This window comes from Mustela putorius, unplaced genomic scaffold (genome assembly GCF_011764305.1).
Source record: "Mustela putorius furo isolate JIRA1106 unplaced genomic scaffold, ASM1176430v1.1 tig00000107_pilon_pilon_pilon, whole genome shotgun sequence".
NCBI lineage: Eukaryota > Metazoa > Chordata > Mammalia > Carnivora > Mustelidae > Mustela > Mustela putorius.
Window position 1 is genome coordinate 1,855,660 of NW_025421284.1, and position 288,358 is coordinate 2,144,017.

The following is a 288,358-nucleotide window of genomic DNA, read 5'->3' on the forward strand; positions in this document are numbered from 1 at the left end:
CACAGGTCATGATCTCACAGTCGTGAGGTTGAACCCTGCTCTGCACTCAGCATAGAGTCTGAGTGAGTTTCTTTCTTCCTCCCCATCTTGAAATCGAAAAATTAAAAAAAAAAATAGATCAACGCCACAGTGCAGACAGGAGAATGTAACATAAGGAGGTGATGTGGGCTTCTACTCTGATGCCATCACTGCTACTACATGGGAACGGTCAGGGTAGGTATATGGTTTTGGAGTTGCTGGACACTTTACATTCCAACATCACTTAGAAGAAAGGAAAGAATTCATCTGCATCACTGGAGAATAGTGAGCCGAAATTCAACCAGCCATTCTCCTGTCTGCCCAATGCTCCCTGGCCGCCTTGTCTGCCGCCTTCACTCAAAAGTTGTCCCGTTCTTTTATGAGCTCATCGCCAGGTCCCCTTGATTTATCCTGGTCCTGCTGTTTAGAGGAAGGGGTCTGGGCTCACGCTTCCCATGGAGGGACGGCTGACAGCACCTATGTCCAGGGGTGAGCACCCCGTGGGTTGAGAAGCGCTGCCCAATTCTGGGGGCTGGATGCTCACCCTTTCCTTGGATTCTGCCAGCCAATTAATCCATTTTTTCCTAGTGCTCATTCACATCAGGTTTCCTATTTCCTTTTTTCTTTTTTCCACCAAAGGGGTCCTTTTGGACTAGTAGCATTGCACTCTACAGTCTAATTGCTTTTTAAAGAAAACTCTTGTAGCACTGAGGTAAACCCGGTAGATATATCAAACGCCTTATTTGAGTCATAAAATTGGCAGATGCTTAATAGGGGCAGAGAGAGCAGAAGACGAACATGGAACCTCTCATTGTGTCAGAAAGTAAGACACACTAGAAAGGGGGAGGGGGTCTTGTGACAAGGACAGAGGAGCTGCTTAAAGGAGCCCCGGGTCGCCAACCTGGGACTATTTGCATTTCAGTGTATTTAAGGATGTCATTGATTTTCAGCAAGGTATCCCTGAGTCCATGTCCGTAATAAGGAGATGGCCTCCGGCTTGCAGCAGAATGCCGGGTCAGGCTGGTAGCTGTGCCGGGTGTGCTGGGTAGGAAACTCCCCCGGGCAACCATCGTGGTACAGAGAGCCTCAGCCAAGAACCCTCAGGCAACCCCCAGTCTACTTGGGAGCGGGGCTGGGCTTCTGTGCGGAGCAGGATGTGGCCGTATCTTAGGGCGCCTCTGCCCAGATTCCTTACTAGATGCAAGGGAAAAAGTAGTCCGTGCAGAGCGGAGAAATGGGACCACAGCCTGTGCTCCGGCCACAACCAGACACCAGTCCTACGTGAGCAACACCTCTGAGAACACATTCTGTGAGAACAAGTTGGGCCAGATTCCTAAATTTTGTCTCCAGTTTTGTGGTTATTTCAAAACAAACTGCTAAAGACAACAGCAGAAGCAGAGCGATCTATTCCCCGAGAAGGGTCCCCAGCCCTGCCTGGGGGTCACACCCACACTGGGACTTTTGGGACACACCCGCGTTTGGGACTTTTGCTGTTCAAACTTAGTAACGGTGCAGCAGTCCCCTCGCTTTTCTGCCACGTGTCTGGGGACTTTCTCCTTTCTAGGATGTTTGCTTCGGGTACCCTGCAGGTAGCAGAGGGTAGAAAACACCCAGCTGTGCGCCAACAGGAAGGCCTGGCTTTCCTGCAGCCCCAGAAACCCTGTAACGAAACCAGAATGCAGGGGGTGTCATCTGATCTGGAAAAGGGTAGTTAACTGCTCCGGGATGTTGGAAACAAAAAGTAGTTTAAATACCACAGGGCGTTCAGGAGTTATTTAAAGGATGTAATTCTGCCTGATATTAGCTGACATTAATTGGGAGTAGACCGTACCTAAACACTAAAATCCCAGATGTCAGAGGAAGAATTAAAGAAGCCAGCATCTTTAGCCCCAAAGCTTCAGGGATCCTTGGGTTTAGGAACATTCTTAGGATCAGCCTCTGTGCAAACACCGTTGAGCCCCGTGTGACTCATCAGCCTCTCCTGCACGCATTACTTCCCTCGGCACCAGGACATCTGGAGTCGCGAGGGCTGTGGAATCGGGTGGTCGGGCTGAGGGGATGACCTTGGGGGTTCGCAGGGAGGGGTTCGCTGGACTATGTCATCGGCACCAGTGGGGGAATTGGAGAAAAGTGTATGATGGGCCCCACCCAGACCTGCCCGATCTGAGCTGTGAGTAGATTTTAAGAAGCCCTTGGGGCCCTTCTGAGGCCACTAGGGTTGGTAATCACTGGGCTACTTTCCCCCGTGTTTACTTGTGTGGGAATGTCACCTGCTCGAGGAGATAGGCTTTCATCTGCTGCCTGGAGCCCTGGGCCCATCCAGTTAAATCTCTGGGCTTCTGGGAACTCAGGGAGTTTGTTCAGATGGCTTCTGTTTTCCTCTTTGTTCTTCCTTTGTTGATTCACAATCATAGCACACTGGACTTCAACTAATGCAGAGGCATTTTCAACCTTCCTGCGACATGACAGGAGAAAAACTTGTTCTTCTATTGACCTCTCAACAGACCCGTGGTCATGGGGCATGTTGGATTTCTCTTTGACCGACACATGCCGTTGTGTCTGGGGGCTGCTAGTTGGGACATTTCTGACTATGGCAGGAAGGACTCAGCTGAGTGGAGCTGGGACTTGGGACACAAACGTGCCCTGTGCTTCTCGGTTTCTCTGTTTATGGCCTTGTGAATGAGGTTTCCTTCCACCCACTCTGGCTTGAGTTAATTGTATGTTTTGTTTCACTCGGGACAAGACGGCTTGTAGGATAAGCTGAGGGAAGTGATAGCCCCTGGTTTATACTTAACCGAACAGGAGATGTGTCTGGTTCTTCCTGGCAGCATGCCCTCCTGCCCACACGTCCCTCTCCCCGGGATGCTGGGCTCCCATGCACGCCAGCTCGCCACCTTGTTTCGTACCCCAGTGAGAAGGGCACACAGTAGGTGCCCAATAAATGCACGTGCATGAGTCCGTGCCCTAGAGATAAGGTGTCATTCTCCTGCTTCCATGGGGAAAGGAGCACATACGTGTGAAATGACGTAGAACTTAAGGTAGAGACATTTTCAGAGCCCTCGGCCTTCCTGGGATGCCGCACCCCGCCGCAGAGTCACAGCCAACAGGGAAGGAGGAGGACACGGTAGAGCGGTGGCAGAGGCAGGTACACGCCCGCATGGTGTCCCCGGACGGGCCACACCTGCCATGAGACACACACCCCTACAGAGCCTGGTGACAGACGTCAGCAGGGGGCTTCGCACGGCCTCAGGAGCCAGGGCCAGAATCAAGGTCAGAAATTAGTGTGTGGAGGTAACACCGGTGTCACATACTCCTTATAAAACACGTGTTTCTTCACCCCTCAGTTGTCACCTTTGATTTTCTTCCACCCTAAATCTATGTGGTTCCTCTCTCCATGGTGCCAGAGCAGGGGTGACGCAAGAACAGGTCAGCAGCGGGAGAGCGGGGAAACGCCCACCCACGGCGGCGCCGGGGGGCACAGCAGGCCGACGCGCTCAGGAAGCGGCCTCCGTGGGAGGGGATGGCACGTCGTCGGCTGACCCACGGGGGCAGCCCCGGAGCCGCACAGCAGAACACGAGAGCTTTCTGTACCTAGAGTTAACCTCAGGCTGTTCTCCGGCCCTCAAAACGGACAAGTTTACTGATGGAAAAATACATATTCACAAAAAAAGAAACAGGGGGGAAATGGATCATGGGCTTAGAGAAAAAGATTCGTGGACGTATCCCGGCTCTGAAAAAGGTGGGAGTGAAAGCCAGTTGTGCATAGAAGAGATTGTGTGTGTGTATACATGTGTGTGGATGTGTATGTGTGCGGATGTATATGTGTGTGCATGGGTGAGAGTGTGCACATGTGTACACATGTATGCTCATGATGTGTCCCTGTGTGTGTGCATGGGTGAGAGTGTGCATGTGTGGATGTGCATGTGCACGTGCGCATATGTGTGCATGTGCATGGTTAAGAGCGTGTACTTGTGTGTGCTAATGATGTATATACATGTTTGAGAGTGTGTACGTGTGTGTGGGTACACACGTGTGCCTGTGACATGGGGAATGCATATGTGGCATGTGCAAGCATGCAACATAGAACATGTATGGTGTGTGAGTGCACACGCGTGTTCATGTACATGTGTGAATGTGTGTGCACTCTCCTTGCAACTGTCAAACACACACACAGTCTTTTTTTTTTCTTCACACACACAGTCTTAGTGGTTACTTTCAAATAGGAAGCAAGAGCGCAGCGAGGTGGGCAAGAGGAGGGGGCACGGCAGGACAGCCCCCAGGCACCGGCCTGCTGTGATGACTGATCAGGCTGCCCAGGTGGGAACACTGTCCGGGGTCAACGGCCGGGATACAATGTTTGCCTATCTCTTCTGACTTTGTTCTGCTCTATTTTTGTAGAGGATGGACACCGTGATTGGACAGATGTTGTCAGGGAAGAAAGAAAACACTTATTTATGCTTGCAGGGAGGGACAGTAGGAGCAACTGGGACCCAGAATTCTGAAGCCACTCTTTCTGGAAGCCAGCAGGGCACCTCACTCCCCCTTTCTGGGTCAGTTCTTCATCAGGCCGTGTGGCTATTAATAAGATGTTATTGGTACTATTATATGTCATAAACTCACATAGATGATGTGGGAATATTTTTCCTCAGTCAAACCATCCCTCCCCATACAGAAAGTTTGAGGCACACATCCCTGGGATTAGCTACTGCTTTTTTTTTTTTAATTTAATTTTATGTTTTCAGTGATCCAAGATTCATTGTTTATGCACCACACCCAGTGCTCCATGCAATACATGCCCTCCATAATACCCACCACCAGGCTCACCGACCCCCACCACCACCCCTCCATAACCCTCAGTTTGTTTCTCAGAGTCCATAGTCTCTCATGATTTGTTTCCCTCCGATTTCCCCCAACTCACTTATCCTCTCCATCCACCCATGTCCTCTGTGTTATTTCTTATGCCCCACAAGTAAGTGGAACCATATGATAATTGACTCTCTCTGCTGGACTTATTTCACTCAGCATCATCTCTTCCAGTCCCGTCCATGTTGCTACAAAAGTTGGGTATTCGTCCTTTCTGATGGAGGCATCATACTCCATAGTGTATATGGACCACATCTTCCTTATCCATTCTTCCGTTAAAGGGCACCTTTGTTCTTTCCAGAGTTTGGTCACCGTGGCCATTGCTGCTATAAACATTGGGGTACAGATGGCCCTTCTTTTCACTACATCCATATCTTTGAGTTAAATACCCAGTAGTGCAATTGCAGGATCACAGGGAAGATCTATTTTTAATTTCTTAAGGAATCTCCACACTGTTTTCCAAGTGGCTGCACCAACTTGCATTCCCACCAACAGTGTAAGAGGGTTCCCCTTTCTCCACATCCTCTCCAAAACAGTGTCTTATTGATTTTGGCGTTCTAACTGGTGTAAGGTGGTATCTCAATGTGGTTTTGATTTCAATCTCTCTAATGGCTAATGCTGATTAACATTTTTTCATGTGTCTGATAGCCATTTGTATGTCTTCTTTGCAGAAGTGTCTGTTCATGTCTTCTGCCCATTTTTGACTTTCACATCCTTTCTGATTGGAACATGAGGTCAAACCTTGTGCTCACATTCAGATTTAAGAGTTGAATTAAAAATAGAACATCAAATTATTACATAGGAACAGGCTCATACATTAAAATAAAAGGCGAATTAACTGGATGCCACTGATTTGCATATTTGACACAGTAAAATGGTGACTGTTTGGCTATATGAACTTTATCAGAAATTAACACACCAGTATTTACCAGAAAATAACACACAGTACACTATACCACCAGAGCAGTAGCTCTAGGGGTCTCCTGCAGGCTAGGTCGTGGCTGGAAGAAGCAGCTCCTCACTCTGTGGACAGCGTTGGAAGTTTCTGGCAGCCCCTAACCTTCTCCCAGGCAGCCTCCACCCCTGCTCTCCAAACCGACGCTAGCCCCAGGGTATTCTCTCTCGTTTCCATCCTGGAGCCTCAATTCCACCTCTATCTTTTCTTCAGATCCTTTCTTCTGTGGGGAACTTTCTCCCATTTACCACCGCCCCTTGGACTCACCGGCCCCAGGATCTCTGCCAACACTTCTTTAACACTGGTGTTTCGAGAAAGAACACCGATGCCAGGTCTGTCCCCCAGAAACCCTGATCCAGTGGTCTTTGGGGGACCCTGATCTAAGTCTTGTCACCAGCCTTTCCCCACAGACCTTGTGCAGCTGCCTGGGCTCAGCTCAGGTACAGAAGCCTTAACCAAAGCTTCTTAAATATGTGCAACTTTGGCAGCAAGCAGTGTCTCATGTGATCAGGCCTGAATATGGCTGCTGGGTGCTCAAGGCGAAGGGGACGGGGCTGTGCCTCTGCCTGCAGCTCTCCACATGGCTGTGTCTGCAGCCGTTTCGGAGGGCCTTCTGCAGCTCCAAAAGGTCAAGTCGCTGCTGCCCACGAGGGGCCTTCGGGCCTGCCCTGGGGGCTGGGACATCCTCTGACCACTCAGCCCACCCTTTGCCCCCACACCCCCACACTGGGTTCTTCTGAGCCCCGGGACACCTCCTTACAAAACAAAACACTCTTCCCCTAACTCTCGAGAAGTGTGAAGACCCTACCATGCCAATGCTTCCCGCACCATTTTGATCCTTTTGAAGAAAGTCTCCTGTGCTGAGTCTGGGTTAGGTTTTATTTGATGTCATGCTGAAGCCTCCTCAGGGAAATGCCCATGTTAGGTTGCAGAAAGCCTGCCTCCTCCCTGTGGTCCACCCACTGAGAGGCCGAGGCGTGTCCTACAGGTGGGCCCCTCCGGCCTGGGGCTGGCCGACTCTGAGGATGCACGACAGCCTGGCCACTGGTGCGGGGAGGGGACCGGTGGGCCCAGCCCCAGGGGGACCGAGGCCCCAGTACCATGCTGGCTTCAAGGTGGAGGGACTTGGGACCCTAGATCCCCCAGCGGGGCTGGCAGAGCCTACATGGGAACCAAGGCAGCCTGAAACATGGATGTGTTGAGGGCTCTAACCAGTCAGCCCTCCTGGGAGTCATAGCCCCGTAGACTCACCTCCAACTTAGGATCCAAAAGCAGAGATTTTATGGGGACGCCTGGGTCGTTCATGTGCCTAAGCATCTTCTATTGACTTAGGTCATGATCTCAGGGTCCTGAGATGGAGCCCTGCATCGGGCTCCCTGCTCAGCAGGGGGCCTGCTTCTCCTTCTGTCCCCCCCCCCATGCATGCTCCTTCTCTCCCACTCACTTAAATAAAAAATAAATAAATAAATAAAAATCTTTTAAAAAACAAAACAAAAAACCCAGAGGCTTGTGGACACAGGAATGAAGAACTGACCATCTAGGTGGCCGTCTGGGGTGGCTTACAGCCTGCAGGTGTCCGTGGACAAGACACTGAAGAGGTTAGCATCATATATTTAGGTCACTTCAGGCTCAAAGTGACCCCAGGGAGCAGCAATCCCAAACCCCTTCTTTTTCCTCTGGAGAAAATGGAAGGCTTGTTCCTGAGGTCAGGTGGGAGTTACACAGACCGTGACTGACCTCCTGCAGTGGGCTCTGACATACAGGGCTCTCGACCCTCGGCCCTGTCACCATTGCCGTCAGGTCCTCTCGGGGCATGAAGTAATGAGAATACAGAAAAGATGGCACAGAAATGGGACTGTATTCAGTTGAGCGCTCCTCAAACATCATGTGTCACATAAAACAAATTAGTTTGCAATGGTCAAAAACCTAACTCAAGCTTCTGCTAGGAATGGGGAATATTTGCACGAGGCAGAAGAATTGCAGCGACTTAACTTTCTCCTAGTGCAAAGCACGTAATAAACCTGTGAACCCATTTTGCAAAGGAGGCTTTTTCATCATTCTGGGCACATTAATGAACGATAGTGTGGACACCTCGGAAGAAACTTACAGCAAGCCCAAGTCAGGCAGGACAGCAAGTCCTGAGTCTGTGCCCGGGTTCCTGTGGCTTGACTTCACTCCCTCTACTCTGCTCTGTCTGTGAGCTCCTTTAGATGAGTCACGTGGCTCGAGTGTCTACGTTGGTTGTAAACTATACACCTTCTAGGTAATACCGGACTAACCTGTGGAGATAAAGACAGGAGCTCTGATAGAGCGGCCGTTGCTATCTTTTTATTATTATTTATTATTATTATTATTATTATTTTTTTACTTGAAGGAAATCTTAAGATTTTTTTTCTTTTAACGCTGCAAATAACCACCATCTGAGATGGTCACAGGAGATCAATGGTTTTAGAGCAAAACCAACTCACAAGACGCTAAAAAGAAGCCAGTTCCCTATTCAGTTGGATGTGGTTATTTATCATTTTTTAAATGACGTTTTGGACATGGAATCTCCAGCCTCGGGGCTTCTTGTTGGCTGAGAGTGCCTCCGATGATTCTCACTCTCTGTTCAGTGTTCTCCACGGTATGTCAATCCCCCCTTGACAGAGGCCCTGGACTCGCCAGGAGTCGGGGATCCGAATGCGTGGTGAGCAGGGCGGGCCGGAGCAGAGGGACCGAAGGTGAACCCCACCCCTGCCTTAGCTGCGGACATCCCAAGCCGACCTGACGGCAAGTGTCAACTCTCGGACCTCCAACCCTGTCTCTGTCCCCGAGTTCCAGGTGACCGCCCCCGACAGAGACCTCCGCCTCTCTGGGCAGAGGAAGGAGATTAAGTTTTGTGGGACCGCACCTTCTGTGCATGGCCAGCTCCTCCTGCCAACCGCGCCTGGTCCCCCTGGTGAGGCTTTTGTCTCCTGCACACACACAATCACACAATGAGCTCTCTGAATGCTTTCACTTACCCCTTTACGTAGGCAAGACCCCAGCGAGCTCCCTAGCCCCCTCGGCCATGGAGTTAAGCGGTGTGCCAGAGTTTTCCCCCACCAGTTATCTTAATTCCCTCTTAAGTATGGCCGTGAACCTGCCAGTCGTTAGTAGAAAGGACAGCAGCCAGGCTGTCTAATCACACATGGTGATTCAGCTGCTCCAACTGACCTGACGAGGCAAATCAACGTTTTCTAAAAGGCAGCTGGAAACACTAAGAACCCAAAATAATCACAATCACAATACACGTCCTTTTAAAAAATCTCTCCTTGGAATGTCAGAGAATGTGGCCATTTCATCATGATGTGACTTGAAAGAAATCATGCGTTCGTCAGGGTCATCAAAACGTTTTGTGTTGATGGGGCAGCTCGACTCTGCGCCGTCTAGGTCTTTACACCCATGCGGTGTGGGACCAGATGCTTCAGTTACTCAGGCTGCGCGGGGCTGCGGGGTCTGCGCGGGGCTGCGGGGCTGCGGGGGGCTGCGGGGGGCTGCGGGGGCTGCGTGGGGCTGCGGGGCTGCGGGGGGCTGCGCGGGGCTGCGCGGGGCTGCCAAGGATGAACGAGCCTGCGGGGAGCTGCCCTAACTGTAGATAAGGTTCTGACCATATGTCCACGTCTTTCAGGACCCGCAGCAAGATGAGAATCTCTTAGTGCCTCCTTGGTGACATCGTGCTTTGTGTTTGTGTATCTGAGGCTGATCTATTTTGCTTTTGGATGTAGGAATAGTCCATGTCCAAAGTGAGTGTCTGTTTCGTGATCATAGACTATTTACATTTTAAACCATACCCCTGAGCTGCGTTCACTCCAGTTTCTCCAACATGCCATCCTCTTTGCCTAGAAAAGACCAAAGTGTTCCGTTGTGAGCATTCTCAAGAGGTGGCAAACGTAGAATAACAAAAATCACAAGTTCCTGAAGGTAAATGTTTCAAGTCTGTGGACTTGACCTGTAAGATGGCTGATTGGGTTTTGTATTTTGTAAAGAACTGAATATTAAATGTTATGACCAGAGTTTCTTTCTGAGACTATAGAAACACATACACACATTTACAAGTATATTCATAACTATGATTCTTACTTCATTGTTGAAAAATGGGTGTTCCTTTGTAAAAAAAAGCATTGGATTTAGGCACTTTATAGGTAGTTTACGATGCGTCCGTAGGAATAGCATGTTCTCCAGAATTTAGCAACATTGAACTTTAGGGGCATCTGGGTGGCTCAGTTGTTAAGCTCAGGTTGTGACCACAGGGTCCTGGGATCGAGCCCCGCATCGGGCTCCCTGCTCAGCGGGAAGCCTGCTTCTGCCTCTCCCACTCTCCCCGCTTGTGTTCCCTCTCTCGCCATCTCTCTCTCTCTCTGTCAAATGAAGAAATAAAATCTTCAAAAAAAAAATTGAATCTCAATTTATCCCTATAGGAATGAGTGTGAAATTTGGTGAAATGATTTTCACAGAAAAGTAAACTATAATTTTGTCCTCAAATTTCTGAATAATTGAGTGATTGAAACCTCTGTGACCTTAACTTCCAAATATTTTGGCCCTATTCAAGCAAATACAGTCGACTTGCCGGCGGTGTCAAGTTCTGTGGCTACAACCGCCACACACCCTGCGGTTCACCCGCCGTCCGATCCGTGATTCTGAAAATGTAGGAAGTTGGGTTTTCCTTCATTGTGGGAAACGCTGTGGGAACAATGGACCCCGAGACACAGCTCATTCCTTCCATTCCTTCTCTGGGGTCAAAGTTCCTTCAGTTTCAGGAGTTAGAGGAACATACAGAAATACAGCCTGGGGTGCTTGGAGATGATCTGAAGCTACCCGTGGGCTTAGGGGTGGGTGTTGAGGACTGACACGATGTGAGGGCACCCAGGACCGCCGTTTGTGCCCCTCTCAGTTTGTACGTTGAAGCCCTAGTCCCAGGGTGAGGGTATCTGAGGGGGGGGCTTTGAGAGGTGAGAAGAGTTAGTCGAGGTCATAAAGGTGGGGCTCCCATAGCAGGATTGGTGCCCTGATCAGGACAGGAAAGGGCTTCTGGCGCTCTCTGTGTCATTCGAGGACACAGCAGGAGGAGGGCCCTCTGTGAACCACGAAGCGAGCCCCTGCTGGCCTCTGCTCGCCCACGGCCAGCCTCCAGAGCTGTGGGGAGCTGCCTGTTGTGTGAGCCCCTGGCTGTAGTAATTTGTTTGAGCCGGCGGAGCGACTAAGGCCCAGGTATCCAAGTGGGGTGTCTTCCCAGAGCTTCCTCGTCTGACTGTTGGAGTCTCCCGAGCACGGTCTGGAGAGCAGGTGCATGTCTGCCTGGAAATAAAGGCTGTTTCTCACTGTGCCCGGGGCACCGAGGACCCCCTCCCTGGGGCCTGCGGCGGCTCAGGAGGAGTTGCTGGGGCAAGTGTTGAGGTTGGCTGTGAGGAACCAGTGCTTGTCCATGACCAGAGCCTCTGAGAAAGTCGTGCAGGACTGGACGCTGCTGATCGTGGCGGCAATCAGCATGGGTCCTGGTAGTGTAACAGATGACCGCAAAGTCTGCGCGGACATCACTATCGGACTCCCACAGTCAGATGAAGCCACGCATTTTCTCAAGAAGAATGGACAAAGCTGTCTATGGGCTAAGTCGAGTGTCAAACACACACTTCTGTCCTCCAGGGAGAAAGATCAGTGGTTCATGCTTGGCTAGAGCCCTTCTCACTGAATCAAAGATCCAAAATGAAAGGGATCACATATTTCTGGGCTTCACGGGCAAGTATTTCTCTTGAGTGATTTAAGATGAAAAGTCATTTTTTAATAGCTGAGCCCATGATTTTCTTAAATAAAGAAATATCACAAACATGTACAATTACGGGACTTATAAAAAAATCACTGGGGTTTCACCATCCTATGACTGATGAACTATGTTTGGGGCACGGACATGTCACTCCACCGGGGGGCAACAGTGCCAGACTGTGTTTATTTATGGAAAACTTAAAAGAAGGACAAGACCATCGGGATGCTCAGGGTTTTACAAAGCGTAAGATCAAATAGGAGTGGGGCTTGAGCACACGGTCCAAAACCAACGTTCAGAATAGGATGAAGGAAGCCCCCAAATGCAACAAAATACAAGTCCTGGGCTTTCTCGTTAAGATGTTTATCCTGGTGGGATCGCGTTTCCTTTCTTCTGGGAGTGAAGCCTTGGCCTCAGAGGAGGCCCTCTCTCTTTTGGTCGAAAGCAAAGCCTTTTCTTCATCTGAGGTGCTGGTTGGCCTCTAGGGGGGGCCCTGGCTCCTGCCCTGCCCTCCACGCCCGCCATCACCCCTGCCTCCCCCTGACCCCCCTCCCTTGCCTCCTCTGCTTCCCTCCTCCCTCCCTCCCCTGCGTCCCCTCACTCCCCTCCCCCCCCCCAGTCTCTCCTGCCTCTCCTTCCCCATCCCTGGGTGGAGGAAAAGGAGCCACGGCCAGGCCTGATGGCTGCAGGGTGACAGGTGAAGCAGAGGCTGAAACGTTGAGTCACGGTTAGCTCTACAGTGAGGCAGCGGGATGAGCCTCCGGGGCATTCCCCAGCACTGAAGCGTTGGGGCGTCCAGAACAATGTGCTGCCCAAGGCCAAAGAGAGTGCCTTAGCCTGACTACTTCCTCACTCCACCCAACGTGGAGCATGAGAGGATGGGGGGCCGGTGAGGGCTGCAGGGACCCCAGTGCTACCTCTCACGGCTGCGTGATCCCCAGTCGGCCTTGGTTTCCCTGTCCCGTCACAGACAGGGGCGACGGATAACCCCACCCCCGGCTCACTGGTTTGAAGACCAGGAGGCAGCTGGCGTGAACCTCCGTGCGCGCTGTGTAGCTGTAACAGGTGCTGCAGAAAACCAAAGCTATTCCAACAACCGGTGCTGCGGCCATCGACGTCCGTCCACTGAAAATGAGCCTCGCGTCTCACAGAAGGAGAATCGGAGTGGGCCAGGGACCTAAAGAGAAAACCTGGTTCTATAATGCTTCTGGAAGAAAGCGTAAGAAAGAATATCTGTTACCTTGGATTAGGCAAAGGCCTCTCACATACAACTCTGAAAGCATAATTCATAGAAAATGAAAAATGAATTAATTCATCAAATGGTAAGTTTCTGTTCTGTGGGAGACGCTGTTAAGGAAATGATGGGGGGAAGAAACACAGGCCACAGATAGAAGATACTTGCCAAACCCACGTCGGATAAAGGGCTTCTCTACAAAATAATCAAAACTCAAAAGAAGAAAACAGTCTGATAAAAGTGGGAGAAAGATTTGAGAAGATGTTTTGCCAGAAAGATGTGCAGATGGCGAGTAGGTACGTGGCTTACAGGGCTCCACACCCTCCGGTGCGGGGAAACACCAGCAGCCGGATGAGATGCCCTACGTCCCCGTTCGGCTGACTGGTGGAACATCCTCGGGCCCCGAGGCACCCAGCTTTGGGAACGGAGCAAGGCAGCGGGAAGCATGGGAGGGCTTGGGCGCCGCAGAGTCCCGGGCTTCCCGCGGCATCTCTGTAAGATGCGGACGTGGGGCGGTCTGGGCCCTGATCAGCTGAACGGACCTCTCGGAAAGAGGCAAGAGCAGTCTGAGTGAGGGTTTCTGCCATCGGCAGCGTGACGGACGTTTGGAGGAGTTTGGGTCGGCTACAAAGAAATATAGGGCCACCTCCACCGCACTGGGAGGTGATTCACATGTAAGGTTCTATTCCTTTCAGGCGAACAGCGTAGCGATCTGGTATCGGTGTGTATTGTGAACCGCTCCCCACAATGCATCTGGTTATTATCCGTCACCGCACATAATGGCAAGTTTTTTCTTGTGACGACAACCTTTAAGACGTACTCTTTTATGAAGCGCCTGGGTGGCCCAGTCGGTTAAGACTCAGACTCTTGATTTTAGATCTGGTCATGATTTCAGGGTCGTGACATGGAGCCCCAAGTCGGGCTCCACGTCAGACTCTGTGCTGAGGGTCACGTCTGCTTAGGATTCTCTCCCTGCCTCTCCAGCTGGTGCTCTGTGTCTGGGGCGGGGGGGGGGGGTGGTGGAATCTACTTTCTTAGCAAGAAGACCTGCGCTGTTTCTATATCTTGCCCCTGCATACTCATGCAAACGCTGATTTAGCACCTTTGAGTGCATCCAAAAAATTCAAAAGCAAATTCTCTCCATAAAACTAAATTTCCAGGAAGCTAAAATCTCTTTGTCTCCTGCTGTCAAATGTGTGACCTCAAGACCCGGCTCATAGGTGTGTGACAGGCTGGTCCTGCGGTGGTGGGCTGTGCTCTGTGACCCTGGGTCCACCATGGAGGTATCAGGACAAAGTGGGAGTCTTTGCCTCACTAAAGCAGAGCACATTTGAAATGATGCTATGTAACGGACTTTAGAAGAATTAGGCCTTGAAATCCTTGTTTTCCAGATATAAGCATGCACAGAACCCCAACAGACAGAGGAGACAGAGAGGGCATAATCACAATTCCCAAGCCCTCCTCCGACAACTTCGCGGCCAGGGGGCCTCTTCAGTCTCCCTCCCCAGGAAATTCTCTGCATCCAATACCAACCGGGGAGTTCACTTTTTGAATGGAGTAAGACTCTTAACATCCACAACTTTGTAATCACAAAATACTTTTCCAAAGGTTGGGAAGAAATATACAGAAAGTTTAGGAGTGATTATGTCCAGCTGATGGGTAGTGGGGATATTTCTTTCTTTTCTTTTCTTTTATCCCCAGCACTTTCCAAATTCACCTACAGTGAGTATGTGATAATTCCATAATGAGGGGAGAAGTGGCGTGGGCTGCATTATTTGGCTGGAGGTCCCGGGTGTAGGCCAGCTCCAGCGGGAGCCTCGGCCGCTGCGGACGGGCGCTGCCGGAGACAAGGGCTCCCCCAGGGTTTGCGGCTGGCGGTGATGGCTCAGCTTTGCTCCCAGCAAATGGGGATTTTACGTTAAAGATCCTCCGAGGGGCCATTTTCCTAATGGGTAACCAATGAAACTGTCTTCAGGAAAAGCAGTGTTTCTGTGGCCTTTTCTGTTGAGTGACGTGGGAGTTCTGCCTCCGTGCTCATTGCTGCTTGCATCTCCGGGACACAGTTCAGAGGTTTCGGTAACAGTCACTCCTTAGGGAGACTTTGTTTCTATTATGGTTATCGCTGCATGGTTGTGTGCACACGTGTCTGTGGGACTCTGTGTGAGCGTGTGATAGGAAGACGGGCCTAGAGGGAAGTACTTACGAAACCTGGTGCTTCCTCCAAGCTGAGAGTTCTTCCCGGGACAAGGCTTGCATGGGGCAGCCTTCCTCTGGAGTCAGGAGGCCACACTCAGCTCCCCGCCCCCCGCTGGCCCAGGCCCACCTGCTGGGCACCCCACCCCGAGCCTCTGTCCCCTCCTTTGTCCCAAGGGGCACCGCGTCCCGCCCATGTCACCTGCTTTCTCCGAGGGTCAGAGGAGCCCATGCGGGTAAAACCGCCTTGCTCTGTTGGAACACGGACGTGCCGGCAGTGGCCAACGTGTGGCTGAAAAGAGTTGCAACTCCTGAAATGCTGTGTCTTTCTGCCTGATTTCCCTAGGGGTTGATTTCTGATGCAACTTGGAGGGACCTCACGGTGCATCGGGGGTAATTCCAGCCCGTTTCCCAGAACCCGTCGTCGGATCTTGAGGACTCTGCTGTGTGTGCCTTCGCTATGAGTGCGGGCAGCTTGTCGACCCCCGCTCTCCCTCCAAGACACTGTCTTGATTTCCTCAGAATCCCAGCAGTGGGAGTTCCTCAAGTGCCAGCACGGCTAATGTTTCTGTGACTCTATCTCCCTAATGCCCAAACCACTAGATAGCAATAAAAAACTGATTTTCTTGGCATTTGAAGGACCGAAAGGATCCTGATTTAAACACAAGCGGTTTAGATGTGCTGATGCAGCCAGAGAGGAGGTTTTAGGTCAGAACAACAATGAACAAAAGTCTGAGTCAGCACAGAACGTCCTCCCCATCACCAGAGAATTTGAGCTGAAGACATTGGCCTTGTCCGTGTAAAGTGCCCTTAGGTGGCCCAGGTTCCTGCTGCTGACCTCTGGGTTGCCTTACTGATGTGGTTTGAAGGTTGGGGTTCAGAGCCGATGGCCAAGAAAGAATTCCTGAGATGTCTTTGGTGCAAAAAAGCGTTTTTTTTTTTTTTTTTTAAAGCAGGGGGACAGGACACGTGGCAGGATGGGCTGCCCTGTGGTCCTGAGGAGTGACCGATTAAATAAGGTCATCTCTCCCAGGGAGGGGAGAGTGATGTTAGGGATCCAGGAAATGGATAGGTTTCTGGACACGGCCTTTTTCTTGTAAATCATTAAGACAGTTGCAAACTGATGGAGACTCGGAGCTGTAGGTCGCTTGTTTCCCCCTTTCCTTTGGTCTGCAGCAGCCAGGAGGGCCTGAGGAATGTCACACGTGTCCCACCTGGGGGTTGTGGGGGGTCAGCTTCTGCTTCGCTTCAGCTGGCCTCATCCTAACCCGCCTCCTGATTCACCCAATCCTTGCCTCATGGCCCCTTTGTCTTTAAACACTCAGCATGGTTTCCTGGTAGGACCCCGTCTGAGTCACAAAAGCAGCCTAGGCCCAGAGAGATCAAGTGAGCTGCCCAAGGTCACAAAGCCGGGACGCAGCCGAGCCCTGTTCTACATCAGAGCGTGGGCTCAGGTCATATGCGGCGTGGGTCCTCTGTTGGCTCGTGTGCGGTTGTCGGAGGGGAACATGGGATGAACGAAGGAACGTGGATCCAGGTGAACCTTGCCGTGTTGGTGCCCACAGAACGCCTCCCCGGGGGGTGAGCACACACGCCCGTCACGTCTGCTGTTTCATTGTGTCTCTGTCAGATGACCCTGCTCCCGGTCCTCACTGTGGCTGAAAGCCGGTGCCCTTCGCATCCGAAGCCACATGACCCCGCAGCACAGGACCCCCCCTTCCCTTCCCTCCTCAGCCTGTGACGGTGGTTCCCGCTGGGTCCTCTGCTCCCACTCTCCGTTCTTCTGTCACTTAGGCTGCTGGCGTGGGGGTGGGAGGCTGGCGGGGTCCGCGGAGGCAGGGGGAGCTGGGGTACACTCCACATCAGACACGGTTCGAGTCTTGGCCGAGGTATTCTATAGTATTTACGCACTTCTTGGCCAGTTAACGTGTCTGAAACTGTACAGCTGGGTTTGGTACGTTTCTACCTTTCTTTTTAGTGTGTTCATGGTGAAGATGTTCGGGGTCTTATCGCCGCCCCACTGGCCTGTGAGCCATGTTGTCTTTACTACAGTTCTACATGGCTTGGTGACTTTTAGGAACACCCGTGTCGCATCATAACAGAACCCCCTGTCTGTACTTTCACACACACACACACACACAACCACTTTCGTACACACAAAACTGCACACAAAGCCCCACCCACAACAAGGCCTGTCCACTCTGCTTTTTCAGTTAGCGGAGTGGTCTTCGTTCCCCACCCGCTGCCTCCACATGGCCAGTGAGGGCCGCCGCCCCGGCTGGCCCGGGCTCCCGGGAGGACAGATCACATCTGATCTGCCTTCTGCAGCGTGATGTGACCACCACAGGACGACAGTAACTGACGCCAGCCTCTTTCCAGTCTGACCAGGGACCACGCCACGGTCTCCTCCTTTCGTACCAGAAACCGGAGGAGGCCTATGTCGTGTGCCTGGATGGACCGTTAAGTAGAAGCCAGGGCCACTTGAAAGAGCCAGTTCCAGTTCCGTTGAAACTGACCCAAACAAAGCAATTATTAGATTCTCTGTGATCACAGAATATTAGATTGAATGTTCCCTCACTACTGGGGCACAGGGCCCCTGGTTCTTTTTCTCAACTGTCCCCACATGGAACCGCTGGACCATGGGTAAGTAGGTAGCTGTGGTTGGAAGACCATCATGATGGCGGTGGCCACTGTGGTATCCTGGGAAATCAGGATCCTTTAATAATTAGGAATAGCTCAAAAGAGAGCATGAGAACCCACACGACTTGCAGCGAAAAGGTTAAATCCTATAGCCACATCTGCGTATTTCACCAGTTAGGCCACAATTATAGCCTAACACGCTGTTGTTGGTTTTGTGTTGAGTGTTATCATTCTGCTTCCAGTTCCAGTGGTGCTGGGGGTTGGGGAAATTTTCCCCACCGAGCAATTCTGCAACACCAGCTGGATGTCCTACAGTTCATCTCAATCCTGACACTACCTGGAGATAGTGCCAGAACCCACAGGTGAAGGACACAATCCTACAAGAATGCAACCCCCCCCCGCCACTTCAGACACCCATGCCAAGTACAGGTTGACCTGTGCTTCTGACCAACCGCTATAGATCAGAGATTTCGAGGCCCTCCACCTTGGGTTCAATTTATTTGCTAGAGCAACTCACAGAACTCAGAGAAACAGTTTACTTCTTAGTGATCCCCAATTATTATAAAAAGATACAGCTCAGGAAGAGCCAGAGGGAAGAGAGGCACAGAGTGAGGTTTGTGTGAGGGCCCTGAGCTTCCATGTCTTCTCCTAGTGGGCTACTTTCCAGAACCCCCACACGTTCCCCAAGCAGAAGCTCTCTGAATCTCAACCTTGGGGTTTTCATGGACATTGCATAACATAGTCATGACTGATGAAATCGCTGGCCGTTGGTGATCACACTCTATCTCCAGTCCCTCTCTACTCCTGGGAGGTCTGGGGATGGGGTTGAAAGTTCCAAATACTTAATCACACAGTTGGATCTCAAGCCCAATCCTTAGGTTACTAAGGCCTTTCCAAAAGTCATCTCACTGACATACAAAAGGCACCTTTATTGCTCACAACACCTAGGAAATTCCAAGGGTTTTAGGAGCTCTGAGCCAGGAACGCAATGAAGACCAGATATGCATTTCTCATTAAAATGGTACAAAACTCTACTTAAAAATTAGATTACCCAAGTATTTAAAATTTAGTCTCAGATAAAAGGAAAGAATGAATCAGAGGAAGTTTTGAAATGATGTCAATTTCCTAGACCCACCAAGGGCTGACATTAGTAGCCGTGATTAACAGTAACACGTTAGATTCCGACTGGGGCGCAGACTGAGGGGGAGTGGAGAGCGGAATCCCTTTCTGAGCTATAAGAAGTACAGGATAAAGTTAAATAAGCAGAGAAAGCGGAGAGTGTGAGTCACTAAGAGTTCTCAGTAAGACCTTGAGGGTAGGCGATCAAGGCTGACAGGGAGCTGATAAGGATCGACCAGCTTAGTGGGAGAAGATCCTACAGGGGCGAAGTTCACATCATCACTTTCCCAGAAGTACGGATTGGTGGGTTTGTGACGGTGGAAGTGTGAGCCCTTTGTTGGTGCCTCCTCTGCCTGCAGCATTTACTTTCTGCTTCTGCCACACAATGAACTGATTTTTGCTTGGAGAACTCCTTCCTTTCTCCTGGTGTGGCATCCAGGCTTGGGGGAGGTCTTCACAGACAAAGAGCATCCCCCCTGACCAGGTCACCAGGTTGTACAAGGGTGAGCCTGGCTCTTGAGTTAAAGTCCACACTTGGAAAGTGTCCCTGGAGGTCCCACCCTCTTTCCCTAGAATGGCAGAGATGGGGGACAAGGTTACAGGGCAGGGAGTGGCCCCAGGACCCCCTGGTGACCAGCAGGTAGCCTCTGTTCTGAGACAGGCGACCCTGCTGCATGGGTTGTGCTGATCCTAGGAAGGAAAGGAATCTGAATTGCTTTGGGGAGAAAAGCAGGTCAGTTCTATAGGAAAAGGTGATTGATTCCATTTGGAGACAAAGGAGAGAAACGGGCAGCACGAAAGGATGGCCTGCGAGTGTGCGGCCAAAGCATGGGGTCCGATTGCCCGCCCTCCGCGGGAGCTCCGCACTGTGCCCCCTCCTCCGTTGGTCTGCTGGAGTGGGAGGGGGCATAATCCCCAGGAGAATGGCAGCTCTCCATCCAGGGTGAAAGATCTCCCTGGGCTCCCCTGTGAGATGAGTCTGAATGTGCCTCATGGGTCACAGAGAAGAATGGCGGCCAAGGCATTCATGGCTCCATTGCCTGCCCCCGCCCTCCGCTCCCGCCGCCGGCAACCTGCAACCAGCGGAACAGAGGGGAGGTCAGACAAGCACACAGATCATATTTACATTACTCCTTGGCGGGATGAAAGAGACCTAAGACATTTATAGCCCAGACAGAGATATTTAGTGCTGATTTATAAATATCATGTCAGCCCGGGGAGTCCATTTATCAGTCATCTTGACAATTGCCATAGCTGGTCGCTAGGATCTCAGAACAAAGTGCCTGAGAAAGTTTACAAGATCAGGAACTGAATCATGGGCACAAATAGAAAAAAAAAGAAAACCAACAAACCCTTGAAGACAGCTGTGGCTGCTCTGGCACCGTGACTCGGGCAGTATTTCCCCTGGAAACGCAAAAGGCCACCATCAAGTAAAGCTTGGGAAAAACGGACTATTCCTTGGAGATGCCGGGAAACCTCAAAGACTCTTGATCTTGGATGCACGGGAGTCGGGTAGCATTTCCTTCTCATCATCCTGTTGTCCACTCATCTTTCGCTCCCCTCCCCCAAATGCTAGAGCTCACCCCACTCAAGACACCCAGTAGGTACAGGAGAGACTCCCCATTGAAACATGGTGTTCCTCGTTCCCCTGCTCTCTGATATTCTCCTCTTTGAAATTCCTACTGAGGCCAGACCTGTCCTGTACGATGCTTCCCTTCTAATTGTCTTATGTCTTATGGTCGGTTCTTTTCCAGCTGCCCTTTCAAAGGGCTGGGGCTGCAAGCGAGCCCACTAGGTTGGCCCCAGGGGGCATATGTGCAGATCTGTGAATAAGGGACCATCGACACAAGAGAGTCAGCTCTCAGGGGCAGCTGATGGGAAGGTTCCTTGATTCTGGAGCCTGTGCCCCAAATTGCCTCCAAATTATGAGCTCTTCTCCTCTAGGAGGTTCTTGGTAGATCTTTAGATTGCTTAGCTGTCCATAAACTTTAGACGAGAATTGGAGTCTGTAGAAATTTACAGGAGGGACAGACAAAGAGTCTGGCAAGGAAGACAGAGGTTGCTCTCTGGAACCATGGATGGAGACGCAGGACTGTAGGCGTCCAGTCTGCTTTGCCATTCCTCTTGCTGGAACCCTGAAGGAACCTCTTAGATTCCTTGGTTTTCAGTCACCTACAGATAGAGGAAGGAGGATCCCTTTTAAGATCCTGCCACAAAACCCAGGTTCTTCCCAAACACAATGGTCAATTATAACTTTAAATAAATTAAATTGCTCTTTACGAAGTCAAATAATTTATACTAAGGCAGTGATTCGCATTTTCTAAATGTACAACTTGTGTGAGTATGTGTATATGTATGTATGTGTCTGTGTATATATTTGTATACATGTGTGTTGCACGTGTGTCAGAGGCGCATGTGTGTGTGTATGTGTGCTGGGGAGACATTTAATTGTGTATATGTGTGTATTCTTGTGTGTGTTGGGAGTGCATCGGTTTGTGTATGTGTGTGTACATTTGTGTGTGTGTGTGTGCGCGCGCACGTAGGACGTGAGGAGATCCTAGGACGTGGACCAACCTCCAGGAGGAAATCTTCCCTAAATATGGCTTTTGTTGGTTGAGCTTCTGAGAAGTGCTTGAGCAGCAGAGAGCTCAAAGATGCCCTTAGATGCCTGGGGGTGGCCTCTCTAATTCACTAAGGTGAACTCCATCAGGCTGCCTCTGGGCAGGTGGGCAAGGACCCCTGAGGGCTGAGAAGCCCAGCAAGGTGGTGGTGGTAAGCAGCATGTTCCCTGGGGGAAGGCATGGAAGGTAGGGCCCATGAGGGGGTGAAGACCATGACACTGAGACCCCAACCTCCCTCCCCCACCCCCTGCTCCCCACACTGCACCTGGTTTCTCCTGCTCCTTCCCTCTGGGGTCAGCTCTCACAGACGCTGCCTACGGGGGCTGCCGGCCATTCATTCCGAGAGTCCTCTTTCTGAAAAGCTATACGTGTGATATGGGGATCAGTCTTTGCTGGGAAAGACGTAAGCTACACGGGAGTATCGGCCTAAACCATAGAGATTCCTGCTCACCATTACCATATGCCTCCAGACATAAGCCCTCAGAATCCTTCATTTCTTATGCGCTGCACAGTCGCACACACTACACACTACTTGCACGTGCGTACACGCACACATAAGCACAGTCATACACCATGCAAAATAGCCACAGACTCACACTGCCGTGCATAATACCCTTACACACGCACACACGCACCGCACCAAAGACATTCGCACAGGTACACACGTGCACACACACTCACATACACATAGGTGTATACACAGGAACACACACACACACACACACGTGCCCACACACTTTCTTTTACCTCTTCGAATATAAATTACATGTGTATATATTACTGTGTTACGAATTAAGACGCTAGTAGTATTTTACAGATTTTGGATCCCTGTTCATAAACACCTGGGATCTTGCCTGGTTCATAGTTAGAGTTCAGTTGTTAATACACATTATTAGTAATTTAATATTGCTCTGATAAGGTATGTGTCCTAAGTATCAACTCAAAATAAAGACTGTTTCCAAACCAGAGAAGAATATTTTCATGATAAGTTCTGTTAGTTCTTTTTTCCCCATAGGGACCAGAAACACTTTTTCTTCAGATGTTTAGAGATTTTTGCCATCGTATCCTCACATATTCTGAGCAGGCCTTGTGATTACTACCTATCTTAGCCAAAGCTCACTTAGTACATTTCACGTTTACATTATTTGATTGATTTTGGCCGAAATTCCAGCCCGAGTGTGGAGAATTTGGATAAACACGAGCATGCAGGGAGTGGCGGGTCCGTGGTGATCCAAGGCTCCAGAGCGAAGCCTGAGAACGCCAGCCAGAAGGAAGCACCCGGGTAGGGAAGGGCGTGTGGTAGGAGTGTCCTCTGACAGTAAATAACCAGGCCGAGAGGTGCAGTGATTGCAGACTAACAGGTGCCAGGGTTATGTGTCTGATCTGATGACAGAGTGTATTTGAGATGCTGTTACCACCGTGCGGGGGTGTGTCCTTGTTTAAAATTAGCTCCTTCTCTCTCCTCTCAAAAGTTAGTAGGCAAGTTGGGTAGGATGGATGGGGGAGAGGCAGAGTGTGAAGATGTCGGAGTTTGGCTTGAACTGTCCCCCTCCTCCCAGGACAGCAACAGAAAACCAACCCACACATACTCCAGGAATCATTCTGTATTCATGAAAGACTCCTGCCTCCAGGGGCACATGTGATAAAATCTGTGGAAATTTGGGGCATGAACAATATTGCCCTGGAAAGAACAATGCTTGGGTTTTTCCAGGACAGGATGTGTGGGTTGAATGGTCTTTTGTTCTATTTTTTCTTAATTTCCTGAATATGTAGGCCATCGTTGTGAGCCCCAAAGGCCTGGGGTGGGCGTTGAGTGGCAGCCTTTCCCCTTCCACAGATGGAGAAGAGGGAAGGGTTTGGGGAGGCCATTTTGTGGAACTCAGCTGGGCTCTGCATCAGGGAGAGAGAGGAGAGCAGGTCAAGACTATGCACTGCGGGCTGAAGGCCTAGGACATCCAACACGTGTTCAAGCAGCTGGAAAAGGCATGTAGCCTGCAGTGGGGCCTGGACCTTTTGTTCCACAAGATGATTTGTGCAGCTTCTATTTGGAAGAAGGGACCTTGAGAGGCCGAGGTGTGAATGGAGCGATTTCAGGAGGCCCTGAAAAAAGGTTGATTCATCCTCCTAAGAGGTTTCGAGTTCATAGTGTAACATGCAGCATAGAAACAATAGCTACATTTTGCTTTGACCCTGAGAAGCACACCCTGGATGTCCCGGTCCAGAGGCTGGACAGGGGCCAGTCACCAGGGCAATGTTGCAGGGGACTCAGCAGTAGCAGGTGATGCTGCTGGAAAGGGTGACAAGTAGGACGTTCATCTGCAGAATCTTGGCCAGAGAAAGACAGATGTCATCGATAAAAAAACTGAGGCCTCCACCTGCCTGGCCATGAACAGACTCAACCAAGTCACACAAGAAATGCAAACGGTGAGAACCTTCATGGTGTGTCAGGACCAGATACTGAAGGGGCAAGCAGGAGTCTCCCCAAAATACATGGTGAAACCATGGTCATGTTGTCTTAAGTACTGGTCTTCTCTATCGCACCAGGTGATAATCTCTTAGGGTTACTTAGAAAACAATAAAACGAATGGTGGTACTCCTTGAAAAGTGTACATCATCACTGGACTCATCAAAAACAGAAAAAGGATTAAACCCTTGGAAGAAAATATAGACTTAAATCTCTATGACCTTGGATGAGGCCTCCATTTTAGAGATACAATACCAAAAGCAAAAATAATAAAGTAAATAGATACATTGGACTTTATCAAAAGTAACTTGTTCTCAAGAAAAATACTTAAGAACGTGATAAGATAATCCACAGAGTAAAAGAACATGTTTGCAGATCACATACCTGATAAGAGATTTGTCCTTCCATCAACAATACATAAGGACACAGAAACACAATGATACAGAAGGCATGGAGGCAGTGGGCCCCTCCCACCTCGCTGCTGGACACACAAGATGGTGCAGCTTCTTTGAATCAGTGTGGCAGCTCCTCAAAATGTTAAACAGGGAATCACCATAGCAGCCTGCTAACTCTTGCCCTAGGTAAACACCCAAGAGAAAACAAAACATCAATCTATACAAAAACATGTGCACAATCGTTCAACAAATGAAAAGGCAGAAACCACCCTCATATCCACCTGCTCTAGAATGGATCCACAGAACGTGGAACTTCTGTTACCCACAGTAACAGGGACTGACACACTGACACAGGCCACAACATGGATGAAAGTGGAAAGCACGCTTGGCAAAGGAAGCCCGCCACAGGGCCATCCGCTGTGCCATTCCTTCAGAACGAGAAGTCCAGAGCAGCCACAGTCATAAAGACAGAAGGTAAACTGGGGTTGCCAGGGACTGAGCACCTGCAGACAGCACAGAGTTTCTTTCTGAGATGGTGGAAATGTTCTGGACGTAGGAGGTGGTACTGATTGCACGGGTTTGTGAGTAAACTAAAAGCTACCGAACAGTACTCTTTAAAGGCATGGATTTTATTGTATGTGATTTATGTTTTAATTTTTAAAAAATCAAAGAAGAAAAAGGCATAGTGCATGCATAAGTGATCTGTAAAAAAGACAGTGGGAGCTTTGTTTAAAAACCAGACCTTTGGATTACCAAACATTTTGGCCAAACAATATATGAATGTTTTGGGGCTATCACGGGAGACGGTGGAGGTATGTGACTGAACTGGATAATGAGTAATTCAGTGAGACAGGGCACAGAGGGGTGGCTTGAAGTCTGAGACATGGCTGTGAGCTCTGGATCCAGACCCAGGACAGGGTCCTGGACCCACTAATGCTCAGTCCCAGCCTCTGACCAATGGGGTAGCAAACAGGGGAGTTTCAATCAGGAAGGGAACCCTGTGCCCTTCCGTGTTACAGATCACTTCCATTAGTAGGTCGTGGTTGGCTCCTCTTGTGAAGCCAGGTACTGTGGGCAGGTGTCTGGGTGGCTGTGCCATTTCTTTCCCTAATGGGGTCCTTGGTCGCAGAGTGACTCAGTGGTCTCTTCATCCCTGGAGTTGCTCTGAGATGTCAAATTCAGGTTTCAGTTCTGCAGAATAGCTAGCTTTCCTCAAAATCAACTCCCTGGTCAGTTTGAAGGGCTCCGTATGCTGGTCCAGGACACAGATGTCCACGAACACTGTACTGGACCCCATTGGTGTCTGAGGAACCCCCACATAGGTCATAGGAAAGATCCCCGGGGAAGCAGCCTGGACTACACAGTTCCATCTGCAACCAATTCTTTAGGTACTTGAAGATAAATCTGTCAGAGGCATTACGAGAAAAAGAGAGGTGTGGGTGCTCTGTTAGCCATCTGGGGGCATGAGGAACAGTTGAGCTGAGCGATAGTAGAATGATGAGTAATGCAAAGAGGAAACAGGCTTCCATAAACAGGGAGGCCCATCAGATCCCAGTGGGGCAGGAATCAGTGGGGGGTCTGGGAAAGGGGCACTGGTGTTCAAGTTTAGCTTTCCTAGGATCCCCCATCACTAGTTAGAATCTCCTTGCAAAGCCACATCCAAATAAATTTTCCATAAAGGGATTGCTCAATGAATGGCTTTCCTCAGTTATTTGCTTTGAGACCCTCCCCTCCCTGGCCAAGGATCTGGGCTCTCTGGAGACCCACACATTTTTCTTCTGGCCTCCAATCTTTAGGAGAGAGGGAGGACCCACAGTGAAGCTGCCAAACTTCATCAACTCCATTGAAAATTGTATGAGTACAAATCAAAGAGACAGAATGAAATCTGTTTCATGAATTTGGGCATTAAGTCTTTAAATTTGGGATCGATCATAAAATACAGTCATTAAAACAAAAGGAGGCCTGGCCTAGATATGGCTTAATATCTTTGAGAAGAAAGGAAATCCACAAGTTAGTAGGTTTGCCTTTGAGTTCTAAACTCGACTCTGGGTAGTGACTGATGGAGGTGTCCCAGGGGAAGGGAAATCTGGACCAGTTTCCTCCAGGTCCTGGGTTTGCCAAATCAAAGAGGGGCTATGGGTGCACCATGCCACCCTGGGCTCTGTGAGATCCTATTCTGCTGCTGAGATCCATGCCAAGGGGGAATCACAACAACCAGAATCTCGGGGGGTAGGGGCAGAGGAGCAGAACCCCGCTTCCCAGGGCAGCCTCAAACATGGTGACCAGAGGCTAAGGCAGGTGGCGCTGGGTGGGCTCCTGACAAAACTGGGGCTTCCTTGATTTCTTCAAAGTGTGATGATTATTAGGCTCTTAATAGAAGCTTCCATGAGGAGAGAGAACGATCACTGATTCTCACAAATTCTGTTGTGTAGGTGACCCTCCAGGCTGGACTTAGCCACATGAACAATGCTGCCAGAATTGGTGTACATGTTTCTGTGTGACCAAGTTTTCAATTTTCTTGGGTATCTACCTAGAGGTGGAGTTCCTGGGTTCTATGATAATTCCATGTTTAATCTATTGAAGAACCTCCAAACTGTTTTCATACTCACTCCAACACTTGACATTCCCACCAGCAAGGGTGCTAATTTCTCCACACCCTCACCAACACGTGTGTGTGTGTGTGTGTGTGTGTGTGTGTGTGTATCAAAGCCAACCTAGAAACTGTGAAGTATTATCTCATTGCAGTGTTAATGTTCATTTCCCTAAAGACTACTGATGATTAATATTTTTTATGTGCTTATTGGCCATTTTTATACTTTCTTTGGGTTATATTCAAATGCTTTGCGAATTTTTAACTTGGTAATTTGTGTTTTTATTGTTAACTAGTTAAGAGTTCTTGACAGATTCTGAATATTAGGCCAGTATCAGTATATGGATTGACAATATTTTCTCCCATTTGTTGGCTTATCTTTTCACTTTGACAGTGCTCTTTGATATGAATGTTTATCCAATATATCTATTTTTTCCCTTGATTGCGTGTGCTTTTTGTGCCATATCCAAGAAACTAACCCCCAAACCAAGATCATGCAGATTAACATCTTCTAACAGTTTTATAGTTTTAGCTCCTTTCTTTAGGTGTTTTACCCACTTTGAGGCAGTTTTTTATGTATGGTGTGAGGTAGGGGTCCAGCTTCATTCTTTCATAGGTGGGTATCCACTTATCCCAGAACCGTTTGTTGAGAAGACTATCTTTTCCCTATTGAATTGTCTTGGTTGAAATTCAACTGTAAATAAAAATTGAAATCTATTATCTGACTTTTTTTTCTTTTTTTCTAATTTCAGAGTCCCATTGGAGTCATTTCTGGGTGGTTGTCACTGAACAGTATCTCTTAAAATTATCATTGATTTTAATTGTCATGTTCAAAATGATCTGAGAATGGGTATACCTGCTGAGTGTTTAAGCATTCTTGTGTGTCCGCAGTAAGTGAACACAAGTTCCACGACCCCATGTCTTCCTGCATGTTGCGCCACTCCCCGTGCTCTGGTCTCCTCTTTGGGACTCAATTCCCATCTCCCCTGTCAGGATGAAGCCCTCCCAGGCCTTCTCTGTACACCCAGCAGCTTCTAGATGCGATGTTTTATGTGCTTTCATTACTGACGGGTAATTACTTATTTATATTTGTGTTCTTCTCTCATGTTTGCCTCAGAAAAGACGCCAGCTTAGCCACTTGGGCTGGAAATGGGCACCCAAGCTTAGGCCAAACTTAAGTCAGAAAAGATCACTTAGCATGACCTGGTGGGGACTCTCCCTGGGGTAACATCCCCACCCTCTGAAGGCACTGGGAGTGCATGGTGTGTCCTTGTTTGTCACAGCTGATGGGTGGCAGCACCAGCATTCTGGGGGATAAGGGTGCTCACGCTTCCACAATGGGCAGAACTACCACTTATGGGCCAGAATTATCCTTCTAGAATGTAGGCGTGCCTACTTGGGGAAAACCCTCCTTCCTCAAGGATACCTCATCAGCAGTTTAGAAAACAAACAAACAAACAAAAAACAACCCTGGAAATTTCATTTAATGCTTGTTGAGAAACCATGTCATTTAGTGAACACAGGAGAATTAGGGTTCCCGGAGAAAAAAAGTCACACTTCCCCACGTCCAGCGAGGCCCTCAGTCCTCTGATGAGGGTCACTTCTTGGGCAGCATTTTCCCAGGTGCTCATTGAGTTCATCATGTCCCCAGTGGGTTCTCTACTTCCAGAAACTTACTCCTTTGCTCTCTTGCTGGTGATCATTCCTTCCTCAGTCCTTTGTCACGTCACGGAGGAGGGACCCCTGGATTTACTCTCCCTTCTGTCTCAAGTCACATGACTCAGCTTCCTGACCCACCAGCCTGGCTCAGTGACTGAAGGTGTCTCAGCTTCTCCTTGAGCTGCTCCCAGTCCTGCCTCCAGCCACACAGGACTGGCAAGAGAGGTGCCCTTCCCAACCGGCCTCTCCTCCTCAGTTCCAGCCGTGCACGAGCCCGACCTCGCGATTCACACAGTTCCACGCACTTCTGACATTGAGCTCCTTTTGCTTCTCTTGGGGCAGCAACCTGGAAAATCTTTATCCTTTGCCACCAGAACCTGGCATGTTCCACCCCATGTGCCAAGTGGCCCTCATCCTACTCTCCCCCAAACCCAAGCCCACATGACCGTTTTATTCATACATGCTCCCAGGTGAGATGCTCACTGCTTCACACCTGAGAGGGTGATTTCCACAATAACTGGAAAATAGCTCTGGACGGGGTAGTGGACCACACACTTCCACTAGTTCTTCACGCGATAGCCCACATGCTGCACACAGCGGGAGCCCAGACGGTTACTGATGAGCTGGGTTGAAGGAAAGCATCCACGGGCTTACTCTGTGTCTGATATTTTTAGCCTTTGTGTTTCTGGGGGCAACCTTGTCTCGCCTCATGGCACTCCTCGATATTTGATCATCTCAGTGTCTCAGGATGGGTAGAACCAGCTGAAAGAGGAAAGCAGAGAGAACCAGGAAAGAGGCCACCTTCCCTGGCCCCTGGACTCTGGGTTCCTGGCACACGGCAGCTAAGAGAAAATGGTAGGGAAGCAAGTTCTCTTTACTTAGAGTTGCATGGGAAGAAGGTGCTTACCCGGTGTCTCCTGGCCATGCCAGGTACTCGCTGAGCCTCGGTTGGTGACACATTAGAGCCGAGGAGGAGAAACAGAAGGTACCTTCAGAAGTTAGTTGTCAGGAGACAGCAACTGCGAGGTGACTTCAGGAGCTCTGAGACGTGTAGAAAAAAAATGAGTTTTCAGAGTGGTAAGTCATCACCGCTGAGCGGTGACCACTCTCAGAGCCGGGCCCCACACTCTCTAGGGCTTCCCAGCTACAAAGCATTTCAGGTTTGTCCTGTGTCTGCCTTACAGGAGGGAGTCAGATCCAGTGCCTGGCCTCCCGGGCCCACACCTTCCCTGCTCCCTTCTCCTTCCGTGGCTGCGTGTGCACACATCTGTAACTCGGGAAATTCCACTTATTTTCACGAAATCTTATAAAATACTCAGTATGTGTTAGCCACTTGTATATTTGCTATTTCACTGATAGAGAAATAGGATTCAGACAGACCCATTTCCTAGCTGCAGAATAACCCCCTCCTCCACCAAACCAGCTTGCCAGAAAGTCCGGATCTATTCGGAAAACAGCTTTGTTCTTCCATTCTGTACTTTTCGTGCCCATTCATAATGGTTGTGGAAGTCAGGAACACACTTTATGCCCTTTTGTTTTGGCCAAGAATGACTCTACTGACCCAGGGGGCTCAGTCTGCATTAAAACCACTTCCTCTGTTAAACAGGTGTGCTTCGGAGGTCAGCCTGAGCCCATCTCAGGAGGTTCTGGCTGAAGGCTAGAGTGTTCTAGTGAGAAGTGGAGAGAGGGAGTGTGTTGGGGGGGGGGGCTTGGATGCACCACAGAGTGTCTGGAGTGGAAGGGGTGGGGCCGGTGGGGAGCTGGGAGCGGCGGGGCAGAGGCCCTGCATTCACACCTGGGCTGGAGCCGTGGTTCTGCTGGGACACGCAGGGGAGATGGTCCTGGGGGTGCTGTGGACTGAATGCCGTGCCCCCAAACTTTCACGGTGAAGTTCTAATCCGTAATGAAATGGCACCGGGGGCAGGGCCTGTGGGAGGTGATCAGGGGAAAATGAGATCCTGAGGGTGGGCCCCCGAGGTGGGACTGATGCCCTAAATCCAGAGCCCTCTCTCCACCCTGGGGGGGCCCAGCCAGGAGGAGGCTGTCGGCAGGCCAGCAGAGAGCTCTCAGCAACATGGGTCATGGGCTCCGAGCTGTGGTGTTCTGGGGTGGCAGCCGGACAAGCTCGGGCAGGGTCGGCTGAGAAGAAGCTTCTGGAGGAAGCGTCCAAGGATGCGGACGTGTAGGGAGCCTGCCGATGGGGCCAGGCTATTCGCAGAAGGCAGGGCACGAGGACTTGGCTGAGCAAAGGAGGTGGCCTAGAATCTTCCAGAAGGAGCCCATCGAACCAGAATGGGGGTTGTGTTTGCTCTACACCTTTGACTCAGTTGGATTTGAAACAGGCAAACATTTTTAAGGTGAGTTCAAGTTCCAAAATCACCATGTTGAAAACTTGGACAACAGTTTAAAAATTATTTAGGGGACATTTTAGAGAGATCATCTGTCTAACTCAGAGCCTAAGAAGGATCTCATTCTCTTCAAAGACCTCAAACCCCACCAGGTCACTGATACCTGCATGTGGCAGCCCTAGGATGGGCTCATACACTGAGGCCCTTTCAACCCATGACCAACCAAACACAGATGGTGACATTTTCGTACACAGTCTTCTTACCCTCGTTCCCAATATCTGCATCTCAATCCTCTGGTTTTTGAAAAAAAATACTTCTTCCCTGAGCTGAGAGAGCTGGGACCATAGAAAAACCATGTCTGAGACTGGGACTCATCTGAAAGCCCAGGATGTAATGTCCCCACGCAGTGGGCCAGCGGGGCTGTTGACCTCCGTGTGCATTCGGAAGAGAGTGATGAATCTCAACAGTAAGGACAGCGCCTCGGGAACTGTCCTGCCGTGAGCAGCACGAGGGAAGCCCTGATGCCGACCTCATCCTCCCCGTTCCGTTACCATCTCCTTCTTGTTCACACTGAGCAAAGACGCTACCTGTCATAGACAATCGTGACGTGTGGCCCCCTGGGTTAAGATAATAGCAAAACCAAGGGGTCCCTGGGGGGCTCAGTCAGTTGAATGTCCGACTTGTGACTTCAGCTCAGGTCATGATTGCAGGGTCATGAGATCAAGCCCCGTGTCGGGCTCTGCGCTCAGCATGGAGTCTGCTTGTCCCTCTCTCTCTGCCTGTCCCCTTGCTTGCTAGTGCTCACTCTCTCTCTCTCTCTCTCTCGAAGGAAGGAAGGAATAATAATCAATCTCAAAAAAAAAAAAAAGTAGCAAAACTAAAATAACTGTGTGTCTGCTTTCAGATTGTCTGTGAATGATGATTTGTCTTGCCCAGAACCTCAACACCTATTTGTCAACAAACTTTCTTTAGAGAATGGGAGCATATAAGTTTTCTGTTATTTTTTTCATCATTCTTACTATCACTCCTTCCTTCATTTAAATTTGCCAGAAGCTGATTCAAGGCAGAGGTGACCATGTAGCACCCATTCTAAACAATGGAAGAAAGAACAAGACCATTCTCAGTATCAATTTTTGAGATTAGCAAAAGAGAATGGAAAAAAAAAAAAGTTGGCTGGTTCCTTGCAAATTTACAGTGTCCACTCTTCTCCTCACCTGGACGGGTACAAGTCATGTGTGTGTGTGTGTGTGTGTGAGAGAGAGAGAAAGAGGGAGAGAGAGAAATATCTGGTGTCTCTGTCTCCCCTCACTCTCTCCCTCCTTCCTAGTTCGGCAGGGAAAGCCTGGTTACGGCTGCTGACAGGACCCACCATTCTCTCAGTCCCTAGTAACCCAGCCCCAGTGCTCAGAAGTCACCCAGTGGCAGGAACCTCATGCCTGCCCCACTCTCTCCCAGCCACTGTGTCTGCGCTGCTCAAAGAGCCCAAGACAGAGGGGCAGGCGGTGAGGGCCATGGTGGTGAGGGGGACCCGGCCTCAGCTCCTGCCCGGGCATGGCTCAAGGTCCTGCCCCAAACGCCGGAGGAAGAATCCGCCGGGGTCCTGTGCTTCTCATCCTCTCCTGATGAGGACATCAAAGTCCTGTGGGATGAAGCTTTTGTCTACAACCTCATTTAACCTTAATTCCCTCCCCAGGGACCCCATCTCCACATGGGGGTTAGGGCTTTAGCCTACGAATCTGGAGGGGCACGATTCAGTCCCTAGTGTGCCGTGTGCAGGTGGAGAAGACTTCTGGGCGTCCCGGGTCCGGGAGCGGTCTTGAAGGGCACAGAGGAATGACGAAGTACGGCACTCTCCAGAGCTCCTGAGCTCACTCAGAAACGAGAGCGAGTCAAAGCTGAACAAATATTTGGTCCGTTGCCCCTTAGGCATGAGCCCCCGGGGGGTTCGCTGGGGCCTGAGCTCCTGCCAGGGCTCCGCACCCACTCACCTCTTAGCCACAGGACACCCAGGTGTTGTGGAGTCTCTGTCCAGACTTCAGATGAAAGTTCTCACAACTTACAAACTCACCAGAAACCCTCGGGGGTTTTCAGACCCCAGCTGGGGCGTCAGGTGCCTGAGCCAGACACCCAAACCCCAGAGCTCAGAAGAAGAAGTCTCCGTCACTGTGAGTCACGGGCGGGATGCTGACTGAGGCAGGAGCCCCGGGAGCCTCTGTCCAGGCCAGCGACCGTGGGAGGGAGCCCGGGGGCTGTAGGGTGAGTCTGCCAGGCACACGGGCCTGGGTACAGCTCCTGTCGGAGCTCCTGTCGGAGACCCCCGACGGGGCGTCTGCCTTGGGTCTCCACCTTGCAGGCGGGCTGGTGGCCCTGGCCACCTGGGTCTGGACTCACCGCCTGGCCTCTCAGAGAACTGCAGGGGAGTTCTGCTGTGCTCACTGCCTAGCCTGTGCGTGTCTGGGTGCAGAAGCAAGGCTTTCAATAGGCACAGCCGACATGACCCTATAAACTCTCCAGGGCCCTCTTTTCTGTCTTTTAACGCAGGGCAGGAGGACCCCTTCCCTTCCAGCCGGATGACATGGGCTAAGATCCTGTTCTTGGGGCTGATTCACAACCTCCAATAAAGTATTAGTTTAATCATAAGTGAAGGGGAAAGGCCAGTGTCTTAGAATTTCTGAGAAACCTGAAAAACCCAAGTACTTTTTTAATGGGTAATGAGGCCGACAGCAAGAGTGGGGAAGTGACTTGTCCCCGGCCACAAAGGGGGGCCTTGAGGGAAGGGGTCCTACGCTGCTCAGGATGCAGGAGCGAGCCCTAGTCCGAGCTCCGGGCAGGAGCAGCCCGAGTCCGGGCCTGGCACACAGCAGGTGTGAGGGGGTGTGGCTCTTCCGAATGACTCACTTCCTTCTCACTGAGCGCAGGGACCACCCCACAGCTGTCCTGGGCCACGTGAGGTGTCCCTGCCCAAGTCACAGGGACTTCCCATGAGGCTCGCGCCATGTGGACAGTGGGGCGTGAGCACAAGGGTGCCATGGCTGTCCTGGGAAGAAGCGGTCAGAGGCTGCTGTCACTTCTGGTGGATTTGATTGGTTTCCCTCTGCGCCAAGGACCGCATGCCGCACCAGGCGCCAGGCCGCCAAGCCCAGAGGAGCTGGTGTTCAAGCATCTGAACATCCGCCCGGCTGAAATGAGTTTCACTATCCAGCACATCAGGGCAGGACCCTCTGCGGGGGAAGGGGATGGTGAATTTGTGTGTGTCAGAGTCAGTTCTGGGATCCGGCAGAGGGAATGAGAGCTTGTCAGGATGCTCTTTAAAGTCTATGAATAAAAAATATATGTAGAAAACAGGGCTATTATTTTTCATGTTTCAACTGTAATTTTTATACTGAAATTAGCACTACTCTATGTCAGGCTGCTTTCTATGTGGCCACCCATCCCAGGCTCTCGCTACAACATTTCCTTGTAAAGGATTCTGCAAACATTGCAGAGTGGGTTGTTTTCTTTTCTGTCTATCTGATAGTCACTCTCCCTCCTGAGATGTAAAGTCGCCATCCGAAAAGCGAGGACAGAAGGACTGAGTCTGTCTGATAGCCCGGAGGGGCTCAGTGGCTGTAGGATGGCCCTCCCTCCCAGACTAAGGGTTGGAAACCATTCCTGGTTGCCACCAGCTTTAAAAAGGGAGCTACACTTTCTTAGATTCCAGGAATCAGTGAGGTCATACAGCATTTGTCTTTGACTCATCTTATGTAGCGTAATTCTCTTTGGGTCCACACACATTGTTGCAAATAGCAGGATTTCTTTCTTTCTTGTGACTGAATAGTGTTCCATTGTATAATGGAGTGTATAATTTCTCCATTCATCCATGCACGGGCATGCGGGTTGTTTGCATGTCCTGGCTATTGTGAATGATGCTGCAATGAACATGGTGTGTGGAAATCTTTTCGAGACCCTGCTTCGGTTTTCCTCTAGGTAAACACCCATTTGGGAATTGCTGGGTCATACAGTAGATCTATTCTTTTTGAGTAGACTAGTGGTTACCAGGGCCTGGGGGCTGGAGGCAAGAGGGAGTTGTTGTGTAAGGGTCCACACTTGCAACTAGTAGGTATGCAAATCCTGGCGAGCTAGCCCACAGCACAGCGGATCCAGGGAATAGGATACACCAGTCTTGCATGTGGGGGAAGGGGCAAAGAGCTCTGCCTTTGGAGGATCGAGCCCAATGTCTGGCATTTGTGACAGTTGTGGGTAGGAAGCCAGGGGGCAGCACAGAGCACCAGTGGGGTGGGGGACAGGTCTGGGGGCCCGGCGGGGGGCAGGCCAGCCTCCTTTGCAGGACAAGAGCAGACTGGAGGAAGCCTCCTGCTAGTCCCAGGAGGCACAGCCTCGTGACCACATGTTGGAGCTGCCACACTGCAGAGCTGAGTGAAATGCAGAATGTTTGGAGAGGGGGAAGGGAACGTCCCAGGAAGGTACAGACACAGCTCTCAGGTGCTGGGGAGGTGCCCTTTACTGCCTAGAGTCTCTCTGTAGAGCTTTGTTGCTGGGGCTGCCGAGCTGGGAGCTGGAGGGTCTTCCTCTCCAGGAGTGCGGGAGAGTCAGCCGACGCTGCATGGACGGTGGAGGAGACAGACTGCGTGACCTCTGTGCGCCTGGCTGATCTGGCGGGGGCTCCCCCTCCCCACGGCTGGGCTCAGCCTGGAATTCCTGGGGGCTGTTTCGGGTTCAAGTTGTGTGGCTCCCGGGGCACGGTGCCGTCACCCCTTGGTGTCATTCTGCATCTAGGGGTCTCCCGAGAAACAAGCCGGGGAAGGAAGATTGTGCCTCGGTCATGGCCTCTGCAGGGAGCTGGGAAACAAGCAAGGAGAAAGGCCACCACAGCCGCTGGGGCAGAAGAGGGCTAGTCTCCCCAGAGCAGACCGCACAGCATCAGGGGAACTGCGCAATCCATGTTTCCCAGATTGTCACCATGTACCCCGGGATTCCTGTCACCCCAATCCTTTCCCACGTCTGCTCTCACCCCTGCACCACAGCAGCGTGGATCACGCAGGGATTCCTCAGCAGTGGGGTCATCGAGACCCCCGGGGCCCAGAGCCCAGAGCGAGGCCCTGTGAGCTGTGGTTCCCAGGGTCGGCTCTTCCTTACTCTGTCCACAGTGCGGCCCCCAGAAAGGGAGACAGTGAGTTGGGGGGGGGCGGCTGAGGAGCCACTCATGCCTCGAATTCCTGCATTTTCTACGCAGGGTCGCAGGGGGCTCTGCCTCTGCAAGGATTCTGACTTCATCCCCGTGGGGCCTGGAAGCTTCATACCTAGAACATTCTTCCAGTTCCAAGTTCTGAGATTATATTAGGAACACCCATTTCAGGAGAAACCAAGTCAGGTTGTTGGGAAAAATCCCACCTTCCATCACCCCTAAGGACAGAGAGTCTCCATGGGCCAGATTTTCGCAGGGCACTGGGGTGTGGGCAGAGCAGGGCTCCAGACACAGGGTGAAGATGCCTGTCACTGCCCCTGTCTCCTGCCTCTGCCGAGTTCCCGGGACTCTGGGCCACCAGCAGCAGATGAAGGTGCGTTGACCCCGGCTGCAGGGGCTTGAGGACCGTGGTTTTGAAGAGAGGAGTCCCACGACTGGCATGGATGAAGGGGGGCTTCCAGGAGCCAGACTGCATGTGAGGGGGAAGCCAGCGCTTGTCCCCACGGTGGAGGGCCACGTGGGGTTTCACACACACACAGCACCCATCTCTGTGCTTGGCCTGCAGTGACGCTCAGTAATCATAGAGGAACACACAGCCTCTGCTATTTTGAGGCTCCCATATTGGCAACAGGGAGCGGAGGAAAGTTCTGGTCAGGGACAGACACGGGCGCAAGAGCGGGTGCACCCACCCTTACAGGGCTCATGTCAGCCCAGGCTGGGGGCGGACCCGGAGGCGGACACACCCAGGGCAAAAGGCTGGCCAAGTGCTGGGCGTAAGTGGCCAGATGGAAGGCTGCCTTGCTCCTGTCCTATCTCTCCCCTCGATTGACCCCTCCTCTGCCTGTCTCTGTCCCTGTGGTACATCGCTTCGCTGTCTTCCAATGGAACATGGAGTCCTCAAAGCAGAACCGTATCTACCCATTTTGCCCCCTTCCCACCGCTGGACAGCAGGCGTCCAGCGAAGGGTCACTGGAAACAGGAGTGAGGGGTTCCTGGCAATCTGTCAGAAGGACAGAGGTCTGGGGAGGGGCCGTGTTGGCTCAGTGGATCAACAAGACCCTCGTGTGTTAGAACCGCTGCCTGATTCCGACAGACCCCCAGCTCAGCCTCCTCTGGCTGTGACGACAGCAGGCACGGTGTCTCCACGTTCAGGCTCAGCTTCCCGTCTGTGAGTCGGGATGAGGATTCTGTCCCCCGAGGCCGGGGCCGTGTGCTCGCAGAGGCGGTGCAGGTTTGCTGAGTGGCATCAGCAGCTGGGCGTCTGCAGGCCTGGGGGGGTTCGGGTGAGTGGGACATTCCATGATGCCCTGTGAGGGCTGGTTTAATCCAGCCTGGTGTGATTTTTGATGACTCACAGTGATGTGCCTCAGCTATGGTGCCCACATGTTTGGCCAAACACTAGACTCGATGTTGCCATGAAGATGTGTACTGTATGTGATCAACACTTAAGGGCCAAATCAGTAGTCGTTGAGATGATCCTCCATAATGTGGGTGGGCCTCACCCTATCAGTTGAAGACCTTGAGCATGAAGACTGGGGTTTCCCTGAGAAGGAGGCATTTGGCCTCAAGACTGCAACACAGAAACCCTGCCTCTTTCCAGACTTCTGCCCTGCAGAATTTGGATTTTCCAGCCCCCCCAATCATGTGAGCCAAATCCCTAAAATAAAGCTCCCTTCTCTATGGAACGCTTGTTCCTTCTGTTTCTGTAGAGAACCCTGTCTATTAAAGCAAGAATCACAGGGTCAGGGGTCGCCCAAAATTAACTGTGGCCCTGCCCAGGGAGGCTGTCCCACTCAGGTTCCAGTGGAAGCTGCAAAACCCCAGGTCCCTGGGCTGGGTGGCCCCAGCGTCCTGCCCACCCCCACACTGGCCACCACCATCCCTGGTCACCAGTTGTCTTCTCTGTTGCCTCCTCATTTAGGGGCATTCGTCTGCAGACCACTTTCCGCACTTTCTCCTGGATTTCAGGGCCCCAGCTCTGTCCCCGGACCGGTCCCCAGCTCCATACCAGCCCCCGGATCTCAGGAGCAAAATTTGTGAGTCATCAGGGCAGGTCAGAAGCAAGTGGCACAATATAAAATTTATTATAAAACTTCAGCAAATATAAATATCCAGGTGCCCATGCGGAATGGAGCCACAGGGTAGGAAGGAGAACGCAGAGCAGCCCCAACACTGCGCAGGGGCGGGGGCCGGGGCCCGTGTGCGGCTTCGTCCGGAAATGCTGGCCTTCTTTCTGAAGGGCTCTTACAAAACAATCAAAATTCACAGAAAAAAAAAAAATTCAAAACAGCACAATGCACGGAAAGGAAACGTGGGGTTCTGAGGGTCCCCATGTCTGCGGACGTCCGCCCGGGCAGGACAGCCAGCCGCTCATCGAGGCAGCTGGGGTGCGGCGTAGCTGGTCGCTGTCTGCCTCTGGCATAACCTGTAATTCTGTCATTTCAGGGAAAAGCATAAGGAACGGGTTGGAATACAAAGGCTCGCTTGTCAATCACAGAGAAGGATAAGGCGTAGGATATAGAGTTCTCTCCTCCAGCGCATGAGTCTGAAAGGGAACCAAGCACCACAGCAGGATTTCGGGTTTCCTGTCTCCAGAGGCAAAGCCTCCAATTGGGACACGGAGTCCGGAGTACCGGCACCGCCCCCCCGCCCCCTGCCACAGGGCAGGCTCCCCTTCCAGGGGCCACCGGCTCTTGTCCCAGCAGAGAGAAGCTGGGCTGCTGGCGCAGGAAGGGGGCCCTGGGGAGGCTGGACTGGAGCTGTCCCAGCCCGCGGCTTCTCCAGAGGGAGGCTGGTTAGCTCAGAGCTGGGGCAGCGGCCTCGAGGTTGGGGGGAGGCCGGCGTACTGAGCGGCAGATCTCCTGGACGCATGCTGCCTTTCCTTCTTTCTCCAAAGCACCACAGTGTTTAGCGGTTAGCAAGCTTGGCTCCTTCTGTGCTTCTGACTTGATTCAGCTGAAGCACAGTGAGGAGACCCTGGGTCTGCGGCTGGGCCTCCTCCCCTCCTCCAGGCTTCCCCTGCACACGTGTGTGCGTGCGTGCCCAGGCGTGCCCTCAGACCCAGGATGTGCACACGTGCGCACGCACACACCCGCACACGCACGTGCACACCCCCACACACACTCTGTCCCATCCGAAGGCCAGATGCAGCCCTTCTTCCCCCGGCCTGCTTCCCCCCGGCCGCGCTCCGATGTCCAGCGCACGGCTGATGCAGGCTGAAGGTCCAGCACCCCCACCGAGGCCGGGCCTCACAGGTTGGAGCCGGAGCACGTCTTGCAGCAGTGCCCCCCATAAAACTGGTGGCTGCACATCCCGTGCCGGGGCACCAGCGAGCACCAGGGGAAGTGGTCTCTGCAGACGCCGTCTGAAAAGCAGCAAGTGCCGCGTTAGCCAGGGTCCTGGGGTGGGGGCCAACTTAGGGGCTGTGGAGAGCAGCCTGTCAGGGAAGGTGGGGCCCAGTGCAAGGGGCCGTTCCCACAAGTCCCTCCTTGGAAGGTCCCTCAGGACTGACATGGCCTCCCTGCTGTGTGGCACCTGCCCACTGAGCGACTCCGGGGACAACGGCCCGGCCGCCTGCTGCGGAACTTCAGTTCGTTCCCTGAAAGAGCAAGACCCCAGCGCCAGGGCTCTCTAACCCCGGGCACCCCACGTCCTCCAGCCCACTAAGGAACTCTCCGGGCATGTTACAGTCCCACCCCGAGATGCCAAGGCCAAGCCAAGGAGGTCCAGGCACTCACCTTTCTTCTCTGCAATGGGGCAGAAGTGGGTGTTACAGGCCATAGAGGCGGTGGGCTTCTGGTGCACGAAGCAGCCCAGGGCCGGCCGGCCCCCTGCCAGGCACTGCACGGCCCTGGTCTGCACGCCGCCCCCACAGCTGGCCGTGCACTGCGAGAAACAGAGGCACAGCGGTCATCCGAGGCTGCTGGGTCCAGGGCGCCCTCTCTTCCAAACCTGCCCTCCACCCAGACTCTACAGTGATTGTTGGGAAGGTGACCAGACTCTGATTCATCCCAGCTGTGGACAGAGGGGGCCAGTACTGGAGATGTAACATGCTCCTGCGTGGTCCTTGTCTGATGAACACAAGGGAACTAGAGCATGTCTGCAGGTAGCAGGATCATTCCCCGGACCTACCCAGGCTCTGGGTCTGGCACTAGAAACAATGCCCTTTGTGGAAGGCCGTCACCCAGGCACACTTTCTGGGGCTCTTGCCGGGGAAAGCCTCAACAAGCCAACTTCCACAGAGGCACGATAAAATGACGTTCCTTCTAGACCCCAAGTCCCCAGACTCCAGATGTTGCCTGGAAGTGATAACACCAGCAGTGTGGGCAGGCATCCTCCCGCGGCCACACTCAGAGCACCTGGACCCTGGCACTCGAAGACAACACGGCACAGAGGAGCCAGGGCATGGAGGAGCCACACGGCGAGGTTGTCATCCTCCAGCTGCTGGGCTCACAGCCTCCAGATTCTGTGCACGGGTCCATATGAGCTCGAAGGAGGGCAAGACACCGGGGGACGGGTGACCAGAGAGACAGACGGACCCAAACCAGCAAGCACTGAATCTGTCCAGAGAGCAACCTGACATCTAGACTGAACTATGGAAATTGTGCTCCAATAAGTCTCCTCATCCAAAAACGTCAACACTGTAGGTAACTAAGGAACACCTGCAAGAAGAGGGGGTCGGGGGGCGCCTGGGTGGCTCAGTGGGTTAAGCCGCTGCCTTGGGCTCAGGTCATGATCTCCGGGTCTTGGGATCGAGTCCCGCGTCGGGCTCTCTGCTCAGCAGGGAGCCTGCTTCCTTCTCTCTCTCTCTCTCTGCCTGCCTCTCTGCCTACTTGTGATCTCTCTCTGTCGAATAAATAAGTAAAATCTTTAAAAAATAATAATAATAAAAAAATAAAAAAAATAAAACTTTAAAAAAAAAAAAAAAAAAAGAAGAGGGGGTCGGATCCCATTGCGGACATCCGGGCCGTGGTGGGGGCGCTGAATCCAGTGAAACCAAGGGCAGATCTGTGCAGAACAGGCAGCTGCACGGCACAGGCTACTTGCCAAAATGTACGAGACAGCACGGCAGAGCCCCATTCAAATAAGGGCACTCAGCAAGCTCCGGGGCTGAAGTCCGCTACAAGCGGGCAGCCAGCTGCCCTCCTGCTTCTTCCCAGGACCCCCTGCGAGCAGAGCCTTGAGAAGCAGTTTTCCAAACCCCCCAGGGAAGGGGCTCTAGCAGAGCAGTTAAACATCTTTTGAGTCGGAGTCCAGGAAAGTCACAAGCTGAAGACATTGTTCTTTCTCCTCTCCTCTTTCGGTAGAGGATTGCTGGGCCCCCAGAGGTGAAGATGCAGGGCTCCAGCTCATGAGCTTGTGGGTCTGGAACATTTCCCCAGGAGGCTTACCCCTTTTTTTCAAAACCAACTTTAGTTGGAGTCATCAGTAACTCAGGTTCAATATATGACTGTAGCAATCAGAAAAATAAAAGGTGTGGGCAGATTTGTGTCTGGCTCTGGAATTAGGAGGCTCATCCACAATGGATCCAGACGTTCCCACTGCCTACTGCATCCGTCTGAACATTTGGCAGCAGCACAGTCTGGCTCTGCACTCTGCCCCCGAGCCCCTCCCAGCTGCAGCCCAACCGAGACCTTGAGGAATGCCGGTTGCAGTGGCCTAGGGCTCACGGCTTTGCATGGGTCACATGTGCATCTCTACGTGTCCACAACCTCTCTGCTGATGGTAGAGTTCCTGTAATCGGCAGCAGCGGGGGCAGAATTCCAGCCTTGCCGACGAGGTGTCTCAGTTGAAAAGCCAGAGATCTAGCCATCATTTTGCACCACTTAAAATCATGAGGAAGTGATTTGATTCTTTTTGTCACGGATTTATTTATTCAGAACAGGAATCACACACCTCCAACGCACCCGGCACCGATCCAGATGCTGGATACCGAGTGCTGGACACAAGAGAGTCGCCCATCCCTGGGATCTACCATCCTTCCTCAAACCGTGATCCTTCCCACTGTGTGCAGAGACTCCAGGACTTGGATCTGGAAGTCAAAGCTGATGGTGCCTTCCCTAACTCGATGGGGTTTAGCGTGAGCGTTTCAGGCTTCCTGCAGATGGCAGGATGCAGGCGGCCAATGAGCTGCCGAGACAGGGACCTGCCCTGGTCCACAGACCAACACTGTTGTGGTGACAACAGCCACGGCCGTCCGACCAGACCCCGCGGCTGCCGACGTGCAGGCTGGCCACCGGCTGGACCCGCCCCACAGCGGGAGCTTCGGCAGACTGGGCAGGACCTGAGAACCTGCATTTCTACACATGGTGCTTTAGCCACAGGCCGAGCCACACTCCCAGAACCGCGGCTCTGTATCAGCAAACACCCCTTCCTCTCCTCTTTTTGTTTTCAGAGCCAGCTCGGCCACATCTGAGTCTGACGAGAGTGTGCACGGAGCCAGTGTGCCATCAGGCGAGCTGGACGTCTCGTAAAGGGGCTGAGACCTCCTGTGTGTGGCCCGGGCGGTCACTGGCAGCTGGCAGCTGTGTGGACTGCTCCCGCCCCCCGAGCCCCAGCCCACCTGGCTTACTTCTGCCCGCCTCCCGGTGTCCCTGCTGCAGACGTGGGAGGACCTGCTACCCCGACTCTAGGGCGGCCTCTTCTTGCCTTCAGCCCTGGTAGGGCCATCACTGGAGTCCGCAGCACGCGTGCACGTGTTTCTTCAGGGTCTGTGTCTCCTGCTGATGCCAGACTCCCCAGGGGCAAGGACCTGGCCTGCGGGTGGGCAGTTCTGGGTCTGTCCACCGGTGGGGGGGGGTGCCGTGAGGCAGGCCCTGTGCAGGTGGGCACAGAACCTGAGACGGGAGCGTCCCCCCCTGGACTGTTCCCTCCCCGGCCACCATCCGCTTCCACGTCCTCGGGGCCTTCTTTTGCCTTCCTCCTTCAACTCCTCGTGCCGGCCTCCACCATCCAGGGCCTGCGGCCATGCAGAGCTGAACCAGGGCTCTTCGAGGGGCGTCAACTGTTGTCCAGGGGGAGGGCCACCCACCCCGAGGTCGGCAAATGGGGTCTTCTTGCCATTCCAGAGTTAAACGACCTTGTCGAATGTGACGGCACCTCCTGGGAGCCCTCCGTGCTGACGGCGCTCAGAGAGGGCCCCTGTGGGTATGTCAGCCTCAGACTTCCCAGGGCTGTGAACAGAGATCTGCTAAGCGCACATTTTTCAGAACACTGAAATCCTGAAAAACCTTCTCCCCTCTGGATTCCTTCTGTTTCAGGAATGGTCCTGTGTTCTCTGGGACATCCTACACCAGAGATGCTACATGCGGCCTGAAGAGACGAACTGGGACCTGGTTATCACTTAGTCGTTATCAGACACCCAAACAGGTGCATTTTTAAAGTAAGTCTGAGTCTGCCTCTGGGTTTGCTTGAAATCACAGGGATGCCTCTGTGTGTCACTGGCCCTGACAGCAAAAAGTAAGAAGCCCTGACATGCCTCGGCCCTGTAGCTCCTGGCTGACGCTCTGGTTGGCTTTATTCAAAGGGAAACTCCCCCACTCCACAGTCACAGGGCCCACGAGTACCAAGGGCTTCTTCTAGGGCGGGCTCAGTTCCCACACTCAGAAGCAGCTGGTAAGCACATCCACTCTCATTCCTGAGAGTCAGAGGTCTCACAGCTTCCTTCTCCACTGTGATGACCTCTGTCCCCTCCTGGGAGACCCACGAATGCTTCTCCCTTCATTTGTCTCCTTCTTGGGCCCTGGGAGGTGCTGTCTGTCGCTGCTGCCCACCAGAGCGCTCCCCACTGTCCTGGAGACCAAGGTCTCCTTAGGTCAGGGTGAGCGTGTACAGCCCTCGAGGCCTCATCATTACCACCCCTGCTCCAAATAAACATCAGCACTGCTGGGAGTTTAGTTTGGCTTCCTAACAAAAACTCCCTCCAACTCAGGTGGCAAGTGCTGTGACCTTATCCAGCAATGACAAGAGAGTATTCTTGTCTCCTTGAGTGCCACCCCTAACTGCAAGATGAGCACGGCACATCAGCAGCAAATTCGCAGAGGTGGACGGGCACCTGACGGAATGGTGCAGGGAGCCTGTGCACTCTGTGTCTGCTTGTGCGTCCATGTCCGTGTGTGTGTGTGCCTGTGTGGGCGCGTGCCCATGTGTGTGCTCACCTATTGTTTGTGTACATGTGTACGTCTGTGTACGTGAATGTTTGATACAAGCTCGGTACGACTGTGGGCATAGCTGCCGTATCGATCATCAGTGACACAGCAAATTGCCCCTCCGAGCCCCTGGATTTCCAGGTCAATGGAGCACGATCCTGGGGAAGAGCCCCCAGAACAAGCCAGGGCCCCCGCACTTCTGCAGTGAAGACACACTCCCATCTCCGTCATGTAGAATCAGACGGTCCAACAGGTGTTCTCACGTAAGCCATTCCCAGAACAAATTAGCATGTGAACCACCTAACGCGAAGCCCTGGAGACCGACATGATTTAAATCAGACCTACCCGGCAGCCCACAGGAAACGTGATGATAAGCACAGACGTCTAAATCATAGAAACCCTAAAGATCCCATGATGGGAGCCGCCATCTTCCGACTGTGACAGGAATAAACCTGTCTCAGGGCAGAGCTCAGCCGGTCACTGGCCATCCATCACGGCCTGACAATGTCCCGCAGCTCGGGCGCAGAGTCTCGGGTACCAGTGCTTAGAGTACCCATGAGCCCTTGAGTTATTACCCCCAAACCAATGAGTCACACTGGATGAAAACTTCAGGCGGCTTATGATAAAAATGATTTCTGAGAGAAACACACATTGAGTACTTCAGACCAGAGAAAACTACGCAGGATGTATTTTAGGTTTGGGGTTAAATGAAACGATGATAAATCTCCGTTTTTCTGAATTTCCCCAAGGTCTCAGATGAAGCCCAGCGGGCTGACCACCAGTCCAGCCGGGGGCCGGGAGGTGCCTCGGCCTCGGGAGTCCCCGTGTAACGGTCTCGGGAGACCCCTTATGCGCCTCCGACCGACGCTTCCCGAGCAGCAGGGAACGTGACGCGACCTCCTCACTCGTCTCTTGCTTCATCTCACAGCAAGGACTTGAGCGCACAAGAAAACTAAAGGGGTTTCCCACTTGGGAAAACGCAGTCATCGATACAATTTGCTTAAAATAGAAAATGCCTGAGAAGGCTACAGCTCATGCGCCCCCTGCTCCGATCATTAACGCGAACAATTTCTTTTTCTTCTTGTGTTATGTGAGCCACATGAGTACATCATTAGCTTTGAAGTCCTGTTCCATGAGTCATTGTCTGTGTGGAACACCCGGTGCTCACGACAACACACGACTTCCTTAATACCCGCTTCTCGTTTAAACGGTTTCGGGAGATGGGCTCCTGTGTTTCTAATGCGCGTGTTCCGTCAGGTTGGACGAGCCAGGCCCCAGGATGAGGACCGCCAGGAGCCCAAAGCAGGGATATGGGGCGAGGTGGGAAACGGTTAACCAAGCTAACGGAATTCTTCCTTCTAGCGGAAGGTGGTGTGGACAGAGCAGAGGCTGGGGAAGAGCGAGCCTGGGCAGGCCTGGGCAGTCTGGGATGCTCTAGCCGCTCCCCATGAGCACAGCCTCAGGGGTGCTGGGGCAGAACGCGGAGCCACCAGCTTGTTCCAGATCCTGTACTTCCTCCCTGTTCACACGCATCTCCGGGGATGTCTTCCCAACTTTTACAGAAAACAAGACACGTCTTCCCACACTTAACTGGGAACACGGCACACGGGCCCCGCACACCAGCCTTGGAGAGCTGTACCCACACCCAGGAACACGGGCCCTGCACCCACTCCGGAGAGAAGGGTTGGGACCTGGCTCGGTGGGTTTGGGGGTACACCCTTGCAGAAAGTTCCCCACCTAAACCAGCAACCAGCTCCCAGGGCAGGAGGTTTTGCCCACCACTGTGCGGGAACTGAGGGCCACCCTACCTGAGACCAGGGTGCGGCAAACCAGCTGGCTCGAGGGGGGCCGGCAGCGGCCTGCAGGGAGTGCCGGGGGCAGGGAAGCAGGGCGCAGGCCCGCTCCAGCTCCACGCCGGGCCGCGGCAGGTGCAGGCACTTCTTGGAGGCCAGTTCTCGGTATTTCCCAGAGACGTGCTTTTCAGCACACCTTAAGAATCTTTTCTGTGTTCCTCTTTCACACGTACCCGAGCACTACAAATGAAAACAAAAGATGTGAGTGAAAAATACGTCTTTGCTGGTGGCTGTGTCTTTTACATCACCCGCGAGTCAACGTCCGCTTGGATGCTAACGGAAGTGCAAAAATTCAATGAGACTTACTCGGCCTTTGCATTTTCAAAAGGCATTACATATCCATCTTTTAAAAAAGCAGTATCTTAAGGTGCAGCTTTGGGGGCCTTAGGAGGGCAGAGCAAGCAAAAAACCAGAAAAAGTGTAGTTCTGAAACGTGACGGAGAAGTTAAAATGCTGTGCTGCTGCTCCTGCTGGAAAGTGCAAAAATCTAATACACGAGCAGGAGACCAGACCCCGGGGCACCCCCGGAGCTGCGCCGCCCAGCTGTGGCAAGATGCTGATCCCCAGAGCCGGGGCAGGTGGAGGACACCCAGGGCTCCCGGTCCTTCCCCGGAGCACCGAGCCAAGGCGGCAGGCATGCTTGGGGCACAAATCCATTCCTTCCCCGCTGGGGAGAGCTCGGAGCTGGGGCTGTGGCTCACGTGGCCCCCGGGTAAACCACGGACAGTGAGCTGGGCCGTGGAGGCCCCCAGAGCACACAGGAGGGCAATGTGCCCTGCGGCACCGTGAGGCCGGGCCCCGAGGGTCTCGGGAGAGAGGTCCCGGCTTCAGGCACTGCTGCCTCGAGCTCATGACGTGGGCGACGCTGAGCCCCGTGTGTGAGTCCCTCTGGCTCAGTGTCTGCAGATTCCGCACACAGGGGACCCCAGGGCGACATCTGTCCAGGTTCCAGCCTCATGTCCTGGTGGACGGCTTCCAGGTGCTTGCAGCATCTCCGGCCCCATGGAGGAGAGGGCTGGGGAGGCTCCCCTCTGTGGGTGCCGGGAGGAGCTCTGGCCTGCGCTCGGGCGTGAGATACTCAGGGCGACCCCCTTCCACCGGGAGGCCACCCGGAGATGGCACAGCGTGGAGGCTTCCTCCCTAGGGGCTCGGACCCCTGTCAGCATGACGGCTGTCCCCCCCTCATCCTGGCCTCAGCACTGAGTGAGCACGGGCCTTGTGGATGCTGCTGGGTGATGTGCTTGAAGGATGTGGCTGGAAAGCCCCGAGCATGCCCAGCAGAGCGCCGTGAGGGGCCGAAGCCCAGAAGAGTGGCCTGAGCTCGGGAACCAGACTCAGAGGAAGAAGGCCTGGAGGGAGAGAGGGAAGCAGGGAGCCCCGGAGAGGGGAGGCGGCCCCCAGGCGAGAACTCAACAAGGTTCCCTCTGGATACGCGTACCCGGGACCTGGAGCACTAGGGGACTAGGACCGGGAGCGCCCGCCTGCGACCAGGCCCGGGGGCACGCACCTGCGACCAGGCAGACACAAGCCACTGCAGCTTCTTGTGCTTGTGGCAGCGCTTGAGCAGACAGTCCTCGTGAGTCCTGGGCTTGGGCTCCACGCCGCAGGCGGCGTCCGGCAGCAGCAGTGCCCTGGCGGAAGGGCTGGTGCTTTTACAGGCCACGGACCTCTTCCGCCACCCCTTCCCGCAGGTTCGAGAGCACTGCCCAGGAAGAAAGGGGCAGAACCCCGCAAGGAGTCCGTCAGACCTAACCAGGGGTGGGGGGATCCCCCCGCAGGCCCTGCAAGTGTCCGAGAACCCAGCTCTGCCACCCGCCCAAGGGGGCCCCGCGGTACCCCCATGCGACCCTGTCCCACTTACCTCTGCCCAGGGCCCGGTGCTCCAGGCGGGCGGGCAGCTCTGAGAGTGGCAGGTCTGTCGGCTGGAGGGCACGGGCTGCGGACACAGGCTGGCCGCCACCCGCTCCGACACGGAGTTGGCCCGTCGTGTGCACTGGACGGGCCGGCTCTGCGTGCCCCCACCGCATGTCCGGCTGCAGGAGCTCCAGTTCCCCACCGACCAACTGGGAGGAGACAAAGACAGCTCAGTGAGGGGCGCCACGTCTCCCGCAGACACAGCAGGCTCACCTCACCAACAGCCCCCGGCACGGGGCCATTTCCAGTCGCTCTCCAAGCCTGCCGGGTCCCGCAGCTCCTCACCTCCGTGATGAACAGCCCTGTGCTCCTTCCTCCCTCCCCGGCTCCGTCACCTGCACTTGGAAATGACTCCCCTCCACACAGTGACCTGTTCTGCCCTCTGGCTTGTTTCTAGGTGGGAACGTTTACACGTGTGCAAAAGGAAGGCCCCGTGTGTCCCCAACCCTGCAGCACGTGAAGCAAATTCCAGACATGGATGTGTTCCAGCGTACATCTCCGGAAGATGAGGCTTCTCTGGTTTTTAAAACAACCGTAATACCATCGTGATATCTAAGAAAATTAAACCTTAATGTCCTATTGCTTGTATTCTTATTGTTCTATTCATAGATTTCTTATTATATCACTTCCTACCATACTCTTCAGTATCGTATTGTTCACGACTACCACAATGTTCAGTGCTTCGTCCCCAGCTGGGTTGCGAACGTCCTGATTGGAGTTTGTCTGCTGGTTGGGAGCCCGGAATCCACAGAATCCGCTCTTCATGACCCTTAGCGGGTCTTTTTTCTCTTTGCTCTATAGGTTCTTTCTTTGTCTGTCTTTCTATTCCATTAATTGGTTCCAGAAATGACACGGCGCACCGTGCTGAGTCTCCACAGCCCTTTCTGATGGTCACAGGAGCTGCCCAGGTACATCTCTGTGGTTTTTGCTTCGCGTGTTCCTCTGTCCTCCGCATGTCCTATAACTTGGCAGCTGGCTCCAGGGGCTGGGTCACAGTTGGGTTCTATTATTTACATATATATTTCTTGTAGGATGACCTCGGCTGTGATAACTTCCAGCTGGAGGCCCATAACGTCTGATTGTCCGTCTTTGAATTTATTAGAAGCTATAGAGGATATTCTCTCTCAAAGCGACCTTTTCTTTTTTCTTTTCTGAGTGTGAGAGTATTTTTTGTTGACACGCATGTCAGCCTCTGATGGGGAGGGATGGACCCAGCTCAGCCAGAGGCACCACCGTTGGGTGTCAGACAAGCCTGAGATGGTCTACAAAGCACCCGCTGGATGTGTACAAACCCATCGCAGGAGGCCCTAAGGTGCACACTCTCGGGTGTGAGGTCCTGAGAGGCAGGAGGGGCAGAGTTGAAATGTGGCCCATGCACGGGGGGTCCTGTGGTGAGAAGACCTTGGGCTCCTCCTAGTCTCCAAGAGGATGTGACAATTCTCACTCTTACTTGTCTTCCCATTCAGACCGTTCAAGCAAAAACTGGAGATTCTGCAGGTAACGTTGGGCCCCGCGGGGCTCCACCGCGCTGGTTGTGGAAAATCTGCTGTGACCGCCAAGGAGCAGCACGGTCTTCATGTCGCAGGTGGCGCGACGAGCCCATCCTGCAGTGAGGGGCACGGAGGGCCTGCCGCGCTTCTCCGGTGCACATTCCCACCCCGTGCCATGGGTCGTGATGAGGGACATCCTGGGACAGCAGCGCCCGGGAAACACCTGTGGGCCTGTCCCGGCTGGACCCACAAGGGGCTTCTGTCTGCCTAGCAGCCATCCCTGAGTGTGAGTTAATCCAACAGTGATTTTCTCCCAAATCTTGGGGGTAAAACAGGGGGTCTGGGAAGGTGCGCCGCTTTGTCCTTTGGCTCTGTGACCCTCCCTCCCATGTGCCTGCTGCCCGTGAAAGTCACACTCTCGTCAAGGAGCAGCCAGGAAGGCCTGGTGGGGGTTTCACCCGACGCCGCTGAGAAGCAGCCCATGCGAATGAGAGGTCCATGAGGACCGAAGCAGGGGAGCCGACTTGTGCAGAGAGGGCCCCGAGCGGAAGGTGGAGAAGGCCCAGAGGACTGCTGGATCGCGCCTTTCCTCGCTTCTGCTGGGAGTCTCTCTCTGAGCACGTGTGTGCGCTGTTTTAAACAGAAGTGAGGACGGACAGTATATGCAACTCCTGAATTCGGGGTTTTACAATTTGGGTGTGGGGCCTGCTTAAAATAGAAAAACCCAACAAAACTAAATACATCTGAGAAACTATTAGAGCCAAGACGAGCCCAAGAAGACACAAGCAGGTGTGAGTGTCTTAGGTTCCTGAAACGGAGAAAGAACATTATGTAAAAACTAAGAAAACCAGAATAACCTGTGAACGTTAGTTCATAATGTATCAATGCTGGTTTATTAATTCTAACAAATTCCACCATGCTCATGTAAGATGCTAATAATGAGTCAGTTCAGTGTGTGCGGCGGGGAGGGCCTTGGGACTAGGTGACATGGGACTGTCTGCTCAGTTTTTCTAGAAACCAGAAACTCTTCTAAAAAATTAAGTCTATTAATTATTTTATGAGTTAATTGCATTTCCATATTCAAGTAATAAAGAGGAGGTTAAAAAAAATCAGTATCTAAAACACGCATTTTTCTTACACAGCGAAGCCTTCGTAAAGGTATTTCTGAGTTGGTGTGGACTGAGGTATGGGTCGGAGTCCCTGTGACTAAGGCAGAGCCGGGAGTGCCCGGGGACTGAGTTTTGGGAATGCAGACAGACGGGAAGGAGAGCTCCACGCCGCGGGAGGCCCCCGGGCATGAGGACGCTGCCCGAGTCTGGGTACGCCGTGCCTGCCACAGGTCTGAGCAGAGCACCCACACTTTCCCTCACGCTCTCAAAGGGGCCGGGACTCAAGCCGCTGCAGAGCCAATACCTGGCCTCTCGTGAAATCTGTGACCAGCACGGTCATGAGGGCAGGGCGGGGCTGGCGGCGACGGAGGGGCCGTCCCCGTGCTGTGTCCCCGTGCTATGTCCCCGCGTTGTGTCCCCGCCTGGCGCAGGGAGCTGGCTTAGGCTCCACATTTCTCCTGACGCTGGTCCGGGGAGCTCGGCCTGCTACACACCGATGTTCCTCCCAGACACAAATGACTGTGCCTCTAAGAAAACTGTAAAACGGTAACGCCACGTGTTAGCCATCTAAAAAGGAACTGCCGGCTCTGTAGGGACTGATCCAGATCAGCTGTGGAAACGGTCTCGCTCTTCAGAGTCGAGGGGGTCAGTGATCTCTCGTTCACCATCAGCCACGGGCGAGACGCACCCTCGTCGGCGCGGTCCGTCCCGGTCTCGTGGCCGCGATGGTTCCTCCTCGGAGGCCTCGGGCGGCTCTTCCACTGTCCCCCCGTTTCCCACGTTTGGTCTCCCAACCCCGCAGAATTATACATTCTAATTCGTGTGTCCACACTGGCGTTGCAAGACATCTTGGCTGCTCTCGGGCGTTTCACACGAGCTCGTGAGTCTTGTCTCCACCATCGTGAGCTGTTCCGACTGGGTCCATCCATTCTCTGCCTTTCTCTTAGCTGCGCGTCATTAGGAAATCCTCCCCAGCAAAGATCATCCACGCGGCGTCTGGAAGCGCCAACTCTGTTTCGTTTCACAGGCAGAACTCTGGGAAGCGTCTTGATTTCAGCTCAGGAAAGAGTCAAACTCCCGGCGGCCTTGGGCTGGTGTCTGGCGGTTCCCGGAGCAGAAGCCAGACGTGCCTGCTCATGTTCCGGCGGTGGCACTCGCCACGCTGGGCTCTGTGTCCCCGCAGTCCGCCAGCTCGAAGGAAGCAGGTGGCTGCTGTACCACCCGCGTCGGCCGGGCTTCCTGGGCAGGACCTGGAGGACTTGTACGTTCCCGTCGAGGGCTCCCTGTCCCGACACTCCCTGTCCCCATCTCCCAGCACTGCAGAAGGGAGTGGGGGTACTTAATGGCTGTATCTCGCAGCCCAGGCAGGGTTTCCTGCAAATCCCATGTTCAGCCGTCAGGGCCTCCTGTTGTCACCAGTCATCAGCTGTTGCTCAATGACATGACTTTCGCTTCTCCATTAGGAAAATAATTGTAACATTTTGGTTTTGATTATTGAAGGTTTCCTCTGAAAAGGCAAATCCCCAGCAAAGGTATTTGAAGCAGCACCCGGGCAGCCCTGGGTCACCACTGCCGCTCTGACGCCACGGCCACTGTGGCAGGGACCAGGGCTGCTGCTGAATTAAGGCTGAGTCCCAGCCAGGGCCGCCCAGGGGCTCTTGTGCGCTGGGAGACCAGAAGTCTCGCAGACAGCGTGTGACTGCTGGCTTCATTTTAGAACTTAGTTCTTGTTTCTTTTTTCTGTTTACTCTCTGATATTTCAAGACCCAGCACTCTGCCATTCCATTTTCAGGGAGAACTCTTGACCTTCTAGGTAGTAGTCTGTCAGAAAGGGGAACACGCGGAGCAGTGGCTGGCAGCACCTGCCGGACGGCCGAGGCAAATGTGAGGCGCCCACGGCTGGATTTAGCTGCAGGTAGATGGGCCGTGAGCACGGGACACAGTGAAGAGGAGCATAAGCAATTCAGCTGTGACCACGGGGCGGCCAACCTGCTCTGGCCGGCTCGGCTCCTGGCAGTGCACCTGCCATGTTCCAGCAGGCCACGCTGAGTCCAGCCAGCCACTCTGACCTTCCCACAGCTCCGCCATGACCTCTGCCACCATAAGCGTGTGCACCCCCAAGCTCAGGCTTCAGGGCTCAGCGGTGAGGTGGCTTCTGCTGTGGTCTGACAGGATGGGGACTGTGTGACTTGGGGGTAGAGATGGGCATGTCTTCATGTGCAGGGAGTTCAAGGCCCACCCCACTTTTCTCCTAAAATGACACGTTTCAAAGACAACAATGTGCATCTGACGATACACAGATGTTGGCTTGAAAAATCTGCCTTTTTTCATAGGAAAAACATCAGCCTCAAGTTAAAGAGCACAGGTAGGCTGGACGCCAAAGGCACAAAAGTGGAGATCAGGAAGAACTGCCATCCCGAGCCCAGCCTGCAGGACGCCATGGGCCCCGAGTGCACCTGCCCCGTCTGCTGCTCTGGGGATTTGTGACAGTCTGTGCCAAGGCATTTCAACAGAATGCAAAGGTGCCTGCTACTCTCTGACAGGATCAGAACCAGGCCTCCAGCTCTGCAGGATCTGATGATCCTGGTGTCGCTGTAGCCAGAGTCGCCACTTGTGTTCTGCTCACACTCCAGCGTCCAGAGCGATACGCTCGTCCCCACTACATCCAGGCTGGAGGACTGAGTCCATCAGAGATGACGGCAGCAGGCCCGACACGCGTCACTGCTCTGCTACCGTCACGGTCTCTGTGCAGCAGGTCCTGGACGCAGCCTTCCAGTGGCAGCGCTCACTGCCAATCCTCCTTCTGGTTTCCACGGCAGACGGGGAAGAAGAGGCTGAGCACTGGAGCTGGGGAGGACCCAGCAGCCACAGGTCTGGGGAACCTGAGCCCCAAGGAGCAAGGGCAGCCGCTGATGCATCTGCAAAGGCCACAGGGAGGCGTGGGGGCCCCTGGGATACTCTCTGCTCAGAGTAAGAGCATCTTTTCCATCTCAGATTTCTCCCTGGGGCGCCTCCCTCCTGCCCTCCTCCATGCCAGCTGCCTCGATGACAAGCACTTCGGCACGGAGAGGCGCGTTGGGGCGGCTGGTGACTATGGACAGAGGCGCGTTGGGGCGGCTGGTGACTACGGACAGAGGCGCGTTGGGGCGGCTGGTGACTACGGACAGAGGTGCGTTGGGGCGGCTGGTGACTACGGACAGAGGCGCGTTGGGGCGGCTGGTGACTACGGACAGAGGTGCGTTGGGGTGGCTGGTGACTCCGGACAGCAGACAAACCAGCAGTCTACAGCAGACTGCACACTCACAGAACAGGGGGTCCGCCCTCCACTTGACTGGGTCCAACATCCCGAATCCTCCTGCCTGGAGTGTGAGCGAAGGGGCTGACAGGACCTTGGACAGTGGCCCAGCCTGTGCTAAGACAGAGGGTCCCAAACCTCAGCCGGCTGGTGAGGTTCTCCAACACCTCTGTGTTCCCGGTCTCTCCTCTGTTCCACAGAAACCACAATTCAGGGGTGGGAGCCAGGAATGTGGATTTTTACCAAGCCCTTCCTTTCCTAACCTGGTGGCCTGGGTGACCAGCGGGGTGAGAAACACGACTCTAAGAAATGCAACCCCCGGCTCTTCTTCAGGACAGTTCAGGGCACTGGCTCCAGAGTTCAACACTGCCCCCGTCCCTGCATTCCTGGGGACTCATGTCGCTACTGCACTATGAAGAGATTTAGGATGCGCCCACAGAACCCGGGGCTGAAGAGCCTGGTGAATGGATTCTTTGCAGGTACTTTCATTCCCTAACACTGACGAGATAGAAGAGCTGCCCAGGTTCCCCTGGGGACCAGTGCCCTGGCTCAGTGGAGGGCTCCTGCTTTGTCAGATGGGCCCGTACAGCAGGCTCCAGCCCCAGACCCACGGCTGGGCTGCTGCGGGTACAGTGTCATGCCAGCTTAGGCTCCTTCCCCAAGGAAGACCATCCCAAAGCCAATATTTGAGGAGCTGGGATGAACGGCTTCCGACCTTGAGACGAAGAGCTCTGAGAAGTAAAGGAACAGAGCCCAGTCCCGCTCCCTGCCAGGCTCCCAGACACCCACCCGGAGGGGTGCGGACCCGTCCCTGTCCTAGCACACAGCTCCGTGAGGCACGGTCTTACAAACTCACATTTTGCTTGGACAAGGCAGGCTGTGATCATGGATCTATTCCTAACTGGGTACCCCAGCTGGTTCTCTGCTGGGCAGGGCCAATGTCACCTCCTACATCACATGCCTCGGATCTGCCGCCCGGAGGACAAAGCGGCTGGATACTCCAGGGTGAGTCTCTGTCCCGGAGGCTCTGTTTATCGGGTCTACTCCTCTCTGGACACCAGCCATGCTGTCTGCACAGGCTCCTCGCCGCCTCCCAGCCGCTGCCAACCTCAGGAAATTTCCCTCTTGTACCTGCTCTGAATGGACCCGTCAGACTCATCAGGCCTTTCCGTTCTCTTGGCAGAAGAACCCGGCCCCTGCCCACACCGTGTCGCATGCCAGCCGAGTGTCTGCCCTGAGTTGTCAGCGTCCTTCTGCTACCGTCCGGTGCCACAGGAGTGCATGTGGGACCAGCCGCGCCGGCACACGCAGTCTGCTGCTGTCAGAGGAACTTGTTATTGGAATTAAGAAATACCATTAAATTTGGTGTTGCTCGATGAAACGTGAATGCGGAAGCTGAGAAGCTTATTTCTAAGAAAACTGAGTAGAACGTCTGGAATGACTCAGTAGAGACCAGTCATTTAAACAGAGCTTAGCCGAGCCTGAGGACAAAGCGAAATATGGAGAGAATAAAAAAATATAAAATGATTCTGCACTCGGATGAGGGGGGCACGTTTCACTCTTCTCTTCAAAACAAACCCAAATTGGACAGTGTCAGTAACAGGCACGTGATTGCAAATAATCAACTTGGACCTTCCCTAGGCAGTCCTCCTCCTAGGGATCCTTTGGCCATAGCTAAAAGAATCTGAAGGTGGATGCATGTTTTCATAGCTTAAGTGCAAATAAAGGTTCAGTGTGTGTGTGTGTGTGTGTGTATTTTTAAGTGATTTTTCCCTGGCTCTACTCTTTTCAGCAGTGGGACAGATAAAAGCTCCTCTTCTGTCTGGTGAGAGCCCCTGAATCCTGCCTAGGGAGCCCCTCGCCCACACAAACCCCTGCTCACAGAGCATCTCCTGGTGACAAGAGATAGGAACCTAGAGCCAGCCGTGCTACCTCAGCCCCTGCTGTCCTGTGTGCCCGTTTCAGGCAGGGGAACCCTTCTGGCTTCCTCCCTCCAGCTCCTCCCCTGTCTCACCGGATCCGCTTCTGATTGCCCAGCAAAGCTGCTGCCTCTGGTCCATGTGGCTGAATCCGGGTTTGTGCTGGTTCATTTTATGTGCCACTAGGCTGGGCCATGCAGCCCAGATATTTGGTCACACGCTATTCTAGATGACTCTGTGAGGATCTGTTTTAGACGATGTTAACACTGAAGTCAGTAGACTTTTAATCAGCAGCAGATTGTCCTCCACGGTGTGGGTGGGCCTCGCCCGGTCAGTTAAAGACACGCACGTTTATCTCGTTATGTTACCTGTACGTGATTCTCGGACGTGAGTGGAAGTGGCGTGATAGAGGGATCGTGATACTGAAAGTTCGCCATTTTGGGATATTCACGATTATGAGAATTCTTGAGATAGTTCAGAATTACTTTCTAAAATCAGGGGTGGGTGAGGGATGAAGGAATATGGAAAAAATGTCCCCAAGGAGCGGTGACTGGGGACTGGATAATCTATTCACCATCTGAAGAAAGGCAAGTGGACGTGACCTCAGTTACATAAACTAAACTAGAGATGGCCCTGGACAGGTCCTCGTCTCAGCTGAGAACAGAACAGAAGTTAAGACCTCCGAGGGAAGAGTGTGGCCATCAGGAGCCACAGCGTGGAGGCTGATGAGGGGCGAGAAGCTATTGCGAGTCCCTTCCCCAAACCCTATCTTCCAGAAGGAGAGGGAGGTGGATCCCCGCAGAAGTCCCGAGAGTCACCACCAACACCCGCTGAGTCATGGGAGAAGGAGGACCGTGGGGCCCCACAAGCTGCTCTTGGAAAACCCCAAACGGGGGTGGTTTGTGTCCCACCTTTTTCAGAGAATGCGCGCGTGAGGCCACCCACCACGCTTAGACGTGTCGGCCGCTGGCGAGGACGTTATACAATTTAGGTAAAAGCCAGATGTATTGATATAAGCTTGCCTGTTTATTGACCTAAATCTCATTTACTTCTTTCTTTAGAGAAACTCTCTTATCCTGAAGGTGTGCCCCTTTCCTAATTGAGGGAGGAGAATAAAACATGTCATCCAGATTGCTGAGAAGACAGATGTACGAATACATCCGCCATCCAAATCCCCTTACGAGATGCCTGCATACCTACGGGAGGGGCTCTCTGGGCCGTGGCCAGGTTCGGGGCGGCATTGTCTATCAGGAAGCTGATTTGGCTAGGAAGACGTTATCTAGCCCCGCAGCTGGCCGACAACAGGCCAGAGGGCCAGATGGCGAATGTTCTCGGCTTGTGGGCCACAGGGTCTCCATTGTCACAATTCAAGCAAGCCACAGCAGGGATACAGCAGCTGGACAACTGGGAAGCACGTGGGTGTACCCGTGGCTCCCCCCCGACCTCACTGACGGTCATCAGACAGCCGGCGGCCCTGGGCCGGCGGGCCAGAGTTTGCAGAGCCCAGGCTTAAATTCAATTACAAATACCATGATTGAACCTGTGTGTAGACCCAGGAAGCAGCGGGCATTTTTATGGTAGCCAGGATGCTCTTAGAAGGCGGATGCCCTGAGTGTGGCCAGAGCAGATGACGGGCACACACGGCCCCCTTGTGGGAGACAGATGTTGGCCATAACACAGCACTTCCCAAAGCAACACACCCTGCACGTTCACTCTCGAAGCTCTAGCCAAATACTGGGGAATCTGTACGAGACCATGAGGCCTGCTCAGACCGAAGCGGGCGGCTGCACCCAGCAAACAGGAGGAACCTGCAAGCTGGGAGTCTGACGAGTCAAAGCCAGGCTGCAGCCCTGAGCTGCTGAGAGCTACGGATTCCTGTGGGCCAGGACCAGAAGCGGCGAGTCCAGCTCCCCTGCCCGGCTCTCACCGTCCTGCCAGCTCTGGGCCCCGCGCTATCCTCGGTGTTGACGCTGGTCCATCCATTCACACACACACTGGCATTAATGTTGCCGGCGAAATTCTCATCTTACAGATGAGGAAATCGAGGCCCAGGGACAGAGAGAGGCTTTGTGGCAGCCCCTACGGCTCTGGATGGTCAAGGTCATGCAGCTGGCGTGCAGCTGGCGTGCAGCAGGGCCAGGGGTAACAGCCTGTGAGCCTGCATTCTTACCCACGCTGCTGCGTGCTGCTCCCAGAACAGAACTGGAGATTCTGATGGGAGGCCATTCTCCAAAGTGACCCGGCCCTAAGAGGTCCCAGGAACCATGCAGGCAGTTACGCATTTGCTGGCCATGACCTATTTCAGTTGCAAATGGTGGGACATGTGTCTATTTCGTCATCACAGATGCGAGCTTGCTCCCCTAGCTTTGTCCCAAGCCCAAAAAACCTATAGTCAGACAATGAATCCAAAGAAAATTCCTATTCTTTCTTCTCATAGCTAAGTGTGCACACAGGGCAGTATTTGGAAAAGTCCTTAATGATTCGGTATTGAATCGGTGTCCACATACTTAAGGCTGAGCTCTTTCCCAACAGTTTTTCCTTCCGTGTCGCAATGTCAGGTTTCCTATAACACCTGAAAGATCTCTCCCTGCCTCTCAAGAGAACCTTTTCGGTAGTCTCTGGGAAACCTGTGTATCGCACATAAACTTAACTATTCATCAACTGGCCTGGGTTCCTTGTTCTTTCTTTTAAACATGAATGACCTTCCCAGAGGAGAAGGTTTAATTCATACGTTGAGGTGCAAAGTGGGACGTAAATCACGGAAGAGTCACCAGCTGCTGCATTCTGACTCCCTTTTTTTGGATTCCTGTTTCTGGGGAAGGGGCATTGGTTCTCCCTTCTGTTACAGAAGGTGAACTCTCTCCGCTGTGGCTTCTTCCTTTCCTGAGAAGGATTTAAACTGATGGCCTCATTCCTCCGACGGTTTCAGGGTTTTCAGGTATTTCTGCTTCAGGGTTTCTTAGATGCTGACTCCTAGATAAATACTCCGGAATGATCTTCTCCAGACGCATGAGTCAATTTTCTAAGAATGCTTTCCAGGTGGCCTCGTCCAGAGTCTGGGCCTGGACGGCAGCCACCCAGCCCACAAGGTCTGGGCTGGGGGCCTCGATCAGCGAGGGCTGGCGACAGAGGGTTTCTGTACGGAGTTGCCGGAGACCGTCACCCGGGGGCTTTAAGAGAGAAAGCGAAGACGCAGATGGAACCCATGTTTGACAGAGGTGGAGCCGGCGAGCAAACCAATGCCTGGGATGCGATCTGTATCCTGCACAGAGCCTCTGGCACAGTCTTTGCTGTCAGTTAGCGGAGATAATAAGAACACTGAGGTCACACGGCGACGTCAGGTCCATGAGCTGTCCTCATGGGTCTCTGAGGGCTTAGCCCATGAAATTGAAATAAAACCGGTCATCTCATTTCCTGGCTTCTTGTAGTTTAATTTATGAAAGCCGTGATGACAGCTGTATGGTGGGAAATAGGAGGTCTAAACCTGCAGAGAGGGGTCGAGGCAAGCGTTCAAGAGTGGAGAGAAATGATGGCCGACAAATTCTGCAGCTTCCACAAAATGACGGCAAGATGGGATTTTTGCGATGATTGCTAGGAGTCCCTACATTTTATCTGCTAAGTGTCAAACGGCTCCCACACGGAGGTCCGGGGCGAAAGCAACACAGGCTGTGGACGAGTTTCCTGGCCAGGAGATGCCGCAGGGTCAACACTGGATGGATGAACGAGGTCAGATCAATCTCATTTTCTGCAGGGAAGATTTCTCAATGTGGCACCTTAAGATTAATAGGATCCAGGAAATGAAAGCACAGAGTATGGAGAATAATACTCACGTAGACTCGTGTCTCCCACCCCTGGGAAGCCCCTTCTCCAGTTGCATTCACTCTTCCTCAAAACCCGTGCAGATCGGTCTCCTTTTCTTACCAAGTCTTAGGAACCCACTGATGGCGTTTTATCCCCATCAGGAAGGTCTTATATGTTAACAAATACTGCAAGCTTGTTACACATTAAAAAAATAATAATAATTAAATAATATCGGTACCTGTTAGGATAGTTAGTTAATTAAATAATTATTTGGTCAAATACCGTTATGTCTTTGGAGTCAACATCCTGGTGTAAAGCTGCAGATACTACTCACAAAGCTTATCAGATGATTCGTGTTGTAAATGTCATATTGATCTACTGCTCTTAGAAACACTGGAAGGTGAGCAGGGATGTGCACCCCGCAATCTCATTAATGACATTTACTGTATTATAATTGATATAACTTATTAGCCTTCATCACAGAAGATCCTAGCGATCTGACGGTACTTACATCATGTACAGGGACATGAGAAAATGCTGTACTGTGTGTCTGAATGCACTCACAAAAGTTCAGGACTTTTACAGTGAGTCAGGATAGAGGGAAGCCCCTATTTAAAGAGCACATTTTCTAGCTCGGCTGTTTTAGTTGACTCAGATTGGAACAGCGGCCAACCAGTATAGCATTTCTGATCATTCATCCTAAATACCATACGCGGAGCAGAGAAACGCTGTCTGGGTAGTTCGGACAGCCCTGTGATGTCTTTCCTTAACTGCCCATGTGATGTAAAGTCTATACACATACAAGCAGCTGTGAGAGAACTGCATTAGCATTCAGGCACACGGGAGAGAAATCTGTGGGAAATTCAACTCTGTGAACTAAATAAAAGGGTCTCCAATGGAAGAACCAGTGAAGGCGTCTGAAAATATGGAAAAAAGGCTTCATGTGTGGCTCCTCACATAGCATGAAATGACATTGGATGATCTTCAAAATCTTACTGTCCTAGAGAAACCATTATGTGTCCCAAGCCCAAAAAACCTATAGTCAGACAATGAATCTGATGCCCAAATCTCTCTAGTCTGTGTAGTTCCAGTGCTAAGGACAGCTAAGCGTCACTGAGATAGATGCGTCATCTGTATTACTGCATTAAATCTCACAGGAAATCTGCACGGGAGGTACAGTGATTATGCCCATTTCAGAGATGGGAAGCTGGAGGGCTGGACACTGAGGAACACACTCATGGATCTGCAGGAGCATGGGATACAGCCAGGATTTCAGGCAGGTAGCCTGGTCCTAGCATCTGTGCTCTGGCCCCGGTGAGGCCCACCACTCTGAGGCTACCTGGAGGCATGTCACAGATGTGGGTCACAATGGGTCACAGTGGCCCTAGGACTGTGTGGGGCATTGCCAACACTTTTTTTTTTTTTAAAGATTTGTTTATTTATTTATTTGACAGAGATCCCAAGTAGGCAGTGAGAGAGGGGGAATCAGACTCCCTGCCAAATAGAGAGCCCGATGTGGGGCTCCATCCCAGGACCCTGGGATCATGACCTGAGCTGAAGGCTGAGGCTTTAACCCAGTGAGCCACCCAGGCGCCCCAGGAATTGCCAGTTCTGGAGGAACACTCCACGGGCACCAGCCTCTGCAGTTGTCCCCACTGTCTGGGGGACAATTCATGCTGTGGTGGATCAACTGAGCAGATTCCGAGTGAATGTCTTTGGTCACCACAGATGGGCCACATAATTTTTTGATGGGCGTGGACTACTCTTCAGTAGCTTGATAAAGAAAGCACTTATTTCTGACACTCTTTTTTTTTTTTTTTTAATTTAAAAATCACGGCGGGCATTTTGGGAAAGGAGGTGCAAATGATGCTGCACGGAGACTCCTTTACCAAAACCAAATACATGGTTGAGAAGCTGTGACCTGTCAAAAGAACCCAAACAGAAAGACGAATCACGTCATAAGCTATCTACACTTGTTCCAGAAGGCACTTGGGGGGAAAATGGACTAGAGGAGCAAGGCCAGGACGATGGGGACCAGCTTCACTCTGGGTGATAAAAGACTCCTCTGGAAATGCCCTGCTTCCAGCGGAGCTGGGGAGAAGGGAATCTTAGTGGAGCCTAGTCGAGATCATAGAGGAACCCATCCGACAAGAGGTCCATGGGAAAGAGATAGCACTCAAAGAAAAGATTAAGAAGATAAAAATATTGTGAAAGAAGACTCACTGTATCGAAGAGAATTCTGCGAAATAGCCTAACTCTGTCAGGAACCCTAAGAGAGAAAGAATTGTATGAAGGAAGACCTCAAGGAAAAGCTGAGACGACAGGATGACATTACAGGGAGCAAGAGGAGAAGCACCAGGAAGATGTTCCAAGGTGAACAAGGGGTAAGGCGATCTGTGGTTTAAGGATCCTTCTTGAAAAGTCTCCTGGAGATACACTCCTGCTGGCCAGGGAAACATTTAAACTACTCACCTGAGGAATGAGAAAGTTAGGGGTGCAGGGACTGGCAAGGCCACTGTTCCCACTTAAGTAGACCAGTAAGACTGTAACACAGAATGAACACATCCTCTCTATTGAAGGAATAGACTCCATGGTATGAAAATCATAATAAAATTAAAACGAAGTCAAAGCTAGACAATTTAACAAAGATTGGGGCCTGAGCCAAAGTCTGATGAGTAGGAAACAAAAGAAGTAGAAATATACCAATGGCCTTACCTTGTCCAACAACAGTCTTACAGTTCTAGTTTGCTTTGGGACATTGATAAAAAAGGAGCAGGAGGAGGTGGAGGGGAGGGGGAGGGGCAGGGGGAGGAGGAGGAGGGAGTGGCTAAAGCAGATCATTTTAAGTCGCACGGGTAACTATACTGGGATTTGAAAAAGGTTGTGGGTTTCCTAAAAAACCGTAGAGGTGAACTAGGGAAGACCATTAATCCAAAGTCAGCAAACAGTAGGGAGCTATTTAAATACCACAAATAGGAAGCCACCACAGATGGAAGAACTGATAGAAGACATATGTACTGAGAGATCCCTCACCAACCCACAAACCACTCTCTGGAAATGTGCACGGATTATAAAAGCAAACTACCGAATTAAGGCAGTCGCACACTCCAACGCAGGGACTGACGGGGTCAGGGCAGGAACGCTGCCCGGAGCCATCAATCACTCATCGCAGGTGTCGAATGACAGGTGCTTTCCTTCTCTTCACCCTTTTAATGCCCCAAGAGCTCACTTGCCCGAATCATGGGCACATGTCCCAGTTCAATGTGTTCCAGTGACTTGGGGGCTGACACTAAGGCCGTTACACACACACTCAGAGCCTTCAGAGCACATTCAGTGGTGTCTGTGCTGCCTCTCGGCTCCCGAGAGTTTCCATCTTTGACCTGTAAAGCTCGTGGACCTGCGTGTGTAGAAAGGTCTGAGGTCCAGATCAACGGACTAGTCCCCGAGGACTCTGCAGCTCTGTATCCTGGGGTGCGTGGGGTGGGGATAGGGAACAGGACTCCACCTGTGCTCTGCTCAGAACCTCACACACTCTCAAAACCAGATTCATTAGTGTTGTTTCTTTTTTCTCCTTAAGATCTGTAATTTTAGAGAGACAGAGACAGAGACAGAGAGACAAAGGCACAGGGAGGAGGGGCAGAGAGAGAAGGAGAGACTCGAGCAGATCTCACGCTCCGTGCAGAGCCCGACTCCGGGTTCACTCTCACGACCCTCAGCCAAAATCAAGAGTTGGACCCTCACCCAGCTGAGCCACCCAGGTGCCCCCATTAATGCCTTTCCTTAAAACCTTTCCAAGTCTGTTGTAAAACTGTTATTTCAGGAAGAAAAGGGATTCACCAAAATTCAGTAACTGAGAAAATACAAACTTGAGAAATTTCGTAATCTGATGAATCCAAATGGAAGGGGCAACTTCTACCAGACGGAGAGCTGACAATGTGGACACCTTCCAATAAGATCGGGAAAAGGACTGATGCGTTTTACTTTTATTCTAGAAGCACATGCTTTTGCAGTTAAACTGGGGTAGGTAGACAAGAGGTATAGACATTAGAAAATGAAGCCAAAATTATCATTATTGGTTTATGATATTAAAAATATAAGATTACTGATTGAAAAAAATGGAAAATACAAAATTTAGTGTCTGGTGACAAAATTAGTGTGACTTTATAAAATCATAACTTAGGTATAATGGAATAAAGATTTTATTCATAGCAGTAATAAAAATATGGAATATTCAGGAAAATATAAATGTTCAGTCACTTAAGTAAATAAATCTATGACCTTTCCCCAAAGAACCTAATGACCAAAACTGAGTAACAAAGAAAAAAAAATTGGTTCTCAGTAGGTGACTTCCGTTATGTTAAAGATTTTAATTTTGTCTAAATTACTCTACGAACGCAATGGAACTCTAATCAAAATTTCAGAAGGATTCTTTTTTTTTTCCTTAAATTTTTAAACTTGGCAACCTAAATATAAAGCTCATATGGATCAAAATATATTCAAGAAGACCCAGAAAAATTCTAAAAAAAAAACAAAACAAAAAACAAACCCCACATGGTTCATTAAATGCTAGTCATCAAACAGTGAGATTCTGAAATAGAAAAGTAACCTGGAAAAGGAGGTTACGGCCGGGAGGCAACTCCGTCTATGGGCTAACTGGAAAGGAGCCGGCCTTCCAAATCAGTGCACAGGAGACGCGTTTTTCACTAAGTGGCGTTGGGGTCGATCGCTGGGCTGTGGAAGAAAAGCTGTGGGACGTGGACTTCGTTCTTTCTGCCAAAATACATCCCATTTTCATCAAGGTCAAATATTTGATGTAACCAAAATGTCTGAAGGGAATATGAGTAAATATTTTATAATACTAGTGTATAGAAAACCTTCAAGTTACATTATATCAACAAGAAGCTATGGAAAGTAAATAAATCTCCATTGCATAGTCATCTAAAAATTATGTAATAATAACAAAAATGTGCCTAAGAAGGCACTCAACAAATTTCCATAGGGTTATCCCGAGAGCCAGGATGATGTGTTGAGTGACCAGTGTTCCCCCCACATCCTCGGAGGGCAGGACACGGCTGCACAGAGGGACACAGGATCAGCTGGGATTGCCCTGAGCACACTGGGATGTCCCATGACCCTTCTTATGGGACTTTTGTTTTCTTTAGTCCATATACACAGGTGGACACACACACACACAGACGTGTGTATGAACACACATGAGTTAACATCTATTAACACGTTATTTGCTTTGATCACACGTAGTTTCCTAACAGGCACACATGTGTGCACACACAAGGAGAAGAACCAAGTACACGTAAGAGGTGTCAAATATACATTCATACTGATTCGTTTACATTCGAAACGTACACGACTCTGATGGGCGGCTACGGCGTGCCTGTGCTGGGCCCCTCCCCGCGCGACCTCCCGTGGCCGTCTGTCGGAGGGACCACGTCTCTCCTGTGGACACTGACAGTACTGACTGGAGTTCTGTGAGCGTCACGTGCATCGAGCCCTCATTTTAGCAGGGGTGAGTCCGTCAGTGTCACCACCACCACGGCTGGGGTGGACCCAGGTGTGTAGGGCCTGGAGCGTCCAGGATTTAGGCCACTCTCCGCTGAAAGCAGTGAAAACAAAGCTGGGAGCCTGAAGGAGAGGCGCCTGTGTGTGCTCTGGAGGCTCCGTGTCCCCCCCATCACCGACACCCCTGCACGGACACAGCCGTGTGCTCTGGAAGCTCGACTTCTCAGAGTCACTGCTGAGGGCCCGAGGGCGCCGATCACTGGCGATGAAAGAAACCGCTGTGTGAGCATTTTCTATCGTGATTCAGTTGATCTTCCTGTCGCACACGGAAAGCGAAGTCAGGATGACCCAGCCCTCCGGTGGCCTGGGCCTGAGGGAAAGCCCCAGAGATGGGCCAATCCTACATCATTCGAGGCACATTGCTCACCCTACGGGTAATTTGTTTTCCTCTCTGCTCAACACAAAACGGATTTAACCCTAGACTTGTGTAAAGATTTCCAATGAATTTCCTCTGTATTTCTACTGCCTTTATGTGGACTTGTTCCTTCTAGTTATTACAGTGAATGCACCAGTAGGGCACATGTTTTGGGGACCTTCGGACTACTGTGCTGTCACTTCAAGCATCAACAAGAGAGGTCTTTGGTAACACGCTGTGGACTGAGGACAGAGGACTGGCTGTGTTCCCCAGTTTTGAAGGAGGCCAAGGAGGAAGCTTCGGCTGGAGACGTGTCTCCAGAAGACCAGGAGAGCTGTGGGGGTGGAAGGCTGAGACCCCAGCCCATCCCCTTCCCCACGGTGCTGGAGGGCTGGACGCACCTGCCACCTCCCCCCACCCGCCAACATGCACAAGTCTGACGACAGGACCCTTTCCTGGAGAAACTGATGGTCCCAGCGCAAAGACACCGATGGTGACAGAGCAGCTGATGAACCTGTCTCAGCACTGGGAGTGTCTACTGCACGTCTCGGGGTCTCGGTCTCTACGTGCCTGGGAAATGAGGATTATGAGGAACCGGCGGAGGACAACAGCAGGACACAGGGAACCACCCCCTCGCTGCTGGAAGAAAGGGATACGGAGGGAATAATCTGTGCGGAGGGGCAGAGAGAGAAACAAAGGAAACATGAAAGAAACAAAGAGAAAGATAGTTCTGTCTTGCAGTGTGAGGTGCCCTGGACACCCTGCACCCCTGCTCACACCACTCCCCCTCTTCCTCCTTGTTCTTGGTTCTCATCACCTTCTAGAATGTTCCATCCTTTAAAACAATATATTTTGTTTATTGTTGACTGTGTCTCTACCCAGATGAGCTCCCCCAACAGGGACTCTTTCGACTCACGAACGAATCCCCAGTGTCTGGCACATAGCAGATGCTCCAATTAGTATATTGGTGAAAGGAACCGATGATTTTATATCCCTTGGGGTTTATGTAAAGAAATCTAATCGGGCAAACTTCAAGCCATTATTAACTCCTAGGAAATATAAAGTTCTCACATACGAAAGGACAGAGTATCAAGGTGACACCGAGTCGCTGGGCTTTGTTAAGCAGGACGCAATGACCGGCGGATGGGCCGGAGCTCGGGAGGCTCTCGCTGCGCCGTGGTCCGGGCGGAATCCCACTGGGAACGGAGGGACTGCCGACAGCGCGGGAGGCTTCCTTCTTTCTGGCTCGACTTTTGCTAAGCCTCGTGGTTTGTTTCTCAAGCTGCGTGTGGGGCAGACGTGGGGTCTGGTCAGGACTGAGGCTCAGGGCGTGTGACTCGCTGGGCCTGGCTCGGGCACCGGCTACTCTGAAAGCTCATGGGGCGGCGTGAGCCGTGCTGCCCTGTGTGTGTGGACACGGAAGACACCGCCGCAAACACGCGCCTCCGGGTGAGGCTGAAAGACGGGCTTGAATGACTGACTCTGAACCCAAACTGCTCCTCCCCTGGGCTCTCCCCCCACCCCCAAAAGTACAGCGGGGGACACAAGCCCAGCCTGAAATGACAAACTGTCCTCCATGTCTGTCCACCGAACAAAGCCCCGGTTCTTTGGTCATTAAAGCTGTGTCTCTCGAAACACAGAACTTAATGATGGTTTGGCTTGGAACACCAACCGAGGACACGCTCCTCCAACGGTCCGAGGAGTGCATGTGAATGGGACCGAGACACTCTGTGCAGGGCAGAGCCACCTGCCTCCAGGAGCCTCGAGAACACCACGGTGCTGGACACAAGGATCCCCCAGGACGCCATTGAGTGGCCTCCAGCAGCCGGCACTGCGGCCTCCCGGGCCGAGCTGCAAACCATCACTAGGTCACTCACACTAGGTATCCGGACTTGGAAAAGAAAGCACACCTTTCAACACTAGAGAACAACTAAGTCCTGTCACATGGGGACCAAGCCCAAAGTCACCCGAGAACACAGGCACAGGGTCGGCCCCTTTCTGAAACGGAGCTGGCCTTTCCCCGTTTCACGGATCAGCCGTCAGCTGCTGCCAAGCGCCGGCCTTGTGCTCTGCAGCCCCGGGCAACCGAACGCCGGACCTTCGGGGCTGGGCTGCGCTTGGATACATGTATTTTTCCTGGCGAATCACTGAATTGAGATGAATTATAACCTGTTTGGTTTCTTTACTTTTCATCCTAATCCTGGTTAAGCCAACTCTGCCCGCCGCGCCTGCATGCGTGCCCAGGCTGATGGCGCCGGCGTCGGGCCTGAGGCCGCTCGGGCCTCGTCCGGGGGTCGGGGACGCACATCCCTGGTGCGGTCACTGTCCCAGCGAGCGCTCTCCTTCCCCTGCCAGCACCTCCCCTCAGACTCCCAGGACCTGACCTCTTTCACAACCAAAACACAAATAATGAGTAAGGTCCCTGCAGGCCACCGCGTCGTAAGCCACGTCCCTCTGTGGGCCCAGGGTGACCCCCACAGGCGCCTGCCGTGGCCGCTCCCTCCAACCTCCCCGGCGGACAGTCTGCAAACATGCATACCACGCTGACCCAGCGCTGATGCGAACATGAGAGAAGTGGCGAGGAACCCTCCTTGGGCTTCACGGCCATTTGCCACCGCAGTCCTGTCCCTCTGCTGTTCTTGGTGGCAAGACTTCTGCAGAGAGGTGCTGGAGCCCGCCGCTCTGCTCTCACCCTTGTCCCTCTGCCTCCCATCTCTCTCACGCCTTTGTCCCCAGGTTCCCTAGAGGTGGGTCACATGGGACCAATGCTCAAACCTTCCCAAGTTTTAATAACCCCCGAGGCACAGACTACAAACTCCCCAGCCTGGCCTCCAAGGCTGTGCACATCTAGATCCCTGCCGGTCCCCTCCTGGTCACAGCCCCTGGCTCCCTTTGGCCAAGGCCAGCCAGTCTTCCCAGCCCTCTGCCGACAGCCAGTCTACCTCTGCCTCAAGGCCTTTGCCCTCGCCCTCGTCTTGGTCGGAGCATGCCTCCCTCCATGCCACAGGGTACCCAGTCTAAGAGCTCAGAGAAGTCTGCTGTCATCCTCTACGGGAAGTAATGCATACTTCGCAGACCTGCCATGCTCTGAGTCAGTGTGCACACATCCACATCAAAACGCGCTCATCCGTCCCCGGGTGTCCACTGATGGCCTGGCCCCGTGAGGCCCATGGATCAGGGCCCAGGCACAAGCCATCTAGAAGGGTGGCACGTACGAGGTCGTCATGCAAGGGATCTGACAGGTAACTGAATAGACATTCAGACGTATGTGACGTCTCTCAGACTGAACGTTGCTGTGAAGGGTGAAGGGGTGTGACTTCTTCCTGCGACAGTGGGCAGATGCTCACCGTCCCATGGCCACTGAGCTCACTAATGACATCTGGAGACAGTCTAAAGGTACATTTCAGCCCCACTCAGCTTTAGAAAGTCGCAAAGTCTAACTAAGTAACATATTAATGATTTCATGTCATCGTAGGTGAAAGCACGCTTGACTTGCTTGTCCAGGATCAGAACCAAAGCACTATCCACGGGATCCCCGAATTCAACAATGTTTTCTTCTAAGGTCAATGTTACTTAACATGAGGCCTCCGTACCTCGAAAGCACAAGTGGCACTAAAAGTTGTTCTTACTGAACCCAGGGTTCATGGAGTGGTTTTCTTCTCTTTTTTATATTACTACGGTTTATTGTGTTTTATTTTATTTCTGGCAAGGAAAAAAGCAAAATTGGGCTAGTGGCCTTTCTTGGGGGGGCAAAGGGGAGAGAGTGCTGTTTCTAGGTGCTGGTCCTGTCTCTGGGGCTCCACTCTGTTAGCTGACCTCACTCCAGGTGCAAATGGCCCACAGTGCTGTTGGGGAGTCCTTTCCTGAGCTGGGGGCCCACTTCCCCAGACCCCGTCCTGGGGTGCTTCCGCCCAGTCTGGCTCCTGACCCAGGGATTCCTAATACTCCCAAAAGATGCATCCAGAACATTCCAAGATAGGGCACCATCCATGCGTGGATGTACCCAAGTTTAGGCTCTGCCACCGTTCACTCAACTTTTTCCAGAAATCATCTATCTGTAAGGGTTTTATGAAAATTGTGTGTGAGTAATCCTGGGTGTTTTTTAAGTTAGACTCATTTATTCGGCTGTCTACTTGTTTTTATCAGAAGCACATAGTGTGAAGAAAAAGAAAACACAGACCTTTGGGCAAGAGTGCGGATAAAAGAGAATAAACAGGATCCTCCAAATTCACAAGGAATCAGCAGAAACATGAAACAACACGATGCAAAGAAAATGTACAGCAGACGGAAGACACTCAAGAAACTGGAGCCAAACTCCAAAAATGGGAGCCATTACAGCTCGTAAAAGCGACCAAGCATGTGTGTGAGAAGATATGTTTTTTGTTTGTTTGTTTGTTTGTTTGTTTTATTTGAGAGAGAGACAGAAAGAGAGAGAGCGAGTACACAAGAGAGTGTGCACAAGCGGGGGCAGAGGGAGAGGGAGAAGCAGGCTCCCCACTAAGCAGAGAGCCCGATGCAGGGCTCAATCCCAGGATCCTGGGATCATGACCTGAGTCGAAGGCAGAGGCTTAACCCTCTGAGCCACCCAGGCGCCCTGAGAATATATAGCATTGATTTGATAAAAATCAAATCCATCACAAAGGACGGTTTTTTTCAAGATCCTTAGAGACCTCATAATGCCAACAGTTAAAAACCCAGAGAATGAACAAATATCAGGCACAAGGTAACGGAAGTGAGGGTTATAGTGTTAAGTTCAGGGAAAAATGGCTAAAGTTGGAAAGCAATATCCGGGGTAGAGATGGTCCTCATTTCGCAGGACACCACGGGAGGAAGCGATAGCGTTACCCACACAATGCAGAACTTCAATGTTAATTACAGAAGTAACCGGAGAAATGGAAAAATACACAGTTATGAAATGAGATTTTAAAACATTTCTCTCAGAAACATATGCATGAAATAGACAAAAAGTCAGAATACATTTGAATAGATAAGTAAGGACCGTGATCTAATTGCCATATAAATAACTCGACTTCGACACAGAGCACACATTCCTTCGTTCCCACAGGAAACAGTTATAAACACTCCCATGCCCAAGCCATCAAGGGAGTCTCAAAATGAGAAAAATGATATAATTTTTAACTCTTTCTTTGGTCAGAATGTAATAACATCTGAAATAACAAATTACTGTGAAGCCTCCGTAGAGTTGGAAATACTAAACTGTAATAATTCTAAATAACTCACAGGTTTGAGAGTAAAAGCAATGTTACCTCTTAACTAAAAACAGTATCCTATATCCCCCCTCGCAAAGAAAGAAGAAGAAGAAGAAGAAGAAGAAGAAGAAGAAGAAGAAGAAGAAGAAGAAATCATGACGTGTGAAGATTCCAGTTTTCAACAAATACTTCCAGAAGCACGGATTAGTGTACACAGTGGATATGCGGTTGTAGGTGAGGACTTGTAGTCAGATCTGTTCTCTCCTATCATGGGTCTATCTGTCCTGGATCCATCACCCATCCAACAACCATCTATATCTGTCTATCTGTAAGTTAGCTTATAATTTTTATTCCAAAATATTTGATGGGTATGTCATACTGGTCATTCCTTAGAGGACACTGATGTTGAACATGGGCGGATTTGACGAAGTTTAGAGTGTATCATACCAAGGCCTGAAAACCAAATAATAAAAATATTAAGAAAAATGTAGATACTCTTTAATGTATAAAACCACTTAAGTTCCCTGAAAAATAGACGTATTCCCAAAGTGACTTTCTGCTTTAGTTCATGTGGATAAATAAAGCGATATGTATATAAATACAAAATAAGAGGAACTAAACTAAAACAGGCAAAACAAAAACAAGCAGACCAAAAAACCTGCAATACAAAAAATTTTACAGAACTACTTAAGGCAGATTTTTAAGTGTCAAATGACAAATTCAAATCTAGAAAGCTACTGGTTTTTTATATTTTTTTTGAAATGGTTTCTACGTTAATATCTAAGTGACAGAGGAGGTAAATTAAATCAGCCCAGCCGGGGCCCCTGGGTGGCTCAGTGGGTTAAGTCTCTGCCTTTGGCTCAGGTCCTGATCTCAGAGTCCTGGGATCGAGCCCCGTGTCGGGGTCCCTGCTCACTGGGGAGGCTGCTTCTCCCCGTCCCCCTCTGTTCCTTCTCCTGCTTGTGCTGTCTCTCTCGCTTACTCTCTCTCTCAAATGAATAAAATCTTTAAAAAAAAAAAATCAACCTCACCTGTGAGGAATTCTGTTTGTTCACATTGGCAACCTGACTTTCCTTGGCCATACCAGCTCAAACACATTTTAAAGACTTTATTCTTAAGTAATCTCTACACTCAACATGGGGTTCGAACCTACAACCCCGAGATCAAGACCCGCACGCTCTACCAACTGAGCCAGCCTGGGCCCCTTGGATGCATCTGAAATTCATTGTTTTGATGTCAAGCGACGTCCTTCCTGAGGAATGCGGCAGACATCATCTTCAATACTAAAGTCCAGTCACCCCTGGTGACTCTGTCCTGATGTTTGCCCCTGAACTAGCGATGTCATACTTTAGCCAAACATGCGCCCAAAGACAGTGTCAATTCCAGATACTTCTGATTTCCCCACCAAACCAAGAAGGTCAGGCGCCTTCTCACTATGGGCACATGGGGTGGGGCAAGGCACAGAAAGAAGAGCAGGGTCCGCCGCCCTCGGAGGGGGCGTCTCTGCGCATGAGCCACAGCGTGAGAATCCCTGGTGGAGCGGGGTCCATGGCCAGACGAAGAGGACGGGGGAGCATGGAGCCCAGAGGACGCAACTTCCCCTGTGACCCTGGAACGTCTTTCTGTCCGGCCACACTGGCGCACCTCGTAAGTGGAGTGGAGAATGACAGAAGAGAAATGCACCAAGGAACCTCCCTCCCTCCCATGTGCCGCTGTGGTGCCCAGGAGATCCACGGGGCGCACAGTCCCCAGGAAATCACATTCCTGGCTCTGTCCCAGGTAACATGGCTGAACGGAAGTGGCTGCTAGGCAGGGCTGGCTCTTTAATTTGTGGAAACCAGGGCAGCATGAGAGGTCAGTAAGAATTTCAAGTTGGAACGGCAGAGAATGAGAGAAGCAGGGACCCTTCTCCCCGCCGGGCCCTGGACGCAGGTCACAGGTCCTGATGCCAGTCCCTCTGCTAGTTCCTTCTCAGTCACTGGGATAGTCCAATCAGCTACCCCGCTCACTTCTTTGGGATTCCCATGAGTTAGACCCTTTCGAATGTGGGAACTGCCGAGGGAGGATTCTTCTCCTTCCCTTGGGAACCCACGCAGTTCATGCTCATGTGGCTTGTATCTGAAAGAGGTAAGAAACAAAAAAATCACAGCCCCTCTCCTGTCATTGAAAATGAGGTTGCAGGAGAGCTTCTCTAACAGAGTTACCTGCTAAACCTCATCTTGCATTTCTACAACGTACAGCCAAATGCTTCCTGTCACGACCCAGGCCCTTCAGCTGAAAGCAAATAATTCTGCTAATGGGTCGGGAAGGAGTCACCGAAGTATGGGCAGAAATAACCCACTCGGTGGAAAGGATTGCCTTGGTGTGATCTTCTGCAACAGGAAAACAGAGTCTAATCGATCACGATCTGTTTGACCTAAACTCTTCCTCTGCTTTCCGAGGAGAACTGTGAAGAGGAAGAAAAGGGCCCGTGTCCCATCTGGAAAGTGTTTCCTCTTGCATCTTTCCACTATCGTCCAGGAAGGCATGCTGTTAGTGTTCGTGCTTCCAAAACCAGAGACTAGTTAAGATAAATGACATGAAGAGCCACTCCATTTAGATAAACTCAGAAAAATAAAGGAAATAAGCATCTGTGTGATTTACGGTTCTTGTTTCAAAGGCAAGTGATAAAAGAGCCTGATTCATGCTCCAGTGAAGACAGAGGTGGTGGGGACCTGGGTGCGTGCACTGCCGTCTGTTCCAAGGCCAGCTCGGAGCCAGCCCTCCGTGTGCAGCACAAGCCACGAGAAGCTGCCGGCTGTCCCCTGGCTGCACTCCAGCCCCAAGGAGCCGCCAGGAACGGCTGATGCCTCGTTCTTTAGCCATGATGCTCCTGCCGGTCGCAGCCTCTTGGAAACTTTAAGATCCTCTTCCCCCAGTGAGGAGACCCCTGACTCCCAGTCCACGCCACTGCTGACGTTTCCCAGCTGGGGGAGCCCACGTGGCCCCCGAGGCTGGGGCCCCACAACTGCACCAGCTCAGCGCTCGGCTCAGGTGAGCATGCAGATGCTGATGGAGAGGCCGGGAGTTGCAATCAGTGCAGCAGGTTTCATTTTCATTTCAGTTAAAGACGAGAAGGCTAGGGATTAAGTTGTTTTAAAGTCTCCACTCCCGGATCCCAGTGAATCAGGAGCAGAAAATGGCCAGTTTTCACTGATGAAAACAAAACAACTTCTTAAATTAAGTTCTATTTTCCCAACTCAATTGTTTAAATAAAATAATAATGCCCAAGGATTAATATGTGTGATACAAGCTCATTCTTCTGTGTTTTGCTTCACAGTCGGATGTGAATTTGTTTCTCCTTTTACACCACAAATAAAAACAGCCAGGAGTTATCGACTACTTAGTCTGTGTGCTGCAGTTAGAGTCTGGGGATCTCACATGAATTCCTTTAACACACCCTCACTCTCTGTCACGCCGATTACGTACCAGCTGGACACACAAGGGGCATCTGAACCACACTTTAGACCAGCTGCCGAGCTCACACCATCCTTGCTTTCCACCATTTCAACAATTCTGGCCGACACGGTCCACTCTATCAAAAGGACTCTGACGTACACAGTTGGGGCCAGAGGCTGGGACATCCTGTCCCACCTGTTCGGTACAAACCCGGGGGTCCTGCTGGTCATCAGGCCTCTGCTGTTTACTGGGGATGCAGCGGGAACCTCGGTAGGGATCTCCCGGCAGGAAAGCATGGTAGTAGGTTACAGCCAAGCTTAGGAATACCTCCAAAAGCTTTCTTTTCAGTAAGAATACAAATATTCTTAGAGCAGATGGATGGGGCCTCTGGATGCTTCCTGGATGAACCTAGGGCGTCCTCGCTATGTTTCAACAATGCTGTTCCCAGGCTTCAGTGCAGTTTCCCCTGGACTAGTCCTTCGGCTCTGAACTGTGCCTTTTTTCTCAGCACACAAAGCTCTCGACAGAATTCACTTGTAAAATTTTACCCAAGTTTGGAATACATCAAAGAACACAGAGATGTTTTAAGTACAGATCCCTCAACACCGGACGGACAAACTTCAGGGAAGCAGAGGAGGCTTGGTAAGAAAAACAATGGGCCACACAGGTGACCTGCAGGAAAAATGAGTGACTTCCTAATATGCGTGTGTTGACAAGACAGCCTGTGGAAAACGCAACATCCACTTAATCTTTCTTGGAAGGAATTAATAAGCATGAAGGAACAGGCGAATCAACATAGCACATGAGGACTTTTCCAGAAGAAGTGAGACTGTTGGCTCCCTGGGAAGGAGGGCCAGAGTGAGTTGGGTAGTCACAGGTGTCTGTTAGCAGGAAGCAGAGATGGTCTTCACCTGATTCTTGTGTCTGAGGTCTGAGGTCCTGAGCTGAGTGTGGATGGGGAGGAGGAGGAATTCTCGAGGACACTGGAGGTGACACAGAATCCTAGTCCTGGGAGGGAGCCCATGACCACAGAGGGGTGGTGGGGTGGCCCACCATCCTGGGGGCCACCTAAGAGAGGGGCCGTACTTTTCCACTGAGAATATGGGCTTTGGATTTCCTGGCAGCCTGTAGCTCCTGAGTGCCATATTCAGCATGGGTGACATGTTGGGGGTAGCCAGTGTGGGTCTCGGGGGAGGAGAATGGAGGAGGAGCTGGGCAGGAGGGTTCCGGTGCGCCGGCGGGACAAGGGCTGCAGTGGCATCCCTGGTCTGTGGGCTGAGGATGGGCCAGGGCGGGTCTGGGCAACGAGGGGTAGAAAGGGAACTGGCCCAGCGAGAAAGGACAGCGGGAGTGTGGGTCCAGGACTGCGTGAGCTGCAGCGACATGAGGCAACCGTGGCCAGTGTGGGGTGGCTCAGGCCACGGTTTCATAGCCAAGGCAGGCCAAGGTTAGGATTCCGGCTTCCACCACCGACAGAGACGGCCAGGCCAGGGCTCCAACATGGGAGACCACTTCCTTTCCTGCCAGTCCGAGCTGGTCTCAGCCGGGGCCGGGGGAGGGCAACTCAGCAGGGAGTTGGACGCCCCTCCATCCTGCGCCTGAGGCTGGCCCTGCCCCCAGGGCCGGCCCCGGGGCGTCAAGGAAGGAGAGGCGGGGGTGGGAGAAGAGGAGGGGGAAGCAGCGCCCTCGCGGGGCACCCCCTGCAGGCCCCTGCTCCCTGCTGCTCGCTTCGCTCTGCCCCAGCGTGAGCAGGGAGGGGACAGGGACCACCTCGCGGGACCTCCGTGTGGGAGTGAAGGAATGCGTGTGTGTGAGTGTGCACTCACTTATGTGTCTGCGAGTGTGTGTGACTGCACGTGCGTCGGGCTTCCTACCGACAAAGACAAGAAGGAGCAAACGCATGTGGAGGGGCACCTCCTGGGAGGCGTATTGGGACACAGGGACAGCAGGACCCGACCACACAGCAGCAGCAGCCGTTGGGAGCGTCCTGAGCTGGCAGCAGCCGCGTGACCTCTCGAACACCCTAACTAAGGCTTCTTAGAAGGAGAAAGTCAGGCAGCCGACATGGAGGCAGCAGAGAGGGGGCAGCGGAGCCCCAGCTTTCTCCCACAAGGGGGGGCCCTGCAGCACCCCGCCCCCCCAGGAAAGCACCAGCTGCTCCTGCCTGTGGCTCTGGTCTCTCCTGCTTCCAGGTCTGAGCCTGCGTGGGTTACAGACACCAAGAGGCCTGTTCTGTGGCTCCCCTCTCAGGTCACAGCTGACTTTGGTGATGGTTAAAGTCCTAAAGCTGGCAGCTGGGAGCTGTGGGCTTAGTTCTGGCTGTTGCCTCGACCTCCCCTCTAGGGAAGCCTCACTGGGCAGGTGGACTGCGAGGGTGGGAGCCCCTCACAGGGTATGCGAGCTGATTTTGTGCAAACACCAACCGTGCCTAACTCTCTGGAGCTTAAGCAAATCTACCTGGTTCCTCCTACATAGGAAAGTGACCCGCACACACATCTCTTCGTCTTTGTGAGGAAGGTCTCTCTACGGCACAGCTAACTGGCTGTTTGGGAGTGCCCCAGGTTCGTAGACCCTCACGAGAACTCAGCATAGCGTCGGAAGAGAAGAGCAGCAAGCAGCACCCCTGGACAGCCACATTCCCGTGTCAGGAGGTTCCGTGGAAATGATGGAAGGAAAGATCCTGATCTCTGAGATAAGTGGCCTCTGTCTCTATCCTGAGCCAATGACCAGGTACCCAACAGCACAGAGAGAAAGCAAGAGGGTCACGCGCCCTCCTGTGTGTCACTGCCTCCTGGAAAAGCATCACACTGCTGAGGCCCATTTCTGCAAACCTAGAATCAGTTCACCAGCTCCTGGGGATTTTTAGGATCAAGAAATTTGAGATCATCTTGTACAGTTTTTAGTGTGTTTGCTACCTGACGACTCGGGAATCAGACTTTCATTCCACGTGGATGTTACTCACACGATTCTCCCAATCTCTCTGGGACATGTCCCTGTGAAGCTAAAGCCCGTGTACCCCAGGGAGGGGATGAGCGTGCCCGGGTCATCACAGCTGGGAGCAGGGCCAGCGTGGCTGCTCCTCGGGGCCCTGCCCAGCCTATCAACTTGGGGCACCGGCACCTTCCTGAGAACTCTCTGGGGACGGCAGTACCCCAGGCAGAACGGGATGCCAGAGCGCAGGCTTTCTCGGCTCGATCTCACACGTGAGTGTGCGGGAGTGTGCCTGTGCGTGTGGGTACACTGCAGCAATCCACACACCCCGCCCCACTGGTCCTGTCTGGAATGGATCCTTCTGGCATGTTTCATTCAGGAGGCAAACAAACCAGAGCGAAAGGAACTGGAGGGTGAGAAGGAAAACGCGAATGTCACCCCAGTATGTCATCACCCTGCCAGCCCACGGTGATCAAGTGAAAATACGGCAGAGAGGATGCTCTGAGGAGAGCTGGCACTTACAGTCCCAAGGTAGTTCAGACACACCTGTAGAGGCAGTTCTGGTTCTTCTTGCCTCTTCCCGTTTCCAGATGACACAAGAGCAATCAGCACCACCTTTCTCCAGATTCTGGAGCTCCCGAGACGCACCGGATGTATTTGCAAAACTCTGACACGTGTCTGAACGAACGTGACAGCTCTTACCTGGGAGGGCAGGCAGACACTTTGCAGGATACCACCCCGGTGACAGGTCGGGTGCGGGGACTGCAGAATGATGTGTTGACTTGAAACCTCAGGTCTCGGTAACAGCCCGCCCTTATGGTCATCTGCCCTGCAGGAAAGGGTGGAAAATATTATAAAAACCCAGAAATGTACTCTCTGGGGAAAGGCAGATGAAGAGCAAAAGAAATCCCTATTTAAAAAGGATTTAGCATATGGGTAGCATGTTTATGCTAATGACCAGCTGGACAGCTCTGGACGGACTAGTCCTTGTCTGACCTGTCTTCTGATTGCTTGTCAGAGCATGTCATCTGTTCTAAGACTCGCACACTTCCCTCCCAGATCTTGGCATCTCTAAAGTCGACGTGTGTGTTTGTCTTGGAATCGGTGCTGACATACATTTGATGACACACTGTTCTTTCCTATTGTTTCCAGAGTTGGGAACCGCAACCCACTTCTCAAAAGAGACACAATAACCTGATTTGTGTTTCCGCTGGAGAAGTAGCAATCGGAAGCAATCAATAATAAGCCAGAAAGAAATACAGACCAAAAACATAAAGCAGTTTGTCACCAGAGAGTTGAGAGTTAGATTTTGCCACGGTTTTAAGCTGAACGGAGGCCTTCTCCCAGTAAGGACGTAGGTGTCCTATGCAAGGAAATGCCTGGAACGAAAGCTGGTCCTATCCTCAGCCCCCATTCATGTCCCTAATGTTCACAGCTTTGCAAACATGCCCAAATTTGTGCAGCATCTTAATTCATTGTATTTCCCAAAAAGGGAAATCCACACATTATATATATAATTATAATCCACACATTATATATATAATCCACATTATATTTCCCAAAAAGGGCGTTATTCTTTACATGAGGTTCCTAGAACTGAGTCAAACAGGCAGGAAGTAGAATGTTGGTTTGCCAGGGGCTAGGAGGAGGGGGACAGGGAGTCACTCTTCTGTGGACCCAGGGCTTCAGTCTGGGAAGATGCACGAGATCTGGAGATGGACGATGGGTATGTTTGTGCAACAGTGTGAACGGACTTAACAACCCGAGTTGTTCAGAAACATTCTGCCCTGTATGCTTTACTAAGGGAGCTCTAACTAGATACATGTTTTGCAGGACAATATTCAAGAGTTCAACCAATTGAGAGAAAAATAAAGAAAAAGAACTCAACTGGTATTGATTTAAAATGAACACAAAATATACCAAGAGCTACAAATGATTTCATTGCTGCCCTTGGAAAGCCTGATGGAGTCCTGCTGCTTGTGTGGCCCCGCCACCCCCTCGTCTACAGCCCAAGCCAGGGCACAACCCAGCACAGCCTCCTGCACCCAACTGGATTCCAGCAGATGTCAGAGTAAGGGAAAAACCAAAGATACAGTTTCAGAGGAAAGAACAGCACGGTGTAGACCCCAGGCACGACCATCTCTAAGAGCAGGGTCCATGCAAAGACAAATCCTTCTTTACTCAAAGAAAACCAAGTCTCTAAAATATACACGGGACAGAGCGGCTAAGCTATGTCCGAACGAATAAGACAAGTCAATGCCTTAAGTGGGGAAAGTTACATTCTCTATGAAAATTTTTTTAAAAGATTTTATTTATTTGACAGAGATCATAAGTAGGTAGAGAGGCAGGCAGAGAGAGAGGAGGAAGCAGGCTCCACACTGAGCAGAGAGCCTGATGCTGAGCTCGATCCCAGGACCCTGAGATCATGACCTGAGCAGAAGGTAGAGGCTTTAACCCACTGAGCCACCCAGGCACCCTGGAAATTGGTTTTCTTAAGTAGTCAGAAGAGAGGAGTCCACCCTGGTCCCAAAAGGGGACCGGTGTGGTGGCTCACATGTCTGAGCCCCAAACTGCCCACTTGGAGGGATCAAGACCTGGGGGTGCTGATGAAGGACCAGGGAGTGGTGGTTAGGATTTCTGCAGTTTCACAAAATCTTTCAATTCTCTGCAGACTTGACATAATTATATTTTAACCAAGCTATGAAGTTTTTATTTTATGCTCCTTAATGTAAATTTTGCAATGATTTCTGCTCAATTTCTATGAGGTCTGATGAAAAACAAGTGACTAAAAATGACTGAGGGGCACCTGGGGGCTCAGTCAGTTAAGCATTCAGCTCTTCATTTCAGCTCAGGTCATGGTCTCTAGGTGGAGAGACAGAGCCCCGCGTCGGGCTCTGTACAACCCTCCAGGGATGGGAAAGGGATTGGAGATGGAGTTCACCTCCAAAGGCCAAGGATTTACTCAATCAGGACTAAGTTCCAAAATCTCCCTAAGAAAACCTAACCCACAGGGTTCAGAGAGCTTCTGGGTTAGGGGGTACATCGCTGTGCTGAGCAGACAGCACGCCCCAGCTCCACAGGGACAGAGCCTCCTGCAGTAGGGACCCTTGGGGAATCCTCCCCAGGCACTCCTTCCTCTGGCTCTTCATTCCTCTGACTTAGAATAAACTGGCATTTGCAAGAACTGAGCCTTCCTGGGTTCTGTGAGCTGATCTAACAGATCATCGAACCTGAAAGGGAGGGACGGTAAAAGCGCCCAACTTTGTACTTTGTAGCTACATCAGATCAAGGCTTCTGACTGGTGTTTTAATCAGGAACAGTCCACTGGGGTCAAGCCCTGAAACCTGGAGAGTCTGAAGAACTCCAGGCATTTCATGTCTGAATTGACCTCCAGACACCCCCTTGGCCACTGGACAGTCGGAGGCTGTGGGCGTTGCAAACACCCCACACTTGCAGTCAGAAGTGCTGTGAATAAAGGGTTTCAGACAAGGCTGGCTCGGGTTTGTCCTCACCTGTCCTGGCCACCGGCCCTGAGGCCTCTGCTTCTTCTCAAAGCATGTGGGCACTGCAAGACACAGGGTGAGTCTAAGGACAAGATTCTGTGAAGACCGACGCGTCATCCCTTGGAGCATATTTCTGGGCGGCAGAGAGCGTACACCGACTCTCTCCATAATCTCCCCAGTGTGCGTGGGTCACTTCGTCCCCTCACTTATTAAAGAGTGTTTAAGCCACTGGCCAATTTCATTATATTCAGGAACTTCTAAGTTCTAACAAGTTAATAGTGGAGGGAGCTGATGCCTGGCCCAAAAGTCATCGAAGTAGGTAGGGCTACGTTCCTTTGTTTGCACATGACCTCCGATGAGCCGGGCCCATGTCTCCATGTGGAGAGGAAATAGGCATCAGCGTTTTATGAACCCACTTTTCCACTTAACTAACAAGGAATGAGAGACTATAAAATTAAAAAGAAAAGCATGTCTGCTTAAGCTATTCTGCTCAGAATCATGGGGCCTCCCTAAATCAAGCTAGTTAACCACACTGATCTAATTTAGGTGAAGCTGATATCGAGCAGCGGCACAATTTCCTAAAACTGCTAAGAGTGTGTCCGTCCTAATGAGAAGAGAAGGAAAGGCGATCTTCCCTCTCCACTTACGTGTCAATTAAACAGTCCGTTCTTTTTATTCTGTAACCAAACTGGCTTGACTTTTTAGGATGTGTGACTTTATAAATACTGGTTTCAGCTTGGTTTCCTGTTTGGAAATTAAAGACGTGTGAAAGCCAACCCTTCAGCTCCAGTCCCAACAAACAACCCGGACTTAATGGCCGCTGGGGGTTCCGAGCAATTCGCAGGCTCTCCATTAAGTAAATATGAAATTTGGTTTTGCTTTGAAATGGCAAAAAGCGTTTACTTTATTAAAGTGCTTGTTTTTCTTCTCAATTGGAGACATTTGTTTGGCTCCCTTCCGGAGTGCCTCTGTGTCAGCCAAGTCCCAGAGCTCTTACCTTTAACTGGATAAGAGGGAAATCTGGAGCTAGTAATTCTTGAAATAATTTAGTAACAATTACGAAGTATACAGATATCTATAACCCAAAGGAAAACGGGGTTTGTCTGACACACGTGCACGTTCTGGCTCTGCCAGTGCTTTTCTCAGCCGGTGACTTGAGATCTTTCCTTTTTCTTAGCGGGACACCAGCGGCATGCGGGCAACAACGCTGCTTGCGGGGAAGCACAGCTGCACAAAGTGCAAGGCTCCTGGCAGGGTCCCTGGGTCCCGCCCACCCAACGCCAGCGGTGGTCGCCCCCACTCATCGTGGCGACTAAAATGTCTGCACACACGGGCAGTGCCCTCTTGGGTTGACAACCCTGTCGGACACCGGTGGATAAGGAAGAATATTTACGGGGAAGAGAAGATGGGGGAATGCAGTGTTGTCCCGAAATTTTTAGCAACAGAAGTAGGACAAAGCAGGAGGGTGATTCGTAGGTGCAAATAAGTGCATTTAAGAAAGTGACAGCGGTGAACAAGTAGAATTTGTGGCACGTGGCTAAAAGTAATACTCGGAGGACTGTTTGTGATCAGAAACACTTACACCGGTAAATGAGGATGGGCACCAATGAATGTAAGAGCAAACGGGCTCTGAGAAAAAAGAGCTCACCGAAGTAGAAAGAGCTGATCTAGATGGAAACAGAGATCCGTGTGTTGGAAAATGAACAGATGCCAGCGTATGCTTCCAGACAAAAACGTGAAGAAGCAAATGTTACAGAAGGGAAAGTAGAAAATCCAAGAGCTGACTTTGGGGAAGGGGTGGTGACCTCTTGTCCTTGAGATCTGGGCTCAGATCCCACCGAGGAGGGGCCACAGCCCAGGATGCGGGGGGCAGAAGAGGGTCAGGGCTGCACAGCCACCTCCGTGGACGCAGCGGGTCTGAGCGTGCACTGTGGCGAGCGTCACCTTTGTGGTAATGCAGCCGTTTTCCTGGGAACCATCTGTGCCAAGGCTGGCTTGGCTCTTCCCCTAACAGGTGATTTCTGGACTGTTCTACAGCCTCCTGGCTCTTAATAGCCAGAGTGACTCTGAGAGTGAATGGCGGCTCTCTGACCTTACTCCCCACCCTCCCAACTATTTTGCAAGCAAATGATCCTTTACATGGAGTTCTTCCTGACACACCTAGAGGGACCTGTGTTTTCCTGACTAACCTGCCGCTGACACACCCACTTAATGAAGAAAATAAGGAATGAGCACAAATATGCAAGATACAAAATGAGAACAAGAAAACATCCTACGCAGAAGAAATGAAGAGAATTTAATGAGGGAGCTTTGTTCAAATTTATAAGCATAATATTTAAAATCTTAACAAAAAGCTGGTTTTCTGAATCAGCAAAACTCCAGAAGAGAAACAAGCTATGCGGTTTCGTTACCAGACAGAATACAAAACCATCTCGAAGACCTAATTCCTGAAAATGCAAGAGTCAAACGATGCCAACAGATCCCACCACACGTACAAGAGGAAATAGTGCCAGTGCTAGTTAAATGACTCCAAAGCTCAACGTGAGAGCAAGGGGCAGGAGGGCAGGCGGTCGGATGCAGGAAAGGCGGGTCATCCTCAGGGACGAGAGAGGGCCGGCCGCAAAGGCGGGAGACAGAGGGCGGGCGGAGAAGGAAGGAGGTGCTGGTCCAAGGCTGAGGAGGACCGAGCACTTTAGGGAGCAGGAGAGGGAGAGCCAGTCTGGCGGTGAGGAACCTCAGGGACACGGCGCAGGGCGCCTGCAGAGCCTCAGCTTTGCAAAGGAGGAGAAGGTCCTCTGGAGCGAAGGCAGGGGTGAGGCACAGGGAGGTCTGGCTTGGGGGGCACGCGGGGCTGGCACTTGGCAGGATCGTCCCTGCAGAGGGGATGTGAGCTGCCCACAGGGACGTGCAGGACACCCATGGGGTGAGCGCGTCCCGCCCACCTCCACCTCCGGCCTGGCTTCCCAGCAGCTTCCGCGGCCAGTTAAAGAGCTGCCCTCAGTTCTCATCCAGCAGCATCAGCAAGTAGGTCTGGGATCCTGTGAGCGGGAACCGCTTCCTCCTTTTTCAAAATGACTGATGAAAGTCACATGGGGAGGAGATGCTAACGGCCTGACTCGGGTGCCGCGCGTTTCCCAGGGAAGTTCTCATCTGTAACTCCCTCCCCGCCTTAGCTCCCTCCCAGAGAGCACCGAGCTGCCCCTGGACCACCGCGGTCGCTGGGGGGCGATCTCAAGGCTGCTGCTCTCGAGCGAGTGGTGTTCGCTCAACTTCTGTTCGCGTCCAGCCAGCTCTTCCCGGGAATGGATCCCCCGGGCTCCTGAACACCAGGACCGCAGACGTGCCTGTGAGGGCTGCCTCGGGCTCTGGGCAGGGGCCTGCCAAGTGGGCTTTCCACACAGTGAGTTAGGAGGGAAGGGCCCTCACAGGAACCCAATCGCAGCCACTCCCTGGATGGGCTCTCAGACTGGGTTGGGAGGCCTTCGGATTCTCCAGGGCTGGAGTGAGCCCAGGAAACTGCATTTCCAACAGGCTCTTGCATGGGACACCTGTTGCTGGCGGGGGCCAGTCATCCCCCCCACCCCCAACGCGTCTCTGTTCCCCTCCACGAGATTCCCCACACCGTGATCTTACATGGGTGGCGGCCAGGCTCCAGGGGGTGAAATCGGATTCTTTACAACCCCGTACATCAGATCTCGTGCCACTGCTCCAGATCTGTGCCCACAAGCAAACAAGACTGTGTGTGTGTGTGTGTGTGTGTGTGTATGTGTGCGTGTGTGTGTGCACGCACACGGGCACACATGTTCTCTGCCCAAGACTTTTAGGAACGATGCCCTCAGAATTCCCACCTAAGTGTGGAGCCTAAACTTGTAATCACTAAGGAATTTGGGGGTTCTGGGGAGGGTCATCGTAACAGTTTGTTGAAATCACTGTGACGACCACGCTCAGTAACGCTTGTGCTCCCTCAGGAATCTGAACCATCACATTAAGAAGGGGCTGTTCCCTCCACACCTAAGAAGGGACTCTCCGCCAGCGGTGGGTACCCACAGCATGCTAGTGTGCGCGGGGGTCACCGTCCAGTCCAGAGGAGGGACGCCCCGGAAGGGCCGCACGTGGAGAGACATGGGGTGGAACGTGTGAAAACGCTCGCAGTGACCTTGGGTGGGAGAGCGGTTCGTCTTCTTTTCTTTCTGATAACGGCATTTTAACGAAAACTAATGACGACATCTGCAAACGTGTCCTCATGAAAATGCACATCTGTCTTCTGACATCGTAGACACTGGGCTGTGAGAGGTGGGGCAGGAGGGGCCGACCGCCCAGGCGACCGCCCACGGGGCCTTCTACCTGCCCGCAGCCTGTCCAGCCCCTGCCCTGACCGCCCCCTCCCTCCCGCCTCTTCTCGCTGGAAGGCTCAGCACCGAGAGCCTCAAGGGCTGCCCAAGGAGCTGATGTTCCGGTTTCTCTCTGACCCAGCCGGCCACCGCTGTGACACAGAGAGCCCAACCAGAGAGCACGGCAGAGGCCCCATAAAACACACGCCTGTGTACCGGTGCACATGCACACACACACGCACACTGAACTGCCCTCCTCGGCAGAGGGCAGCTGGGGAGGCTGAGTCCCGTCTGTTTCCCTCCGCATCACAGCTCTGTGGGCGGAGCCCAGACGGCGCACCTGAGGCCCAGGGGGAGGGTCGTGTCATGGGGCCCGGCTACTTGGGAACAGGTTTGGGTGATGCTGTAAGAAACAATTCTTCAGGGTCCTTGGGTGGCCCAGTCATTAAGCGTCTGCCTTCGGCTCAGGTCATGATCTCGGGGTCCTGGGATTGAGCCCCGCATCGGGCTCCCTGCTCAGCGGGAAGCCTGCTTCTGCCTCTCCCACTCCCTCTGCTGCGTTCCCTCTTTCGTTGTGTCACTCTGTCAAATAAATAAAACCTTGAAAAAAAAATTTTTCACCACTAAGCCAGAGCTACAGAGAATCATGTGAGATCAGGTCTTTGCTTTGATCGAGGACCAGAAAATCCGTGCCCACGGGCTTGGCTAAGAACAGTCATGGTGCTTCTCTCAGCCTTGACTGTGAGCCTCGATTTCTGTGTGGTGCCTCTCAGATCTTCGAATGTTTCCCTCCCGCATGCTCTCCCAGACCTGCGCTCCTGGGGGCCCCACATTTGGCTCATCCGTCTGTCCACCATCTACACGTAATACGGCAGGTGTTAAGTATTAAACAACATAAACAACCCTCATGTCTATGTGCAGTGCTATGTTTTTTTTTTTTTAAGGTTTTACTTATTTATTTGAGGGATAGTGAAAGTCCTAGTGAGGGGAGGGGCAGAGAGAGAGGAGACGCGGGCTCGCCGCTGAGCAGGGAGCCCCACGCTGGGCTCAATCCCAGGACCCCGGGATCACAACCTGAGCAGAAGGTAGAGGCTTCACCAGCTGAGCCCCCCCAGGTGCCCCCGTCTATGGTCCCCGTTCAAAGGGCTCCCTTGGGTCCTTCATCAGAGACTTCTGCTCACCACAAGTGTAAGGATTTCATACTCAGCATCTTGGGGCGTCTGCTCTTCGGGTAAGGAAGGGCAGACGGGCTGTTAGGATGGACGCCGAGACAGCAGCCCGGGGGGACAAGGGAAGACAGAGCTCTACAGAAGAGGTTTCCGAGTACCAAACAGAGAGACAGCTGGGGCCCCCAGTGTGGGGCAAGTGCGTCCAGCACGTCAGGAGGCTTGTCTGGCAACAGCCACGGGAAGACGAGGCGCCACGTCATCCCGGTGTCGGGACAGAGCGGGGACGGATGGCCTGAGTCACCAGAGGGGAGGCAGGCTCCCTCCAAGGAAGTGGAGAAGTCAGGACGCGGGTCACCGGAACGCCTCTCTGCAGCAGAGACCCCCAGTCATCTGTCCCCCAGACTGAAGCCTCCACGCCCTCCATCCTGCCCTCCGTTCACACCAGTGCCCTCAGCTGCCTCCACGTCCTGCTCGCTGGCCTCTGTCACAGTGTGGCGGGAAGATGGGGGCCACGCTTTGACGCCCCCAGCCACAGCAGCTACAAACCTGCACACCCGTGCATGCATTTCTCCAGGGGTGCGCGTGTGCACGCACACAGGTCGACACACACGTGTGTGCACAAGAGCACACTCCTTTGAAGGCGACGACATAATCCCAGATAACGAGGAATGTGCTCCTCGTCCCTGCCGGGGGGCCTCGTGGAGAATAAGATCATGACAGGATCCCTCCTGCTTCAAGAGTTTCGGAGCCTAAACTGTCTGGTTTCTGAGGCAAAGCTGTAGCGTTAACAGAAGGGAATTGGGGCTGACATTTATTTGGCTGGACAGAGTGTTAGGAGCTTTACAGGTAGTCTGTCATTTCATCCTTAAAGGAACCCTATAGGGCAGCTTATATTATTATCCTCATTTTATAGATGGACTCACCAAGGCATAAAAGGCTTAAGTAGCTCCTAAGGTCATGAGATTTTAAGAGGCAGGGCCTTGCCGCGATGCCTGGCGGGCCGGGCACAAACGTCACGCGGTCTCCTCAAGCTCCTCGAGGCCCAGCCCGTCACTTCCCGGCACAGTCTTTCCATCCATCCAACATGACATATGCAGGGAGAAACTGTAACCTCTTGTTTGATTTGTGTTTGAGACAGAAAGAGATGCGCACCGCTTTCTATTTCAGAAGTTCCTACACTGGCAGGCAATGTTTTAAACTCTATTCCCCGTGAGCTGAAGCAAGGGAACTCGAGTTCTGAATGATGGACATGACCTCCAGGCCCTGCTCCCTGCTTCGTGTCTGGGGGCAGGAGTGAGGGGGGGGGCACGGGAGCCCTGCCGAAGCCGCCCCCATGGAAGGGCACGTGTTTGTGGGTAACAGAGGGATGAGCCCATATCACCCTTTCCAAACACGGCCTTCGGGTATTTTTGAATCAAAAAGTCATTGGGAGAGGCACTTGGGTGGATCAGTGGGTTGGGCCGCTGCCTTCAGCTCAGGTCATGATCTCAGGGTCCTGGGATCAAGTCCCGCATCCGGCTCTCTGCTCAGCAGGGAGCCTGCTTCCCTCTCTCTCTCTCTCTCTCTCTGTCTCTCTGCTTCTCTGCCTACTTGTGATCTCTCTCTGTCAAATAAATAAATAAAAATCTTAAAAAAAAAAAAAAAGTTATCGGGATCCTGCATTTGCCCTGGGACAAATAGATCGTTGGTGGCTGGTGAGGGCCAGGCCCGATGCTAGACTCTGAGGGCTCAGCAGCTAATGAAAAGTAGCCAAGGCCATGACCGGCCATGATCCAATCCTGTTCCAGGCTGTCGTAGAAGGTAAACACAGAGAGAGCGCAGCAGATAGCAAAGACAGACGTATACCCAGGTCGAGTGTAAAAGGGACCACAGACATCCAGGCCAGGAAACAGAGCGCTGCTGATCTGGGGTCGGGGGAGCATGGCCTGTGGCCCAGGGGCATTCTGGAGCTCAGCACCAGTGAGCAGGGTGGAGACACACTCAGAGCCCGGGCAGCACCAAACCCGGGGCCCCAGGTCCTTGTCTCAGACCCAGGGAAACGCTCTGGACAATAAGAAGATTTGCAGGTAGGAACCTGGTATGGAAGAGACTCAAAACCAAACCGACCCGAGTGACGCTCGATCCCACAGTGTTGGATCGAGTGTTGGAATGATTGATTGCCGCGTAGCTGACGGGCCCAGACCCTGGGCCTTCTGCCGAGATAGGCTTGAGAGTGTACATAACATCACCTTTTCAAGTCCTACCATGGCGTTTACCTCCAGTGTTGCACTTTCAGAAGGAGAACTTCACCTGCTATCTCCGGGCTTTTTCACCAGGATGAAATCAGATCACACGCACGGAGCAAGGCACAGGCAGGCTGGGGGGTGCTGGCTAAGCACGGTGGTAGTCACACGCCACAGCCCGCAGGCCGCAGGGCCTCGCCATCCACATGGGCAGCAGACAGACTTACGGCCCGGGCACCCACGGCGGGGCCCAGGGATACGGATCTCCCAGGTAACGAAGCCTGGGGTGGCGAGGCCCACCGCCCGTCACGTCCGTTTGTAGGTGGCGGGATGCTTGAGCTCTTCGTTTGAAATTGATTTCCCCAGCCCATTTCAACAAGGAGAGATAGAAAAGTGAATTGAAATATTTCTGGCTCTGAGTGCTTTCGAATTGCTGAATATCCTGAGAAAATAAAAACCAGGGACAGCCACATGCCCCACAGCATGGAGGGTCCCAGGGCTCCGTCTTCACAGGAGGGTATGGATAATGGTGCATCAGATGAGTTTCCCGTGAAACGGGGTCTCCTCCACCACCTAGCTGGAGGGTTACTGAGACTCAGGTCTCGTTTCTCAGACTGCGCACACATCTGGGAAGCAAGATCTCAGCAGGGCTTGCAATCGCTCCACGACTTGTCAGAAGCAGAAGTCACCGAGCGCGCGGGAGTGCCAGAATCAGACAGGCCGGAGTCTAAGGTGGCCTGTGGTAACGGAGCAGAGAGGAGCAGCACGCGTCTGAGGGCTGACGTCTGGAAGCTGCAGAGGGCGATCCCCTAACTGGGGACAACCCAGAGCGGAGCCTGCCTGCGGAAGACGGGGCTTCGTGAGCCCAGTGCTCAGAAAACTGTTACCGTCTTGTGGGAACCAGCCCTGGCCTGTTCTTCAGAAATCACTTTTAAATCTTCATATTTTGCTGAAGTACTGGAAGGGGACTGTTTTGTCTTGAAGACGACGGTTTTACTTGTCTCCAAGTTCTCACTGATTCTAACTGTAGAATGAAAACCAACCTTATCCTTCTTTTATAAAGAGAAAGAAACCAATCATGGAAGCAAAACTACACGGAGCACTAGAAAATATTCCACAAATGAATGCACGCCGTCTTTTGAGAAGCATCATTTCTATCGCCGGGGCTAAGTATTCACGGGTGCGTCATGACCCAGCACTGAGGACCCCCGGAATCGGAGGGGGAGGAGAAGGCCAGGAAACCAGAGTGGCTAGTGTCCCGGGAGCTTCTCCAAGTCTCAGGGACTCCCCGCGGCATGCAGGGGACAGCTCTGCCTGGCACGGTCACACTGAGCCTCTGCTGTCCTGACGTGTCCCAGAGCCTGGAGGGTAGGGACAACAGTCATCTATGGATGTCCCGTGATGTCCTCCTGCAACAAGGAACTGGCCCGAATCTGATTCCCTGGATACGGCGACCTGTCCAAAACGGCGGACCGTGGAGCCACTAGTCTCGCTGTGGGTCCCCAGCACCCGTCCTTCCGGCGCCAAGTGTGGGTACCAGAGACCGGGAACCCAGGCACATGTGCACTCTCCCCACAGCGGGAGCATGGTGAGAGGGGCCTGGTGTGACTCGGCGATGGGGCTGACCTCCGACGGACACTCGAACCGACTGCCCCTGGTCGGGGAGATATGTCCCAGCTCAGGAGGCTCTGGGCAAGCTGAAGGATCCCTGATCCCTGGGAAGAGTCGGGCTTCCCCGTTTCACCCTGGTCCTCTGAGCATGTCTGTGGAGATGGGCAGGGGTGGACATCGCAGCCCAGGCCCCGAGACAGGTGCTCCCTCTCCAGAAGATGAGCCTTTCCTCCATGTCTCCTCTGATTTTTGGGAACAAAGAGGTCAGGGTAACTTAGCAGGGCCTTGGATAAAGACACGGTCGGCATTTTCATGAACTTGGCTCAAAGGTAACCCAATGCAGGGACGAGACAGCAAGACCTATTTTAATTTGGTCTCAGGGACCAAAGAGGACAAGTTCAGCCCTTTTGTTACAGTGTAAAAAAAGAAGGGACACTTTCTGCAGGATTCGGAGCCTTCTAGCAAGCAAAGGTGGGAAAGATCTACGCGGGCAGTGGCTGTGAGGAGAGAGGGTGACGTTGGCCGATGAGGAGAGTAGCTGTGCTGCGGCAGACAATGCAAGGTCTGCCGGACCCCGTCCCCTGCGCCACGCTCCCGGGTCCCCTGCGCGTTCTCAGCCCCGGGCACCCATCTGCTTCCTCTCTGGAGAGCGCTCATGTTTCTGAGGACAGAGCCAGGGGACATCATTTCCCTCTCGGTCTCACCACCGTGCCTCGGGCCTGTAAGGCAGGACTGCAGGACTGAAGTCTTCCCTCCCGAGGCTGAGATGGGCTGTTGTGCCTTGTTCACCGGCTGTAACACTGGAGAGGCACGAGACACTCCCCGCGGGAGGGAGCAGGTTACTATTTCACTGCTCAGTCCACAGACCGGAAGTGAAGCACGGGTCTCTGCGTGTCCTCCCGACTTTGAGAGTCTGAGGGTCAGACGCGCCTGCAACGGCCGGTGGACGGAGCAAGTGAGGGACGAAGCAGTGTCAGCTGCTCGCGGTCCCCTTCCCTTCTCGGAACCTGATCGATGAACGAACAAAGTTCATGCCTTAGACTATCGGTGATGGCGGAGACAATGGTACTGGAAAAGTATAACAGGCTGGTTCACAGCCAATTTTAAGATTTGTCTGAGAAATTTTTAAAGATTTTGTTTAATTGAGAGAGAGAGAGAGAACACGTACATGAGCTGGGGGAGGACCGGAGGGGACGGATGGAATCTCAAGCAGCCCCTGGCCGAGCGTGCAGCCCAGTGCGGGGCTCAACCTCCCACCCCTGAGACTGTGACCTGAGCTGAACCCAAGAGGTGGACCCTTAACCAACTGAGCCACCCCGGCACCCCTAAGATTTGTCTGAGAAATGCTAATTGTGAATCACATCAATGTTTTCACTTGAGCAAAAAGCATTATCCCCAGACATTGCCTGGTGCATAGTGGAGAGTTTAGAACATAGCTCTAAGCCAGATTTTTTTTTTTTTAATTATTTATTTGACAGGCAGAGATCACAAGGAGGCAGAGAGGCAAGCAGAGGGAGAGGAGGAACCAGGCTCCCTGCTGAAGCAGAGATGCGGGGCTCGATCCCAGGATCCCGGGATCACGACCTGAGCCGAAGGCAGAGGCCTTAACCCACTGAGCCACCCAGGCGCCAAATTTTTTTTTTTTAAGATTTTATTTATTTATTTGACAGACAGAGATCACAAGGAGGCAGAGAGGCAGGCGGAGAGAGTTGACCAGAATTCACTGCCTACTGGTCAATTGTTTCCTCAACACAGCCACTGGTAAGCTGGGGAACTAATCGTCCCCAGCTGAAGACGACGCTCTACGGTTAATCCTTGACCATTGACCGTGTGCTCTCAGACTACTGGGGAGGGCTGGAAGTCCATCACACGTGGATCAAAAAAAAGCACATGTGAGGACGAAGCAGGACAAAGCCTCGACCTTCAAGTGGTCACGACATGAAGCGCTGCTTTGTCCATGAGGGGCCCCTTACTAGCCGCCCTTCAGGCTACTGTTCAGGGATGGCTATGAACATAATTTTGTTCCTCCGTGTCCTGAGTGGGGACCATGGCAGCTTGTCTGGCCCCATCCCCAGCGAGGAGCCTGTATCCTTCCCTCTAGTTTCGTAATTAGAGCCATTTGTCTGCTCTCTGTGTGCACAGAAGAGAATCCTATGTTTTCCTCAGAAAGCTCTTAATGTCAGAATTTAAATATGATTTCATTATTTTATTCTTAGTTAATGATGGGAAGTGTTCGTGTGGGTCAAGCACATTAGTATTAATTGTCCAGACTTACTTTTTTTGTCAATATTTGTTTTTCTCTATTTCTTTCATGTCTTTTATTAGAGCAACTATTAAGAATATTTGAGGGGTTTGAAGCGGCCGGGGATGGGAGGTTGGGGGAACCAGGTGGTGGGTATTAGAGAGGGCTCGGATTGCACGGAGCACTGGGTGTGGTACAAAAACAAGGAATACTGTTATGCTGAAAATTAAAAAAAAGTTGAATTCATTTTTACTTTAAAAAAAAATCTTACTTGTATTCTTTTCTTTCTTTCTTTTTCTTTTTTTTCCAGTGCTCAAAATACATTCCTGGAAACCTATAAACTTCCAAGACTGAATCAGGAAGAAATGGACAACCTGAACGGACCAATATCTAGTAATGATATTGAAGCCGTGATCCAAAACCTCCCAAAAAACAAGAGTCCAGGATCTGACGGATTCCCTGGGGAATTCTACCAAACATTGAAAGAAGAAATAATACCTATTCCCCCGAAGCTGTTTCAAAAATAGAAACAGAAGGAAAACTTCCAGACATCTTCTATGAAGCCTGCATTACCCTGATCCCCACACCAGGCAAAGACCCCACCAAAAAGGAGAATTTCAGGCCTATATCCCTGATGATTATGGATGCTAAGATTCTCCACAAGATCCTAGCTAATAGGATCCAACATTGCATTAAAAAGATTATCCACCATGACCAGATAGGATTTATCCATGGGATGCAAGGGTGGTTCAACATTCACAAATCAACCAGTGTGATAGAACAAATCAATAAGAGAAGAGAGAAGAACCACATGGTCCTCTCCATTGATGCAGATAAAGCATTTGACAAGATACAGCATCCGTTCCTGATTAAAATGCTTCAAAGTATAGGGATAGAGGGAACATTCCTCAACTTCATAAAATCTATCTATGAAAAACCCACAGCAAATATCATCCTCAATGGGAAAAAGCTTGCAGCCTTCCCGTTGAGATCAGGAACACGACAAGGATGTCCACTCTCACCACTCTTGTTCAACATAGTATTAGAAGTCAGAGCAACAGCAATCAGACAACAAAGAGAAATAAAAGGTATCCAAATTGGCAAAGAAGAAGTCAGACTCTCTTCGCAGATGACGTGATCCTTCATGTGAAAAACCCAAAAGACTCCACCCCCAAACTACTAGAACTCATACAGCAATTCAGCAACGTGGCAGGATACAAAGTCAATGTACAGAAATCAGTGGCTTTCTTATATACTAACAATGAAAATACAGAAAGAGAAATTAGAGAATTGATTCCATTTACTATAGCACCAAGAACCATAAGATACCTGGGAATAAACCTAACCAAAGAGGTAAAGGATCTGTACTCGAGGAACTACAGAACACTCATGAAAGAGATTGAGGAAGACACAAAAAGATGGAAGACCATTCCATGCTCTTGGATCGGAAGAATAAGCATTGTTAACATGTCTATACTGCCCAGAGCAATCTATACTTTCAATGCCATCCCATTTTTACTTTTTCTTTATTCATTAGATTCTTACTTTATGCAAGTGCCCATTTTGTTTACTTTTTTTTACTTAAATATATAACTGTCTATATTATGCTTAATTATTAAACCAGGAATTCACAAAGTTGAAATCTTATATCTTTTTGAAAATTTGTTTGTTTTCTAAATATCAGATAAAATTGAATATTGTGTTTCTACATTTGAAAAATTTACCTGTCACTCTTTATCAGACTATAGTATGTCTGGCTCTAGCTGAGAATGTTCTTGCAGTGAACTAACTTTATCGATTCAGTCATGCCTATGGTCTAGTTCTTATGGCATTAAAATGACAAAGCTATTGACTGTCATGTGAAATTCTCCTTTTGACGTGCCTTTTCTAGTCATTTCCAGTGCAACTTGCATAAAATTCTTGTGCTTTCTGGGTGAATTTCAGTATATGACCTCATAACAAATTTTTTGAGTGAGACCATTTGACCAAACCTCCAACTGTATCACGGTGTTTTCACGTAAGCTTCTATTTCTCGTCCCCAGCACAATCCACAATACTTTGAGTGACTTTCATTTCAATAATCTCAAACAACAAAACTAGACTTTATCACATCTTCACTTGGAGGGAAAGGAGAAACCAGTTCAGTGCACGAGCTCCTCAGAGCCCCTCGCTGAGGTAGATGGATGGGAGAAGGCAGGCCAGGCCTTTCAGGGACATCCAGAGCCCCTGTTCTCTGCTCTCCCTCGGGGACAGGTGGCCCACCTCGGGCAGAAGCTCCGAGCTACCTGCCGGGACACGGGGTGGACCCATGAGTCCGGCATGCCCATGGCCCGGATGCACCAGGGCCCCGCAGTGCCCACCACCAGGGGAGGTGTGAGAAGTGACCTACCCCCACCGCAGGACACGGAGCACTCGGACCGAATGACGGCCCACAGGTAGCGAGGCTGGCCGCCCGGCTGCTTCTCCCCCCGCAGCCGAGGCACAGAGTACTCCCAGGCAATGCCCGGGTTCCTTCCCTGGAACAGGAGCTGGAAAACAAAGACAAAAACAAAAAAGGAAAGAAAAAGGGGGGTAGAGCAGTTAAAGTGGAACTGACAAATCAAAGCTAATCTGTAAATAATACATAAACACCAACATCAACCGTAAGCACGTTACAATAAGAAACCCTGCCCATCCTCCAAAATCCGTAGGAACTTTCTAAACGGAAGTGAACTGTCAGCAGGAACCAAGCACATTAGGAAAAACGTGGACATTTGACTCCTGGACTTCACATGTAGTACCGGCCTCCACGCGCGCCTTCGGACGCCTCCGCAGCCCAGCTCAAGTATTTGGTTACTCCCCCGCTGTTTCCTGGAACCCCCCACAAGTCCCGTCCTTCTGACCGAATCAGAAAGCGCTGCCTATAGATCACTGTCCCACTTCCTAGTGAGTCCAAGCAACCCAGGCCTCCTGAGTGGGTATCAGTGAGACCGGCTGCTAAGTTCCTTTGCCGACTGGCATGTACCGTGCCGTTCCAGGAGAACATGACTCATCAGTAAAGATCTCTCAGGTTGCGCCTGTCCGTGACCGATAGTTTAGCATCTCCCATTTGAACGCTTCCCTTCTTAGCTTGAAACCCAGTCGTATGGACCCTCCAATTCTCACTCACGAATGCCTCAGATCCACTGATCTCAGTGAGAAGCCTTCTTATTTTGGAGCCTCACCATTAATCCGTTGATAGAAATCCCATCTCTGAGTCTTAGAGCCTTTAGCGGTCCTCACGTGATGTGCCCACGGGCAAAGACACTGGCCCCTCCCTGACAACACAGCTCAAGTCCTAGTCGCTGAAGGTGTTGGAGGACAGGGGCGAGCCCTGGCGAGGGGCCACGCGGCCGGGTACTGCGCTGCTCTCCTGCTGGATATCCTGAGCCTCTGCCACCCTTCTCCCATCCCGAGACGCTCCCAACAAGCCATGTTCCTCTTCACATTTGCCTTATCTCTCCTGTGTGGTTATTCCAGCTGACGTCCGAGATGGCGGGAGAAATAACCAGAGCAGGGATTCAGGATGAAGAGCAGAGGTGAGGGTCTGAAGGGACAGGACCCGGGCAGATGGGGCGGCCGCCCCCAGACGGTCCCGGGGAGCATCTCCCAGGAAGATATGAGAGGGCAGGAGGGGCTGCCTGGCCCCCAGAGCAGGTGGGGGGCATCTGGTTGGCTCATGTCTGCGTACCCAGTTGTGGGCTGAGGGGGCTGCTTTTGAGCCAAGTGCTTTCATCTTGCATAGAAATACAAAAATGTAAGGGGTTCTGCAGTACTGACCCCCGACCACCTCCACCTGCTCAGTCCCATGGGGCAGGTCATGGTGCAGGGAGAGCCGATCTGCAGTTTGGGAGCCTCTGTGGCCGTGGGTGGGGAGCAGGAGGGCGGTGGGTCGGAGGCTCCTGCGAGACCCCTCCCTGCCCACGTGAGGGCACAGCGGGGGCCCTGCTCATCTTGCTCCCACTTCACAGGATTTGGTGCAATGCTGATCCCACCCCAAAGAGAGGTGCAGGCAGAGTCCCCTGAGTGTGCCAGCTTCTCACAGCCAGAGAGCTTGCAGGACCAGGGCAGACTTTTGTAAAAATCCACTAATAAGGAACCCTGAGCAGGAGCTGCGTGATGGACATAAGTACAAATGTGAGGAGGCCCCAGAAAGAGAACGAGTCCACGGCCCCAGGGCATCCATCAGTGCTGTTTCTGAGACGCCCTCAAATTATAAAACTCTTTCTGTGCATTTAAAACTATACCAGTGGCCCTCAGTCCCCACCAACGCCAGAAGGACCCCCACACCCCAGCCCGAAGGTGAGAGGCTGGAGTCTACCTCCACAACCAGGGTTTCGTTGGTTGGCCCAGACGAGGTCAAGCTCTCCGGTTCATGGGAGGACCGTCTGTAGTCGAACGTGGTGCCTGAAAACTTGTATCGGCCGGGCCAGTCGACCGTCCAGTGTCCGTTCAGGTAGTATTTTCGGAGGGTGTTGCGCACAGAGATGTAGGAGGTAGACACGTTCACTTCGCGGATGCGGATACTCCGGGCTCCGGGAGGAATGGTGACCATCTGATAATATTCTACAGGGAAGGGAACAGGAGAGAGAGAATGTGCTGTCTCTCTCAACACACCGAGCCGAAATCCCTACGCACCTGGGGTTCCCCACCACGAAAACCTGAGGATCCACATTGGGAACCAGGAGGAACTCTGGTGTGGCAGTCAGTTCCATTAGTTCTTTAAGTGACTTCTTCCCTTTCCTTTTTTTTTTTTTTAACTGGAGCAGAACTATTATTATTTTCACTAGTAGTAACCTAACAACTACTTCCCATCCAAAGGAAAGGCTTGACAAGCAGAGCAGGGATGGAGAGTGTGTAGGTCTTTGCAGGACCCTTTGCTGCTGTTTCCACTGCACCTCAAGGGTTTCCCACCAGGAAGTTCCACTCGTATCTTCTCTGCTCAACACCGGCCCGCAGCTCCGCGTACTCACGGTTGGCGCCATGGGGGTTGGCGTAGAGCCCCTTGTGCGTCGTGCAGTCTGAATTATTGCCCCTGCACACACCGCAGGAGTCTTCCACAGCATCGGACCCAAGGACGTTGTCACATCCGACTCTCTGGGGGACCGAGGTCACACGTCATCCATGCAAGAGAAGACAAGAGCGAAGTCACCAACCTCCAGTGAGAAACCTCCCCATAAGAGCAGAACATTTCACTCACACAGGGTAGTTAACAAATACTTATTGGATACCAAATATGTGCACAGCAAGACTGTAACTCGACTCTTGGGTCCAAAGGAAGAGACACTGACATCTGTTCTCTTCAGTACTGCTACATGACCTCAGTATCTGGAGCCCTCAGCGAAATCTCTCCGATTGTCATGTGGAGAGAACAGTGCGTTTCAGACTGACACAAAGCTCTTAGTAAATGACAAGCAGTGTGTCCACAGGAGGGTCCACTGGACCCTGCCACTATGCCTCTATAGTGCCGTGTGTAATGCAGAGAAGTAACACATGCCACGTGGGATTATTCCCAGCAGTAAATTATGTAATTATGTAATTACTATCTTAGAACTTAAGGGGCTCTTTATAATGTCTATGGTACCTGCCAATGTTACACTTCCCAACAAAGAGTTTAGTATATACAAGTAAAAAATTCAGAGATGAAGTAACTATAGCCAGCAATTCTTTGTTTGAAATCCTTGGGCCAGATGCATTTCAGAACTCAGTGTTTTTGGATTTTAGGAAGGTAATTTACATATTATGCACATAACATGCAAGTCCCAGCAGGACCCAGGGCAGTGCCCATAATAAAACACATAAATGATGTTCCTATAGCAAAATGCGAACATGGTCACTCTAAGCGAACTAAATAAAACTGACAAATATTCTCACATCAGTTAAGGGCAGGTTTTGGCCAGCAAACAAATTCAGGGACGCTTACATTGTGCAGCCCAATACACTTTCTGTTTCATAGCTTTCGGGGTTTCAGAATTACACGTAAGGGATTGTGACACTGTATCGTTAAGAATACCTGAAAATAATGAAATATTTAACAAGTCAACTAGTAATGGGACCAAATGGACAGAGATCTGAACATGAACGCTGAAAGAGATCTGGATAGAATGGAGTCGATCTTCACCCAGTAAAACGGATGACAACGTGTGTCTCAGTGGCGGACCCAGCTTTACCGGGTCTTCCAACTTAGAGAAATCTGAAATGAAGACCACGGTCTCGGACTGGTGGGTGCGCATACTGAATCAGTTCAAGGAAGAACCCATCCTTCACATGCAGTGTATTTGGTCGGGTAAGGCTTTAAATTTCTGCATATAATAAAATTCCTTCCCCGTCTCAACTCGGCATGGGGTGGTGAGCTCAGGGCTCTATGGTCACTTTGCCACCAAATCTTTCACAACTTCTCTTCCAAGTCCCTCCACAAAAGAGACCCCTACAGGATGCAAAGTGGCCTCGGGGCTCAACGCTGCCCCGGTCTGCGTTGCTGCCCGTGCTGCTGCAGGCTGACCCCACTCTGCTCTTCCTCATTCCCGGGGCCTGTTCCTTCTTGATACAAGGATACAAACCCTCTGAGCACTCCTTCCTGTTTGTCACCTCCCTCGGCCCCCCGGCCCTGCCTGCCCTCGGGTACTCTGACACCTGAGTTGGGTCTTACAAACCCACTCCTTCTCGCAGGACCCTGTTCCCAGACTGCTCCCCCAGACTCCTCCAACTCACCCTTCCAGACTGAGCTCAGAAGCTCCCTTCTCCAAGGAGCCCCACAGATTCTCCGGATCTGTATCTAGGAAGGAATCCGCTCTCCCCCATTCCCCGTCCTCTGCATGCACTTTGACTGCAACCAACCCCATGTGTCTCAGTGTGTCTTCCTATGGCATCCCCCTCCCCCTCCCAGGCTGTGGGTCGGAGAGAAAGGGCGGGGTTCAGATGCTGGTGACTTTAGCCCCTCAGAGGATGCCCGGCACAGAGCAGACTGTCTGGACACGTGTGTTGAATGAATGAACGATCATTATTACCTCACATATCCCATCTATACAAACATTACGGCTATCCTCCGAGCATGGAGTCCCATCTTTGACTTTATTTGACAAAGAAAAGAAGAAATCAAATCCTTCTGCGATACAGTAGAGTTTGCATAAGTGCTGATCTTAAAAAGAAATACACACACAAACACAAATAAGAAAGAGACTTAAGCTCTGATCATTTTCGCTCTAAATTTTAGATAGACTTTTTCGTTTTCTCTTATCCCCCATAAAATAACTCCCACACAACATTCATCGCAAATACTTTTTTTTTTTTTGTGGTGGTCTCATGAGGCTTGGGTTTTTTTCCTTTAATTTTTAATTTGTATAAGGCTTCACTATTAATTTTTTATTCTGTTTGTCCTTTCCTATCCTTGTGCGTTACCCAGTTGTTGGCACATAGTAGGCATTCAATAAATATTTGTTGACTTGAATACAACATAACTGTTCACTATTTTACTAGTATAATTAACTACTCTCTTGTAGAAATGCAAAAAGGTCATTACAATTTAGTAGCAATATATAAAATTCTCAAAAGCGTAATAAAAGAATCAAGTGATCACCAAATTTCTTAATAGCACATTTGATGAAATACATATTTTTGAACCGATAAAAGGGATAACTTTTAGATGAAATCTCCAGAAGATAACCAGAGGCTAATGTTTCCTATAAATACAATGATTGTCAAAACACATGGATACATGGAAAATGTAGGTATCATTGTACACTTAAGCATGGTGGATCAGGTTTACTTTCTCTCTTGATAATCTGTTTCATAGATTTTATGGTTTACATAATTAATATGAACTTTCATAGAAACTTTTCCCCTTCTTTCTTCTTGGTAAAGAACGGAAGAGTTGATGATGAAAATATAGTCTTGCCTTAGGAGTTTTCATGGGCTCAGACTCATCTACAAATATTTTCTTCACTATATAAGATGAAACCCATTGAATAACCCTAGGAATGGAGTTGAGTATGTGCCTCCACGATTAATGTGTTTGTTTCCTGAGACCTGGAGTCAGGAATAATACACGTATGTTGACCTCAATTTCAAAGTTCTTTCTCTTTTTTTCTCCTGCCTACTTATTTCTCACTGGATCGAATTTTACTGAGTTTAAGAGTTCAAAACACAACCAAAAATGCTTTGTGTGAAACGGCTTTAAAGCTTTCCTTTGAGGCTGCACTGCCTTCGTAAAGCTCTCACCATGAAAACACTATGTCACGTATTTCTTAAGTGTTGCTTGGACAGTATTCCCAGTTTCAAAGAGCAAGATGACTAACTATTCTTTGAATTTCTCCTTAAATTATGCCAATTCAGCTACCAGGTTCAAGTTACTGTAATCTTAAGAATAATACATCTTTCTCTCAACCTGGAGAGTAAAATCAGACATAGGGTGCAAATAACCTTCTTGGTTTAAATCAAGACTTTTGAAAATAGTAGGCTTTAAAACTACCTAATTTTCCAAAAGATGTTAGACTTGCTCTGATTCTTTGGCCATGATAACTGCTCAGTGGGTGAGATGCTGAGAGAAATATCACCATCATCTGCTGGGATGTGTAATGAGAAAACACTGATCCATGATCACTACACCATCTATTTTGAACGCTTCGTCACTTCTTTGAAGATCTCACTGTAGGGTGCACACCCTGGGGTGTCTTGTTAATTTCTAACCACACAGCTGGTCTAGTTTAGACCAGAAGCTGGTGGCCGTGGGGCAGGCGAAAAGCCTGGGTTAGTGACCTCACACAGCGGTACGGTCTATCCAAACAGCGCACTTAAGATCACACCCGTCTAAACAGTACAGGTAACAAAGCATGGGGTCGTTAGTAGAGGAGGGGTTTAGGATTCACCTTCCACTTGGGTGTATGGCTTCCACGTGTAGCGCCATCCTCGAAAGCGCTTGTCATTGTACTCTGCACACTGCAGCGCACGGAAGTCAACGCTGTTGTGCGGACATTGCTGACTGTTGCAAAGCCTCAGCGTACGAGTGGATCCCTCACAAAACTTGCCTCCGTGCGATGGTCTGCAACAGGAAGAAACCCTGCGTTTAATAGCCACTCTCCCCTCGCTGGAAACTAGGCTTACTGGAGAGATGAGCAGATCCAGTTAAATGGCTCACAGTGATGAAGGAAGAAGTCTGCACCCCAATGGGACCATGACTTTTTTTTTTACCATCAACAGCATGATCCCTGTTCCTGACGTCACTAGGGCAAGTTACAATGTGGAAGTGGGTCTGCTTGCCACCTGTTCACTGCTGGTGCCCAGCAGCCCGGCACACCAGACAGAGGGCAGGGCTGAGACGGACATCCAAATCCATCGCTTTGGCTGCTGTCTGCTTCCCTGCAGCCAGGCCAGGGCAGCAGATCAGCTCAGGAACAGTCACCTCCCACTGGCTGGTGCTAACAGCAAAGAGGCTCTGCTCACTCCTAGAATCCATGTGGACCCAGCACAGAGACGGCCTCCTCTCGATGCAAGGGATGCACTAGGCGTCACACATGAGGGACACCACCACGAGGCTGCAACAGGACTCGTGTTTTAAACCAACTGAGGTGCGAAAGGAGGCCTGGGACAGTCCCCCACGCCCTGCTCTGGGGACCGCCTCTGATGGTTGCCAAAGTAAATATATTGGAGGAAAAACCAAACAAACATTTGGCTTTTTTTCACATAAAAAATTGTTCTTACCAGTTTCTTATTCATTTGTTTTCTCTATGCTTTCATGATTGATTTGCTTATTTAAGGGAGACTCTTGGAATTGCACATAAATGTGGTAAAAATCCATTTCCTGAGTATCACTGCAAGGTCTGTTTCCCTGTGCTGTGGTCAAATACTTCTTAGCATCTTAAGTTATACCAAAGAGACACCCTTGTTTGAGAAATACTTGACTAAAATGACTTCCTTATTTAGCTATTCTTTTTTTAAAAATAATTCTAATACAGTTGACATACAGAGTAATATTCAGATGTGCAATAGAGGGGTTCAACACTTCTACACATCACCTGGGGCTCGTCATGACGGAGCACGCTTTCTCCCCACCACCTGTTTCGCTTGTCCGCCATACACCTCCCCTCTGGTGACCGTTGGCGTGTTAAGAGTCTGTTTCTTGCTTTGTCTCCTTACTTCTTTTATTTTTTTCCCCTTTGTTGTTTGTTTCTTAAGTTCCAATAAGAGTGAAATCATATGATATGACTTCCACTTAGCATAATGCCCTCCAGCTCCATCCAGGGGGTCATACCTTCTCACTGATTCCTACAATACTATGTGACGTACAGATCAGTATTACCATACGGTTGCTGTTGGGAAGGTTCACAGCTTAGAAAGTGCTCGTGAGAAGGAAGTGCAGATGTGCTCACTTCGGATTTGTGCACAGGCGGTCTCTGTGAGACACCCCTCCTCCGCAGGTCCTGGAGCAAGGGGACCAGGAAGACCAGTCCGACCAGTGGCCATGGGTGGGCTTGGGGCCTTCATCACCATATTTGACACACTGTCCTCCACGGCACCACTAGAAGTCAAAAAAAGAAAAAAAAAGAAAGAAAGAAAAAAGAAAGGTTGACATTACTCACAGACTGAGTCCAGGGCTTCCGTGACACTCAGCCCTGGGGAGTTCTGTAGGACATGAGGACACCAACATCCCACCTTCAGGCAGCACATCTTTTTCATTAACAAAAAGAAGTTAATGTAACTTCTTTTTTCTTTCCAAACCTAACGTGGTTTTATAAATCCCCACAGAGGGAAGATCTAGAGAAGAATCCTTTTCTAACATCTGAGCTGCTGGAATTCAACACATTTAATTAAGGGGTGTTGCACAGACGTTCAGCCCCATGGTTGAGCTCTCCAGTGAGTGAACTCCAACCTTTCCTGGAACAACGTGCTTTTCATAGTTCTTTGAGAACAGACGGAGTCTCAGGCAGAAAAGTCCAGCTGGAGGTTCCATGTGACTCAACACCTGGTCATTTCTGGCCAGTACTCTGTGCCTTCACTCCCCAGCACCTGGGCTCAGAGACTGGAAGCCTGGAGGTTGTTAGCGGATGCGTGTCAGAGGTCAGACGGCTTCCCATGGAGATAAAACAACTCGCACAGGAGCTCCATCTGTCCCTACGAAGCTGGAGATGCTATCAGCTCTCCTTTCTCAAGAGGAGTGCCCATCAATGTTAGTTCATGCTAAAAAACATGGGTTTTCTTCATTGCCATCACACATAAAGGACACACAACATCTAATATTGTTCAGCCGTGCTGGTTTTCTACCCATGGCTTGGTGTAGATTTCAAGGATCTTCAGGCCGTCTGTTGAGAGGAGAAAACAAACTTGCTTGTCCCTTGAGGCTGGCCTGCGTGGGGCAGCAGAACCAGCCTTAGCACTGGGCTGGAGGATGGGGTGAGGCCTCCTCTTGTCTGTCTCCAAGATTAGGGCCACCAGATTTGTTCTGGGTGAAAAAAATGGGGCTTTACAAAAGGAAAATAATAACACTTCCATTATTGATTTTGTTCAGTGAAAACACACCAAGTTGCTGGCGTCTGACCATTGGTGCTACACAGAAATGGCAGTTACAAATAGTTTGATTAAACATCATTTAAGGAAGAAAAACTAAACGTAAGTAGTGAGGACTAAAACCTTGTCCATTCAATTTTTTGATTCTTTCTGAAAAGCAAATAAATAAATATGTCTCTCTTTTGTTACCTCCTGGCTACACCCCAGGTGATCAAACAAAGTCCTGGAGTCCCCCTGACACCCTCAACTCAATGGGGGGGAATGCAGCTGTCAGCAAGGCATCTGCTCCCTGATGGCTTCATGAGTCCAGAGAGAGAGCTGGATCTGGAAAAAGCAGGGCCGGCTCCTGTGGACTTCATGCAGGGAGGGACAGAGAGGGACAAGGACGGTGTCTGTTCTGATTGTTTTGTCCCATTTTACAAGAATCAACTGGTAAATAAGACAGTCAGAGCTTTCTGATACAAAGACAGAAAAGGGGAACACAGGAACCCACAAGATGAAAACTCAGAAAATGTTTTCAGGTTTTAAAGTCACTTGACATAATTATTCCTCTCTGGTTATGATTACGCCAACAGGCTTGTTAAGTGGATTTTGCTTTTGGTATTTAAGGATTACTTTAAGGTAATTTGGTTTAATTTTGTTTTAAAGTGACATGAAATATTTACTTCTTAAAAATTTACAGTTTATTCTTTTTATTTTTAATGTAGAAAAATAATTATACAGATGAGTATACTCTTAACTTTGTAAGTGATAGCACACGACACATTCTTCCATTCTGTGTCTCCACCTCACAGTGTGTCTGGAGCTCACCCCTTGGAAGTGTGTAGACAGGTCTCTTATTCTGTATTTGGGGTTCTGCTCTCTTCATGGACATCTGCACGATTCCCTGTCTCCAACTGTCACAATTATTTCTGCCGTGAGCAGACTTGCCAAGGCAATTTCTGCTCTTTGTACTACAGTATCCTCAAATGACTATTCTTTTAAATATTATTAAAAAAAAAACTTTCTGAAAATCTGAGGAGAAAGCACTGTCCCTTCTCCCTTGGAGGTTGGGGGAATGCATGGGTTTGGGCAGGCACAGACACACAAACATGTGAACTCACACACACAAATGACCTGGAATAGAATTCCACACAGGTCACAGACCCATGAAGCCCATCGTGAGCAGGTCAGGGGAAGAGCCTGTGTTCCACCGAAACACCGGTTAAGTTTTTGAGGACCATCCCATGTTTCTCACCCTTTTATATGTTATTGAGGGACACTGGCTTTTGAGAGAAGGTTGTATTTTAGGACGCAAGATGGTGTGATGAATGCGTGTTTCTGCTATGATGCTATCCCCACAGTCTGCATGTCACACCTAAACCCAGCACACACAGGGAGCACCTTGATAAAATACAACAGTGGACTTGGGGATATGGGGAGAAAGGAGCCTCTGTATTAGTTCTGAGGCTGTGTGGCCTCAGGCAAGTTACTCGGAGGCTCTGAGTCTGCATGTTCCCCTGAGAACCTTAGGGATGGTCCAAACTACCAGAATAAATTGTTCCAAAAATGCAGTTCAATAAGACAGACCAAGTACCTAGCACCAAGTATAAGCATAATGTGGAATGGTTTAATACAACGTGGGACCCACAATTGTTAGAGAGCTCGAATCAGCTTTCATATATATTAGGCTGTAGTCTGAACCCCTTGTCCTGGATTCCCCATGGTGTGCTCACAAAGGACCTAAGTATCCTTTCCCTGGAAGGTTCCTGAGTGCACTAGGGGGTGCTGCAAGGGACTCACCCTCACAGGGAGATTGTGAGGATTGAAAGTATGTCATGTACTAAGGATGGAATCTGATACCACAAGATGCAATGTAGTCCCATTTATCACCATGCACAAGCCTCAAAGGAAACACAGTGTAGAGAGAAATAGGCTCCCACACAGGAGAAAGGTACACAGAAACAGTATGGTTACTCCCAGTACACACCAACTGCTCTGGGATATCCAAAGTACTGAGATACTGACTGCTGGTAATATGCATGTCTAAATCAAAGAGCCAAAGAGACACACAAGAACCCATAATACAGGAAAATGCACAACTAATAGCAAAGGGACCTTTCACAGGAGCCTCCAATGCTGTCCCACCATGGCCACCATGCAGCCTCAAGGCAGAACACATCATTCCTGGGTAATTTTAGGCATATATTCTGGCTTAAGATGCACTAATTCTTTTTTATAATAAGGAAAGACCCATCTTTGGAAATACAAGGGAAAATGGTTTAACAATACCAAGGACCATCAATGTAACTGTGCTTTCAGGGTAAATAAAATTTAATCAGAATATGTAGGTTATTCTGAGGAAGGCCCACAGCTCTGAAATCAGTCCTACAGGAAGCAGGTGATCAGAGAAGCACCCTGTGCCCTGCCTTGTGACCTGGAACTCAGGGGCAAGAGTGGGATGGTGGCCGATCTCTTGGAAAATGAGGATAATTTTGCAAATTATCAACTGAAGAGTAAATTTTAGATAATTATGTGCAGAAAGTGATCACGGGCAACTTAATACTGAGGTACATTCCCTGGCATCCTGCGACAATGGGCATTTCCACACCATGGTGCATCCCCATGTCCCTTTCTTCTTCTGAGAGTCTAAAAGCATTTTTATTCAATTTTGGGAGGTTATGAGTTATGTAAGTACTGCTGCTATATATGTGGAAGGATTTAATAACCCACTCCCACCCTCTCTGGGGGATTTCAAATAAAGCTCGAGAGGTGTGCAGGAGAAACAGTCTCTGGGCGTTCTTTTCACATAAGCATGAGCAGCTCTCTTCACATCCTCAGTCAGTGTTGCAATAATTTAACCTGAAAGCATGAGATAGTACTGTTTGCTAGCATTTTAACCCTTGCTGCCCATGCTCACATTTAAATAGACTGAGGCTGTTATAAATTTGATTTGGAATCTAAGCTATTTAGAATCAAAGATATTCAGACATTTATCTCTTTCATATGCATTAGTGTCACTAAAAAGGTCACACACTAGGACGCCTCGGTAGCTCAGTCGCTTAAGCGTCTGCCTTTGGCTTAGGCCATGATCCCAGAGTCCTGGGATCGAGTCCCACATCGGGCTCCTTGCTTGGTAGGGAGCCTGCTTCTCTCTCTTCCTCTGCCTGCATATGTGTGTTCTCTCTCTCTCTCTGACAAATAGACAAACAAATAAAAATCTTAAATAAAAAGGTCACACACTGGGCGCCTGGCTGGCTCAGTGGGTTAAGTCGCTGCCTTCAGCTCAGGTCATGATCTCAGGGTCCTGGGATCGAGTCCTGCATCGGGCTCTCTGCTCAGCAGGGAGCCTGCTTCCTCCTCTCTCTCTGCCTTCCTCTCTGCCTACTTGTGATCTCTCTCTGTCGAATAAATAAATAAAATCTTAAAAAAAAAAAAAGTCACACACTAAGTGGCACAGAAATGGGTTCAGGGATCATTTGGGTCCAATATATCTCTATCTTTATCAATGGTCTTGTATTTTAAAAAGTAATGCAAAAGGAATCAGAATACTACTCTTGGAGGTTAAGGTAATTTATTTTTTAATTTCAACAATAAAATTATTCTCTTCCAGTGAGTAATAAATGCTCTTAATGTATTTCTTCTTAATATATTTCTTTCCCCCACCAAAGCCTCTGTGTCTTTAACAATACTATCTAACTCGGATTCTGTACATGGTTGAAATATGGGCAAGAGTTGAATGTTCCCCTTATTAAACAAAGGCAGTCGCACCTGCTGCCTGGCATATACATTTACTGATTGCAGATAGCCCATCAGTTACACCATCAGGAAAAGGGCAAAAGGAAGAAGGAGCTGCCTTCACAGTATCAATATAAATTAAACACCATCTTCTGTCCTGGGGGTAGATTTGCACATGGAAACGAGGAACATGGGCTGACAAAATACCAATGCAGGAGGAGGGGAGATGCAAGGGTGGAATAGCTCTGACATCTGAACATGACTCTTGACCTAAGATTGGCTCCTTACCATGTCATGTCCACAAATAGTGCCTTCTGCTGCGGGCATAAACTTAGTCTCACATTTCCTTCCAATCCGGTGGCACCACAGGGCTTTACAAATATCCTACCAGAGAGAAAAGGTCATCACTATTACAGATGGTTCACAAATCTATAATAAAATATCACTGAAAAATTTAAGGGGAAAACAGCTGATATAAATTTAAAGCTGATAATAACTTAGCAGTATATAGAAAGAAGACCCAGAGACTCACGTTCTAGACGTGGTCCAACTTAATTCCACCCCCTGCAACTTTATTTATTCATATGTATTTTATCATAAATTTAACAAACTTATACTTTCTAAATTAAGAAGTAAAATATGCTTAATCCAGAGGTTGCAGAAAACAAAAATTAAAATTAAAAAAACTGATAAAACCCAACATTTTATAATTCGTTCTTGACCCACCATTCACTAAGCTCTCCAAGTCTGAATGCTCATTTTCAGATTAAAGAGGATTATGTCTGGGGCACCTGGGTGGCTCAGTGGGTTAAAACCTCTGCCTTTGGCTCAGGTCATGATCCCAGGGTCCTGGGATCGAGCCCCGCATTGGGCTCTCTGCTCAGCAGGGAGCCTGCTTTCCCCTCTCTCTCTCTGACTGCCTCTCTGCCTACTTGTGATCTCTGTCTGTCAAATAAATAAATAAAATATTTTTTAAAAAAAAGAGGATTGTCTGATAGCCATTTGCATATCTTGATTTGAGAAGTATCTGTTCATATCTTCTGCCCATTTTTTGATATGTTTGCCTGTTTTGTGTGTGTTGAGTTTGAGGAGTTCATTATAGATCCTGGATATCAACTTTTTGTCTGTACTGTCATTTGCAAATATCTTCTCCCATTCCGTGGGTTGCCTCTTTGTTTTTTTGACTGTTTCCTTTGCTGTGCAGAAGCTTTTGATTTTGATGAAGTCCCAAAAGTTTATTTTTGCTTTTGTTTCCTTTGCCTTTGGAGACATATCTTGAAAGAAGTTGCTGTGGCTGATATCGAAGAGATTACTGCCTATGTTCTCCTCTAGGATTCTGATGGATTCCTGTCTCACGTTGAGGTCTTTTATCCATTTTGAGTTTATCTTTGTGTATGGTGTAAGAGAATGGTCGAGTTTCATTCTTCTACATATAGCTGTCCAGTTTTCCCAGCACCATTTATTGAAGAGACTGTCTTTTTTTCACTGTATATTTTTTCCTGTTTTGTCATAGATTAATTGACCATAGATTTGAGGGTCCATATCTGGGCTCTCTACTCTGTTCCACTGGTCTATATGTCTGTTTTTATGCCAGTACAATGCTGTCTTGGTGATCACAGCTTTTGTACTAAAGAGGATTATGAAAGTTTCTGGTTTGTCCATTCATCCATTCATCCATTCATCCGTCTGTCTGTCCATCCATCTGTCTACCCACCCACTCACCCACCATCTGCAACTTTTGATGAAGACCTAGAATATGCCAGTTGCCTTGCTAGGAGGATGGTTCCCTAAGGAATACGACCCAGATCTACCCTCTGGGGCGTGGTCTAAGGGAGAGGCAAAGTTGCTGTAAGTCACCATATGTTGCCTGTGGGAAGAGATGCTCCTATAGGAGGAAAGCACAAGGCTGGGTGAGCTTGTCAGAAGGCAAGGCAGGGACACCTAGGGAAGGGCTCATGGGAAAATTAGATCTCTGAGCCAACCCTGAGCTTGAGGGGTTTACTGGGGGAGACGAGATGGCATTCCAGGGAGAGGGAGCAAAGGATTTGTGCAAAGGAAAGAATATGTGAAGGAAGAAAGCTGTGTGCAGAGTAAGGAAGACCCACACCGTTGGCAGGGCAGTAAAATGAAACATGATCTGAGGGTTATACACCATGAAAGTCTCTCCAAGTGCAAAGAATGAACTTCCCTTTCCTTTCCTTCTGAGCCCAAAGGAACGTCTTACTGAATGGCAAGCAGCAGCACTCAGAACAGGATAGAAACTTCAAGAATGCTGGTGGCAGCTTGACTGCACGGGAGGAAAACATTTTGTAAATTATCTGCACAACTGTTCTGAATATTTGAACAAGCACTACATTATTTCCCAAGACATTTACTGGCTGTATCTCCTGGGTGATCTGTCTCGTAAAGAAAACCAACACAGCCACACGTCAACATCATTTTGCTTCAAAGATGGCTTTCCACTGCCTTTATGCTTCCACTCCCTGTTTCATGGTGCTGAAAGATGTGCTCACACAGAGCTGCTCTACATCGTTGTGAGTGATCAATATTCATTTTATTGTCTTCGAACTATTCTCGAATCTCTCCCTATGCTTCCTAATTACATGTTTAGAAACTGAGGCCATACATGCATTTTCAGTCTGTATCTTTCTCATTCACAAATCAGCTTTGGGGAACTTGGTGGCAAGAAGGAAGCTTTTGATGTTTTACTTTGTGTATCGACTGTGTTTATTTTGAAGACGCAGGAGAACGGCCTATGGTTACGACTGCTGTAATGCTCTGTCTCATTTCCCTGTGAGTCCTCGAAGATCACTGGGCGTGACTGGGGCAAACGTGTCACGCCTCTCGTCGTGTTAATTGGCATGCTGACTTGGGGCCTCCGCTCCCCCAGAACCACGTTTAGGGATCAGAGCCATAAGAAGACCTCAAGGAATCTGTAAAAGCAGGGGCCTGAGTGTCTGTAACTCTCCTAAGAGACAACTGGAAAGCCCTGTTGGCTTGCAGGGCCACAACTTGATAGATCACCAGGATATAAATAAAGCTTCCTTGAAACTGGAGCTCATAGACCCAGGCTCAGTGTCTGGGTGGAAGCATGGCAGGAAGCATGGCAGATCAGAACCAGAGTCTGTACAGCACTGCAGGGTAGGCCTGCCTGCCCTTGGGTGGTGGCCCACAGACAGCAGCTGGCCAGAGGACCTGCACCCCTTCAGGAGGCTGGGTGTGCACACAGAACAAGGATAGGCACGAATGGATGAATGGGTGAGAATGAAAGACGGGCCCCTTCCTGCGGTCAGGCCAGCTGGGAGAGGGACACAGTGGTCCAGTAGAGGGACTGAGCTTCTGAGCAGATAGGCATATCGGTGTGGACTGGAAGGGAAGATCTGGGGGAAGAGTCCCTTGTCCTCCTTGTGTGTTTGAGGATGGCAACTCCTGCTCATGGACTTGTCCTGGGAGCTAAATGAAGTGGTTGTAGGTAACATGTCCAGCTCAGGCCTGGTACCTGGGAGGCACTGAGCCAGCTCCAAGGGGTAAGGTGACTCCAGCCCACAGGCCGCTCTCCACTGGGCTTTATGGCTATGCCCTTAAGGAGCCCGTGGTACGGATTCATGGGACAGTTTCAAAGATCAGCTGAGAGGATACAAAACAAATGATGTTTCAAAAAGTGAAATTATTTTTATGTATTTGTCACAGAGAGCTGGCTCAGTGTTGGTACCTAGCTGGCGTTCAACACGTGTTCTGAGTCAGCTGAACATCTGTTCATTCGTTCCCAAGGAAACCCTGAACAGGATGAGTGGGGACATTTTTCATGTAAAAGGAAGTTAGTAATGGTAAGTGCAATGTTATCGTAAGAATATCAAAGATGAGGGCACCTGGGTGGCTCAGTGGGTTAAAGCCTCTGCCTTCGGCTCAGGTCATGATCTCAGGGTCCTCGGATCGAGCCCCGCATCGGGCCCTCTGCTCAACAGGGAGCCTGCTTCCTCCTCTCTCTCTGCCTGCATCTCTGCCTACTTGTGATCTCTGTCAAATACATAAATAAAATCTTAAAAAAAAAAAGAACATCTAAGACGATACAGGTGGCCACCTTATGTTTGAAAATATATATCTAGATCCTACTATTTAAAGTATTTCTTTTCATCTTTGAAGATTTATTTATTTATTTCAGAGAGAGAGAAAGAGAGAGAGAGAGAGAATGTGGACAAGCAGGAAGAAAGGAGGGAAGGGGGAGAGGGAGAGAGAAACCCAAGCAGACCCCCCACAGAGCTCAGAGCCCATGTGGCCCTTAAGTATTTTCATAATATTCTTACATTGTAGTTTTCTGGAACATTCTGCAGAATGTAGATGAATGGGAGATACTATTAAAAGTGGCTTTTTTACTATTATGTGACGGGGTGTGGGCCTATTCTTATTGATTTTGAGGGGCATTCTCTGAACCTCCTGAATTTTGATGCTCGTTCCCTTTGCCATATTGGGGAAATTCTCTCCAATAATTCTCTCTAGTATACCTTCTGCTCCCCTGTCTCTTTCTTCTTCTTCTGGAATCCCAATTATTCTAATGTTGTTTCGTCTTATGCTCTCACTTATCTCTCGAATTCTCCCCTCGTGGTCCAGTAGCTGTTTGTCCCTCTTTTGCTCAGCTTCTTTATTCTCTGTCATTTGGTCTTCTATATCACTAATTCTTTCTTCTGCCTCATTTATCCTAGCAGTGAGAGCCTCCATTTTTGATTGCACCTCATTAATAGCTTTTTTGATTTCAACTTGGTTAGATTTTAGTTCTTTTATTTCTCCAGAAAGGGCTTTTATATCTCTCGAGAGGGTTTCTCTAATATCTTCCATGCCTTTTTCGAGCCTGGCTAGAACCTTGAGAATTGTCATTCTGAACTCTAGATCTGACATATTACCAATGTCTGTATTGATTAGGTCCCTAGCCTTCGGTAAAATATTAGATTGGCAGCTGACTTATCCACAGAGACCTGGCAGGCCAGAAAGAGCTGGCATGATATTTTCAGAGCACTAAATGAGAAAAACATGCAGCCCAGAATACTATATCCAGCTAGGCTATCATTGAAAATAGAAGGAGAGATTAAAAGCTTTCAGGACAAACAACAACTGAAAGAATTTGCAAACACCAAACCAGCTCTACAGGAAATCTTGAAAGGGGTCCTCTAAGCAAAGAGAGAGCCTACAAGTGGTAGATCAGAAAGGAACAGAGACCATATACAGCAACAGTCACCATACAGGCAAAACAATGGCACTAAACTCATATCTCTCAATAGTTACCCTGAATGTTAATGGGCTAAATGCCCCTGTCAAAAGACACAGGGTATCAGAATGGATAAAAAAACAAAACCCATCTATATGTTGCCTCCAAGAAACTCATTTTAAGCCTGAAGACACCTCCAGATTTAAAGTGAGGGGGTGGAAAAGAATTTACCATGCTAATGGACATCAGAAGAAAGCAGGAGTGGCAATCCTTATATCAGATCAATTAGATTTTAAGCCAAAGACTATAATAAGAGATGAGGAAGGACACTATATCATACTCAAAGGGTCTGTCCAACAAGAAGATTTAACAATTTTAAATATCTATGCCCCCAACATGGGAGCAGCCAACTATATAAACCAATTAATTACAAAATCAAAGAAACACATCAACAATAATACAATAATAGTAGGGGACTTTAACACTCCCCTCACTGAAATGGACAGATCATCCAAGCAAAAGATCAGCAAGGAAATAAAGGCCTTAAACGACACACTGGACCAGATGGACATCACAGATATATTCAGAACATTTCATCCCAAAGCAACAGAATACACATTCTTCTCTAGTGCACATGGAACATTCTCCAGAATAGATCACATCCTCAGTCCTAAATCAGGACTCAACCGGTATCAAAAGATTGGGATCATTCCCTGCATATTTTCAGACCACAATGCTCTAAAGCTAGAACTCAATCACAAAAGGAAGTTTGAAAAGAACCAAAACACATGGAGACTAAACAGCATCCTTCTAAAGAATGAATGGGTCAACCGGGAAATTAAAGAAGAATTGAAAAAAATCATGGAAACAAATGATAATGAAAATACAATGGTTCAAAATCTGTGGGACACAACAAAGGCAGTCCTGAGAGGAAAATATATAGCGGTACAAGCCTTTCTCAAGAAACAAGAAAGGTCTCAGGTACACAACCTAACCTTACACCTAAAGGAGCTGGAGAAAGAACAAGAAAGAAACCCTAAGCCTAGCAGGAGAAGAGAAATCATAAAGATCAGAGCAGAAATCAATGAAATAGAAACCAAAAAAACAATAGAACAAATCAACGAAAGTAGGAGCTGGTTCTTTGAAAGAATTAATAAAATTGATAAACCCCTGGCTCGACTTATCAAAAAGAAAAGAGAAAGGACCCAAATAAATAAAATCATGAATGAAAGAGGAGAGATCACAACTAACACCAAAGAAATACAAACTATTATAAGAACATACTATGAGCAACTCTATGGCAATAAATTTGACAATCTGGAAGAAATGGATGCATTCCTAGAAACATATAAACTACCACAACTGAACCAGGAAGAAATAGAAAGCCTGAACAGACCCATAACCAGTAAGGAGATTGAAACAGTCATTAAAAATCTCCAAACAAACAAAAGCCCAGGGCCAGACGGCTTCCCGGGGGAATTCTACCAAACATTTAAAGAAGAACTAATTCCTATTCTCCTGAAACTGTTCCAAAAAATAGAAATGGAAGGAAAACTTCCAAACTCATTTTATGAGGCCAGCATCACCTTGATCCCAAAACCAGACAAGGATCCCACCAAAAAAGAGAGCTATAGACCGATATCCTTGATGAACACAGATGCCAAAATACTAGCCAATAGGATTCAACAGTACATTAAAAAGATTATTCACCACGACCAAGTGGGATTTATTCCAGGGCTGCAAGGTTGGTTCAACATCCACAAATCAGTCAATGTGATACAACACATCAATAAAAGAAAGAACAAGAACCATATGATACTCTCAATAGATGCTGAAAAAGCATTTGACAAAGTACAGCATCCCTTCCTGATCAAAACTCTTCAAAGTGTAGGGATAGAGGGCACATACCTCAATATCATCAAAGCCATCTATGAAAAACTCACCGCAAATATCATTCTCAATGGAGAAAAACTGAAAGCTTTTCCGCTAAGGTCAGGAACACGGCAGGGATGTCCATTATCACCACTGCTATTCAACATAGTACTAGAGGTCCTAGCCTCAGCAATCAGACAACAAAAGGAAATTAAAGGCATCCAAATCGGCAAAGAAGAAGTCAAATTATCACTCTTTGCAGATGATATGATACTATATGTGGAAAGACCAAAAGACTCCACTCCAAAACTGCTAGAACTTATACAGGAATTCAGTAAAGTGTCAGGATATAAAATCAATGCACAGAAATCAGTTGCATTTCTCTACACCAACAGCAAGACAGAAGAAGGGGAAATTAAGGAGTCAATCCCATTTACAATTGCACCCAAAACCATAAGATACCTAGGAATAAACCTAACCAAAGAGACACAGAATCTATACTCAGAAAACTATAAAGTACTCATGAAAGAAATTGAGGAAGACACAAAGAAATGGAAAAATGTTCCATGCTCCTGGATTGGAAGAATAAACATTGTGAAAATGTCTATGCTACCTAAAGCCATCTACACATTTAATGCAATTCCTATCAAAGTACCATCCATCTTTTTCAAAGAAATGGAACAAATAATGCTAAAATTTATATGGAACCAGAAAAGACCTCGAATAGCTAAAGGGATATTGAAAAAGAAAGCCAACGTTGGTGGTATCACAATCCCGGACTTCAAGCTCTATTACAAAGCTGTCATTATCAAGACAGCATGGTACTGGCACAAAAACAGACCCATAGATCAATGGAACAGAATAGAGAGCCCAGAAATAGACCCTCAACTCTATGGTCAACTAATCTTCGACAAAGCAGGAAAGAATGTCCAATGGAAAAAAGACAGCCTCTTCAATAAATAGTGCTGGGAAAATTGGACAGCCACATGCAGAAAAATGAAATTGGACCATTTCCTTACACCACACACGAAAATAGACTCAAAATGGATGAAGGATCTCAATGTGTGAAAGGAATGCATCAAAATCCTTGAGGAGAACACAGGCAGCAACCTCTTCGACCTCAGCCGCAGCAACATCTTCCTAGGAACAACGCAAAAGGCAAGGGAAGCAAGGGCAAAAATGAACTATTGGGATCTCATCAAGATCAAAAGCTTTTGCACAGCAAAGGAAACAGTTAACAAAATCAAAAGACAACTGACAGAATGGGAGAAGATATTTGCAAACGACATATCAGATAAAGGACTAGTGTCCAGAATCTATAAAGAACTTAGCAAACTCAACACCCAAAGAACAAATAACCCAATCAAGAAATGGGCAGAGGACATGAACTGACATTTCTGCAAAGAAGACATCCAGATGGCCAACAGACACATGAAAAAGTGCTCCATATCACTCGGCATCAGGGAAATACAAATCAAAACCACAATGACATATCACCTCACACCAGTCAGAATGGCTAAAATCAACAAGTCAGGAAATGACAGATGCTGGCGAGGATGCGGAGAAAGGGGAACCCTCCTACACTGTTGGTGGGAATGCAAGCTGGTGCAACCTCTCTGGAAAACAGCATGGAGGTTCCTCAAAATGTTGAAAATAGAACTGCCCTATGACCCAGCAATTGCACTATTGGGTATTTAACCTAAAGATACAAACGTAGTGATCCAAAGGGGCACGTGTACTCGAATGTTTATAGCAGCAATGTCCACAATAGCCAAACTATGGAAAGAACCTAGATGTCCATCAACAGATGAATGGATCAAGAAGATGTGGTATATATACACAATGGAATACTATGCAGCCATCAAAAGAAATGAAATCTTGCCATTTGCGACCATATGGATGAAACTAGAGCGTATCATCCTTAGCGAAATAAGTCAAGTGGAGAAAGACAACTATCATATGATCTCCCTGATATGAGGAAGTGGTGATGCAACATGGGGGCTTAAGTGGGTACGAGAAGAATAAATAAAAGAAGATGGGATTGGGAGGGAGACAAACCATAAGTGACTCTTAATCTCACAAAACAAACTGAGGGTTGCTGGGGGGAGGGGGTTTGGGAAAAGGGGGTGGTATTATGGACATTGGGGAGGGTATGTGTTTTGGTGAGTGCTGTGAAGTGTGTAAACCTGGTGATTCAGAGACCTGTACCCCTGGGGATAAAAATATATGTTTATAAAAAATAAAAAAAATTATATTAAAAAAAAAAGTGGCTTTTTTTTTTTTAAGATTTTACTTATTTATTTGACAGAGAGAGACAGAGAGAGAGAGAGAGAGGGAACACAAGCAGGGAGAGTGAGAGAGGGGGAAGCAGGCTCCCTGCTGAGAAAAGAGCCCGTTGTGGGGCTTGATCCCAGGACCCTGAGCCGAAGACAGGCGCTTAGCGACTGAGCCACCCATGTGCCCCATAGGTGAGGGTTTTTAACTTTACTAAGGACAAAGCTCTCGAGCACAGGATGCAGGTGATAGCGTGCCCTGACAACTCGTGACCTGCGCAGTCTCCGCCTGCCGCACGCCCCCCTGCACACTTCAGCCCATGCTGGAACCTGTTCAATCCCCAGTTCAGTTCTTCAGGCAGAAACAAATAACAGGAGTTAGAAGAGCCTTGAAATGTCATATAATCCATGTTACTGTTATTCAACATATCGAAAAGTATTTGAGACATTGGTATCCTAAAGATAAAACTGACATTTCATAAAAATGTGACACTCTACTCCAGAAAATAAATAGAAAATCCAGTTCCTCAAAAAATCAGATAATAAAATGACCATGAAATGACCAAACAACCAAAATTCAGTTTTACCCTCTTTTATCATACTTCAATTGAACTGCTAACTTCTAGACAATAATGTGCAATGATTGTATTAAATTAAACATTATTGTTGTATGTCATTACATTCTTAATTAAATTTCAGGGTCCTCTTGGAACAAAGACCCTATTAAATCATACGTCTAGGGCCAAGGAGCTGGAATGTAAGACATGCTGGGCGTGGGGGGAAGCTCCCAATCTCACAACAGTGCCCAGGACACTAAGGTGATCAAATTTCAAAGCAATTCTAGCAGTCTGCATTACAGACTGTGGGGTCAGACCGCCAAGCACAGATGATGCTGGCAAACAGAGCAGGCACCAGACGAAGACGCCGTGTTTGTAATAACTAATACTTCGGGAGAAAATTGCTGAAGTCCACACGGACAGCCCATGCTTGCTTTCATCCCTGCAGAGACGGAATCCAATCCTTAACGAAGGCGCTCGCTTTCCAGTCTGTCCTGTAATTTAAGAGCTGTGCTCATGAAGACCGATGTCAGGCATAGTGACTTGGTTGAGTTAGGTGTTCCCACCGAACACCCCAAATGAAACCATTTCCCCATGATTCTGCTGGAAATTTATTGGGAGATTTCCCGACAGTGAGTGCACTAACCCCAGAGCCGTATTCTCAATCTGTCGCTCCTAGACTCTCCGAAATACCAACCAAAAATGCCATCAGAAGGGATGTTATAATGGGATCTATAATTTATCACAATTATTAGTTTTTCAAGAAGTAGGGTGCTTTATCACTAGTTCCAATGATCACCCTAAAGGCATCAGTGGACAGAAAAAGCCGTGGCCATATGGGTGGGTGAATTTACACACAAGTATGTAAACACACATATACCAAACACACACCTGTCTGTCCAAGAGACAGATGCACATGAACTTGCATTATCTATTAACTTTTCCAGCTAAACAGCACATGGACTTGCAAGAGTCCAGGCACCTATCACGTGCTCAGCACATGTTCCCTGAGGAGCCCTTAGGGTTAGTCATCAGGTAATTTCCTGTTATTTATTTATTCATTTTTCAAAGAACTTTGTTTATTTATTTGGGAGAGAGAGAGACAGAGAGAGACCATGAGCTTGGGGGAGCAACAGAGGGAGAAGCAGACTCCCCACTGAGCAGGGACCCCCAATGTGGGACTCAATCCCAAGACGCTGAGATCATGACCTGAGTCGAAGGCAGACACTTAACCGACCGAGCCACCCAGACATCCTGCTTGTTATTTATTAATTTAATGTCTCCCATCAGTAAGTTTCTGGATCTTTATACTTCAACCAGCAAAACAGACCCATTTTCATAAAACTTCAGAAGGAGTTCATTGAAAAAAATTCAATTTTATAACTGAAAATGTTCTGAGATGCTTAATTCACAAGGAAAATAATCTAAGTGCCCCAAATTTGAGATTCAGGGCCCTAGAGATTCTGGCCACATAAGTCATATTTAACTTAGAAAATCCATCAAGTTTATTCAAGTTGAAGAATGATTTTATATCATCGGGAATGAGCTGACACGACTGATTTTAAAGGATGCAATTTTTTTTTTTAACTGAAAAGGTATTTTCTCTCCTGTCCATGATGAACTGGTACCAGGCTTACTTTTCCGCACACAAAAACTGCATGAAACTTGACAAAATATATGGGCCAGCTCTTTTAGGCTTTGGACCAGGCAACACAGTCCTTGTCCCTGGAGACAGGGAAGTTTGCCAAGTGAGCGCCAACTTCGCTCCAACCATCTGGTTGGGAAGAATTTCCTGACATGGTGCAGCGAGGTGGACCCCAGCGCACACTGACAGTCTCCCCGTGTGGAGGACACCGAGAACAGAGCTGGAGCTTGCAGAAGGAGCTAGAACCTGCGGGATTCTGTGGAGCCGGGAAGGAAAAAGCCATGTTAAGTAGGAAGCCCCGGATGCCTGCCTAAGGATTTCCCGTAGGTTCTTCCTCATCTGTGGGGTGAACGGGTGATACACGGACACGCCAGTGGCCTAGAGCAGGGCAGAAGCTCTGGGCTGAGCGCTGACTGGCTGGATGACAGAGGTCATGCCGTGTTGGGAGACACTGGAGTTCTGGGCACATGTGACAGAGAAACCTCAGTGAAGAGCCCGAAGTCCACGCCCCCAGCCCAGAGCACAGGCTTCGCCCTCCAGCGAAGGAAAAGTTGAATGAGAGGAGCCCTAAGGAAGAGCCAAACCAAGCCTCAAAGGATGAAGGGGTCACCTATTATAATAATACTCGACAAAATTTATATAACATGAAGTGATACTGCATTACAATACGCTACAAATAGACTCAAGGCTATGAAGGAAAAAGCTGACAGAATTAGTGGTAAAGAACAGGAAATTTCAGTGGAGATTAGAGAATATAACAAATCAGATCGTGTTTTTGGAACCAAACCTTAAAATAACCTAAATGTGGAGTTTGCTGAATTGTCTGAACAAATGGTAAGGAATGCCAGCAGACACAGATGATGATCGGCTTTTTAATCAGAAACAACAGAGAGCAGGTGAACATGGAAATGTCGCCTGAGAATGTGTATAGGAAAAGAAAGAGGCGCCTATATTCTCCGGAGCAACCACTAGAAATCAAGAGGAGGAAGTATAGCTAAGATGCAAATTGAGGCAAAAAACCAGAGTTGTTAGAAGTTTAATGCAAAAGGAAATAGAGGAATAAAAAAGAAGTGTGACCAATGGGAGACTGAAGATAAAACCTATTGACACAATTCCCCATGTTAATACCATAAAAAAAATAAATAACTACATCCCTAGAAGTAGAAAATGCATTTCACAAAAGTCAACCCACTTTCGTGATAAAATTGCTCTGTGATCTAGGACCAGAAAGCAACTTTTTCATTTTGATAAAGGGTGACTGTAAAAACCAACAGCTAACATCATATTTTTGTTTGTTTTTAAAGATTTTATTTATCTATTTGACAAACAGAGATCACAGGTAGGCAGAGAGGCAGGCAGGGAGAGAGGAGGAAGCAGGCTCCCCACTGAGCAGAGAGCCCGATGCGGGACTCGATCCGAGGACCCTGAGATCATGACCTGAGCCGAAGGCAGAGGCTTAACCCACTGAGCCACCCAGGTGCCCCCCTATTTGTTTTTTTAAGTTAAGTTTTAGTTAACATACAGCGTTCTGTAAGTTTCAGATGTATGATATAGTGCTCAGCAAGTCCGCATGTGACTCTGTGTTCGTCACGGTAAGTGCGCCCTTAATCGCCATCCTGTCCCCACAATTCCCCCACCCTCGTCCCCTCCAGTAACCTTGGTTGTTCTCTATAGTGAAAAGTCTGTTTCTTGCTTTGTTTCTTTTTCCTTTACTTGCTTTTTTCCCTCAAATTTCACATATGAACAAAATTATATGGTATTTGTACTTCTCTGACTTACTTAACATTGTCCCCTCTAGCTCCATCCTTGTCATTACAAATATTTTACTCGGCATTTATGAAGATCCAGAATAAGCAACCTGTATCGACAGTGACCGAAATCAGAACGATGGTCCCTTACCGGGGTGGGGAAGGCGCTGAATGGAAGAGGCATAAGGGAACTTTTTGGCTTTATGGAAGTGAGGACTGTCTTGGTCAGCATACTGCTTACATGGGTAAACACAGTTGTTAAAGTTCCAGCTGTACCCCTAAAATGAATCCATTTCACTGCATGCAAATATTTCCTCAGTTACAAAAGAGGTACTTCGTTTAGCTTCTTCCTTCCTATTTTTTCCAAATGGTGCCAGGGTACCATGGGTGATACGGTCCACAGTCACAGAGCAAAATAACGTGAAACCAGAGGTATGCTGTAGGAAAGCCCATCTTTGGGAAAAAAAAATTAGTCCTATGTTCCCTGTCCTTAACAGATAGAAGAGTAACATTCAAGAACTACCTAGGGATTTCCCATGGAAGAGGAAACATTAGGAATACACGCTGATTTTACTGCTCCTGCTCCAAGCTGACATTACCCAGCTCAGGAGATAAGGATCCTGTCCTGGAACATGGTGGTGATTGGCCTTAGGGGGAAATCTTGAGTTTAGAAGAAAATAGATTATCTCATCAGATTTAAATTGGGAATATTCCTTGTACATTATGAAATGTTGGAGGTTTCCCGAGGATCATATTTTTGTCTACTTTCCTCTTGATTTCATTGCAAACTAGAATAAAAGAAATCTCAGAAATAGCTACTTTTATTTAATTGATGGTTAGCTTTCTTTGGGGTTCAGTCCGGCAAGCTCCCAGATCCCGGCCAGCCCTTCTGGCATGGGTGCGTGTCTCTGTGTCACACACAGAATTTATATCAGTCATGTCCCTGGACTCAGTGGCAGAGATGACACCTTCTACGAGAAACTTCTCTAGAAGCCCTGTTTTTGAAAAATTTAACAAGCATGGTTCTCTAGACAGACTGTTCTCCACAGTAAATTCTGCTTCTATCTGAAGTAGGTAAAGCAGGGCGGTGCTGTTTTCTTAACAGCATTTGAAAAAAATGCAGAGCATTAATTTGCCAACTTACACCAAGAGGTTATTGCTGAGGTCCCACGTGATAAATCAGAAAGCAAGAGCGACCTAACAGGCCAAGTCAGTTCTCCAACGAAAACCGATACCCGCACCAGTAACCACCAGCATCCTCTTTGCCAGGAGAACATGTGTTTCCTGTTATCTAAGACCAGCCCTAGCTCACAGGATTTGACATTTGGTAGGTACCCAATAAACGCAGAATACATCAATGTCCGTCACACTGCATAAAACGGTTTTGTGAATCATACTGCACCGAGCACTTGCCAATAATCACTTGCCTTTTTAAAATCCAGCATGCAGAGCTTGGCTTTCTCTCCAAACTGCCACTTGCACTGAGTGTTGGCGTCGTATAACTCTCCCGGCAACTTCTCGGGGTACTGGTACTCCTTTACCGGCTTCGGCTCATCGGCGAGGCACAGCGCTTGGGCGGTGCTGAAATGCACAGGACACAGGGCTGCTGGTGACTCTGCGAGGCTTACCAGAGACGCATGTCTGCAAGGCCAGGCTGTTCTGCAACCTGACAACACTCCCCGCACAGAGAGGAGGGGCCTTCTTCCCACAGGGTCCCACAGGACATCTACCCCCACTCTATTTAAATACCGGGGCCGCATTTCCCGAGACTGCTCAATGCATTTCACCTTTTCCAGGAAGGTGATTTGTTCTTCACGAGATTCCTCAAGCTTATCGTGGGGAAAAGGGAGACGGACTAGCTCAGCAGACGTTCAGCGTGAGAAGCACCGGCCGCCAACTTTGGGTCCATTCCTTGCCACGGACAATCAGAGGTTGGAAGTGGGAACGGTGTGAGACTAGCCCAACCCACCTATCTCAAAGACAGAGGTTTTCTTTCTTTCTTTTCCTCCTCTGTCCTTCTCCCCTCTCCCCGCCCCCACGTTCCTTCCCGGGGCCAGGGGCCACCTGCACACCAGCTCACAGCCTCCAGAGGTTCCCCTGGAGCACAGCAACAGTTCCCACCAGCAACACTCCACACAGGCTAATTTCTGACGAGGGTCCCTAGTCAAGAAGGAGATTAACTCTGCTTAAGTTCACTCGATGATGACTAAAGACCACATAATGATGCCTTCCTTCCACAAATAAGGCATTCCCTTCCCCAGCAGGGACAGGCATAGTTATAAATTTTGCATTCACAGGGAGGGCAAACAGCATTTGCACATAGCAACTAAATCTTGCTTGCAGATTTCAATAAGCCAGAAAAATCTCCTTTGCATTTGCAAAACAGTGAGTGACCGCAGACCTGCCGTGGACCCCTGCACTTTTCTCTGTGGGGCTGCCCACCTTGACTGGCAACACTCTGGCCTCAGTCTGCACCATCCCATCTCAGATTCCACTGCCTTTGGGTCCACTCAGGCATGACTTCGATTCACAGTCACCCACGAAACACAAGAGTGGCCCCGGCTACAGTAGATGGGACATCAGTTCTATGTAAAAGGAGGTCAGAAGCTTTTCAGAGCACACTGAGAAGTAGAGATTAAATCAACTGATGGGGAAGTGTGAAGAGCAGGAACTGGGTCACTGTGGATGTCCAACAGATGACCTGTCTGTCACGGCCACTGTGATCATACCTCAAAGGAATATTTTTAAGTAAGGAAAAAAATGATGAAAAGCATAATTAGCATGTCAAGACACGATCTAGCAATTTTGGAATTCCATCGGACCTTTCTCTGATGGATCGCAAATGATGTCTTCATAGGAGTTCGGTGTTCCCCATTATGTCCCCAAGGCTACGTCAGGATAGCACTGATCCCCATCCTCTGGACAGGAAACCAGGAAAAGTCAGCCAAACTGACTGGCCCCAGCAAGAGACTGAAAACTAAAACAGGTTCACAGGTTCAGGAATTTTTATAGTTTGTGTAAATGTAGAAGCACAGGCACGAGGACAAGGTTTTCATCCAGCCAAGAAAAATGCCCTGCACAGACTGGGAACCTGGAAGAAGCTGGGAGCCCACCAGGAGATGCAGGAGCACACCTGCTGCTGGGATGAGCGGGTCAGCCCCATCGGGCGTCACCTTTGAAGGGCAGCAACTCCCCATGTGGGTCTCAGCCCGGTGCTCCAGGTTAGGTTCCTGCTTGGGTATGTCTGCTCCTCCCCCCACTGCCCGAGCGGGCTCACGGCCAGGCGCAGCACCAATGGGGCAGGTGTGAGAAAACCCCATGGTGTGGATAGAGAAAGGAAAAGCCACTGGACAAAGAATCCACTAGCATCCACAGGGGCGAAGCATGTTTGGATTGTGTGGCATGCCCCAGACGAAAGCCAGGTGGCCTGCATGTGGGAAGCCAAGTGATAACGCTCATAGGAGATTACATGGAAGAATGTATCTGTGACTCTGGGGTAAGCGGAGATTTTTTTTTTTTTAATCAACAGCCCACAAAAAGTACTAACCCTAAAGCCAAAAATATGGATTAATTTGGACTCCATTACAAAAAGGGGAAGTTCTCTTACCCAAAGACACCTTTAGAAATGGAGACACCAAGCCATAGAGTGACAGAAGATACTTGCATAATATGTATTTTCCATATGGGACAAAGTATTCAGAATACATAGGTCCATCAAGAGACAAGAAAAAATAATTAAAAAGCCTGATTCTGAAAAATTCACAGGAGATTAAAAAAAAAAAAAACTTCACTCAAGATTATTCCAGTGACCATTAACATGTAAAAGGACATTCGTTCTCTTTAATGGCCACCTTGGTATGCTACTACCCACCAGTGAGATGGCTAAAATGGAGAAGACTGACAGGACCAAGTGTTGGCGAGGGTTCAGAGCAGTGGGAGCACTCGTAACGGTGGGCATGTGACTTCGCGCAGCCACTCAGGGAGTTGTCTGGGGTGTCTCCTGACGCTGCAGACTACATAACCATGACCCTAGAGTTCCAGTCCTACAGATGATCAGAGACCAAAACAATATGCAGACATTTCTTAAATAGCCCCAAATTGGAATCTCAAATGCCTATCACCAGCAGAATGGACTCATGAGCTGTAGCATATTCACGCAATTAAAAATAAGTAAATGATGTTATATTTGTACGCAGCAACAAGGAGGCATCCCATCATCGTGATACTTAGCCGAAGAGCACAGACACAGAGTAGTGTGTAACTCATGATTCTGGTCATAGAAAGTTCAGAAACAGGCAAAACTAGTCTCTGGTGCCCTGGGTCAAGAGCAAGGTCATCTCTGGGGAGGAGGGAGATGCTGATGAGTGGGAGCACAGGTTCTGGGCTGTTCACTGCTCCGTAGCTTTTTATAAACGTAGTTTTCCTATCCATCACCTCAGATCCTTAGGTCTGTGAACATTGTGTCGTGAGAACACATTTTTTTTTTTTTTTTTTTTTAAGGAGCCCAGTGTGAGGCTCAAACTCACAGCGCTGACATCAAGACCTGAGCTGAGATCAAGAGTCAGAAGCTTAAGGGACTGAACCACCGGGTGCTCCAAGAGATCTTGTAAGATCTACTCTCCTAGCAACTTTCAAACACAGAATACAGCTCTGTTCACAGTCACCGTGCTGTACGGGGGAGCCCCCAGGAGCCGCTCAACTGAGAACGGCAGGACTGTACGTGTGACTGTACGTGTGACCGGCTTCACTGGCACCCCATGCCCCACCGTGGCACCTACTACTCTTTGTTGCTATGAGCTTGATTCAGATTCCACATATAAGTGGGAACGCACAGTTTGTCTTTGTCTGACTGACCTCACTTAGCATCACGCCCTCAAGGTCCATCCACACTACCAAAAATGGCAGGATTTCCTTCTTTCACATGAATGAGTAATATTCAGTGCGTGTGTGTGTGTGTGTTTGTGTGCGTGTGTGTGTCATGTGTGTGCGTGTGTGTGTCGTGTGTGTGTGTCGTGTGTGTGTGTCGTGTGTGTGCGTGTGTGTGTGTGTGCGTGTGTGTGTGTGTGCGTATGTGTGTATGAATGAAATGAAATGTGTTCTTCCCTTTACACCCCAAAACATGCTTCACGGGCTCTCAGGTCAGGTCAGATTTTCTCATTCACGGAGGTGCTATGGGCTGGGGCAGGTGATCCAGGCGCCCCTCAAACTCCTGGTCTCCAGCGATGGTCCCTTTTCTCATGGACTGACACAGATTCATGGGGTCAGAGGGAAGGCACCCTCACTGGACTGTGAATACCGTGATTCAAATTTTTAAAAAGTGAATTGAGGATGAGTCCCTGTTGTCATTAAATTAAAATAATGAGCTAAACTTTCCCTAGTCCTAGGCCTCCGGGACACAGCATGAGTAAACAGGATGAGGTCTGTGTCAGGTCCTCGGAAATGACACATGGCCTCACTGACTCGATTCATGAATTTACTCCGAACACGGTCTGTCCTTGACTACCAGCTATGGACAAGTGTTGGGCTGACAACTTCAGACCAACTGAGCTCCTTCTGTAAATACATTTTTTCCACGTACCAAAGGCAAGGCTGCTCATAAAGGAAAGTGGGGTCATCTTTAGAGGTTGGCCACTTAGCCTGACTCATTGTTGGGATCGCGTCCAAAGAGCAGCCTGATTGGTGGAGGACATAATGGGATTGTGGCTATGTGGAGCTCGGGAAGTCGGCAAACATGTCCAAGAAGACAGTCTCCAGCTCATTAAACCGAGGAGATGTCCCTGCTGACACAGCACAGACATGGCTGATTCGTGACTGGTCATCCCAAGGGAACAAAAGCTTGAGTGACTTTGACAGCAGGAGGCTCTCCTGGAAAATTTAATATTTCAAGGGAACAAATTTGTGAGCATGGATAATCTTGCATTTCTGCTTATAGCCATGTGGTCCAGCAAAATTATCAAAGTTCTTGAAAATAAAAATTTATGACTGAATGGCCACACAAGGGTCTCACTGACTGACACAAAAACAAATGACCGCACTTGAGCCGACATTGAACCGTCCCGGGATCCCAGAGCAAATACATCTCTGAACCACACTCTTGGCAAACCCTCTTAGGGCCCTGGTCTGATTCGGAGCTCACAGCCCATATCTAATGTCATCAAAACAAGTGCTCTCTAAGCACATAACTATTTTCTTTCCACAAGTTCTCCTATAGTCCTTGGCAGCTGAGAAACGATCTGAACTCTCATGATGCTGACCCGCACTGTGCACCCGCGCGCTGACCCGCACTACACCCGCGCGCTGCGTCCCCTGCTCTCCACATCGTCTGGGCCCATTTCAAAAAAGTTGAAAGTGTTTCTCTTCACAAAAACCATGAAGATGAAAAAGCAGTAAAAATTTTGAGGGGTGCCTGGCTTGGACGGCAGATCTCTGGCTGCTAAGCTGGTGGTCCGTGGGGGCTGCCAATCTGTTTTCCCTCCGCCAGCACCAGTGGGGCCAGCGTGAGTCCCAGGCCTTGTGCTACACCTCCACCCATGCTCCCTGTACAGTTGCCGGCATCTTCTGTGGCAAAAGCAGGAGAGAGACAAGCGGACAAGCATGTGCTCCTGGTGTCTGGGACCGGCCTGGGGTGGACTCACGCTCGCGTGGGGGCCAGAGGAGGGTGGCAGGGGGCAGGGGAGTCATCAGGAGACATGGTTAGCGTGACACAGATAACTAGGATACAGACTGGAGGTACTTTCTACCCATGTTTTTACTTCTGTGTCTATCAATACTCATAAGCACTCGCTGTGTGACGCGTAATTGGTTACAGACATGTAGGGCATGTTTCATGTAGCAGACAGACAGCAGAGCGTTCTGTAAAAATACAGGATGCATACAGAATATAGAGAAATGTGTCTATCAGTGCATGCTCTTGGATGAACCTACAGTTCTGTTTCCTTTCTAAAAGATTTTATTTATTTATTTGAGAGAGAGGGAGAAAGCGCATGAGTGAGGGGGAAGCAGGCTCTCCGCTGAGCAGGGAGCCTGACTCGGGACTCAGTTCCAGGACCCTGGGGTCATGACCAGAGCTGAAGGCGGATGACCAACCCACTGAAACCACCCAGGCACCCCTGTAGTTCTGTTTAGATATAAAAAGATTCAGTTTCATTGGTTTTCAATAATTCTATGCTGGCAAAAGCCTCACTTTCCTTGAAATATTGGAAATGTTAAGATAAATGGATTTGATCTCCTTTCTTGCTTTCTTTCTAGAAAGACCCTTGCCCAAATTCAAGCTTCAATATCACAGCCAAAGCCTGTACTCTAAGACTGATACACTTGTATGTTTTTTCCTTGTTCTTCATTTTCTATTTTCATTTGGTTTTCATCTTCATCCCACTGTCAATTCTAGCTGTTGTGTTTTGTTTTGTTTTGTTTTTAAAGAGGGAGAGCAGCTGGTCCTTTCACAGGGGGACAGGGCAGAGGGAGAGACAGAATCCCAAGCAGGCTCCCCGCCCAGCGCAGAGCCCAGCTGGGGGCTCGGTCTCGGGATCCTGAGAGCAAGAACAGGGCACAATCAAGAGTCCCACCCATAACCAAATGAGCCACCCGGGCGCCCCTAATTATTTTTCGTTTTCTTGTCATAATCTCTCCAAACTCTTAAAGTCAGGTGGTTTGGTGTGTCAGCTTGTCCAAGAATGTGTCACTGACACAACAGTGCTACCTCTCATGCTTCCCTTGATGAACCCCAGAAACGTGAGTGCACTGCATGGAGAATGAGCCATGGCGGCCCGTTTCATGCCAACATGGACACATTTTGGGAAGAAGGAAGCACATGCTTTGTACCTCCTTGGCAAGGATCAGTGGATTACGGAGAGGCAGCGTGTCTGTCAGGCCAGAGAGCGCGTACAGCGCGTCACCGAGATGGGTGTCCTCCCTTTTAAGCGAAAGCAGTTCTCCTTTTCAGGGCTGGGGAATCCAGAATGTTCCCAAAGGGACAAAAGTGGAAAGGGGTGTGTCCTTGATAGGGCACAGTGCGTCACAGGAGCCACGGCGGGGGCCCAGGAGAGCCACTCGGGAGCGAAGAGGAGGAACGTGGGGGCTCCGGCGGGCGCGCACCCACGGGGTCGGCCGCGCACCCATGGAGTCGGCCGCGCACCCACGGTGTCGGCTGCGCACCCACGGGGTCGGCCGTGCCCAGCCACCGGTGCTGCATCTCAGAGAGAAGTCACCTTCACAGAGTTAAAGCTACTTACTAAACAAATGCTGTTTCTCATCTTTTTCATATTCAGAGCAAGTCAGTTTGCTAAGGGAAAAACAAAATTACAAGCTCTGATTTCAGCAGAACTGCTTTTCCTGGGCTGTTTGCGTCCAGGCTTCTTGGGACCAGTGGGGAGAGGCTAGAGCCAGGCTCCTGGAAGCCTAGCCTGCACTCTCCGATTCGGGGGACCCGCGTGCCCATGACTTCCCCTGTGGCAGCCAGGGGCTGCACACGGGGACACACGGGCCTCTCTTCGCCCCACATGTCCTTTTCCTTCAGAGCACACGGTAGACGACGTTCCTGACCCAGCCCTGGCGCGTGGGCTGCCAGCGGAGTCCTTGTTGCCAGGAACACGGTCCTGCCCTGCATGCCCTCCCCGGCCCTCTCCTCGCCTGGGACCCGTGGGCTGCTCTGCACGACCAGCTCCTACAAGAGGAAGCGGCTGCAGGGCGGAAGGACTGGGGCTCTGTGTGACCACACGCATCAGGCTTGCTGACCTACGGGGGGGCGCGATACCTGCCAGAAATAGGTTAGGGTCGGCAGCTGAAACCAGACTCCAAACCCAGCATCCTTGAGACTTGGGGGACAGTCCGCCTTCCTAATAGAACTAAGGCCACTTTGTAAAGTCCCTTCTTTCTCTAAAAAGTTCAAAATCCACTGTCTGATTTTTCAGGGGGTCAAACCCTATCTCTCCACAGTGTCCCAGATCCTAAATAAATTAGTGCTATAATGAAAATTTAAAAAATAAACCAGGCTAAAGTTTCCCCTCCTAGTAAGAAATGCACTTTGTGGAAAAGAAAAGAAAAAATCCCCGAGTTACATGTGCTTCCCAACTGTGTGCACGGTAGGTCTTCCTACTCAAGAATAAAAAACATTTAGTCACAAAAGTGAGAATTTAAAACAACTAAATGTTAGTGACAGATACTTTGATTTGGGCTGTATCTTGGGTTTCCTTTGAGTCTAAAGGTCAGACAATGTCGGATTCAGCCTGCAGGACTTGGTGCCCTAAGGAAGTGTTTGGCAAACTTCTTGGCCAAGGAAACGTCTCAAGACACCTTCAAATGGGAACCATGTTGGGAAGTCACAGCCAAGCCAGGGCTGCTTGGACAGAATCAGGCCGCCCAGGCAGGGAGCAGCAGAGACATTCAGAGACACACATCCAGGTCCGGGAGTTCATACCTTAAGAATTTCTGCAGGTACTGGCGGCTGCAGGGTGACCAGGAGAAGACCCCATTGCGTCCTGCCAACGTGGGGGACATGATGTTGCCCTCAGACTTTTTGCACACGTTCCCTTCTCCATCATGGACCATACCAAAGCTGCACGAGAGAGAAATGGGTCTTTCAAAACCAAGAACAGTATCAGTGGCCTAGGAGACCCCAGCCAACAGGTGTCAGTATGTGAACTTCTCCAAGTCTGCATGCCAGTCAGACAGAAGGAAGACGTCTGCCCAGCCAGGCTGTGGAGCAGAGCCACACGTTCACAGAGCTTTCCTGAAGAACGACCATTCGGTCACTTGGAGCGTGCATCCAAATGTCTGCTAAGGGCTCATGTTTTAATTACAGAAAGACATTTCAAGCGGGGCGTGGAGGGCAGGTCTCTTGATCTTGACTGATGAAGCCGACCGGTATTCGTCTGCTCTCGCGTCTCTACACCCTTCTCTGCTCACCAGGGATTTTCAGAATTTCCAGGTGTTTGTCAGAAACATAAACACAGGCTCCTCAGGTGCGTCTGATGCCTCCCACGGCTGGAGAACAGACTACCTGTTACAGCTCCCTGTGGGGCTGACTCTCTGTCCCCAGCCTCACCAAGGGCTGCCCCACCCCCTGCCAGGCCTGCACTGCTCGGGGCTGTCCCAGATGCATAGTGTTTGACCACACTCCCTATGCCCCTTTGGAGGAAGAAGCTCCATGAAGCCCCTCGCTCCCTTTAACTGCAAGAAGCGTTGGAAGCTACAACTGTTCCTTCTGCCTCCAAACCAGACCACTCTGGGTTCCAGCCCTAGCTGAGCAAAGGCGGCCATCTCAAGCCGCAGTGGCTCTTGAAGTACTTACTAGTGTCCTTTACAGATGTTCCAACTGGTAACCCCGTCACCATCACTAGAGAAAACGCTAGCCCTACACCTGTAAGCATGCCACAAACTGAGTTGCTACATCTCTCCGCCAAGTCAGCTGCTTCTTCTTGACTGCCCAGAGCTTCGGCTGTAGGAGCATCTCACACCGCCATCTTCATCTACCCCTGAAGAATGCAATGAATGGATTGGGAAGAATGCCTGGGGGTCTGGGAGTTCTCTGTGACCCTGAAGACTTCCCATGAGGGCAAACATATTCTTAGAGAGTCGAGCTGTTGTTGGCCACTAGTATCTGGTACCTGCCCAATCACACAGGGTGAATTCTTAGATAATGGGGCTCCATATGAGTGGGTGCAGAGCAAAGGGGAGGGCCAGGGGCCAAGCAAAGAAAAGCAGGAGAGTTATTGGGTCTGGGAACGATCTGCCACCAAGAATCCCATGAGACAAGGCAGGGCAGCAGGGACAGAAGGCTCCGAACACTGGGGAAGGGAGCTCCAACCATGGGCCAGGGAATCTGTACTTGCTGCTGAGGCTGAACACCCATTTTCCCCACCGCACCGGCTAGCTTATGGAGATCTAATAGTATCAGTAAAAATACCAACTCACACTTGTAGGCACCCACTAGTGTTCAAACAGGCTATTAAACACATTATCTGTATTTTCTAACTTAAGCCTCCCTAAAAGCTGATAAGGCAGGGAGAATATCACGACAGCATGACTGAGGGCTGGAGAGAGCCGTGACCACTTTCTCAGAGTCGGAGCTGTGACCTGACACTCCGACATTGGAGTCCAGGCGGGACCCGGGCAAGAGCGTAACACCAGCACCACTGGAGGACGTATCCAGGGAAATCTGGCACGCAAACACTGTTGAATTTCTGCAAAATTCCTGCTTGGTACCAAGGGTGACGCAGATGGACTCATTTCGGTCTCCACCCAAACTCTGAAGTTCTATTAAAAGCAATCAATCAAGGCTGGGGTAAGCATATAGCAGAGGAAATGTGTCATGGCCATGAAAAGATTTAGACTGTAATCTCATATGGGTGGCTGCCTTGGGGAGAAAGTTGGGAAAACGAACAACCAAAGTACAGTCCCCCGCCTGGCCCTGGACTCTGCAGACAACACGCACACTGTGGTTCAGTAGGTGCCCCAGCAAATGTGCTACCACTCATCCTACATTTCTAAAGACATGAAAGCCATGATAGCCCAGTTCCGGGGCTTAAACTTTTTCATCTAAGGTGTCTTCTATGATTCTTTCTAGAATTGATTCTCAAACTCTGCTCTGTGTCCGAATAACTGAGAAACACACCACACGGTGTGCTTCCCTAAAGCCCATCTTATAGGTTTTTATATTTAGTAGCTTGGGAGTTAAGCTCTAGTATCTGGGTGCATTCTAACACAGTAAGGTGATCCTGATACCTGCCCAAATCTTGTCATGACCACATGGCAGTGAGCTGTCTTTCCAAGTAGTGTGATGCCCATATACATTGTGCTGTGATGGATGCCAGACGTTAGCATGGAAGTACCCCACAGCGGTCACATTTGAGTGCAACATTAACAAAGTCAGGGAAGGACAGACAGAGCTCATTTTGAAGATAAGGTTGGTCGGCAAAACCAAGAAATATAGTTACTACCCAAGCTGCACGATACCAGGAGTGTTCTTTGTTTCCGTGAGCCAGAATGTTCTATTCAAAGTTTCGGTCATCCCATAGGCTGAAACAGTAAATATACTGTTTTCTTCCCTCCCTACTGGCTTTTAAGTTTCTAAAGGACAGAGACCTTTCCTGTCCATGCTCAGCCCCAGGCCAGGGGCTCACAAGCCCTAACAGGTTCTCCAGTGACGTCAGTTGAATAAACAAAGTCCAACCTTCCAATGAGAACACCCACCCAAATACCCAAATGGAGGCATAATTTCAGATTAAACCAGACTTGAGAATTATGTTCAGCGTGCGATGCTTCCAGCACCTCTCCAGCACGTTCTGAGGGACTCAACTCCATCGGCACGCATTCTGCCATGACTAACGATGCACCCGGAACGATGGGTGGCCACGCCTTGTTGGAGGTCGTACCGACTACTTCAGACCATGCAGACAGCAGTAGTTAAGGAAACAAGAAACCCTTCGGAGCAACCACGGGCCAGGGTCATCTGGAGAGCTACATCCCATCCTTGGCTCCATGACGGTGCCAAAGGAGGGCTGAGGTGTCGGCCTCTGATGTGGGCTTTCCAAGGAGCACAATGCGGCCCCCTCGAGAGGGAGAAAGCTGGTGTGGACACTGCATCAGCTGGGTCTCAGGGGCTGGTGCAGGCCAATCAACCAGAAGAGTGGAGGCTGAAGAGGGCCTTCAGCGGGGTCTTGCCTCTTTCACAAGCTGTTGGATTGAGTCACCAGGCCTCAGTTTCCTTACCTGTATAATGGGGTAGTAAAACCTTACTCTAAAATCGCACAAAAGACCTGACACCACGCATATCACAAAGGAAAATTCAGAATTTCTATCCATTTCCTGATTCAAACGGTCTTGCTCCAATGACTCACTACCTAGATATTACTTGTATACGTATCATGCATGTGTGCACGCACATGTACACATGTTCAAATGAAGGTCAATAGGTTTCAAGTGCTTTTTGGATACAGAAACAAAAACTCTTAGGCGGAACAATAAATAAGATTGGAAAGAAATGAGCCTCCAACCTGCTAGGGTTCCCCAGAGGGCAGTCTGACGATCCCTGGCCAGAGGATCTCTAAAGGGGCTGCTGCCTTGATTTTGCACAAGACCCCAGCATCACGGTGCCTCCCTGACCCCACTGCAGGGCTCAGGTTGGTATCAGTGCACAGCCGCATCCCAGGGAGATTTACACCTCACCATCAAACGCTCGGAAGGGCCTCTAAGCTCACCAGCCAAGCCCGCTGAAGCTAAATGTATTAGCATGTCACTTCTGTTTCTTCTGAGATTTTCTGGGACCTCTGTGTAAAGTCCCTTGCAATGCCCACAGCCCACACAGCCTGATTGGTGCACACGCTCTCTATCTTGTCCTTCCGTGAATGCTCTTGGAGGGGTGAATCCCTAGTCTCTTCATAGAACCCTTCATAGAGCCCTTCATAGAGCCCTGCACAATGCTCTGCTGGCGGAATGGAAACTGTGCCCCGTGAGCGGGTCGATACGTGTGGGAGAAGACAAGTGGCAGAATGATGGGTCACGAGTACTTCTAAGCACAGCAAATACGCTTTAATACTGTCTTGATGGTCTGAAATGATAATGCAAGTTCCGCATGTAATCCTGTGTCGTACGCCGGCAACCTCAGCTCAGCTTGTGCACCTTCCATTGTCCCTGCACACTCACACCGAGGGTCTCAGGCTCCCTTGGTTTGGCAGATGGGAACTTAGGTAAGAGAAGAAAAGGCAGATGGCTGCCAGGCTGCGGGAGAACCACATGGATCTGGGACCCCAGGCCTACGGTCCTACTGCCCAAATGGCATGACTTCCTTAGTACATGGGAATTTTTCAAATGGATTCATGCCTTTCAGGGGACAGAGTCCCCCAAACCTGTAGTTCAGCGCTCAGGATATCTGCGTCAGTTCTCCAGACCTGCCTCTAGCAAACCACACGTCCCACACCAAGTGATCGAATACAACTCGAAGGTTATCCTACACCACTGACTTAGGAACAAGCCCGATGGATCCCACGTCCTACAGGGCAACACACATCCTCACATTATGTAGTCCCAGCTCCCTCTCCGACACAAATCCAAACCCCTGTTCTTAGCGACTTCTGTGCACAGGTCTGATTTCTACACAGAAACCACAGATGTCCTGATGCGAAGTAACTCGGTTCAGTAGGAGAAACTGGCCGCACGTTCAGGAAGATGCTCTCGGAGGTGAAGGTCAGAAAAGCTCTGGCTGCAAGGCCTGGGGAAAAGCGTACCTCTGACCTCAGAGATATCCTCTGAACGTAAACAAACCTGAGAAAGGAAAACGGACCCCTAAACAGGATGTTTCACAAAGTCCTAACAGATGTGGGATTACTTTCCGATTCTTAATTCGCAGAACTCGAGAAATTGGCCCCGCCTGGGATTCATGGCCAGGCACGTAGTTGACGTTACGACGTCTGATCCATGCACAAGGACAGCTCTCCTCCAAGAAGTCACAGTTAATAAATCAATGAACCGAAGAAGTGTGTTCATTTTCAATTCAATGAAAAATCCATGGGGTTCAGTCCCTAAACCTTACACGCTTTCCCCATCTGATGTAGTTGCCACAGCAAACGACTCACTTGAAACACTCTTGGCTCATCCACCGGCTTGTCCCTGACTCACTCTGTCCGTTCCATTCGTTCACACTCACCGAACACTCAGCACCGTCTACCCTCCAGCCTGGTGGAGCGGGGAGGGGGTGTCCCCTGAGGTGTCCCCGGCTGGAGGTGCGTGTGAATTGCCCCGCAAATCCTGCAAAGCATTCGACAAACCGCAGGTGATCTATGACGACCGCCGTTACTACTACTGGTAAGTGCTACGGACACTCGGTTTGCCGCTGGACTCATGCAACTCACTGGACTATCGCCCCCGCGTACGTCCTGTTTCCTCAACAGGACAGGAAGTGAGCTCACCCGTGATGGGGCGTGTTCAGAGCTCCCAGTTCCTGACCATTGCATAATGTCCTGTTCCCGCTGGGTGCTCAAGAAGGAGCTGGTAATTTTCTCCAGATGAAGTCCATGAGGAGAGGGACGCCCCTTCATCCAAGCCGACGGCCCATTTCCTTCCTCCCATCCATGGTCCCACTTAGAAGAACAGTTTTATCTTCTTTGGAAAAATGCTCTTTCCATCTAGACCCAGCCCTGGTGACGAAAGGGAATTTTAATTGACTCCTAGGACAAACTAAAAGGAGGCACTGATCCCCGCTGACACTGACAACCTGTGTCTGATGTGTCTGGTTTTACTCTGGGTAGACCAGCTGGCTGCAGCTGTGCACACCGCCAGTCCCCACCATCATCTGTTTTCTTAATACTGAGCTGCTCAGTCCTCGGTGCCTTAAACATTTCTTACCTGGATTGTTTAATTAAATTCAGGTATGGGTCAGGGGACAGCCAGAGCCTCATGTCGTTAACATAATGAGAGTTTTTGAAGTTTCAGCTGTGCCAGCCTATTAGAAATACAATTATGATTTAGCTGGAAGTTTCATGAAAGGTAGGGCCAATGTTCTGGGCACCGAGAAAGTCAATCATTACCTATAACGATGATGAGGTCAGAAGCTGAGTATAAGCTTCATTGTCAGGTCATCAGTTCATACAGCCAAGTCTGCAGGGCCTCACAGGGCTGTGCTACAGGCAGGTGCACGTACACAACACACACTCAGACATGTGGGGACACACGCACATGCATGCACACACACACAGATGCTCTGAACAGGACGAGAGCACACATGGCCTCATTCCATTTCTACCAAGAGATGGAGAGGTCAGCTCTACAAAACAGGAATGGCAAACACTGCGTTTTGCAGGTTTTGTGATTTGCAAGTAAATTCAGGGTGAAAGTAAAAACAAAAACAAAAACAAAAACAAAACCGAAACAAAACAAAACAAAAACCCTAGAAAAATGGTAATTCCCGGTTGTGCATTTCCTGGGAGAAACCCCAGTCCAAGGTGCTGTGTAGCAGGAAGACAGCTTCACTCCCACTGCTCCAGCTCCTGCTGACCCAGCCGAGTCCAGGAAGCCAGCAGGCAGGCACAGCAAGGAAAAGACTCGACCTAAGGCAGCTTATAGAATGATTAGCCCAGGAAACCTTATTTAAGACTGATAACGCCAGTAAGTAATTGATAGACGGTGTTCATTCTACAGGAACAAATGGAAAACTTTCATGTAAAAAGACGCCACCAGAGACCAGCCGCCGGCTGAGGGCTGCCCATCCAGCACGGACGTCTGTCTGTGCCAACCCCAGGCTCGCCACCTACCCTGATGCTGCCCTGTTATGCTGGACGCCTGGACACATGGGCCGCAGACCAGCTCCTACCAGCTCCCACCCCTAGTCTAATCTGCACTCCCCGAACAGCTTGACACACCAATCAAAAGGCATCTACAAATTATAAAAGTGATAAAAGAAGGTCACACTCCAGAGTAACTAGTGGACAAGAGAAGGCCTTCTCTCTCTCATCCCCGGTGGGAACTAAACTCGGAGCGAGATCGGCGCACAGGACCCACGTTCAGAACAGGATGAAGGAGCGGAGGCTGAGACAACCGTGCAATCACAGTCACGCCCGCGCCGGGACGGAAGGACGAGCAGGAGAAGGACAGCGTAGATGCACAAACCACCGCGGCTTTAGACTGTGCACGGCTCGGCACTAAAATAAAAATGTAAGAAGGGAAGCCTGTGTGGCTCAGTAGGTTAAGCATCTGACTCTTGATCTCAGGGTTGTGAGTTCAAGCCCCATGTTGGGTTCCATGCTGGGCGTGGAGCCTGCTTAAAAAAATAAAAATGAACAAAGAAAAACCATAAGAAGAGCCTAAGGGATCCACCCCCTCCTTGTCCGAGACATTCTCCTTGTCCGTGACGCTCTCCTTGGACACACGTGATGCCCCTTACAGACCTGACCTAATGAATCAGTGTCTCTGTGGGACTCGCCCAGCAGGGAGAGCACCCCAGGATCCACCCTTCCACGGAATGCACTCACTTGTGTCCAGACTCGTGGGCGATGGTGAAGGCCAGTCCAAGACCCGAATCTTCATTAACTGTGCAGCTGCGGTATTTACTGCACATTCCACTTATGGGCGCAAATCCTACGGGGTGCAGAGATCAAACGATTATAGAGCAGTGTTGTTGCGATAAAATAGAGAAAGAAGGTGTACTACACAAGCATCTTTATCCTCTGTCCTTCGGAGAAGTGTGTTTCTCATCTCCACGGGGGGAATCTGAACGGGAAACTCTTGGACAAGCACATAAAGGCTCTTTGCAAGGTTCGTGGAGGGGATCTGCTCTCCACCTGGAAAACGACTCATGGCTCCGTGTGGCATTCATGTTGCATTTATGATCGGGGCAGAGTAGAAAAGGGAATTCCCTGTGCATGGAAAAGATTCTCTACCTTTTGATATAAAAATATGTGTTCTCAGAAGTCTGAATAAGAGAGTGCTGCAGTGAATGTGTGCATCAGGAGGTCCCCGAGGCCAGCCCAGTCCAAGGGTTCACCAGACGGATTCATGGGACTTAGCCTTTGTTATACTCCCCGGTATAGTTCCATACACATACAGAGGAGGCAGGTCAAAATCAGCAACAGGAACACATGCACAGGGAGAGATCTGGAGGAAACCATGCAGGAGTTTCTAGAACTCTCTCCCAGTGGGCCCACAAAGGAGGAACCTCAGACACTCAGGACCCAGGAGTTTTATCCAGAGCTCATCCCTGAGCAGCCCTGCCTAGTGTGGACACAAACTCTAGACTCCCAGAAGGGAAGGAGGCGTCCTGTGGAAGCCCCATTATCTGGTCTAAAAGGGGAGCTACCCACAGCGTAGGCACAATGAGCCAGTACACCAGGTCTCAGAGGCTGGCCAGGACCGCCTTGGAAGCAGGACTTTCCAGGAACAAGCAGCTACGATTAACCTCTATTCGACTCAGCTGTCTGACTAAGATCCCAGAAAGAAATGCAGAGTCGGGAAAAATGTCCAAGAGAGCCCTGCTATGGCATACTGTGCTTTACACGATTTGGAAAAAAATACCAGAGTACTGCCTCCAAGATAGATCCAGCCTCATAAATATGTTAAAAAACTTGCTAGGATTGGGTCACCTGGGTGGCTCAGTCAGTTAAGTATCTGCCTTCAGCTTAGGTCTTGATTCCGGGGTCCTTGATTGGTCCTGGGATCGATCTCTGAGTTGGGCTCCCTGCTCCATGGGGAGCCTGCTTCTCCCTCTCTCTCTGCCCCTTCACTTACGCCCTCTTAAATAAATAAGAATCTTTTAAAAATTGCTAAGATCGCAGTATTTATACAGCAAAGGGAAATGAGGGATGTGATTCTGCTTTAACATCTCTGCAAACATTCACAGACGTACTGCTTCTGCCACAGAAGGGGACACCCTTGAATCTGTTCACTGGCTTCTCACACAGGGGAGGGGAACAGAGAGAAGAGACAGCAACCCTTAAAGTGGAAGAGATGGGAACTCTTAAATGTGCGTCTTGAACGAGGGACTGCTCCTCGGGAAGTTGTCACTTTGGGTGAATAAACACACACGTCTACGCTTGGCCTAAGTCCGTCCAGGGAAGCCCATCTCTGCTGGCAGCCCTGTCCAGCAGCATCCACCACCATGGATCTGCCCTGGGGGGCAGTTTCTCAACATCCTGGGTCCCCGAGGGAGCACAGCCCAAACACCGTCCTCAAAACTCCGAGGGAGGGTCTTACCCAAGGTGTCACATGGCTCATTCTTCCAGGAACATATGTCCAGGCCCGTCAGCAAGATAGCATGGTCGTGGCGTGTGCCGTCTCTGCCCATCAACCCAGACTGCCACTGGCAGAAGCTGCTTAAGGTGTGGTCGGCGTGATGGCTTATCACGAGCCCCGGCTGTGCAAGACAGACCAACAGCGCCGTGACAACAGAGAAGACACGTCAGCAAGTCCGATCTCCACTACACAGAGGGGTCCCAATGGTCTACAAGCGGAGCTACCCATTTCACGGACTAAAATCCAAGGGAGAGTGTCTTATAAAAAACTGGTGCAGATTCAGGGTGGACACTTCCTTTCGTTTCTGTGCTTCTGTGTGAAGACAGCTGGGATGCTGTCAGCTGACCCTGAAGGCATTTTCAATGCCCCAAGGAGATTGAGTCCTTGTGCCTGTGTGCGCTGCCATCGAGGTCTTTGTATAAAACACTTCCTGAACTTATGTCAGGCAACAGGACCCTTGCTATGGGATTCCACACGTGCATGAAAACACACCCAGATGGTTGATCTCATAACCAAGCTGGGCAAGTGGGATTTCCGATTTACAAGTCTTACCATTTATCATGACAGTGTTATACTAAGTCACTTTCCTCTAGAAGCGACATGGTTATGAGAAGGGCAGGTCAGCCGAGGAAGCTCTTTTTCTAGAAAACAGACTGGAGCCCGCAGGAAACTATGCAGGACACATCCCACCAGATACCTGTATACCGCGTTCTAACAGAGCAACAGTGAAATGTCAGCGTGACGGCCGCCCACGTGCCTGTGGCATTCAGAAGTGGGGGTCAGGAACACCCCCCAGCGCTCACTGAAATGAGTTATTTGAACTTTGCTGCTCTTTCTTCCTGTGGCTCCGTCTGAGAAAGCCAGGTTGAACGGCTCAATTCCAGGACAACTTCAGTGTAGCCCTCACGACTAGATGTCCGGTTGAAATGTGCATTTCTGGCTCCCTGGCAAGGTTCTCTCCTCCAGGGCTGATTTCATCTCTGCACAAAGTCAGATGCACCTCAGCCTAATGCCGGGCCTCAACCCTGGGGCAGGTCTCACATTCCTGAGCAGGTGACTTCCAGGAACACCGCATTAATCCAAGTTCACACAGGTGTATGATCAAAAGATAACCTCGCTTATTCTTTGCAGCTTGGATGAATTCCAAGGTGAAAACGATTTAATACAAGGAATAATTAACCTGTCACCTGAGATGCCCTGCCCGTGGGGCACCCCCTGCCCAGACGCTCACTCACACAAAGACAATGGAGCTGTATCTTCCGGACCACTGGGGCTAGAAACAGGCTTGCCCCCGCAGGCCCTCACCCTGCCCAGAAAAAGACCAACACTGCAGAAGCTCCCCATCTGGACACATCTTAGACCTTCTGAGGGATCTCAGGTTTCATTTTAAAAAACTCTCTGTTTTATAAACAAGAGAACCACGGCGAACGGGGGCCCTGGCTAAGATGTGAGCAAGGGCAGCTCTCTCCCCGGTGCGGAGTCAGTGATGAGTATGGGGACAAGCAGAAGCGAGAGTCCTGCAGGGCGGCTCTCTGCCCGGTGCGGGGCCAGCGATGAGTGTGGGGACAAGCAGAAGCCAGAGTCCTACATGGCGGAGATGCCCCCGTTGCACGTGCTGCACAATGTGCGTCCGCAGCCTCCCTGTGAACGGAGTGCACGCGGGTGCATTTAGGCACGGACGCGGGGATGGAGACAAGGGGAGGTTTGCATCCGATGCGACCACGATCTGGCACGATGGAGGTTTGGATGCAACGAGAGACATAGACTTGCCATTCCAGAATCTCTGTCAAAACATCGCACTGAGAGTGGAGGTGGCAGGGGTTGGTGGGGTCCATCTTAGGAGTTAGGAAGTGACAGAGGAAAACAACAGTGCCGCACAGTAGGATCCCACTACCGTTTCGGTCTACTGCCAAAGAGCAGAAAGGGCTCCTTTCCGCGTGGGAGCCTAAAAGCTCATGGTGGGGAGGGGGCGGAAGACACACTGTGCATCTCTATTTTCAACAGGCTCCCATCCATGTGGTTAAGGCAGGTCTTCTGTTCTGTCTTCTCCCACATCTCCTAAGAGAGAATTCCTCCTCACCTCTGCCCATTTGCACACACACATGCACACACACACACACAATTCGAGTCATTATTGAAGGAACGGATAAAAGACTCATGGCGTTAGACACAAAATATTACACACATTTTGCTCCCAAGGAGGGAAAAGTCAGGAATCTACAGCCAATCACACTGAGAGAGAGAGGGAAAAAAAAAGAAAAAGCCTCACTTTGCCTGTATTTTTCTGGGGAAAATCAGCTGTCCGTTTCAAAGACAGATTACCTGTTCTTCCTCCAGCAGGATCAGACCGACAATCGCAATGTTGATGTTTCCTCCTATTGTTCCGTCCTTGAACAAAGCCGATACCTGAAAAAGACAGGCAGTCAGGCCAGCCCACACGTGGTGCCATTTCCCTGTCCCCGCATCCTGCCGGTGACGGTGGGTCCCATTGTCCTGCCGGTGACGGCGGGTCCCTTGCTCTCGTGACATGGCAGTGCTGCCTTCTTACACTGCTAGACGGACAGGCACAGACATGTCAACAGGCCGGGTGGAGCAAGTGCTGAGTCCTCATTGCTGCGTAGGCGACCAGACGGGACGCCGACACCGACACCCACATTCAGGGGGTAGAATGCAAAGTGCGTTCACAACATCATCATCCCAACTAGCTCTCAAACCACACTTATGTGACCTGGGATCTCGTCTTCCGTTACCTACGCGTCACTCGGTCACGTTTCTCATCACGCCTCCTCATCACAGCGGCTGCCGATCTGGGACACGGGACGTTTTACCCGAGATGGCAGCCTGCAGGGTTGTAGGCTTTTCTGACTTTGTAGATAAAATAACACATATTCAGTATTTAAACTTAGCATTCCTGAACGGGTGGGCATTTCTGTCTAGCCATCAGCAGACTTAGTGGCTAAGGCGTCTCAGCATCTTCTCACAGATTTCTGGTAAATGGAGACACTGAGCCACCCAAACCGTGCCCCCGGTTCACGGAGCGGGCCGATGGCTCCCCGCTCCTTATGGTGTTCTCTGAAGTTGTGAACGTGGCCCTTTTGGCCGGAGCACAGTAAGAGTGAAGGGGGCCCCACAGATAAGATACTTCTGCGTGTGTGACGTGAAGGCGCGCACCCCATCCGGGGATCCCGCACGTGGCTTCTACCAGAAGGACTCGCCTACCATGTTGAGTATGGTCAGCACGTAGGTGGTGACGTTCTCATGCCCGTGGTTCTGCGTCATCTTCCTGTCGACCACCACCAGCGTCTCCACGTTCAGCTCTTTGTTCCTGTGGGACTTCAGGAGTGAGCGCTTGTGCCGCCAGTGAGGCGCGAACTCGTCCGGCAGGATGAAGAGGTCCCCCCTGGGAGGCCTGGGCGTGTCTGCGCAGCGGGTGTTCCGAGAACAAACGAAAGCAAAGTCATCACCAAACCAGCAGCGGAACTCGTTATGTAGAAATCGGCTTTTCCAAATGAACGTTCACGTGTGAACCACAGACCCCTGGAGACGCTGTGATTCAGAACTCGCACCAAAGTGGAGCCTGAGCTGCAAATCAGGCTTGCAGAACCTCGACGGGATGGAAGGCATCACCGTGTCTCCCTCTGTGTAGTTCTGTCCCAGTTTATAGCAAGGAGAGGGGCCGCTGGGGTCTCCTGTTCTAGCCGCAGAAGCACAAAGCCCAGTGACCACCAGCATAAGGATCTGTGGGCCCGGCCTCTGCGGAACAGCGACTAACCAAGTGGTAGAACCAACAGTTACGGTGGCACCATCTTGCCTCGCTTGCTTATTTGAACGATTTTAGTGGCCTGATTCTTCTTAAAGCTGATTCCCACGTCTGGACACATAACCAGTTTGTCTCTCGTGTTTCAAATGGGTCACAAACTCTGACACTTCACAGCAGGGCTGAGTTTCCTAGAAAGTGCCCTAAATATTTACCTCATTTAATCACAAGACAAAACATATTCTGTCCTCTTACAGCCATTTAAAAACTGTCTGGGCAGGTGTCTGGGTGGCTCAGTGGGTTAAGCCTCTGCCTTCAGCTCAGGTCATGATCCCAGAGTCCTGGGATGGAGCCGTGCATGGGGCTCTCTGCTGGGCGGGGAGTCTGCTTCCTCCTCTCTGCCTGCCTCTCTGCCTGCTTGTGATCTCTCTCCCTCTCTGTCAAATAAATAAATAAAATATTAAAACAACAACAACAACAAAACATTTTAGGCATTTATAATTGGAAAGTTAACACAGAGCCGCAGGTAATCGGGTTAAGGGGTGTTTCTGAAAAGCTTTTCAAGTCAAAGTAGACTTCAGATCACCCACACATCTGGGTGGCACTAATTCAGAGCGACACCAGCTCTATTCACGGACCGCGCTGCTCCAAGTCGCTATTTCATTTCACAGGTACTCACAACCGGTGCATTTTGTCTCTTTGCTAAAATGCTCTCAAACCTGAATGAACCCTGTGGAGGACAGTAATGACTCTGGCCATGTCGTCAGAGCGTGCATCCTGTGCCAAGCATGTTGATGCTGCTGCAGACACGGCTGCATGCTCAGAGCTGTTTCTATGCCCACTCCGGGTATGGCTGGGGCCACTGAGCCACAGGGAGGGAAGGTCACTTGCTCACAGCCTCTCCCTAGAAAGGGTCAGAAATGGGGCCTCCGGCTGACTGCACGGTCCGGGAGCGGTCTGGTAAGCTTCACCCTTGACTTCAAGCACATCATTCTGCTTTCAACGGCCCCTTCACACAGGTGCCAAAACACACACCGAAAAATGTCCATTTTCTGAACCAGAGACTCCAGGGGGAAGGTTCCTCATATGTGCGAGCCCCACGAGCCAGAAGGCAGGCCGTCCTGCAGGGAAGTGCCAAGCCCCATAAACAACATGGAAACGTCCTCACCCAGAGAGCAGTAGTCTCAGGAATGACAGGATTCAGCCTGGAAGCAGCAGCTGTCACTTCTGCCAGTCTGATGGCCTCCGAGCATGCACAGGATGGCTGTGCGCCCAGCAGGGAAGGGACGGAAACCTCTGGCAAACCAAACCGCACCGTGTGGGTCACTAATGTCCTCCGAGAAGCGCTTCGTGGCCCTTTCCTTCTCACTGATTACGACTGGCCGGTGCCTGCAGCCGCCCCCCTCCTGCTCCCGTCCACGCAGCCCCAGGCAGCCGAGGCTGACACCTCTTCGGATGCCCTTCCACCTCGGTCGCCCTGACTTTCTCGGACCCCAGGTCTCCTCCCTTTGTTCCCACCCCATTCTTCCGGCCGCTGACTGAGCCCCTGACTTAGTCGATCTGGGCTGAGCTTTTCACGTGAGCGCAGATCCAGGATTCTGTTCACAGGTGTGCGAGTCCGTGCACACAGGTGCTGGCGGCTGCAGCGCTCGCGGCTCCGCGCTGAGCGCGCAGCGATCCCCCCAGTCCGCCTGCAGCACGACCACCTCTGCTCCAGGGCGCTGGGTCCGCGGCCAACACAACCAGAAGACGGGCTCACGGGGCAGAGGGGGAGTTTAACCCTTCCAGTGCTGGAGGAGAGGCTGAGGGATGTGAGAGAAATTGCAGAAAAGCCTGAACTCCCATTTCTGAACGGTGAGAGGCTCCCACGTAAAATGGGACTATCACGTCGCCTCCTGAGTGTTTGCTCAACAAAGCCTGCCACAAAGTGCTGGTGATAAATTGTGGGTAAATTAGGTCATGCCTAGCCTGTCCTTTTGATGTGGTGAAGCAGAGAATAGAAATATGTATGGAGATAAATCACCTCACAGAAAACTATGTGGGTTTCCATAAATCCAGACCTCAAAACGATAGAATTACTGAGCAGACCTGCCAGGTTCCTTTGAAGACAATCAGTGGATTCTGCATTTCTGGACAGTATGTCATTTCATCTGCCCAGGGAAGGATTCTTTTAAACAAAAAACCTACCATGATCTGTCCATCCACCGTGAAAGGCGGTGCGTAGTGAACACACAGACCACAGAATCTCACGCAAACGTAGCAAAGACGGTCTGTTAAGTCTACCTTGTGGAGACACTGCTCCGAAGAGCATCTGAAACATCCCACGCGCTGACACGACGGTCCCGGGGGTAAATGCACACCAAGAATCGCTCTTACGTACATTTCTTGTGCCTTCCGCAGAAATGCTGCTTTGGTGGGTGCCGGAGGTCGGAGCTGCCGTGCAGGGCCGGATTCCCCAGCTCCCGATCCCTCTCGGTCATGACGGCCTGGGGAGCCCCCGGAGCCCGCACGTCTGCTGATCTCTTGTACAGTATGTGGGAGGGAGACCCAGCCCGGGCAGGGTCCTGCAGTCGCCCCGCCAGGTGAGAAGGAAGTGGTTTTAGGAAGTAATCTGCTTCTTGTGTTCTTATCATGCCGGACTGGAAACAGGAAGAGAGAAAGTGCAGTTATACCTTCTGACCAGCGGACACCCCTCTCCTTATACCTTCTGACCAGCGGACACCCCTCTCCTTATACCTTCTGACCAGCGGACACCCCCCCTTATACCTTCTGGCCAGCGGACACCCCCTCCTTATACCTTCTGGCCAGTGGACACCCCCTCCTTATACCTTCTGACCGGCGGACACCCCCTCCTTATACCTTCTGACCAGCGGACACCCCCTCCAGCATCCCTCTTTATGATCCCGCCACAGCGTGCTGTTCCCTCCAACACCTGCGCTGAGGATGAGGAACGGGAGGACCCATCGCTGGGCCTTCCCATCCTCCCCCGCTCAGGGAGACCGGCCTGCAGACGTTTCAGGACGTGATGCCGGGAGCAGCGGGGGCTCCTAATACACTGATGGGGGCGCTCAGACCACGTGACGGAGGAGAAAGCTCACATACACAGGCTCTGATGTCAGCAGGGGTGCACGGGAGGTCCCACACAGGGAGAGAAGATCTCGATCCCAACAGAGTCATTTGCGCAACCCCTTTCAAACTTGAATAGTTTGTGACGCTTCATATGAAAGTGTAATTTAAGATTAATCCAGAAGAAAGCACAAGAGAATTCACTGAGGATATCAGGAAAGTCTTTCTCAGCAAGGTATCATGGAAACAGGGAAAAACTAACACATAAAAACACTAAAAAGCCCTGCAAAGCAAATGTGGCATAAAGAACACTTCAAAAGAAGTCTTAAAGGAGGCAACATTAAGGGACTGCCTTTTACCTTTTAGAGTGACAAATATTTTTTTATTTTTATTTATTTTTTAAGATTTTATTTATTTATTTGACAGAGAGAGATCACAAGTAGGCAGGGAGGCAGGCAGAGGGGGGGGGGAAGCTGAGCAGAGAGCCCCATGCAGGGCTCGATCCCAGGAGGATCACAACCAGAGCTGAAGGCAGAAGCTTCACCCACTGAGCCACCCAGGTGCCCTGACAAATATATTTTTTAAAACCTAGTAATAACCACTGTTGGTTATATCCAGTGTGACACTCTGGAAAAGTGTGCCCTGGGGCAGAGCCAGGATACGGGCTGTCACGGCTCCCGCCATGTCCACGACTCTAAAAGTGTGATGGGTTCTAAGGAAGAGCCTTCTGGAATTCTTACCAGGTGCTTCTGTTAGGCACTTCTCCAACACTGATCAGTACGTCTGACTGTGCACTGCAGCAGAGTGTGCAGGAGCAGAGACGTACAAACAAAACAAAATAATAAATGTTTACCAATTCATTCAGGGTAATGTTTGTTTTTAAAGTATACATATGTGTTTGGAGAGTATAGAACATTTAACGAGATCAGATAATTATGTGTCCTGATAATCATAATTAAATATTTTGTCTCAAGTTCCCATGACTGCGGCCAACATCTTCTGGAGGAAGACTGAAATCAGGAACTGCGATTCTGTGAGGTGGGTCCCCACTCACACTCCTCCCAAGGATGAGGCAATAGAGAGGTGCAGGGATCCACTTCTGTTTCCAAGGAAACCTGGCTCGGGAGTGGGGCGTCGGGATCCCAGCACAATCAGGACAGGCTCAGAATCTGCACATTGACCATTTTTATTGTAAGAGTTTCCAAAAGGGATTATTTTTTAAAGCGTGTAATAGTGTGAGCTCAACTATTCCCATTTTAGAAAGCATGATATGCATGCCCTTAGAGAACCTTCCTTTGGTAAGTGAGAGCAGTCGCCGATGGTGGTGGCAGTGGTCCTTGGGGCAAAGGCTGCGTGAGGGACGAGCTTGCATCCTCCTCAGACTTTCAGAATCCTTCATGCTCTCACATCAGTAATGTCAGGGCACTGCTGGATCATGGGATTACAGACTTTTTAAACTTTTTGTAAATGTTACTCCATATTAGCATAATTGGGGAATATAATTAGTTGTTTCTGCACAGCTGCCCAGTGGTCGCTTAGAACTCTCTGGTGCTGAAATACTAGTCTTACCGACCTGCTGATTTTCCCCAAAGTCACTTTGATAGTTGACGACAATGAGCGAGACACTTAGTGACTCGCAGAGGCTGACCCAAGAGACCCTGTTCTAAGTGTGCCTGATTTCAGAGCCCAAGTCTGACTCTCGCTCGGGGAGGGCTGTGTGTCCCTGCCCACCAGATGAACCTCCTTGTTGGGCTGGGCCACCCTGTGTGAGTCTGAATGTCTGCACACAGGGGCATGACAGGCTTGGGAAAACACTTCTTAGATCTCGCAACACAGAGAAACACAACTCTCAGGAACAGGAAGTTGGGGTGGGAGAGAAGTTTTTCAGACATTCAGAGACTAAGCATTGGCCCTGGAGTTCCTACTGGTGGGGCAGGGGTAAACACGGCCCGCTATCAAGGCAGCCATCAGCACTCTGGGAGGTAGACCTCCCGGGGCCCAATACCACCTGGCAGTGGGCAGGCTGAGTGCCTGGGCTTGACACCGGGCATCACAGAGTGGGAGGAGGCACCTGCCTCCCAGGGCAGCCTGGGAATCTCTGTGTCCTCTATAAACTCCTGTAGGACCTTGCTTGAAAGTTCACGGTTCTGTCAAGGAACAGACAAGTGTGGAAGGACGTCACGGCTACATCCACGGAGGTCTCCTGCTTCCTGCATGTAAATGAGCCCTGGAGTAGCGTGAGCGGTCACGGATACACTCAACCTCGGGAAGTAACATGACCAAAGAGGTTTTCCTCACCTTTGAAAGTAACCAGTAACCAGTTCAAGTAGTAAATTTAAAAAAAAAAAAAATTCATTTTCACCTTAAAAAAAAAAAAAAAAAACCTTTCCTGATATATAAACTAGTCCCTGGCTTTCTAATCGCCCCTGGGAAGACCATCAGCTCCTTGAGAACGCGGAGTCGGTGTCACTCAGCTCAGGGAGCCCCCTCTGACTCAGGGAGCAGTAGATGCCCCAGCAGGCACATCCAACCCCAGCAGGTCATGCTACCTGCGTGACCTTTACTCAGCCTCTCTGGGTGTGTTGTGCTGGAGGAAGTGGAGATAAGGCTTCTTGTCCTGAGTTTGTAGCACTTAACAATGAATGTATTTTAAATGCAGGACCCACAGAAGATATGCAAAAAAGATTTGCTGCACCGAAAACACTTGTGACCTCTGACAGCTGTTGCAGTCCCAGAAGTGAGTCCTCCATCCCCCACCCCCCACCCCACCCAGGTCAAGCCTCCGTTGTGGGCGTCTGGGGCTGAGAGGACCAGAGCTTCGGGTAAGAGACCTACTGCGGCTGGAGAGCTTCCTAGTCTTCATTAACAAAATAGCCAATCCCCAATTTCATTAAATGCAGAGACTATAAGAACTGATTAAGACTGATGTTTTGATTTCCCTTACATTCAACAGATACTGAAAAATACAGAAAAAAGTAACTATCCTCTTGCTGCATCATTAGTTTGTAAGCTTACTTAAAAGGTTGGCTAAATCATGGAAGATTAATGTTGTCTGCTTATTAAAGCTGCTCTTTATTGAACCAAGAATATTTATTTGGACACTCATCAAATGTCCGGTGCACCTGCCCCCAGTAACCACAGGGGTGTCAGCTGGGTGGATGATTAACCAGGCTTTTAGAAAAAGGCCAGCGTCCTCCAAACTTTGCAAAGGAGCTCTCCCAGGGCCTGGAACTCTCCTAGGCAGCTCTGTAAATCATTGTGCACTGGGAAATTCATCTAACGCTTGTACTGCATTTGCAAGGGAGAAAAAACACGTGCTAGGGTACTGTAGAGAAAATGCTGTTTCTCGCTCAATGAGGTATGTGAAGGAAACGTTGAGGCTCTAGATCATTTTATTCACAATTCCGACTTGTTGGATTTCCACAGACAAATCAAACAGAATCAAACCTACAACTGTACAAAAATGCAATTGGCACTGAGGAGGTTTCTTCTGTTAGGAGGAAGAAAAGGAATCATCCAATAAATGATGTTGAGAAAACTGGTCAGCTCTTTGGGAAAAAACAAATCTAGATTTCCTCTGCATTCCATTCACCAGAATAATGGCCAAAAGCAGCAAGAATCACAAAAAATGAAAAGATTCAATAAAATATGTATTTATAATTTTGGTGTAGAGTAGATACATGCAAACAGAAAACAAAGTCAGGAACCTGTGAAGAAAGAGATGGATAATGTTGGTTAAATTCAACATTGAGTATGGTGAAAAGTACCATGGATCAAATGATAAGTTAGGGGAAATTCTTGAATGCAAATGACAAAAATGAGAATCCTTAAAAATGATCCATAAAAGCTAACAAAAAATGAAGAAGTAATTCAACTTAAAAAAAAAAAAAAGGAGAGGAAAAGAAACAAAATAGGATAAAAAAAAGAAAAAAAAAGGCAACTCACAGGTGGGGAGAGATTTATAAAAACAGTGTTTGATTTTACTTCCAATTTTTCAAGAAGATGAAAACCATAATGAGATTCAGTGTCTCCTCCATCTGACTGGGTTGCTGAAAAGCAGTACATACCCAGCTACAACAAAGATGTGGGAAAATTAGTAAATCAGTAAAGTACTTTTGGAAAGAATTGACAGTGTCTCTCAAAATTGTAAATACATGTGCTTTTGACCTAATAATTCTGAAGCTAGGAAGGTACCCCAAGAAAATTCTTAAACATAGACACCCAAGATATGGAAAAGGATGTTTATCATAGTAAAAATAAATAAAATAACCTTCCAAATTAGAAATATTTAAAATGCCCCTGAAGAAAGACAGGTTTACTAAATGAAACTGTATGTATTGGAAATCAATGTTAACATTTGAAAACACACAGTTACTAATACAGAATTATATCCAGATTTATATAGTGAGAAAAGTAAAGTGCAGAACTATAGTGGTATTAGTCAAAGCTTTCTGTAAAAAAAGAAAAAAAAAGTTGGTAGGTTTATATCAATATGTATCTATTTATAAAAGCTGTCCATAATATGGAATATTACTCAACTATAAAAGAGAATTAAATCTTGCCATTTTCAACATGGATGAACCTAGAGGGTATCATGATGAATGAAGTTAGCCAGGAAAGAAAGACAAAGATCACATGATTTCACTCATGTGGACTCTAAGAAACAAACGAACAAAAAGAACAAATAGAAGGTACAAACAGACCCATAAATACAGAGAACACACTGATGGCTTTGAGAGAGACAGGATATGGGGTGATGGGTAAATGGGTGAAGGGGAGTGGGAGATCCAGGTTTCCAGATACGGAATGAATGAGTCACAAGGATGAAAGACACAGCTTACAGAATATAGTCACATTGTAACAGTGTTGTATGGTGACAAGTGCTGGCGGTACTTGTGGTGAGCGCCCAGTAAATGACTGAAATGTAGACTCACTATGTTGTACACCTGATACTAATGTATCATTGTGTGCCAACCATACTTCAATACATAAAGATTAAGGGGCACCTGGGTGGCTCAGGGCACTAAGCCTCTGCTCAGGTCATGATCTCGGAGTTGTGAGATGGAGCCCCACGTCTGCCCAGTGCAGAGCCTGCCTAGGATTCTCTCTCTCCCTCTCCCCCTCCACCCATCTCCAATTCTATAAATAAATATTAAAATAAAAGTAGAAGCTGTCCATAAAAGTTGCTTGAATTAAAAAAAATCAAATGGAAATTAAGAAGAGATGCATAAATGTCCAGGCACAGAGCCTGTTTCTCCTCCAATGTGACAGATCCCCATTGAACTAGCTCCAAAAGTACCCTGGGTGACTCCATGAGCCCTTTGTGAGAGAGCTAGCTACCAACCAACAGGTAAAAACGTGAGTCAGTGCATATAGGAGAAAAGGCATTTCATTTTCCAACTAATTTAACTTACTCTCCTCCGTGTTTTTTTCTAAAAATGTCATTTGTTTGGGGAACTACTCTATACATCTTAGTTTTCTTAGTGATGTCTCAGACACACAAGTCAGTTGCAACTTTTATAGATGCCAAACTCTGCTTTTTATTTCCTTTTAGCCTCAAGATCAAACATGAACCCGCACCAGGTCAGTCTATCCCTTGTCATATGCCCGAGACCACAGGAAGTCTTGCTGCATGATTACTTGTGATGTTTTGAAAATTGAAATTCACCCAAAATCTTCTAAAAACCTACACAAACCAGGAGGCTCTTTCTCCATGAGATGTTGCACCTGTGTCTTCTCCCTATCTCTGATACGCCAGGCTGGGGCCCTGGGCTTCTTCAATCTGCTTCCTGCAGGGAAAAGGCGTCTGATGCACTGATCACAGGAATCAACCATCATCCTAAACGCACGTAGGTCCAGGCTTCAAAATGTAGCCATTCACTCAGCCATAAAACTGGTTCCTGGTCACCTTCTGTTTGCTCATCTTTCATTTCAGAAGACTAACATTTTGACACTTGGCACTTTGCTAAGGTTAAAGCTACACACCACTAGTCTTAGTAGTTATGCTTTCGGTCCCAGTCATCACAATCCACGAAGAGGACTGAGCCTGGGTTTCTTCCAAACCCCAATTCCTACCACAGTGCTGTCAGATCAGATCCCTGTCCCCTGAGCACTTGCTGTCTGTGAGTGGGAAGAAAGGAAAGACTGCAGACATCTCGGCTGGAAGCTGACTGGAGCAGACTGGGCACTGACTGGAGGCTGAAGGAAACTGATGGAAGCTGATGGAGGCAGACTAGAGGCTGGCTGGAGGCTGACTGGAGGCTGACTGGAGGCAGATGGAGGCAGACTAGAGGCTGGCTGGAGGCTGATGGAGGCTCACTGGAGGTTGCTGGAGGCTGACTAGAGGATGCTGGGGGCTGATCGAGGTGGACTAGAGGCTGGTGGAGGCTGATGGAGGCTGACTAGATTAAACACAGTAGGGTGGTCTTCCAAGGAGGAGAACTCTTCTGTCTTTCCCCCCTTGCATGATGCAAACAAACACATCCTTGGTTGGCTTCTCTCTGGATCTTGTGACCTGGAGAAACTGGGCTAGTGTGACACCTGGCAGAGCAGGGCAAGTGCGACTTGGTAAAGTGCCAGCCACTTACACTGGCCACACACCTCACCCCTCACAGGAAGGGGGAGCATCACTGTGCACACCTGGGCCTTAAGCCAATCAGGCTTTGGGTTGACTAATTTATTTTTTAGTTAATTATTTTTAAAGGTTTATCTATCTATGTATTTATCTGACACAGAAAGAGAGAGAGAGAGCACAAGCAAGGGGGAGCTGCCAGCAGAGGGAGAAGCAGACTCCCCCGCTGAGCAGGGAGCTCCACATGGGGCTCAATCCCAGGGCACTGGGATCATGGCCTGAGCTGAAGGCTGAGCCACCCAGGCACCCCTATTTTTGGGTGAATTTGATAGCAGGAGGAAGCAGGGGTATGCTTTCAGAGGGCAATTTAAGAATGCACTGTGATTATCCCCGGCTATTCCAAATGATCGATGACAATGGGTTTATTTAAGACCATTTCTGAGTCTTTATGCTTCTTGTCCACTATAGCATCAGAAGATCTTTTTGTTTTGAAAACTTATCACGGAAGTTTTAAAGGTTCAATAATGCAAATGCCCACCAATCAGCCCTTGTCTTAGAAATGTGAAGAATGCTCGTATTTTTGTATTTTTTACTAATTTTAATTCACTCCAACATTAAATTATCAATATTTCCTGCCTTCCTATACAAAAGAATCTTAGTGGTGACATAACTTATGATTAGAGCTCGGACGGAAATGATGTTCTTTCCCCCAGTAGCATCCCTGCTCACAGACTGACCCAGGAGTGTTGGTGGCTAAGTGCTCCTCACCCACTTCTTATGCTTTCATCAGCCCTGCGGTACCCAGGGGCACGGATCTCCTTGCCCCTCACTTGTTCCACTCCAGGGAGGGAATAAGCTGTCCGTGAGTCTGGACTCAAAACGGGGCATGCATGGTATAGCCCTTTCTACTCAGGATACCACCCGCCACTGGAGTCAGGTATCCTCTTAGGTCTTGGTCATAGGGGAAGCTGAGCTGCCTGCCCCCCGGCGGTTGGCTGTCTGGAGCCCAGCATCTCTAGCAACTCAGTGTATGGGTCTAGGCTGGGGCCCACTTTTAGGAAATCCACTCACCTGAACAAATATTCCTCTTTCTCCAAAAATGTTTTTATTGGTAATTTTTTAAAAAGGATACGTAGGTGTTACCATTTGAGTTTCTCTTTTTGTTCGTATTTTATAATTCACTAGAATACAGCATGTATGGAAAAGGGAAAAGGGAGAGTATGAGGTAAGGAAATAGAGAATTACTTATTGGATCACCTCAAAACCCAATATACTTTATTTGCTCTCAGGTGGCTCATTAATTAGCAGAACACTATTGTGTATACTCTTATGCACATAAATGGATATAAATAATAGTTACTTTGTCTTGAGCTTCACCTATGTAGCAGGTAATGTGCTATGTGTTTTGCTGTATTTATTATTCCTGTTGTAGTAACAAACATATAAAATGGAAATTAATATTCCCATTTAAAGGAAATGACATCAAATTAAAAAAAATATAGCTCAACACTGTAGACATAGTAAATGGGTTGGCTAATATTAATATTCAGTCTGAATGAGTCCCATATACATATATATCTATATAGATATCTCCTAGCCAACACATCAGTGTGTCCTCTCTACCACCGTATTCTCCAGAGGGCATTGTATAGTCCTCAGAGAATAACACTAGTGATGGTGCTAGTTGAGAGTGAACTTGGAGTCATTGTAAATGTATACTGTAAACTCTAGCACAGCGACTAACAATGTAACAACAACAAAAAAAGAAACATAAGTTATGCTAAAAATGACAGAAAATAGAATCCTATATTATGCTCATTTAAATCCACAAAAGGCAGAAAAATAATAGAAAACAAGAACAGAACAAAGGAGAAGAGCAGCAAAGAGAAAACAGTCACTAATCCAGTCAGTACTAATCCAACTACATCAATAATTACTTTGAGTGTCAATGGTCTGAGTGCATTAATTAAAAGACAAAGACTGTCAGGATGTATCAAAACACAAGATCTGACTACGTGTTGCCTTCAATGAATCCCCTTTACATAGAGTTAAAATTAATGGATGGGAAAAATGTACCATGCCAGCAGTAATCAGGAGAAGCAGGAATAGCTACATGAACTTCAGACAGAGCAGACTTCAAAGTAAAGAATTGGATCAGGGATAAAGAGGGACAATACGTGATGATAAAAGGGTCAGCTCTCTGAGAAGACAGCAATTCTCAACACACAGGCCCCTAACAACTGAGCATCAAACTATGTGGGGGCAGAAACTACCAGAACTGCAGAGAGAAAGACATGAATCCACTCTCATGGTTGGGAATTCAGCACCCCACCTCCAGAAATGACGAGATCCGGCTGGCAGAAAATCAGTAAGGAAGCAGTGAACTCTGCAAGACCATCCAGCACCTGGATATAAGACCTCTGTCATGACTTCAACAGCAGCAGAACGTATTTTCTCAAGCTCACATGGAATGTTGACCAAGACAGACCACATTCTGAGCCATAAAACATACTTTAAAATATTTAAAAGATTAGAAATCATACGACGTCCACTCTCAGACCATAATACAATCAAAATAGAAATCAATAACAAGGGTGCCTGGGTGGCTCAGTGGGTTAAGCCGCTGCCTTCGGCTCAGGTCATGATCTCAGGGTCCTGGGATCAAGTCCCGCATCGGGCTCTGTGCTCAACGGGGAGCCTGCTTCCCTTCCTCTCTCTCTGCCTACTTGTGATCTCTCTCTGTCAAATAAATAAATAAAATCTTAAAAAAAAAAGAAATCAATAACAAAAAGATAATTAGGAAACTCAGAGTATGTGAAGATCAGACAACACACTTCTAAATAATACATGAATCAAAGAAGAAATTCAAGAGAAGCTAAAAAAAATTCTCAACTACACTAAAATGAAACACAACCAATCTAAATTTGTGTGATACAATGGAAGCAGGGCTTAGCAGGAAATTTATAATCCCTAGTGTATGTATTAGAAAAGAAAAAAGTCCTAAAGTTAATAATCTATATTGTCACCTTAGGAAACAAGAAAAAGAAAAAAAAAATTGAACCCAAAGTAATTAGAAGAAAAGAAATAATAAGAATTAGAGCAGAAGTCAATAAAATTAAAAACTGGAAATCTGTAGAGACTATCAATCAAACCCAAACCTGGTTCTTTTAGAAATGGTGAGGTACAATCATGCTGCACTTAGAGAAATTCTCAGTCCTGAATGCTTTCCTATTTAAAAACAAAGACAATGAAGGAAGCCTGGATGGCTCAGCTGGTTAAGCTTCCGACTCTTTTTTGGCTCAGGTCACGATCTCAGGTTTGTGGGTTTGAGCCCTGAGTCAGGTTCCACACTCAGCATAGTCCGCTTGAGGATGTCTCCCCCAGCTCACCTGTGCTCTCTCTCTCTCAAGTAAATAATTATATAAAATCTTTAAAAAAAAATAAAGAAGATGATCAAATTAAGGACCCCCTCAAAAAGTTTCTAAAAACCATGAATGACCAACTAGAAACTAGAAAGCTAACTAAAAGGAAATAAATAAATCCAGAGGGTATGAATTGGTAAACAGTAGAACAATGTGATTATTAAACCAAGGAAGTCTTATAAATCCAAAACCTGGGTTTTAGAACAAAACGAGAACGTCTCATGAAAATGCATTGAGGATGTTAAAGGTCAAGCCTGTACATAATACTACAGGGCGTAGCACATATTTATAGTAGGAACCAAACTTCTTTTGGAGACTAAATGTCACTGGAGTATGTGTCCTCAGATTTCATTATTGAATTTGTTGTTACTGTTTTTTGTGTGTTTTTTTAATTTTATGAGCTATTTCAGATTAATCTATTTCAGATTAATCTATTTAATTTTATGAGTCATTGAATGCTACATCAAAAACTAATGATGTATCATAAATTGGCTAATGGAACATAATAAAAAATTGAAATAAAACAAAAAGCAAAAAAAATATAGTACAAGAATTTAAGTTTCTATTAGAGGGGTTAAACTATACAGACACTGTCTAAAATGGTGGTCCCTAAATTTTGATTAAAATGGAATAATATTTAAAATTCACTTCTCTGATTGCTCAACAGCCACACATAGGTATTCAAATATAAATTCAAAAAAGTCGAAATTTTAGTCTTGCAATTACTCAGTAGACACATGTGACTACACATATTTCTACCATGGCACAAAGATTGGAAAGAACTACTCTATGACAACTGGAAATAAGCAAATCTTCATGAGCTTACTTTTTATGACGAGTTTGCCGGATACATGAGAGGTTGCTACAACATTTCTCTATCATAGTGTATAACATGCAGTTAGGAACAACCTTAGAAATCACATCCAGTAACATCTTTAGAAAACTGTCCCAGCTGTAATATTCAAAACACATTATCTTAGATTGATTGCTCAGTAAGCTTACTTTTGGTTGATACAAAAATATCTGAATTAAGAACAAATCCAATGAAAATTCTCAGGTTTTGTTTCTGTACATTCCCAAGACACAAAGGAATAGTTAAGCAAAATCATCAAGTCGAAGCATTAATATATTGCTGCTACTCAATACGACCAAAATACCATGGGTTAAACATTGTACTAGATTCCCCTACAGAGCTGTGTGACATTTAGACATGAATTAAATCTCACAAGGGGAGAAGCCCATAGTCTTTCTCATCCAAGTGTGTGTAGCAGGTTTGTTCACTCAGTCACTCATTCAAAGTCATTAATTCAAAGACTATCTGTCAATTGCCTATTAGGAACCAGACACTCTTCTGGATAATATAGATACAACTAGGAACAAGACAAACAGATACAATGGCATCCTTGGAGCTTAAACCCTAGTGTAGGGATGCGGGGAGACTACACTGTAGACATAAAAAAATCATAAGAAGTTAAAATGCAATGTATCAATTCTTTCCAACTCCTATCAATTTAATGCAAGTTCAATAAAAATTCCAGCAAATTATTTTGCAAATATCAACAAGCCACGTCTTTAGTTTATCTAGAACGTCAAAAGTCCCAGACCACCTGAATCAATATTGAGGGGGAAGAATGACACCTTGGGCCTGACCCACAGCTTGCTGTAAAGCTGCAGGAATCAAGTCAGGCGGGCACTAGAGAAAGCAGAGACAGACACATCCATGGAACAGCCTAGAGAGCCCAGAAGCAGACCCATGCGAGTGCAGTTAACTCATATCTGGCAAAGAAGCAAAGGAAACACCATGGAACAAAGTCCATTCTCATTCTTTCAACAAATGGTGCTGGAACACTGGACAGCCACATGCAAAGACACAGACTATAAACCTCTCATAAAAATTAACTCAGAATGGATTACAGACCTTACTATAAAATGCAAAACTATAAAACTGCTAGAAGTTGACCCAGGAGAAAATCTAGATGACCTTGGGTATGCAATAACTTTTTAGGTACGACACCAAAGACATGATCCATGAACAAGGAAAAAAAAAAAGAAAGAGAGCAAGAGAGCAAGAGAGTGAGAGAGAGCGAGAGAGAGAGAGAGAGAGAGATTTTAGTGCCATCAACCAAGATGGCAGTATGTATTTCTAAAGAATGGAGGCAGCGTGTGGGAAGCTGCAGAAGCGAGGAGGCAGGGTGCAGACCTCTGTGCTCCCTGGGAAAGAGCAACAGGTCAAGAGCAAGGAGGGGAAGTCAGAGCAGAGCTGCACAGCCACTGCCGGGGTCGTCCGGGCAGAGAAGTGGGTCACAGTCACGGCGCAGGCTGGGCAACATGTTTCTCATCAGACATCATGGGACCCGGGAAGTCATCACCTGGGTCTACAAGCCACACTTTCTGCGCACACTCAGTCCCTCCCAGTGCCCGAGGCGATGGTGCCCCCCCCCCCCACCATGGGCTGCCGGCTGGGGGGCGAATCCTGATAGGAGCTTATCAAGCGGACCCGAGCCCATGCATCAGCTGTTTCCCTGCTTCACTCCCATCCCGGAAGGCTCTTTCTCTCCAAATGGACATCTAGTCCCTCTAGATGGTGCCCCTGCAGCTCCAGGTTCCAGGCTAGTCACATCTTGTTTCCGTTAATCACATTAAAATCGGGTCTATTGGGCGCCTGGGTGGCTCAGTGGGTTAAGCCGCTGCCTTCGGCTCAGGTCATGATCTCAGGGTCCTGGGATCGAGGCCCGCATCGGGCTCTCTGCTCAGCAGGGAGCCTGCTTCCCTCTCTCTCTCTCTCTGCCTGCCTCTCCATCTACTTGTGATTTCTCTCTGTCAAATAAATAAATAAAATCTTTAAAAAAATAATAATAAAATCGGGTCTATTAATTATTGATCGCCTACCATGGCCCTGCTTTTGTTCCAAGAACCAGATGCTATCTCATTGCCAATAACCCTCAGAATGGATTTGTAAGATGGGGTTGGGGAGATAAAGAAATAGACCTTGAACACTCAGAGTGTCCGTCCACGCGCAAACGGAGAAAGTGAGCACAGTGTGGGCTTCCCGCAGGGCCGGGGTGCTGATCCACACGGTGGGTCTACACACACCATGTGGGGCACGAGCAAATGCCCCATGTTGTGTGAGTCCGTTTCTGAGAAACACGCAGGATAGGCACAGATGTGATTTGGGAAGTTAATCAGGCTTCGGGCTGGGGTGGGCACGGGAGGGGCTGCAGGTGGCCCCCTCGTCCCCGGGGGCAGGGGCAGCGCTCACAGCCGGGTCATGCTGTGGAAGGGCTGCACCACTGTCCCTCTGCTAAACAGTGACTGTCCCTCTGCTAAGCAGAGACTGACCTGCACACCCACCATGGCCACGTTTGTTATGCAAACTGGACCTCAGGAGAGCTTTCAGAGATACCACAAACTGAGCTCCATGAGCCTGTCCTGAGCGAGGACTGGGATGCGACACCAGGCTGTGGGAGCAGGTGGCCAGGCCACTCCCTAGTTCTTCTTAGCCATGAGGGGGAGGGTCTGGGGGTGTCAGCTCTGAGGGAACGAGGCCTTGGGGAGCCCTGACCCCATAGGCAGGGAGGCACGGCTCTGAGACCCAGAACTCGGAGCAAGGGATGAGGCCAGGGACCACATCTCACCGAGACCACTCAGAAGGGAGGCAGATGGAACCAGCGGTTCACCTGTCTCCTCCCCACCACCGCCAGCAGGGCACCCGCAAGGGAAGGACTGGGAGCCGTCACCTGCGGGCCCGCGACGGCACCAGACCCGACTCGCCGTCCACCTGCGGGCCCGCGACGGCACCAGACCCGACTCGCCGTCCTCCTGCGGGCCCGCAACGGCACCAGACCCGACTCGCCGTCCACCTGCGGGCCCGCGACGGAACCAGACCCGACTCCCCGTCCACCTGCGGGCCCGCGACGGAACCAGACCCGACTCCCCGTCCACCTGCGGGCCCGCGACGGCACCAGACCCGACTCCCCTGGCGACGCGGCCCACGACGGAACCAGACCCGACTCCCCGTCCACCTGCGGGCCCGCGACGGAACCAGACCCGACTCCCCCGGCGACGCGGTCCACAGGCTGGGAGTCCGTTTGCCCACACACCCAGCCGTGATGCTGAAAACCTGCTGTCACTGAGAATCATCTGAGTGGTTCCCTGAGTCCTTGCATCCCACCAAGCTCTGAGTCAGCAGGTGTCAGGGAGGGTTCACGTGCTCACGAAGATTCGCACACACTGCTTGTGCCAGGAGCCAGCATGCCCCGTGCGCGCCCGTCATCTCTGACTTACAGCCCTGTCCTCAGGGGGCAGAACACACTTGTCACTGCGGGATAACGAGGTGGCAGCGGGTCTGCCGTACAAGAAACCATTTGCTGGGATCCTTTTCTTTATTCTTTATTTTTTTTTTTTAAGATTTTATTTATTTATTTGACAGAGAGATCCCAAGGAGGGACAGAGGCAGGCAGAGAGAGAGGAGGAAGCAGGCTCCCGGCTGAGCAGAGAGCCCGACGCGGGGCTCGATCCCAGGACCCTGAGATCATGACCTGAGCCGAAGGCAGAGGCTTAACCCACTGAGTATGCAGGTGCCCCAGGATCCTTTGGATTTTGTATTGAATTTTGTTGTACCTGAATTTCCTCATTTTCAAGTCAGTTTGCCTTTGATAACCATATTTTCTGGTGGCAAAATGGTAAACATCTGAAGGAATCCTGAGTACGACAATGTCCATCGAGTTCCCCAGCATAGGAAATAGCTGTCCTGACGCAGGGCCTGAGGCAGTCCCTGTGCCCATGTTGGATGTTTGACACCCCCTCTACCAGACACATGACATTCTGGGCAGTTCCTGTAAACGCCCACGACAGCAGAGTCCAGATCTGAGCATCCAGACTGTCGCTGTAACACGGCCACCAGGCACACTCGTGTACGTGTCAGAGCCGCGAGGGGACCACCAGGTTGGGGCCGATCCCGTTCCCAGGCTCACACTCTAGAATCATCACAGGGTGTGCGCTGCATACTCCGACGGTCTTCTTCAGATGCCTTCTTATTACGCTGTCATCAAGAACTTATTAGGAAACAAATACCATTTTTCTTTTCTTTTCTTTTTTAGTAAGAAAGCATTGGCAACACCATGGCAAAAGCAGTCATGAGAACGGAGGAAACTGCTCTGCGGGTCTTCCAACAGCCTCATCACACGATCACGCGATCGCAAGGGACCCACTTCCAAAAAACTCAGGCACATCCATCACTTCCAGGGGAACAGAATAGGACAAAACAAACAGAAAGCAACAAATTATGTAGAGACCAGGCCTAGGTCGGTTCCTTCACGGGACCACAGTGGGCTTCTCTCAACCTCACCGGGCAGCCCGCTGTCACCTTTGCCAACCAGGGAGCAGAGGAGTCGCTCTCCACTGTGGCTCAGGGACAGAAAGTCCACGTGGGCTCAGGCAGATCTCTCCCCTCCTCTCCTGCGGCCACGGAAACAGCCCCAGCACCGGCTAAGCGTGGGACCCTGGGAGTGGCACTCAGATTTTTTTTTTCTTTAAATTCAATTAGCCAACATATAGTAGTACATCATTAGTCTCAGATGTTGAGTTCAAGAATTCATCAGGGGGTGCCTGGGTGGCTCAGTGGGTTAAGCCTCTGCCTTCAGCTCAGGTCATGATCTCAGGGTCCTGGGATGGAGCCCCGCATCGGGCTCTCTGCTCAGCGGGAAGCCTGTTTCCCCCTCTCTCTCTGCCTGCCTCTCTGCCTACTTGTAATCTCTCTCAAATAAACAAATAAAGTATTTTTTAAAAATTTATTAAAAAAAAAAGAATTCATCAGTGGGTGAAACACTCATCACATCACGTGCCTCCTTAATGCCGGTCACCCAGCAATTCTGAATCACACCTTACATTCTTGTGAACTGAGTGGATGTTACTTTTAATCTAGCCTCCTCCATTGCTTTGGATCACTTCCGTTCTCTGCACCAATATCCCCAGAGACTGGGAGGCTCACCTATGTTATCGCTCCCATAACTGTGCTCACGAAGACCTGTGACCTTGAGGGTAATGTTGCAGGGCCAACGCCTTCCGTAAATGCAGCAGAGAAGTACCACGGTTCAGTCTGACCTTCACATAACCTTGATGCTAATGTTGCAGGGCCAATGCCTTCCGAAAACTCAGCAGAGGCATATCATGGTTCAGTTTGACCTTCACATACTTGGAAGTTGTTAGTATACTTTTAGAAATAGGTTTCTGCCCAAAGAGTTTCTCAAACAGATGAATTACTGCTCGGGACAAGGAAACTGAGCTTCAGGTAAGAGAGACGGGGGCGGTGCCACTGCCGGACACAGGAAATAATCTGAGTCACCTGGGACCCCTGACAAGAGCCGACTCATTTACCCCGGCCACTTTTACCGTAACTCGCACACTTAAAGCAATGATGGCTGAAGACCGCCTGACCCCCCCCAGCAGCTCCCCCCGCCCACAGGCACCCATCCAGATGCCGAAGCTTGTGGGTGTGGTTCCCATGCCAACAGCCAAACTCCACATGCATAAATGTATGCTATTGCTTCAATATGAACACAGTAGAAGATCAATACACTAGATCTCCTTGGGGTGCCTGGGTAGCTCAGGCAGCTAAGGGTCTGACTCTTGATTTCAGCTCAGGTCACGATCTCAGGATGGTGGGATCCAGCAAAGTGTCGGCCCCCCAACTCAGCAGGGGGTGTGCTGGAGATTTTCTCCGCCTGCCCCTCCCCCGTTTTAGTTTTCCGTCCCTTAAATAACTAACTAACTAAATAAATAAATATTTTTAAAAAACCAACCTAAAGAATAAACCCTTGAAATCCCTGCTCAGATCACAGACCTGGTCATTAGAAGCAGCTCCTGCGCCTGTGGAGTTACTCATGTTCGGCTTACTGCCTCCCTCCCCCTAAAAATCTAGCAGATTAAAATATTTCTAAAATGAGGTTTTGTTTTTGTTTTAAGGTTTTTATATTTGACGGAGAGAGAGAGAACATGTGCAAGTCGGGGAGAGGGGCAGAGGGAGAAGGAGCCTGATAGGGGACTCGATCCCAGGTCCTGGGATCATGACCTGTGCCTAAGGCAGACATTTAACCGACTGAGCCACCCAGGTATCCCAGGTTTTTTGTTTTGTTTTGTTTTGTTTTGATCAGTATATATGAATGTGTGTTTATGTGTGTGTTTCATTGGCAAAGACAAGGCATATTTTTTCTTCACAAAAAGAACTTTAAGAAGAGAATGTCTCAGGACAGGTTCTCTAAGTTCCTTCCAGGTAAGTCATCACTTCTCTAGTTCCGAGAAGAAAAATTATCACAATGCTCCTGGCGTTGCCTTCCTAGCAATCCTCCAACTGCAGCTTTGGCTCAAACACATTGAAAGGAAATGGCGCTGTTAGAAATACTGCTGTCGTGTCCACGAGGAATGCATGGGGCCCAACAGCGTTGATCTGGGCTGCATGAAAGGGACCAGACACGACTTATGATCTGCGGCTTCTGTAGCCTTCCTTGATTAATTTTGGATTAAAAAATGCTTCTGACATATGTTCTACATCTCTCTGTCTGTCTTTCTGGTTTTTTACTGCTAAATTATATAGTCTTGGGAGCTAAAAAACCACGAGCTATAACAGACACAAGCCCTCCAGAACTCTTAGGAGGAATCATGACCTTCTGAGTGAGGATGTGGAGAACTGTAAGCTGCCCCCCACGCAGGAACCCAAGTGATTAAACCTAAGTGTTGTATATTTAAGGTCTTCTTGCCCTGCCAAGATCCAGTGCTGCCCAGTCAATTAACCTCAGAGGACAGACAGGTAATGGCCCTGGCTGGGAACATGGGTGCTGGGTGGCAGGCCCTCACCTGTTGTGCCCTCCAACGATCTTGTCTCAGAATCCAGGCTCTGACCCTTGCAGATCCTCAGTCTCCCCTTACACAAAAGGAGAATAAAAGCTCTTCTCGAGATGTTAACACAGTGAAATGCAGTAGTACTGCATGCAGTGAATCTGCGCGCAAAAATTCCTGGCGTACAGTCTGTGCTTATCCGCTACCTTCCCTATCTATAATGGGTCCATTTTCACGTTTCACATAAAACCATGAAATTACATCACTGGCGCGTACTTTAACCTACATGTTCCTACAACAACCTAAGTGGTTGCATCCTGGTACACTGGAAAGCAGAGTTTGCCATGGGTTTGCTCCATAACCACACGGAACAGAGGTTGCAAGCAGGCCTTTTCAAAATGATGACACACTGGCACCAGGGTACACAGAGTTTTAGAGGAAAGACAGGTTCCGATTTTCCCCTAAGCTCTGGCTAGGAGTTGGAGAAAAGCAATGGGTGGGCCAGAAGAAAAAAACAGCGATCAACCGTGTTTACAGGAGAGCCTCTGAGGGCCCATGCTCTCCACTCACCAGGAATCGAGGAACCACCGTAACCTAAGAACCACCAAGCAAATCAAAGCCTAAGGATGTGTCTGCTTGTGCAAAAAATATTACCAGAGGCCACTGTCGGCCCGAGCTGAAGATCTGGGCTGTAAGAAGATGACTAACTTGACAACAGAGAAGGTGTGGAGGAAGGTGAATCACGGCACCACACGCACTGGGTGACTGTGCTCACCACAGCAGGGACACGACGGCCATGGCAGCCAGACTCTTCCGATACTTCTATGTCTCTCTGTCTTCCCCCATGTAAGGATAAACTGAGGGTTACGCTGAGGGACTCCACAAGGCTCCCCACATGTCCCCTGTGTCCACAACAGCAGAGTTTGGGCCAAGCCACCGCCTGGAAGAACCCAAAGACCACAGCTTTGACAAAGGACAGATAACAGGGCCGAAGCTATAGAAGGCAGAGTTGGTTGGCGTTGACTTTGAAACCAAGACAAAACCAAAATGACCTCTTGCAAGTCACTGAATCGAATCCATTTCACAGTGCCCGGGCTGACAGTGAAATCCGAGCTGTGAGTAATGGCCGGATGGGAGGGTTAATTTGCAACGGACACAGCGGAACGAGGCACCGCCTCAGAATGCCCCGTGTTTCGCCGTCCCGGTTTGATATCGACGTTCGATCAAATGAATATTCCCTCCTGATCTTGTTACTGCATAAACAGCACTTTCTTTACAGTGTTCGTGTACAACTCGAATGTAATTCACAGTTTACATGGAGCCGAGGACTGCCACTCAGCAACCTGACTTTAGTTTATGGGCCTTTAGGAAATATACACTTATAAATTGCAGTCTGGGACATCATCAAATCATTCCTACTAATACGCTTCCCACTTTAAGACATCAGTGCCCGCATCACCCCATGTGTTTCCTATACACCTAGATGCACAGACATCCCAGGGACGTGGAGCCTTCCTGCGAGGCTGAAGCTGACTTCAGTTCTCAGCCCTGGGTGCACATATAGGACTCCTGCGGTGAAGCTGGGTTTTAAGTTTTTGAAATTTTACATAAATGTTAAGAAGTGCTTTCATTAGTCTATAGAAAGGTAAACTTCTGCATGACGCACCCTTATTTAGAGCCAGCATGCAGAGAAAACTGTTGCCGTTCAAAGCCCCGGCAGCCCCTATAACCTGGGGATTCAGTTCTTCCAAGACTCTAGCCTGGGACCCATTTCAAATTTGTGGGCACTAGCTATCTTCTGAAAATCTCATAAACCAAGCAGCTCTAGTTCCTCTGGTAGAGAAGGACGTGACACCCACCTCACTCTCCTTTCCAAGGGTTGAAAACAGGGGATTTGAAAGTGCTGGGGATCGGTAGGTTCAATTTTATCTGAATGAGTGAGCCCGTGAGCTGCTTCCCGGTGGACAACAGACCGGACTGCGGGAGGCAGAGGTAGGAAACATGATTGACGTTAGACCCAGAAAAGTTTCTATGTAGTAAACGTAATTACGTTATGTACCAAAGCGATATTCGACATTCAGAATGATACTGAATGGTGAAGGAAAGGCTGACTTACATTATTGATGCTTGAAAGGAACCCACGATGACCTACGTTTCTGCATATGGCTCAGTTACCCGGGACAGCACTTACGTATTTAAATATTGGCTACTTATTCTCCCAAATCTTGCACACACACGTGCACATCTCAGTTGGTCACTGGCCTGTGAAATCACGTAGCTTCTCTTCTGGCTTATTATGCAGCAACCCATCCCTCTCCGTTTTATTACCGAATGAGGACCAGCAACGGGAGTATCACAACTCGCCCTGCTTCAGTTAGAGAGAAACTCTGCAAATAAAATGAGGTTTATGGCTCCTTTGGCTGCTGCAGGGGCAACACAGAGTCCAAATGTCAGCTATCCTGGGTACTTTCCTCATTTATGAGACCTTATGAAGCACAAAGCAACTCCCAGGTATTGAGAAAGGACAATGAAATGCAGGGGCATAACCCATGATGCTTCTGAAAAATGGCATAAACAATACTGTTGCATTTTAAATCGTTTCTCAAATGATATGTCCTTTGATCCTATCAAGTGCTTTCAGTAAGTCACTCGCAAGTTTCTGTATAAATGAAATCTATTCTGATTCTATTCAAGTCTCATCTGTGGGGTTTTGCTGAGCGTCAGTGTGACTCCACCTCCTAGTTCCTCAACTGGACTTGAACCTGCTTACACAGCAATGAGGGCAGGTAGTTGCTGGTTCGTTTAGTAACCACATTTCCCCACTGAATCACGGGGGAGGCTGAGAGAAAAGATCCCGCTCAGCTCCTACTGCACAGCACGCTCCGAGCTGCAGACTGCGGGCTCTCACCCACAGGGCATCTCACCCCATCCTCCTGCAACCTGGTGACTCAGTGTTAGTCACAGATTAAAGAAGGGCACAGTCCTGAGCCTCAGTCTTGTAAATGGGAAAAAATCCAAGCGAGCAGCTCTTGGGTGACTCCAATGGCTGTGTCTGTTCACTACATTTCCCATTTGGTTCTCTTAAGCAATCGTGTTATTCTGCTTCTTTCCTGAAAGTCTGTCTAACTAGAGATTTTGCCTCACATGTAGAGTTTGTGTTTTTCTGCTCGTTTGTTTCCCAGGGTAATTCCCACGGCCCTGAAACCGTGGGAGCCCCGGTGCGAGCTCACTAGCTTTGTCCGGGGCTTTAATGGTTTAAACGCTTAATGTTTAAATGTTTAATGTTTAATATTTAATTCATTTGACTTAACGGAGTAGAAATGGAAACTTTTTTCCCCTCTTATTTTACAGTAAGTGCCAGGTTTTCATCCCTAAACGTTCATACAGAATAAATTCGCTGCCTCCAGTGCCTTCAAGGTGGTGGAAGAACACGGTTCCCCAGAAATCCTCGGGTGTGACAGCAGCCCCACGCGTCCCGCACCTGAAAACTAACGCAGACGGGTGTCCAAGACACAGAGACAGAATCATGTCCCTATGTTCAAGCAAAAGATTAAAAAAAAAAAAAAAGCGAAGAGGGGGACAAACCACTGTTTTTCAAATTGTACTTTATATAAGTTATATCATATCCCATCACCCAGATGGACTGTAATGTTCCACATTTAAAATTTATTTAGAAATCCCCTCTGTCAGGAGAGAAGTTCCTCTATGGGTAGACCTGGAAAAGTGCTCTCTGACAGGGGGCCTTTCCCGAGACTACGTGAATGTGAACCGCACTGGCATTACTCTTCCTTTCTGGGGAAGCATGTTCCCAGGAGCCCAAGAGACAGGCGTAGGTCCATGTGGTGATTGTACAGGAAACATATGTCTTCCAAACTTACTTAGAACCGTTGCCAGAGAGAGCTTTTCACAGTCACTGCACCCTCTCTCTGGACACAGGAACTCTTGCCGGCACAGACGGAACGACTGTCTACAAGTCTACGGAAGGTCTGTTCATCCATCTGTCCATCCGTCATCCGTCTGTCCACCCATCCGTCCAAACATCCGTCCATTTCTCCATCCACCTGTTCATCTGCCATCCATCACCCAGCATCCTCCCTCTATCCATCAGTCCTTCATCCATCATCCGTCCGTCCATCCATCATTTTCATTCATCCAACCATCCACCATCCTTCTGCCCATCCATCCAAGTCCTTCCATGGGCCAAGAGCACTGCTGGGTGCGGGAGGTCCTCAAAGAATTTCCAGCAACCGTGATCTGAGATGTGGCTTATCACAGGGAAACAAAAACAAAGAAGAAGAAGAAAGAAAAGGAAGAGAAAAGAAAGAAAGAAAGAAAGAGAGAGAGAAAGAAAGAGGCACCTATTTTTTCTCCTAGGGAAAAAAAAGATGCAATGTATAACATACTCGAATGGAAATGTAACATGTGATGGAATGAAATGACCATAAGGTCTTCAAGGCAAATATTTTTCCCAGATTTTACATGCTAAAATAAATCACCAATGGCTTAAACTACATTTCATTTTACATGTTTTGTTTTGCTCTAAATTTCTAATGTCTTAAGGGTTGAAGATACGATTATTCAATGACAGAAAATTGGGGTGGTTGATATCACATCATTGCCTACTGAAGTTCTCTGTCATTTTAGTACCATTCTTAATCTAAAGGCAGCCAACCATTTCAGCATCACTGTAAATCTGGTGAGTAACAGCATATGGAACCTTTTTTACTTTTGTCCTAGTTTAATTTAATTTTTGTTTTAAAACTGGTAACTTTTTGGAGCACCTGGGTGGCTCAGTGGGTTGAGCCTCTGCTTTCCGCTCAGGTCGAGTCCCACATCGGGCTCTCTGCTCAGCGGGGAGCCTGCTTCCTCCTCTCTCTCTGCCTGCCTCTCTGCCTGCTTGTGATCTCTGTCTGTCAAATAAATAAATAAAATCTTAAAAAAAAAGGGACAAAGGATGATCACGGTCATTGGACAGAGGAATCCAAACCAGTAAAACTGATACATCCTGGAAGAACAGGAGGATGGACTTCCTGCCTGCTCCCTATGGACCCCCTGTCTGTCCCGTGGTGGAACTCCTGTCTGCCCCACTATGGACTTCCTGTCTGTCTCCCCTGGACCTCCTGCCTGCCCCCATGGACTTCCTGCTTCCCCCCCATGGACTTCCTCCTGTCTGCTCCCCCATGGACTTCCTCCCTGCCCTGTGGTGGACCTCCTCTCTGTCCCCCACGGGATTTCTACCTGTGCCCCGTGGACCTCCTATCTGACTTCCTGCCTGACCCCCCCCCCGCCGTGGACTTCCTGCCTGACCCCCACCGTGGACTTCCTGCCTGACCCCCCCCCCCCGTGGACTTCCTGCCTGACCCCCCCCCGGGGACTTCCTGCCGGCCCCGTCTGGACCTCCTGCCGGCCCCATGGGGACCTCGCAGTGCTTCCTGAGCCTGTCAGCCCGCTCACCAGGCAGTAGCAGCTCCAGTTCCCAGCTTACTTGAAGGCCGAGCACACCCCCCAAGAGCCCAGCACCAGCGGCCCGCTCCTGCTCAGGAGTTTGGGCCTCGCTGAGGAACGGTAATAACCATAACTTCTTTGCTCAGTTTCCTCAGCCCCAGGAGCAGTAGCTGCTTCTTACCTTTGTTATCTTGCAAAGCTCTCCTGTTCTCGTTGTAATTTTTCAATTAATATCTGCTTTATGCATCGCCTTAATTCTTTCTTTTCAAGTTGTGTAGTGTCTGTGTGCTAACCGGACAATGATACGGATAACAGTAACGACGAGGAAAAACACAGCAGGGGAGAGGATAGGCAGGATATGGGAGGGGAGGGCGGGCAGTTTTCGAGGTGTGGGTCAGGGAAAATGACATTTAAGGAGCAAAAGACCCTCCAGCTCTGGGTGAGCCTCAGGCAGCAGGATCTTACTTTAAAGAGCGTGATTTCATCTGGCCTCCTCTTTTACTCTCCAGACAGGGCTGGGCTTGCTCCTGAAGAGTCATTCCCCGCAAAAGCAGACTTTGGATATCCTTGTTCTCCAGAAAATGCCAGACGTGGAGCATCCCCCAGAGGAAATGACCCCAGGGATCACGTTCCTTCTTCTCCAGAGAGAACCATCTGGCTGGTTCGGGCAGATCATCCTGCTCCGGTGGTTGTGGACATGACTACCTTCTGCTGATCCTTTCAGCAAATATTCTACTGACCATGAGTGTCTGTATCAGGGCTGCTCTTGGGGTGACGGGGAAGCCCCCACCTCCTGATCAGGGACATCTGGATACTGAACTCCAGCCACAAGGGAAGGCTGTCATCTGTCCTCTCCTCACTGCTACCTGGCCCAGATCGCAGACCAAAGACACAGTTACTATATCCATAAAATCTCTGGCACAAATTCCAACATTCACACTCCTTCAACTGGTTCCTCAGTATGTGAACAAGTAATGGCATCCAGTGTGTTTAGAGAAGACGTCACCAGACGGAGAATCTGAGCACATGGGTCCTACACCTCTCAATCCGCCTGGCTTTGGGGTGCCTGGGGGGCTCAGTTAGTGAAGCATCTGCCTGCGGCTCAGGTCACGATCCCAGAGTCCTGGGACTGAGCCCTGCAGCAGGCTCCCTGCTCCTACGGAGTCCGCTTCTCCTTCTCCCTCTGTTGCTCCCCCTGCTGGTGCTTGCACACTCTCTCTGTCAAATAAATCAATCAAGTCTTATTTAAGAAAATGTTGCCTATCTGGGGGGGGGAGGGTCACAAATATCTTCTATGTTTTATTCTAGAAGTTTCACTGTTTGAAGTAATTCCATTTGGCTCCTTTTTCCATATTAGGATCATTATCTGTGTTTGGCATGAAGTCAAGGTAAAGGGTTCAAAAAAATCTTAAAAAAAAGAAAAATCCACCTGGCTTTGAAATACTGGTCATGTCAGTTGCACACCCCTGAAGCCCAGGGTCGTCATCTGGAAAAAAGGGAAGTGGAACAAAACTATGGATTTTATAATTAAAATCCTTTAATCATCTCATTTTAGCTTACAATGAATGGCACGCTAAGAGGGAAAAAAATCTGTGGTCACCTCGAGTGTGAAAGATTTTCTAAATGTTGCCTTGATCAGACACCTCACTAGGTGCAGAGCCCAACATGGGGCTCGATCTCAGGATCCTGAGATCATGACCTGAGCTGAAATCGGATGCTTAACCAACTGAGCCACTCAGGCACCTCTTACTATACTTATTAAGGAACTAGCAAAAACATATATAATTATCCAGAGCTTTCTTTTGGTTCCCCACACTCACGTTTCAATTTCCTAATAACTACCAACTCTAGCCCTACTTCCTCTAAAAAACTTAGTTTTTCTATAATTGTATTACATACCTCCCAAGACCGACATATCTCCAACCTGGTTATGCCATCACCAGGTTTCCCGGATTAGGACGCTGCTCTTAAAAATTCCTGTTATCTCTTCTAACCACTCCTGTGTTGGTTTCCCCCTTCTGCTCCTGCTTTATTTCCCTGGTTCCAGGGCATTCTTCAAAGTCAGTTAAAAGTCTGGCAATATTTCAGACAGCTTCCTAGGATTTATTGGGTGCTGTAGAAAAGCTCTCAATGACTGGAGTTTCCAGAGACTCCCTGGAGTCTGAGGTTGGGAATCAAACCTAGGACAGTTCAAACCAGGGCCCTGAGTAAGTCCCCAACCAAGGGATGGAATTCTTAAACACACGCGAGAACTGTGGCATTTACAAGTTTTCCAACATCGTTGAAAACAAGAGAATAATTAGATTTTAGGAGAAGTGACATGTAGCCTATGCATCACGCTTTAACAGACATGATGCTGTAAGGAGGAAGAGCAAAATCTCACACAGGTTTTGTGCCACGCGTAACTGACAGACTTGATACTCTATGGAGGGCGGAGCTAAATGATAATCCAAGCCCCGAACTTCTTAAAATCCTTTAAGAAAATCTAATCCTCTCATATGCAACAGCATACTTATCTAAAGGAGACTCATTAACGGTACTGACTAATAGGAGTTTTTAAAAATAGTTCCTCAGAAACCGTATTGAGGAAACCATCTCTCACCCAGGGGCACCTGGGTGGCTCAGTCGGTGAAGCAAGCATCTGCTTTCAGCTCAGATCATGATTTCTAGGTCCTGGAATCGAGTCCCGCATTAGGCTCTCTGCCCAACAGGGAGTCTGCTTCTGCCTCTCTCCCTCGCTGCCCCTGTCCCCTACTCTTTCTCTCGCTCACAAATCCATAAATACCTCTTTAAAAAAATTCTGAGTAAAGTATGAGCTTCAACAGAAAATTCAAGGTGTTTGGAATTAGCCATGGAAAGAAATCAGATGAAATGAATTCTAAAATTAATTGTATAGTTATTTGTACCTCAAAACAGAGGTTGAGAAAATATAATATGTTTTTGTTAATTTGAAATGTAAGGGTTCATTGCAAGCAAAAAAATAAATCAGTTTATGTTAACAAGAACTTGGGGATACAAAGACAAGGGAAACAAGGTTTTTAGAAGAGCTCACAAACCTGTGAATAAATGATTATGGAATGAACCCACATATATTTAAGAGAAGCCCCTGCTACAGTATAAATGGAGATCCTAAGCTCTGAGAGGACCACATGCTGAGGAAGGTAGCCCTGAGATGGAAACTGAAGGAGAAAATCATGACCCCTTATGGGAACATTCAAAGGTGATGTCATGAAAATTCATGTAAATGACTTTGCAGTTCCCTGTATGGCAGCAATACCCTGGTGATGCTGGAAAGCCCAAGAATTCTGTGGTTTGCAGTGCTGGTTCTCGACTCAGGCTACCAAGGCTCTAAATCCCACTCTTCAAAGAGTCATCTGTAAAATGAGGAAAATAAAGTGGTCTTGGGCAATTATCTGTAAAATGTGTTAACAACAGCATCCAGAAGAGACTGACTTCCTGGATGGAAGTGTGAGGGGTGAGGTCATCTGCTCTCTAGTGAAATGATCATTTAATTCCTGAAAATCTCTCTCTCTCTCTCTTTCACACACACACACACACACACACACACACACACCACAGCAGAGCCATTTAAAGTCTCTGTAAATTTTCTTAAAGGCATCAAGAGTGGAGAATCAGCTACTGAATTTAATTTAATCTCAGAAAGAATGGTGGCATTTGGTGACATCTGAGCCATAGTCTAGTCACACACTTCCCCTGCCCCCAGGGTGTGAGGGAGCTCTATGCCAGGCCTGTGCCACCAAGAAGACAAAGGCTCCCTGCTCTGCAAACGTCCATTCTAGAACTACGTTTTCATATAAGCAGGAACAAGCCACCAGCATCTCTCCTCTCCTTAGGTCCATATTGTAGAAGCACTGTATGAGCCGTCATGGCCATGAGAACCAGTCTGTCTCCTACAGGCAGGCCCTACCCTTAGAATGGAAGCTGTAGTCCAGGCCCAGCAGGCTGAGAATAATGAAGCCCGAACAGCCCCGCACCAGCTCTCCTGTGACATACAGGCTGCAGGCCGGGAAGCGGGGCAGAGAAGACCAGGCACCCACACCTTCATCCAGAGCTCCACCGACAGGGAGAGGCAAGCCCTGGAGGAGCAGAGTGTGGCTAGTATCTCCAGAGTTCCTGGAACATGTTCTCTAGCAGAAAACATATTTTATTTCTATTTATATAAATCATATTATTTATATAATATAATATATAAGTTATATTTATTTTATTATATAAAATATAATGTGTTTTTTTAGCAGAAAATTATGAAACATGCACAGAAACAGAAAAGTGTGACCCTTCCACATGAAAACAGACAGGCACCGTAACTGCTTTTGAGAGGACACTGATGTGGGGCTTAGCAGACAAATATGTCAAAGCAACTATTATAAACGTGTCACAGAACCAAGGGAACTGCACCTAAAGGGTTACAGAATAAGCGAAATTATAAAAAAATAAATAACCAAATGGGAATTCTGGAGTCAAAAAGTACAACTTCCCGAACGGTGTTACTACAGAAGCATCACGGGTTCAAGCGGCCAGCAGCGAACAGTGGATCTGAAGATAAATCACCGAAACTCCCAGACGGAGAAACAAATGAAGGGAACTGAGCGCCGCATTAGGTGCACTAATGTGTGAATCACGGGGTTACCGCAGGAGGAGCACAGACACCCACACGCGTCCACACCACGGTAAAATGTAGAAAGACAAAGACAAAAAATAAAATCCTGGAACAATCGTAAAAGAAAAACAAAAACACCTAGCTCCCATGCGCGGCAGAACTGCCGGGAGATAAACCGCCGACTTCTCCTGAGGAACAGCCAAGTGAAGACGCAGTCGGAGCGCGTCGTCAAAGTGCTGCAAGGAGACACCGGCAAGGAAACCATAGCGGGAGGGGGCAGCGCCCCGCTGCCACCCAGGGATCTGCAGCCGGCCGCGCCAAGCCACCGTGAGCTGCGGCTTTGCTCACCGGGACGGCTCGGGGTGAAAGAGGGGACAAGAGCTGGCCAGGACGAGAAGTCGGAGTCCGCATACATTGCTGGGCGGATACAGAATGGAAAGCTAATGTGGAACGGGCTAGAAATTCCTCTGAATGTTAAACACAGGATTTCCAGAGGACCCAGCAATGACACTCCTGGGTATAAACACGGGAGCAAGGAAACGCGTGTCTCCAAGAGAACCTGTGCACAAGTAGCAGCACGGGTCGCAACAAACAGAAAGAACACAGACAATAGTATCTGTCAACTGCCGCAAAGATAAATAAAAAAAAATGTGTTATATATGTATAGCAGGTTGTTATTAAACATTAAAAATAATGAATTTTTTAAAAGATTTATTCATTTATTATTTGACACACAGAGAGATCACAAGTAGGCAGAGAAACAGGCAGAGAGAGAGGAGGAAGCAGGCTCCCTGCTGAGCAGAGAGCCCGATGCGGGACTCGATCCCAGGACCCTGGGACCATGACTCAAGCAGAAGGCAGAGGCTTAACCGACTGAGCCACCCAGGTGCCCCAAAATAATAAAGTTTTGATACGTGTTACAATGTGGATGAAGCATGAACACGTTATACTGTGACTGAAAGAAGCCAGTCACAAAAGACCACATGTTGTACGCTTCCCTTTATGAGAAATTACCATATTGGGCAAATCTATAGAGACAGAAAGTGAGATGACTAGGGTCTAGGAGTGATGGGGGTTGGGGGGATGGGGACTGTCAGGGGTTTCTTTCTGGGGTGATGCAGAGTCTCGGATTAGGTGTGGTGAGGCTTCTAGAATTCTGTACAAATAGACTACAAACCACTGAACTACACATTGCCAAAGGGCGGGGGGGATTCTCTATGATGTATGAATTACATATCAAAAATGCTGTCTTTTAAAAAAATAGAACCTATTTGTTGGCATGTCATTAGGCTAGGTGACATAACAAATGTGAGGCTGTTTGCCAAACACGTGGCACAAAGTCCTCAGTGAATTAAGGTCGCACCTTCTGCTACTGTCCTGGGCATCGCTGCTTCCTGCACTGTCACTAACGCAGTCATTCTGGAAAGGCACATGCCGTGTGTCACACTTCACGTGCCTGTGCCTGGTGATCACAACAGACCTGTGACATCAATTAGGTAAAGACTTAAGAATTACACTCACTGCCTTTTTTTTTTTTTTTTTTAAATAATCTTATTTAGTGAAATACGAAATACTTTGAGCCAAGGTACTTGGTGGCAATTATCAGGATGACGTTACAGGCCTTTCTAGGGTTTACGGATGGTACAGTGGAGAAGTCCATGACCTTGACAGATGTTAACAGGCTTTCCTGGGACAGTCTATGCCTCCTCCGCCAGGCGTTACACCTCGATTCTACCGTGAGGGTTCAGCTGGACAAAACTACGCCAGAACCTTACAGAGATGCTGCCCCCTCCCAGCAAGGCAGGGCGCCAGCTCTCTCTGCCCCTCATGGTATCCAGATGTGTCCTATTTCATCCCTGTAGTGGCACTGCCCATTCCCTGCCTCTCTCATCAGACAACACAGGTCTGAAGCACATTCATTATTCGCAAGACCCTTAGGGAAGCACTCATTTTAGTTTTCAAGAATATTTGTTTACTATAAATAAAGCCATCAGCTCTTAACTTTGATGGTGTTCCTCATATTTGTTTTTAAAGAACTACAGCAAAGTGCTTCCCAATGCAAAAGCTGAGAACCACGGGAGAAAACTGTGCATCAGAAAATGTTTGTAAAAATTAGTACCTACCTGCCCATCAGAAATCACATTGTCTCACAACAGTCAACCGTGCTCTCTACCTGAAGGTGTGAAACCCTCAGTCAAGCGATACACTTTAGCTTACGACTTCCGTACTGCAGATAAAACCAGGAGACTAGGATATAGATTTTTATTTTTCTCCCTTCCCAAGGATCTTGTATTCCAAATGCTTTCTCTGCTAGGATCTACAAAGGTGTGTGAGAGACAACAGGTCAAACCAAAGAGAATTCTACGGGCACCTGACTTCCAGCAAATAGCTGGGTCAACCAGAAACTCTGAGAGGGAGAGGAGGAGGAGGAGGAGGAGGAAGATGAGGGAAGGGGAGGGGGAGGGGGGAGGGGGAGGGGAAGGGCGAAGGAGGGGGAGGGGAAGGAGGAGGAGGAGGAGAAGAAAAAAGCTTAATTGAGATGAACCTGGGACTTAATTAGAACCAAAAAAATAAATAAACAAAACCCCAAAGGAAAAAAAAAAAACACAAAAACACCAAAAAACCCCAAGAACAGTAAGAACAGAAACGGAGCCATCCTCTAATGTAAAAACATGTCATTTCTCTTCATACCTTAAGAGATTTGATAGATGAGCAACTGGGGAGCCATCAACCAAGACAGAAACAAAGGACCTGACAGCTACTCGAGGGATGCTCCCATTCTGTATTTTTATTATCGGGCTAAAGAAAGGGGACTTCTCATTCTCCCTTTTTCTCCTTTAAAATGCCTCTGATTTGTCCTATCACATAGCAAATGCCCCTGAACCCCACAGTCATAAGTGTGGCTGCAATCATTTCTGTTGTGATCATCCACAGACAAAGCATCAGTGAAAGTGGATGAACTGCCTTTGGCAGATGAATGGGGAAAGCATACAGATTTCTAGTCCAGTGACCAGAATATTAAATTCCAGGGTTCATTATCCGAGAAGTTTTGTTTTTTTTTCTGTTCCTTTTCACTTCTTTATCTCACGTGTAGTTGTCACGTATGACTTGCACCATTAACTCCCATGGAGATCAAAGAGAACCAGAAATCTCGAGCTGCTGCTCCTGGGACAGAGTCCAGGGCAGGGCTCAGCCATGGGGAGGGAGACCTTGGCTCACAGAGACCCCGGCTTCAGTAAGCCGGGACCCCTGCTGGGTTCACGGGAAGCACCTCGCCCAATCTCACAAACAGATCCAAGTCTACGAGCTCTGCAGGCATGGCACACCTCCCTACAGCACAGATGGCTTCCATTTCCAGTGTGAGCCTTCATGAAAGGAAGCCGAGGAAGAGATCCCCTTCCTTTAGTGCTTATATGAAGAGTTCTAGCCCTTTCATTAAGGAAGATCTGTTTTTCTTGGGAGAACATGGAAGAAATCAGCCACATTGTCTTCAGTCCTAAAATTTATGCTAAATAACCGCCACCGTGTCATTGGCAAAACCCTGTTGTAACCATTCTCCAATCAAAAGCCCTTTACAAATTAGAGTAGACGTGGAATCAACCCACTTCCAATTCCCTTGAAAAGCAGGTGTTAATATCTTTTTGAAAAATTGTAACGAGATTTAGCATTTGCATATACATAGTATTTGAAGGGTCTGGTTAGGAATGCCCCTTCAGCATCCAAAGTCCACACACCTGTGCACAAAATCCTTCTGAGATGCAGAGTCTGAATTCCCTCTTTCCAAAGAGAGAAAGACACTTAAGATAGACTGAAGGCATCTTCTAGAAATGTAATAAATATTCAAAAATTTATTTTCCAGAACTTTACTATGGTCAAGACCTTAAAGGATTTTGGCCACACACATTTGCTCAGCTAACTAAATCATGTCTCATTCATCCGTGTATGACCGATTTATGTACTCAAGACTCTAAGTATCCACTAAGGTTTTCTTCCCTAAAAATATGGAAATATTTTAAGAAAACTAAAAGACAAGGCATTAAGATTTTGGCTTGGGGTAGCCTGAGGAAGGCAGGCATCTTCTCAATGGGGCCAGATGCTCCTCACTATAGGGCCCCAACAGATGGGATCACTGGAAGCTTTCAAGTGATGTTCAGTGTCTACATTAGATACTAAGAAAACGGGGAAGTACCAAGGAATCATTGGTCCCACGAGATTTGGACTGCCTGGCTCTGGATTCATCACCGCATTTGGGCAAACACCATGATCTCTAAGTATGTGATCCTCAACACACCCTTCCAAAGTGCTTCCAAGCACCTGATCAAACAATCCAGCTGGCCAGTCAGTTTTGCACTGTTGTTCTATTTGGAACGAAGACATCTCTGCAGCACTAGCAATGGGCCAGTAAGCTATGGGGGAACCGTCCCCTGGGGAGTTCGTGACATCAGACCTGGCCGTGCGTTCGAAGAGCAATCTTCACGCTGGGGCTCTTCCCAGGTTCTTGTAAAAACAACAACGTAAGTCTGGGCGCGGGCACTGCCGCCAAATGCGCCAACAGAGGCAGACAGACCTATTTCAGACAGCATTACTTGGCGATTTCCTCCTGCTTTTACAGACCGAAGAGATCTGTCCTGCCATGATAACAGAACCAGCTACAATCCCTGAAGGGAAACTGCACCCCCTCCCCTTTCACACACCACGGGCACCCAAGCTGCACTCACCAAACCTCTGCACGTTGAGAGAGCCACCGAGGAGTTTTTGTGGGATCGTAAGGAGCCTTGGTAGAAACAGAAATCCTCGGGCGGGAAGGTGCGCACGGACTTAGTGCCTCCCTTCCCCAGGGTCTGCACCATAAATCCGGGAGCCATGAGGTTGCTGGAAGCTTTCAGCTCCACGTGGAAGTCGTGCCTGAAGCCCTTCAGCCGAAGGTGGAGAGACTCCACCATGAGCGGGGCCAGCCCCCTCCTCCTCCTCCGAGAGCGCGTGATTTCATGGGACACATAGTCTCCATTGTGGTCAACCTCATAGGGAGACACCAGGTCATATTCTGAAAGACAAAGAGAGTAAGGCTGAGTACGTGTGGGGTTCTGGAAAGACTCAGGGAGTCACAGGATGTAATGACACTTCCGCCTGGTAAGAAAAGATGGTAGGAAATTTAAGCATCAAGCTGACCTCAGATCCACACTGTAAGATGCAAACAACCAGAGTCAGGAGTGAAAATCTTCCAAGTGGCCTTTAGGGAAGTCTCCACTGCCCCCAGAATGTGTTATTTCCAATCCGGCAATATCTAGGCACTCCAAAAGAAAACTGGATCATAGGCCAAAGAAAACTGAAAACAGACCTCTAGGATTATATCTCATAAATTTTACTTTGTACTCATGATAACATGTAATCATTCATGGCTCTAGATATTCTTTTAGTCATTCTTTTGTTTTTTTACAAAAATCTTCATTGTGCTGACAAGAAATTTTAGCTTCAAAATACCAACCATTTCTCCGAAAGCAGTTAAAAAGACAACTATGGGGCGCCTGGGTGGCTCAGTGGGTTAAGCCGCTGCCTTCGGCTCAGGTCATGATCTCAGGGTCCTGGGATCGAGTCCCGCATCGGGCTCTCTGCTCAGCGGGGAGCCTGCTTCCTCCTCTCTCTCTCTCTGCCTGCCTCTCTGCCTACTTGTGATCTCTCTCTGTCAAATAAATAAATAAAATCTTCAAAAAAAAAAAAAGACAATTATGATGGACACTCCTTGATGTTTAATATTTTAATAGTTAACTGTTAAATCAAAGAATCCTACAAACCGTATGCAGATATATTCCAGATGCTAATGTTTCCTTCACAGTCTGCTCCCACTGAAACCACCGCCCAACCTCTTCCTGGCCCGAGTTTCTGGCACGTCATTGGAGTTCACCACTCAAGGTCTTCCTCAATGTGCACCATGGTCTCCTGCCCACTCCGATTCATAGTATGCTAGTCAAAAACACATTCAAATACATATTTTTTTTTCTGATGTCAATAAGGGGCTGTCTGATTGCAGGGCACCCACAGGCTTGCAGGGCATCAGGAGCTGATGATGTCCCAGTGTGGCTTTGGCATACATCCAAGTTGTCTCCCTCTCTGTGGAAAGCACAGAAGGACGCTTTATAGCTCCTTTCATTACAAAATGTGCCGTCAGGAGCCTGTGATAGGCTCATAACAGGGGCCCTGTCCTGCCTCCGGGCGACTTGTTCATTCTTCTGGGAGTCATAAGGTAAAACACAGAGATGACATTTGGTCAGAAATAAGCAGTATTTGGGAAATTATTTTTTTCAGGAGAAGTGAGGTTTTCTCTACAACCAATCTGTTTCAGTGCAGTGTCTGTCCATAGGTCCTTGTGCCGTCAGGGACAGGGAAAGTTCACGTTGGAACAAAGCAGGCAGCCAGCGCCAGTCAGAAATGACCGTGGTGGGTTGGGAGAGGCAGAGCAGGCCTCTGGTGGTGAGGTCCTGTCGGGAGCTCCCCCATGCCGAAGCCGATGGCGGGTGCGTGTCCAGGCCCAGAGGCAAAACCGATCCCGTGGCAGGATAACCAAAGGCTCAGCTCCAGCCTCAGCAATTCCAGGGAGGCTGTGTCCTCTGGGCAAGAGCTTCGATTTCCGACCCCAGGGGCCCGGTCCTGCCATGCAGGGATCAGCAGGTACCACGGACAGCACATTGGGACAGACCACGTGACAGCCAACCATCAAAATCTACAGCGAAGCAGGGCATTTGTGTCCCAGAGGACAAAATGCATTGGGCCTCTTTCCTGTTTTACTTGGGAAACCAGGAAAATGAAACAAACCTGCTTAAACTGTGCGCAGCAGCAGGAGAAAGGGGGAGGCAAGTCAGGGGTTTGCTCGTCTGGGGTAAGCCTGGGATTGCAGCCTGTCCCGGGCCACGCTGAGAGACAGGGGACGCACGCCTGCCTTTCCACCTTGGGATCCCCCACTGCCTTCTGCATCCCCAGCTTCCTGGACCGAGGCGGGAGGCTGGTGCACGTGGCCTTGCTGCCCAGTCACCATGCCGCCCAGGGCTTTAAGGGGAACCCTCTCCCCCTCACTCCAAGTCCGTGTCCATTCCAACAGGGGCTGTGGAGTCTTCCAAACACTGGCTAATCAGCAAATTAAAACATAAAAAGATGATTACCACTTAAAAAAACCAAATTGTTTCCAGATGATATAAGCCATATTCTTAGGACCTTGTTTTGGAGAACATATAACATGCTTCCTTTATCTGGAGGGGACATAGAGTATCTACTCTCAAAATAGTGACTGATAAGGCTCTTTTACATAAACATATACAGGGTCCTATTGATAAACGCTAGACGACCTGTTATCTCAGGGGAAAAAAATAAACGGCCTGCGTTACCGCATTTGCCTATTCCCCACCGTGGCTGATCTCCGGCACCAACGTGATGTCACTCAACACGGAGTGTGGAAGAGCTGCCCAGTAGCACACCTGGACACACGCAGCAGATAAGAGCCAAAAAATGTGAGGGATGAGATTTGCATGTTTTAATTTTGTTTTTAAAAGGACTTATTTCCCTGTAACTTTATACATCTCATTTTTCAGTGACCAGCTCTGCCAAACTTAAAGGAAAGTAACAATCCGCTCTGGAGGACTGGTAGAGGCTGGCCCCGGGCCACCGGCTCCACAAATAGCGAAGCCACACTTCATGACCAATGACAATTGGTTCCGAAGAATGAGGAAGTGAACCTGTGATTGAAGAAGACCCGTTTTTTCAATTTAGTCTACTGATTCTCAACCAGAGTGTTTCCCCTCCCACACCCCAGGAGACAGATGTCTGGAGACATCTCCCTCTGCCACGGAGTGGGAGGGGGACAGTGGTGTTCCTGGGATCTACGGACCCCATCCAGAGAGGCTGCTACAGTCTTCAGTGCACGGGACAGACTCCAGGGACAAAATGGTCATATCGCCGAGGTGAGGGGGTCTGGATTTAGTCCCACAACAGTCCTTTCTATCAAATGTGTATTCTTGGGTATGTGTAAGTGAATGTGAAAAAGCTCACCACTGAAGAACTCAACGGATGAACAAAATAAGCATCACATTTCGTCATAGTCCTGTTGCTATCTGGAAATAAATCAATACCTAACTGTAATAGACTGAAAACATTAATTTTTGAGCGTATAATATATTATAATCCCCACAAAAATTGGCTCATGATTTCAAGAAAAAAAAAAGATAGTGTGAGTCCTAATCATTGAGAATCCTTTATTTTTTTAACCTTTTTCTTAAAGGTTTTATTTACCTATTTTGAAGAGAGAGAACTAGAGGGAGCATGCTCCAAAGAAAGAGCTGGGGGAGGGGCCGAGGGAGGGAGGGAGGAGGACGAGAGTGAGTGTCAAGCCAGCTCCCCGCCCAGCATGGCCTCAGGTGCAGGGCCCAATCCCCAGAACCCTGAGATCGTGAGCTGAGCTGAAGTCAAGAGTTGGACGCTTAAGGGACTGAGCCTCCCAGGCACTCCTGTCTGAGAATCCTTTAGGCAAGACCTATGTCCTTTACACCCTTGGTTCAGGAGGAAAACTTTACATATGGCTGCTCCAGCTGGTGGCCCAAGCTCCTCGATTTCAAGAGGTTTTCGGACCACAACCTCAAGTCCAAAAATACCCTGGTTTCACAGTGAATGCGTGAGGTACAGATCGCCTGAGCACGCAGGGCAGGTTCACAGCAGCTGCAGAGAGCAGATCTGCACCTTGCCTCCTGCCCCAGCACTCAGTGACATCACATCCATAGCTTGGAAGCAGCCACCTTGTGAGTGTTTACCCCATGAGAACCAGAAAAGTCCTCAATCCGGGCTCCAAAAGCCCGTCGTCGTTAAAGACTGACAAGCACCCCACAGGTGCATCTGAAAGACACAACCCTGTCTCACATTCCCCGAATGTCTGAGAGCAAATCAATACAATTTTCCAATGCACACACAGAAACAAAAGTTCTATTATGTACGACGAAACCCCTTTCTAGAGAACTTCTAAACCTTGTACGACGAAACCCCTTTCTAGAGAACTTCTAAACCTTGCCTTGGAAGCGTAACTTAGTCTAGAATCAAACGCTAACAAATATGTGATATCTCTTGGCTCTCAACAAGAGCCACTATATTTATTTTTTAAAGGCAAATCTGGAAGAAAAGCATTAAAATCTCCCACTAAGGAAAAACAATTCTGAATCAGCCAAAATGAAACGGGCGTACTTAATGTCTGAAAATAGTTTAGTTTTCTGTTGTGGCATCAAGCATAGAGGGCAGAAAAGAAAAAAAAAAAAAAAAAAGGAACAGAGAGCATTGTCTTTCCCGCTGCTGAACTGCTTCAGACACAGGAAAACTGGCAATCACAGCCCGAATTATGCATGAAATAACCTTCTGACCATAAAGAGTGATTCCAAAATCCATTTGTATAAAAGATGCCTAGATATCCAGCAGTCACATAAAGTGCACCTGGGCTCTACTGTTCTACAGGGAGACAAGGAACCTACTGAGCTGACTCTTTTCTCCCGGTAAGATCAATGAAAGCCCTTTAGTGAAACCCACTTTCTCCACTTGGCCATTTATCATTAAAGACCTCCAATTGCCTCCATCAGAAAGGACGAATACCCAATTTTTGTATCAACATGGACAGGACTGGAGGAGATGATGCTGAGTGAAATAAGTCAAGCAGAGAGAGTCAATTATCATATGGTTTCACTTACTAGTGGAACATAAGGAGTACCATGGAGGACATTAGGAGAAGGAAAGGAAAAGTGAATGGGGGTAAATTGGAGGGGGAGACAAACCATGAGAGACTGGACTCTGAGAAACAAACTGAGCGTTTTGGAGGGGCAGGGATGGGGGGTTGGGTGAGCCTTTGGTGGGTATTAAGGAGGGCACGGACTGCATGGCGCACTGGGTGTGGTCCATAGACAATGCATCTTAGAACACTAAAAAAATAAAATCTTAAAAAAAATAAAGACCTCCAACACACAGAAGGTGGGTAGGGGGCTTAGTGTGTCCACTAAGCTAGGACTGCTCTGATGATGGCTCACACCTTCCCCTCCAGTTTCTGACCAAGTGAGGTATGTGGTTGTCCTGGCAACACTCGGCGTGTGACACCAGCCTAGATGCCAGGTGATCCGAGCCCCACGCCAGCCAGGCTGGAGTCTACCTCACAGGAGTCTGTCCTGGCGAGGAGCAGGGGAAGCTCACTTGGGCAGGAAGGCTCTGCCTTCTCCTTCTGGAAAAGGTTCTCTGTCTATATTGCTTCTACCTTAAAGAAAAAGTATTTTTTATAAAATGCGACACAGTCCTCTGAGAAATCTCCTGAGACTTTCAGGAATTTCCATGATTTTAGAAAACTAGAATTTTTACAAAAAAATGTCTTCTTTCAGAATTGCGTGTGGAGGGAAAAATCCAATATGGATAATTATATTGTGGAATGCACCTTGAGAGAAACATGAAAGAAGACAAGGCCAAGCCCAAGAAGATGACCTTTACATAGACTGATAATTAACTTTCTCCAGCAATTACAGAGCAGAAAGTGACCTCTAAGGGTTTCCTATTACTGACACCCAGCGCCCTCTGCTGGTCCGTAAGGTCTTCTGTTCCGCGATCCCCGCCTCCCGCAGTGCTTACAGACCTCCGTGCCCTCCTTCAGCAGGACTTTATTCAAACAGCTAATGCATGTGTCAGATTCCTGTCTTTATACGACAACTATATTAAAAAGTTTGTTATGCATTTTTTTAGACTTTCTGAAAATACATTAGGATCCTCAAATCTTGTTCTTCCTCTAAAATACTAACACTTGTTGGAAATGTTGCCAAGGGCTAATATGAAACAATTGTAACGATAGAGCTCAGCAGCTGACATCCCACACCTGCCTTCCCTTTCATCCAAGGCGGCTGAGGGCAGAGACAACCATCCCCAGGACAAGTGAAAATGGCAATCGCCACTTGCCAACAGCACGAGTAAAATCACACATTGCAAACCGATCAGACTTGTGTGACAAATCACAGCGGAAGGTATGGGCATTGCCCAGCATGTCTCCAAATGCTAATGACCCGTCCCATGCACTATATTTCTTTTTTTTTTTTTTAAGATTTTATTTATTTGACAGAGATCACAAGTAGGCAGAAAGGCAGGCAGAGAGGGAGAGAGGAGGAAGCAGGCTCGCCACCGAGCAAAGAGCCCGATGCGGGGCTCCATCCCAGGACGGAAGGCAGAGGCTTTAACCCACTGAGCCACCCAGGCGCCCCCATGCACTATATTTCAATGATGTCCCAACTCCCCAAGAATACCCACTTTCATGCTAACACCGTCAGTACTGAGCAAAAACGGCTTGCTCCCGACTCCTGCTCTGTAGTCAGGGTATCAGACAGGCTTCAATTTAAAAAGCCTGAGGAGGGGGCATCTGGGTGGCTTAGTGGGCTGAGCTTCTGCCTTCGGCTGGGGTCACGATCTCAGGGTCCTGGGATCAAGCCCCACATGGGGTTCTCTGCTCCGCGGGGAGCCTGCTTCCTCCTCTCTCTCTACCTGTCTCTCTGCCCACCTGTGATCTCTCTCTCTCTTTGTGTCAAGTAAATAAATAGTCTTAAAAAGCCTGAGGAGGATCAGGAGGGGGCGGAGGGGTGGGGAGAGGAGGAGTATGAGCTTTCTAATTTCCAGAATGCATGAAATAGTAAAACCTCTGGAGGTAGTCCTTGCTTTTTAAATGTTCTTACTGAGTGTGTATTCCTTGCTTTTCCGCCTACCGCTCGCGGCAATAACGCCGGTGCGCGTCGGAGATTCACAGGGAGCCCCGACCAGCCTGGTGGGAGTCGGTCGACGCCCCGGCGCTCGCTGGAAGGCGGGAAAGCGAGGCAGCGTCCGGGGCCAGTTCCGGAGGTAGGGTCAACCCGGAGGTAGGGTCACCCGGAGGTAGGGTCACCCGCTGCACCTGGGAAGCCGGCGCTACCTGCGGAGGACTTGGAGCCCCTCTTCCCCGCAGACTTACCGTCTTTTTCCATCCAGTCCGGCCGCGCCGCGGAGCCTGGAGGACGCCAGACGCTCGGGCTCCCCGGCGAGGTCAGCGCGGGTCCCACGGAGCACGCAGGTGCCTGCTGGAAAACAGCGGCCACACCTCGGTGAGACCGGACTGCCGCCGGGGAGCCGCGGGCACCCCGCCCGCGCCGTCGGGGACTCACCTGCACGGCCACCTGCGCCAGCAGCAGCACGCACAGCGCCGCGCAGCCGGGCACCCGCAGGGCCGCGCCGCCCCTCGCGCCCCACGCCCCGCGCCCGCGCGGCGTCCCGGCGAGGAGAACGCGCCGCTCCATCCCGGGGCGCTCCAGGTGGCGGGGCCCGCGGGATGGCCCCGGCCCGGCGGCTGCAAGTGGGCACCGAGGACCCGGGCCGGCCGGCGCGCAGCAGCTTCCCGCGGCGCCTCCGCCGCCCGCGCGGGGTTATCACGGCGGCTCGGGGCGGCGCGGGGGGCGGAGGGGCGGCCGCGGCGGCGGGGGCGGCGGCGGAGCACCAGCCCGCAGCGTGGGTGAGCGGCGGGCGAGGAGGGAGCGCAGGGGAGGCGGCGAGGATCGGCGACGAGGGGAGGAGACGAGGGAGCAGGAGGAGTTGGCGGGGCGGGGGGCGGGGAGCCGGAGGAGGAGGGCAGGAGGGGAGGGGGGGAGGGCAGGAGGGGAGAGATGGGGGGAGGGCAGAGGCCGAGGAAAGCGGGCGGCGGGGTGAAACCGACGGGAGGGCGGCTGGGGAGGATCCCTGCGGCTGGGCGGTGGCCCCGAGGCTCGGAATGTGAGCGGCAGAAGCCACCCCGCAGGTGCCCGCGAACCTGCAGTCGCGCAGCCCCGCGCAGGGACTGCCCGGCCGGCCCGCACCCCCAGGGCCAGACACCTGCCGCGGCTGAGCGGGCTGGGCGGCGCCTGGGCCCCACTGGCCTGCCCCTCCCGCTCCAGTGGGAGATCAAGTGCGGGACAGCGGAGGCGCCCAGAGCCTGGTGTGTCTTCTGGGTATGCACAAGCGGTGTAGCTCTGGGCACCGGAGGTGATGGGAGGGCAGGGGGGTCGAAGAAGCCATGTCTGTCTCCTGGTCAGTCCTGGGATGTCCAGGCGCTCCTGGCCCCGGGCCACCCGCCCTGAAGAGCCTGTGTGCCCCCGCTGCTGAGAATCCGAGTGTAGCCAATCCATTAGGAGGCCTTGGGGGTGGGGATCCCTGTGAGCCCCGCTGGGGGTCAGGGCTGCAAGGGCCCAGGGAGCCCCAGGGGCTTAAGCCCTGATCTGGCAGTAAGCACAGTGTCCTGTGATGGTGTGTGTGAACGCATGTGTGTGTGTGTTTGAATGTGAGTGCGGATGCGCCCCAGTACCCACCTGTGTGTGTTTACCTGTGTGGGCGTGCACACCTGTGCCGGTGCGTGTTCTCCCCACCTGCATCGCCTGTGGTCACTGTGCTCCACTGATTGCCCCTTTCCTCCCTGAACGCATACCTCCTGCAGGCCCTGGAGGGCTGGGCTCCTCTTTCTGTGGTTCCAGTGTCCCTCCCATTCACTTTATTCCAGATTTGCGGGGTTTTGCACATTTGGAGCGGAAAGTGGAGGGGGAAAGAGTGACTGGCGTCTCTGGTTTCCGTTGCCCAGCCAGCTTTGAGCCTGTCGGGGCTTCTGACCGCTGGCAGTCTGGAAGTGCCAGATATCTGGGGCTTGGAGAGATGAGCCCCCAGGCTGAGCAGTGACCCGGCTCGCAGGCTCTCTCTCTTTCTCTCATATTCATTTATTTGAAAACACTCCTTAAAATGAAAACAGTTTTATGAAAAGGGCTGCATCGGGGGTGGTCTTCAAAACACCTGTCACCTCCCCTTCCTGCAGCTCCAGACAAGGAGCTCCCCCAAGGGGAACCAGAGGCTGGTGTGGCTGGGCAGGCCTCGGGGTCTGGCTTGGGTTAGGCAGGAGGCTGCTGTTCCTTCTGTCCAGGGCCTCACGTGCTTGAGAAATACAGATCTCGAACTATTGCTAATTATGTTGAATGTAACTTACATGGGCATCAGGTTTTCCAAGTCTAGCTAAGATCACATGAAGACACCCAGGGGTTCTTTTTTATGTGTTTAAACAGATGGAATGAAAGAAGAATGGCTGGTGTAAAAAGATTTAGTTTTAGGATTTTTTTTTTTTTTCTTTTTGAGTAATACCCAATGAGTCTCTTTCCATTGGAAGAAACTGTATCCCCTACAGTGACGAGGGTTTTCCAGTTCTTTTAGCCGTTCACTGAATTCCGTGCTCATCCCAGACCAGGGATGTCGAGCAAACTCCGGCCTGGGGCCAGGCGGGGAGCGGAGCAGAGGGAGCCTGCTGGCCCGGGGATGAGAAAGGCCTTGAAACCAGGTGGAGGGGGTGGGAGTTGTGATTTCCAATAAAGTCCATATAGTTGGTCTTTCCATTTCTGCCATGGAGCTCCTAAAATCCTTGGAATTTCCTAAGAAAAGAGACCCCCAAAGGGGCTTTTTGTTATCCTAACAAGGTGACTTGGCATGGGCTGCAGGGGCTGGAGGCCTGGAGTGCCGGCCTCGCGTGGAGAAGGCTGGAGCTTTCAGTCCCCTTCCTGACCCCCTTTCTCTCCTCTATCTGGGGCTTAGTTCCATCACGCATGGCCAGTGATTTCATCAATTCTGACTATATAATGAAGGTCCATGAAAACCTCCAAGGAACAGGTTTCAGAGAGCTTCCCAGGGTGAACAGGTAGAGAAGCAGGAACAGAGAGCTTCGGAGACTGGACAGACGCCCCGTGCCCTTCCCCGAGACCTTGCCCAATGCCTCTCTTCCACCTGGCTCTTTCTGACTTACATTCTATTATAATAAACCAGTGACCTGGGGAGTAAAATGTTTCTCTAAGTTCTGTGAGCCACTCTAGCAAATCAATTGAACCTGCGGAGTGGGCCCTTCCAAGCCACAGCCATTTGACAGGTAACAACCAGATTCGAAATCGGTATCAGAAGTGGGGGTGGGGTGAGATCTCTGCTCTCTGACTTGACTTGCGGTGGGGTCAGTGGGGTCTGGCCCCACAGTCCTTTTTTAAAAGAGGCTTTATAGGCTTACAAGTGGAAAGAGTATCTCCACAGTGTGAGACAATAGCATATTCAGAAACAAGAAAAGGCCGTGTTTGATGTCAGAAGACTTAAATTCCCGAAGTGAAAGATGAGGGCAGGGCCTGTGTCTTGTGGACAATCTGACTTTTAGAGCTGACCCTGAAGTCTGACTTAGTGCAATTTAGGAAATCAGGAGCTGCCGGAATAACCATTTTTCCAGAGTGGGCCACAGGTGGGGTGCAGGCCCTGTGTTTCCTCTGGAGGCCCACGGGAGTCCGGGCTGGACCCGAGCCACTTGCTAAGGCTAAGAGGCTATCACAGCTTTGGTCTGTGAGCCCAAGGGTCCATCAGAAGCCCCAGGGCCTCAGTGTCACATTCGGAGGCTGAGTCTGCTACTGGCTACGCTCCAGAAGCTGGTCTCCTCCCTGACTTTGAGACTTGACTCTTAGCAAGAAGCCAACGGGAAACTGGGAAGCAATGCAACAGAGAAGGTTCGATTCCTACCGGCAAAGCGTGGCATTAATAAGCCCCTTTCCCTTTATCATTAAACACCTAGAAATTTAGCTCAACTGTTAGTTTAGATTATTATATAAAATATAATGATTTAGTGTTATAATTATTATTTATGATAGGTTTATAGTCTTTATTATACATAGATTTTTTTTTCTCTTTTGTTTTTTATTTTACAGACAGAAAAGAGCAGAGGGAGAGAGAATCTGAGGTCGGCGCCATGCCCAGTGTGTGAGCCCAATGCCGGGCTCGAACTCATGATCCTGAGAGCATGACATGACCTGAAGTCAAGAGTCGGAAATCAAGAGTGGTGAGTACTTGATGAGTGAGTACTTACTCTCCGTGTGTTTCCCTTCCGTTCTGTCTCCTCTGCTGCAGGATTCCACATTCTTGTTTCACGGAAGGCAAGTCCTTTTCCAAACAGGAAGTAACAACAGTTTCAAGAAACTTAATTCTGCCTCCTGAAGGAGGTCATGTTGAAACCCCACAAAAACATAAAGTTGCCCCCAAATCAAAATGGCTGCAAGAACGTTTCAGGGAAGAGGATTTCAGACTAAGTAACCTATTTCCTCTCTTCCCAACCCTCCCTCCCGAGCCTTTTGTTTCAGAAACCCCCTTCCGCCCCATCCTTCTGACTCAGGAGGCTTGACTGCCCTCGATCGCAGGCAGGAGCTGTCCGCACTGATGGCTGCCTGCAGCCTGCCTCAGTGGACCCTGTGCGTCCTCTTTAAGCAGCCATCATGGTGGGTGTGATCTGGTTCCTGGGGTCACACCTGCCTCTTCTGGGTCAGGTCCCACTCGCCTCTCCAACATGCCTTTGCCAAGCAACCGTCTGCTCTCTTGTGGTCTCTGTATCTCTCTGGAACATAAAAATTGTCATTCTCTGTGGCCACAGCTGCCAGTGTTTCTCCCATTTCTGCCTTAGGTTTTGTTAACAGATTTGAGGGATCTCCGCTCATACACACCTTATGCAAGGCCAGCTCCTTCTTTCCCTCTGCCTCCTGTGGGACGCTCATCTGATCTTCATGAATGGACCAGGAACATCATGGCACGGGATGGCCAGGGTTTCCTTGGGGGGGGGTCGAAGAATCAGAGTAGGGAAGGGATTCTACACGGTCAAGCTAGAGATGGACAACCAAGGTGGACAGCTGATCTGAAAACAGGTGAGAAATGACAGTGGCTTGGACAGCATGTGACGATGGCTTTGTGGACAAATGAACAACACTAAGTTTATCTAAGAGATAGGATCTGCAGAAGTTGCAAAGTAGATGATTGCACAAATGAGAACAATTTAAGAATAATCAAGATATTATAAGTACGCAACATGCTGCCAAGACAGACAGCAGTGAATGTGGAGCAGAGTTCCAGGTTTTACAGCCTCGTAAAATTCCCAAAGGAAAACTCGCAAAGAAAACCAGCCTCCAGTGACCAGGCTTCATTTCCCTAAGGTAAGAAAAATACGGTAAATGCATTAACTCGAAATTAAGAAGGCTTTTTGCATTGAATGTTTGAACTTAATGAAACACTCCTTATGTCGCCCTGATTGTCCTCAGTCACCACTAAATACGCCGCGTCTGTCAACAGGTAGAAAAATGAATTCACGAGGAGCAGTAAGTACTCAGCTGGCCTCTCCACAGTTGTCTTGACCTGACGGAGGCCACAGGCTTCAGGGAGCATCTGGGAAGCAAGCGGGGAGAGCGAGCTGTTGGAAGAGAAATCGTTGATAAAGACGCTGAGTTGCTGCTTGTGGGCCTGGTCGTGCCCTCTGGGACCTGCTCCCCCTGAAGGAAATGTTTGGCCAAACCAAACAGTTGCATAGCCTGTGAGGCCTCCAATACTACAACAAAACCCCAAAGCCCACCCCAAGCGTTCTCCACATGTACTTTTGCTGCCCTTGATGATATCCTCAAGGTTCCTGGACTTTCAGTGTGCTCCTCCCCCAAACCTCAGGCTTTCCAGCCACCCCCCCCACCCCGTTTTGAAGGCCTCCATCTAGGCACTACCACAGGGACCCACCAAACGAGGGGCACAAGCTCCCGAGAGGGAAGGGGGCTAGGAGAGGTCATCAGGCCCGGCTTCTTCTTTCAAACTCCCCAGCTGAATGAGTGACCCCTTCCTGGGGACACCGAGTGGCAGTGGCAGAGGGGATGGAGATGAGCCCCAGAAGTCCACTTCCCAGAGCTCCCCTCAAGAAGAGAGGAGGGAGCATGTTCTTTAACCGTATGGAAAAAAAGTTCAAAAACACTCTTATTAGAAGGAGTTTCTTGTTAATCATGTCCCTTTCTTGGACTGCGTCCTGTCCCAGCACATTCACGGACCGGGTCCTGACAACAGCAGGGCAGAGACAGAAAACGTCGCTCGGTGCTGTCATTGTGTAGGAATGGGGAAGCCCTTCCTAGTAAATCTAAGGAAAAGCAGGAACAGTGTGAGTCTGGAGGAGGCACCATCAGAGAAGAAAATACCCAGAACATTGCTTTTCGGACAGCACGTGGGGAAGAGCCATCCTCTTCTTCCCCAACTGGAGGAGACACATTTTTTAATGAATTTGGAATGAATTACTAGAACAAGGAAATGAAGGAGACATATAATACATGGCCCTCATTTTTTAAATTAATGGATTCAAATGATATTAAGTGACAGTCAAATTCCTTGGACAGCGTCTAGCTGCTGCTCTCTGCATTTTCCCTGGCACATAGCAGTGAGCGTCCGTCCACCCCCGCTGCCTGGTCCGGGAAGCAGGTGTAGTCCGGCCGGGCAGGGAGTCTGAGTCCACCTGTGGGCTGGCACCTGCCACCTGGGGCTGGCCCAGGGCCCTCCAGAGTGCACCCAGCACCCCCACTGCTTCTCTCGTTTCCCTTTTATAATCATCAGATTTCTTCTTTTCCATTTTTCTTCCTTCCCTTTCCCCCCAGATCCTCCCCCCCCCCCACAATGTATCCACACAGTGAATCCTCCATTGAATTCCTGAATGACAATCCCAGCTTCCAGACTTAAGGTCACCTGGTGTCCTTTCTGCTGTGTCCAGTCAGGTCATCAGGACCTTTCCCGCTGAACCGATCTCTCTGGGCTGCACTGCCCCTCCTCCCCCGGCAGTGGAGGTCACTGTGGAGCAGCGTGTCCTCCAAGAAGAGGATGGAAGGTTGGAGCAAGTCTGACTGTCACTGGGGAGGGACAGCAGGCACGGACAGTACAATGTGTCTCTGTTCCCTGAGTCATGACAAGGGGGACTTGGAATTAAATGCCCAAACCACAGCATTTTTTCTTTTTTTTTTCTTTCAAACGTATCACTGTTGTGATCTGGTATTTGCTTTTGCAGAGGAGAGCAAGTCCGCAAGCTAGTTTGGTTTTATGTTCGCCGTAGCCTGTCTTGCTCTTCAGCCTGGGTCCTCTTAGGCGTAACCCGCGTCTTGCCGTTTTCTCAGGATGTGTCTGACTTGCATTTTGTCGGTTCGTTTGCCTGGAATACCGTGGGTATGTTTTGTTTGTTTTGTTCTTCCAGCTTTGGAGAGATCTAGATACTAATGTGTTTATTATTCGGGAGATACGGCATTACATGAGGAGTGTTTAAAATAGGTAAATGGAGTTTGGATAACTTTTGACATTACAGAACTACAAAGGCAATTATGGAAAAAGTCAGCATATATGCCTATGTATGTATAACTAAATGAGGCTAATAAAAGTACTGGGTTTCATATTCCACATAATATTTTCAAGAAAAAGGGAAGAAGGGGCAGAAAAAAGCAAAATGAAATTTTCCTGGAAATGCTATCCTACGGATGAACGAATCTGCTTTATACACATGTGCTCCTTTATTCATAACTTCGAATATCAGAGAATGAAGCTAAAATCCTTTTATAATGCTGGTGGCAAAGATAAGAAGAATATATGAAGAGAGAAAAATAATGAGATTTTAAATATATAGAAAAAAGACAGGCTAACAACAGAAAAATGAAAATGAGAAGGCACAGGAGTGACAAGAGAAAACATAAAAAAAATCCTTCAAATAGATAAAATTTGCTTATTATGAAACAACATCTTAACCCTTGAAACTAAGTGTCAGGTATGCATAAAGGAAAAATATCAAAAACCAAAGTCTAAGATTCTGTTGTGGAAGTAAAATTCAACAATATGCACTTAAAAGTACACATATACTTCTAAAGAAAGCTTAAATATTAAATTAACCATTTGATCAACAATGAATTAAATTAAAATCTTTGTCAGGAAAATATAAGGTGGAGAATGCCAGGATAGGACCCTGGGCATGTCTCCTAACTTGAAGGACACTTCATTTTCCCGTCCTTCCAGTGGACACAATAAAGGTAAAACCTACTCCAGCTGCGTAGGAGGATTAGAGTAGTTAGTATTTATGAAGGACCGAGAACAATGCCCAGGATGTAGCGATTGCTCCGTAAGTTTAGGAAATTTTCAGTATGAATGGAATTTAATGCATTTAAATGAAAAATAATACATATTAAATGAAAAAAAGTGGAAAAGTGGAGTTGGCAGTATCAGGTCAGTAAAGACCCAATCCAGCATGAACATCAGTGTTTCTCTTGCTCCAACGTTTGCTTCCAAATCCAGTCGATTTGCATGAGAAATTATTCCAGTGATTCTTCCAGAAGAAAGATTGCATCTCTTGAACAGAATTTAGCATTTCTGCAGACCGAAGGCCAAAAACTGCACAGTAAATCTGTTGTGACCAATCTGATTCCGTTTTCCCATATCCCATCTCATCTGTAAGTACCTTGAATAACCAGAAAAACTGCTCACCAGCCTCAAAAAGCTCATGGGAGAGGAGAACCCAGTCTTGCTCTTTGCAAAAGAATCTGGGGAAAGTCTGGATAATTTCCAGAGATAAAGCATCTCGTCTACACTGTTACAAACACCAGTTTGTACTGTGCTTAATGGCCTGGGACAGATTCAAATGGAAAACCCTGCCCTGTACAACTAATTAATGTCATGACTCCGTTATTGAGCAATTTCTGTTCAGCTGTCTCCTTCTATCTTTGTGAGACGAAAAAATCCAAGTTCCCAGATTATGAAATTCCAAATCGGTAACCACATGATAACTATTTTACAGACTAGGACCAGAGCATTTATCACCACCTTTGTAATGTGACTTTTTTTTTTTTTTTAAATTTAAATTTAATTAGCCAACATAGAATCCCTCATTAGTTTTTGGTGTAGTTAGCATTGCTTTTATGGGCAAAACTAGCTGTGGGTGTGTGAAATCCCCAGGATACAAATGATTCCGTTGACTCCGGATAAGCGAGTCCTCATTTTGGGGGGAATCTGAATTCACGATTTTTGCCGCAGAGCGCCAGCAGCAGTGTGTCCATCTCCTGCTTTCTCCACCTGTTCCCTCCAAAGAACCAGTGGGTTTGGCTGGTGTTTCTGAACCTTGGCGAGTGTACAGAGGGGATCGCATCCTTCAGCACAAAGTGAAATTAAACTGAATGTATAATAAGTAAGACAAATTAAATCTTTCAACTCTAGCTGCCTCGGACGTTGGGCAGGCCCCTCTTAGCAGGGAGAGACACTCCGTGGAGGTCAACGCACACCGTAAGGAGTCAATTTGCAGAAGAAAGCACAGCTGATCAGACAGTCTTGGCAACACCATGATTTTCTCTGTCTTTTCACGTCTTAAGACTCATCACACGCCCCTTCCTAGAGAAGATGATCCTGGCCTATCCACTGACCCAGCTTTCTTCTCTCCCACCCTGTCACCTGGCTCACAGCTTCTGTTCCCCAGAGCTCCTGGCTCACTGCTTGTTTGCGCCCGTGACATCTGCTTGCTCGCGCCCGTGACATCTGCTTGCTCTGCGTCTCTCCCTCTCGGCGGCCCAGCACGGGGCAGGCCCCATCCCTGCTAGCTGCCCCCAGGAGGGAGCAGGTCTCCCTTCAACTGTCTTACACCGTTCAGGAGGCTCGAAGACATCCCTGCTTCTCACACTGTCCTGAGCGGTAACGGAGGAGCTTGTATCTTCCAGCCTGTCCTGAAAAACCTCACACTCTGACCCTTCAGCACGTCTTTTTAGACAGTTAGCAGAATTTTGACATTCAATCTCTGGGTCCTTCTTCGTGTCCAGATCCTGGGCCCCTTACACAGAGAAGACAGTTTGAAAGTTTGTACTGCAGAACACAAAGCAGGTTCTAGGCTTTCAAGGTCAGGCCACACATTTGAAATGATGTAGGCTTCTCCTTTGCCCTGCTTCAGGGCAGAGTCAGGATGCAAAGGAGGAAAGGTGGCTCAGGTCCAGGAAACGGTCCAAACCAGGGAGGGAGGCCAGGGTGCAGAGCTGGGGCGGAGTAGCCCAGCGGAGGAGGAGAACGGAGTGGCTGCGGGGGGGGGGGGGGGGGGGGCGCTGCCCTCTGGCATAGAGAAAAATGCTAAGAGCAAAGGCCCAACAGACCTGGGGCAGATTTAACAGAGGAGAGTCCGGCGGCCTGGCAGATGTCCTGGCAGGATGGAGGAGTCTGCCCTTCGAGATGCTGCTTGATTTGGAGGACCGGGCGTGTGAGCTGCTCCCGCATCTCAGCAACCCGTCCTCTTGTCAGCTTCTTGCTCTGTGGGTGTCCGGTCTAGTGCCAACATGCATGGGGCTCCGAGTCCTGCCATACGGTGGGTTTGCGGATCTGTGCTAACAAAAGCTTCCTCCTGGATGGGTCCGTAGACGCAGATCCAAATCAGAGCCAGCAGAACAGCACCGATGCCGGCAACGTAAACCCTGCCCAGCGCCACAGGGCAGTGTTTGTAAGCGTCTGGGAGTTGTTGGGAGAGCTTTCTCGGCCGCCGCACGGTCACCTGCTTCCTCATGGGTGCACGAGATGAAGAATCTGGTGGGGGCTTCCGTGTGTCTTGGACTCGGCTCTAAAATGAAAGAAATTGGGCATGTGGGGGGCTCAGTGCCTGAAGCCTCTGCCTTCGGCTCAGGTCATGATCTCAGGGTTCTGGGATCCAGCCCCGCATGAGGCTCCCTGCTCAGTGGGGAGACGGCTTCCCTCTCTCCCTGTGCCCCTGCCCCTGCGTGCACTCTCTCTCTCTCTCTCTCAAATAAATGAAATCTTAAAAAAAAAATAAGAAGAAAGTAATGTGTGGGCTGTGAGCTTGCGGTTAAGAGAGAGTAAAAACAGAGGAGCTAGTCTTCACTGGGGAGGAACCTACTGAAAAAGAAAACTGCTTCCTTTCATAGAGTAATACTATTTATGTATTCATGCTAGTTTTTTTCTTTAATGTGCTTCCTTTTCTCTGCATTCCTTGATGTTTCTTTTTGATTACTTCTTAAGCTGAAAGTCAAGTTCGTATACTAAATGCCAGCTGCTTTAGGTCATTTCTCAGCACGCCTCAGCCTCGGCCAGTTCCCACTGTCCCTGACCCAGGGACCCATCTGACATCATCGGGCCTGGCCTCCAAGCGCTCTGGCCTCGGCCCTCCTCATCCCTGTCAGCTCCCCGGCTTGTCCTCTCTAGCCCCCGGAACAGCCCTCCCTGGTTATGTGGCGCAGCCCCTACGTGGAGGCCCGCCCTGTGCCCTGGGCACCTGGTTCCGTCCCGGGTGGGCCCGCCCTCGCCCTCGCCCTCGCCCACCCGCTGCCTGTCTGGTGGTCTGGTTCGGCTCCCTTGAGCCGGGCAGGAGTGAGCAGGGCAGGCAGCTGCCTGGCCCCCCAGCAGAGCAGACGGCTCAGCCTGGATGTCGGGAGTCTCAGGGAGAGCCTCGCACGACGTGCCGTCTTCATACACAGTCTGGACAGCAGCAACACCTGCTTCTCGGGGACCTCGCTGAAGCCCACAGAGAACGTAGCATGTCGCAGTGGTTTCATCCCGGCCACTTTCCTGGGGTGAGTGTGGCCAGGCTTCTGTCTCCCTCTGCAGTGGTAGCAGGTGGCCCAGCAGGATCTGCAGGGCGCCTCTCGGATGCACCCCAGCCTGGAAGGCCCAGCCCAGGCCCAGGCCTGAAACTCTGCTCCAGACCTGTATCATCCAGCCCCCATCAGCCCTGGCATTGTGCTGCGTCCGTGCATGGCCCAGCCTTCCCGGGGGCAGATTTCCGCTCTGCCACTGGCCTGCCTGTGGGCCTCAGGAAGCATCACCTTGAACCTTCCCATGCCTCGGAGGTGGGAGAGCTGCCTTGTCTTGGGATCTTGTGGGAGGCAGATACTGGGAGTGGGTCAGAGACTGGACACAGCCACAGGCCAAGTTCAGGAATCGGCTGGGACATGACCCAGCCTGAAAGGCCTCCGGTAGCGAGCCTGTGGCAGGAGGAGCCGAGAAAGCAGCTTCCCAGGGCAGAGCCTGGGGCGGCCGGGTCCACCGCGCCGGCCCTTCCTCCCAAGGCCACCGTTCGGATGAGCACATCCTCCTCCCCGATGAGAGGAGACAGACGGAGACAAGCTGGAGTGTTTGCGCACAGCCGCCTTCAGGGAGAAGACTAGCCGTCGGGCTCCTGTGCGGTTTCCCTTTCTCCGTTCGTTGCTGTGAAGGGTTGTGATCCCCGGGATGTTTCGGTCCTGGATGACCATTTCTGCTTCTGCATCCACTGCAGGAGGGGCCACTGGCCTTCCTGTCTCACTCAGGCCCCTGGCAGAGGGAGACCGCTGCCCTCCGGGGCTGTGGCACCTGTCCGACCCGCCCATTAGCTCAGTCCCCTCCTAGTTTGTCAACACCTGGTCAGGAGGCAGGAGGCCACGCGGTGAACTGAGCAGGGCAGTGCAGTGTCAGGACTGATGGAGCTGTGACCGGGAGCATCAGGGCTGAAGCCTGCCACCAAGGACCCAGCACGGAAGGGTCTCCCCAAGGCTGGGGTTCCTGCCTCTATAGGGGAGCATTTCAGCCCCTGGGAAGTGGGGAGTTGGTTGTGTCGTCCGGGTCACAGCGCTCCCCCTGTGACAGCACTGACTCCTCTGTCCTGTGGATCCACAAAGCCATCCATTGGCGAAGCCACCCTCGGGGGCTCTGCAAACCGAAGCCATAATGGATCACTTCATTTGTAGGTAATTCGTTCGCCAGACGTCTCCTGAGCACCTAGTGTGTACCAAGCCTTCCCCGTGCAGAAGCAATCATTGAATCCAGTGCCTGGGGGAGACCAGGCTTGGGGGAGCAGCGTGCATGTTTCTGGAGCCCACGGACAGGCCATGGCCCCACAAGAGACTGGCACTACCCCAGTTTGCTCCTGGTAAACCCCAGGTGCCCTTCAGAGCAGCACTGGGGCCACCAGCCTGTCCCTTCCTGGTGCCTGCGCCAAACCCTGGGCCACAGGAGGTTCGAGGACCAGATAGCCAGGGCACTGTCCTGACGCTGCGCTCGCCTAGACCTGGGGCTACGTGGAAGCAGCTGGTCGCCTCTGTGCCTCAGTGTCTTCCCTAAGGAGCAGCCGGACATGATCACGGGACCAGCCTGTAACTTGCAGAGATTACTGAGTTTCCACGTGCAGACACTCGGAGTGGGACAGCCATTCCCTGTTGTCATAGCGACAACCACCCACTGCACTTAACACACATTCACTCTCACAGCGCTGGAGGCCAGGGGCCCAAAAAGTCAGTGTCGAGGGACTGAGATCCATCCCCTCTCTGCCTCTGTGGTCACGTCCTTCCCTCTCCCGGGTTTGGTCAAAGCCGCCCCCCTACGTAGACCTGTGTTTGCATGTAGCCCCATCTGAACCATCCCAGCGAGTCTTCCCAAGCCAGGGTCCTTTGCTGGAGCACATCTGCAGGGACCTCCTTTCCATAGAAGGTAACAGTCACGAGCTCTAGGAGACAGGACCTGATGTCTCCAAGGCCATGATATGGTCATCACCAACAGCGGGTGCTGGACGTGTTCCCTGTTCTTCGCATTACCTGTCTCTCCCGGTGGGAAAGCGAAGTGCACCCACAGTAGATCTTGGAGAGTGATCCGAATATTTCCCGTGTCCAGGAGCGCTTCTGCTGGGACACAAATAGTTTTCAAACGATGCCATTCCTGTCCCAGCACCTGTCTCCGTAGGTGTAGCGTGCCTGCCTCACTCAGGCCAAGGTCAGCGGCCGGTGTGGCCCTCTGATGTGACTACATGGGACCCACCTTGGTTTCCAGTCAGGGGCATCGCTGTGAAGCCAGTGCCCCCTGGAGACATGTCTCCACACAGCTCCCATGAGGTCACCAGCCTGCTGGGCTGTGCCCACTAAGATCTGTGACCCCAGACACTGCTGCTCCCCAAAGCCCATCCCTATGAGTGTTGCCAGGCTGTGCACAGAAGCCGGAGTTTCAGCAGAACATCCGCCAGATCTTCCTTCTCTGCCCCAGCTCAAGTCTTAGAAAGCACCAGATGAAAGAGATCAGAAGTTAGTTTTCTTCAGGCAGTGCCTGGGTGGGTGCCAATGGGGGGCCGCAATCAGGATTTACTCATACTTTTCTGGAAGGACTGACTTTATACACTCACACCCAGTCACATAGATTGTCTGGAAAACTGCAAATTGCGGGCATCCCTGACAGGGACAGAGCCCACCCCTCCCAGAAACAGAGGACTTGCGCTCTCTATAGAAAAGAGAGCTCCAAGCGTGCACAGAGAAGCCCAGCTTGCTCCCTGTACCCCAACAGCTCTCAGGTTACCCCTGCTTGCCAGGGATGAGAGGGTGTGGAGGCAGGTGGGGACCCCATGGATGGATGTTCCTTCTGCTGCAGGAAAACAGGGCTGCCCACGGCAGTGTGCGGTGAAGGAGGGATCTGAGAGGCAAGAGGTTGGGAAAGGAGGTGGCCAGCTAGGGAGGGTTGGGTGCACCCCCAAAGTCTTGACCCCTGCTCCCTAGGGAGCCCTGTGGTGTTACTGGCTGGTGGCAAGGGGTGGCCCCTGCACGGGTTTGCCTGTAGTGACTGGAAACCTCTTTTCAAGGGGGAAGCCGGCGCTCAGCACCGGCTGATCTTACCAGCACCTCTGGGAAGATGCAGAAATCCCTAGTTAATTGCTGGGGGCCATCCAGGCATTGGGTTTGAAAAGTATCTGCTCAGTCAAAGGTTCACCCTGGATTTCGTTATCAGCCACAAGCAGGGAGGGTTCGGGGTTGGATGCAGAAAGACTTCCTATTCCCCGAAGGAGACCAAGGCCTTTCCTGGGTTGGGGAGATGCCCCAGGGAGGAAGGACAGGGGAGGGGGCTGGTGGCCGGCGGGGAATGTAAGCTCAGGCACCATACGGGCTGGTTGTGCAGGGACCGTTGCATCAGAGCCGCACGGGTCAGAGGCAGACGGGTGCCCGGAAGCCCTTGGATCCTAGAGCAAGGGGGGCTCCCTGCAGGGTGTTCGGGGAACTCGGGGAGTAAGGACTGCTGCGCTCCTGGGGCAGAAGCCCTCCTGAGACGGAAAGAGAGGGGAAGCCCCAAGAGAGTGAGTCACCCTAGAGGGGTCAGGTGTGTATTTTAAACTTATACAACCCTTGAACCTTAAAGCAGGTCTAGAGTTCATTCTTGTTTTGCTTATTTTCAGTTGTCTGGCTGCAAGCTAGGGAAACTGAGAGCTTGTGCACAAGGTGAACTCTGACGGAGAGAAAACAGAAAGGTGCCTTTCCTCTGTGCATCATGGTTATTTCGGTTACTTTGGAAGGTGCGGCGCAGAGCTCCAGCGGGGAGGTGGTGGCTGGAGACGCAGCTCCCCCAAGCCCTTGCAGGTGCCCCGGGGACACTGCCCTGTGGGCGGGGGCGGCAGGGAAGGAGGCAGCCCTTTGCTTTAACCAGCTTGGGGCTCAACACGGAACCTTGGTGGAGTTCATTCTCCATGCTTGTCTCTGCAGACCCCCTCGACCTATTTTTCTGGAATGTTCTTCTGCCCCTGTGGAATATCAAACGGTGATGAGGATGTGCACCGTTGGGCGGCTCCCTGGCATTTCTTTTCATTTCAGTCCCATCTCTATTTCTCATCTTTGTTGATCTCCCGCCGTACATACCTGAAAAAGAAACGTGCCCTCGAACACCCACTGGAGCATTACATAATCTTCAGGGCTAGAGGAAAGGCCCCGCAGATCTGATCTGTGCAAATGCCTTTCTCCTCAGGCGCCTGGCTCCTGGGGAGGTGAGCCTCCCCCTCCACCGTGTGCAGAGTCAGCCCGGAATGATTTAATTCCCTTAGCTGCAGGAGGGCCGAGCTGCAGCTTCTCGGAAAGGACAGGGTCTGTCTGAGCACATCTTTCCTTAGAGCCTGGCTGCCCTTCATCCCCCGTGCCCTCGGCAGTGCCGTCCGCACGAGGCGCAGAGGCTAATCTGCTCCCCTGGGTTTGGGACTGTCCTATCGGGGAGGCTCTGTTGTCCCTGTTTTATGTTCAGAAGGACTTTTTTTCCCCCAAATTTCACAAGCTCACCATCTGTCTTAAAATTTTTCTTTTGGTTCTAGAGCACAAAAAATTTCCCATTGCTCAGGGATTACATGTAATAACTAGTTTCCAAAGGTGGAGTGCCGCACATTCGCCAGAGCCTTTGAACTTTCATTAGTGACTCTAGTATAATCATTTCCCGTAGGGCGATACATTTCAGATTTCTCCGAGACCGTAAAAAAGTTAAAAAAAAAAAAAAAGATTTTGACACCGTTTTAATGAGCCAAGTTAAGATTACTGTGAGTTTGGGACCGTTTTTTAATGTGAAGCATTGCCAGACAGAAGTAAGCTGGTGGACACAGGATATTTGAAGGAATGACGTACAGGGCAAGATGGAGTCCCTCAAGCCAACCAGTAGCTCTCGTCAAGTGGTGACTTTAGATTTCTAAGAGCATCACGGCTGCCCAAACCTGTCCTGGTGGAGGACACACTCAGAACCAACAACCAGCAGAACCAGAGGAGGTCTGCAAGGGCCTGCAGCTAATTAACTCCCTTTAAAAGGGAGGATTTTTGCAGCAGAATGTCAGACTTTCTTGACTCTGATCACATCAAAAGCCAGGTGCTGCCCAAGTCTCTGCCTGACTGATCTCTGGAGAATAGCCATCCTCTGCTGTCTGAAGGTCATAAGCAGCAGGGGACGGGGATGGGGCGGGGGGTGGGGGGAAGCTGACCCTGACCCAGACTGGACCGAGGCCTCACTTCCACTGTGCACTCGCAGACTGACTCTGCGTTTGGGTCCTTAACTTGTCTTGTTTCTTCCGTGACTTTGTCTTCTGCTTGGATTCGTGTGCCGTGTAAGAGGCCAAGACAAACGTGTGGTGAGATGTCATGAAATCTGCAATCCTGACCCTGCTTTCTAGTTCTGTTCACCTTGCCTTAGGAGGAAATAACGCTGACATGACAAGGGCACGACTCGTGTATGCACCTTCATACCATGCGAATGACATGCCCATTTCCCCCAAACAATCCAGAAATCAGTGAATCCAGATTGCGAGGCCCACAAAATAATCAGCTGGCATTGACTGGCTGGGCTCTAACTATTAAACACAAGTTTCAGGTCATTTACTCTTTCCCGAGTGTAGCTATGATTGTATCTGCTAAGCCATGAAAACTGAGGCTTGACCTGTGGACACTCCTTCTTATGGGTGAACTTTTTGCTCCTGAAACAGAGCACATTGCTGGAATGATCTGGACCTCTCTTCTTCTTGGTTATGTTCCTTTCCTCTGTGCATCTTTTGAATCCAGTTTCTTCCTAGGCAAGTAGACACGAACACGGCCTGGTCTGAGCTTGATTTCCAGGAGTCTGGGATTGGAGGTGGCATTATAGAGGAGCTTTTGTTCCTGAACCAAAGTGGGTCCACCCTTCCGGAGTCATAAACAAAGACCACAGCAGGTGGAGTTGCCTTACAAGGTCACTTGTATTTGAAGCAAATTGGGAGAAAACAAGGAATGATTTCCAAAGTCGTGACTCCCTGAACAGGGGTCAACCGTCTCCTTTTATTGGGGATTGGGATGAACATTCAGAGGGTAACCTTGTATATAGACCACACTTTCCTTATCTATTCATCTATCTGTGACACCCGGGCTGCTTCCATGTCTTGGTTATTATAAATAATGCTGCTATAAACATAGGGATGCTTATATATTTTCAGATTAGTGTTTTTGTTTTCCCTAAGTAAATATCCAACAGAAGAAATAGTGGACCTTTTGATATTTCTGTTTTTAATATTTTGAGGACCCCTCAGGCTGTTTCCCACGAAGGCTGCCCTGGCTCACATTCTTACTAACAGTGCATGGAAGTTCTTCCTTTTCTACATCCTCGTCAACACCTGTTGTTTCTTATCTTCTTGATTCTAGCAGTTCTCAGAGGTGGGAGGTGATATCTCATGGTGCTTTTGATTGACGTTTCCCTCGTGGATACTGATGAGCATTTTTTTCATGTGTCTGTGGGCCGTGTGCATGCCTTCTTTAGAGAAATGTCTATTCAGGTCCTCTGCCTATCTTTTAAACAGATTGCTTGTTTTTTTTTTTGTTGTTGTTGTTGAATTGAATGGGTTCTTTATATATTTTGTATATTAACCCCTCCTTAGATATATCACTTGCAAATATCTTCTTTCTTTCAGGATGTCTTTTTGTTTTTTTGATGGTTTCCTTCACAGTGAAAAAGCTTTTTATTTTGGTGTAGTCCCAATAATTTATATTTGCTTTTATTTTCTTTGCCTTAGTAGGTGTACCTAGAAAATAATCGGCTGTGTCTGATGTCAGAGAAAGTACTGCCTGTGCTTTCTTCTAAGACTATTATGATTTAAGGTCTCACATTTAGGTCTTTAATCCATTTGGAGTTTATTTTGGTGTGTGGTCTAAGAAAGTGGTCCAGTTTCCTTCTTTGGCATGTGGCTGCCCAGTGTTCCCAGCACAGTGATTGGAAAGACTATCTTTTGCCCGTTGTATAGTCTTGCCTCCTTTGTCATAATTAATTGACCATAAAAATGTGGGTTTACCTTTGGGATTGTTATCCTGCTCCATTCATCTATGTGTTTATTTTGGTGCCAGTACTGTATTGTTTTGAAGACTGTAGTTTGGTCGTAAACCTGGAATTATGATACCTCTGGCTTTGTTCTTTTTTCTCAGAATGACTTTGGCAATCCAAGAGCTTCTGTGGTTCCATATAAATTTTATTATTATTTGTTCTAGTCTTGTGAAAAGTGCTGTTGGAATTTTGGAAAGGGATTACCTTGAATCTGTAGATTGCTTTGGGAGGTATTACACAGCTACAAAAAGGAGGAGACCATGCCGTTTGAGGCAACATGGATAGATCTAGAGGGTATTATGCTAAGTGGAATAATTAAGACTGAGAAAGACCAATACCATATGATATTCCACTTATAGATGGAGTCTAAAAATGAATAAACAACAACGAAAAAGGCAGAATCAGAACTATAAAAACAGAGAACAAAAGGATGGTTGCCTGAGGGGGGCAGGGAGAAAAAAATGGTTGAAGGACCATGGGAGACACAAGTCTCCGGTTACAGAATAAGTCACGGGAATAAGGAACGGGAATACAGTCAATGATACTGTAATAGCGATATAGTAGGCCAGACAGGAGCTATATTTGTGGTGATCATAGCATAATATATAAACTTGTCAGATCAGTAATTTATACACTGGTGCTAATGTGCCTTTGTGCATCGACTCTGCTCAAATACACACATACATGCAGACAGACAGACAGACAGACATGATGAAAAAAAAAGAAGAAGAAGAAACTGATAGCTTGGAAGAAGCTTCTAAGCATTTTCTGAATTCAGGGTGTCAATCTTGTGACACTTTGTGGATTTCATTGAGTCAAAAAAAAAAAAAAGGATCTGATTTGAGGAAAGAATTAATCCTTGCAAGCTCAGCAAGACAGCCAGCCGGAGCCCCAACCCCTGGGGCCCTGGGGGGCTGCAGTAGCTGGTTTTGGAAGAGGAACCCAAGTGTCAGTCATGACTGAGGGAGGGGCAGCATGAAGGCCCGAGTGGATGCAGAAACCCAGGGCCAGCGACGTGGGCAACATCTCTCAGAGCCCTTGCTACGAACACCCGTCGGTGCTTGGACCACGCACTGGACAGACTGCAGCGCCAGCACACATGTGCTTTCTGATGGAGGACGTGGCGCCCAACCGCACCGCTTTGTCTCAGGGCAGTCGCAGCAACACCACGCAGAGCCTTCAGGAGACAAACCTCCCGGGTTCTGTCCTGCCTTGCCCACCTGGGAGACAGAGTGACTGCTGATTCCTTTCTCTATTGCAAAATCAGACAGCGGATAGAGTCCAAAGACAGATTTCATAGAATTCTTTCTGAATCGTCTGGAAGTCTGAGCTATAACTTGTTCTATCCGGTAAGCACATTGTTTATTTTATTTTATTTTTATTATTTTTGTATCAACTCAAAAGACAAAAAAACAAAAACAAAACAAAACAAAAAACAAAAAATTTGGCTAAGAAGTGTGGGCTATTTCCCCTACCTTAGTGGACTGCTGGTTTGGGGCAAAAAATCTCTCCAGGGTTGGTATTAGTGAGCATAACCTCAGCATAGAGGGCTTAGCAAAGTGATAGCCCTTTATACAATGTCTTTTAAAAGACTGAGTGTCACACGTGCTCTTCTTAAGTACAAGGGTGCAGGTACTTAGTCCCTTGAAGCCACACGTAGTTAAACCCCAGTGCGTTCATTTTGAGTTAGAGGAAGATACCTCCCCTGAAAACGAGGACAAACAGGTCCCTGGCTCTCAGGTGCATTTCCCCAGCAGAAGTAGCACCGTGGAATGGGAATGGTGGCCATGGTTCTTTCCATATACCTTTCCTCACTGTGATTCTCAACTTTCCCCAGAAACAATGTGTGGGTCACCAAGCCACATGCCTGCTATGGTGCTGGACATGTGACATGGTTTAGGAGGGTCGATAGAAAAGATGTAGGGGCCATGGTCTAACTGTATGAAATCAAAATACTATTATTATTTTTCAATTTGCATAAGCTGCCATCATTGCAAGTTACGGCAGTTTCTGTCTTCAAGCATGGGGAATGGAACTTACACTTGGAGCACGCACTTACCTAGCCACCAACGCATGTTTATTACGTCCCTACTGGGCACCAGTCCTGCTGCGGGAGGCCGGTGTACCCGAGTGAGCCAGGCGGAACAGGTCTCTGGCTGTGCGCTCTCATTTTGAATTAGATTAGAGGATTTAGATGGCAGGTGGGGTATGGGGGCATTTCTCATCTTCCTCACCTGTCCGGAAGGTCTCCCAGGTACCGAAGCATGGAGGCATTTTGGGATTCCCAGAAGAAGATGAGTTCTTTTGAATCAGAGAAATTTCCCAGAGGAGATGAGCTCAAATCCAAGAGCCACAAATAACCTCAGGCAGAGTAATATCCGAGAAAATAAATAACAAAACAAACTGATAAAACTTATGTTAATTAAAAAAATAATGAATTAAAAAATAAATTTAAAAAATTAGGTGATCCTGTTCTAGAATAAAGAAAGCTAAAAGAACCCTACAAACAGATCATTACATTGATTTGAAAGTGGCATTAGAGTGAAAGATAATATAGTGCACCAAAAAGAAGAAATTATAACATAAGAAAGGCACGTCAAAAAATAAAATAAGTGCATATGAAACAAGGTGAAGAAAATACAAACAAAAAATGATTACTAAAAACAAGAAAAAATGAGAGCAAGCAACGCATGGCAGCAGAGCATTAATTAGCGAACGGATATCGAGTAAGGGACAGGTGAGGCCAGGTAAGAGAGGCCGGTGGAGGGGAGGGTTGCAGGCTCACCAGACATCTCAGATGTGAAGAAATAGAGCAGGTATGGACCAGAGACTAGGGGACACCTCGCTTGTGCTTATGGTATTTACAAACCCACCGTGTTTGTCTTACAACAATGAAAGCCTTCAGCGGCACCCACTGGCGGCCAGTCTCACCCTAGAGCCCTCTTTATCTCTCTTTCCTGTTCTCACCTTCACTTAATAAGCTTTCACTTCACATCACCCTTTTGTGTCCCAAGATTGTGAGACAAGAACCCTGCGACGGCACCGGACTGAGGGCGCTCGGTCTGTGCCGTAAAGGAATACGAGTTCGAAACAGTAAGAGGCTGTGCATGGGTGGGGCTCTGGTTCCCAGGGGAGGCCAAGAGGAGTTTCAGGAATAAGGATGGAGTCTGGAAGGTCACAGAGATGATTGCTAAGGAGATCCTCGAAATCCACAGCTTCCGAACATCGAAGTCAGGCCTGGGTGCTGAAGGAACCCTCTCCGTCACTTTTGCCCCTTTGGACTTTTTGTAACCATCACACTCTTCCACTTCCCCTTCATACCTGGGGCACTCACCCGTGCATAGGGGAAAACAAAGAGAGAATGATGGTTTCTGTAAAGGCACACAGCACTCAGGAATCCTTCTGTCCATCTACCTGCCTGCCCACCCTTGCTGCAGGGTTGGGACGTTGCAGGGGCCATGGTGACTTTCAGACTATACCCCGAGGTCTCCTGCGGTCCACACTGTGCCGTGAATCTGCACTGCCCGACCCATGCACCCACAGGAAGCTGCATTGATGTCACTGGGGTCCACTGAACATCTTGCCGATCAAGCGCGGTTTCTTACTCCGGCTTCTATTCTGGTGCCGTCTCTCTGGGCACAGCACCCTTCCCTCCCCGCCTTTCAAGCACCTTCCAGTGTTCTGCAGACTGAATCGGGGCTGAGTCCTACTCGCTAACTGCATCACTACTTCCCTTGTCTCTCCCTCTGCCTTAAAATACAACTTTTCTTATTATTACTCAGCCAAGCTGAGGCCAATGGTCCAGGAGGTGACTGTGATGGTAAATGCAGTTTGTTACTCACAGGTACCAAGAGGAGGGGTGCCCCGCAGGATGGGGCTCCTATGGGGGGAGGGTCAGGGTCACCAGGGGGCAGAGGCAGTGGGGGTGGAGGGGTAATGGTGGACAATATCCTTTCCTGAGGCTTCCCAGGAAGAAATGGGCTCTACCATGTTGGCAAGTTTAGAATTAGCTAATCTGAATAATTTTGGAGGGTAGGGGCTGTGCTTAGTTGTCTAGTACTGGGGCTGACTAGTTTAGGGAAATAGCGGCCAGGAGCGTAAGCGCCCCGGTAAAGGGAGTGGGCAGGCGTGAGCTCGGCACTGGTTGGCCCTCACGAACAGGTACCCTTGCAGGTGTGTCTTCCACTACGTTCTGGAACTGGCTGGCCCTGCGAGGGGCAGTCTCTCCAGGGCTGACAAGGCCCTAATGTCAAAGCACCAAAAATACAGAAAGCAAAAAGGCCTGACTCAGAAGTCATCTTTTCTCTTGGTGTTTCCATTTGATAAACCATTCCAATGGTCGGTGAACTCGTCCAGCTCCCCCAGTAACCTCCTCAGCAAAGGGCTGCTTCCTCATTCGAGCGTACGGTTTTGCAACAACTACTCGTGTCCATTGCTTATAGCCGATGCTCAACGGATGTTCATGCATCGAAGGGCAGCACAACAGACGTGTCACTTGGAAAGTGGCAAAGAGAAGAGAGGGCCGCAGAGATGAGGAGGAACGTTATAAGGGCCGCAGGCATAGGCAGCCAAAAAATAAAAGTAAACAGAACGTGCATGCTTTGTCTGTAGGACTCACCTTCTGACCTCCAAATGCGTTGTCTGCTAGCAACAGTCTATTGTATTCAAGCTCCAAAACAAGCAAAAGAAATCCAGCCTCGTGAAATGCCGAGTGCTAGTGACTGGTAAGAGCCCAAGGGTAACCCCTACCTTCCTGCACCAGGTGTTTATTGTCCTGTCCTCAGTTTTAGCACCTCCTGGAAACCCCAGCATTCACTCAATTACGTAGTGATAGCACGGGAGACTTTTCTGGTTAGAGAGGTTGCGTATAAGACGCACGTTCAGTTATAAGCATGGGTAAGAGTGCAAGAGTGCAGGTGTCACTGTATTTTAAGGCAGAGGGAGAGACAAGGGAGTTACCGAGTAGGACTCAGCACCGATTCAGTCTGCAGAACACTGGAAGGTGCTTGAAAGGCGGGGAGGGAAGGGTGCTGTGTCCAGAGAGACGGCACCAGAATAGAAGCCAGAGTAAGAAACCGCGCTTGATCAGCAAGATGTTCAGTGGACCCCGAGCACCAGTGCCCCTGCAGGTTCCTTCCTCTTACTGTTCCTGGGATGGCTGGGCTTGGTGGCAGGGCTCACACTGCCCAGACGATTTCAGGAGACAAATGCAGAGGCAAGGACCCAGAAAACCACGGGGCACCGGGAGGGTTGCCACAGCTTTCCTTCAAACCAGTCTTCCAAATCAGATTTACGGATGCCTCTTCTACTCAGTGGGGGATTTGAAAGACGGTGGAACGTTTGTCCAGCATGTGTTAATCTAATGATTCGTCTGCATTTAACTGCTTCAAACCATCACAAACACAAGACACATATTAATGCTCTAAGTGAGGCGTAATGCTGGCCGGGCGATTTAGGCATCAGGTTTGACAACACACTGCTCTTAGAAACTGGTTCTCTCTGCTCTGACCGGGACAGAATCTGGAGAGATAGCTCTCAACTTTCCTTATGGGGCACGAGACTGCAGGAATAAGGCCGGCGCAAGCTTCTGTGGAACTGTCCAGAAGGCAGGGCTAGAGAGGTCACATGGGATGGTTCCCACACCGCCCCATGGTGACCGGGCTGGTCCTCCCGCTGACTTGGGAGAGTCCGGGCACTGAGACGCCGCCGGGCACACTCACCGTGCCGGTGACAGGCCGTGTCATCAGCTCTCAGCTCTCCCGAGTGCTCCTGGTCTCTGACGCCACGTGCTCCTCCCGGCCTGGGCCTCCCAGATTCTGCGGAACCCTCCCTCCACCGAGCGCTCCGGTTCTCCGTGTCTTCGTGCTTTCTTCTATGCCGGCTCCACTCTTGCTCCTGACCGCTCCCTCGGGTCTGACCTCCTCCCAGTAGGATCTTCCGAGTCCATCGGATGCACACGCTACTGTCGCGGTGCTCTTCTCTTTGCTGCCGGGAGCCGAGCCTTCTCCCTTCCGCACCTGGCATCCCCCAAGCAGCCCCTGACCAGCGGCTTCTCTGCACACGCTTCTCTTCGAAGGGCAGGTCCTGCCCTGCACCTTCTCCCCTTCTTAGCAGATGGAGCTGAATCCAGACTGGAGTAACCCCACAGTCTGTCCCTGAGTACAGAGGGGGCAGGGCAGGAAGCAGAGGGGGCACAGACACCACACCCCTGCCTGTGAGGCCTGGCCGAGCGGCCTGGCTACTTCCATCTCTAAGTGAGCCTAATAATAGCACCTACTGAGGTTTGCTAAGCAACTGCACATGCACATGTTTTCAACCAGTTTCCCGAACGCACACGGTCTGAGCCTCTTTGTTCCGTGTTGCTAGTCCTTCTACTTCATTTCTGGTCTAGCCCCAATGTCCCTCTGGCCAAATACTGACGTTGGGCTTTGGACCTTGGACATGGGATCTCTGTGGGAATGTGGCCTGTGGGTTTTCTCAACACCGTGCATAGGGATGACCATCGTTGGTCGACCGTTGTCACCAGATGTCATGTCTTTAGTCGCTGCCGGGCGTGCAGAGGTCTGTCTCTTGACCTGTGGTGTGGAAGTAGACCGATGAGGAGGTTTTGACACATGCCTGGGACTAGGGGGAGGGTCATGCTCCCTGGCTCCAACTGCACAGTGTTGAGTTAGATTCAAGCAGCACCGTGAGGACCTTCCGGAGATTTCGGACTCGGCGAGCATGGGCTGAGACTCACCTGTCTCCTCGTCCATCAGTGGTGGCTCTCCGGAGCCCCAGCTCATCGTTTCCCACCTCCCAGAGAGGGACGCCCGAACGTCCCAAACCAGAGACAGCCGATTTCCTGTTTGAGTCTCATTTCAGAAACGGTCATTAGCAAAACCAGTCTGAATCTTAGTGATCTTAGAAAGGAAGAGAAAAAAAGTAGGAGGCATTCGGTGGGAGGGAGGTTCTGGGGAAGGTCTGTGTGCTGACTCCCAGGGGTGGGGGAACAGTCTCTGGCCAGCACCTGGCTGGTCCTGGTGGGTGACAGGTGTCGCTGGAGAGCACCAGTGTCCCTCTCATCACAGTCTGAGACCACCTGGTGCAGGTGGTCTTGGAGTTGGCAGGTTATCAGACTCCGGCTCTCACCTGTCCCTCTGCCTCCTGTGGTGACACTGGTGTCCTGTTACTGTCCCACCTGAAGGAACAGAGCACGCATTTCTGGTCACTGGTGCGCACGTCCGCTGTCTATAGTCAAGATTGGTGGGGAGAGAGCTTTCTAAAAATAAATATTTTATTTATTTGGCAGAGATCACAAGTAGACAGAGAGGCAGGCAGAGAGAGAGGGGGAAGCAGGCTCCCCGCTGAGCAGAGAACCTGATGTGGGACTCGATCCCAGGACCCTGAGATCATGACCTGAGCCGAAGGCAGAGGCTTAACCCAATGAGCAGCACAGGTGCCCCAAGGACTTTTAATACATCATGTGACAGAACTTTTATAACCAAAGACAGAATTCCTCAGCCAAACAATCAGAAAGTAGCGTTTTAAAGGATTAAAGTGATTTGGCAAAGATTCCCAAGATGTTGAGTCTATATAAAATGACATAGACTTTATACAGACTTTACATAAGACACAGCTTTTTTTTTTTTTTTTTTGTCTTTCTTGAACCAAGCACTTTGTCATATAAAGAATGGTTGGCATTTTAGTAACTCAAGAAAAACAAAAAGTATGTATTTATTTGGTTTAGTAACCTCAGCCAATGTAACGTATCTAGTAGGACATTGTGTTAAAGACTTCTATTTGTTTATTTGACAGAGAGAGAGAGAGTGGGGAGACCCAGAGAGCGGGGAGAGGCAGGCAGAGGGAGAAGCAAGCAGGGACCTAATGTAGAACTTGAGGTGTGAAGGGCTGGGCAGGATCCCGCGTGCGAGGACAGTGGGCAGAGGGCCGGTGGCACGGATCTGCTGGGCTCGGCCACAGCACGCCTCGATCGCTCCCGGGAAACGAAGCTTTTGGTTCACTTCAGGACATGCTACTCAACAGTCAGGTCCATGTTTTCTGCCCTCTTTGACAGTAGAATTCTGTATCATTTAGCAAGGTTTGTTTTTTGTTTTTGTTTTTGTTTTTTTAATGAGGAGAAGTATATAAAACACACACAGTACAAAATAATGAAAGCATAATCATAAAGTTTGGCTTAAAGAACATCTGTCAGGAATTCTTGATGTACGTAAGTACCTGCATGGGGAATTCTTGGAAAGAGAGGCAGGAAGAAGAACGTATACAAAACTCCGTGCACGTCAGCCCAGCACTGAGGAAAACCAGAGCTGGAAGCCTATTTGCATTGGGTCCTTCGTAAGAAATTCACTTTGGGAAGTACAGAACCAGTACGCTGTGTTCTCAATCATGGGGTCACAGTGACGGTTCTCTCCATGGAGCAGAGGGGGCTGCAAAGCTTCGCGAGTCAGGCCTTGGAGGACGTGAGCGCCTGGTGTGCTCAGACGCAGCCTCGAGGGGCCAGCTCAGGGACCCTGCGTGAACTGCATGGGCTTTCATTAAGCCCCACAAGCTGTCTTACTCAGACACTGGGACAGGACTTTCCTCACCTCAGATTTATGATGCTTCAGCCCAAACTTAGTCCTGGTCACCCGGCCGTCTGTGATGGGCACACGACTTCCTAGATCAATCGAGAACAAGGGTCATTTGTAACAGAGGGTGCATCTCTCTTCCTTATCAGGGATTTTTGTAAATCCTTGCATTTGTCGTATCTGCTCTACGGGGCATTACGGAACATTGTTAATCTGCCCACAATGGCCTGTATGTTGTCAGTGGGCCTTTGATATCTGTTCGTGGGCACGGCATTTCACATCTGGGTTAGCCATTCAACCCGCTGAGATGTCCTGATTGACAAAATAAAGATGTTGGGCCATTCATTTGTTCTATCAAATGGCTCGAAGGCTCACCATTTTCCCCTTAACTTCTTTTTACATTTTATGATTGATGTAATCGGTATTCATACTTGTGTGTCTAGTTCACCCATTTACAGGGTGATGTAATACCCCATTATCACTCACCAACACCTTTCCTAGGACCGTAGTGGGGAACAGTACCTGCGTGGTCAGGAATTATCCACCTGGTGTCTGGGACTCGCAAACCTCAGCGTTTGCGTCCCAAAAGCACAGGTCTGGCAGGAATCGCAGGCAGAGTTTTCTTTGGGGTATATATTTGTTCTTTACAGAGATAGTTTACAATTTCAGTTAACATTTACCTCTCGAACCATTAACACACCGAATATTTAATAGTTGCACTCATGCAAATAGATGCTGTCAGCAGGCTTTGGAGAAAGAGCTGAGTGACGGACACGCTGGGAAGATAGGTGCTAGCTGGGAAGGTCAAGGTCATGAGCTGAAGTGCGGAGAGGGCGGCGAGGTAGATGGAAGTAAGACTTGGGCCTGACTTTGAAGTTCTGAATTTCCAGCCATAAGAACTTGCCTGAATCATGAATCGTGAAATTGCTTTGAGTCAATTTCCTAATCTCTACCTAAGAATGATCCCCACTTTCCTCATTTTACGCTGTCAGCTGTGAAATCACAAGGTAACCCAGGTCAAACCATTTGACACAAACTCTTCAGTAATCCAGTGCAAGGCAAGGTCGAGAGCCTACCGTGGATTCTGTTTCATAACTCCACGTACCTTGTTCACGTGCCTGGAAACCTGTGTGTACGGCCGTCAGTACAGTGGTCTCAGCTTTGTTCCATGACCCCTCTGAGTGGCACGTGGGCTCACTGAACTCCAGACTCTGGTCTGTTGCCACTGTTGCTGTTGGTTTGTTTTCCTTCGGGATCATATAAAATCTCATGTTTAATTCCTCCCTGGGTACTTAGCTTTGCCGGCTGATACCTACAGAGGACCCCGCACCGGGATGTCTCTAAGATGACATCCTCCTACTCCAACACCGCATGATCTTCTCATTCCGTTGGTGACGTGTCCACGGCCAGCCACCGCAGATCCTCATGAGCTATCTACTGCCAAATTCCACGAAAAGGAGCCTTTTCAGACCCTAAAATTCCTAGTTGCTTAAGGGACTCCCCTTCCCTGGCTCTCCAGGCTCTGACACCATAGCCCTGGGGACCGGTAGACCTACTGTGGACTTACATCGCCCTGTCCCTGGCAGTGTGGGTGGGACTTACCAGTAACAGGCGAAGGAAAAAATAAAATAAAAAGGTGGCAGGGACATTAGGATGGGAACAGGAGGGAGGGTGCGTCGCACTTGTCGGGGCCGTCTGTGAGCTGTGCTGTCTTCGGCCAAGGGCTCTGTTGCTCTTTCAGAAAGCAGTGGGTTATGGCAATTTTGACCCCAACCAGATGAATCACAGCGGTGAGGTCACACTGATTCAGGGACAGCTCCCCGGCCAGAGTCCCAGAGGCCACAGGCAGGAAATCAAGAGGTATCGGTTAATACCACTAATAATAAAAGAAGCATGTATGTGCTGAAACCGTGGACATAAAAATCCATCTTGGGAGAGAAAGCCAACAAGAAGCTAGGCATACAGAAGTCCTCTGGACAAATCGACCATTGACTTCCAAATAACACCCATGAAAAGAAACGTAGCAGCCACGACAGACGGCTTCACTCTGCTTACAGAGACTTTGGCACAAGTTGCTTTTGCCTCATCTAAACAAACATTTCTGTTTAACTGAGTTTCCACAGTGTGGAGTGGGGTCCTTTCTGCCTGCCTGGGCTGTAGGGGAGCAGCCTGGGCTCGGACCGCCTGCTCCCTCATGGCCTGTGTGGACCACAGCATTCCACTCTCGACTTCCTCACCGTAAGGAGATGGTGGGGTAATAGTTCTACTTAGTTTTAGAGTTTTAAGAAAAGCTGTAAATAGTAAGATACCACGTCCTTAACACACAGCTGTCATAGTGGTGTGGATCTGAAGTGGTAGCTCCACCAACGGGGTCTGCCTGCCAGATGTGGGCCATGTGGCCAGCAGGATAATGCAGCAGTCCGTGCACTCCACCAGCTTCTGGGGCTCTCCTTCGGGTAGGAGGAAGGCCTAGGGGGTAAAGGTGCGGGATTTGGATCCTGGTGCTCCCGTGGGCTGGTTGAGAAGCCTATTCCCAAAATAGGATTCCTAACAGGTGTCTGGACAGGTTAGTCCATTCTCAGACAAAGTCATGGGACGTCAGTGCTTGTTAAGACGAACGTCTTATTTTGACTTTGGAAATGGACTTGGATGAAGCCTTAGTTGTGGGAGGGCAGATCCCAGTGCGTGCTACGGTGAGGTATCCCCATGGACAGTTTGGGTGTCAGAAAATTAGGAAGTAAGTGTCCAGTCCCAGCCCCATGTAACCCCAAGCATACAAGGGACTTGTATCGCTTGATAAACGTCACCTCTGGTCAATGAACAATCTCCGTATGTCAGAGGAAGAGCGGGTAGGCCTGCGCCAGGCGGTGATGTCCTCGTGGCTGTCCGTCCTCCTTCCTCAGGAAGAGAACCCCCAATTTCGTTGTCACCCAAGCACACAGCTTGAATGAACTTCGCGTTTCTCTGAGGCTTGGCGAGATCGGGAGAGCCGTTCTGGAACGTCCGAAGAAGTCGCATGTCCACCCTCCACGTCGCTTCCTTGCAGGAAGGCGAGGACGGCCCCTGCGCTGGGAGGGCAGGAGCCGCTCACACCCTGCAAGGCCCACCCCGGCCCTCCACGTCCAGCCTGGACCTCCCTTCCGTGAGGGACACCGCCACGGGGACCTTGCTTAACCCAAATCTAGGACTTCTGGAGACAAGGGAACGATCAGCTGCTCCAGGGGCCACACCCAGGCTGCAAGGCTAACTGCATTCCAGAACGTCCTACAAAGGGGCGGCTGAGGGAAGAGGAGGCATTTGAGGAAGCAGAGGGAGCCACAGTACTGTGAGACGATACAGGAAGGCATCAGCATTCACCCTCTGAGCGTGCGTTCTCCACGGAAACAGCAGGGCTGTCTCTCTCTTCCTTCATGTCGGTACGCACTGGAAATCACTCCAGCTTTAGTAGTGGCGGTGGTTCTCACTGTCTGTCGCTCTGCGCAGAGAGCTGGTTGGAGCACCAGTTCTTCGCTGGCATCAGGACGTCTCAGGGCTGTTCTCCTGGGCGTGGGGCCGGACCCCTGGCACATGCGTGCTCAGCAGGCAGATGAAATGTCCAGGACCCCTGCTCACTCTCGTTTCTCATACAGTGTCTTCCAGCAGGCGTGGGGCCCCCAGGAGGGGCACCGAGGACGTGAGGGGGTCCCTTGGGTCTGACAAGCTGGCTGTAGATGGCATGAGGTCACTTCTGCCCCACCCAGGGCTGGCTCCTGTGGGAGAGCGTGGGGAGCCCCGTGTTGGCCAGACCACCTCTGCTCCCCAGTTAATAGCTCACTCTTCACTGAGCAGATTTCTGACCCCAGAGGTATTTCTGGGTGTTCCAATGACTGCCTCATCACTGAGTAACTGGGCTTAACACAAAACACAGCTCTGTGGCCCCGCAAAGTGCTTCTTTCTTGGCTCTCCAGGCCATAGATCATGCTGGGACTTCCATCTCCTTTTAGCAGAAAGATTAATGTTTGATCTAAGTGCACCCCTTGACCCCAGGGAGGGCAGCGGAGCCCTGTCTGAGTGAGTGTGACTCAGGCTTTGGGGCAAACCCGCTCATCCTGGTGAAAGTGGCAGGAGGCCGTCGGTCCCACGGAGACTCCCTACGGGCCTGCCCTCGGGTCCAGCCCAGACACAAACACCATGCAGAGAGAGAAACACTCCCCATCTCCAGAGGAGATGCCCTGGTCCCCTGGCTTGTGAGCCAAATCTTCAAATGCAAAATCTCTTGCAGGGTGAAAATACTGAAGCGTCTTGTCCAAAGCCCCGTTTGTCACACACAGTGCCACACAGCAGGCGGGATGCACGGGGTCCTGGTGCTGCCCGGATCGGCCCTGTGTGGGGACCCGCCAGGTGGCATGATGTCTTCTGCATGTGGCCTGGGCACGGATGCTGTTCCCAGGCCCCTGCCTGCCTTCCAGCAGCTCTACCTCGTTCACAGGCTCTACCACCAGCAACCTCGAGGTCTTTAGACACCGGAGGCTTCAGTGTCTGGAACTTGGCTTCATTAGGGTTTCTGATTATAGGTGCCCTGGATTTCCATTTCCAATGTTTGACATATTTGGGAAAACATTCCATGGAATGTGATGCGGTGAGCAGAGTCATTGGTGGAAACACAAGCAAGGCTGGCCCTCCGTGGCCCTGGGCAAGCTCCTGGGGGTCACAGGGAGCCGGGGCATGGGTTGCTGGGGTCGGAGATGGCACGGAGTGTGTTCTCTGCTCCCTGAGTGGGTGTTCCAGGCAGGTGAAGAACCACTCGGTTAACTAGTGACCCTCGGAGCCCACCATACAGCCCCGAAGAAAGCCAGGAAAACAGCTCTCCTGTTTGGGTTATGAATGTCCAGTGATGGCAGGCTGTCCTAAGACACCTGCTACCCACCAGAGTGTTCATTCCGCTGTTCAGTCCACACCATCCCTGAGGAATGGTGCCTGAGTCAGAAGGGACCTGGCCCGGACAAGACGGAGAAAAAGGGAAGTGAGGGTTGTCCCTGATGGTGGGGGAGCGGGGTGGCGGGGGGCCTCAGGGCTAGTGTCTCAGGCGGCCGCATCAACTCGCCATTTCAGAGACTGGCCAGCCAGGCATGGCATGGTTGGTCAGGGCTCTGTCAGGATATCCGACGCCAAAACACATCCCAGCCCCTTGTTCCTGATGAAAGGCCTGAGGCCACGAATAATTCCTGGAGTCTGATGAGCTTCACTGGAGAGAATCTGATTGGATTTTCGGGAGCTCCAGGAAGAAAAAGAGCATGTTAGTGAGAGAGTGGTGGACGGCAGGTGGGCAGTGAGGGGGTGCGGGACAGCGAGGGAAAGTCAGACTCCGTCGGGAGACCACATGAGGGAACATCGCGGCTCACTGCTACACAGGCGACTCGGAGCTGGAAACCTACCTCTTCCCTGGCGCCAGCCCTCAGCTCATGAAGTTAAAGGGCTGTGACTGTGGGGACATTAAGGCGAGACCTCTGAGGGCCTCACCGTCCATCACTGAGTCTGGGAGTGTTCCTTTCTGCTTCACAATGCCTCTGCTTCTTATTTCTTTCAGGTGGCATTATTCGTTTCCCTGGGGCCCTTGCTTTAAGGTGAAGTGTTTATGGTTTTGTCAATAGTGGGTACCTAAGACAACAGACCCCAAGAGAGAAGGGCCCCCAGGTAGGGAGCAGCCACTCACTTCCCGTTCTCCAGGCTTCTCTTTCAGACTAATTGCCACCACTGGAACAGCAGTGCCGGCCAGGCAAGGTGGCAGCGAGAATGGCAGCCACGGAGTGGCTTACGGTTTAGCTGGTGTTCTGGGGATTTCTGTCTGCTCTCCATAACAGAGACAGCTCACAGAATCCGCTTCTCCCAACCTCCCGTCCATGCCTTTTGGGCCTGGAGTACACTCTCTGGTTCAGTCTGGGTGCTGGGACTGAGCCTTGGGTCGCCTGGGAGTCTGCAGGACACGGGGCCCAGGCTCCAGAGATGTCCCCCCACTCCACGCACCAGTTAGACCACAACAACGTGCTGACAGAGACATGCCATCTGGGGAGAAGGAGCAGGGCCCACAGAGAGTTTCCAGTCAAGTGGAAATATGGAATCCTCTAGAAATTTAAATCACATCTCCATTATGTTAGAGAAATATTATTTTAAATGACATGTGTCTTGGTGATCACAGATTTGTGATAAAGCTTGAAATCAGATAACGTGATGCCGCCAGTTTTATTTTTGTTTTTCAACATTTCCTTAGCAATTCGGGGTCTCTTCTGATTCCATAGAAATTTTAGGATTATTTGCTCCAGCTCTTTGAAAAATACCGGTGGAATTTTGATAGGAATGGCATTAAAAGTATAGATTGCTCTAGGCAGTATAGACATTTTAACAATGTTTATTCTTCCGATCCAAGAGCATGGAATGGTCTTCCATCTTTTTGTGTCTTCTTCAATTTCTTTCATGAGTGTTCTGTAGTTCCTCGAGTACAGATCCTTTAGCTCTTTGGTTAGGTTTATTCCCAGGTATCTTATGGTTCTTGGTGCTATAGTAAATGGAATCTATTCTCTAATTTCTCTTTTGGTATTTTCATTGTTAGTGTATAAGAAAGCCACTGATTTTGATGAAGTCCCAAAAGTTCACTTTCGCTTTTGTTTCCTTTGCCTTTGGAGACATATCTTGAAAGAAGTTGCTGTGACTGATATCGAAGAGATTACTGCCTATGTTCTCCTCTAGGATTCTGATGGATTCTTGTCTCACGTTGAGGTCTTTTATCCATTTTGAGTTTATCTTTGTGTATGGTGTAAGAGAATGGTCGAGTTTCATTCTTCTACCCCAAAGATACAGATGTAGTGAAAAGAAGGGCCATATGTACCCCAACGTTTATAGCAGCAATGGCCATGGTCGCCAAACTGTGGAAAGAACCAAGATGCTGTTCAACGGACGAATGGATAAGGAAGATGCGGTCCAAATACACTATGGAGTATTATGCCTCCATTAGAAAGGATGAATACCCAACTTTTGTAGCAACATGGATGGGACTGGAAGAGATGATGCTGAGTGAAATAAGTCAAGCGGAGAGAGTCAATTATCATATGGTTTCACTTATTTGTGGAGCATAACAAATAGCATGGAGGACAAGGGGAGATGGAGAGGAGAAGGGAGTTGAAGGAAATTGGAAGGGGAGGTGAACCATGAGAGACTATGGACTCTGAAAAACAATCTGAGGGCTATGAAGGGGTGGGGAGTGGGAGGTTGGGGGAACCAGGTGGTGGGTATTAGAGAGGGCACAGATTGCATGGAGCACTAGGTGTGGTGAAAAAACAAGGAATACTGGTAAGCTGAAAAAAATTTAAATAAATTTAAAAAAAGAAAGAAAGCCATGGATTTCTGTACATTGACTTTCTATCCTGCCATGTTGCTGAATTGTTGTATGAGTTTTAGTAGTTTGGGGGTCGAGTCTTTTTCCATATAAAGAATCATGTCATCTGTGAAGAGAGAGAGTTTGACTTCTTCTTTGCCAATTTGGATACCTTTTATTTCTCTTTGTTGTCTGATTGCTGTTGCTAGGACTTCTAATACTATGTTGAACAAGAGTGGTGAGAGCGGGCATCCTTTTCGTGTTCCTGATTTCAACGGGTAGTCTGTGAGCTTCTTCCCATTGGGGATGATTTTTGCTGTGGGTCTTTCATAGATAGATTTTATGAAGTTGAGGAATGTTCCCTCTATCCCTATACTTTGAAGCGTTTTAATCAGGAACGGATGCTGGATTTTGTCAAATGCTTTTTCTGCATCAATGGAGAGGACCAAGACAACATGGTACTGGCATAAAAACAGGCACATAGACCAGAGGAACAGAGTAGAGAGCCCAGATATGGACCTTCAACTCTATGGTCTAATAATCTTTGACAAAGCAGGAAAAAATATACAGTGGAAAAAAGACAGTCTCTTCAATAAATGGTGCTGGGAAAACTGGACAGCTATATGTAGAAGAATGAAACTCAACCACTCTCTTACACCGTACACAAAGATAAACTCAAAATGGATAAAAGACCTCAACGTGAGACAGGAATCCATCAGAATCCTAGAGGAGAACATAGGCAGTAATCTCTTCGATATCAGCCACAGCAACTTCTTTCAAGATATGTCTCCAAAGGCAAATGAAACAAAAGTGAAAATGAACTTTTGGGACTTCATCAAGATCAAAAGCTTCTGCACAGCAAAGGAAACAGTCAACAAAGCAAAGAGGCAACCCACGGAATGGGAGAAGATATTTGCAAATGACAGTACAGTCAAAAGGTTGATATCCAGGATCTATAAAGAACTTCTTAGACTCAACACACACAAAACAGATAATCATATCAAAAAATGGGCAGAAGACATGAACAGACACTTCTCCAATGAGGACATACAAATGGCTATCAGACACATGAAAAAATGTTCATTGTCACTAGCCATCAGGGAGATTCAAATTAAAACCATATTGAGATACCACCTTATACCACTTAGAATGGCCAAAATTAGCAAGACAGGAAACAACGTGTGTTGGAGAGGATGTGGAGAAAGGGGAACCCTCTTACACTGTTGGTGGAATGCAAGTTGGTGCAGTCACTTTGGAGAACAGTGTGGAGATTCCTCAGTTCAGAGCTTCCCTATGAACCTGCAATTGCACGATTGGGTATTTACCCCAAAGATCCAGATGTAGTGAAAAGAAGGGCCATATGTACCCCAATGTTCATATCAGCAATGGCCACGGTCACCAAACTGGAAAGAACCAAGATGCCCTTCAATAGACGAATGATAACAAAGATGTGGTCCATATACACTATGGAGTATGATGCCTCCATCAGAAAGGATGAATACCCAACTTCTGTAGCAACATGGACGGGACTGGAAGAGATGATGCTGAGTGAAATAAGTCAAGCAGAGAGAGTCAATTATCATATGGTTTCACTTATTTGTGGAGCATAACAAATAGCACGGAGGACATGGGGAGATGGAGAGAAGGGAGTTGAAGGAAACTGGAAGGGGAGATGAACCATGAGAGACTATGGACTCTGAAAAACAATCTGAGGGTTTTGAAGGGGCGGGGGTGGGAGGTTGGGGGAGGCAGGTGGTGGGTATTAGGGAGGGCACGGATTGCATGGAGCACTGGGTGTGGTGCAAAAATAATGAATACTGTTACGTTGAAAAGAAATTAAAAAAATGCAAATAAAAACTAAATGACATGTGTCAGTAGCCATTCAAAGTTCCTCTTTGTGACGGCAATTGAATAAGCTGAAAATACGTTCAATACCTATGCTTTTTTATACTCTCTGAGGGGCATTTTGTTTTTTGGAATTATTACCCACACAATTCACAATATTGTTTTGTAGTACATCTCCCACAACTCCACTTGGTATCATAATTTGATATTTCCCACTCAGCTGGCTTTGATATGGCCAATGGTAGTGTGTGTGTGTGTGTGTGTGTGTGTGTGTGTGCACGCGTGTGTGTGGGCACACGCACTATACTGTGTAGCATGGGTTTGGCTGCCTGGGCCCCGCACTCAAGCTTCTGTCCCTGTGGAAAGCGCTGGATATTTGGTACAAAGCAGAATGATAGGGACGTCGAGGATAAGATGGCTGCGTCTTAAGGGAGTGAATGAACGTTCAAAAAAAGAAGAGATTTCAGTGGAGGTCAGCATATGAGGTAGGTGATGAGTAGATGAATTTTATGTAATATTTACTCAGAATGGAGGATTTACTTTTGTTTGTCTTGTTGTGAGTAGATTGTTTTAGAGCAGTTGGAGGTTCCCAGAGAGGTTATGCGGGAGGCACAGAAACTTCCCCTCACCCCTTCCCTCCCACGCAGTCTCCGTTCCCTACCACAGCCTGTGTGAGTGTGGGGCATTTGCTACAGTTGATGAACCAACGCTGCTGATCTAATTTTGATAAGGCACTGGCTGGGGCCCGGAGAGCTCTTGGCGGGGAATCTGGCCAGGGACCCGAGCCGGGCCCACCAGCCCTTTCTGCGTCTGGGCAGCCCGCAGCCCATCTTGCTCACGTGGCTTTCCTCAGACGGACGAACCCTTATTCTAAATCGAAGCTCGCCGGGCTCATCCCCCGTGTAGAATCACCCCTAGCTCCGAGCTGTAAGGGGAGGCTTCCTTTTTCCTAACCCTGTCCCCTGCAACAGGCGTTTTGTGGAACTGGAACCCTGCACTGTCGAGGCAGCTGTAGGTTAGCAGGAAAGAATACAAATGATTTCATAAATGTATTTAGGGGGTCTTGTTTTTACAAAAACGGTAGCTTGAAATGGGGTCCGTTGCACTCCACAGAATTGCTGGATATTCACAATCTTGTAGGTCCCATGACCTCAGATTCCCCAAAACACATTTTTCTTTGTTTGAGCACCTTTCACACAAGGGCAGGGATGGCTGGAGAAACGTCAGCACGGAGGACACCTCACTGGTTTGCCAATCGCTTGCTTTGATTTTCATTTCCTTGGGTTCAATTTCAGTGCATGTGTGTGAGTGAGAACTTTCCGGGCCGTCTGTGAGGGTGGGGGGAAGAAGAGTTCCTTGCCAGGGACGGAAAGCAGACGTGTGAGCCCTGGGGGCTGTGCGAAGTGGACTGGACCAGCCCTGGTGGTGCCCTCTCTGCTCCACCCTCTCGGCCTGGCCACCTTGACCAGAGTCCGGCTGCTCTGGCTGCCCTGCGTTCTCATGCTGCAGTTGGCGGGTGGGAGTCTAAATCATCTGCAAGCACTTCTCCATCTCAACAATAACAATTCTGCACGCAGAACAATAGTTCCCAGCGTACAAGAAATGCATTTTTCTGGTAACGAATTAAAGTCCGCTCAATGTTCATTGAATTTAGTTCAACGTTAAATCCATCTGTCTGTCCAGAAAATCATTGCATGTCCCTTAATACCAAATCCTTCCCGCTTGCCTCAGCAGGCGACCCTCCTGCATAATCTTCAGGGAACTTGAGCACCGTCCGTCTGGGGCCAGGACATGGGCACGGATGCTCTTGGCGCATCAGCTACTGTTCATCTCTTGAAGACGCCATGACAGGGAGCAATTTCTTATCTCACTTGCCAACCTCCCAATTGGGGAATTTATAAGCTAATGTTTTTTCTGCCTTTTCCTCGAGGAATAAAAAAGAGAATTAGATTTATGTCCTGGGCTCCTTAACTGCCTCTGTTTTTAAACGCTGGAGAGGATATGGAAAAAGGGAAACCTCTTACACTGTCGGTGGGAATGAAGCTGATGCAGCCACTCTGGAAAACACTGTGGACGGTCCTCAAAAAGTTGAAAATAGAGCTACCCTACGACCCAGCAATTGCACTCCTGGGTATTTACCCCAAAGATGCAGATGTAATGAAAAGAAGGGGCACATGCGCCCCAATGTTCATAGCAGCAATGGCCACAGTCGCCAAACTGTGGAAGATGCTGAGATGCCCTTCAACGGACGAACGGATAAAGAAGATGTGGCTCACATCTACAATGGAGTATTTCTCAGCCATCAGAAAGAACGGACACCCGCCATGTGCATCGACATGGGTGGACCTGGAAGGGATGAGGTTCTGTGAAATAAATCAAACAGAGAAAGACAATTTTCATGTTTCCACTTATACGTGGCACGTAAGGAATAGCATGGAGCACATTCAGAGAAGGAAGAGAAAGACGAAGCCGGGAAAGTCAGAGGAGGAGACGAACCATGAGAGACTGTGGACTCTGCGAAACACGCTGAGGGTTTCGGTGGCAGGAGGATGGGTCAGCCCAGTGATAAGTACTAAGGAAGCGTGTGTTGCAGCGAGCACTGGGTGTTATACGCAAACAATGAAACGTGGAACACGACATCGAAAAAGAAAATTAAACAAATTATTCTTTCTCTTCTCAGCTCCTTAATCAGCATGTCTCGACACTGAATGCATGTTATGTCTCGACACTGAATGCATGTTAGTACTAGATGGAGAGCTTTGAAAATACCAACAAACTATCTGGGACCAGGCCAACTCAGCCAGGGTCTCAGGGGGAGGGGGCTGAGCCTTTCCTCTCCTGGGCAGGGAGTGGCTGTTCCTGGTTTTCGTATTTGCGAGCCCCACTGGGGTTCTTACGGGGAGCTCAGCTTGGGGCCCGCTGCTCACGTAATCATGCTTTCTCGAAGTGCCTCACGTCTCCCCCCCACAGCTCCTGCTCTTGTAATTGACTGTCTAAGGTATGATTCTCAAAGTGTGGTGGTCTGACAAGCGGCAACAATGTTGTCTGGGAAGCAGATGTCCGTTCCTGGGCCCTGTGCCAGCTCTGCCGGCTCAGGGACTCTCAGGGTGTGGACCCAGCAATCTCATCCCGCACCCAGGGGAGGCCGGTGTGCGCTGAAGCCAGAGAGCACCTGTGTGAGGCGCCCACTCTCCCCTCTCCACGAGCAATTCCAATTTTCCAGCTTTGGCTTTGGCTTCCTTCCTCTGGTGGCGGGTGTCCACCGGATGTCCCAGCGGTGCCTCGCGGTCGTGTTGAATATGAAGCCCAGGTCTTCCCTCCTTGTCTCTTCCTATATTCCTCACCAGGATTCTGACCTCCAGGCTCAGTATCTGGGTTTTCTCAGCTTTACCTTGCTCCTTTTCCCGGCAACCAAATTGTCCCCGATTCCATCGGCTGCTCCTTCACGATTGCTAGGAGGCCTGGCTTTCCTGGGATCATCACAGCCGCTCTCTCCAAGGGACACGGACTCCGCCGTGCCTCGCTTCCCCCACTGTCATCGTCTTTGCTGCCGCTCTTGGGAGAACCTCCCCGATTTCAAACCCCTCCGCCCTCACTGAATACCAGAAACAAACATATCCATCAAAATCGGTGCCAGATGCAACCCCTCCCCTGTCCGTCGGGCTGCATCACGGCCATCCCCAGTGGGTTCCTCTCCTGTGCCCCATGTCAGACAGTGGCAGCTGGGAGCGTGAACCGTCTCCTGGCCTCCTGCCTCCGCCTCCCGTGTCACCCGTGTCACCCTGCTGCTTCGGCTGACGTTGCTTCTCTCTCTGACCACACAGACCCTACCTCCTGCCGTCCTTCAGGCTCAGCTAAGCTGTGTTTCCCACCTACAAGCGCTGGCACCCTTTTTGCCCTTTTTAATGCTTAGCATTTTCTTTGCGGCGTTTGTAACGGTTGACATCGTAATACGCGTTCTACTTTGTACAACAAACAGAAGATACACTCAGACAATGCCCCCGCCCCCGCTCTCTCGTCACCTGAGCGTCACAGATGGATTAAGAATCGGGTAATTTCTGTTTTTCCAGTTAGCTTTCCTCTCACCACCTTAGCCACCTGCTTGTCTGTCTGCTGCACATCTCTGTACCTTACTGCAACCTCTCCAAACACGTCCCTCTCTATTTCTCGAATTTTGGTAATGATATTCCTACTCTCATGGACCCAACTTGAATCCCTGGAGAGCTGTTCACTCTTCTCTTCACCCCATATCATTTGCTTCGCCACGTTGATTCTTCCAGCTTATTCTCTGTGGAAGCTTTGTTTCTCCAGTCCTTATGCCCGAGGTCCAGTAGATTGCCGCGTCAGTCCATGCCTGTCAGATAGTCCATGCCTGTCAGATGTGTGGCAGACACAGGCTGGGGCAGCAGGTGTTTCAGTAAGGGATGCCCGTGTCCCGTTAGAATGCGCACTGACAGCTCGGCACAAGGGGGCCAGTATTCGGGACACCCTAGCACAAGCCAGGCTATCTCAGGCTGTAGGACAGGTCATCATCACGTCCCACCTGCTGTTGCTACTAGTCTCTGCTCACTCGGCCACCAGTTGTGCTCCCACCAGCTTCCAACTTTACACCTGCCCACATGAGAGCCCAGTGTTGGTCCCCAGGAGACACACACTTAGTTCTCTCCCCACGGAGGCACCTGGCCAGGGAGTTTCTGGAGCTCACAAAGACCCAGCCAAGCAAGGATGGGGAGCTAGCTCTGAGTCTCCACTCCAGCAGAAGTCTGCTTGTTCCCTCCAAGACTCTCTTTTGTTTTAAGGTGCAAAAGGAATGTACAACACTTCACTAATTTTGCTCAGCAAATCCTCAGTCTGTCTGTTTTCCTGTAAATTGTTAACATTCTCCTTTATACTTTGGAGGTGAGTGAGTTCAGGGTCTCCGAACGGTTTTGGGCTATCACATATACAGCACGCACGGTTCACCGTCCATCTTCAGGATGTAGCATACCTGAGATCTTTCTTAGCTCTGTGGGCTCAGCTGAGACCAAAAGAAAGTGTTATTTAACATCTGGCTCCTCAGTTGTAGCAAAATGTGTATTTGCTACACCACAGAGAAACAAGTTCAACACAGATCAAAGCTCACTGCAGAGGAGTCCGGTCTTCCTTCCACTCAGCCGCATCTCCCCACCGAGTGCCTGCATCCAGAGCTAGCATCCACTCTCTCCCCAGCATCCCCCCTTCCACTCTAGCCGCCAGGGGTACCAGTTTCTGGTACATGCGTGCGTGTGTTCGTGCATGTGCACAAGCACTTGTACACTTGGCCAGGCACGTTTTCTCAGATTTTGCAAATTCCCTTGGTTGATATTAAAATTAAAAAGGGGATTTTACCAATTCTGTTTGCAGGGCAATTTTCCTTCCTCTGTTAAGATTTTTGAAATATTTATTATCTGGGAATAGTTTTTCTTCCAATTTGTAGCTCCCTGGAGCTTCTATTTTTAATTTATTTTAATTTAAACATCCCAGGGCACATGGCTCTTTGCTTTTTCTGTCTGATCACACTGCAGGGCTTAGTAGGGTCCCAGGGGAGCCAGAGGCTGGAAACTTCTTTTCCCAAAACCCCACTTCTTGGTTTTTAGATATCAAATAATAGTTTGTCTCTGGGAAGATTGCCAGCCACTGTGTGTCTGCAGCTCAGGCCTTTGTCAGACTCTGGGACATTCATCAGGCACCTTACCCAACATTTACAACTAGTATGGTTCCAACTGAGTTATGTAAATGTAACCAGTGTGGTTAATATTGAGTGGAACAAAATTCTATATTAAAGTTAGTTCAATTTAAATATTCAATGTATTTGTAAATTATAACCATGCTTATCTAATTTGTTCATACTAATAAACAATTTTACAGTGAACCCTTCAGATGTAGACTAGATACAAGAACACAGCTTCTGAACCTGACGGGAAATCGGCTTAGTCTCATCGCAGGCTGGAGGTGTGTCAGGGACACTGGCATCTTCTTCTTTTGCTAAGAGGCTAACCCAGAATTACATGAGAAATGTGTGCAAAAAGAAAGTATTCATCAGAAGTTTGGCTGATAGACCTCAAACTGTATGCCATTAACATCACTCCTTCTCTTTTACCCAGGAAAATTTCAAGTGCAAAATGGAATCACAACCTGGAAGAATTCAGGGCAAGGACTGTAAAGTCCCACCTGGACCAACTAAGGACAAAGCCAGCTGCCTGCTGCGACCTAAAATCCTTCTGGAGTGAAAGGGACTTAAGTTCCCCGACACATCCATCGCTCTGGTGCCATATGCATAGGCATCCTGGGGGGAGCAAGCCTGCTGGTGGCACGGCACTTCAGCACTACCCCCCAGAATCTGAGGATATTCCATGAGTCAACAACAACTTTGACTAAGGTAGTATTTAATGCTTTACCAAATGCGGTCCCATACCTGTTATTCCACCTCCATCATGGACCCTGGGATTTGCATGGGTACAGTGATCCTCTCCCTAAGGCGGGTGTTAAGGCTTCTCCCACGGTAACCATCCCAAACCACCGTTGGGCTGTCCTGAGTGGCTGACTCTGCGGGACCCACGGCTTCTCTGCTAGCTCCGGTTTCCCGTCAGTCACCCCTCCCAAGCCCCGAAGCCTCCCAGCACCTCTGCACCAGCTCTTTGGGCAACTTCATTACACTGTTATGGATGTGAACAGAACTTAAGCCCCTCTGGTTCCCTCCCCGCAGGTCCTGTTGACATGGGTTACTGATTCTGGTGCTCTTAACATGCATATCAACTCATTGATTTGAAAGTTTGTTTCTTTTAAAACCAGTTGCAGAATGCATGGATAGCTCATGCAGTGTGATCTTGTCCATTTCTGCCCATGTGGCAGACTTCTTTATATTGTAAAAGTTATTTTCCTTGTTACATCAGTTTTGGTTTTCAGCAATAAATTGGAAGGGACAAGGATTCATATCCATGGCTTATACATCTTCTAGGGTATTTTAAATTATCCCTTAAAGTTGTTCAAGAACTACTGGTGCTTTAGAATTGCCATGTATGTGATAATGTCCCGATGGTTTACACATGGTGATGGAAACATCACTTCAAGTCCTTTGAAGCTCTGTACGGTCACATGAAGCATGAAGTCTATCTGTGTTTGTTTTGGGCTTTTGTGGTTAGTTTACATCTAAAAACCCCAAGCAGATGCGCTTCCTTGATGGAACTGTTCTTTATCAAACCAACAAGAGTTGAACACGGAGCAGCGATCGTTAGTGCTTGCTTTACTTGTGAGGTCAACACCAGAGTGATGGCGGCGGCTCTGCCCTGGCCATGTGGTGCCATATCCGAACCTCCGATGGAGCTGCTGTCTGCCCACCTGTGCTGACTTCCCCCTTTCCACCCAGTCTCCAGATCCAGTTGTAGCCTCTTGGGCTTTGTGCATACAGCAGCGTCTCTGCAGCATAGCAAGTGGTCACACTCTTTCCCATTTCACTGTGTGTGGAACACCGAGGTGGGTTTCCAATCCCTGGGGAGGACAGGCCTCTGAAACAGCAGTCCTAAAACTTCAGACTTCATTTTGGAAGAGGGAGAATGCCTCTAAGCACAGCACTATGTTTTTAGGCAACAGTTTCTGGGGTTTCCAAAGCAATTCCTCTACGGTTTTCAGGAACTCAGCCTCTGTTGTTGGGTCCACAGATGAGTGACATGTACTGGCTCTTCCACTAACAGCTTAGCCAACTAACAGCTCTACTGGAGCCGTCAAGCTTCTTTGCATTGACTTTGAAGCATACCTAAAAAGTAAAGGAGAGCCTGGTTTGGCACCATCCCCTTGGTGGGTCCTACTTCCAGGTCTTGGTCGGTCCCACTCCCAAGGTCCACACTTTCTGTGGGTCATGATCCCAGGGTCCACCAGCTAGTTTCTGGCCATGAATCAAAATGAGTAATTAGAGAAAAAAACAATCTGAATCTTTGATCATATTTGAATCATACTATTTGAATCATAACCAATGAGTATAGCAAGGTAGACCTCAATCTAAATCCGACATTAATTATCTCAGATTCTCAAATATTGGGATTTCCCTATATTTAAATGATGTATAAAGGAAAAAATAAAACAAAGTTAAATATCAATACATATAGACTTCTCTAACAATAAATAATTCTTGGCATGGGTTGTCTGAAAAATCATTTCAAGACTATTAACACTGCAGGAAATCAACATCTCACTCATTCTAAGCCACGAACATAGCCCGCGTTCCTTGTTTCAGCTGCGTGGGTTGGTGGGGGTGTACATAGTTGTAAACAGAAGAGGCACCTGTGGACACGTACTCTGCAAATGTTCTGTATAGGTTTAAAGCGTCCCCTTGAGTCATCCAGCTATGCTCAGCCATGAAGTCTAGAAAGGTCTAGAAGGACACTCTGCACTGCTTTGATAGGACTGATTCCCCTCAATGAATAGGAAAATGAGAGACTCAGTGGAAAATCTAGTTAAGCAATTGTCAGACTTTAATTACTTGGTCAGTGAAGAATCTAATGGCCTTCCTTGTCTCCTGTCCCTAGCAATGGACAGAGTTCAAAGCTCTATATTACCTCTACAATTATATATTTTAATGGATTTACATATATTTCAGCTGGCTGGGGTTAGCAGAGGTGTAAGTAGTTGCCAACAGAAGAGGCTTCTATGAGCACGTAGTCAGCAATTAAAAATAGATAGATAGAGGGACGCCTGGGCGGCTCAGTTGGTTAAGCGGCTGCCTTCAGCTCAGGTCATGATCCCAGCGTCCTGGGATCGAGTCCCACATCGGGCTCCGTGCTCAGCAGGGAGCCTGCTTCTCTCCCTGTCTCTTCCTGCCACTCTGTCTGCCTGTGCTCGCTCCCTCTCTCTCTGACAAATAAACAAATAAAATCTTTAAAAAAAAAATAGAAAGACAGAGATACAATTTTCTACAAGAGATAAGTAAACTTGCACAAGCCTTGTAAAGTGGAAGGCCACGAAAAAGCGACAGTTCAGGATAACCAAGAATAAAACTCGCTCATACTGTCATACCATCGATTGGTATTTGGCCCAGTGATGCCCCTTTGTAACGGCTCCTTTATTTTGCAGTAAAAATTAACTTACACATTTTCTGAGCCTGAGGCCTTGTCGGATTACAAGCTCCCTCCCCTCACGCTCTTCCAGCGGTTCCTTCCCCCACAGGCACTGTCTGTCCGTCAGGCAGGAAGCAGGAGGTGCCCAGCCCTGGGAGGCAGTATGAGTCACAGCGGGTGCTCACAGAGGCCAGGAGGGAACAACATGACTCTGAATAAAATTAAGGAGGGCACAGAGGACAAGGATATTAATTTTGCCCCTGATTGGGGGACACTGACATGTTTCAATGGCTTAATATCTTCTGGACTTTGTAATTAACATCCCACCTGTTAAAGACTGTGGAGACGGCAGAGCAACCAGGCGAAGGAGGAAACAGGCTTTCTTTCCAGCGCCACGATCGCAGGAGGTCGTGGGGAGGGACTCGCCTTCGGGATGGGGCTGGAGGTCAGGTTTCCAAGGGATTTAAGCTAAGGTATTGAAATTTATTTTGAAGACAGTAGGGACATTTCACGTTTCAGAGGAGGGAACTTTGATGAATTGATTTGTGTTTTCAAAGGCAACTCCCAGAAGTTTGGGCATAAATCAAAGGGAAAGTGTCTGGAAGCTTCCTTGTTTTATCTTCCACATTCAAGTCTGTGGTCCAATTCAACTTAATTTATGCCTTGTTGGGAGGTAGAGGCCAAGATTCTTTTTTTTTTTTTTTTCTATATAGATACTGGATTTACCAGGTGCTCCCTGTGCAAATGTTCTATTTTTTTTAAAGATTTTATTTATTTATTTGACAGACAGAGATCACAAGTAGGCAGAGAGGCAGGCAGAGAGAGAGGAGGAAGCAGGCTCCCTGCTGAGCAGAGAGTCTGATTCGGGGCTCGATCCCAAGACCCCAGGATCATGACCTGAGCAGAAGGCAGAGGCTTTGACCCACTGAGCCACCCAGGCACCCCACAAGGATTGTATTCCGTATAGATACAGCATTTACCGGGTGCCCCCTGTGCAAATGTTGCATTTCCCCCTGATTTGCAATTGTTTCTTCATTGCTAATTAGGCCACTCTCTACAGTAGGTGGATTCAACAAAGATCCCAACTAGGGGTCTCCCTGCACCCACTCCCTATAACTTCATTTCTGTCCTGTTTTACTTTGGACATAGCCGTGTGACTTATTTTGACTAATTTGGGGTGAGTACTGAGCTGCACAGTACATGTGAATTTCCAAGTGCCCTCCTGCACGATGACAAAGGCTTTCCTTTCGAGCTCTCAATTCACTGTGGTAACATGGAGGGCTCTAGGGAGCTGAGGGACCCATGTCTCAGATTCCAGTCATGCTGACGATCCTCACTGAAGCAGTCATAGACTGGCAAAGCCAGCTGACCCCAGCATGGGGAGTGGCCCGGGCTCCGAGGCACTGACCAGCAGCTCCACTGGGATCAGTACATCTTTTCGTTGACCATCGACATGTGAGCAAATAATAAATTGCTTTCCAGCATTGCATGTTAGGATCGTTTGCAAAACCTCCTTTTCAGGACAGTAGGTAACTGCTACAGAAATTGCTGGGTAGAAGAAGGACTTCCATAACACAAATCTGGAGAGCTTCCTGCCCCCTGGGACTGAGCGGAGGACGAGATTGGAAAAATGAGATAGAGTTTCTTAGGAGGCTGAAATCGTGGTGGCCCATGTCATGGAGTGGTGGGCCAATTTGTAAAACCGTCATGTGTGGAAAGTCAAGCCAGCAAATGTACTGAATAAACATTTGGATTTAAACAATTGTATTTTGAGGCAGAATGTTGAGCATTCAGCTGGCTTCTGTTAGCTCTGTAATGAGCCGAAGCAAGAACAGGGCATTTTATGGGCAGAATTTAGAGGAAATATGGACATACTAGAGTTTTCAGGGTTGAGATGTAGCATTCTCATCTCCAGCATTTCCACTAGAGAAAGGTCTTAACACAGTGCGTCTTCTCGGCTGACAGGCTTTACAGACCATAGAAGATGAATCCAAATCTAGAAAAGTAACGGGGATATAACACTATCCATGTATCCCTGAATTCACAGTTCATATTCAAATTGTACTAATTTTCCCAATGATGTTCACCATAGTTACCTTTTTTCTACTGTAGGATCCAATTGAGAACACCGCATTGCACTGGGCTGTGGAAATGGATATTTAGTTCTCTTTAATCCAGAAAATACACTCACTCTTCCTTTGTCCTCTGTGATCTTGACATGAAAAATTCAGCTTAGTTATTTTGTAGCAGTTGGGTTTGTTGCATACTTCCTCAGGACTACATGCAGGTCACTTTTTTGTTGTTGTTGTTTTCGTAAGAGTACTGCCGAAGAAATGCTTCCTCCTCAGAGCACCATGTCTGTAGGCCCATGTTGTTCGTTTGTCCCATTATTGGAGATGTTAATTGAGATTACTTGGTTAAGTCTGTGCTAGGGTAACCCGTTGTAAAGCTATTATTCTGTTTGTAATTAACAAATAATGTTGAGTGTATGTACATAGTTATTATTTATTAAACCTCTGCTCATCAGTTTTGCATCCACTGAAGAAGCCTGCTTGAATCTATTACAGCTTTAATGGCATTGCATTTTCTTTATCATGTGTGATGCCATTTGGGCTGTTGGTGACATGTAACCAATTACTTCTAGATAGTTTAAAGGGGGGAAAAATGCTGAAACAGGGTAGAGACACTCAGTGTTGCACAGGACCAGAGAAGCCTCCTTTGAGGTGTTGCAGAGAGGAAAGCTGCCCACGGACACTGCGTGAGTTTCCAGTGGAAGGCCCACTGCCCACCGCAGACATGCCCTGCTGGGGCTCAGCACGGACACCACGGCTGGACCTGGGGCCCCACTCCCCGTCACTGGATTGGAATCCACAAGGCATCTCTCTACTCTCCAGATTCTCTAGTTCCTCAACTGGAATCCTAACCATGCCTATTCAAATGCGCTGACTGGTGGAGACAGTGCCTGCCTCCTAGCAGAGGGTGGGTCTGGGAAGTGAGTTCCATTTCCTTCGTGCGGGGGCAGACCCCAGCTCACAGAAGGGGGGAGTCACCAACCCTGGGAAAGGAATGTTCGCAAGTTTGTAATTATTAACTTGAACAGCCATAGACTTTTCTTTCTTTCTTTCTTTCTTTCTTTCTTTCTTTCTTTCTTTCTCTCTCTCTCTTTTCTTTCTTTTTCTCTCTTCTTTCCTTCCTCCCTCCCTCCATCCCCCCCCTTCCTTATTCTCTTCTCTCCTTCTCCTTCCTCTTCTTCCCGTGGTGAGGAGTGCATGCTGTCTGTCCTGTGCTGTCTGCTGTAGGGTCCAGCTAGATGGTCCCTATTCCTAGGCTTTCAGACCCCCAGAGTAGCACATTTAAGGGAAGACTGTCACCACAGCAGAATGCTTTGTGTCATCGGGGCAGCTGCGGTACCTGAGGAGACCATTAAGACCTCTTGCTGTGTCAAGGGAACCCTCAGAGGAGGTGCAGTTTGGATGGAAGTTTGAGGGGCACCATGGGGGACATAAGAGAAAGTGTGTGGTGGTGGAGTCCTCACATGAGCAGCTGTCAGGGAGGAGAAACACAGCTTCAGAGCTTCAAAGCCAGTCCTTCTCTTGACTGGCAAATACCGCCAAGTCACGTAACCACCAGAAGCTCTGCTCCCTTGTTTGCAGCACGGGTTAACCACCCCTGCCTCAGTAGAGCTGCTGAGAGCAGTGAAGCAGAGAGGGCCCTTGGCAAGGTGCCTGGGTGAGAGGCGCCCGCTCCGGGCCTGGGCTCCATGACAGCTGTGCGCCGGGGGGGGGCGGGGGGGGGCAGCCACGGGCCTCCTTCCTTCTCTCCATCGAGCCAACACACGACCGACTGTGCTTACCTCGCTGAGGTTGTGAGTTCACTGGGGTAATGGCAGGTCCCGGCCTCCTCGCCTTCAGAGATCTGTTGTGAAGCTGTGGGCTTGCCTGCCAGCAGCCCTCATGGGCTTCCCCAGACCAGGTGCTTCTGCTCAGCTCCCTCCTGGGACCAACGAAGCAGTGGACCGAGCGTGCAGGAATCCCCCGTCAGATGACACCCCCGGGGGCAGGAGCATAGGCCCTGCGGGTCTGACCCTGCGGGTGTCCAGGGCCTGCGCTCCTTGTGGGAGGGAGCGTACAAAGCCCGAGGTCAGCCCAGCTCCACACAGCTCAACTCTGCACCGACCCGAGCCAGAGCAGCCCTGCTGAGCCCGAGTGTGTGCCAGGAGCTCACGGTGCCTCTGCATGTCCACACTGCCCCTCCACCTTCCACAGGTTTTCCCAGTGACAGGAGCCAACCTGAGGTCACGATTGCTCACCATCCATCTGTCCATCCATCTGTCCATCCAACGGAACTTGGCTTTGGCATTCCATTCAGAGGAGACTGAATGACTTAGAACAGGCAGAAACCAAAGTGCTTCGTGCAGTCTGGACACACTGGATCATAGCTCCGCCCCTGAGGCTGGAGAACATTGACCTTATTTTCCTGGATTTCTGATGTAGCGTGAGGTGGGCATGGCCTGTCCGTATCTAGACTCCCCTTTCTTCATTCTGAGACTACAGCAGGATGAAAGAGAAGCTCTCCAGATGGAGCCTCCTGGGGATGTGCCAGGCCGGCACAAACCATCGGCATCAACTCCTTGAGGAATTGCTCCTCTTTGGGAGGCTGCCCCCAGGGACCCATATCCTTGGAGCCCCAACCACATCCCATTTCCCTGGCCCCGAGCAGAAACTAGGGAGGCTTAGGATTGTCCTGGCGGTGATCATCTTTCCGTCGGGAAACTACTACTCTGGGGATGTTTTCTTAAAGAGCAGACACTCATGGGGCGTCTTGGTGGCTCCGTCGGTTCAGCCCGTGACTCTAGATTGCAGCTCAGGTCTTGATCACAGGGTTGTGAGTTCGAGCCCCGCATTGGGCTCTGGGCCTGGTGTGGAGTCAACTTAAAAAAAAAAAAAAGGCACAAACACTCAACAAACACTCAATCCATCCTTTTTCTACCAACTGCTAATAATTAAGACATATTTGCTTGTTAGTCACCTGGACCAGCTGGAGCCCACCCACCGTCTGGCCACGGCTCTCTGAAGGGCATGTTGGGAAAGGTGGCATCCCTTAAACTCTGAGAGAGGAATAACAAAACTTAAACAGTAAAAAAAAAAGAATAATAAAAAATTATTTCTAGCCTAAGATTTCCTTTTCTCGACAAAGTAAAGTGTTCACATATGACAGAAGTAGGAACAAAATAGCATGTTTTTGTTAAAAAAAAAAAAGAAGCCGTTGCCACCCACACAGGATACGGGCCTCTGTCTGTTCACAGGGAAGTGAATGACGATTGGAAACAATGATCAAGGTCGGAAGAAAGAAAAAGATCCAGGTCTCACTGCTCCTTGTCCATGTCATAAGGGGACAGAAGGAGAAGATGGTTATTAGTTCTGAGGCAGCAGACGGGGGATCACACAGTGAGGCCGGGGTTTCTAGGGCGTGTTTCTGTCCTAGACTATGGAGCAGAAGAAGCGGGGAGCAGAGAGCCAGGGACTGAGGTTGGCAGCCTGGACTGGAGGCAGCCGCTGGCCGCAGGAAGGCAGAGACCCACCCCCTGTCCCCCTCTCCAGGGACCATGGAGCCAGGCCAGACATGCGGGGACTGGACGTCGGGACCCGGTGCTTCCTGGTGTGTCTGTCCATGAGACGCTCCTGGTCACTCATTGTGTCGCTCCTTCTCACCTGGACTTTCCTTAGTAAAGAGGAAATCATAAATGTATCATGCCAAACAAGCAAGCAAACATCACCAGGTTCACTGGGAACTCAGTGGGATTCAGAACAGGAGTTAGGGTTTTCAGGGATGACATGAGTTTTAAAAGGTTTGGTTGTTTGGGCAACTGAGAAGCAACCAGAGATTTAATGAAGCCGCAGTTTTCTACCTTTAGCTGGAGAAGCTCACGGGTCTCGAGGCGGAGCCGGCTTCCGCGTCTGGGGACTAGCAGGACACGAGAGCTGGGTGGACAGCAGGACGTCCGATGGTGAACCGGGAGTAAAATCTTCTTAGAGATTAGGAAACGCCGGAGGAGGGATGTCTGACTTCTGTGGTCACTAAGGACCTTCTAGGATGTTTGAGGGCTGGGAGCTGAGCTGTGTCTCCCTACAATTCCTATCCAGCCCCTCCGCACCAGCACGTCAGGATATGACAGTCTTTGAAGACAGGGTCTTCAAAAACTGATCAAAGTAACATGACTGTGTATGGGGGGAACTTCATCTAACGTCAGTGGTGTCCGTCAGAACAGGGGGTTAGGACACAGACACACAGGGACGGATGGCTGTGGGAGGGTTCGGAAGGATGCCGTCTGCAAGCCACGGAGACGGGCATCCCCAGAGGCCAGGCTTTACCTGGACTTCCAGGCCCCAGAGCTGGGAGAAAATACATTTCTGTTGGCTTAGCCCCCAGCCTGGTATTTGTCAGGACCCCGAGCAGACAAAAGCACCCAGCAAGTACTTGTGTTCGCCGTTCTGCCGTGTGTGGCGGACCCTGGGAAGTGGTGTGAGGTACTGTGGGGCCCGCATCTGACCGCAGGGTCGCGAGGCCAGCGGCGTGGCCGTGTGGCCGTGGGCACTGAGCTCATCGTCCAGCCTGGCTCCTGCCAGTGTCCGCACACGGGCTGGGTGTACCCACCGAGCACCTGAACCCGGCCTAGTCCAATGGAGATGTGCTGGACATGAACAATAAATACTGGACGTCAGCAATTTGGTATAAAAAGAAACGTAAAATGTCTCACTGAACTTGACATTTATTGCAGTTGGTGTTGCTCTAGGCAACGAGGGAGCCCCGATGAGAAGGGACAGGACAACAGGATGGAGCTGACAGCTACCTGGGTGGAGTTTTCCGGTGAGGCGCCGGGACCCCAGGAGTGAACCTATGGGGAGCAGGAGCTGTGGTACTGGAACGGCATTCTTTTCTTTGGAAGGATGCTTCATATGTATCGCATGGGTTGTTTGGATATGCTGAGGAGTTTGAGCCGCTGGCTGAACGTACGTATGGTGTGGGTCAGAGCCGTGACTTACCAACCAGATCTAGTAATGCCCATCCCGCAGGGGCCGGTCATCTGGCAGAGTCGTCGGGGCACGGGGTTCAGTCTCCTCGAGAGAACAGGAGGCATGAGGAGGACAGACCAGGGAGGCTTAGACTCGACGTGAAACACACATCACACTACACATTGCATGAAGTTCAGGAGGAGCACCAAGTAGGGCCGTTTCTCACATTTGCTCATGGACTCGGTTGAGGAGGAGGAAATGGGGCAGCCCTTTGGGGAAGAATATACTAATTAGGTGATCAGTGCAGGGGTGACTTAGCTCTTCCAGCCCAAGCGGTGCTGGGGATGAGGTGACAGCTGAGGCGTGGGACGTCTGAAGGAGCAGCTCCTGGGGCAGCGGGCCTGGATTTGGACGGGGCGTCATGGGCCTCCTGCGTGGGACGCTCGTGGGAAGGTGGCTCACAAAGTGGACACGCTGGGTTTGTGTCCGTCAGGGTTCTCTAGGGTGACCTGCGGTGCGTGTTCAGAGCCAAGACAGCCTCAGCCTGGCGGGGTGGGTAGGTTCAGTGCACATTAATCTCGTACCCACAACAGTCGCCACGGATCTTTCCTTTTATTCCCACTCTCTGCCTAGGTGCTTCCTGAAACCACTGCGAATGCCCATGATCCATCCGTGTTTCCCTCAAGTGGCCACTTTCCCCTGGGAGAGACAACAGCGTCAGACCCAGCCTCGCAGGCGTGCAGATAGCTCGGCCATCGCGCCCTCCTCGCGTGAAGCTCACATCTAGGGCGCTGCTCCTGTGTGCGGGAGGGAGCCCCCCACCAGCCGGGTGCTCCTGGCTTTGCTCGTCCATAAGCCCTTACGACCCTTCCGTCTCCTGTAGGAAGAGTCCATTGATTAGGCATGTATGTGACCACACGGTTCCCACCGCCTGAGTTTTCCCACCCAGACCAATAAACAGGGGATCCAGTGATGTCTTTTTAAGGGTTATCATTTACAAACACCATCTATCTTCTAAACCACCAATATCATTTTGTACATTTTTTTTTCCATTTAGATGAGTTGAAGTCCAGGAATATATTAATCTGATTTAAGAGGATTTTTTTTTTTTTTTGAGTTACTAGGTATATCCAGATTGTTTGTTTAAGCTTGGCATGAGGAACATAATTTTTTTTTCTTTTGGCATTTTGTAATTAAAAAGTGTCCTTTCAACTGGATGAACATTAAACTCCTTCTAGAGGGATCTACCGGCCCCAAGCTTGAAGATGTTTCTGTAATCAGTCACCTTGTGGAAGTTGGACGGTTCCTAGGCTGGCGGGGGAGGTTGGCCTACAAAGAACATGTGAGAAACTTTAGGGAAAAAAATAGCTCTGAAGCAATTGTGCATTTGAGTTTGGTTGGGATTGTTCTCCAGCAACCAGCTCCGGACAGCTCTGAAAAGGAGCTGGGGGAGGCATGCGTCGGCCCCTTCCACACAGGGATCAGATTCAGACCTGACAACGGAGCCCTGGGTGGCAGGAGGGGGGCCATGGGCTCTTTGCAAAGTTTCCCAAAACCTTTGAATCAACTCCCTTTATGTTTTCAGATCACGGCGATTTGCAGACACAAAACAAAGGGATGGAAAAGATAGGTTTACAGGGAAAACAACAGCGAATTTCAAAGAAATAGAACAAGACATAATAATACCAAGAACATGTCCCCATGTTAGGGGTTCTCAAGTTCTCAGGGCTTCTCCGTCCCGGGACCCAGAGAGATTGGCCTCCAGTGTTAGTGTTTTCGTGCAAAACATCAGAAAATAACCTGGTCATGTCTTAGGACTGAAAAGAACTTATTAAAATTTGGGCAGTTCTTTTTAAATTCATAGTAATTCTTTTTTTTTTTTTTTAACTGACAAGAAGAAGTGGGGGAAGAACTGACAGGGCCTGCAGGAGCTGAGCAACGTGGGGTTCCTGAGGCCCATCGTCCAGGGAAGCTGAATTCTTGTATGAAGAGTGGAAGTAGCTGGTTTGTAGCAGGACTTGACGCGGCTTCCCAAACTCATCGAAGAGCTGTTTCTGGGAAAGCTTTTGCAGCTTGAAGCACAAGAGGTCAGTTGTCAATCAAAACTTCCCCTTTGGGCCCAAGACTTAGAAGGGGTCCCGTTGACTGAGAAGCATCTGTCATCAACCAGACGCTCCTGTATGGGACGTGAAGGTGCCGTAGAGAGCAACTATGGAGCCAAGACTGAAGGTTATAATGGAGGCCAGACAGCACAGTGACCCAAGCATAAAACTAAGGAGAAAGCTGCTTGTTGAATTACCTAGCTTTTCTGTAGGACTGAACCCAAACCGCTGTGTCTATCAACATGTGGCCTCCAGCTTCAAGAAGCTCACATTCTCATGTTCGGAACAAGGACAGAGCAGAGATGAGCAGAGCTTCTGTTGCGTCCCGGAGAGGTCCCAGATCTGGGACTCTAAATTCTAAATCTCCTGAGAGAACGAAACTGAGCACAGGACTGCTGAACTGCATTGGGAAAAGGATCGGGACCTATTGATAGGTATCAAAACTGTTCTTGTAAAGGACTCTGATTGCTCACAATTTTTACCAGCATGTGACCAGCTACAAATGAATCACAGAGGATATGCTAGATAAGGGAACAGTGAAATAAAATATTGCTGTTTGAACATAAGTATATTTTTAGCAGGTTCGAAAATAGTTATCCACCATATTTCAAATTCCTAGCTAATCTTCACTAAATATTTGGACTATTTAAAGTTTAAATTGTTTCCTTTTAATTTTATACACACACATACACGTATCTAAAGCTGTATCTTTATCACACATGCATGTGTGAGTTTGTATAAGGTAACGGTTACTTTGAACGTATAGAAACGGGACCAATCCAAGCTGGGATGATGGAAGCAGAGACATTTTCTTTAGCATAAATGCAGTTCTGGAACCCTGCTTGGCAGGATTCCAATAAAACAAAGGGATCCTGGTTATCTCAGAAGCAGAATGCATCCTGCTGTTTTGCTGTCTTGGGTTACAAGAATCCCTGGGTGATAGACAAATTTAGAATGCATTTGTAAACTTAAATTCATTGTAGGAAATAAATTGGTCCTCACTGAACTTTCCCAGTGGGCATATTTTCATTGAGTGTGGGAATTTATAATTAGATTCTTTTATAGACTGTCACTTTTCTCCAGAGTGTTTGAAGTTCAAGCTGAGAATCCTGGATTATCCAATTTTCCATCCGCATGTGGGATTCTATAATAATTCCTTAGTCTTCTACACTCCAAGCTTCTGTTTGTCCGTTCAACCAAGGTCTGAGTTTCATTTCCAGAGTTTTAAAGTGAGGTGGGAAGACTAATCTCACATTTTTATTGAAAAAAATCAATCCCACCTGTCTATTTATCGTGAACCCGAGGAAAGACCCTTCGACCCCAATCCCACATGTTGTTGCATTTTACCTACACTCATCTGTAGTCCGAGGGGCTGTTCACCTCAAAGTAAGGAGGGAGCACATGCTATTCTGGGTGAGAACCTGGTTCACAAAAGCCCCAGTTCTAATGCCGGCAAGTAAATCCAGGGATGCTCTAAGAAATGGCCCTTCTATTTGACCTGGCGCTGATGTTCAAGGTTCACTTATGAAGCTGTTCCTCATTATCTCTCCAAACCGTGTTTACTTTTTTGCACTTCTTTAAAAAAAGTAATTCCAATATTGCTATCATTGAGTGTTCAAGTAGTTTCAGGTATACAAGAGAGCGACTGGAGAATTCTGTACCTTACTCAGAGCTGGTCGTGATAAGGCGCCCTGAATGCCCTTCAGCTACTTCACCCATCCCCCATCCTCTGACGGTCATCAGCTTGTTCTCTGAAGTTAAAAGTCTGGCTTTTTGTTTGTTTGGTTTTGTTTTTGTTTTCTCTTTTTTCCCCCTTTTATTCCTTTGTTTTCTTTCTTAAATTCCACAGACAAACGAAATCATATGGTAATTTTTTTGTCTGCCTTATTTTGCTAACCATTATATCCTCTTGGTCCATCCATGTTATTGCAAATGGCAAGATTTCATTCCTTTTTATGGCTGAGTAATATTCCTGTGTGTCTACACACCCTATCTTCTTTCTCCATTCATCAGTCAATGGACACTTGGGTTCCTTCCATAATTTAGCTGTTGTATATAATACTGCAATAAACGTAGGGGTAGATGTACCCTTTTGAATTAGTGTTTGTATTATTTTCTTTTTTTTTTTTTTAAGATTTTATTTATTTATTTGTCAGAGAGAGAGAGAGAGAGAGAGAGAGTGAGCACAGGCAGGAAGAGAGGCAGGCAGAGTCAGAGGGAGAAGCAGGCTCCCTGCGGAGCAAGGAGCCCGATGTGGGACTCGATCCCAGGACACTGGGATCATGACCTGAGCCGAAAGCAGCTGCTTAACCAACTGAGCCACCCAGGCATCCTAGTGTTTGTATTCTTTGGGGAAATACCCAGTAATGTGGTTACTGGATCATATGGTAGTTCTATTTTTAATTTTTTGAGGAAACTCCATACTGTTTTCCAGAGTGGCTGCACCAGCTTGCATTTCCACCAACAGTGCAAGAGGTTCCCCTTTCTCCACGTCCTCACCAACATGTGCTGTTTCCCGTCTTGTTTCGACCATTCTGGCAGGTGTGAGGTGAAATCTCATCATGCTTTTGGTTTAAATTTCTCTGTTGCTTAGTGACATTGAACAACTTTTCGTGTGTCTTTAGGCCATCTGGATGTTTTCTTCAGAGAAGTATCTATTCATGTATTTTGCCCATTTTTGATTGGATTATTTGTTTTATTGGTATTGAGTTGTGTATATTCTTTATGTATTTTGGATACAAACCCTTTTTAAAATTTAAAATTTATTTTCAGCATAACAGTATTCACTGTTATGCACCACACCCAGTGCTCCGTGCAATCCGTGCCCTCTCCAATACCTACCACCTGCCTCCCCCAACCTCCCACCCCCCGCCTCTTCAAACCCCTCAGATTGTCTTCAGAGTCCACAGTCCCTCGTGGTTCACCTCCCCTCCAGTTCCCCAGCTCCCTGCTCCTCCCTTCCTCAGACATGTCATCTGCAAATATCTTCTTCCTTCCAGCAGGTCGTCTTTCTCACTGGCGTAGGGTCTTGGGGCTATGAGCTCTGTGAAGCAACACTTCTTTTTGTTATAACCCACTTAACGCAAGTTTCAAGTTACTTCCTTGTAATGATTACCTACGATTAAAAAATAAAATTACATTCATTTTTGTTCTATTAATTTTATTTCTTTTTATAGCTCATCTATTCTCAAAAATAATTTGAGGTGACAGGTGCCTGAATTTCAGCATGGATACCATACTTGCCCTTATTTTGGTCATTGGACTGAAGTTCCTATAGTTCATCTTCATTATAATACAAGTCAGAGAAAGGCCAGTGAGTTCTTTCTTGAGACTACGATGGACCCTTGAATAACATGGGGGTCAGTGTGCTGACCCTCAACCTTTTCATAGCCAGAAATCTGCATGTTACCTTTTTTTTTTTATAAACATATAATATATTTGTATCCCCAGGGGTACAGGTCTGTGAATCACCAGGTTTACACACTTCACAGCACTCACCAAAGCACATACCCTCCCCAATGTCCATAATCCCACCCCCTTTTCCCAAACCCCCTCCCCCCAGCAACCCTCGGTTTGTTTTGTGAGATTAAGAGTCACTTATGGTTTGTCTCCCTCCCAATCCCATCTTGTTTCATTGATTCTTCTCCTACCCACTTAAGCCCCCATGTTGCATCACCACTTCCTCATATCAGGGAGATCATATGATAGTTGTCTTTCTCTGCTTGACTTATTTCGCTAAGCATGATACGCTCTAGTTCCATCCATGTTGTCGCAAATGGCAAGATTTCATTTCTTTTGATGGCTGCATAGTATTCCATTGTGTATATATACCACATCTTCTTGATCCATTCATCTGTGGATGGACATCTAGGTTCTTTCCATAGTTTGGCTATTGTAGACATTGCTGCTATAAACATTCGGGTGCTTGTTACTTTTGACTCTCCCCAAACTAAACTACTAATAGCTTATTTTTGGCCAGAAGCCTTGCAGATAATATAAATAGTCAGTTAACACATATTTCATATATTAAATATATGCCCTGTTCTTACAATAAAGTGGGAGAAAAATATTATTAAGAGAATAAGAGAGAGAAAGTACATGTTCAGCCCTATATTGTATTTATTGAAAAAAATCCACATGTAAGTGGACCCCCATAGTTCGAAACTGTGTTGTCCAAGGGCAAATTATATGAGAATATTTTCCACTTAAATTTTCTGCTAAAATGTGAGTTATAGCAATTCTTTACAATAAATGTTGGACATAAAAGCATAACAAATTTTTGTAACTGGATTTAACTAAACATTTGGCCAAAGTCCAGACAAGTATGAAAAAAAAAAACCAAAAAACCCTACTGTTTTGGTTCTTGCTTAAGCAAATATCAGCAGTGTATCTGGCTGGGGACAGGCCAGCCAGCTTTGAGCACTGGCCTGAGGCTAGGAGCCGCCGTGTCTCTCTGGCCCTCCCTGAGCACCTGCCACGTCCTCCAGCTTCCTCAACACCACCTCTACAATGGTGCTCTTGCCTCTCCCTTGGTCATTATTACTTCTGTTGTTTGTCCTCTCATGCTACAATGTGAAGCACAGGCCAGTAAGGGTTTCTGGCTTCTGTTCCCTGTGGTTTCTGGTCACAAGCTTGTTCCCAGCACATGCTAGGTACAGGCTGGTTGAATGAGTTGCAGTTATGTTAACGTATTTAATCCTCCAACTGTCCTTTGTGAATGTACTGCTGCTGGCCTCATTTTACAGATGAGAAAATGGAGGCATGAGAAGCATTTTAACTTACGTTCCCGGAGTCACAGGGCCAGGATGCTGCCATGTTGGATCTGAACCCAGGCTTTCAGATGTCCAGACACCTGCTCTTAAGCACGTTGGTGTGATGCCCATGCTTCTTCAAAAACTGAGTGTCCAGGGGACTGTGACCGACAAGCCTTCTGCCTCACAGGTCCAGTGGTCCAGCATGAGAGGCAGATGTGAAAAACCCCACAGGCATCTCTATGTTGAGATCTCTACGATCAGCTGTCCTTGAACTCCCTCTCTGGTGGAAGTGTCCTCTCTCCTGGCTTGTCTTCTCACTGGAGGGGTATCTCCGTGTGCGTTTTCATCAATCCCTTCGAACTCTTGTCAGTTAGGGTAGCCACAGGGTTGGTGCAGATCTTAGAAAAAAAGATCAGAGCAGCAACAATTTACAAGCAACTAAGAAGATAAAACCCCAAATCGAAGTGTGATTCTTTTGTATTCTCTTCCAGCCATAGCACATTGTAACAAATTCAGTGGCTTAAAATAACACGAGATGACTGTAACATAATTCTTTTAATCAGACACATGTTTTGCTGGGTGAAAAGCAAGGTGTTAGCAGGTCTGATTCCTTTGTCCTGGCTCCAGAGGAAAATCAATTTCCTTGTTTTTTCTATTTTGACGAGTGGCTCACAATCCTTGGCACGTGGCCCCTTTCCCCGTGTTCAAAGTCAGCCAAGCCGCGTTTCGCTGACTCTGCCTCCCTTGTCACACCTGTTTCTCCAGCTTTCCCTGAGAAAAGCGTTTTGCTTTGCACAGTCCAAGTAATCAGATTAGGCTCACTGGGATAATCCAAGATAATCTCCCTTTCTCAGCATCCTTATTTTTTTTGGATTCGACATTTTTTTTTTTTTTTTTTTAGTATTTGTAGAAATAATTCAGTCCTCCATGTCTGCTAGAATTTTTAACCACATCTGCAAAGTCCCTTTTGTATGCAAGGTAACATATCCATGGGTTCTGGGAGTTAGGGTGTGTTCATCTTTGGGGACGTTCTTCTCCCCACAACATATGGCTATATGATAAAGTTGCTGTTGGTCAGGAAACTGAAATTGTCCCTAAGGCTTCAGGCTGAACAATGTTAGACAGGGTGACAGGTGAGTAACTGAGGATGGGGTGATCTATCCTCCAGGCCATTTCATGTGTTAGGATTCCTTTCTATTCTGACCCCCAAAGCCCAGATCAGTGATCTCCTGGGCAGATGGAAGCTCCACCTTTTCAAGCCTTGAGCCTGTGCTTTCCGGTCTCTCCAATCACAGAGACATATTCTGACGCTGTCAAGTCTAAGATCCGAATGTGCCGTATGTCCTCACATCAAAAGCTTTAATGACCCTTCAGTGCCCAAAGGAGAGAGTTGTTCATTTCTCAAAGAGATACTCAAAACTTTGGAAGTGGAATTAAATCATGTGAAACATTCATTTATTTGGCACTTGGTTTAAGGCAGGTGCTATTTCATTTTTGTGGGGTGCATTTTTTTTAATAGGAGTTCTTTATTTATTTGAGAGGGAGATTGGTGAAGGAGAGAAAGTGTGAGCTTGGGAGGAGGCAGAGGGAGAAGGAAAATTGCAAACAGATTTCCCACTGAGCGCAGCTCGGTCTCAGGACCCTGAGATCATGAGCCAGCTGAAACCAAGAGTCAGACGCTTAACGACTGACCCAGCTACGTTCCCCTGTTGTGGGTATTCTTATAATCAAGCAAGCCATAGGTACTTTGAATCCCCTATGTCTACAGTTTGATTTTCTATATCGGGCCAGGCTATAGTTTTCAGCCGTATGAATTTTCTTGTGTGGGTGTTAAACAAGGAGCTATTCTGCACAAATACATGACATTGCTGAGCTCAAGAGGAGATTAATGATGCTCACGTCCTCACACTTGCAAAGGGACTAAGAACAAGATGGATCTGAGTCTTTCAAATCAGGGAAACCCACATGGGTCAGGTCAGAGGGGAGTAGGGAAGGATGGGGGCATGCAGGAAGCCTCCTGTCGTTTATCATGGGACTAACTGAAGGCGATTGGATAAGACTGTGCCTTCATCAAGACTAGCCACAGCCACTGGGGGCTTCACTGGGAGTACCTAACATGATGTTCTAGAGTCCCATGGAATCTTATTTCCAGTTTGCACGTTTGTATTTGGGTAAGTAGACCATAATGGCTACCAGTGAAAATTGAAGGGAATGCAGAGGTGGACGGGGATATTGTAAGGATGCCCATCACTTTCTCTGCCTCCGAGCTGTAGCCCTCATTTGCAGGGCCCAGCCAGGGCCTGGTGCCTTGGAGCAGATCTTTCTGACAAGCCACCCCCGAGTATACGTGTGGTGAACACGGCGTGACCTGGCCCAGCACAGCAACCGAGGCCGGCCCCCCGGGGTGGTCAGCTCACCTCTCCTCTGCTCTCGTCCTCAGTCTTCTGAACGTCCCACTTTCCTTCAGACTTTTCAGATGTACATTGAGAAGAATACAGCTATACTTAGGACATCCATTTCATGGCAATAGTCTTCACCATCAAATGAGCTGTTATTTTTGACACAAAGAAGTCAAAAGGCAGTAAAAGAATCTTTTTTCTGTATCTGAGCATAAAATTCATTACTCTTCATCACTGGTTCCACCCTCGCTCCCTTATTGAAAATACGACAGACTTTATACCCACACATGCTACTTTGGGGCTGAGAACCCTATTGGCGGGGGCCACTGCGGGGCTGACCCTCAGCTAAGGATCCCGAGCACAGGAGGAACCACAGTCCCAGCAGGTGTCCGACCTCTTAGAGTCAGGACATTGCTCATCAGCAACGTCATTGAGGGTCACTGGGATGTCCCCTAGACTTGCCAATTGTGTCCATGGGACATCACATCTTCCAGTGTCATGCAGACACATCCTGAGCCCAGAAAGAAGTCAAGAATCGTCAATGCTTTGTATTGGGCAGTTTTTCTTCACTAGGATTTCTCATAAGCTACTCACTAGCATGTTAAGTTGAGTTTACTTATTCAGCTATAATATTAGCCCCTATATACTTAAACTGTATCATTTTCAAGTCTATCTTTAAGTTCTTTGCTTATGGATCACAGTAATGCGTTTGAGTCTCAAAACAGTCTAACCTACGCACAGAATTCAAAACAGAATTTAAGATAGTGGAACAGAAAAATACTTTTGCATTAACCTAAGTCTTCTTCAAAATTATTACAACTCAGTTAAAGACAATTCATCCAGTGCTTGCTTTGGGAGGCACAGATATGTCTTGATGTCTCAAAGTATACACAGACGAGTGAAAAAACCCCTTGGTCCCCATTACATTCTGGCATGAATGCAAAGGGAAGAGTCACACATGTGTGTTAGATGGTGTGGACAATGTGTGCTGCCTGTTGAGTTGAGTCAAGGTGTTCATGGGCCGCTTGAGCTGTACTTCAGTTACAGCAGCAGCAGGAATAGAGAACAGATTCCTAGGGGCCCCACTGAATGAGGCTGAAGACTAACAAGATGACCCCTCAGAAAATGGGTAAATTCTTGGGTCTTGGAAGAAATACTTGGAGTCAAAGTTGGAGAAATGAGAAAGCAAGGAAAAACATGTCAGATAGATGTAGGGCTGAAGGTAGAGGACAGATGGGTGTTACTGTTCTAAATTCCAGAAAGTTTCCCATTTTATTAGATTTATAACATCAGGATTCAGTTTTATTAATTTCTGAACAGAGTTTAATGAACACAGATAAAGGTTTATATTTGAATTTGGCCTATGTTTTTTCTTTCATTATTTCCACAAGGACACAAATTCACTTAAGGAAGGAATATTAAAATTGTTAATACAATTTATGATGACCATGGGGACACAAATAGGAATGCTCTTTCCAAAGCCTGGCTAAAGAAAAGCTCCAGGATTGTTATTTTCCCTCTCCACATCTGTCATTTTATAAGGAAGCTATTTTTTTTTTTTTTTTTGGTTTCTCACTTGTGATTAATCCCAAATTTTCGTTTCTAGGCAAAAAAATAAATTTCAGCTATACTATTGAGTTAGGATGCGTCACTCCCTACAATGGAATTTAGGCTCATCTCCTGTCTGCTAAATGTACTTCTCCATCCAGCGAGGACATGGGTTGCATTGGGGGGGGGGCAAGCCTAAAAATCCTTATTGTGACAAATTTTTCATCTCTTTAAACAAAGTGATAAAGAATTAGGACTTGATCCTAAAGGAGAGACAGAAGAACATTCTTGAACGGGAGTCAGATATAAGCTGAGTTGCATTTTTGGAAGATAGTTCTGGAAGCAGAGATAAGGACTGAGTGGAAGATTCAGCAAAGACAAAGTGGCCATGTTCTAGGGCCATGTGGTGGTTCGGCAGCAGGGCAAGTGGGGAACCAAATACTCTCAAATGTAGAAGCCAAAGCACTTCATGATGCCCAGATGAGGCTGTCGTAAAGAATGACAGTATAGACAAAGGGCTGATATCCAAGATCTATAAAGAACTTCTCAAACTCAACACCCCCCCCCAAAATAAAACTTAGTCAAAAAATTAGAAGAAGACATGAACAGACACATCTCCAAAGAAGATAAACAAATGGTTAATAGACATGAAAAAATGCTCAGCATCATTCGGCATCAGGGAAATACAAATAAAAACCACATTGAGATACCACCTCACACCAGTCAGAATGGCCAAAATTAACAAAACAGGAAACAACAAATTCTGGTAAGATGTGAAAAAGGGCAACCCTCCTACACTGTTGGTGGGAATGCAAGCTGGTGCAGTCACTCTGGAAAACAGTATGAAGGATCCTCAAACAGTTAAAAATAGAGCTACCCTACAACCTAGCAATTGCACTACTGGGTATTTACCTCAAAGATACAGCTGTAGTGAAAAGAAGGGGCACTTGCACCCCAGCGTTCACGTCAGCAACGTCCACAGTCGCCAAACTGTGGGAAGAGCTGAGACACCCTTCAGCAGGTGAATGGATATAGCAGATGTGGACCAGACATACAATGGAATATTCCTCAGCCATCAGAAAGGATGAACCCCCACCTTTTGCATCGACATGGTCGGAACGGGAAGGGAGGAGGCCGAGTGAAGTGATCCAGCAGAGAAAGACGATTATCACATGGTGCCACTCACATGTGGAACATAAGGAGTAGCACGGAGGACCATACGGGAAGGGAGAGAAAACTGAAGGGGGAAAATGAGACGGGGAGACGAAACGTAAGAGACTCTGGACTTGGGGGGGAGAAACAAAACGAAACAAACAAACAACTGAGGGTTTCAGAGGGGAGAGGGATGGAGGGGGGGTAACGGGGTGGTGGGTGTTAAGAAGGGCACGGATTGCAGGGAGCACTGGGTGTTCTATGCAGCTAATGAATCATGGACCACTACATCACAAACTAATGTACCATACAGTGGCTAACTGAACGTAAAAATAAAAAAAGAATCAGTGTCCTTTCTTTCTATATACTCATTGGATATTCTTGTTCATGATTCACCAGGACTAACTTTATATCTTGAGGATATGTTTTTCTCTTATTCCCATGAAATTATTGACGTTTGATCAGGGTCACACGGATGCAGCTGGAAATCCCCGTCGGTCATGGAGGCTACAGAGCAGCACGGCAATGACTCTCTACACTGAGTCTTAGTACCCCCCACTCCCATCCTTAGCACCAGCCCCACTGCCGTGCCCACCACCCCTCCAGTGGTGCTGCTGAGGAAGGCCTGCTTGGCCCCCATAAGCAAAGAGGAACTAGGTTGTCACAATTTGGAAACTGTTTTCATTTCTCTGCCTTCGCCTATTTAAGTGTTTCAAGGTTTCAATCAAGTGTCTCCCTCCAGGAAGCCCCAATTTCACTACCTTACCTCTATGAGGATTTTCTGCCACCTCTGACACTTTTTGGAAGTGTATGACCCAATCAAAGAATAGTTAAGAATTGGTGTGCTGCAAAGGCAATGAATCTTGGAACACCGGAAAAAAATAAAATTAAATTTAAAAAAAGAATTGTCGGGTGCCTGGGTGGCTCAGTGGTTAAGCCGCTGCCTTCGGCTCAGGTCATGATCTCAGGGTCCTGGGATCGAGTCCCGCATCGGGCTCTCTGCTCAGCAGGGAGCCTGCTTCCTCCTCTCTCTCTCTCTGCCTGCCTCTCTGCCTACTTGTGATCTCTCTCTCTCTCTGTCAAATAAATAAATAAATAATCTTAAAAAAAAAGTATTTAAAAAAAAAAGAATTGTCAAATAAGTGGTTTCTTTAAATATAGTTTCTGATATACTCTTATTTTTAATGATCTGTAAGTGTAATACCTTGTTACCTAATTAGGTTACTGGTGACTGTGTGATTATAACATGACTCTATAAGCCAAGTTTCCTTATTTTTAGTGAATATGAAATGTGTTGTATATTTCTAGTAACATTGGGATGAGGAAACTAGAGCTATAATTATTTTCAGATTTGCCGATTAGATAGCCAGGCAATCTGAAGGAGTCAGCTAAAAACGAGAATTATAAATTTATGAGAGTAGCTAATTAAAGGAAAGCATGGAAAAATGGTCTGTTGTACAATATGATTATCTTCAGGTATAATCAAGCATACATGAAAAAGCTTGAAGAATTAAAAAATAACAATTAAAATCCTATTCTAGAAAAACATTGAATAAAAAAGAATAGGGACAGCTGTCAGGAGTCATGGTAGCTCTCTAAGATTCAGGACAAAAGAGATTCTCGACAAGAGAAATAAAGTGAGAGGAACAAGAGTAGCTTGGAAACATTCGTCTCTGGGTGAAGTCTCGACAGAGAAATATGGTGGGTGGTAGATACAATCATGTTGGAGTTATGATAAAAACATCAGCATCCCACTTATAAAATGTGTTTGGTATCTGTTGTAATAAAAATATCTGGGCACTGATACGCGATGAAAGAAAGCTCTTTATTCCAGGCGTCCTAATGAACCCTTAGTGCTTGGGAGTCAGCCTGCCAGCATCCTGGGAAGGTCTAAAGATAGCCCAAAACTTTGAGCCGTTTGAAAAATCTCTTAAGAATTTACACAGAGGAACTATTTCCCTAGATGAGATGAACCAACCCTCCCAGCAGAGTTCTCAAGGATGCCAAACAATTTTAAATATCTGAAACAACTAATGTCAGAGAAAAGAGAGATACTTAACTGAGTTGGTTAATTTACATATAGTTATTTATATCACATCTCTTTCCACTGGATATTTGAGACTTCTTATAACAAAATAAGTATCTTTCACAATGGTAAAAGGTGTCTACGATTATAAAATAAGAGACAGGAAAGAAGGCATATGTATACCTACAACGTGCAGCTTGACTTCTGTGAATTGATTTTAGGCAAGTCTTCGGAGCCCGATGACATCCTAGGTAGGAGGGAAATTAGAAATACGTACAGCATCCCGATTATGAGAAAGGAGAAAAAGTGTCAAGTTCTCAGTGACACGAAGAGTTCTGAGTCCTAAATTCCAAAAGAACTCTCTCCTCTGGAAGTTTGGCATTATGTTATAAGGGATCATTGTATTATAAGGAATAATTACGTTACTGTAAATGGAATCTTTTGATGATCAGATAGGAGCAGACACGGAATAACAGCACAGACATGTGTGTGGTTCTCAAGAAAATTTCTTGCCCCCACAGGTCCAAGACAGGGGGCATGGCAGCCCCTTGGGGGGTCCACGTGGAGGTGGGACAGGCGGGGCACCACGAGCAAGGACCCACGGGCACGTGCCTCTCTGGGGGTCAGGCTGGGGCAGGCAAGCAACAGTGTGGGTGATGTCACCAGCTCACTGATGGGAAGGACAAGAAAGGGAGCTTGTGACAGAGGCCAGCCTCACACGGGTGCACCTGGTCAGCTGGGAGGGGCACTCCCAGTCTGTTAGTGGGGAGGTTGAGACCGCAGGAAAACACAAAGCTTTAAGAGTTTATAATCCATTCTGGAGGATGTGAGCCATGTAACAACTGAGGCTCTCTAGAACATTTTTGCAGCACATTTTAACTGAAAGTCTAGTAATAGACCTCATAGCTTCATCCCGGGAAGCAGCCATCAGAGAAAACCACCAGCACTCAACAGAAGGTCTGAGTGCCACACAAGTTAAAATCATGTAGCTGAATATACAGTGGCTGATTGTATAACTAGATCTGGATTTCCCAAGGAGACACTCTAAGTGGTGCCTGAACGGTGGGTTTCTCCTAGGACATCTCATGAATTTGACCTTCGGAGACCAACTCTCTGGGCACATTCTCTCCCAGAATCCCAACAGGCTCCATTCTCGATTTCTAAATGAGAATAAGACTAAATTTTAGAAAAGATGGTTCAATGAAGGAATAATTTCATTTATTGATTTAATGGAATATTTATTTAGACAATTAGGGCTATGAAGACCAAATAGAACATGTGATATATTTTGAGAAAATGTCAGCTTATATTTGAGATCTCCACTAATATAGTAATAATTAACTGTGTGGGCAGTATTTCAGGGGTCCTGTCCTTGGAAAAGGAGTGGTGACATGGGCACATGATCATGGCCCTGTTTCCATCACATACTACACCACTGGAAGCTTCTACCAGATGGAGGGATGGGCTAGTATCTGAAGGTGTATCAGAAGCATGAACTCAAAGGTGGTACCTGTAAGGACATGGTGTTCTCTGAAATACAGTGTAGGCGCTGCTGAATCAATGACCGTTTCACGCCCTGTGTCCTTACGTGATGCTGTCTAGTCTATCTCAGTGCCATCTGTGTGGGGTATCCGTCAGAATGCAGATGGGAATCCATTACCACCTATCGAATTGGAAAAAACAATATTAGATGAACCGCGTGGTTCTCCTATAATGGGCTACACCCCTAGTCCCAAGTACAAGAGATGGCGTGATCGGAGCAAAAGGCGGTGGTGGGGGGTAGCTTTCAGACATGTAACTTTTCATTTCTTTGTGACTTAATGAAAAACAAAAACATCGAATTGATAGATGAATTACTTGTGTAAAGGAGGCATATAAAATTTCAGATTTTATCTTTGTTCACTACAATAAACGCGGGACACATGAGAACTAAAGAACATCACAGCCGAAAGCTCATTTATACCCCACATTAGCGAACGCAGCAGTCCGAGGCATTGGCTGTTTGCCTCCTGCCTATTTTCTGCCACAGGGGTTCTTGTGCAGGGGAGAGTGAAGCCATGCACACCTGCGGCTGACAGGCCCAGCAGGCACCTCCTGGAGCCCCCGTGTCGCCGTCTCTGAGCCTCAAGCTGCAGTGGGGGCACTGCCTGCCCCCTGTCCAGAGCCCTCGCTCATGCACTGGGCAGCAGTGATGCTCTCTTCTCTTCTCCTCCTACAGCAAACCCAAGGAGCTGTACCCAAAATTGAGAAGATCTTTAAGTGATAGAGTTCTAACAATGCATCTCCATGACCCTTTGGTTCTACTGTGCCCAGTGTACCCCTGGAGGAGGGGCCGGAGGAAGCCCTTTGGTTTCGGAACAAGTGTGAGTGGAGTAATGAGTCCCCGGCCGTGGCCCCCCGTCCCCCCTCATCTCCAGGGCCTGCGGTCCACCGCACAGGGAGGTGACTGGCACCTTGGGTGGGCCGGCCTCGGCTCTTCCCTCGGATACTTTCTCTTCTGGTGGCCTCGTTCTCGGCCCCCGATCCAGGTTGGCCATCACTTCGCCATTCAAGGCTCTTGCTGCTCCACGAGTCTGGTGTTTTCATGTGTAAGTTGAGCTCTTAGCTAGAATTATGCCTTTATTTAATTCTGTAAATAAGATAAGACTCTCGGAGAACAGCTCCTCTGTCTGGGGACGTCTGGGTGGCTCAGTCTGTTAAGCATCAGACTCTTGATTTAGGCTTGTGTCATGATCTCAGGGTTGTGAGATCAAGCCCCACATCAGGCTCAGAGCTCTGCAGGGCTTCTGCATGAGCCCACGTGTGCTCTCTCTCAAATAAACATATAAGTAAATATATAAAATCTTTAAAATAATAGCTCCTTCATCTGAAGTTGGCAGACCTATGGACGCTAAAGTCTTTATTTTCTAAATCTCCTTTAACATCCTGGCATTGGCTTTCTAAGGCCAGAAGATCACAAACCTGCACAATAAGCCTGGTGAGACCCTGAGCCTCAGCGTCCTCCATGAAGTGTCAACATGAGTGATGTCCACACCATGGACCCAAGTCCCCACCATGTTGCTGCTTCCCTTGCTGCACAAGACGGGAGGTGGTTTCTAGAAGAGTCTGACATATTTGTACTGAGTGTGCCTTGCAATTCTTCCTACATAGGTGCTTTTCTCTTGGGGCTTTGTACAACAGGGTTATTAGAGAAGAACTAAACGCAGTCCATAGTCCAGCACACAACCATGTTGCTCAGCAGGGGACAGACTTGTAGGGACACAGTGTGAGCCGGGGGTACCGTGGGGTGTGGTCAGTGGTGCTGACCCCCATGGACCTCCCTGTGGTCCTGAAGGACCCATTTCCCAGCTAAGATGCCAGCAGTGGTTTCCTGGGTCTGGGTTCGTGTCTAGCCGCCCTATTGAGTCTGGTCACTTCCTAGAATCAGGTTGAGAGAGGCTGATACTTGTGTAACCCGCCTCCTCCCACTCCTTGAACCTGATTCTTTCCGTAGGGGAGCCCGGGGCCTCTGTGGTCCCGGATGACCGGGCTCTCCTTCTCCTTCCAGCCTGTCACAGCTAGGATTCCCTTCGACCTTGTGACAGAACTCAACGCTTACCCAAATCTGCTTCTCCCTGGGGTTTCTAGAAAAGAATTCCCAAGTTCTTCTTTAATCATGTGTTACGATGATCTCCAGTTCTTAGTTCTTGCAGAATAAAGCCCTGACTTTTGAGGCTCTCCACATCTGGTCTAAGATAAGGGGACTGACAAGTGGGGTCCTGCTTCCCTCAGGACACGGCTTGGAGGGGCTCACGTCTCCTGCCTGACATACCCCACGTACGTGCTCCTGGGCCCCTTTCCCAAGGCTTGTGCACATGAACACTGGGTCTCGGTCTGCTGGCTCAGTAGGCTGGTCCACCCTGAGTGTGGCTGGATCATGGGTCCTGTTCTAATCGCTGAGTTTCTACCCTGATCTTGACATCAGCCAAACAGGGAGGGAGCACAGTCCCGTGTCTGCTGTCAGACAGCACCCCATGTGGGGGAGATGTTTTGGGGTACAAATCCAAGTGCTCCAGAACAGAACTGAGGAGCCTGGGCTTACAGAGGCAAGTGTGGAGAAAGGAAGCTTAGCTGACCAAGAACCCAGTGAACCCCCGGTGTGTCGTGGGTGCCAGAGTGCGGGGGCCCGGCCGCAGGTGCAGAGCAGAGCATCCAGACTGAGGGTGCAGGCCTTTCTACCGGGGCCTCCTGGCCTCGCTGCAGGCTCCACGTTAGTTCGGGATGCCTCCTGCGGATGGTACTAAACAAAGCAGAGTCTGAAAACCAGGGTCAGAGTGAGTGGCCAGAGGAAAGCCTGGTAGACGGCAGATGGAGGCGGTGACAGTGCTCAGCGGTTCAGAGAAACAGAACAAGGGAGAGCTGTGGGCTCACACATTTGGAGGGCTCTCGAGGGAAGCCACCCCGGGATCCGCTGGAGGACTCGTGAGGGAAGCAGCCCTGGGTCCGTGGGGTCCAAGCTCTGTGACAGGATGCCACAGGGTGCGAGGGCCTGGGGCTGCCGCAGTCGGGGAAGTCACAGTGCCGAGCGCTATTGCTGGTGGCTTCCATACAGCTGTGTGACCACCTGGCAGGGCTGATGTGCGGGCGGATCTTGATGTCGCCTTATCCAAACCCCATCAGACGAGGACTTGCTTCTGCGAGATCCTTACTGAAGATTCCGGTGCACATGTTGCCCATCTCACCTCAGAAATCGTTCATCTCTTCAAAAGGCCCTGCCACCACCCAGACAACTCTGAGCCCCGTGCTGTGTCCGGAGGGTCCCACACATGCACGACGATTCCACGTCTGAGTAACCACACACACACGACGCGCTCCTTTCCTCTCCCGGCCGGCCGCGTGGCCCGGGCCACCGTCACAGCGCCCTGCAAACAGCGTCCGTGCCGTGACCGTTGCGCGGACCCATCTTCCCTGCCTCCAGACCAGGCTCCAGGCAGCGGAAAAGTGACGCTGATGCAAATGAGATCCCACCAGCCCAGACTAAACCACTTCCTTCTCTTCCCACTGGCTTTAGGATCAGCCTGGGTGTGTCCCCCCGGCCCTGCGACTGCGGGGTGATCTCGGACCCAGCCCGTCACCCCATCCCAGGCCAGCTCCGCCCACTCCCCAGTCACCAACCCCGCCGGCTTCTCTCAGGCTCTTGACACACCAAGATCCTCCCTCCCTTCTGAGACCTGCGCACTTGGAGTCGACTCTGCCGGAACGCACCTCCTTCCCCTGCACGTGGCTGTCTCCTCCTGTGCCACCAGCTTTCAGTTTGCGGGTCACGAGCCCAGTGCAGCGCAGCCTCCCGCACCGCCTGTGCGACCTTCTGTCGTCCTCCAGGTCTTCCCTCGCGCCACTTCCCACCCTTTCTTCTGCTGTGAATGTTCTGATCCACAGGGGCAGGAACCCATTCTGCACTGGTCCCCAGTCACCTCACACAGGCCAAGCCACCTGGACCCAAAGCCCCCTACCTGAGTCACTCTATCATCCTAGCTTTTGTGTAGATTAGCTGTTTGGAGGAGATGATGCTGAGGGAAAGAAGTCAAACAGACAAAGTCAATTAGCATGTGGTTTCCTTATTTGTGGAGCATAAGGAATAAAGGAAGGGCATTCGGAGAAGGAAGGGAAGTGAAGGGGAGGAACCGGGTGGGGGTGGGGCGATGCGCCGTGAGAGACTACGGACTCCTGGAAACAAACCGAGGGTTTTGGAGGAGGGGCTGGGGGATGGGTGAGCCCGGCAATGGGTATTAAGGAAGGCACGGACTGCAGGGAGCACTGGGTATTGTATGCAAACGGTGAATCTTGGACCGCTACATCAAAAACTAATGATGCACTGTGTGGTGACTAAGGTAACACGATTAAAAAAAGAGAGGTAGTCATTTATTTCAGAGAGAGGAAGAGAGAGAGAGACTGCAGGGAGGGGGAGGGGCAGGGAGCAAGAGGAATCCCGAGGAGACACCGCCCCGCCAAGCGCAGAGCCCACGCTGGGGGGTCGAGAGAAACAGGACGCCTGGAACCTGACTCTCCCAGAAGCCCCTTGTCACAGGGCAGATGGTCTTCAAGTCAAAAGTACATTCGACCCGAGTTCTTGTATGCCTATGTTTTTGTTCATGTGCCAGAAATGCTCAAAACTGTTTTGGTTACCAAAGGCCTTTTATAATGTCTTAGAACAATTCTAGGCTTTTTCCACTTCTCAGCTGATGCATGTTCAGGGATAATCAATTATATTTAAAATTACCCTGAAAAAAATATGTTAAGCTGCTATCTGGTGGTGTTGGTCTGCTAGTGAAAGACAAAAAGATAAAACAGAAATAAAGACACTGGAAATTTTGTATGTGACAATTAGAGAAAGTTCTGGAATTACCCATGATTTCAGGCTAATTGCGTTGCTTCCCTTGGATTTAAAGGTAGTATTGAAATTGATTTCCATTAGATTTGAATGTCATTTACATGACAGAACTTAGTTATTTTCCCCCCTTAATGGCATAGACAAATTTGAGGTTAAGGCAGTGGGATTGAGATATTAAACCCTCAACTACCTCCGTTTAGACTAAAAGGGACATCTGAAGTGTGTGTTACAAAGCAGTGAATGTGTAGTTTGAAAATACAGTCATAGGACAGGAAAGACCCAGGGTCTAGGGTCGGTGGTGTCTGTGGCTACATGGTCACCAGAGAGGGAGGTCCCTACAGCAGCAGAGATTTGTGTCCCCAGGAGAGAAGCAGAGAGCAGATGGCAAGGACTAGAGCAGGACAGACGTATCCCAACCTGGCTGACAGAGCAGGTCTCCATATGCACGGAGCTGCCCCCTTGGACTTCTGCTCACCCCAAACCGCTTGCTCAGGGCACCTCTTCATCAGGGAAAGAGAAAGGGTCACAACTAGAAAAATGTACCGAAGGAGACTTCCTGGGGTCTGACAAAAACTACTTTCAGCCTAGAGATACTGACATCCGCGTCCTGGCTCCTCTGGGAGACTCCATGATGGCATTTTCTGGAAGCCGAGGAATGTTAAGAAGTTCATTCCAGTCCGCTCGCAGAGAGCAGTCTCCGCGACGTGCCAGCCCCATGTGGTGTGAACGCAGTGCTGACCGCTTCTGGATTTCTTTTGGACTCAGCCACTTTGTTCTCATTCGCTAGGCTGACCTCCATCCAAGATGCTTTCCTAAACCTTTCCAAAATCCCATAAAACATAGCCATGGCATTTATGGGAACCAGGAGGCCAAATTACACGCAGCCCAGCGCGGAGGCGCAGCTCCTCTGGAAGCTTCCTGCGTCTGAGTGACAGGCGTGTGCTGACTGCCGGAGGGACAGACAGGGATTTGGTTCGCGATTAGCACAGAGATGTCAATACCTTATATAGCACGGAATTGTCCAGGAAGGAAAGCATACAAGAAGAAGCCTTCCTTTCCATTTTGAAGGCTAGAAACCCTTATGTTGAAACATGTCCTCAGTTAAGGGGAATTTCGAGCATGGCAGCCAGTGATTTGCATGAATTAGTGACATTTTGTTTCAGTGAATGTTCTGAGGCTATTTGAGAAAGCAAACATTTTTCTGTTTTCTATTCGACAATTACATGGATTAGAGCAGATTATAGCTTAAAAATGTTACCCCTGCAAACGTTTCGGAGCAAATTCAGTATTTTCCTAGTGCCCCAGCAACGTTTTATAGAGGTACCAGCAAACTAATTCAGTTAAGTTACATATTGGTGGATTTTATGATTTATGGTTTTTATTTATTTTTAAAAGATTTTATTATTTATTTGAGAGAGAGAGAGAGAGAGAGAACAAGCAGTGGGGAGCAGCAGAGGCAGAGGGAGAAGCAGGGTCCCCACTGAGCAGGGGTCCCATGTGGGGCTCGATCCCAGGACCCTGGGGTCATGACCTGAGCCGGAAAAAGACGCTTCACTGACTGAGCCACCCAGGTGCCCTGATTTAGGATTTTTAATTTCATCTCCTCATTGGTTGTAATCGACATACAAAAGACATACTGACCTTTTAGAAACTGGCGCTGCTGGATGCACTTCTCTGAAGGTTCTCTTTGATTCTTTGATTCAGTGGATGGACTTGGTTTTCTCCAAGCACACGGTTACCTTATCATCACCTGAGATTTCTGATAGATTTCGGTTTCTCTGCTGTTCTTACTTTTCTAGCAGTTTTACTTTATACTCTTTGATGCTTTTTTATTCGGCTCACAAAGTATAATGAATAAATAAGACCAGAGGAGTGGTCTCTTGCATGAAATCTGAAAAAAGCCCCATCCGGGATTCCCTACTGTAAGACATATTTTGGAAGCTAGGATTACGGAGAGCATGTGCAGAGCTAGGAACCGCGTGAACAGACACAGCTCTCCATGTCTAGTGCTCGCTATGTTTTTGTGACGCAGGGCAGTTTGAATGAGGGCAGTTGCACGGAGGAAATCAAAGTGATTAATAGAATTTCCAGTAATATTGAAATTCCAGTAACTTCAGTGTTGTTAAGTGTCATTTGCAAGCTCACATATGTGCACATGGATGTATATGTGCCCACAAACACAAGTGAAAAATGTATTATGACCTGCAAATATTGGATTTTCTGAAACAAGCAATTCTTTAAAAATCATGTATTTTTACTATCATTGCTTTAACTGATTCAGTGCATTTCAGACTTAATCAAAACTCAGTTTGGTTTGTCTTTAGCACCTGCTTTAGGCAAGTGGAGTCCATGGGTTCAGCCAAGGTCCCCTGTACGGTGGGTGTGGGCTGTGGGCCGCGGACAGGCTAGCAGCACGGGCACAGCAGTGGGCCCTGCAAGTCCAGAGTGCAGGGGGACAATCTGACCCGGAGCAACAGAAGAGATGGTCAGTGGTTTTGTATTAGCTTCCCTTTGCTGTTGTAAGAAATGGCCATAAACCTGGTAGCTTACAAGAACCTAAGGTGTTTTCTCTCTCCATTCTGGAGGATCAGGACAAGCCTGCAATCTGTTTCACTGGCCAAAATCAAGGTGTCTGTGTCGACAGGGCCCCCATGCTCTCTGTGGCTTGGGGGAGGATTTGGTCCCACCTTGCCCCGCTTCTAGTGGTTGCTGTGTCCCCCAGCCTGGGGCCACAGCACTCCCGTCTCCGCTTCTGTGGCGGGTCTCCTTTCCTTCTGAGTGCGTGGAACACCTCTCTGCAAAGATGCATGGGATCGCACCGCAGATTCACCCAGGTAATCCAGGGTCATCTCCCCATCGAAAGATCCTTAACTTAGTCACCTCTGCAGACTCCCTTTCTGCCATCGAAGCTAACGGTACAGGTTCTCAGGATTCAGTGGTGGCTGTCTTTGGGCGGGAGGGACATTTTCAAGCCTATCACCATTTGATGGTTTTCTTTGTAGCAAATCAAAGAATGTAAATATTCTTTTTCAGAATCTAAGAAATAACTGTTAGTATCATGTTTATCTTTGAAACTTGCACAGGAATATCTGGTCTCATCAGGAATGTCAGCATCTGGCTCTTTTTTCTGGATACAGCTGCTGGACACCACCAGAAGATTCTCCGATTTACCAGGGCAGAGCTAACAACAAGTTTTCTTATACAGAATTAAATCAGAATACCCTGTCACTCACTATGCATTTTACTATGTGGTTTTTGTTTGTTTGTTTGTTTTTCCCTTCAAGTATGAAGTCTTGGGATCAGGTAACTAAAAATTTAAAGTAAGATTCAAGGCCCCGGGTTGGCCCTCTCCAGGAGCCACAGGCCAACCACTCAGCCTTTCCAAGCCAGCTGCTTCCTCCCCAGTGAGCACTCACCAGCTCACGGTGATGCTGTGAGAGTTGGGGCAGTGCCTGTCCAGCTGTTCCCTCTCGAAGACAAAATAAATAAGTAAATAAAAACATCTGGGAAAAAAGTTAAAACTGCTGACAAGGTTTTGGACTGCTTTGATTCTGTGATGACCAGTTCCACATTTTTAGGCACAGAGAGCAGATTCAGAAGCTCATGCTGCCTTTCTTCTCAAAGCTTCGGTAGTAAAAAGAATTGGCACTGTGCTTCCTCAGGGGTGCAGCGTAGATCTGGATCCATGCAAACACCAAACAAGCAATACTATGTACCTTCTTTTCATCTGGGTGGTTCTTTCTAAATTCACGTTACTGAGGAATATTTTAAAGGCACATAACTGAAAAAGAGTCCATTGCTTCTCCCTTGGAGATTCTATTCTCAGTAACAGAGGCAGGTATTGTCCTCGGACACAGAAACCTCGGCCAGTGACAAGGTCGCGTGACATGCTGGCCCTGTGAACTGTTGCTGGAGCTTTGAAAGAGTTAATAAATGTCTTTCCTGCCTCCACATTTGGCAACGACGAAGTGGTAGAGCGAGAAGTCAACACGATGGGGGAAAGAGTTGCCTTTTCTAGTAACAGGGCTGTTGGGGTGGGACAGCTTCCATCTCTGGCAAAGTGGGCTTCCAGCTCAGCAGCTCTGAGTTAAACCCTGCCAGTTATTGATTGAAAATTTTAGCCTCCCTTCGCTCCTAGAGACTGTGACAGAGGGTCAGAAGATGGAGGCTTATTTCAGACAGGTTTCCAGAGAGAGCCAAAGGGCAAGCTGGATAAGCTCTTTCTTCTCCTAGGTTTTAATCAGATCATTTGTGCAATCTCTATTTGGAAGGAGTGAGTGGGCAGAAAGGGAGACCAGAAGAACAAATTAATCTAAAAGAAGAGCCTCCCATGAAAAGATAGTGCCTATTTTTCTATTAAATTTGATCTTTTTCTTATATATCTGATTTATTCTGGGAAACCAAAATTCACATCATAAAAATGGCACAATTTTGCCAGTCCCCAACCACCATCGTGAAGCCTCTTGCTTAAATCTAAGAAGGGATCTTCTTTTTTTTTTTTTTTTTTTTTTTTTTTAATTTTTTATTTTTATAAACATATATTTTTATCCCCAGGGGTACAGGTCTGTGAATCACCAGGTTTACACACTTCACAGCACTCACCAAATCACATACCCTCCCCAATGTCCATAATACCACCCCCTTCTCCCAAACCCCCTCCCCCCGGCAACCCTCAGTTTGTTTTGTGAGATTAAGAGTCACTTATGGTTTGTCTCCCTCCCAATCCCATCTTGTTTCATTTATTCTTCTCCTACCCACTTAAGCCCCCATGTTGCATCACCACTTCCTCATATCAGGGAGATCATATGATAGTTGTCTTTCTCTGCTTGACTTATTTCGCTGAGACTTTTTTTTTTTTTTAAAGATTTTATTTATTTACTTGAAAGAGAGACAGTGAGAGAGAGCATGAGCGAGGAGAAGGTCAGAGGGAGAAGCAGACTCCCCATGGAGCTGGGAGCCCGATGTGGGACTCGATCCCGGGACTCCAGGATCATGACCTGAGCCGAAGGCAGTCGTCCAACCAACTGAGCCACCCAGGCGCCCTTCTGAGACTTTTTAAGGGTGAGACTCACTATTAGCTGTGAGAGTATTAATGAAAGCGTAACTAGGGACACCCGTTTAGAGTCATCAGTTCTGAAGCTCAAAGCAGAGCAGAGAAAGAGAGAGAGAGAGAGAAGAAGGTATAGGAGGGCCAAGTTGCCCAGAAGTCAGAATCAAAAAGAGCATTTTTTTTTTTATCCTATTTAGATCAGGGAAGCCTATAATACTTTAGAAATATTTCCATAATCATGACTATTTCATTTCAATGGATCTAAAGTGGAAAGTTTCAGTAACTTAGAAAATAGGCAAAAATATAAAAAGCAGAGCAGTTTGAGTTGAATCTGCAGACCAGTGTAAACCATGTGAAGCCCTAGAGATTTTGAGAGTGTCATTATATCACAGTGAAATGCAGTAAAATACTAGCTCAATTTCACTGGACATTGAATAAAATCATGTGGATGTGATATGTTTTATTTGAGTGGAAAAAATACAGAGGATAATTTTTTCCACAAACTTTTTTTAGTATCTAAAGGGTGATGATTCTTGTTATGGACTAAATATTTGTGTCCCCCAACCCTCCACCTCCAGCTCCAGACCCCTTTTTTGAAACCTGGTCCCCCAGTGTGAAAGAAAGGTGGCATAATAGGACAAAATTGGAAAATGGAAGAAACCTCTTAATGGAAGAAAACTAGCCTGATGGGGTCCACCAGGAATCTAGCTGTCTCTCCTAACAAAATTTCTCATCCTTAAAAAGGGGATAAGGTAATACTTTGTATCACTCATGATATTTGACATACAGTACACATTTACTGGATAAGCAAAGAGGCAGGAAAATATGACCAGTTACCACGAGGGAAAAAACAATCAAGAGAAAGAGTTTTCAAGATAACCAGATTCTAGAATTATCAGAGAAGAAATTGGAGCAAGCTTAGAAATATATTCAAGAAATTTAAGGGAAAGGTGATTGTAACGAGGAACTCTGATAAAGGAGGTTCTAATGGGGAGCCTCTGCAATGACAGGCAATTTATGATAAACTGTTAAATGGAAATGGCAGAACTGAAAATGATTATATTTGAAACGAGTGAATTAAGTGGGTGGACTTAGCAGTGGATGAGGAATGGCAGGAGAAAGAACCAGTGAACCTAAGAAGAGATCAAAGGGAGTTATCGTGTCTGAGAAACAGAGGAAGAAAAGGAATTAAGAACTGACCAGAGCCTCACTGACCTGTGGAACAATAGCAAGAGGACTAACAGAAGTTTAGCATGAGTCTCAAAACAAAAGTAGATGCAGAACTAGGCAGAAAAATATTTTTGAAAAATATGCCATAAAACTTGAAAAAAAAATCCACTAGGAGATCTAAGAGGCCAGAAAATCTCATGCAGAATCCATTTAAAAAGAAAACCAACTAAGGTGCCAGGGTGGGTCAGTCCATTGGTAGCTGACTCTTGGCTTTGGCTTGGGTCATGATTTCAGGGCTCTGGGATCAAGCCACAAGTAGGGCTCTGTGCTCATCCCTAAATCTGCTTGGTGATTCTGTCTGTATCTTCCCCTACCCACCTGCGTCCTGCTCAAGCTTTCTGTCTCTCTTCCTCTAAAATACATAAATAAATCCAAAGAAAGAAATTCAAGAAGAAAAAGAAAATAACTACATGTATGCATATCAGAGTAAAGCTGTTGAAACTAAAATAGTAACATAAACCCACAAACAGATGGAGGAAAGAGACCCAATACATAGAAGGTAACAATAATATAAATGGCACTTAACTTCTTATAAGAAGCGATAAAGTTCAGAAAACAGTGAATCAGCACCTCTAAAATGCTGCAAGGAAAGAAGAAAGCCAACCCGCCCCAGTAGACCCATACATACATGATAGCATAATTTTTGAAAAGGTACCAAGTTATTTCAATGGGGACAGGAAAGACTTTTTAACGAAGTTCTTTTAACCAGTGCTGGAACAACTGAATATCCATATGGAAAAAAATGAACCTTGATCCTTAGCTCACACTACATAAAATTTTTTACTTGAAATGAATCATTCACTGAAACATTAAAATCTCAAAATATAAATACAAAACTCTAAATATAAAATTAAATTAGGACTATAAGCAAATACTCTGGATACAAAACATAGGAGGATAGAATTCCAATTTTAGGGCAGGCAAAAATTTCTTGAAGAGATGAGAGAAAAGCACTAAGCATAAATAAAAAGTTACATATTAATTGAATTTTGTTAAAATTAAAAATTCCACTCCTAAAAGACAGCATTAAGTATACATTAGAAGAAAAAAAAAGAATACATTAGAAGTTTATGCAAGCCTCAGTTTGAGAGAACATTTTTGGGATATGTGTATCTGATACGAACTCTTGGAAAAAATATATATATATATATAAATTTCTGACTTTTTAGTATTGAGATATATCTATCTCAATACTAAAAAGTCAGAAATTGAACAAAACAAAAAATATGAGCAAACTTATCAGATAAGGAACACCAAAGGGCAGAGATTGGCAGACTGGATTAAACAACGATAGAAATGTCTGCTCTCTTCAGAGACCTATTTTATTTTATTTTATTTTATTTTATTTTATTTTTAAAGATTTTATTTATTTATTTGACAGAGAGAGATCACAAGTAGGCAGAGAGGCAGGCAGAGAGAGAGAGAAGGAAGCAGACTCCCTGCTGAGCAGAGAGCCCGATGCGGGACTCGATCCCAGGACCCTGAGATCATGACCTGAGCCGAAAGCAGCGGCCTAACCCACTGAGCCACCCAGGCGCCCAGAGACCTATTTTAGATCCAAAGACACAAATAGGTAGAAAGGAAAAAAGATGGAAGCATACATATCATACAAACATAGCCTGTGTTAACGTTAGATGCAATACTTTAAGACAAAATTATTACTAGAGACAAAGAAAGATATTTGGAAGACAAGAGAGTCAACCCATTAGGAAAATAAAACAACACAACAATTACAAAGCTACAAACAATCTCCAAATTGCAAAAGTACATGAGGCAGAATTGCAGAGAGTGGAAGGAGAAAAAGGTAGTTTAACATTCGTGGCTGGAGACGTTAATAACCCTTTTCAGTAATGGCTGCTACGACTAGTCAGAAGGCCAACATGAGCTTGGGGGACTCGAATGGGACCTTCAGCCAGTCAGACCAACTGACATCTGCACATATTCTACCCAAACACAGCATACACGGGGAACATCCTCCAAGAGGCACTGAAGGCTAAGCCATAAAACAGGCCTCCATCCATTTAAGAAGCTTGATATTACACAAAGTATTTGCTCTGGTCATAGTGGAATATAATTCAAAATCAGTAACTGGAAGGTAATTCAGATATCCACAAACATGTTGAAATTAAACTACTGACTCGAAATGACCAATGATCCAAAGAGGAAATCAGAAGGAGAGATAAGAACTACTTGGAGGTGAGGGAAAGTGAAGACAGCTGCCCTCCGGAATTCCTAGGACACAGTAAAGCACTTGTTAGAAATGCACGTGTAAACAGCCCTACGAAGAAGAGGAAAGTTCTCAAGTCAGTTGATTTCCCTTCCACCTTGAGAAACTGGAAAAAGAAGACAGGTTCTTAATGAACTAGAGCATGGACAACAATGGAGAGGGAAAAGAATTAGTTCTTGGAATAGATCAAGAAAATTGATAAACCCTCCGTTAAAAGAACCAAGAGATCACTATGAGTGTAACCGCAAAATGGAGACTGAAGAGGAGACATGAATGACAAGGACTATAAGGGGATACTCTGAACACCTACATGCCAACAGATTAGTTAACTCAGATCGAGGGCACCTGTTTGTCGAACGATGCCAATCAACAAAACTGACGTAAGGGGAAATAGCCAATTTGAATAGACCTGTAACAAAGACTTTCAATTAGTAACTACAATACAAGGAAAAGTGCAGGCCCAGGGAGCCTCACTGGTAAATTCTATCAACGTTAAAGGGATTAATACCGGTTCTTTACAAACACTTCCAAAAACAGAAGAGGAAGGAATACATCTCAACTCATTTTATGAAGCCAGGATTATCATGATAATAAAACCAGGTAAAGGCATGACAGGGAAAGGAGACTCCAGACCAGACCAGTATAAATATAGATTTTTAAAATCCTCATGAAAATAGTAGCAACATAAACATTATATACCATGAACAAACAGGATTTAATCCAGGAATGAAATGCTGGTCTAACACCAGGAAAATAATTTAATATACTTTACCAATGGGATAAGGAATGGAGATCTCATCACATATATTTATTCAGACTTGAATAGATAATTTCAAACTAAACTCACCTTTTCCCTGAATATAAAGAAAGCACATCTGGGTCTTTGACTCTGTACTAACTGTGTTCTCTGATTTTTTTTACACAAAATTCAATCTACATTTCCCATATCTCTCTTAAATGTGAAGAATACCACTCTTTGTGTGTTATGTCTTGCAGACACACTTATGTTGGGGTGAAGGAATAATGGTCATTCTAAATGATGAAGATTTCAATCACAAATCACAGCCCCTGGATCAAAAGTGTTCCTGACTTTCCAAGCTTGGGGATGCAAGGGTCATTCACACCTCTTAGGGAGCCTCACCTCAGACCCCCATTCTGCACCTCTCCACATGTTCTTCCAAGAGAAAAACCACAATCTGATTCATTTCTTTTTTGAAAACTTCAATTATAGGATTTTCAGCTTGCTTTTTTGGGTAAGTTTATTGATTCCTCACATACTATACCCCGATGTCTGACACATAATCATATGTTACTTTATACATTATAGGAAATAATGATGAATCGTTTCCTATGTTTTAGAAGGTAGGGCAATCGACCCAAGCGACCCGTGATAAAAGTCACTGTACTTGAGTACTTGCAAGGGTACAGTACAACGTAGTCAATAACCAGTCTTCTACCTCCTGTATTACACACGGATGTAGAAGAATCGATCCGTAGCTGTGCATTTCTACATCAGAGCTGACATGCTTCTTTTGTAAAGAACACCTGGTTTTGATTCTTTTAGATAAATTGTCGGGAAAAAAATAAACATGGCAAAGTATCACGAGAAGTGTTTTCATGCCCCTTCCTGCTCCAGTCACATGAAAGCAAGTGGCATTCTGGAATCTCCACTGGAAGCAGCCTTGTATGCTCTTTCTTTTATATGCCTGAGCTGTAGTCCCGACCTTGCTTCATCTAAGACAGGTGAGGACAAGCCTTCCTGCGTGTACCTGTCTTGAGGGAGAAAGATAGGCACTGGTTACGTCTAATCACCCTTCTGTAACCTCATGAGAAAGGTCCAATGAGGGATCTTTCTATTTTCAGCATTGATATTAAACACCAAGGAAATGCATCTTTGCCTAGAAACCTCCCACAACGACTTTGCAAGTCTAACATATTCCATTTGTGGTGACAAAGTGAACATCTCCAAGAAGTGTGCATATGGATCTCGATGGGACTTGCTTGGGAAAACTAGCTAGTGGTCCATTGTTTCCTTGGCTTATTACAAAGAAAATGAAAAATATTCAATAGATAGTGAATGCCACAAGTGCCAGTGCTGTAAAAAGGAGATCCACTAAGAGTTTTCTGGAATAGCACCTTGATATGTGGCTGCAATCCAGCTAAAATACTAATGCAAATATATTTTTGTGATTAGATCAACCATGTAAGCATTCCTATGGTCATTCCAGCTAAATGGTCTCTAGGGAAAATCTTTTCAAAATGGTTTGGCGGATTCTTGAAAAGTTAAATACATAAGTACCCCATAACCTGGTAATTTTGTTTCTAGATCCTTACCCAAGACAAATGAAAATAAATTTCCACAGTAAGAATTATAGAAAATGTTTATTCATGGAGGTCTAAAACTGGAAACAAAGATTCTATCCATTAGCAAACAGATAAATATGTTGGTTACTTTTATGTGTCAACTTGGTTAGGCCACTATGCTCCTGGGCTTAGACCATCACCAATGTAGATGTTGCTTTTAGACAAGATGAACACTTAAATCTGTAGACATTAAATAAAGCAAACTGTGCTCCATAATATGGGTGGTCCTCATCCAAGCAGTTGAAGGTTTTAAGAAAACGTGACAGGTCACCAAGGAAGAAGGAATTCTGCTTGCAGATGGCCTTCAAACTTGAGCTGGAACATCAATTTTTCCATAGGTCTCTAGCCTGCCAGCCTTCCCCGTAGAATTTAGACTTGCCAATGAGCACAAACACGTGAGCCAATTCCTGTCTCTACACACACACACACACACACACACACACACACACAATCAGTTCTATTTATCTGGAAAATGTTAACACAGTAAGAAAATTGGGGGGGCCTGGGTGGCTTAGTTGGTTAAGCGTCTGACTCTTGATTTCTGCTCAGGTCATGATCTCAGGGTTGTGAGATCAAGCCCTGCATCAGGCTCTGCACTGAGCATGGAACCTCTATTAAATAAAATAAAATAAAATAAAATAAAATAAAATAAAAGGTATGGTATATTGGTACAATGGAATATTACCCAGCAATAAAAAATAATGTACCATTAACTACACTCATACACCCTTTAAAGCTATAGTGAGTAGTCAAGAGTAAATACTGGATGATTCCATTTAAATGATATTAAGAAATGGGCAGCACTGATGTATGATAAATTATCGGATAGAAAATCTGATAGAAAATCAGAACAGTAGTTGTCGTGGGAGGGGGGAGGTGAGGGGCACAGGGGAATATAGGAAATGTTCGATCTCTTGATTGCGTGCTGGTGACATGGGCATATACATTCGTAAAACTCAGTGGATCACACACTTAAGATCAATGTGTTTCACTCTATGTATAGTTTTCCCTCAACTAAAGTAAAAAAATGAGGCGTCTGTGTTTTGGATGAGAGTGACAGCCAGGAGGAAGACGTCAGAGTCTGGGTGTCAGTAGGGATTGCTGTCACATGCCACATGGGGTATGACAGCAAGGGAGAGGCCAGGGGGGAATCCACATCTTTTGGCTGATGAAATGGATGAATGACGTTCTCATTTATAGAGATGGGGAACAGTAAGAAGGAACAGATTTAGGGGTTATACAAGGCCTAAATTTCGGGTCACATCCAGTTGTAGATGTTTGGATACATGTAGTGGTGCTGCTGAGTGGCTAGTATGTATACGTATCCAGTTTTGGGGGGGAAAGTACCAGGTTGGGGATTAAAATGGGGACTGAATCTATATGGAGACGATGTTGAAACCATGAGAGGTGATGAGCTTATCAGTGGAGTGATCGTGGGTAGAAAGAAGAGGGGTTCCAGGAGTGGGCTCCTCGGATCAGAGAGGCAAGTAAGGAGCCAGCACGGGGACTCAGAAGGGGGAGTGGAAGGGGCAGAAGGGCAGGCAGCGTGAACGCGGTCTGACTCCTCACCGGCTCACTGTCTCCGTGAGAGCCCCCAGCCTCAATGCATGTTCTGGCTTACTTACAAGCTTTGAATCTTTTCAGTGAACTAAAAACAACAACAACAACAACAAAAAACAAAAAACATAGTTGATTATAGAGGTATCCTACAGGGACAGTTGCTACTGGGATAAATCTGTCTGGTAGACGTTTCTACTGATTCAAGGCTTCCAACCCTTACATTTCAGATGAAGCAGACCCTGTGTTGTGAAGGGCCATGTGCTAAGATTTTTAAGCTAAGCTATGATTGCTACAGTCCCAAACATCTCCCAAAGTCCACCCCAGGGCTCTGCTATGGGATATGAATACCTCCTAAGGGTCAAGGACAGTTCTTTGGTATATTGTTTATGCAGATTAGGAACTTAAGAGTTCAGATAATAACCCACCTGTGTGCTATTTTAGCCCATTGGTCAGCTACAACAAAACACCGTTAAGTAGGGTAGCTTAGAAGTCACAGAAATTTACTTCTCACTGTTCCAGAGAAATCATTCTGTGGCGGGTGAGAGGCCCCTTCCTGATTCCTAGATGGCTGTCTTCTAGCTGTGCCCTCCTCCTCCTGGAGGAGCTCTCTGGGATCTCTTCATAAGGGGCACTAATTTATGAGAACTCCACCCTCATGACCTAATCTCAGGCCCCATGTCCTACACCATCACCCTGGGACTGGGAATGGACCTGAATTTTAGGGGAGCACATTCAGTCCATGGCAGATGCTACCTGCTGACTGTGTGTATATTCACAAACAAGGGAAATATAACTATTTCAATATTTATGTTTTCTCTTAAAATACTGATGGATTAATGATAATAAGAAAATAACATATCATAGAAAATCATGTTTGTGTTCAAATATTTCAAGTAACCACCTGGCGTTCATCAGGTGCGTATATGCAGAAGTTTGTTGGAAGAGGGGTCTGGGGTACATGAGATAAAACCTCTCATTTCACTCAAGAGGGCAAAGAGCAGGAATGTGAGGAGGTGTGATTTGGGCATGTTGTTAAGTGGGTGAACTTAGAAGTCAACATTACATCCTATTCTCTTTATAAAATATTAAGCTCATCAAATGCGGTATAATGAAGCATCTATTTAAAATTCAACATACATGCTGCCCAGATAGGTGGTTCGCTCTTAAATTATGTGTTGATTACATTCTCACGCTTCCTTAATAAGAACCGAGCAAACTCAGAGCATTTGCAATGAAGAAAGTGGTTTACGAGCATTTGGTAAAAGCTGACATATGCAGTTTCCCGAGTGAATGCCGTTTCTGGTGTTTACAAGACCTTCGCCATTTCTCTCCTCAGACGCTAACGTGCCCTGGGAACCGGGTTTGTCTAGGGGAAGCCCTGCCGTGTCCAGGTAAACAGCTCCTGGAAGACCCGGACCCCTGCCCCGTGACCTGCGATCCCAGAGGCCAGTGGAGCCAGGTCCATGTGAGACGGGCTGGACGCCAGCAGGACATTAGCTGATTTCTAAATTACCACCAGACTTTAAGATTTTACAGTTCTAACATGTTGTCAATAATCAAATAGAAGAAGTTACACATTTCCGGTTCCTTGCTTTTTACCAGGTAGAGCACGGATTCTCACTGGGGACAAGATTGTTTCCTGGGGCACACCTGGCCCTGTCTGGAGATATTTGCTGCTGTCAGGGTCAGGGAGGGGGCTGCTGGACGGAGCAGGCGGGGGTCTGGGGGTGCTAGACACCGTGTAGTGCACAGGCAACCCATTACCCCCAGCAAAGAAACACCTGTCTCCAAATACGAGTAGTGTCAAGGATCAGTGACCACCATGAGCTCTTGGACGGTGGCCACCAGCCATCATCATTGTGGGCTCCATGTGAAGAAGGGGACAGAAGCCTCTCAGTCTGAAAACAGGAGGCTAAAGTTCGGCCCCTGGAGGCCTCATATATTTTGGGATGGAAAACTCGAGAAGCATTGATTTGTATTACGGTATGAGAGACTTTATACTAGATCTTCTCCTAGACAATGAACAATGAGCAAGAAGCAGGGCAAGAGATCTCTCTCAGAACCCTAGCCCCGTGACAGAGACCCTGTCTTATGATCGAGTGTGCAAAATTCTGGAGGGTTTTGAGGACCTTGGAAATGATAGATAAAGGGACAGCAGGCTGTACTGCTGCTCTCTGTAATTCAGGCTGCTTTGGGGGGGGGGTCCAGGCATGAACATATTCTGGTTAGAGATGATGTTTTTACTCATTTTCATTTAAAAACAAGAATAGCAAATTACTTTTACTAAAGGAAATAGCAGTAGGCATCTCAGAAACAGCTTTTCTGCAAAAGCCCTGGAAACCTCGGTGGCTCTCTCATCCCTGCAGGCACATCCGTTATCCGCAAACACACCTGTGCCCCAACACTCCTACACTCCGGAGGGCCCCGTTCAGCTCTGGCAAGGACGGCCACCGTGCGTGTTTGATGCAGATGCTGCTGGAAGCAGGGTGTACTGACACTTCCCTGCTTCCAAATATCCCAGATCTGTTCTTCACAGCTGCTGGAGACATGGACTGCTGGATGAGAAAGTACAAATCTGCACCAGTATGTGACCGCCAGCTAGCCTTTTTATTTTAGCAGACCAGAAGCTATGGAAGCCAGAAATCTTAATACCAGCCTCCGAGTCACAACTAGGGAACACAAACCCCACAGAATTGCCACAGTGACCTCTGGAGCATGACCAACAGCTATGGCCAGTCCTCACTGACTTGTTTTTTTTTTTTTTTTTCAGGTAGCCTATTGATGTCCCCTTGTTGGTGATAGAAGTTATCTTTGGCATTTAGAGGGGGCAGCTGTTTTTTAAGCAGATGGCCTTAGCGTGCATTGTGCATGGGCTGCTGGAGGTGCACGCAGCCAAGGCCTGGCACAGAGGATGTGAATGACTCCAAAGTGTGAAACTTATGTCTTGTTTATTACTCTGTCGCATAAAATCCAAAACAGTGTCCCTGGCAGACGGCTAGCTCTTCCCCAGTCGGTGACCCCGGGACACACGCTCCTCCCATCTTGGATAGATGGTCTCCCACTTGGCACGCAAGTCTCCTCTAAATCAACGGCTGAAGAAAGAGCATAGGGCCTCTTGGGGGGAGAGGTCTTGTGTGCTGGGCCTTCCCGTGTTACTGAGCACCTCATGCCTACCCATGTCCATTGGCTAGGACTCCATCAGTTTGCTCCCACACCTTGCTCCCAGGAACCTTGTAAACATTGTGCCACTGTGCACTCGGGAAGAAATGGCATGGGTCGATAAGCTGAGCGGCTCACTGGTTTGCCATACCCGCTTCTAGTCCTTCCCTCGTCCTAATAAGCGGTGTGATGTGCAACACCCTCTGTCCGTCTTGGTTCTAGTTTCTTCCACATGGCCTGCATGACCCCATGGCATCTCATTCAACACTGGAGTTCAACACACAATCAATCAAGTGCAACTGTTACCGCAAGGGCGTGTAGGGGACGGGTCCCCGAACACAGAACAACAATGACAACGACAACAAAACTGTCACCGCTTACAAAAATGATTCTTGAAAACATCCACGTCTGTAACTAAAGAGGAACAAAGAGAACCAGCATTTCGGTTTGGCTGCAGGGCTTTCGGCAAGTCCCGCGTGTGGCTTGGCGCAGGTGAGTCGTGTTCGAGAGCTCTGCCCTGGTCCTGAAAGCGTTCGACTGGAAAAAACAATTTGAAAGGCTAGCTGCACCCGTATTTTTTCTGAAATATACTTATAAGCAACTAGTTTTTTGGTGAGAACTGCTGTGATTTTCGATCTGGGGCCCCTCTTTTCCCAGTAGAGGACGGGCCTTCGATCTCCAGGGGGGTCGCAGCATGTGATGCCGCTTTCTCACCGGGCCCCAGCTGAAGGGTGGTGCTGGCTGATGGAAACCCCGCTGGTCACTTGAGCTAGTGGGGCCGGGGAGCGGAGAGCAGGCTGGCGAGGGAGCACGCCTTTGGTCAAACTCTCCTCGGTTATAGGTTGCCTCAGTGAGTCAGGCATCACGAGCCGCTTCCCAAGCCCAGGCCAGGCTATGCACAACCCATCCTGCTGGACCGTCTGTGCTTGTGAGTGCTCAGACTGAACCCTGCGTTCTGCAACAGAGCAGGCAGACACACACAACACGGATCTGTTCAAATCAGTGTTGAATGAGACCCCATAGGGATTGTGGATAACGGATGTGCCTGCAGGGATGAGAGAGCCACCGAGGTTTCCAGGGCTTTTGCAGAAAAGCTGTTTCTGAGATGCCTACTGCTATTTCCTTTAGTAAAAGTAATTTGCTATTCTTGTTTTTAAATGAAAATGAGTAAAAACATCATCTCTAACCAGAATATGTTCATGCCTGGACCCCCCACAAAGCAGCCTGAATTACAGAGAGCAGCAGTACAGCCTGCTGTCCCTTTATCTATCATTTCCAAGGTCCTCAAAACCCTCCAGAATTTTGCACACTCGATCATAAGACAGGGTCTCTGTCACGGGGCCAGGGTTCTGAGAGAGATCTCTGGCCCTGCTTCTTGCTCACCGTTCCGCTATTTCATTGTCTAGGAGAAGGTCTGCTATAAAGTCTCTCGTGTCACTGTAGTACAAATCAATGCTTCTCGAGTTTTCCATCCCAAAATATACGGGGCCTTCAGGGGTCAAACTTCATCTTTTCGGAAGAAAAAGAGCAGAACACAAGTAATAACTTTACTGTTGTTCTCACAGGGTTATATAACACCTTTGTTTTCAAGGCTTATTGTGTTGTATTACCATTTTTCTCATAGGCTTTGCAATGTCCCAGGGAGACAAAGACACATATAATTATGCCTGTATAATGGATGAGAAAACTGGAACATAGAATGTTTCATTTAAAAGTCCCTGGTCAGCAATAAAAGTGAGAATCAAGGCCATATTTAGTCATTCCCAGAGCCCAAGAGTTATTCACTCAGTAATAAAACACGTTTGAGATCCCTAGGAGCCAAACACTGCACGAGATGTGGGGGCGAGAAATGACTTTGATTCAGCCCAGTGGAAGGTTCAAGCTTGAAAACTGATAGGAAAAAGCATAGCATGGTGTGTGCTACAGTGTCGAAACGTGCGTTCATTATTAGTTATTACTTCCACGGGGAAATGAGTGGAGGACCTACAATATGATAGATCCGCTGTAGGGTGTGAGCCATAGAGCAGAGCAACGAAAACATACTCGTCTTCCTGGACCTTGCAGTCTGGCGAAAAAGACGCGTTAGAACACACACACTTACCCTGACATTCTCACCCGGTGCTGAGCAGGAGCAGCGCGGGATGCTGTGGGCAGCTTCATCGACGGTCCCCGAGCTGGTGGAACTCAGGAGAGAGTGGATGTTGTTGCTGATGGAACCACAGCAGTGAGGTTAATATTCCGTTGTTCTACCTTCTCTCTATCAGTTTATGAAAGAGACCAAAAAGGAACAGGAGGATGAACCGGTGTAAGAATCCAAGGGCCTGGGTACCGGTCACCCCCTGGGCTGTCTGGGGCAGAGCTTTAGGGATAGGCCGTGAGGTTGCTGGGGTCTTCTCCAGCATTAAAGCCCATTTGCTCTCTGGAGTCCATTTCTTGAACCTGCAAGCATTTGAAAGGGATCGTGTGAATACATTTGAGTCATCTTTAAGGTCATACCCCATATTGTCCCTGCTAAACCCAAAGAGTGGGAGGAGGATGACGGCCTGAAGCTATAGAGACGAGCTATCCGACCCAGAGGGCGTCTACTGCCCGCAGAAGGGTGTGGACACAAAGTGGCCATGTACAACTCGGAGTGCCTAGTAAAATAGCTGATTTTGCAAACAGAGTATGTCTTCCATTATTTGTGATGTTTTAAGAGGGAATGACTTCGTGGTCTGACCGACAGTCTGAATGTGGATGTCTGAAAAGTGAGCATACTGTGCGGAGAACTCATTTACTAGCTCGCTGTCCCTCACGCTAGAGGAGCTCTCATCCCTCCCTGAGGGCAATGCCCGGATGCAGACACCCTATTTACTCCAAATATTTGGAAGGCCGTGCCACCCATAGCTACATGTTAACCGAAGCACCATTAAACTAGCAGACCCTTAAAGGTAATGCAGATATTGCTGAGAAAGACCTTGGAAAGGAGGTCACTCAAAAGACCACAAATTATGGAATGACGTGGTGAAACCTCCAGAATCGTGCTTAGTTCTTCCCAATCCAGAACTATGATGAGTAACAAATTGTCTGGATTTGAACATTGATGGAAAGTGTTCGAGTTCGTCTTTATCCTGGCGTATGTATGAAATCAGACTTCACAGTTTCTATTGTTCTGACGGTGTTTTACACACGTTTTCTGTGTTGATCTTTAACTAAGCTACGTCCAGAAATAACGGTTCAGTCCACTCAGTGAACATGACCTAGGTCATTCCCAAACTTCAGCACAGACAGAATCACCCAGAAGCTGCTGAAGAGATGTGGCTGTGGAAGCTTAACCCTAGAGTTTGGGTTTCAGTCGTCATGGCATGGGTTCTTGCCTCTCAGTGATGCTGATACTAGCGATCTGGGGACCACGTATTGAGAAGCATTGATCTAGACCATCTCCTCCTTGAGGTGAACTGTGTTACCAGTCAGGTCCAGTGGGACCTGTCCACTCTGCTAGCTGCCACATGACCACCTCCATCAGACCCAATGGGAAACCTATCATAGGTGTGGAGGAGCATCACAACATTAAAGAAAAAAGTTCCTTTTCTTGTATTCAAATTTTGAATATCAAAGCAAAATAAAATAAAGGTCTTGGGCTTATGTCATTTACACTGATAGAGTAGAAGTGAAATTAATACTCGCTTGTGGGCACAGATACCTCCCTTAACCAAACTGATATCTTTGACTTTAGATTCACATGTTACTGTGTAAGTCACTAATAAATATCTCAAGTTCATAATTTCCTTGAATCTCTTCTGAAATTTTAAATAAATAATAAAAAATAAAATACTCAGATTGCCTGACCTGAATGGCTTTAATAAATCAACCACACACCCTGTTCAAAAATGTGTGGACTCAGGAGCTCAGGGCTTGCATTGCAGGATAATGAAGTCATGTTAACAACATAATCAACTCCACCCACCTCACTCCTCCTTCTCAGCTTCCGCCTCGGCTTACAGGTGGCTTGCCAGAAGAATAGGAACCGGTTCCCAAGAAGTATTCCAAACAAGTTAGGATCTTGGAAAAATAGCTGGCATAGCCAATGATTTCAGCTCAGGTCCCTTGGAGAGAGGCATATCTCTGCACAAAACGAACACACATGTTGTTTCTCTTAAGTGTTTTTATACTTTGAAAATATTGCAGGAAAAGTTTCAAGTAACTGTATTTCAATTAATGATGATGATTGTACTTAATATTTGAATTAGTCACCTTTATAGGTTCTCAATAACACGATCCATGAGAACAAGGTAAACATTGAACATCCACACATGTGACATCTCATTTTCTACAGATGCTTTTATAGATTCTGATTTTGAAGATGTCATTTATACACTCATCATTTCTGTGTTCCAGGTTCTATTTTGTACAAATTATGGAAATCCCATCCCAGTCAAAGTTTTCTTATGTGTTTCTTCGCTTTTATTTTCCAGAAAATTGAACTGAGGAAGGCAACTCCCTAGAAAGTACTTTTCACTTTTCATTTTCTGAGAAACTTTCCATTTTATTGTCAACCATCAGATGGAATAGCTTCATATCTGCAGAACAACTAGAGCAAGAAAAGGATGGGTCCACTCTTGGAAGACTCTGTGGTATTAACAGAGGACAGAGGGAGGACAGAGCCCCTTGACCATGGTTTTATTTCCATCACCTTTGACTAGAGGGTAGCATTCGGGATGGATGGCACAGAGGTATTAGCAAAGAAGTTCTGCACCCTTCAGAGGTTGGACAGTTATTCCAGAAAGTTTCAAGACTTCACAAAAGTCATGATTCAGATCCCGGGAAGGTGTGTCGATAGGGCGGAGGAGGTATTTTTTCATGAGAAAATACTGAGTTGTGGGAGAGGAGCCAGAGGAGTGGAGGAGGCAAATATTTTTCCAAATTCAAAATTGGAAAAAGAATGGATTCCAGAAACAATGGGCCAATCACTTCCACGGTGACCACTGACAACAATGAAGAAGTAATCATTACCAGTCCAGTGAGCACTGAAGAAGGAGCAGCGGCCCCAAGATCTTGTCCAATGAGTTTCACAAAAGCAGCACGTTTTCTCTTTGTGTTTAGTCAATTCGCTTGCCTGGGTTCTGGTTGCAGAAAGATGGGTGAAGAACTCGCTTGGCTGGGTTCTGGTTGCAGAAAGATGGATGAAGAACCATCCTTGAACTTAAAAGCTCATTCCATTCTTGCATCAGGCAACATTTTGGATTTGGGGCTTTGGAATTTGGCCAGTCCAGTTGCTGTCCTTTTGATATTCTTATACACTTAATGAAGCCACAGCTCACCAAGCCAGAACTGACTTAACATTCTACTCAAAAAGGGCCACTAATTAATTGGTGTCAGTCAGAGGAGAAAACCCAAAAACACAGATGACTGTGTCCTATTCCTGATCACGTGTTAACTCCTAAGGCCCCAGAAAACATGCCCATGATCCTGAAGGCTCAAGGGAGCGGTTGTTGATATAACAGGTGACAGAATTGAGCTTTGGGATTATTCAGAATGAAGGAACTGGGACCAGAAAGAATGTCGATGGGCAATGTAAAGTTAGGAGTTTCTGTGAATTTATGGGTGGTTGTTCCCAAGACGGCCAGCAATCAGAGTTCCATACTTTCTTTCCAGATTAAAGCTCGTAAAACCTGAGTGTGAATTTATGCAAGTGAGAGTGTTTTGATTTGAGGGTGTGGTGGGGACCGTGTCTGGCCAGGCAGGTCCAGGCATTCAGAACTGAATGGTCTTTGTCTTCTACACACCCACAGAGCACACGTACCACGGAGGACCCGAGAACTTACATGGTTTGTGAGGCCAGTGCCCGATGAACAGCCCTTGCTGCGGGTCCCACGGCAGCCACGACCTGAATATGAGTGGAGCGGTGTGTGTGTTGGGGGGGGCTACTCATCGTACCACCAGCCAGGACAGGCATTTCTACAGGAATCAGATTATGGCTTTGCTCTAAGGAATGCACACCTACAGAACACCTCCGTGAGGTGGGGGAGACCCTTGTCCCAAAATGTATTTAGGTCAAGGCTGGAAGTGATGTAGACTGGGTCCTGCATGGGGGGTGGGGCAGGGGAGCGAGGCTGGACCAGCTGATGGGCGGCCCTTCCAGCTCTAGGATTCCATCCTCCTGGGGTCCAGCTGGCCAGGTGCTCAGGGCTCTCTCCAGCATGGGTGCACACCTGCAGTCAGGCGCGCACACACACACACACACACACACACACACACACACACCACTCAGAAAGAGCTCAAACTGGAGAAAGTGAGAGATGCCCGAGTCCAGGCCCCAGCCTGTGACTGAGCTCTTTACCCAAAGTCTAACACTTTCCAGAGACCATCTGGCAACACAGCATCTCGTCTGTGGCATTTTCCACTCACATTTGCTGTCGCTGCCACAAGACTAGTTGGGTATGAGGCGCTCGCTGTCAGGTTTCAATTAGACGTTGGTTTCATGATGGCTTCCCCCTCTTTGCTTCTATATGTTTCCTATGGAAGCACTTTGGGGAGCTGCAGTAATGCTTGTCCCATGTCCAGCTTCTGGATTAGGAGAGTATGGGTCTGAGAACCCGATGAAAATGTCTGTGCACACTTCAATTAATGAAGGAACTGTATATTGCAATGGGTGATTTTTCTTTCTTTTCTTTCTTTCTTTTTTTTTTTTTTTAGTTGCTTCTACAGGAATGGGACAGCATTTTTATTTGTGGATAAAACAAAAAATGTCATAGAAGGGAAATGTAATAGATGAAATCTTGAAGGCTAATGGAAGGAGACACTGAACTCATTGTCTTTCTGTCTCCCTTTATAAAGGGAAATGAACGGTCATGAAATGTCTTGAAAAGTATGAAGTAGTAATGATAACACTCTCTTATTAAACATGGTATAATTTGGTAATGCTAGTTTCCATGGTGCAGCTGGCAGTCCATATATCCCGGGAGTCTTGCTCCTTAAGCCTCAGAGAAGCTTCCCAAGAACGTGAACAGCAAGACGGTCCTTCAGGTACAGCATGACGAGAAGGTGGCCTTCTCTGCAGAGCTGGACCACATGGGTGAACCAGAGGAACCCCGGGGAGGAACGCGTGCTGTGTGTTCTCGAGGGCTTGCTGTAAACCTTCAGGCCCCTGTTTCTAGAGCAAACGTAGAAGGGAGGCTGGGGTCTTCTGTCCAGGGTGGGGGGACACGCTGTGGTCCATTCAACAGCATGTTCACTTTTCGCTATGAAAACCACACGCTCTCAAAATATCAAGAAAACATCCTGAAGAAGGTTCCAATTAGTGGATATTTTTACTGAGGTTTATTGGCACTGAGGGAGCATAACTAAGACCCAGACCAACTGCAATTGTGCTGAGTGGGCGTCCGCCATGGACATTTACGAAGATGCAAACATTTAACCCCCAATATTAGAAATGTGCTCTTTATGTAAATCTCCTTTGAACTAAGTTGGAAAACGTAGGACAAAAGAGAGTTGAGCTATTGTCACAGACCCATTTGTGCAGCTGATATGGAATGGAGACAAAGCCGGGACCGCTGAGTCTGAACATGGAAAGAAGACATCTTATAAAGCACATGATTGCTCCCGTCAACGTGGTATCAGCGTGATTTAGAAGGAGAGCCTACTTCTCGCAGTGCAAAGCAGAAGTTATTAAACACTTGCTTGGTTTCATCAATCTCGAGGATTTTATGTGCAGGTTTTTTGTTTGTTTGTTTGCTTTGTTTTGTTTTGTTTTCCCTGCACTTTTGCTTAATTCCAAACAGGCAATCAGATCAGGAATGACAGTGGTAAGCAATGAAAAAGGTGAGAATCTCTAGGCTGTAGGTGTTGGAGTGATCCCATATCAGTCAGCCCCAGAATGAGGAAGAGCACGAGAGAGCCACAAGCAGCAGGGGCCGAGGGAGAGAGAGGACTCTGAGGCAGACTATGAACTGAGTGCAGAGCCCGATGCAGGGCTCCATCCTGGACCACAAGATCATGACCTGAGCTGAAAAGAAGAGTTGGATGCTTGAAGGACTGAGCCATCAGAAACCTCTCAGTTATTTGTATAATATGAATTTTTAGTAACTTAAAGTGCTCTTTGAAAACATATTGGCCATCCTTCCCGGGAAACTGGAGGATGAGGTAAAAAAGCCTGCATTTAATTCTAAGGCAGACATTGACATTTTCAAGGATAAGCATTATCCTTATCAAGCATTATACAATTAGAAGAAAAGTGTATGAATTTTCTTTTGCTACATAACAAATGACCAGAAATTCAGCAGCTTCAAAACCTACTATTTACCAGCTCATAATTTTTCAGGTTGGCAGTCAACAGTGCCTGGCTGGATTCTCTGCTCGTGGTCCTACTAGGCTAAAGTCAAGGGGTCAGCTGTACCGGGTGTGTTTCTGGAATCATGGGTGAAGCTGTCCAGATACCAGGGAGTGGAACACTGGGGTCATCTCAGTTTTGGTAACCACAAAGAAGAAAACATGAGCATTGAATTGAGACACACCCAAATCCTTCCCTTCAGCGCACGTCTACTGACTGTCTTCCACATCTGACCGCACACTGTCCGTGAGGCAGAGTTCTTGTGAGCTTAGTTCACAATATTGCAGAGAAAAGGACATGTAAGGAAGTCGTGGTTGAAGGGTATGATACGGCTATCCTTGACGTAAGTATATGCTGTTAAGTGTTCAATACCAGTTTAACAGAAGGAGAGAGAGTATGGGACACATTTAAGAAGTTAAACTGTGGGGGCCTGGTGGCTCAGTTGGTTAAGTGTCCGACTCTTACTGCTTTCATCATGCTGAGTCAGTCACCATACAGTGCATCATTTGTGTGTGAGCATGGACTCTTGACCTCACTCCAGTTTTGATCTCAGGCTTATGAGTTTGAGCTGCACACCGGGGTCCATGCTGGATGTGGAGTCTACTTAAAAAAAAAAAAAAAAAAGTTAAACCAAAAGTATTTGATGATTAATAAGAAAAACAGTGAGGGGATCTGTGGTTTCTGGCAATTGATGGGGAGCCAACGTCTAGGAACTGAGCCAGGGACTAGGGAGGCAGTTACAGAAAAAGGGATAGATTTGGGGGGAAATAATGAAGCCCAACGTGACAGCCTGAAGCACCAAGAAGACATTCAGGAGGATCTTCTGAGGGGAATCCTAGCCCCCAAGGGACGGATGGGCTGTCTGCTGCTGGTGCCGTTCCTCTGAGGGGAAGGTGGGACCATGAACAGAGTTAAGCCAACTTACCTGAGGGGAGTACGTAGAAAAATAGCAACACTCAAGGATGATGTTTTTAGACAACACTAGCATTTTTCTTGAGATTCGAATATTCACGGATGTTTGTTTTATCCTCCAACTAGAAATTTCCTCTAGCTCATGTCAGCACGGTTTTGCTGTTTCATTTTCCAGCTTCCTCCAGGTAGTCAACATAGTGAGCTGCCTTCGGTAGCCACTCAGGGGCTGTTTGTTGATGACTTAATGATAGACTTGTAAATCAGAGTCCCCCAGATGGTTCCTTATGCCTGATAACTGTGCCAAATCCTTAGGCCAGATGAGATAATGTATTATAAACTCAAAAGTGTTCTAATAGCACACATCATTACACATAGCAGAGGCAAATGGAAAAAGCCCAGACAAAATGGTCAAAGGAGGGAACTCTGAGTTCCTGAGCGCTTTACTAGTTGAGGCATCAGTTTAAAATCAATGTAAGCCTTGGGAGCGTGTGCCAGCTTAGTGGTGCTGGGCGGGTGCTCCAGAGCTGGGTGGAGGAAGTCAGGAAGAATCATTGCCCCCTAAGAAGAGATCTTTGGATAGACTTTCCTTTTCTCTTCTCGGGAAACCAGCAGGAGGGCTCCTGCTCCAGAGCCTCATGTTTGAACAGGAATAGACTCCTCATGAGGTCCTACAATTATTTTGTCTATAAGAGATCTCCCAGTATTGTCAGTAACCCACACTCAAATTTAAAAGAAATTCTCACAGTCTTTCTCTGAGCCTCCCAGGCTTGCAGCTGGTGCCCTGTGAACTGTGTGTTTTTCTCATGCAGGTCACAGCCTCTGTATCCAGTTCCATGAAAAGAAATGTGGGAGCTAGTACCCCTGAGAATGGCTTTCTGACCGGGTCCTCGCTTTTCCTCATACCTGCCAATTCCCTGGTTTCCCATCTCCTGGGGCTTTCATCTTGTACCTTTAGTGTCTGACCACAAGACTGCTCCAGCTCTGTGCTGGTTCTCAGAGTCATGCTCTCACGGAACAGGTAATCCATTGGCTAAAGACTTAATAGGGTCCTTGCCTATGTGTCTCCTTTGGTTTCATTTTTAATTGCATCCGGATTTTATGGATTGTTCAAGTCCTTCTAAATACTTTAAGCTTCAAACTGGGGACATCCTTGAATCTGAAGATAAGATTCAGGGGTCTCAGTTGAGAAAAGAGGAGGCATTGGAGGCAGGAGCTAACCATGTTGGATTAGGTATGATTCGTGTTTGCTGTCTACTAGATTAAAATTTGATTTTTTTAAATTTATTTTTTATTTATTTTCAGCATAACAGTATTCATTATTTTTGCACTACACCCAGTGCTCCATGCAATCTGCGATTTTTATTTAGGATAAAATTTAGGATGGTCTATGCACTCATGAAATAATTTAGTGTGGTGATTGCTGTATAGACTTTGGTTAAGGCTCTACATTAATGCATGTTTGTATGTTTTTTTTTTCTTTTTCAGTATTAAAATAGGCTTTTTTATATGTAAACTCAAAATTAAAATAATATATGTACAGTTTTGGGATGATAAGACTGAAATTGAAATCATAACCTCAGCACTACGTATATAATATTATTTAATTTTTTTCATATTTTGAAACAGAAAAGTTGTACAAGACCATTTTTTTCCTGAAATACATGAAAGTTCATTACTGACCTGATGCCCTCCCATCCAGAATGCTCTTCCATACCCACAATATTACCATTCAGATCAAGGAAATTTACACTGATTCATTTCTGTCAGCTAACCTACATACTCCATTCACATTTCAGTGATTTTTTTTTCAGTAAAAATTACATATTGCAAAAAGGATCCCATTTAGAATCAAGTGTTGCATTTAGTTTTAATGCATCTTAGTTTTCTTCAGTCTGGAATATTTTCTCAGCATTTGTTTGCCTTTCATAACTTTGACACTTTTTAAATTTACTTTTTATTTATTTTCAGTGTAACAGTATCATTATTTTTGCACCGCACCCAGTGCTCCATGCAATCCGTGCCCTCTCTAATACCCACCACCTGGTACCCCGACCTCCCACCCCCTATATGTTCTTATGATTTAAAGGGGTAACTCAAGCACCCAGCTCCTTGCCAGTAAAGAATACAAACTGTCTGCAAAGAGATATGGCTTTTTAGATCTGTCTATTCTGTTCAAAAGACAAGGAAAACTCTCCCTTTTATTTCACTGTCGGACCTGTCATGTCTCCAACAATGGATTCTTCCATTCCAGTTTCCTCTCTCTCTCTCTGACTTCTGCCATCCCCAGAAGTGAGGTACTCACTACTTGGTGTCTGGTTGTCATTGAAATAAGGACAGCTCCAACCCACAGGGGAGAAGACTTAATCATAGAGCAAAATAGCGTCAAGGGAAGGTCACAAGACCCGATTTAAGTCATAAGACCTCATTTATCCCCTGTCTCCTCCCTTCCTTCCCCCTTCCCTCCTTTGTGGACACACCCTGAGCGTATATCATTATGTTCCACTGATTGATCTCAGAGATAAACAGCCAAGTCCTTATGCTTAAAGGTGGTGATGATAAAACACTGCCGCAAAAGTCATGGCTGGAAAGAGGAGGGCTGCCCACTTGGCATGGGGCTGGGACTCTAGGGAGGGCTTCCTGGAAGTGGAGTCACCCTGGAAGCTGAGAGTTAGGAGATGGGCAGCTGCGGAGCAACAAAGGTGGAGGGTTTTGCTCCAAGTCCTAGGAGAGGCGGAAGCCCAGGAAATGCCAGAAGAGGATACGGAACTCTTGAGAGAGCACACACCTTTCAGGATACGTTGAGAACTGGATTCAAGAGAAAGAGGTAGAATGAGAGCTAGAGGGAGTGTTGGGGCTGAGATGCTAACAGAACCTGCAGGCCACAGTAAGTGTAGCTTTCGTCCAAAGCCTGCGGACAAGTGACTGCAGGATGGAAGGCCGGGTGAGGCGTGAGTGGACTACTCCTTTCTGTTTGTTCAACCCTCTAACACGATGGTTTCTTTCTTTCTTTTTCTTCTTCTTCCTTCTTTTTTTTTTTAAGAGTTTATTTATTTATTGACAGAGAGAAAGATCACAAGTAGGCAGAGAAGCAGGCAAAGAGAGAGAGGGGGGAGCAGGCTCCCTGCTGAGCAGAGACCCTGATGCGGGGCTCGATCCCTGGACCCTGAGATCATGACTTGAACCGAAGGCAGAGGCTTAACCCACTGAGCCACCCAGGCGCCCCTAAAACGTAGGTTTCTAAAGGGTGGGGGCGCCTGGCTTTGCTCCTAGGATCAAGGGGAATGCCTCGTGTATAATGGGCACATGGTACGTGTGAATGGATATGCATTTTTTTCAAGCCTTAACTGAGAAGAACTACTATGGATAAGGTGTTTTGTGGATTCTGGAAGACAACGCTAGTCATCAGATGTGCAGAGCCATATAAACACACTTACACAATCACGCAAAACCCAGATTCCTCGCTAAGATACATAGTTCAGGAGAGGGATATGTAGCATGAAAGCAGTCTCTTTTAGTCAATAATCACATCTCTCCGAGACCATTTTGGCGTGCTTATGGGATGGATGTCCATCACCGGAGAACCTATTATTGAGGTAGAAGGTTGTCTGACTCCATAGAGGCAAGGGACATGGGAAACAGATGATGAGTGTGCAAACTGGCCCAGCATGGTGAGCTCTGTGTCCCTTCATGCGGTGTCATGTGAAATGGAAAAAGAGAAGCAGCAGAGTTGAGCTGGGGCAGAGTTGTTGCCTCAGATATGATGAGCCCAGTCCATTGTGATGGTCCCTGAGGATGGCTTTCTAGTTCTCATCCCCACTCCCATGTTTCTGGTCCAACCAACCTGCACTCTATCAGAGTAATGCTCCCCAAACACCCGCTTCATCATGACATTGCCTGGGTCAAATAGTTACAACCTAGACAGCATTCATCTAACAAGTATGTATGATTTGGCAGCCTGGGCGGCCGGGCCACAGCAGAGCAGATCTGGATAAGCCCCGTGCACCGTCCGTGCTGTGCTCAGACCCTGCAGAATACCGGCCGCAGGGAGCACCTGGGTTAGGATCTCAGCCTCCCACGCTGGGCAGGATGGGCTACCATGCTGACTGAGGTATGAACTGGATGTTGGTCCAATATGTAACCCAGGCGTCTCATCTGCCAACTGGAGAATCTGATCGCCTCTCACAGGGTAGTGGAGAAATTGCACATGAGAAAGCATGCCAGGAATGAACTGTCCTAGAGTTCTGTAGCTCTCCAGACATCCAGAAGATTCAGTGTGACAACTCTGACACTCTCTGCCTGGACTCTGGAACAGACTGTGTTCCCACCTTTGGGAGCTATTCGCACCTACCTGCCTACTTCCTTCCAAATTTCAGCCAACGGAAGGGAGCTGTGCGTCTACTGAAAGTAAGACAGAAAGTCTCAAGATGGTCAATGAGTTAGCTATGTTCTCTGTCCCATAACAGCAAGACGTCCTCCTCCAAGTGTTGGCTCAACATAGTGCTCAGAGACTAGATGGACGGCACTCTCTGTGGTGTGGAGCATGGTGCAGAGAGCCACATAAATACAGAAAGCTGGACCCATGCTTGTTATCAGGGCTGAGTATTTCAGTACAGTTCTGTTAACTCTTATGTCACTCTGCAGAGTGCGGTTTACCATAATGAATTCTTGCATGAGGAAGTTCAGACTCCTGGAGATAAGGCGACCAGCTCCTAGTCACTCTGTAGCAAATGTTCACATCCGTACACCAAATCCCAGACTCTCTCCCTCGTGCTGTCCTGACCCTAGGCGAGCA

At 48.7% G+C, this 288,358-nt stretch overlaps 1 protein-coding gene across 1 annotated transcript; it reads right to left on the reverse strand.

Annotated features, from left to right (window-relative positions):
* Window positions 1-38,131: 38,131 nt before the first annotated feature.
* ADAMTS16 (ADAM metallopeptidase with thrombospondin type 1 motif 16) lies at window positions 38,132-186,446 on the reverse strand. The gene is made up of 23 exons (XM_004768380.3): window positions 186,315-186,446; window positions 186,125-186,230; window positions 178,857-179,182; window positions 145,561-145,819; window positions 142,643-142,842; window positions 141,746-141,829; window positions 139,385-139,544; window positions 137,668-137,773; window positions 130,122-130,259; window positions 122,134-122,287; window positions 107,700-107,795; window positions 102,560-102,708; window positions 101,060-101,232; window positions 99,203-99,333; window positions 97,169-97,292; window positions 96,517-96,761; window positions 94,567-94,705; window positions 77,802-77,928; window positions 47,922-48,123; window positions 47,568-47,762; window positions 46,016-46,240; window positions 39,798-39,945; window positions 38,132-39,424 (listed from the first exon to the last, which is right to left on the reverse strand). The coding sequence occupies exons 1-23, from the start codon at window positions 186,444-186,446 to the stop codon at window positions 39,309-39,311; spliced, it is 3,735 nt and encodes a 1,244-aa protein (XP_004768437.3). The 3' UTR covers window positions 38,132-39,308.
* Window positions 186,447-288,358: the final 101,912 nt, after the last annotated feature.

Coding starts and splice junctions, on each gene's coding strand:
- ADAMTS16 (XM_004768380.3), bottom strand. CDS start 186,446: ATGGAGCGGCGCGTTCTCCTCGCCGGGACGCCGCGCGGGCGCGGGGCG. Junction 48,124..77,801: donor GTGTCTGCCTGCCCTCCCAG/GTAAGAGCTGTC, acceptor GTCTCCTCCCAG/TTGGTCGGTGGGGAACTGGA. Junction 39,425..39,797: donor CCCCATTGCAGAGAAGAAAG/GTGAGTGCCTGG, acceptor GCTGCTTTTCAG/ACGGCGTCTGCAGAGACCAC.